Raw genomic sequence first — 243,793 nt, forward strand, 5'->3', positions numbered from 1 at the left:
CTAGTAATAGAAATAAATGTCTGTAACCTGGTGGAAAGCATATATGAAACCTCCAGAATTTACTGGTGAGACACTAAAATCTCTCCCTCTAAGATCAGAAGCAAGATAAGCAAATCTTCTTTCATTGCTTCTTTCAACACCATCCTAAAATTTTTAGTGCAACCAGATGAAAAAGAAATAGAAGCCACACAGATAGGGAAAGAAGAAATAAAACTGCTTTATTCACAGAATACATATTGTCTATGTGAGAAATTTGAAAGAACAAAATAATTAACAAAAAATCTGAAAATAATAATCTAGTATAGCAAGATAGCTGGATACAGAGTTAACCAACAAAAATGAACCCAGTTCCTATATCCCAACAGTGAATTAATAGAATTCAGAACTAAAAACACAGTACCATTTGCATTAGCACCCCAAAAACAAAAAAAAGACAATAATGTGTATATTTATGTAGAAAATGATTAAACTATTCAAAGAAGAACTATTAAATAGGTAATCCATCTTACAAATAAAATACTCAAAAATATTAAGTTTTTAAAAAATTGATTACTACAATCTCAATTGAAATCACGATGTTACTTTATGAATGTCACAGGCCTAAAGTTTATAGGTCTGGAAAAACAAAAGACAAGAAAAGCCAATGTAGTATTGAAGAAGAATAATATTGGAGATCTGATATAAACTGATTTTATGACTTACTATAAAGTCACAATAATCAAGACAATGTGATACTGGCAAAAGAATAGATATAGATCAAGTATAGAGAACAGAGACCCAGAAATAGGCTCATATTTAGTTAGATGTTCTTCAAATAAAAACTGATCTATGGAAGACACTGTTGAGATAATAATAATTTTTAAAATGGAGGCCACAAACTGAGAGAAAGCATTTGTAAAAGATACATCTGATAGGGACCAAGAGTCCACTTGGCCTGAGGACATGCTTTGCATGTGGAAGGCTCAGGTTCAATCCTTGGCTCTGCACAGAACCACAAGCACTGCTAGGAGAGAGCTACAAGTGCTGAATTGTGAATACCTCTGAGAATCATCAAGTGTGGCCTCCAAATCAAAATCAAACAAGCATAAAATGCCTCTGACAAAGGACTATTAAAATATAAAAAGAACTCTAACACTCAGCGTTAGGAAGCAATCTAATTTAAAAGTGGGCCTTCAGACACTTTGCTGAAGAAGATATACAGATGGCAAATAATCTGTATGTAACAGGAACCATATACCAATAACTATACTCAAAATCCAGAACACCAATAATACAAACACTGACAAGAATATGGGGCAAGAGGAGCCCTTTCATTGCTAGTGGAAGACAAAATGACACCTTGGTAGTATCTCACAAAATTAAATATTCTTTTACAATATCTATCAAGTTCCTCGATATTTACCTAAAGTAGTTGAAAAACGTTTACACAAAAATCTGCACACAGATATTTAAAATACTTTCATTCATAATCGTCAAAACTTGGATGTAACCACATGTGATACACTGTAGCACTGTTCTCCCGTTGTTCATTGATTTTGCTCGAGCAGGCCCCATAACAACTCCATTGTGAGACTTGTTGTTACCGTGTTTGGCATATCGAAAATGTCACGGGTAGCTTGCCAGGCTTTGCCGTGCAGGCGAGATACTCTCAGTAGCTTGCCGAGCTCTCCAAGAGGGGCAGAGGAATTGAACCCAGCTCAGCAGGGCCAGCTGCATGCAAGGCAAAAGCCCTACTGCTGTGCTATCGCTCCAGCCTCCAAATCCTTCAAATCCTCCAAATCCTTTTCATGGCATTACTCCCTATGAAAAGTATGTGGAGGAATTCACTGCCGGTGAGAATTATGTCTGGTTTAACCTAATGGAAACAGTATGGAGGGTTCTCAGTAAATTTAAAATTGAGCTGCTTTGGGGTATGTAACGCCCATGAAAAAAAGTATTCATTCCAAAGGTTGTAAGCACACCACTATTCATGGCTAGACTCAGTGAAAGAGCTAAGATATGTAATCAACCTAGATATTCAACAGCAGATCAGTGGATCATGAAGACGTATATAATATAAACAGTGTACATATGCTACTCAGCTATAAGAAATGACGAAGTCATGCAATTTGCTGCGGCCTGAAAGAGAACTGGAAAATACCGTGTTCACTGGAGAAAGGGAGAAGAAGGATAAACACAGGCTGATATCACTTATATGTGGCATTTAGAGTAACTGGATGAGGAAATGCAATGTTTTAAAGGAGAGATGCTTGGACCCATGGACCCAGAGTATAGAGAGGGAAGAAGGAAAGAGAAACAGGTGGATGAGAAGAAAAGGGGGCAGAGGTTAAGGGATCTCAGGTACCTGAGTGGTATTAAGGAGGAATGATAGAGTTAACTATCCAAATCACAGAGTCAGTAACACTGAACTTTCAAGACTCAAACTTTAATAACAAGATTTGAAAGGTGCCTGTCAAGATGACAGGCAGAGTGGGGGACGGGTATAGGAGAAAGAATCCAGAAACACTGGTGGAGGGATTGGTGAAGGAACATTGTACACCAAAAGCCCAAGTATGAGGAACTTTGTGATTCCCGGTGCTTTAGCACTGCACACTGTCCTCCCGTTGTTCACCAATTTGCTCAAGCGGGCCCAGTAATGCCTCTGTTTTGAGACTTGTTGGTACTGTGTTTGGCATATCGAATACGTCTTGGGTAGCTTTCCAGGCTTTGATGTGCGGGCTTGCTCTCGGTAGCTTGCCGAGCTCTCCGAGAGGGGTGGAGGAATCAAACCCAGCTCACCAGGACAGCTGTGCTCAAGGCAAACACCCTACTGCTGTGCTATTGCTCCAGCTCCCATGTGATACAATTAGACAAGGAATATCATTTAGCATTAATATAAAAAAGCTATGAAGTCTCTCTTTCTCACACACACATACACACTCACACACAATGGAACCTGGGCCCAGAGAGCAAGTAGATGGACTAAAGTTCATGCCTAGCATGCGGTTGACCCTGGTGAGATCATCAGCAGAACATGGACCCCTGATCATTACCATATGTGGCCCTGAAGGCTCACTACAGCCAGAAGAGCCTAGGAATCCCTGGCATCATGAGAGCTGAGAAGCACCATGTCCTCAGACCCTCACATTGAACCACCACTCAGCCAAGAATGGAAGCATTATCCCCGTCCCCTCCCTGCCCAATGCAGGACCTTAAATGCACAGTAAGTGAAAGAAATCAATGGAAACAGTGTAATAATTGGTGGTTCCAGCGGTCTTGTGGAGGAAGGGCTGAGTAGGTAGATTTTTGTGGTGGTGAAACATTCCTGCATTACACTATAATGGTGGGTCATATATTTATACATTTATCCAAATTTTTAGATGCTATAACACTACAGTATATTAATGTGAACCTTGGACTTTGGATAATAATAATGTGACAATGTATTCTCATCTATGGTAACAAATGCATCAGTGTATTAAGGGATATTGATAATGGTGATGCCCATGGCTATTAAGTGTGGAGGTATATAGGAAATTTGTATACTCTGCTCAGTGTGGTTGAGAATCTAAAACTGCTCTAAAAATTTAGAAAATAAAAATTGAAAGGACATAAGCCCCAGAGAATAGAATCTACTAGTTCTGGCAAAACTCCACCAGGAACTGTGCCCCTGGCAGCTGAGTAAAGTTCTCATGGAGGCAATTCCTCCTCCTGATTGCTGGCCTGTTGATTGCAGAGCAGTTCAGTGTCTACAAATCTCTGTTTTCTGAGCTGAAGACATTGGGGAAACTTCATCAGACATGTGTGAGTGGACTCTACTTTTCATCCATAGACTACCAGAAATGGCGGTGAAATCTAGTAGACAACCCCGAGTGGAAGGGAAGAGGCACACACCTGTCCATTCTCTCACTGGGGAAAACTAGCCAAGTAATTTGGTGTCTAGAAGTAAGCTTGGAAATCAACTTTCATAGGACACAATTAGAATTTTCTAAATAATTATATAATAATGTTAAAATATCAGAGGGTGTGGTATGTTTCAAGATATTATTTTGTATACTTTGTGTTTTGGATACTTGGGTCATATATATGCAAATGTATATGTTTTGTGTAAAGAAAGGGTCACCAAATAAAAAAATATAAATACATTTCCTTTGAAAGTTTTATTTTAGGCACCGTGGTCACAAAACTGCTAATGGTAGGGTTTAATGGCATGAAACATTCTGGCACCACACCTCCACTAGAGTGTCCACTTCCCTCCATCTCTTCCCAGTGTTTCCCTTAAATATACTTCATAATCAAAAAGAATCAAAAGTCAATGCAGGGAAAAGCAGAGCCAGCAGGTAATGACTAGAAATGAATAGAGCTCCTGTCCTCACTCAGCTCTTGTCTTTCACGATCACTATCTAACAAGGCTGAAGAAGTCAGGAGTGAGTGGGTGAGGAGTCAGGCGGTATTTCTTTGTTCATGAAGTCTATTAAATGAGAGGAGTGAAGTGAGAGAGTTGAAAAGGCTTTGCAGTGCCTGCTGAAGAGTTCAGCGGCTGAGAACATCCTATTTGTAGGGAACAATTAGCTCCTAATAGGTAAGAAGTACTAAAACAGTGATCATAACCCAGCCATTAGCTCCCACTCCTTCTTCTCTGCCCCACCCAGTCCCTGGACTGCTGACTTGAAGATGAAGTCAATTTTGATGTTTGTTAAGATATGAGGATATTGCTCTTATGTGTTGGAGGCTTGCTTGTGGCCTAATTATTTTAATAAGCAGGGGCAGGGCCTGATTATAAGACCAGTTATTCTAAGTCCCAAGTTTCATGTTTATCTCCAAACCGGTTTGCTCTAAGGCCCCTGCAAGGCTAAGAATTGATAGTGATTTATTTTTTGCAGTTAGAAATACCTCTGTCTCATATGTGTTGTGAAAATCCTTAAGGCTGCCTCGAGGCTATGTTATGAAAGTTACTCCATAGAGTAAGTATACTATATTATTACAACATTATCAATCCGAAGGAAATTTTTTCCACTGTGAATTAAAATAATTAATGTGGTTTAAAATAATTAATGTGTGTGGGAAAGAAAGGGGGGTATGGAGGGGAGGCTAGATTTAATCTCCAGAAAATAAAAGCCAACAGCAAAGTAGAAGAACCTGGTACAAAGAATAGGAAAAACAAAATGCGGCAAAGGCAGGATTAAAGCACCTTTCTTACCGAGGTTACCAGTCGCCCCCCGCGAGCGGCTCTCCAGCACAGCCACGGCCCCAGAAGCACAAGGACTTAATGCAGAACCCGGCAGCTTGGAGCAGAAAAGTGAACGGACTATGTGTTAATCCAGGCCATCAAGTCGGCCGGAGGGGAGAGGGTGTTGCCCCATTCGCCCTCTCCTCTCTGGAAAGAAAGATGGCGGCCACATGGGAGCCTTGTGGACAGCAGGTATGAGCTGGGAGTGTGTGGGCGACTAAAACCTCATGGGAAGGGGGGCGTTTCGGTCCGCCCTTCACGCCCTACTGAGGCCACCAGTTGCCCCCCACGAGTGGCTCTCCAGCACGGCCACGACTCCAGAACACAGAAACCAATTTCTTAACTATCTGACTTTCAGTAGAAATACTTCCAGGGTCAATAGGTAAAATAGCAGAAATCCAAAACCAACATTTAATTCTTGAACCCAGCTGTAGAAAACAAATCACTTCACAATGCTTTTTCAGCATGTCTGATTTGGGGGGGGGGTAAACTCTAAATAATAGTGGTGAATCTTTTATTGAAACAATGAATCTAATCAAAGCAGATAGAGTGTTAACTAGAATTCATCTGCCTCACAGGGACGGGGAGGGGTGGGGGGTGGGGTTTTATTGGGGTTCTTCATGGTAAAAAATAAGTATTGGTAAAGGGAAATGTGTTTGATATTTGCATGACTGAGACCTAAACCTGAGAGCTTTGTAACCTTTCCCACAGTGATTCAATAAATAAAAAATAAAATAAAATAAAATAAAACACCTTTCTTTTTAATGATCACTTTAAGGCATAAAGTTTTATCTTTATTAAACTACCTATAAGGATAGTTTGGGAACTGTAAAGTGAAGGTAGAAAAGTAGTTTTTTTTTATCTAGTGTTCAGATGTTGGAACAGGATCATCAAAGATGTAGGAAGCCTACAAGAAATGTACTAGTTTTTCCGAGAATTCTTATCTATTGAGTACTAAATTCATCAGAAATTTCAGAGATAATAAAATATCAATGATTCTGTTTTTCCTTTTAAAATTATTTTGGGATGGCAAGAACTAATAAAGAGTTTACTGAGCTAATGACTGACATGGAAAAATTTGAAGGACATTGTCAGGATAATATCAATTAGGGGTCTATATTTACATGCGTTTAGGTATATTAATAACAAAATAAAGAGCTTTTTCCAAAGAAGTCATGTTAATGCTCAATAAGTACATGAAAATATTTTTGAGGCTGGAGCAATAGCACAGTGGGTAGGATGTTTGCCTTGTATACAGCTGACCTGGGTTCGATTCCTCAGCCCATCTTGGAGAGCCCAGCAAGCTACTGAGAGTATCCTGCCCACAGGGCAGAGCCTGGTAAGCTCCCTGTGGCATATTTGATATGCCAAGAACAGTAACAAGTCTCCCAATGGAGACATTACTGGTGCCCACTCAAGCAAATTGATGAACAAAGGTTGGACAGTGCTACAGTGTTACTATTTACTATAATCAGAAGGTCAAAAGATTCATGCACATTTATTGATGATTCAATAAAGTGTGGTATGTACTTGCAATGGTATATCATTTGGCCGTAATAAGGAATGAAATTTAGATACACAGTACAATAGAAATGTACCTTGCAGATGGACTAAATTAAAAATCACAAGAAAAATCCATAATCTTACTTATGTGAACTATCTAGAGCATATTTTTTTACATTTAAAAATTCTTTGTTTTACATTTGTGCATAACCAAGAAAAAAACTGCTATGCAATATAGAGAAGCAATATATACAGAGGATGCTTGACAAAATACTGAAAAAACTCTCCATAATTTGGAGGCGGAGAATGTTAATACAAGAACATGCATTAGTTTGTGAAAACAAGAATGCAGATAACTGTTTCAAATCTCTAATGTGTCATTTAACTCTCTTACATCAAGGATTTTATAAACACACCAAGATAAATGAAGAGGAGAATCCAAATTTTCCCAAAATTTAGTGAGTCATTATAAAGTTATCTCTATGACATAAAGATAAATTACACAAATGTCCTTTTAAATCACTGTATAATATAATACAGTGATTTGGGCTGGAGCTATAGCACAGCGGTAGGGCGTTTGCCTTGCACGCAGCCAATATGGCCGACCCGAGTTCGATTCCTCTTCGCCTCTCAGAGAGCCCGGCAAGCTACCGAGAGTATCTTGCCCGCACGGCAGAGCCTGGCAAGCTCCCGGTGACATATTCAATATGCCAGACACAGTAACAACAAAGTCTCCAATAGAGACGTTACTGGGCCCGCTCGAGCAAATCGACGAACAACGGGAGGGCCTTTACCTTATAGTATAATCAGTTACATTTTAAGTGAGAGATAAATATAATTGAACTTTTATATATGACCTTTATGAATCCATATATAAAAATAATTAGATATTCTGCTCTTCAGCTTTAACAATATATATCCAAATAGAAAATGAAAAAGAAGCTACTTTTAATTTTCTAAGAAGTCTTTTTTGCCTTGCAATATATGTAAGTTTGCAAAGATATATCAGAACTCCAAATGTTTAATTTTTTTGTAATAATTAGTTATAAAATATTAGAAAACCTGAGTATCTATCTACATTTTTCCTGAAAACAAAACGGACATTTTGTCTCCAATTTTTTTGTAGAACACTGGCAAACTGAAAATGTGATAATGAAATTGCTAATATTTCAAAAACACAAAAAGAATAGCTATAGTAAAATGGATTATAGAAAATTGTAAAGAATTTTCAAGTAGCTTGAAACTGTGATACATAGAAGATAGAAATATATAAGATGAAATCTAGACATAAAGACTCAGTAACCAAACAAATGTTATAGGAATATGGAGAGATCATGACTTTTAAGTCCAAATCAGTCTTCAGCATTGCTTACAGCTTTTCTTTGAACATACAGAACATCATTCTCACTGCATATATACTCTTTTATCTCTTTTTAAAAATTTTTATTTATTTATTTATTTTTATTACCAAAACACCACGAGGTACAGTTGTAGACTTACAAACTTTTGTGTTTGGGTTTCAGTTACACAATGATCGAGTACCCATCCCTCCACCAGTGCCCATTCTCCGCCACCAATGATCCTAGTAGCCCTCCCACCCCCACACTCCATCACCCCCACCCCAGCCCCACCTCTGGGCAGGGCATTCCCTTTTGCTCACTCTTTCCTTTAGGGTGTTGTAGTTTGCAATAGAAGTTTTGAGTGGCTATCATGTTTGGTCTATAGTCTACGTTCAGCACACATCTCGCATCTCTAGTGAGTCCTCCAAACATCCTTTACTTGGTGTTCCCTTCTCTATCTGAGCTGGCTTTTATCCCAGCATGTGAGGCTGGCTTCCAAACCCTGGAGCAGACCTCCTGGTACTTATCTCAACTATTCTTGGGTGTTTGACTCCAATTTTGTTACTTTATATTCCCCAGATGAATGCAGTATTTCTATGTCTGTATCTCTCTTTCTGGCTCCTTTCACTTAGCATGATACTTTCCATGTAGAAACACTTGTATGTAAATTTCATGACTTCATCTTTTCTAACAGCTTCATAGTATTCCATTGCATAGATGTACCAAGTTTCTTTAACCAGTCATCTGTTCTCAGGCACTCGGGTTCTTTTTTCCAAATTTTGGCTATTGTGAACAGTGCAGCAATGAACATAGAAATGCAGTTGTCATTTAGACTGCACTTTTTGACTCTCTGGGATATATTCCCAGCAGTGGTATTGCTGGGTAAAATGGGAGTTCAATTTCTAATTTTTTGAGGATCATCTATACTGTTTTCCAAAAGGGCTGAATCAGTCAGCATTCCCACCAGCAGTGAAGGAGGGTCCCTTTCTCACCACATCCATGCCAACACCGGTTGCTTTTGTTCTTTTGGATGTGGGCCAGTCTCTGTGGTGTGAGATGATATCTCATTGCTGTTTTGATCTGCATCTCCCTGATGATTAATGATGTAGAACATTTTCTCATGTGCCTTTTAGCCATTCGTATTTCTTCTTTGAGAAAGTTTCTGTTCATTTCGTTGCCCCATTTTTTGATGGGGTTGGATGTTTTCTTCTTGTGGAGTTCAACCAGTGCTTTGTATATCCTTGAGATCAACCCCTTGTCAGATGGGTATTGGTTGAATATCCTTTCCCATTCTGTAGACAGTCTTTGTATTTTGGTCACTGTTTCTTTTGAGGTGCAGAGGCTTCTTCGTTTAAGATAATCCCTTTTGTCTATCTCTGTTTTCACTTGCTTGGCCAGTAGGGTGTCATCTTTGAAGATACCGTTAGCTTCAATGTTGTGGAGGGTTTTGTCAACCTTGTCTTCAATGTACTTTATGGATTCCGGTCTGATGTTGAGGTCTTTAATCCATTTTGATCTTATTTTTGTATATGGTGTAAGGTAGAGATATGATCCCTTTTGACTCTGATAGAGTGAAACAGAGTTTCTAACCACTATCCTGTTAGCTACTAGGAAGTTATTACTTTGGATCTTGATGCCAACTTACCCTTTTGTTAGATAGTTCAAAAATTATAAAATCAGGCATAATTTTCTTATAAATTATCTTCTTTTTAAATTAATTTATTAATTGAATCACCGTGAGAAAAGTTACAAAGTGTTCAGGTTCTTGGTCATACAATGATCAAACACCCATCCCTTCACCAGTGCGTATTTTCCACCACCAAGAACCCCAAAATATCCCCCATCCCACCTCTCCTGATGCCTGTGAGGCAGATGATTTCCACTTAACTCTCTCTCTACTTTGATTACATTCATTATTTCAACTAAAGATGCATCATTATTATTTGGAATTTCCCCCCAACAATCAGAACTGCTGAAAAGGCATTGTGAAATAATTTGTTTTCTATTGCTGGTTTTGAAGATACGATGTCTTTGCATTTCTGATATTTTACTAATTAAGTCTGAAGGAATTTCTGCCAAAAGCCGCATAGTTATGAGATTGGTTTGTGTGCCTCTGGAGCCATGGCCGTGCCAGAGAGCCACTTGTGGGGGGTAACTCTTGGCCTCAGTGGGGCAGGAAGGACATGCTGGTTCTGCCCCCCCATCCCATGAGGCCGCATCACCACTGGCTCATACCTTTAAGTCCAATAAGCTCTGAGGCAGCGGCTACCATGCTGCCGGGGAGGGAGATGTGAAGGGGGAAGAGATAGACACCCTTTCCCTCCCGGGGCGGGGGGAGGGGAGCAGGTACAGCGCCATAGCTCAATGTATTGTCCATTTATATTTCTGCTGAAAACTGCTGGGCTCCAAATTAGATCTGTGTGCCTCTGGGGCCATGGCTGTGCCGGAGAGCTGCTCGTGGGGGGCAACTCTTGGCAGGGCGGGAAGTTATAAATTATCTTCTTCTCCAGGTTAAATTTCCTCAGGCTTTCTACTATTTCTCAAATGCTAGAAAGATCAAGTTCTCTTTGTCATTCTGTTTGCTAGAAACAACCCAATATACAGTTGAATCTGTGTACAGTAGAGGCAGGGCTAGACAGCAAAGTGCACGGAGATCCTTGGCAAAGTGTCAGGGATCAGCTTAGGGCCAGGCAGATTCTCTGAGGGTTGAATTCTATCCCTGGACTACACTCACAGCTTTAATCACCTCGATTCCACGCCCAGAATGGACTAATCTCCCAGGGAGCCTTGGAGCAGGTATTTCCCTATGCATAGTTAAAAACAAAAAACCAAACTGAGTGAAATTGGTTATGCTGTTATTAATAAAATATATTGTTTTTTCACTTGAATGTAATGAAAAAATTGAACATAAGGAATTTCAGAAAATCAAATGTTGCTCTACTACAAATGTTATTATTTCATAAAAACAACCTCAATTTAAGCAAAGCAATGAAAAAATCTAAAAAGTTGGGAAATTTGTTGATTTTTCAAAATGCATATTTTTATTTTTGAAAAGTAATCTTAAGTCCTTCCACATTTTTTCTCTTACCTTCTGCTTACATTTCCTACTCTTTTTGTGTATGCAGGGTTATAATTTTCATTTCCTTTGATAATAATAGCTATTTGTATTACCACAATATATCAATCCCATAATAATCCCTTTTTTGTTTGAGAATTTTAGTTTGGTCTACCAGCGGGACAAAGTTATGATCTTTGCCGAACAAAGAAAGTCATTCCTAGCCTTTATTCAGGACTCTGAACTTTGCCTTCATTACAGAAAAGAATTTGAGAAGACACATAGCAAAGCAAAAGAAAACTTTATTGCAGATTAGTGCACTTTCTAAGGCAGATGAAGCATGGGAAAACTCAAAGAAGAGCTTCCAAAGAGGACAAGGGTCAGGGAAGCAAAAAGACAGGGATGGCTGGTCATGAAAAAGTAGGGTTTTTCTGAGAAAAGTCAGTACCCCAGATGGAGATCTTTCTTGGCTTTGAGAATTTTTCCTCCCCCACATTTTTAAAATGCCTTCTATAGTATTTTTGGAACTATAAAATGGTAAGTGCACGGTGGAAGAGGAGGTTTGAAGTAATTTCATTAGATTCATGTTACGATCCATATTACAAATTGTCAGGCTGCAGACAAGTCTTAGTCTTAGGCTCCTCCATTTACAACCAGTAACTTCTGTGGTTCCTGGGGTTAGAAAGTTGTGTCAGGAGTGGTGAAAGGATTGTGTCAAACTCACAAAGAAAGAAAGAGAGACAGAATCAGAAACAAAGAGGGGGACATCACAACAGAAACCACAGAAATTCCAAGGATAATCAAAGATTGTTTAGAGAATCTTTATGCCACAAAACAAAAGAAACTCAAAGAAATGAATAAATTCCTGGACTTCTATAATCTACCTAAACTTACCCAAGAAGACTTGGAATACCTGAACAGATCTATCACCATCAAGGAAATTGAAATAGTAATCAAAAGTCTCCCCCTGCCCCCCCCCCCCCAAAAAAAAGAAGCCCTGGCCCAGATGGATTCTCTAGTGAATTATTTCAAACTTCTAAAGAGGGCCTACTCCCAATTCTGTTCAAGTTTTTCCAGGAAATTGAAGGAAAAAAAATGCCCAAACAGCTTATATGTAGCAATATCACCCTCATACCAAAAGTAGACAGAAATACCACAAAGAAGGAGAAGTATAGACTGATATCATTGATGAACACAGATGCAAATATCTTCAACAAAATACTAGCAAATAGAATGCAACAACTCATCAAAAAGATCATACACAACGACCAAGTAGGATTCATCCCGTGGATGTAAGGATGGTTCAACACTCACAAGTCAATCAACATAACACACCATATCAATTAAAGGAAAGATTAAAAAACATATGGTAATATCCATAGTTGCAGAGAAGGTTTTTGACTAGATTCAGCACCCATTTATGATAAAAACACTCAACAAAATGAGAGTCAAAGGAACTTTCCTCAATATAGTCAAAGCAATTTACCACAAGCCCACAGCAAGCATTGTTCTCAACTGGGAAAAACTAAAAGCCTTCCCTCTCAGATCAGGAACAAGACAAGGTTGCCCACTCTCACCACTTCTATTCAATATAGTACTGGAAGTACTTTCCATAGCAGTTAGGGAGGAAAAAGATATCAAGGGCATCCAATAGGAAAGGAAGAAGTCGAACTATCACTACTTGCAGAAACACAATATCATACTTAGAAAATCCTAAAGACTCTACAAAAAAGCTCCTAGAATTTGTATAAAATTTTTTTAGGTTTGTATAATAAAGTGACAGGTTACAAAATCAATACCCAAAAGTCCATGGCTTTTCTATATACAAATAATGAAATAAAAGAAAAAGAAACTTAAATTTAAAATAAAAGAAAGAGAAACTTAAATTTCTTAGGTTTGTATAATAAAGTGACAGGTTACAAAATCAATACCCAAAAATCTATGGCTTTTCTATATACAAATAATGAAATAAAAGAAAGAGAAACTTAAAAAACAGTTCCATTCACAATAGTGCCTCAGAAAATCAAGTACCTTAGAATCAGCTTAACTAAGCAGGTGAAGGACCTACACAAAGAAAATTACAAAATACTACTCCAAGAAATAAAAGAGGATACTAGGAAATGGAGACACATCCCCTGCTCTTGAGTCAGGAGCATTAACATTGTCAAAATAGCAATACTCCTCAAAGCACTATACAGATTCAATGCAGCCCCTATAAGGATAGCACTGTAGCACTGTCATCTCACCCTGTAAGGGTACCCATGAAATTTTTCAAAGAAATAGACAAAACACTCCTGAAATTCATATGGCAGAATAAACCGCATGAATAACTAAAGCAGTCCTTGGGGAAAATAAGATGGGCGGCATCACCTTCCTTAACTTCAAACTGTACTACAAAGAAGTAGTAATTAAAACAGCATAGTATTGGAATAGAAACAGACCCGCAGACCAATGGAACAGAGTTGAATATTCTGACACAGATTCTCAAGTATATGATCACTCTATCTTTTATAAAGGAGCAAGAAATGTGAAACGGAGCAAGGACAGCCTCTTCAACAAGTGGTGCTGGGAAAACTGGACAGATACATGCAAAAAATGAATTCAGACATCTGTCTAACGCCTGGTACAGAAGTAGATAAAAATGGATTAAAGACCTGAACATCATACCTGAATCTATAAGGTACATGGAGGAAAGTGTAGGGAGAACCCTCCATGACACTGAAGCTGAAAGCATCTTCAAAGATGAAACATCAGTGACCAAACAGGTGCAAAGTTCAAGAAGAGAACTCCCAGAAGGACAAGCAAATGGGAGCTCTTTGCACTATTGTGGCAACATGGGAAGATGCTGTCGCTGACAACATTGACAAGGAATACGATAAACTGTTTCAGCACCTTCATGACTGCACGATGAATGCCGAGAGTGGGAAAACCACAAACAGACGCCTGTCTTCGAAAACTCTCCAGCTCATTCGCCAATGTGGTATGGCTCAAGCCTCAGGCAATCACAAACTAACATCTGCGCTTGCAAAGCTGTGCAGAGAAGCAATAATGGAAGACCTCAAAGAGAGAAGAGCAGGAGTGTTGGCAGATGCGGCAGAAGCCAGAAAAAGTATTTGCAATGCTCACCTGTCCTCCACCAACTGCAAGACCAAGATAACTGCCCCCTGACATCCTGATGGATCTATCACATCTTCTGGAAGGGCAATGGAGAAGATTATCCACAACTTCTACTTGGATCTCTTTGACAGCCACATCCATCTGCCCACATACCAAATCCTGCAGGATGGATCTGTCATTCCCAACGTTCTTCCATCCGAAATTCGACACTCCATTCAGTCCGTAAAGAAGCAAATAGCACCCAGCCAAGACAAGGTCAGCCTCGAACACCTGAAGAACCTGCCGTCAGTACTCATCAATACACTGGCTTGGCTCTTCACATGCCACCTGTTTGAATGCAAGGTTCCATCCCAATGGAAAACCAACAGGACCGTTCTGTTGTACAACAAGGAAGACATCCACAACATCTACAGCTATCGCCCAATCTACCTGTTGTACATTGTCTACAAGTTGTTCACTTGAGTCATCCTGAATAGAAAAGGAAGAACCCTAGACGAAGGACAACCATGCATGCAAGAAAGGCTCAGAAAAGGATTCAGCACGATTGACCATATCCATACGGTGACCAAGCTCATTGAGATTTCACAAGAGTTCAAGATGCCTCTCTGTCTAATGTTCATCAATTTAAAGAAGGCCTTTGATTCTGATGTGACTGAAGTGGTCATCGAGGACCTAGCCAAACAGGATTTTCAAACTCAGTACATCATGATCCTCCGTGAGCTGTATTACGGACTCACCACCAGGATATCACTATTTTACAAGGAAGTGACCATCAATGTAAAGAGAGGCATTTGGCAAGGTGATACCATTTCACAGACTCCTCAGTGCCACCCTATAACACCTCCGCTTCACTGTTGACCTCGTTCTAATAACACCAAACATTAGCCAAGCAGCACAAATGCTGGCTGACTTCGACCATGAGTGTGGAAAGGTTGGACTGCAGCTGAATCTGACCAAGAGTATGTTCATGAAAAACGAACTAGTCTCTGACATTCCATTTGTTCTCAATGGAGCGAACATCTCCGAATGCAGCAGCTATGTATACCTGAGTCGAAAACTCAACATGAGGAACATCTTGTGGAATATAAAGCAGCTTAATATGAGACTAACACTTAAGGACAGTAGAGACAGGAGGATCGCTGCACAGTTTGGAAGCCTGCCTCATGTGCTGAGAGAAAAGGCAGTGGGGATGAACAAGGGGCCACTAAGTCAATGATTGTTGGAGAGATCATTGGGATGGGAGATGTATGCTGAAAGCAGACTAAGAACCAAACATGATGGCCTCTAAGTATCAGTATTGCAAACCATAATGCCCCAAAGTAGAGAAAGAGAGAGTAAGAAGGAAGGTGCCTGCCACAGAGGCAGGGGATTGGATGGTTAGGGGTGGCGAGAGGGATATTCAGTACATTGGTGGTGGACAGCATGCACTGGTGAAGGGATGGTTGTTTGATCATTGTATGACTGAAAGTCAATCATGAAAGCTCTGTAATTTTATCTCACAGTGAGTCAATAAAAAAATTAAAAATAATTTTTTAAAAAGGATTGAGTCAGAGAATCCAGATGGAAGTTTCCTAATACTAACCTCCCTTCCCTTTGTATTGTATTTTAGTTCATATTTGAAGTGATAATTTTAGATTCACCTATGTGATGCTGTCATAAATATTTTATATCCACTAATATACAAGACTTTTTAAAATTTTACATCATTAGGAGGTGTCATGAATAGTTACTCTTATTTGTTTATATGCTCCTCTTCCCACTTTGTTAATTCTGCAAAATCAATGTTATTTAAAGAGCAATCAGGTCTTATTCTGAAACAAAATAGCAAAACATGATCATGGTGACATCCATGTCTCAACTCTGCTCATGTGCTTACTTTTATGACTTCTGGAGGATCACCTCCTTGATTCCATGGAAATGGAAAGGGTGGCAATTACAAGACATGTTTGTTCTAGTATTTTGCTGATCTAAGCATACATGAGTACTCTCTAGCTCCCTGAACCCTACCTCAGTGGAGTTCTAAATGTTAACATGAACAATCTTGTAAATTGTTGAGTACAAACAAGATTTATGTCTTTTTAAAATTTTATTTTATTTTTATAAAGTAGCTCACAATATTTTATTACATTTAATATTTGAACACCAATCCCACCACCATTACACATTCCCACCACCAATAGTTTGGGTTTTTCTATCCAAACCTCCAACCCCTGCCCCAAAGCAGGCCCGAAATAATTTGTTTTGTATTGTTTGCTATGAGTGAATCACTGAAAATGCTCCAAAAAGCTTTCCTTAGAGGAGAGTGTATGAAGATTGTTTCATTTCACCCAGGGGCCATTAAGCCCGCCTATAAGAGATTGCTAATATGTTGTTAAGGGTTAAGACTTGTGTGCTTTTATATATAAATATATATATATATTATATATACACTGTAACACTGTCTTCTGGTTATTCATTGATTTGCTCGAGCGGGCACCAGTAACATCTCCATTGAGAGACTTGTTGTTACTGTTTTTGGCATATTGAATATGCCACGGGGAGCTTGCCAGGCTCTGTTGTGTTGGCAGGATACTCTCAGTAGCTTTCTGGGCTCTCCGAGAGGGACAGAGGAATTGAACCTGGGTCGGCCACATGCAAGGCAAATGTCCTACCTGCTGTGCTATTGCTCCAGCCATATATATATATATATATATATATATATATATATATATATAATATCCCTCTAAAGTTGGTTGCCTTCTACTTTAAACCACATCAAATATAATGTGGTACCCTTGGAGTATGAGTGGTGTGAGGTATGAGATGTCCAGGGACAGGTTCACTCATCGGTGAGGCTTGGTCCAAGCATGTGGAGAGTGGCTGTGAGCATGGGGGCGGTTGAGTTCTGGAGGTTTTCAGCTGCCAGGGCTGGGTCCCTTGGGATGGGGACTCTACTCTGGGGAACCTAGAATGAAACATCCTGGCACAGGGTCTGGCGGCATGGCTATGGCCTGTCACTTTATGCTCTCTTCCAAGAGACAAGGACAATTAATCTCTGGATCATGGCCCTTGATGAGATTATCTGGCACCAGCCAAAGGTGGCTTGTGGGTGTGACTGCTGATTTGCCAGAAACGTGGAGGACATGGGCAGAGGTCACCAATTCCCAGTTCCACTGGAATTATGTCTTTTGATATTTCGCACCATTTTAAGAGCTGGGAAAACTGGATAACTACATGAAAGAAATTAAATTAATTTCTCACACAAAACATTAAATTCTTATCTTATACCTCAAGACAAAAGTCACACTTCAAAGTAGATTAAAGACCTTGATATAAGACCAGAAACTGTAAAGTACATTGGGGAAAACATAGGCAGAATAATTCAATATTTGGATCTTAAAGGCATATTCAATTATCTGATACTACTAAGCAAAGACAACAAATAAAAAATAAACAATGGGACTACATAAAATTAAAGAACATAACAAAAGAAATGGGTTAAAATAAAGACAGCTAACTGAATGGGAAAAACATTTGCATTCAACACATAAGATTAAGGATTGATATCCAGGATATAGAAAGTACTCACAAATATTGATTAAAAATTCAAAACACTATCAACAAATGGCAAGAGGAAATGAACAGACTCTTCTCAGAGGAAGACAAGTGGATGGCCAATAGGTAGATGAAAAAAATGCTCAGCATCACTTATTATCAGAGAAATGCAAATCAAGATGACAATGAGATACTGCCTCACACCAGTGAGTATGGCACATATAATTAATAGTAGAAACAATCTGTGTTAGTGAGGATGTGATAAATAAGGAACTTTCATTCACTACCTTATCATTAGCAACAATGAGAACCAGCAGGATGAATATAGCTATGTGCTGCAGTTAAAACATTGTTTGAATATGGTCTATCCCTCTTTTCCATCTCCTCTAAATATTATATATCATATTTTCAGACTCCTGATAACTGGAAATGGAAAGTGAAAACTGTGGATAAGACTATCATGTTTAGAAAATTGTGGCAGGCTACTGTATTGAAGATTTTCATATAGAGGTACTGTGTTGAAATTGATATGTGTAGCTTATGCTTCTCCTGTTTATGTTTGTGTGTGTAGAGAGAGAGAGAGAGAGAGAGAGAGAGAGAGAAGGAGAGAGATGTTTAGAGGAAAGCAACAAAAAACTTGCATGTGAGAATCATTTCTGATGTGGTAGGGAGGTAGAGCAAACTGGAGCAAACAAACACAAATCCACAAACACGGAAACCATCACTTCCAGCATCCTGTTCTAACTTAAAAAACCTGCCAAGACAAAAGCCATTCAGACATTTTCAAGTGCCTGAGTTGTCTATCACACACTGTGAGGGCTCTGGTGTCAGTCACCCCAGCCTGTCCTTAAAGAAGCAGCCAGGGCTGAGAGGGTACTCCCTAGCTACCACTTTCTAGTCGGATGACCTTGAGCAAGTTACTTTACTTCTCTGAGTCTTGGGTTTCTCAACTGTAATTGGGGGTTATTAAAATTACCCTACCCACCTTTCAGGGTTGCTTGAAAGAGTGTTGCAAATGGTAAGTCATGATGGCAGCAGCAGCTATTATTATTATCATTAACCCTAATAACAACCTTTGAGGCAGGTAAGGCACACAGCCATTTCAGAAATAAGGAAAGAGCTTCAATGACATTGAAGTGATTCATTTTGGTGTCACAAGTTGAGCTCCATTTTACCTGTAATTAGTTACTGGGGGAAGAGAGCATAGATGGCTTTCAACTGACATTTGATTTCTGGCTAAATTTTTTCACTATTACTAGGGCCAAAGAGATAGTACAGCAGATAGGGCTCTTGTCTTGCACAGGATAAACCTGAGTTTGTTTCCTGGAATCCTATATAGTCCTTGAAGCACCACCAGGAGTATTTCCTGAGTGCAAGGCCAGGAGTATCTCCTGAGCATCACTGAGTGTGACCCCAAAACAAAAACTTTTATTACTTATCCATTTACCTTATTTAACATCTCTGTATGTGTATAAGATTCACCATACCTACCAGCAAAGTTTCAGTGCTGCACCATTACCAGAAAGACCCTACACCTTTCCTTTCACCATCCCCTTCCTTTTGTAGTCACCATAGATTTCACTGAGTCTAGGAGTTTATCTTGTTGAATTTTGCCATTTCATTTGCTTTCTTTATTTATATTACACATAAAAGTGAAGTAATCTGATATTTCACTTCCTAACATATTTCATTTAGCTTAATTACATCAACTTTCATCCATTTTGTCCAGAAGCCACAAATTTATCTTTTTAAATGGCAGAATAATATCTAGGTGATAACTTAAATGTCACCAAGAGTCAAAATATTTATATATTTTCTTTCTGATAAACTAGATACAAGACTTAGAGCAATTTATTAATCTCCTTTTCATGATAGTTTTTCCATTAAAACAATACATGATCATGTTATATTCTATAAACATATTTTTTATTCTCAAGGCACATGCCCAGAAAAATAAAAGAAAACTCATAAGACTACCAGTACTGTTAATTGGTAAATTTATATTTGAAAGATATCTCTAAAATCCTTGTTTGTTAGTGATGGCCTATCTATCTATATTGTTGAATTTGGTTCAGTATTACATGCTAAGAAATAAACATGAGTTTTGTGTGATTTAACTCCACTTATTTCTCTGGTTATAACGCTTAGTTGTAGTACATCCCTAATAACAGTTGAATGAATTAATGACTGAGTATAGTGGGACACACTGGCTTTAAAAGCAGGAAGAGGAGGGCTTAGAGATAGGTAAGGCATTTTGCCCAGCATGCAGCTGATGTGGGTTCAATTCCTGGCACTCCATAAGGTTCTCTGAGGCCACCAGGAATGATCCCTAAGTGCAGGGCCAAGAGTAAACCCTGAGCACCGCCTAATGTGGACCAAAACAAAAAAATAAATAAATAAAGGCAGGAAGAGGATGTGGATGTGGAGCTGATATCAGAGGCAGACTTCAGTCCTTGTTCTGTCACTTACTAACACTGTGAGACTCTTCAGGCTCCCACGTTTCTTTATGAGAAGGCTGGCTGGTAGTAGGTTTCCAGTCAGTGCCAGGTGCAGTCCAATGCTGGAGTCCCGAGGGCTCTGGCTATGGAATGTGCCAGAGAGAGTGACTGTACCAGCAGCTGGATACTCACTAGACACTTGCCATCACTGAACAGCACTACCTAAGAACTTTTTATTTCTAGAACCAAAAATGTTCAGAAACATTTTAATTGTAAAACCAAGAAGTGTTCTTAGAGTTGGTGGAAACTATTTTAGAAATAATTGATTTGAATTTTATTAACTTATAGCTCTTTGTCTTATGGTAGAAAGCCTCTATTCCTCTAGTTCTGGGATGCAAGAAATAAAGAAGTGAATCAGGGGACACAGACACCTTTTTTTTGGACACAGACAATTTTCATTAGCAGGTTAGGAACTCTCGATAGAAATTCCCACAGCATCTCTAGGAAGCAAAGGGATCACATCACTTAGAACAATATTATTCCTTCCTTTGGAGAGAGTAAGGATTTGAGTCATAAAAAGTAGAATTATCTGCCTGAGGTCATTCATAGGTTTAGGCATATATTTAGGTACCATAAGTCACCCATGCTTTCTTTCCCAGTAAAATCAGTCCCCAATGATTCAGTTCATGTATAAGCCCCACCTACTGCCTTCCTCTGCTCATGTCATTCTCCCAGTGACCACTTACCCTAGTTGTGGTGATGGACTTGCTGTTACTCCAAGAAGGATCCTGTCCATTCCCTCAACATTTTTCACTATAGTAACCCTTGTTACTACTCAAAAACTTTAGTAGATCCAACCAACAGTATCATTTCTCTTTCTCTTCTGTGTTCTTTTATGCTGCAATTTGTGAGGACATATCCGGTAGTAAAAAGCATAGTAATAATTTCTCATTAGCAAGTTTAAATGACAAACCAGGGTTAAATCCACCAGAATTGATTTGCCACTTAGAGCCACATTTCCAGAATGTGCAAGAGTTTTAAGATTTTAATTTCTGGAAGCAGCTGTAGTGCATAGTAGGAAAAAGGAGTCAGATATAACTTTCATCTTGTTTTTACTATTTATGAGTTATAGGACTTGGTTTTCTTGTGAGTAAAATTGGAATAATTGTCAAAATAATTATGGGAAGACAAGACAGAATTATATACCTATGATAAATAAATACTACTATAGACTGGTTTTCTATTTGAGCAGGGGAAGGTCTGCTTGGTCACACGTGGTGATGCCCACGGCTCCTCTTCTATTAAGAGAAGAAAATCTTGTCAACATATAATAACCCTGTACTTGGGGGGGAGGGGGAGTGCATCAGCATGCTGATGGTGCCTTCAGGCTTCCTGATATCCCAAAATTCCATTGAGCCCCTGGCCAGACCCCAACAACTAGGGACCAAGATTTCCAAGATATTAAGTGGCCAAAACTTAGGTATATGGGAGCCTCTCCAGCCACCTCCAGTTCAGCTATACAAGCTTATTTATGGCCTTGCTTCAGAGACCACAAATAAATCTCAAAAGAGATTAAAAGCCACAGCTAATCTCAGATTCATGCAAGACTGAAGAAAACAGTGTAAATTGGAGTGGGAAGGTATGCCTGGTGCCCACCCAAGCAGAGCCCTGGCAGCCACTTGCTCCCACAATCCAAAATCACTGCCATGCTCCGGCCAGACTCCACAGTCTCAGGACGAACCTCACCAAGATATTAACCTGTTGAAAATTCAGATATGCGGGTTTTGTGACTGAAATCTCCAGGCTTTCTCAGAGTTGGGACGGGCTACCTCCCCCCACTTCCCTATCCTTCTGGAAGCATTGGCAGTCACCCCCATGAACCAACTCCAGTGCCACCATGTTAATAAATAAATAAATCTTGAACCATAAATAAATCTTGAAAAAGATAAAAAGACACTGTTAATCTCAGACCCATGCAAGGTGGAACACACCAGGGTAAGTTAGAGGGGGTTGGATCAGCCTGGTGCCTGCCCAAACTTCCAGCAGCCACTTGCTTCCACAATACAAAATGACCTGGCTAGACTCCACCATCTCGAGATGGATCTCACGAAGATATAATTTGCTGAAAATTTGGGTATGCGAGTTTTGTGACTGAAATATCCAGACTTTCTGGGTCAGGTTGGGCTAACTCTTCACCTCCCTGTACTTCTGGAAGTATCTACAGTCACATACACACTTCAAAGCTGACACCAAGTTTAAAAAGATACTCCAACTGTTCCTTCCTGATAAGAATACTAAACTCTCTGAACAAGCATGATGACCCCTTAGTACCTGTATTGCAAACCATAACGCACAAAAGGAGACAGAGAAAGAATAAAAGGGCCTATCATAGAGGCAGGCTTGGAGCATGAATATTGGGGGATGATGTGAGGGAAACTGGGGATATTTTGATGGTGGGAAGTGTACACGTGTGGAGGGGTGGGTTTTGGATCATTGTATGACTGAAACCCAATCATGAACAGTTTTGTAATGGTCTATCTCACAAAAAATTCAATTAAAACACTTTAAAAAGAAATAATAACCTACCAGGAAAGATGAAGTCATGATATCTGCTTATATATGGATGGACATGGACATTATCATGCTGAGTAAAATGAGTCTGAAGGAGAAAAGAGAGGGACAAACATAGAATGACCATACTCACTTGCAATATAAAAAACATAGTATGAGACTAATATCCAAGGTCAGTAGATTGGTAGGACTGGTCCACTACTGGTCCACCAGCTTGCCACAAGTGGTGGTGATGTGGAAGGAGGGCAGTCCATTCAAGAAGTGACCACTATGACAGTGATCGTTTGAAATAATCACTCTGGATAAAAACTGAGTGATGAAAGAAGATAAAGGGATGCACATGGTAATCTTTCAGTACTGAGAGAGAAAGTGCCTGCCATAGAGGCAGATGGTGGGGCGCAGGGGCAGAAGGGAAACTGAGGACATTGGTGGTGGGAAACATACGCTGGTGTTGGTACACTGCATGCCTGAGACCCAATCACGAACAACTTTGTAACAATTGTGTATTTCATTGTGATTCAATTTTTTAAAAAGAGAAATAATAACCTTTGGGGCTACATACAGTTTATGTATGTATAGTACAGTGGGTAGGGCATTTGCCTTGCATATGACCAATCCAGGTTCAATTGCAGGCATCCCATATAGTTCCCTGAGCCCACTAGGAGTGATTCCTGAGTGCAGAACCAGAAGAATGGCCTGACCACCATTGGCATGACCCAAACCAAACCTTGCCCCCCTAAAAGAAAAAAGAATAAATTATAACATGAAAAAATTATATACCCACTTTCAAGTACATGCGCTGTAAGGTGTAAGGACATGCGCTCAGCCCCTGTTTCCCTCATGCCACCACATGTGCTGAGTATAATCCTGGTCGTAGAGTTGACTTGTGCAAGCACTTCACTGGCGGGGCTGGAACCCCAGTGAGCACCACCATTTATCTAGCAGCCCCAGAATGTGTGCATTTATTGAGGGGAGGGCCCCTGGGGATCCCCAACCCCAGTCCATCCATCCCTATGACCTGCATATGTCACTTGGGCTCTCAGAAACCTCACCAACCTCCTCAGTCAGTTGGTGGTGCGGTTAAGACTTCTGTTTCTTTTTTTTTTTTTTAATATTTATACATATTGTTTTAATATAAGTATATAATTGATACTTATGATTTACTGATATGTCCTTTCCATATAAATATTTTTTCTATATGAATAGTGAGCTATTTTAATCACTAGTTTGTTCTCTACTGGTTTCTGATTCTACTTTTATTTTACATTATTTCCAAATATGCATAGACCTGTATCTGGCTATCTTTTCAATTCTGTTGGTCGTTTTGTAGTCTATTTTTATATTTCTACCACAATAACTTTATTCATAATAACTTTATAAAAAGTCTCAATGGTTCTTAATCTTGCCATAGTACCTTTTTGTTCTTTAGATAGTCTTGTCATCTTATATTGCACTTGAATTTTAAAATCACTTTATTATAAAAAATCTTGGTGATTTTTGTATGCATTTCATTATACGTTTGATTAGTGATGAGGACTGAGAATATTTTCTCATCTCTGAATTAAAATGTACCCCCAGTGAATGGTCAAACAAAAATATATATATGGCTCTTTACTTCATATTCTTTATAAAATATATTAACAGATTCACTAGGATTTATCACTATCAGGGTTTTAGGGAGTGATAGTCTGTGATGCTACCCCTTGCAGTGCTCAGGAGGTCGCCAGAGTCATACCTATTAGGGCTAGTAGACCTCAGAGCCGCATCAAGGTCTTGCACATGCTACACATATACTTGAGTCATTTGCACTATTTCCTTCAGCCCTCCGCATATGGTATTTTTATAGTCTTTATCTCTAATAGACTGTATCTTTTTTGTTTTCTTTTTTTTTTTTCATTTTTTTTTTAAATTTATTTATTGAATCACTGTGGGAAAGGTTACAAAGCTTTCAGGTTTATGTCTCAGCCATGCAAATATCAAACACATTTCCCTTTACCAATACTTATTTTTTCCCATGAAGAACCCCAATAAAACCCCACCCCCCACCCCTCCCCGTCCCTGTGAGGCAGATGAATTCTAGTTAACACTCTATCCGCTTTGATTAGATTGTTTCAATAAAAGATTCACCACTATTATTTAGAGTTTACCCCCCCCCCCCAAATCAGACATGCTGAAAAAGCATTGTGAAGTGATTTGCTCTCTACAGCTGGGTTCAAGAATTAAATGTTGGTTTTGGATTTCTGCTATTTTACCTATTGACCCTGGAAGTATTTCTACTGAAAGTCAGATAGTTAAGAAATTGGTTTCTGTGTTCTGGAGTCGTGGCCGTGCTGGAGAGCCGCTCGTGGGGGGCAACTGGTGGCCTCGGTAGGGCGTGAAGGGCGGAGCGAAACGCCCCCCTTCCCATGAGGTTTTAGTCGCCCCCACACTCCCGGCTCATACCTGCTGTCCACAAGGCCCCCATGTGGCCGCCATCCTTCCCTCCAGAGAGGAGAGGGCGAATGGGGCAACACCCTTTCCCCTCCGGCAGACTTGATGGGCTGGATCAACGCATAGTCCGTTCACTTTTCTGCTCCAAGCTGCTGGGTTCTGCATTAAGTCCTTGTGCTTCTGGGGCCATGGCCGTGCTGGAGAGCCGCTCGCGGGGGGCGACTGGTGACCTCGGTAGGGCGTGAAGGACGGACCGGAACGCCCCCCTTCCCATGAGGTTTTAGTCGCCCCCACTCCCCCGGCTCATGCCTGCTGTCCACAAGGCTCCCATGTGGCCGCCATCTTTCTTTCCAGAGAGAAGAGGGCGAATGGGGCAACACCCTTTCCCCTCCGGCAGACTTGATGGCCTGGGTCAATGCATAGTCCGTTCACTTTTCTGCTCCAAGCTGCTGGGTTCTGCATTAAGTCCTTGTGCTTCTGGGGCCGTGGCTGTGCTGGAGAGCCGCTCGTGGGGGGCAACTGGTGACCTCGGTAGGGCGTGAAGGACGGACCGGAACGCCCCCCTTCCCATGAAGTTTTAGTCGCCCCCACACCCCCGGCTCATACCTGCTGTCCACAAGGCTCCCATATGGCCGCCATCTTTCTTTCCAGAGGGAGGAGGGCGGAAGGGAGCAACACCCTTTCCCCTCTGGGCAGAAATGATTGCCTGGATTAACGCATAGTCCTTTCACTTTTCTGCTCCAAGCTGCTGGGTTCTGCATTAAGTCCTTGTGCTTCTGGGGCTGTGGCCGTGCTGGAGAGCCGCTCGTGGGGGGCAACTGGTGACCTCGGTAGGGCGTGAAGGACGGACCGGAACGCCCCCCTTCCCATGAGGTTTTAGTCGCCCCCACACCCCCGGCTCATACCTGCTGTCCACAAGGCTCCCATGTGGCCGCCATCTTTCTTTCCAGAGAGGAGAGGGCGAATGGGGCAACACCCTTTCCCCTCCGGCAGACTTGATGGCCTGGGTCAATGCATAGTCCGTTCACTTTTCTGCTCCAAGCTGCTGGGTTCTGCATTAAGTCCTTGTGCTTCTGGGGCCGTGGCTGTGCTGGAGAGCCGCTCGTGGGGGGTGACTGGTGACCTCGGTAGGGCGTGAAGGACGGACCAGAACGCCCCCCTTCCCATGAGGTTTTAGTCGCCCCCACACCCCCGGCTCATACCTGCTGTCCACAAGGCTCCCATGTGGCCGCCATCTTTCTTTCCAGAGGGAGGAGGGCGGAAGGGAGCAACACCCTTTCCCCTCTGGGCAGAAATGATTGCCTGGATTAACGCATAGTCCTTTCACTTTTCTGCTCCAAGCTGCTGGGTTCTGCATTAAGTCCTTGTGCTTCTGGGGCTGTGGCCGTGCTGGAGAGCCGCTCGTGGGGGGCAACTGGTGACCTCGGTAGGGCGTGAAGGACGGACCGGAACGCCCCCCTTCCCATGAGGTTTTAGTCGCCCCCACACCCCCGGCTCATACCTGCTGTCCACAAGGCTCCCATGTGGCCGCCATCTTTCTTTCCAGAGAGGAGAGGGCGAATGGGGCAACACCCTTTCCCCTCCGGCAGACTTGATGGCCTGGGTCAATGCATAGTCCGTTCACTTTTCTGCTCCAAGCTGCTGGGTTCTGCATTAAGTCCTTGTGCTTCTGGGGCCGTGGCTGTGCTGGAGAGCCGCTCGTGGGGGGTGACTGGTGACCTCGGTAGGGCGTGAAGGACGGACCGGAACGCCCCCCTTCCCATGAGGTTTTAGTCGCCCCCACACCCCCGGCTCATACCTGCTGTCCACAAGGCTCCCATGTGGCCGCCATCTTTCTTTCCAGAGGGAGGAGGGCGGAAGGGAGCAACACCCTTTCCCCTCTGGGCAGAAATGATTGCCTGGATTAACGCATAGTCCTTTCACTTTTCTGCTCCAAGCTGCTGGGTTCTGCATTAAGTCCTTGTGCTTCTGGGGCTGTGGCCGTGCTGGAGAGCCGCTCGTGGGGGGCAACTGGTGACCTCGGTAGGGCGTGAAGGACGGACCGGAACGCCCCCCTTCCCATGAGGTTTTAGTCGCCCCCACACCCCCGGCTCATACCTGCTGTCCACAAGGCTCCCATGCGGCCGCCATCCTTCTTTCCAGAGAAGAGAGGGCGAATGGGGCAACACCCTTTCCCCTCCGGCAGACTTGATGGCCTGGATTAACGCATAGTCCTTTCACTTTTCTGCTCTAAGCTGCTGGGTTCTGCATTAAGTCCTTGTGTTTCTGGGGCTGTGGCCGTGCTCCAAACTTAACTCTGACTTTCAGGGAGAAAGATTGGGTGGTTTACTTCTCATTGATCACTTTGTATATAGAGAGATGTCGCGCGGCCGCTTACGCGGCCGCGCGGTTTTGAAAAAAAGTCCTCGTTCCCGCATACTCGAGCTGTGTTTGTAGAGGCTTCTGGTCACCGGGGTTCCATCTGGGGGAGGCGGGATGCGGCACCTACTCCATCTGGAACTTGCGGGTGAACTCGGCTCTTTTTGGAACCTGTTTTTTCTTTTTTTTTTTCCTCCGGGATCCCGCACCCTCCATGTGTTCTTTCTCTTATGCTTCAAGACTTCTCTTTCTTTAGTAAGAATATGGGTACATCTCTAAATAAGCATCAGTGGGGATGAGGAGAGGGAGTAGAATGAATCAGTTTGTCTCTATTCTCAAAGAACTGATGATCTCATGGAAGACAACTCTGAAGTGTGATATGCACTACCATGAGTGGCAGACATGAAAGGCAGCAGAGAGCATAGACCTCTAACTGAGGCCAGAGGACAGATAGAGGTTGCCACTTGGGAGGGGACTCAAGGTATACTTTCAGAGGGTTGGGGACAGAGCGGTTCACCAAGAGGTGAATCTGTACTTCCAAATCTCTGCTGCCACCAACCAGGACTCCTGCCTGTCACCCCCAACTCTGCTACAACCTCCAACAAGAGTATATGAGTCAGTGTGTGAATATCTCAACAGAAGTTCTCATGATCAGGTGATGTCCTGTGTCTAAAAATGTTTTTTTCCAGAGACCCAAACATATCATTCATGAAGAGTAGCAATCTAAAGGAGAGATAAAGGGGGGGGGGGAGTTCACTAAACAGAGCTCCTTACACACATTTGAAGTTGCCCTGTGCTGCTGCAGCCATGGAGGAAGGGTGTTTTGAACAGAGATTCTGGAAAGGGTATAGCCTCTTCCCTCTCTGAACTCTACATGGAATGCTCATCTTCTGCCACCATGGTTTTTTTAAAATTTTTTTTGAGCTTTTAAAATTTTTTATTAATTTTAATTAGTGAAACACCATGAAGTACAGTTGTAGACTTACAAATTTTTGTGCTTGCGTTTCGATTATACAATGATCAAATACCCATCCCTCTACCAAGTGCTCATTTTCCACCACCATGGATCCCAGTATCCCTCCCACCCCCATCCCCCCATCCCACCCTGCCTATGTGCCACCATGTTTTTAATATGACAAAATACACGACAGCATACTTACTGCTTTAACAATTGGAAGTACACAGTTCAGTGAATTTAGGAAAATTTACATTCTGCATTACTCAGAACTAATCATTTTAGTTTTCAAGAAAATTAGATGCTCAATTATTTTTTATTCTCTCCCAACTTTGCCTCCCTATACCCATCAATGTCGATTAAGTTTTCTTCTGTTCATCAATTTCATATCCCTAGATTGCATATACGGATAATATGATCCAATACTGGTATTATTCTGACTAATTCCACTTGAAATGCTTTTCTTGACCTCCTCCCATTTTTCTGTGAATAATAAAATTTTATCTTTTAAATAATTTAAAAATATTCCATTGTCCTAAATCTTTTTATGCAATAATATCTTGACAAGCATTTGAGTTGCTTTCATATTTTAGTAATTGTAAATGATGCTACAATAAACATTATTACAATAAACACACAAACAGGTTTTTGTGTCAATGTTTTTATTTTTCAGTAAGTACTAAAGTATGATTTCTGAGTCATGTTGTAACTCTATCATCACCTTCTTGAAGAATCTCCAAAGTATTTTCCAAAATAGTTGTGCCAATTTACATTCCCAAGATCAGCTTCTTTAAAGATGCAAAAGACTTGTCAATATTTTTCTTTCTTTATATGCTCTCAACTAATTACAATCTAACTTTAAAAAGTTGAATAGACTCTATGAGATTCTTCCCAATTCTTCATTTTGAAACCTTTCCAGAACCCCTCTAGTGAATTTATTGTAAATTATTTTTTACTTGTGTCTGTTTCATGGTTAATGGTGTTTCTTTCCCTACAGAAGGAGTGGCCTCTTCACAAGTGTAAATCCAGATGTTGGAGTCATTTATTCTTCATACTTCATATGCTCAAAAAAGTTTCAGACAATACAACTCCTATCACAATTTCTTGGGAATATCCAATATTCTTGAGGATATTAAATGAGTAGAGAGGTGGTTCAATATCTAGAAGACATACAACTCCTCTGACAATGCCTGGCTATGCAACATTACTGTGCTTAGGGGGGAATTCATGGTTGGATTCACGATGTATTCTGAGAAGCCGCTTGATCATTGCTGAGCCATTTTGATGAACTGTTTTTCAACTGATGAGTTGATTACTTTAATACAATTAAATATGATCCATAGTAATAAATGAATTATCATCTATTCATAATTTTATTTCTAAATTTTCTCTTCAGATTTATAAATCTAGCTTTCTATATGAAGCACTATTTTATTATCAAAGTTTTACAATATGAATGAAATATTTTGTTATTTGAAATTTAGATTTAAATATTCTTATTTTTTATTCACACAGGTAAAAGTCTTTTCAAGGAAATTGGTATTATTTAGAGAATATGAAGAAGGAGAGAAAAGAAAGTGTTCAAAAGAGAATGAGAACTCCTCCAGAGAGGACAAAGCCAAGGGTACCCCACAAAGGAAAAACACTGCTCATCCTCATCTGAGATACCCAGAATGAGGATGTACCATACAGATAAATGTAAAACTAGAATTGCATTATAAAACTATCCCATTAAGATTTTTATTTGGGTCATGTAAAAATTTATAAATTCGGAGCATTTGTATTTTTTTGCAAAATTGTTTTTCTTCTGGAAACATGAAATGTATCTCATCACTTATTCAAGTCATTTTATGTGGGGTGAGGATTTGGATCACACCCCATGGTGCCCAGAAACTGCTCCCAGTCCAGCTCTCAGGGTCACTTCCAGTAGGGAATCATGCTGTGCCAGAGACCAACCCTGGTCTTTGGTATGCAAAACCAAGAGCAAAACCTACTGGAAGACTTCTTAACATAGATAAAAAGACACAATTTTTTAAAATCTAGGGAGAAGACTGTCAATTTAAAAAATAATAATGTAATAAACTGTGAGTACTGATATGGGAAATGATAATATGTCCAAGGACTTGGCAGGTTCCTGAATCACTTACAAGTCATTAAGCAGGTTCATTCATGCTCACACACCCACACACTCACACGCTTTGTGAAGCATGCCATTACCTGCTCTTTGCTTGGCCTATTTCTTCCACTTAATATGCTCCCCTCCCTCGTTCTCTTCCCAATGTCTGCAAAGTAATTTTATCCTTTCAAAACCTATTGGTCCTGTCACTCCTGCTTCCCCATTGCCTTGCTTAATGTTGCTTTTGTATGTAACTTTATGTCTGATGCATTATACACTTTGGATTCCAGCCACATTTTCAGATATTCTGAACCCACTGCCATCTCTGACTCTGATAGGTTCCTGGCCCCGGGCAGAGTGCTTACCCTAGACTTTGTGCTGAGTGGTGCTTGCTGTTCTGAACTGGAAGCATCAGAAGAAACTTTGCAGGAGGCCACCACACTGGGTGATTTCTGTTGACCCTCTCCTTTACCTTCCCCGCTAGTGAAATTCCTGGGTCAGCAAATTCTTCACTTCCTCTGGCCAGCATTGTCTTTGGCAGAGTGCACCAGTGTCAGCAGCCCCAGTGGAGTAATGGGAAAGGAGCAAGCCTGGAAGCCTGGTGGCAGAGAGTCTACAGAGCAGATATGTTTAAACAGAAGCTCCAGGCACTGCATTCTCAGCTTGACTCCCAGAATCACTCCCTTTGCAAAATGCTGCTTGGAAAAAGAAAAGCATAAGGAAGCTGGCCCAGTCCTTTTCCACTGAATGCCTCTCTCCACAGGTGCAGAGCAAAAGCCTTTTATTTTCCAAGGTCAGGCCCAGGCTTCAGGGAGAAAGATTCATGCTTGGGCCCATCCAAATATTAGCTGTGGACACTTTCCTACTTTGAAAACATGAGCCATTCTGCCCTGGGAGAGCTGCCCTCAAGAGAACACGATCACTCTTGTTTTCCTTTTTCTTATGGCTTACGGTGTGACATTCGCTGTAACATTATCTTCATATTACCCAAGATTTAGAAAGTTAGGCCTTAGGTCTGCTGATCACCAGGAAGCATATATTTTCCATTACTCTTTTCTGTTGGGGATCCCCAAAGCAGGAGATAAACTGGAGACACAGGAGAATGCCAAAGGGACAGGGACCCCACGTGGGAGGTTGAGGAGCCCCACAAGTCTTCGATCTAAAGGGCTGCTATTTCATCTCCTGCATTGGGTATTATAATGGTTCTAAGATGAATCTGTAACCAAAATCAATATTTTTCATGTCACTATTTGATCATACCATGGAGATTAATTCATCAACTTAGAAAAATGTTACTCAATGGGGCAACACTGAATCATGACAGACCCAGCTGAAGTTAGATTGTGGCTTCTTGGATTCCATTATCATTTTCTTGGGATAGATTTTAATGTAAAATTGACGAGTATGTCGAGAAAACTTAGGCTCACATTCAACTTAGTGGAGTCTGAATTGAGTATTTTCCCCAACAATTGACATTGCTGTGGTGTGAAAAATTGCAGGTAGCTACATGTATGGTAGGCCTCTGTAAGCACCTACCAGGAACTCTATTTTGGGGAGCGGGAGTGGGAACACACTTAGTAGTTCTTAAGGATTACTCCTGGCTCTGTACTCAGGATCACCCTTGACTGTATTGGGTGAATGATGTTGGTGGTGGGGAACCAGGGGAAGGGAGTAGGGGAAGGAGAGGAGGAGTTAGACACTGTGGGGAACAGGCCAGCTGTATGCAAGGCAACTGCCCTGTCCCCTGTACTAGCTCTTCAACCCAAGACACTCTAGTTTTAACTCCTGAGTGCTGTGTACTTTTTCTTATTAGACCAGTCAGTTGAGACATTTCATATTGAATATAATCTATGAGCAGCATCATGTCCTCAGGTGCTTGCATTGAACCACTGACTCAGATGAGCGAGAATAGTCAATGGGGTCACGGGGGCCTTTTGAACACTGCTTAGAAGGTTCCCCCCAAAACACAATCCTTTAAAACCTAAAAGTAGAGCAATCTAAATGACCATGTATCATTAAATTAACAAATGAAATGTGGCATATTCATATGATGGAATATTGCTTTAAAAGAAGTGAAGAAAACAAGTAATGGTTATGGTGAGAGTACAACGAAAGGGAGAACTCCAATACTATTGTTGTAAATACAAATTGGTTTGGCCACAAAGGAAAGTGGTACAGTGATACAAGATAAGAACAGAAATTCTGCGCCAGGGATGTGACTCAAATGTCTGGAGCACAAGCTTTGCATGTGGGAGGCCAGGATTGGCCCCTTGTTCTCATGGCCACCCACACATTATTGAGTGCAATTCCCAAACCAAAAACTAACAAACGTACAAACAAAAAAGAATATCAGTGGTATACAGTCCTGTCATTCAATTTCCAGGTATTTATCCAAAAAATTATAAAACACTAATTTAAAAAATATCTGCACCTCTATGTTGATTGAAATCCTATGCTAAGTCACAGCAGTCAAGATCTTAAAGCAAAGAGCTCACTGATCAGTGAATAAAGAAAGAAGATATAGTATATGTACAGTAAAACACTACTAAACATTTTAAGATAAAATATTGCCATTTACAATAATATGAATGAATCTTGAGGGTTTTATGTGAAGCAAGTCAGAAGGAGAAATAATATATGATTTCACACATGTAGACTATACAGAAGCAAAGTAAACAAATAAAGGAAAATCCTTAGAGATAGAATTCAGGATAGTGGTTTCTAGAGGGGAAGGGCTTAGGGGAATGATGAATAGACGTCTAAGGAGGTCAATTGTATGATAGTAGGAGGAAGCTAAACTCTTATGCTGATTATAATACAATATATGCAAAGGTAGAATCATGAACCTGTGTACCTAAAACCTATACAATATTAAGAACTAAAAAATTTAAAATTAATGTTTTAACAAACTGAAATACTCTGCATGCTATGGCATAGAAAAACCTTGGCAACACTAACCTAAGTGAAAAAAATTTGTGAGACATAAAAGACCAAATGTAAGTCCACTAATATGAAGTGTTCAAAGTAGGCAAATCTGTAGGGATGGAAAACATATGTACTGATTGCCACATTGACAGAGGAGATGGAGGGAGCACAGGGAGTTACTGCTAGTGACACAGGTTTCCTCATGGAAATTAACACTTAAAACTGAATTGTAGGGGCTAGAGAGATAGCACAGCAGGTAGGGCATTTACCTTGCACGCAGCCAACCTGGGTTCGATTCCCAGCATCCCATATGGTCCGCTGAACACCACCAGGAGTAATTCCTGAGTGCATGAGCCAGGAGTAACCCCTGTGAGTTGCCAGGTGTGACCCGAAAAGCAAAAAACAAAAAACAAAACAAAAAAACTGAATTGTAGTGTTTTTTCATCTCAGAGGATTTACTAAGAATGACAGAATTTTGAGAGCTGGAGCGCAGCGGGTAGGGTGTTAGCCTTGCACGCGGCCGACCCGGATTCAATTCCTCTGTCCCTCTCGGAGAGCCCAGCAAGATACTGAGAGTATCCTGCTCACCCCAGAAGAGTCTGGCAAGCTCCCCATGGCGAATTCGATATGCCAAAAACAATAGCAACAAGTCTCACATTGGAGACGCTACTGGTGCCTGCTCGAGCAAATCCATGAACAACGGGAGGACAGTGACAGAATTTTAATCCATTTTGATCTGACTTTTGTGCATGGTGTTTGGTAGAGGTCTGAGCCCCCCTCTTTTTTGCATGTCGCTGTCCAGTTTTGCCAGCACCATTTGTTAAAGAGGCTTTCCTTGCTCCACTTCACATTTCTTGCTCCCTTATCAAAGATTAGATGATCATATATTTGAGGGTGTGTGTCAGGATATTCAACCCTGTTCCATTGCTCTGCAGCTTTGCCTTTGTTCCAGTACCATGCTGCTTTAATTGTTACCACTTTGTAGAGTTTGAGTAGAGTTTGAGGTTGGGGAAGGTGACACCTCCCATCTTCTTTTTCCCAAGAATTGATTTAACTATTCATGGGGGCTTATTGTTCCATATGAAGTTAAGGAGTGTTTGCTCCATTTCTTTGAAGAATGTCATGGGTATCCTTATAGGGATCCTATTGAATCTGTACAATTCTTTAGGGAGTATCGCCATTTTTTAAAAATTTTTTATTAGTGAGACACCATGAGGTACAGTTGTAGACTTACAAATTTTTCTGCTTAAGTTTCAATTATACAATGATCAAATACCCATCCCTCCACCAGTGCCCATTTTCCACTACCACGGATCCCAGTATCCCTCCCACCCCCCATCTCCCCCCCCCCCCATCTCACTCTGCCTCTGTGGCAGGGCACTCCCTTTTGCCATTTTGACAATGCTAATTCTCCCAATCCATGAGCAGGGGATATCTTTCCATTTCCTCGTGTCCTCTTTTATTTTGTGAAGTAGCGCTTTGTAGTTTTCTTTGTACAGGTCCTTTACCTCCTTATGTGGCTGATTCTGAGGCACTTGATTTTCTGAGGCATAATTGTGAAGAGGATTGCTTTTTTCATGTCACTTTCTTCTCTCTTATTATTTGCGAATAGGAAAGCTATGGACTGTTGATGGTCACTTAATACCTGTATTGCAAACCACAACACCCAAAAGGAGAGAGAGAGAGAGCAAAAGGGAATGCCCTGCCACAGAGGTGAGGTGGGGTGGAGGGGGCGTGGTGGGGGTGGTGGGAGGGATGCTGGGACCACTGGTGGTGGGAATTGGGCACTGGTGGAGGGATGGGTACTCGATCATCGTATGACTGAAATGCAAGCACAAAAGTTTGTAAGTCTGAAACTGTACCTCACGGTGATTCACTAATAAAAAATTTTAAAAAAGAAATGACAGAATTTTAATCTTTAACTGAGTGATTTGTATGGTATGCAAACTATACCTCAACTTAGCTTTTTAAATTAAATCTGTACAGCTTTTGTTGCATAAACAGACTCTTTTAAAACCACCATATTTAACATAACCAAGGGTTTTCTCTTTAAAGAAACTTAGTTTTATTTTGCTTAGGGGGGGGGGGGCCGGCGGGGGGCGGTTACTCCTAACTGTCCTTAGCATTTACCTCTGGTTCTGTGCTCAGGAATTACTCCTAGCAAGGCACTGGATAACATATGGAATTCTGGGGAATCGAACTTAGGTTGGCCACATGCAAGGAAAGTGCCCTCCCCACTATACTATCTCTCTGGCCCCAGAAATTCTTATTTTTAGTTTGTGGAAAAGCAAATATCTCAGATTTTTTCACTTGTTATAAGAATTATCAAGACTATGGGATACCAGAACTTAATGCCACTATATTTCTTTGCCCAAAGGTCAAAGAGGCAAGCAAGAAAAGGACCAGAGGCTACTGCCCCAGCTTAGGGGTGCCCTGGCTTTCCAATTTTCACTTTTAGGCCACACCTCTCAGAGATACACCAAAAAGCATTGAGTTTCTGACAGGTTCTGGAGTGCTCATAGTATAGACTTCTCAGAAAAGCCACTGTACAAAGAAAACAAAAAGAAAAATTAACTGATAAGACTACATCAAATAAAAACCTTCATGGTGAAAGAAACTCTATAATAAAAAATAGAAAATATTTACACACAGTACATCAGATAAAGAGTTGAAGATACGGGGCTGGAGAGATAGCACAGCAGGTAGGGCATTTGCCTTGCACGCAGCCGACCCGGGTTCGATTCCCAGCATCCAATATGGTCCACTGAGCAGGAGTAACTCCTGAGCGCAGAGACAGGAGTAACCACTGTGCATCACTGGGTGTGACCCAAAAAGAAAAAAATAAGAGTTGAAGATGTCCAAAGAACGATAAGTGCATCATGAAGATGTATATATACATATGTACACACCATGGAATACTACACATTGTAAGCAATGATAAAATTATGCAATTTGCAGCAATATGGATGGAATTGGAAGACATCATGTTAAATGAAATATGTCAAAAAAGGATAAAAACAGGATCATGCCAATTATATGTGGTATTTAGAATAACTGGATTAGGGAATGCAATATTTTAAAGGGGATGAAGCTTTCCAGATCAACCTTGGCTCTAGAGTATAGATAAAAGGAAAGAAAAACTAACTGGAGGGGAGGGGAAGAAGAGACAGATGAGAGGCAAATGGGGCCGGGTCTGGGGGGTAAGATACAAGGTGGTGTTAACAAAAGATAGAGCCAAATATCCAGAACACAGAGTCATCAACACTGACATCAAGAGATACAAATTTTAACAACCAAGCTTAGGAGGGAAGGGAACCTGGGAACATTGGTGGAGGGAAGTTCACACTGGTGGTCGGTTGGTGTTGCAGTATTGTATGTCAAAAACTCAACTATGAATCACTTTGTAAATCATAGTGTTTCAATGGGCTGGAGCAATAGCACAGCGGTAGGGCGTTTGCACGCAGCCAATATGGCTGACCCGAGTTTAATTCCTCTGCCCCTCTCGGAGAGCCCGGCAAGCTACCGAGAGTATCTCGCCCACACGGCAGAGCCTGGCAAGCTACCCGTGATGCATTCGATATGCCTAACACAGTAACAACAAAGTCTCCAATGGAGATGTTACTGGGCCCGCTTGAGCAAATTGATGAACAATGGGAGGACTGTGACTGTGACTAGTGTTTCAATAAAATAAAAAAATTAAAGAATTGATGAAAATTAAAGAGCTGATAAAGAGATAAAGTTGATAAAGAGTTCACTTAAAAAACAAAAAACTCAATAACAAAAGCACAGCGGGTAGGGCATCCGCCTTACAAGCAGCCAACATGGCCGACCCGAGTTCGATTCCTCCGCCCCTCTCGGAGAGCCTGGCAAACTACCGAGAGTATTCGATATGCCAAACACAGTAACAACAAAGTCTCCAATGGAGACGTTACTGGGCCCGCTCGAGCAAATCAATGATCAACGGGAGGGCCTTTACCTTTACATTCAAAAATGGTCCAAGGAAATGAACAGACATCTCTTTCCCAAAGAAGATATAAAGATCTTCCCAAAGAAGATATAAAGAACAGTCATATTTAAAAGTGCTCATAGTCATTCATGATTAGGGAAATACAAATGAAAACAACAATGAAATATCATTCCATACCAGTGAGATGGTGTATAAAAGAGATCTGGAAACAGCCAGCCTTAGCAAAATTGTGGTGAGAAAGGAACTCTTATTCACTGTTAATGTGACTACTGTCTGGCTCAGTCTCTATGGAAAGCAATATGGATAGATTTCCAAAAATAGAACTAGAACTCCTATACAACCGAGAAGTACCACTTTTGGCATATATCTCCAACGTGCAAAAACATTAATTTGAAAGGATATATGCACACTCATGTTCATCATCACAATGATACAATAGCCAAGATATAGAAACAACCCAAATGTCCAACAATGGATGAATATATCAAGAAGTTTGTGCTGTATATACACAATGGAATACTATGAAGAGCTAAGAACAAAATTATGTTGGTACTGGCAGAGGGACAAATCCACGCGGGTTCCAGGGCCGAGATCTCCCAGCCTACTCGGATTGGAGTCGAGCATCCTCCACCCAGATCCTCCAAATTCCAGTAAGCGGGGGTCACACCCACCACCTGGCCCCCTGGTGCCGTGTAATCCCATCAACGGCCAAGACTCAAAGACTATAAAATCCAGCTCCCGGAACCGCGCAGCCGCATTCGTGGCAGCGTGACATCTTATCAGGAGATCTTTTTATGACATCTTATTACCTCATTCCTACTTTGGACAAACTTGCAGGCTATCGAATGTAGCCTGCCCACAGGGCAGAGTCTGGCAAACTCCCCCGTGGCGTACCAAATATGCCAAATACCAGTAACAATGATGGGTCTCATTCTCCTAAAGAGCCTTGAATATAATCTCAGGGTTAGGATGAAAGAGACGTTACTGGGGCCTGCTCGAGGCAATCGACGAACAGGATGGAACTAGAGTCAGAAGGAAAGGGATAGCTTAAATATCATTCACAGCAAAGACAGTGCAAATGAAATTTTAGATAGAAACTACAAGTTTACCATTAACAAACCAGTCGAAGAAAATTGTTTAGAATAATTATCATCAAATTATGTTTAATTGGGACCTCTGAGGGACAGCCACCCAGCCAGGGCGCCACCGCCATCAGGACCTGAGTTCCAGGACTCAGTCTCTCCCGATCCAGGTCAGAGTCCCAGTGAGTGTGGCGCTGGAGCCACAGCTGCACTCCCCCTTCATATCCAACAAGAACCATAAACTAGACTTTTATGTGGAAACTTCACTAGGGCAGCCTGATCACCAAAATCACATTAGACCAATATTTCATCAACCTTACCACAATTAATATTAAAACGAAACCACAATAGTAACAAGGAGCGTGAAAGTCCAAACCGCACAGGTCATGATGGTAAAGCAATGCAGAAGGGCACCAGGCTTAGTAAGTGAAGAAGCTAACTCAGATGGCTCAGCCAGTAATAATGAGCTAGTTAACTTCTCTGACAAGGAATTTAGAAGGAAGTTACTGAGGATGCATCAGGAGGTAAAGAAACAGTGGAATGCACTGCCGATGAAATACAATAGGATTTGAGAGCAGAAATGATGGAAATGCAAACAAAATTACAGACAGAAATGTGACCCGAAAAACCTGGTAAGAGAATTGAAAACTCAGTGGAAGTCTTCAGTAGTAGAATAATAGCTGCTGAGGACAGAATCAGTGAGCTCCAAAATGAGGTGCAGAGAATTTCTAGACAACAGCAGAAAATGGAAAAGAGCCTCAAAATAAACCAACAGATTTCAAGAGAAAATCTTGATGGAGCCAAGAGGAATAATATAAGAATTATTGTAGTCCCAGAGGTATAAGGAAAAAAATTCTGATGAAGAAGAAATTTTTCAAAGGTCAGAGCAAACATGGACTCAAAGTCAAAGGCTAAAAAACAATTCTACAGGCAAACAATTCCCTTAAAAAAGCTGGGGTGGCCATTCTGGCATCAGACCACATTGATTTCAGACTCAAGGAAGGTCACAAGAGACAGTAAAGGTCATTCTTAATGATCAAGGGATCTGTACACCAGAAAGAACTCACGTTCCTAAATGTGTACGCACATAATGAGGGACCAGCAAAACAACTACTTATAGACTTGAAGAAAGACATCGATAAAACATAATACTAGTTGAAGACTTTAACACTGCTTTATCACCTCTCAATAGATCATCCAGACTCAAGCTCAGTAAGGACATAATTTATCTGAGGGAAGAAATGGAACAAAGGGGTGCAGTAGATATATATAGGACACTTCATCCCCAAAGGCTGAATACACATTCTTCTCAAGTGTGCACAAAACATTCTCCAAGATAGACCACATGCTGGGCCACAAAACATACCTCCATAAAATTAAGAAGATAGAGATTGTAACAATGATCTTCTCAGACCATGGTGTGCTGAAAATAGAAGTGAATCACACACACACAAACAGAAAATCAAATAAAACACCTGGAAATTAAACAGCTCATTACTGAACAACGAGTGGCTTAGAAAGAAAATCAAAGATAAAATCAAAAGATTCCTGGAAACAAACAAGAATGAAGGCACGAGTTACTAGAATTTACGGGACACAGCAAGAGCTGTGCTAACAGGAAAGTTTATAGCTCTCCAAGCTTTCCTCAGGAAGGAAGAGCGAGCCCACATAAGCAACTTAACTTCACAGTTTAAGATTTTGGAAAATGACCAATAATAGAAGCCCAAACCAGACAGGATGAAGGAAAAAATAAATCTTAGAGCAGAAATTAAGGACATGGAATTCCCAAAAAAAATAATCCGAAAGATCAATGAAACCAAGAGCTGGTTCTTTGAGAAAATAAACAATATTTATAAACCTCTAGCAAGACTCACAAAGAGAGAAAACCCTAATAAACAGAATCAGAAATGAAAAAGGGGACATCACAATAGAAACTATAGAAATTCAAAGAATCATCAGAGATTACTTTGAGAATCTTTATGCCATGAAAAAGAAAACTTTGAGGAAATAGATAAATTCCTAGATTCCTATAGCCTCTCAAGGCTGAACCAGGAGGACTTGAAGTAACTGAACACACCTATAACTATGAAGGAAATTGAAATGGTAATAAATAAAAAGTCTCCTCAAAAACAAAGTCCTGGCCCAGATGGATTCACTATTAAATTCTTCCAAACCTTTAAAAAGGACTTACTCCCAATCCTGTTTAAGCTTTTCCAGGAAATTGAAGAATCAGAAACATGTCCAAATAGTTTCTATAAGGCAAATATAACCCTGATACCAAAAGCAAAGAAAAGTACCACAAAGAAAGAGAATTACAGGCTGATATCCCTGATGAATACAGATGCAAAGATCCTCAACAAAATCCTAGCAAACAGAATCCAATGACTCATCAAAAAGATTGTACACCATGACCAAGTAAGATTCATTCCCGGGTGTGCAAGGATAGTTTAACACTTGCAAGTCAATCATCATAACACAATATATCAATAAAAAGAAGAGATTAAAAACCATATAATCATAATAATAGATGCAGAGAAAGTATTTGAGAAGATCCAGCACCTGCTCATGATAAAAAACTCTCAACAAAATGGGAATTGAAGTATAGTCAAAGTCATCTACCACAAGCCCACAGAAAGTATTATTCTATTTTTTAATTTATTTTTTAAACATTACTGCTATTTATTCAGCCATTGATTAAGCTGATTGAATTGAGAATGAACTCCATGCAAGTATTCTCAATGGGGAGAAACTAATAGCCTTCTCTCTAAGATCGGGAACAAAACAAAGTTGCCCACTCTCACCAGTTCTATTCAATATAGTACTGGAAGTACTTGCCATAGTAGTTAGGCAAGAAAAAGAAATCAAGGACATACAGATAGGAAAGAAAGAGGTCAAGCTATCACTGTTTGTGAATGACTTAACACTTGATCGCTTGATCACTTGATACCCCGTTACTCATTGATTTGCTCAAGTGGGCACCAGTAATGTCTCCATTCATCCCTGTTGCGTGCTAGCGTAGCCCAATGACATCTTCTAGTTCTAGGAACATGAATACTTAATACTATACCTAGAAAACCCTAAAGACTCTACAAAAAAGCTCCTAGAAACAAAAGGTTTAACTAGAAAAGTGGCAGAGACTGACACACATTCAAAAGAACAAAAGCAACCAGTGCTGGCGTGAATGTGAGAAAAAGGGATGCTCTTTCACTGTTGGTGGGAATGCCCACTAGTCCAGCCTTTCTGGGAAACAATGTTAACATCCTTCAAAAAACTAGAAATTGAGCTTCCATATGACCCCGCAATACCACTTCTGGGAATATATCCCAAGGATGCAAAAAAGCAGAGTAGAAATGACATCTGTACCTATATGTTCATTGCAGCACTGTTCACAATAGCCAAAATCTGGAAACAACCCAAGTGCCCTAGAACAGATGACTGGTTAAAAAAACTTTGGTGCATCTACACAATGGAATACTCTGCAGCTGTTAGGAGAGATGAAGTCATGAACCTTGCTGATAAATGGATAGACATGGAGAGTATCATGATAAGTGAAATGAGTCAGAAAGATAGGAACAGACACAGAAGTACTGCACTCATTTTTATCATTCATATTTTATTTTATTTTATTTTAATTTTTTAATAGTGACACATCATGAGGTACAGTCGCAGACTTACACATTTTTGTGCTTGGGTTTCAATTATACAATGATCAAATACCCATCCCTCCACCAGTACTGCACTCATTTGTGGAATATAAAAGAATAACATGCGGCTGACTCCTAAGGACAGTAGATACACGGGACAGATAGATTGCTCCATAGTTGGAAGCCTGCCTCATGAGCAAAGAGGGAAAAGCAGTTGGAATAAAGAAGGGATCACTGAGAAAATGATGGCTTGAGGAACCAGTTGGGATGGGAGATGTGTGCTGAAAGTAGATAAAGGATCGAACATGATAACCTCTTAGTGTCTGTATTGCAAACCACAATGCCCAAAAGTAGAGAGAAAGTATGGGGAATATTGTCTGCCATGGAGGCAGGGGAAGGGTGGAAAAGGGGGACATACTGGGGATATTGGTGGTAGGGAATGTGCACTGGTAGAAGGATGGGTGTTTGATCATTGTGCGATTGTAACCCAAACATGAAAGCTTGTAACTATCTCACGGTGATTCAATAACATTTTTAAAAAATAGAAAATTGCCAGGCTACAAAATCAATACCCAATAGTTGATGACTTTCCTCTATACAAATAATGAAACAGAAGAAAGAGAGATTGTCTTGTTCACAATACTGCCTCAGAAAATCAAGTACCTTGGAATCAGCTTAACTAAAGAGGTAAAGGAACTGTAAAAAGAAAACTACAAAACACTACTTCAAGTACTAACATAATATATGACATCATATATTTTTGTTACATTTGTCAATAACATTTGTCAATAACTTTTGGGATGTTAACACATAGCGTGTGGTATACTCCAAAATCTTTTCCATAGTGAGTGTAACAACTTGCATTCCCACTATCTGTCAACTGTATACAAGGGGGTTCCACTTTGCATCTTAATCAGCATTTGTAATCCCTTGTCTTTGAGATGACTTTTATGCTGGCAGAGTTGAGGTTTGTGGTTTGGATACAACAGCCTCTAAAGATTATTCTTGTCAAGCACCAAATGACATAAATCAGTTTGTATCTTTTCTTCTTTTTGTGTCTCCTTACTTAAAAAATATGTGTGAAGTTCTTGTGTTGGCTTTTTAATTGTTTTTCAATTGAGTTAGTTGAGGTCTTTATATATTTTGATTAGTAACTCTAGACATAGAAAGATTGCATTCATCTGGGGGATATAAAGTAACAAAATAGTAGATTAATACCCAAGAATAGACTAGATCAGTACCAGGAGGATTACACCATAGCTTAGAGTCCAGCTGGGCATTCTAGGGGAAAGGGCAGCTCAGACAGAGAAGGGAGCACCAAATTAAGGGTGTTTGGAGGATCCTCCCAGGAGGGGAGATGCATGTCGAAAGTGGACTATGGACTGAACATGTTTGCCACTCAGTGCCTCTTTTGCAGACCACAACACCCAAAAGGAGAGAGAGAACAAAAGAGAATGCCCTGCCACAGAGGCAGGGTGGGAGGGGGAGATGGGGGGTGGGAGGGATACGGGGATCCGTGGTGGTGGAAAATGGGCACTGGTGGAGGGATTTGATCATTGTATAATCGAAATGGAGGGTATTTGATCATTGTATAATCGAAACCCGAGCACAAAAATTTGTAAATCTACAACTGTACCTCATGGTGTTTCACTAATAAAAATTAAAAAAAAAAATTAAAAAAAAAAGAAATAAAGAGGACACTAGGAAATGGAGACACATCGCCTGTTCATGGATTAGGAGGATTAACACTGTCAAAATGGCAATACTCCTCAAAGTTTATACAGATTCAATGCAGTTCCTATAAGGATACCCATGAAATTTTTCAAAGAAATAGACAAGACATTCCTGAAATTCATACGGCACAATAAACCCTCCTGAAGAATTAAAGCAATCTTTGAGAAAAAGAAGATGGGTGGCATCACCTTCCAAGACTTCAAGCTGTACTACAAAGCAGTAGTAATTAAAACAGCGTAGTATTAGAATAAAAACAGACCCGCAGACCAATGGAACAGAGTTGAATATTCTGACACAAACTCTTAAATATATGATCACTTAATCTTTGCTAAAGGAGCAATAAATGTGAAATGAAGCAAGAAAGACCTCTTCAACAAATGGTGAATATCATGTAGAGTAACATGGAGAATCTCATGCTAAGTAAAATAAGTCAGAAAGAATGGGACAGACATAGAATAATGGGAAAACTTGACAGCTACTTGCAAAAAAATGAACTCAAAATCTTTTGTGCCAGGCACAAAAGTCAGATCAAAGTGGATTAAAGACCTCAATATCACACCTGAATCCATAAGGTAAATGGAGGAAAATCTAGGCAGAACCCTCCATGATATTGAAGCTAAAGGCATCTTCAAAGATCAAACACCACTGACCAAACAAGTGAAAATAAATATAAACAAATGGGATTATATTAAACTAAGAAGTTTCTGCACCGCAAAAGAAACAGTGACCAAAATAAAGAGAGACCCCACAGAATAGGAAAAAATATTTACCCAATATCCATCAGGTAGGGGCTTAATATTCAGGATATACAAGACGCTGGTAGAACTTTACAAAGCAAAAACCTCCAACCCGCTTAAAAATGGGGAGAAGAAATGAACAGACACTTCCTCAAAAAAGAAATTCAAATGGCCAAAGGTACATGAAAAACTGCTCTACATCGCTAATTATCAGGGTGATGCAAATCAAAACAACAATGAGATATCATCTCACACCACAGAGACTGGCATACATCAAAAAGAGCGAAAACAACAAGCTGCTGGCTTGGATGTGGGGAGAAAGGGACTCTCTTTCATTGTTGGTGGGAATGCTGACTAGAAAATAATATGGGCATTCCTCACAAAACTAGAAATTGAGTTTCCATATGACTCAGCAATACCACTATTGGGAATATATACCAGGGGTGCAAAAAGGCTCAGAAGAAATGACATCTGCACTGATATGTTCATTGAGCCCTTTTCACAATAGCCAGAATTTGGAAATAACCCGAGTGCCTGAGTATAGATGACTGGTTAATGAAACTTTGGTACATCTACACAATGGAATACTATGCAGCTGTCAGGTAAGATCACTGTCACTGTCACTGTCCTCCTGTTGTTCATCGATTTGCTCGAGCGGGCCCAGTAACGTCTCCATTGGAGACTTTGTTGTTACTGTGTTAAGCATATCGAATACATCACGGGTAGCTTGCCAGGCTCTGCCGTGTGGGCGAGATACTCTTGGTAGCTTGCTGGGCTCTCCAAGAGGGGTGGAGGAATCGAACTCGGGTTGGCCATGTTGGCTGCGTGCAAGGCAAACGCCTTACCGCTGTGCTATCACTCCAGCCAGTCAGGAAAGATAAAGTCATGAAATTTCCTTATAAGTGGATAGACATGAAGAGTATCATTGCTAAGTTAAATGAGTCAGAAAAAGAGGGACATAGAATGATTGCACTCATTTGTGGAATATAAAATAACGTAATATGAGAGTAACACCCAAGGATAGTAGACACAAGGGCCAGGAAGATTGCTATACGGTTAGAATCCTACCTCACGAGTTGGGGGAGAAGGCAGCTGGGCTATAGAAAGGATCACTGAGTCAATGATAGTTGGAGGGATCTCTCAGGACAGGAGATATGTGTTGAAAGTAGATATAGGACCAAGCATGGTGGCATCTCACTATCTGTATTGAAAACCACAATGCCCAATAGTAGAGAGAATAAGGAAATTGTCTGTTATAGAGGCAGAGGGTAAGTGTGGGTGTGGGTGGCAGGAGGGTTACTGGGGACATTGGTGGTAGAAGATGTACACTGGCGGAGGGTTTGGTGTTAGATCACTGTATGACTAAAACTCAATCATGAAAGCTTTCTAACTATATCTCATGGTGATTCATTGAAAACTAAATAAGATTTTAATAAAAAATTTAAAAAGATGAGTAAATATATAATGCAGTTACTATTTCTAATTCAGAAATGTAAAACCAAAGTGATATACCAGGAAGAAATAAGATATAACTATATTATTAGAGTAAAAGTACTTGATAGAATATTGAAGCACTTTAGATTTTGGTTAGTCAACATGTTAACATTGACTTCCTACCTCAAACAAAAATAATTCCAAGTACCTAAATAATCTAAATGTACGATATATAATTACAAAATTTGGTTAAGACAATATCTGGCTGGAGCAATAGCACAGCGGGTAGGGTGATTGCTCCGTCCCTCTTGCCGAGCCTGGCAAACTACCAAGAGTATCTCGCCCACACGGCAAAGCCTGACAAGCTCCCCATAGCGTATTCAATATGCCAAAAACAGTAACAACAAGTCTCACAATGGAGATGTTACTGGTGCCCACTCAAGCAAATGGATGAACAACAGGAGGACAGTGCTACAGTGCTATGTAAGACAATATAGGGGAAAGTTTCATAAAATTGTACTTACAAATGATTTCTGGCACATGAAACCAAAAGTACAGGTAAAAGAAAGAAAAAATAAACTCTATTTCATCAAAATTAAAAATTTGTGTATATCAGTTACACTACCAAGAGAATAAAAAGCAATACACCTAATGGGGGAAAATATGTTTAAATATTCTATCCGACCCGAGTTCGATTCCTCCGCCCCTCTCGGAGAGCCCAGCAAGCTACCGAGAGTATCTCACCTGCACAGCAGAGACTGGCAAGCTACCCGTGACGTACTGATATGCCAAACACAGTAACAACAAAGTCTCCAATGGAGACGTTACTGGGCCCGCTCGAGCAAATCGATGAACAATGGGAGGACCGTGAACCGTGACCATTCTATCTGATAAGAGGTGAATTATCACTAAGTAGTTAATAAAACTGTTGCCAATTTTGATAAAATTTGTAAAACCAACTATTACCAATGTAGATGAAAACATGAAGGTACTGGCAGAGGGACAAAGCCACGCAGGTTCCGGGGCCGAGACCTCCAAGCCTACTCGGATTGGAGTCGAGCATCTTCCACCCAGATCCTCCAAATTCCAGTAGGCGGGGGTCACACCCACCACCTGGCCCCCTGGCGCCATGTAATCCCATCAGCGGCCAAGACTCAGAGACTATAAAATCCAGATCCCCGAACCGCGCGGCCGCATTCGCGGCCGCGCGACATCTTATCAGAACTTTTTTTTATGACATCTTATTGTCTCATTCCTACTTTGGACAAACTTGTAGGCTATCGAATGTAGCCTGCCCACAGGGCAGAGTCTGGCAAACTCCCCGTGGCGTACCAAATATGCCAAATACCAGTAACAATGATGGGTCTCATTCTCCTAAAGAGCCTTGAATATAATCTCAGGGCTAGGATGAAAGAGACGTTACTGGGGCCTGCTCGAGGCAATCGACGAATAACAGGATGATGAAATGAAATGAAATGAAATGAAAATGATGAAAACATTACCAATTTAAAACAAGGCAAAGATATTAAATGGCATTTCTCCAAGCAAGATATATAAATTATTAGCAAACATATGAAAAGATGCTCAATGGGACCAGAAATATAGTACAGCAGCTAAAGCACTGTGGTCAACCTCAGTTCAGTACCTGACAACATATACGGTTCCCTCCAATCACCACCAGGAGTGATCTCTGAACACCATCAGGTGTGTCCCATCCAACAACAAAAAAAAGATGTTCAATAACTTATGTTATTAAGGAAATGCAAACCAAATCTGCAAGAAGATATTATTTTAGAGATATTCAACTATTATTTTAAAAAAATAAAATTGCAAACATTGGCAAGGCTGTAAAGAAACTGCAGTCTTTTACTGGTGGAAATGTTCAGCTACTCCAAAACTCAGTTTGAAGATTCCTAAAAAATAATTGGTAGCATGCAGTTGCTTTTAAAACATTTGTTAAGTAAACAGACACACTTGAAATAAATTATAAATTATTAGCACTGTAGAGGGTAGCACTCTCCTCCCATTGTTCATCGATTTGCTCGAGGGGGCGCCAGTAACGTCTCCATTGTGAGACTTGTTGTTATTGTTTTTTGGCATATCGAATATGCCACGCGGAGCTTGCCAGGCTCTGCTTTGCAGGTGGGATATACTCGGTAGCTGCCGGGCTCTCCGAGAGGAATGGAGGAATCAAACCCAAGTCGGCTGCCTGCAAGGCAAACACCCTCCCCGCCGTGCTATCGCTCCAGCTCCATTATTAATTAAAATATTTTCTTGTTGATTTCTCTTTAAAAGATGTTATCACTGTCCTCCCCTTGTTCATCGAGTTGCTCGAGCGGGCCCAGTAACGTCTCCATTGGAGAGTGTTGTTACTGTGTTTGGCATATCGAATACATCACGGGTAGCTTGTCAGGCTCTGCTCAGCTGGATCCTCTGCCGCGCGGACGAGATACTCTCTGTAGCTTGCCGGGCTCTCCGAGAGGGGAGGAGGAAAGATGTTATCAAAGCCAATTTATTCCCAATTTATCAAAGCCAATTTGTTCCCTAGTGAAGATTTATCACACTGATGGTCACTAGGAGCTTTGGAAACCATATGTCCTGACAATTACTCCAGTATTCCTACTTTCAGCTTAGTTTGGAGTACTGGAGACAAGTTGAGGTTTGTAATTGAACTTGTTCCACTTTGGGCCCTATTCTTTTTATTTATTTTTTTTAATGTTAGAGTACTGCTATTTATTCAGCCATTGATTAAGCTGATAGAATTGGACATGAAATCCACATTACTTTTTTAAATTTATTTTTATTTATTTCTTTTTGGATCATTTATTTATTTTATTTTATTTATTTTAATAGTGAGACATCATGAGGTACAGTTGCAGACTTACACATTTTTGTGCTTGGGTTTCAATTATACAATGATCAAATACCCATCCCTCCACCGGTGCCCATTTCCCACCACCACGGATCCCAGTATCCCACCCACCCCCCACCCCCCCATCCCACCCTGCCTCTGTGGCAGGGCATTCCCTTTTGTTCTCTCTCTCCTATTGGGTGTTGTGGTTTGCAAAAGAGGCAATGGGTGACAATCATGTTTAGTCTATAGTCTACTTTCCACATGCTTCTCCCATCCTGGGAGGATCCTCCCAATACCTTTACTTGGTGTTCCCTTCTTTATCTGAGCTCCCTTTTCCCCTAATATTTGTGGTTGGCCTCCAAGCCATGCAGTAAAATTCCTGGTACTAATCTCGGCCATTCTTGGGTGTTAGTCTCCTATTTTGTGACTTTATGTTCCCCAGATGAATGCAATCTTTCTATGTCTATCCCTTTCTTTCTGAGACATTTCGCTTAACATGATACTTTCCATGTAGTACCACTTGTATGTAAATTTTGTGACTTCGTCTTTTCTAACAGCTACATAGTACTCCATTGTGTAAATGTACCAAAGTTTCTTTAACCAGTCATCTCTTTCTCGGGCACTCAGGTTTTTTCCAGATTCTGGCTATTGTAAAGAGTGCTGCAATAAACAGACAATTGCAGATGTCACTTCGACTATACTTTTTTGCCTCTCTGGGATATATTCCCAGGAGTAGTATTGCTGGGTCAAATGGGAGCTCAATTTCTAATTTTTTGAGAATCGTCCATACTGTTTTCCAAAAGGGCTGAACCAGTCGGCATTCCCACCAACAGTGAAGGAGTGTTCCTTTCTCACCGCATCCACGCCAGCACTGGTTGCTTTTGTTCTTGTGGATATGGGCCAGTCTCTGTGGTGTGAAATGATATCTCATTGTGGTTTTGATCTGCATCTCCCTGATGATTAATGATGTGGAGCATTTTCTCATGTGCCTTTTAGCCATTCGGATTTCTTCTTTGTGAAAGTTTCTATTCATTTCATCTCCCCATTTTTTGATGGGGTTGAATGTTTTCTTTTTGTGGAGTTCAACCAGTACTTTGTATATCCTTGACATTAACCCCTTATCAGATGTGTATTTGGCGAATATCCTCATATAGTTAAAGCCATCTACCACAAACCTACAGCAAGCATCGTCCTCAATGGCGAAAAACTGAGAGCCTTCCCTCTAAGATCAGGGACAAGACAAGGATGTCCACTCTCTCCACTGCTGTTCAATATAGTACTTGAAGTACTTGCAATAGCGATTAGGCAAGAAAAAGATATTATGGGCATCCAGGTAGGAAAGGAAGAAATCAAGCTCTCACTATTCGCAGATGATATGATACTATACTTAGAGAACCCTAAAACCTCTACCAAGAAACTCTTAGAAACAATAGATCTGTATAGTAAAGTTGCAGCCTATAAAATCAATACCCGAAAGTCCATGGCTTTCCTATATGCAAATAGTGAAAGAGAAGAAAGTAACATGAAGAAAACAATCCCGTTTACAATTGTGCCCCAGAAAACCAAGTACCTAGGAATCACCTTAACTAAGGAAGTAAAGGACCTGTACAAAGAAACCTACAAAATGCTACTTCAGGAAATAAAAGAAGATACGAGGAAATGGAAAAATATCCCCTGTTCATGGATCGGGAGAATTAACATTGTCAAAATGGCAATACTTCCCAAAGCACTGTATAAATTCAACGCAATCCCTATTAGGATACCCATGACATTACTCAAAGAAGTGGAGCAAACACTCCTGAAATTTATATGGAACAATAAGCCCCCACGAATAGCTAAAGCAATTCTTGGGGGAAAAAATGGGAGGAATCAACCTCCCTAACTTCAAATTCTACTACAAGGCAGTAATAATTAAAACAGCATGGTACTGGAACAAAGGCAGAGCTGTAGACCAATGGAACAGGGTTGAATATACTGACATCTCCCCCCAAGCATACGAGCATCTAATCTTCGATAAGGGGGCAAGAAAAGTGAAGTGGAGAAGGGAAATCCTCTTTAACAAATTGTGCTGGCGAAACTGGACGGCTACATGCAAATAAATGGGCTTATATCTCTGCCTAACTCCATGTACAAAAGTAAGATCTAAGTGGGTTAAAGACTTCAACATCAGATCGGAATCTATAAGGTACATTGAGGAAAAAGTTGACAAAACCCTCCATGACATAGAAGCTAATGGTGTCTTCAAAGATGTCACACCGCTGGCCAAGCAAGTGAAAACAGAGATAGATAAACTAAGAAGCTTCTGCACCTCAAAAGAAACAGTGACCAAAATACAAAGACAGTCTACAGAATGGGAAAGGATATTCGCCAAATACACATTACTTTTTTAAATTTAGAATGTTGATTTTATTTTATTTATTTTATTTTTTAATCACCGTGAGATACAGTTACAGAGCTTTCATATTTGAGTTTCAGTCATACAATGATTGATGACCCAACCCTCCACCAGTGCATGTCTTCCACCACCAAGAACCCTAGTCTGAAGGACTTGTTGAGTGAAATTATTTTGATTAGTATTTTAAGATTTAAGGAGTCTTTTTCTTATATTTCTTTAAAAAATTTTTTTCAGTTAGACCTTATTAGTCCAGAATGTAAGCATTAGTTCATGAGGTACTTTTGTTTTTGATCTGTGTAAAGATCTTCTGTAGGTAGTCAATTAGTTGTTTGTATTAAATTTCTAAGTTCATGAAAGCCTAAAGATTAGGTGACTATATAGTGACTTTAAAAGTGACTCTATAGAAGATTTACTTTTTTCAGTGTGATTATTAGTTTTATGATACGTTGGACTTTTAGCCTGTGAAACTCAAATACTTCAAACTAGGAAAATAAGTAGTATTCCGTAAAGGAATGCAGTCAGGCCTTGGGTGCATCCCTGCTCTGGAGCATGCTCTGGAAGCCAAATGGCCCCTGGAGAGGCTCCGGTAGTCCTGGAAGAAAGGAAGAGGCAGTGGACAGTAAAGTGACTTTTCATTCCATTTTCCTGGGGTTCAAGACCCCAGGAAGAAAAAGATCCCTTTAAAAAAAGTTTTTAAAGGTCACTGAAAACATATCTTCCCAAGTTACTATGAAAGACAGTGTTTGAAAATAAACAATTTTTTACTTTTAAAAATAAACCTTGTTGAGCATCGATAGCACAGCGGTAGGGCGTTTGCCTTACACGCGGCCAACATGGCCGACCCGAGTTCGATTCCTCCGCCCCTCTCGGAGAGCCCGGCAAGCTACCGAGAGTATTCGATATGCCAAACACAGTAACAACAAAGTCTCCAATGGAGACGTTACTGGGCCCGCTCGAGCAAATACATCACAATACTATAAAACTAATCCTTATAAAGGGTACAAGTTCAATGTTTTTGGTATATTCACAGAGTTTTACAGCCACCACCACTAACTAGTTTTAGAACATTTTAATCACTTCAAAGAGAAAATATTGTATGCATCTCCTCTTTCTCTGTCCCTAGTAATCACAAATCTATGGACTTACCTATTCTGGCTAGGTCAGATACACTGAAACACACATTCCGAGTTCTTTTGTCTGTCTTCTGCACAGAATAACGTTTCCAAGGCCCTGCCAGGTATTAGCATGTATTAGGGTTGCTTTCATTTTTAAGGTTGAATGCTGTTCTATTCTGTGACTGGACTGCAATTTGTTTATTTATGGATCCATTGAAGGACACTTTACTTCCATCTTTTGTATATCATGAATAATGTGACTATGATTGCTTATGTACACATTTTTTGGTGTGTGTGTGTGTGTGTGTGTGTGTGTGTGTGTGTGTGTGTAGCTGTATGCTTTATTAGGGGTACCTGGAGAATAGTTACAAGTTGTCTTATATTTTAACGAGAGCACCATTATGGACACTTCACCCTCTTGCTACATGTGTGTTATAGACAAATATTCTAGAAATAGCTCCTCACATCTCTGCCTCTGTGGAGTGACAGGAGATGTAACGTTATTCGTACTCCAAGCCAAAGTCCAGTTGCTTGTGAATCCACAATCTATGTCCCCCATCTGTGCTTCCACTGACCCTCCCTCAGCTCAGGCCAAAGAATTCCAGACACTTTACTTCCTTCCATAAGTCCAGGTGTCAGATATCTTTAAAAAGCTGGTTAAAGGTTGGAGCGATAGCACAGCGGGAGGGCATTTGTCTTGCATGTGGCCAACACACAGGCTCCATCTCCAGCATCCCATATGTTCCCCTAAGCATTGGCACGAGTAATTCCTGAGTGCAGAGCCAGGAATAAGCCCCGAGCATCGCCGGGTGTGACCCAAAAAGCAAAAAAAAAAGCTGGTTAATATGATCATATCACCCTCCCTGAAATTTCAAGGGGACTCAGTACCTTGTAAGATAAAATCTGCACTGGCACGAGAGATGTGACCCTCTCTTATATCTTTGGCTTCGGGCTTCCTTCACATTCTCACCTGCACAGACAGGAGTGGCAGCCCTCAGCCTCCACCCTCAAAGGACATCTTCACTGACCCAGTAGGGATCATATGGGGCTTCCTGTGCTTCAGACATGAGCTGCCTCCCTGACACACAAGTAGCCCTGCCTCCCTTTTTTGTTTACATCATGTTTCTCCTGGGTGCTACCATAAATCCATCCAGCTCTGCCTCTCTTCTGGAACCTTCCACAAATCCTCTCTTGACAGGGCACTTCTCACCTTGGTGGTGTTGCAGAAGGAAGCTGGAGAGCTACAGCCCCAGGTGTAGGAAGCAAAGGAGCTGGGGGTGGGTGGGAAGGGCACTGGTCGAGGTACCTTTGACCTGCAGTTTCCCATCTGCATCGAGGTGAGGAGGGGAACAGGCAGAAAGGGTGAGCTCTGCCTTGGTTCAGCCGGTGCTACCATCACTTTTTTTTTCCACTTTTTACTCTTTACTTGAGTGTGTAACATACCCACGTTCCCACAGAATTTTCACACTGACATTCTCACATTGATGTTCCCATGGAATGATCACATTGACATTCTCAAATTGATGGTCCCATGAAATTCTCGCATTGTGTTGCTCCTTACTGACCTATTCAAACCCCCTTCGTGCCCCTCACTGTCCCCCAATCATCTAAGAGACTCTCTAAGAAAGGCGCTACTACTGACTTTGGAATCCACCTTTCCTGGTCTATTCCTTGAAAATCATTTATGGGTTTACCTTGCACATATGATACCTTGCCTCGTCCTGAATATGGGGCTCTACTTTCATGTACTCTCCTCTCTGCAGTGGCACCTGGAATCTTCCCCCAAGAAGGGTCTAGGGTCGCAGCAGACTATCTGACCTCCTGAACCTGCTGGTTCCCAGGAGAAGAGAACATGGAACCAACTGTTCTCTCTGTTCTCACACAGGAGACCCACCCAAGCCTGCCATCAGAGTGTAGGGCTCCAGCGTGTAGGGCTGTTCAGCCATCTTATCAGTACTGATACCTAGTGGCATACCATCTCTGAGGCCCAAAGATATTGTATTTTTCAGCTTTTCAGGGAGTTTTAAATTTTTTAACGCAAAAAATAAGCTGCCTTTATCATTTCAAATCACTCAGATTCAAAATTGATACAGCAATCAGTGCTCTAATCTAAAAAATCTTTTCTTTTAAAAAAATATGTGTGGCTGTTTGTTTTTACAATCAGAGCAAATATTGAGAATCCCAGGAATTAAGCCTTCAAAGCAAAGAGCATTCCAGAACCTGTGTGGGTCACAAAGAGCAGGGGACTATGGTGACACAGTTGCACAGGACTGAGGGATCCCTGATAATAGTAGCAGAATGGCCAGAAGCTGCTTTCAACCCTTTACTAAATAGACACAACACTATCTGGTAAGAGGAGGTAGGTTTTCTATTCTGGAATGTCACCATTGTTTATTTAAAAAATCAAGCAAAAACAGAAGAGGGGAATGAATTTTTTAAGCGAAATATGCACCTTTCCCCTTGACTTCCCTTCCTTACTCCTAGCTCTGCTAACTGAGGTGTCCTGGAACAGTTCTGTCTTGGGAAGTTCAGTTTTCTATCTAACATTTGTATTTCACAGGACATGTTTTGTAAAAATTCCAAATGAAGTCAGAGCTTAGAGCTTAAGAGTAGAAATAGGCCCAATTCCTCAGAACTTTGAGCTTTATTAAAACTTTTTTTTAATTTTATAAAATAGTTCACAATAGTTGATTACATTTAATGTTCAAACACCAATCCCACTACCATTACACCTTCCCACCACCATTTTTTGGATGTTTCAATCCCAAAATAATTTATTTTGTATTGTTTGTTATGAAAAACCACTGAAAATGCTACAAAAACGTTTCCCTTAAAGTATCATGTTAAGTGAAATTAGACAGAAAGAGAGGGACAGGCATAGAAAGATTGCACTCATCTGTGGAATATAAAGTAACAGGATGGGAGACTAACACCCAAGAGTAGTAGAGATAAGGAAAAGGAGGTCTGCTTCACGGCTTGGAAACCAGCCTCACATGCTAGGGGAAAAGGCAGCTCAGATAGAAAAGGGAACACCAAGTAAAGGATGTTGGGAGGACCCATTTGGGTTGAAAGATGTGTGCTGAAAGTAGACTATAAACCGAACATGATGGTTGCTCAATACCTCTATTGCAAACCACAATACCCAAAAGGAGAGAGAATAAAAGGGAATGCCCTGCCGCTGAGACAGGGTGGGGTGGTGGGGGATGGGGTGGGGGTGGTGGGAGATATGCTGGGAACATTGGTGGGGGAGAATGTGCACTGGTGGAGGGATGGGTAAACGATCATTGTATGACTATAATGCAAAAACGAAAGTTCATAAGTCTGTAACTGTACCCACAGTGATTCACTAATTAAAAAAGAAGTTTCCTTTTAGGAAAGAGTGAAGATTATTGTATTTCACCCAGGGGTCATTGAACCCTTTTATATCACTAACATGTTAAAGGTTGAAACCTTGTGTGCTTTTATATAATATGTATACATATATATATTTCCCTCTAAGATTGGTTGCCTCTTACTTTAAACCCCATCAAATATGATGTGATACTCTTGGAGTATGGGTGGTATAAGGTTTGAGTTGTCATGCGGCACAAATGCAGCCACATGGTCCAGGAATACATTCACTTGTGGTGAGGCTCAGCCCGAGAATGTGGAGAGCGACTGTGCACTGGCAGTGGTTGAGTTCTGGAGGTTTTTGGCTGCGGGGGCTGGGTCCCTTGAGATGGCGAGAGATCTCACCTGGCCCCCTCTGGGGTACCCTGAGTAAAACAGCCTAGTGTGGGGTCTGGCGGCATGGTTATGGTATGTGTTGTGTTATGCTCTTTTTTCGGGAGAGAAGAACATGTGACTGGATCGTGGACAGTGATGAGATTATCTGGCACCAGCCAGAGGTGGCTTATGGGCATGACTGCTGAGTTTCTGGAAGCTGGGGGACACAGTTGGAGGATCCCCGTTCCCAGTTCCGTTGAACCCAGAGTTTTCAGCCAAAAAGTCCTGCTTACCTGGGTTTTCTGCAGATTCACTCATGGATGAGACTTGGCCTGAGCATGTGTGGAGAGTGGCCGTGAGCAGCAGTTGAGTTCTGGAGGTTTTTGGCTGCCAGGGCTGTGTCCCTTGGGGCAGGAGGGGCTTCACCTGTGCCCTTCCAGGTGCCCCGAGTGAAACAGCCTGGTGAGGGGTCCAGCGGCATAGTTATGCAGCAGAACTTAGAGCTTAAAAGTAGAAATACAGCATTATTATGGTGGCAGGAGCAAGGCGCTGGGTAAGAAATAAATCCTGTTCTAGAGAGGTTTTGAGACAGATATGGTGAGGTCACTGTGGGGGAGTCTTCACAGAGGAAACAGAGGACAGGTGAATGAACCAGCAATCAGCAGTGGATCAGCAATCCAGGTCAGATGCATCTTAAGCACAAAAGGACTGCGTGGAGCAGCAGAAACATGAACATGGTCTGACGCAGTCTCTCTAGGAGAGCACTGCGGCCACTAGCAGAAGACAGGCCTCACTTGCCACGTGCATGGGAGAGAGCATGAGAGGCTTGAAATAGCCAGCAACTACAGTGATATACCAGTCAGAAGAGGCAGTGAAAGACAACTAGGGCAGTGCCCCTGCAAGGAGAGCTGAATGTGCCAGGTAGCTCTGAGAACCCATCACACTTATCATGGAAACATCTTAAAAGCCTCATTGTCTGCGCTATACAGACCATTCTTAAAGTGGCAGCCTTTCCCGTCGGACCCACTATTGCTCATACATTTAGCAATGACTCCTGCCAAGTCATGGATGCAAATCTGGTGTGCTTATTGTGCTCAAGGACAACAGAAACAGGGAAGACTTACTTACCTGCTTACAGGAATAGAAGCTCATTTGCTGGGTCACATAGAAGAAAGCTGACAGACACTGTCCCTCCCCACCCCAGACTTTGTATTCGTATTTTTTTTTCCCTTGGGCAGGCTGGGAGGCACTCCAGGGTCTGTGTGGAGGAATCACTTCTAGGCAGTACTGAGGATCAAACCCAGGTTGGCCACAAGACAAGAGCCTTAACTCTTGTACTATCTTTCCAGCCCTATGTTTAGAATTTGACTGCTCCTCCTGGAGTTCCAGATGAGATCAATGTGATTTGAAATAAAAGAGTGGGAGAACTAGATTTCCTCACTGATGACATTAGATGCAAAGACATGATTATCAGATGGGATTCAGTTTCCCTCTCTCATAGGAGACTGCTTCTGGGAAGGATATAATTGTCTTGGCATTAAACTATCTATGAAAAGCCAAGAGTAGGAGGACTATTATGCTGATTTTACAGAAGTTTCTGGCTTTATGCCGAAGAAATTCTCTGGGTATAGTAAGGTTCTGGCCAAGTATTCTTAATGAGTTCAATTAGGAGGCACCCTAATAAAATTAGCTTATGTTTTCCAGGAGGAGAAACATGTTCATATCTGACTTTTGTTTATCCTCAATGGCTGAAAAGTTACTTGCTCGGAGCATGGAACACAGGGTTTGGCTGCTCCAGTCAGGATGAAATTATAGATAACTAATACCTCACAGCCAAGTTTTAGCAGTAAAAGGTTTATTATAGAATATTCGGCAGTTTATGGTATTATGTAAGGATTGAAGAAATGGATTCAAAGTTCAGAAACTATTCCAATTGCCACTTCTCAGAACTAGGCCACCCAGGAAGTTGCTGCCTGTCCCTGAATCACATCTCTCCTGCCTTCATGTGGTCCAGTTTCTCCCCTGGGTCCAGACCCATGCCACATATCATGTCCACCTGGATGGGGATATTCTAGAACCCACCTCCTGACTGCATCCCAGCAATCATGTTGTCATGAACTTACCACTAAGTAAACTCCCCAAACTGCCTGCCAAAGCAGCAACTGGATCCCCAAGACACAGTTCACATTTTCAGTGGAGTCTTCTACTACTCCTCCCTCAACAAGTCTCTCTCCTTTTGGGTATAAGCCCAACTTTCCAATGTCACATAAGTGGCCTTTGAGGCGAGTGAGGCCTGCAAATTGCTTCTTGCAGAATGGTCTCAAACTTTGTGAACTTAAACTTTGAGACCTGAGATCAAGTGTCTTGGCATTTTTGTATTCCTCACAATTTTGAAGCTCAGTGTTAAAAATAGAGAAAATCCATTTCCTCCAGCATAAACTGGGGCAGCAATAGCAGCCCTGTCTCTGTGGAGGTGTATAGATTAAGATCAGAAGAGTTGATGTGGGAGGAAAAGCATTGTAGGCTTCACTGTTATTTCGACTGTACAGAATCTGTTCTTCTTCACTGAGAGCTCTGTAGAAAGTCTGAAAAAATGGTTCATGGTTAGTCTTCCTTTCAGGGCTCCTTCCCCTATGGAGACACCATGAGATGTGTGGCTAGATTAAGGGACCAGGCTTAGGGTTTTAGTTTAAGGGCTACGACCAGGATTAAGGTTTAGGGTTAGAATTAGATTTAGGGTTTATCTCCCTGAGTCAGTTAAATAGCTGGAGTGAAGCAAGTTAGCAGATAAGGCAAGCAAGACAAGACTGAACACCTAACATGCAGTTGGCTTTACCACAGGAATTCACTCTAGTTGGCCCAAATGCAAAGTCTAGGTCTCTTCTTTTTCTCATGGAGTTCCTTATGTGAGCCATATAAAGATTCTTGGTCTCAGTGGGAACACCAAGCAAAACAACACAATGCACTTTGGTTTCTCAACAACTTTCCAGGCTTGTTGTATTGATTTTTCAAACACATGTGGAAATAGAGGTATACTTGGTTAAGACAGGAGAGAAGAGAAAGCATTAGGAGGTTCTCAGCACTTTCCTAGGTCAGTCTCTTTGCTCTGCAGAGAGAAAAGGAAGGTAAACTGATCTCTTAAAATGAAATTTGTCCATCCCTTTCCAATACAAAAGCAGACTCACTCAAAATCCTTTCAACCAGTTTTGCATTTTCAACTGAAACTATTTTCCCCAGAAAAATGTATGTGGTGCTTGATCATTGGCCTAGAATCACTGGAATTAAGCCCTAGACCTCCATAAATATCATTTGAGAGGCTTAATAAGACCTCCATAAATATCATAAATATCATTCTGTTTTATGAACAGAAATAAAAAATATTGCAAAGATATTGAGCAACTGAAATTCTCATAGCAAGAATATAAACTGGAACAAACACACTGGAAAACAGGTTGGCCATATTGTATAAAAATCAAATATGGAGTAGTATGATTCACCAACTGTATTCCTAGAAATAGATATAAATATATTTTCACAGACATGCACAAAAATTTTCAAAGAATCTTTATTTATAAGTGTCATAAAATGAAGGAACAAAAAAGGAGTCTCTGTTGTTGATTATGGATAGACAATGGAAACTTTATCCTTTCCAGCAATAAAAAGGATGAACTCCTGACAAACACACAATGGCATAGATGACTCAACGACAGGCGAAGAGCAAAAAGGCCAGACACAAAGAGCTCACACAACCTGCTCACATTTATACAAACCTTTAGAACAGGCATAACTAGTCTCCATGACAAATCAAACAAGTAGTCACCAGGGGTAGGTGGTGAGAGGGGTAGGTAGCTTTCATTGGCTGTGAAGGCACAGACATCTGGAATGGGCCTGGACTGTGGTTAAAAGGATGAACACATTTTCCAAGACTCAACAAAATACATACCTAAAATGTGTGCATTTTGTTGCATGTAAATTATACTTCTTTAAAACAAAGTGCAACAAAAAATTCTGCACAATGGCCATTTGTGGAATGCTCTACCTTTTTCAGGTTGGCAAGTTTCATACAAACATGAAAGAATTTAATTCTGTCATGATTTCAGTCATCATAAAATGATTGAAAAGGACTCATGTTTGCTTGGAAGACAGGATGTTAGTTTGATTTCTTGCAGCAACAGGAGCAGCAGTAGAACCCAAATATAACCTTAGAAAACACTTTCAAATAACAACATTAAAATTGTAATGTAGTTTTGCTATGTCTTAGACTAGAAGAACTATTTTTCCTGCCGGTTCCTTAAAAAGGTACATTTTCTAAAAAAAAAAAAATGGAAGAAAGAAAACTAATTCAGGACATTGCACATTGCATTGTTAAGTATATGTGTCAAAACATAGCTTCAATTTACATTATATTCTCCATTTAAAACAATGTTTTGAACGATCTAAATTCCTCTTTACCAGCCTGCCACAAACATATTTTTAAAACATGAAGTGCTGAAGTACATTAATCAAGTCTCTTGACAATTCTCTGCTCACAGCATGCCATTGATTTGCCTTCTTTTTCCTGTTTCTTAACCATTAAACTGAAAGGTTGTCAATCCAGAAAGGGTGTGACATGGTTTTGTAAAAATCTTACCCTGTTTCTTCATCAGCCCCAACAAATCACTCCAAAGATAAATATGGCTGAAATTACAGAAAGACTTTTTTTTTGCTTTTTGGGTCATACCCGGCGATGCACAGGGGTCATACCTGGCTCTGCACTCAGGAATTACTCCTGGCAGTGCTTGGGGGACCATATGGGATGCTGGGGATCGAACCCGGGTCAGCCGCATGCAAGGCAAATGCCCTACCCGCTGTGCTATCGCTCCAGCCCCTTGAAAGACAATTATTAGACAGTAACTCTGACAAGGAAATTTTTGGTGGCTTAAGATAAAAATTTTAGGTAGACTTGCTTATGATTCGGGGGGAGAAGCATGCACAACTCCAGGACAGATGTGCTTGGCAGTGTAGACAGGGACATCTGCTTTTCACGCTCTTCTAGGCACTGCCATCTTAGTGGGAAATTCATCAGTTAACTTAGTCACACCCATTCTGATGCACAGTTCAGAGATTCAGACAATTTAATGTCAATGACAAGAAAGATAAGTAAATCAAATTTCTAAACCCTGAGAGCGAAGTGAAAATTAAAATGATACCATTATTTCCTTCCCACTGAAAATGGTCCTCAGCACCCATATATGTACTTAGAGGTGTTTGGCAATAAATACCAAGATTTTTATAAAATTACTATTTTTGACCACCAAATTATTTTTCTGATCATTTCTTCTAAGTAAACAACTAGAAGTTAGCTTTGTGAACAAAATATATTATGCAGAATGATTTCTAATCTAAAGATATTGAAAAATTCTTAACTATCCTATTATGAGAAATTCTTTAAAATATTGTAAAAAGAGAAGGCCACAGGAACAGAGCCAAGACTACTGAATAGGAAGTCTCTGTAGTCCTCTCCTATGATCTGGCAATATCTACACCTAAAATTAATACAAAATCCTGAGGAACCACTGGAAAGGTGCAGGGAAATCCAGATGTTCTGGGAAGAGGAAGCAGATGAGAAGCAGTCAGCAGCAGCCCAGAACCCAAGGCTAAGGTGCACAATCCTTCCTGAAGAGTTGGCAATTGGCTAGAGCAGTGACTATATCAGGGAGCATTCCCTCATGCAGACTTTGCATAGTAACTTGTACACTAATTTTCATGATTTATATATACTAATTTGCATGTCCCTGACCAACTTTGGCTTTGGAAAGGTGTGTCTGAGAGGTGTAGATTTTTTGTTTTGTTTTTTCGAAATATTATTCATATATGAGATACACAGAGACATACATGTCATGTATACATACAGACATGTTCATAAGACATACTAGCTTTCTAAGAATGACTCAGTCTTAAGGTATACAAGGCCTCTCAGACACTTGATGAAATTGCTGTTATAAATAAATCTGAAAAGCATGATATTCCCATGGGCTTTGTTTTTTGTAAGAAATCTGCGAGGTGTAGATTAAAAGCATCACACCCTGTGATTCGACTCTTAGAACTCCAAAGTGGGAGTATAGCATACCATAGAGGGCAAGATATTCAGGTTCTACACCAGATTTTAGGCAGCCTTGACCTTTGGCAACCTTTGGCCTGGCCTCTGGGAGACACCATCTTTGATCCCTCTTTAAAAGAGAAACACCCGTGGACAAATTCATTTAGTGAGACCCACCCAGCCAAAACTAAAGGCTGAGATACAGAGGGTTGAGTGATTTGTTGAAGTTAAGCCAGACACAGCTTCTCCCTCTCCACATCCAACAGTAGGTAGCCTGGATGCCAACCTTAAAAAGTACCCTGCACACTGGAATTACCAAGGGGGAATGGGAGACTTTTTGGAGACACTGGTGGAGAGATCCTGGCATTCTGGTGATCGATGTGTTCTTATAACTTTTAATATCTGAAAAAGGTATTAAAATGTTGCTATTTTTAATGCTATTAAGAGCATTATAAATCACAGTGCCCAAGTTAAAATTTGAAGGGAAAGAATGCCCTGCAGACTTCTCAAAGCACAATCAGTCAGTAGAGAGCCCCTAAATCTCTGGGATTCTCACTGATATAATCCCAGTCAGTCCTGGAGGACATGCTCTGAGACTGATATCCTAATCTTTCTTTTTTGTTTGTTTTTTTTTTGGGGGGGGTGCTCATCCTTCTTATTGCTGCCATATTGGGGAGTCTTTCAGGGTCAGGGGAATGAGACCCATTGTATTTACTGTTCTTGGCAAATAAAATACGCCATGGATAGCTTGCCAGGCTCTGCCATGCAGGTGGAATACTCCACGACTCCACTGTTCTTCCTGCATTAACGTACATCTCAGAGACCTGGGCCCTACGAAAACAGGATGAGAACACTATTTGGGTCTCCCAGAAAGGAATTGAAAGAGCTATCTATGCTTGGAGTATCACGCTTCACTCAAGTGAGAGAAGGAATCTGGAATTCTGACCTCCGTCAACGATCAAGAATCAGGGACGCTGCCTCGTTTGCCAAGGCATTGAAAATCAGATGGGCAGGACATGTAATGCGATTTGGAGATGACCGCTGGACTAGAGCTGTTACCGACTGGATTCCATGGGACATCAAAAGATCGTGTGGCCGCCCACCTACAACATGGTGAGACTTCTTCATCAAGACCCTGAATGAATAGTTTGAGGCTCTTCGTGTTCCTGGAGCAAGGAGACGCCATTGGGCTACACAAGCATGTGACAGGGACAAATGGAGACATTACTGGTGCCCACTTGAGCACATCGTTTAGTAACAGGATGTCAAGTGATCAAGTGGTTTTGAGGGGGGCTACATTCAGCAATGCTCTGGGGTTTCTCCTGATTGTGCACTCAGAAAATCATTTCTGGCAGTGCTCAGGAGACCATATGGGATGTGGGGGATTGAACTCAGGGAGACCAGGTGGGATGCAGGGAATGAATGCAGGTTGGTCATGTGCAAGCCAAATGCCCTACCCTCTACCCTCTGTACTATCTCTACGTGCCACCACCCCAATCTCTTCTTAAGCCCAACCCCACCAATACATGCACAGTTACACATGGGTTACTAGGTCACCTGTATGTCTAATACCAGTTGGATCGGCATTTTCAACAATTGTTCTGTTGGAGTCAGCCACAGAGAATGAGACTTAACACATAAGGAGACAAGCACATAGATTTTTCAAGCGTTAGGAATCTCTGAGCAGCCCTAAATGAGTGCACAGGCTGACCACTTATTCAATAAAATATTGCATCCCCACCACTGCTCCTAGCATGTGAGTTTTTGTTTAAATTCCCAGAGACATTAAGGACTAACATTAAGGACATAAAGACTAACACTGTAGCATTGTAGCACTGTCATCCCATTGTTCATCAGCTTGCTCAAGCAGGTGCCAGTAACATCTCCATTCATCCCAGTTCTGAGATTTTAACAGCCTCTTCTTCATTCTTCCCAACTCTGCCATGTTGGAGGCTCTTTCAGGATCAGGGGAATGAGATCCATTACTGTTACCATTTTGGGCATATTGAATATGCCACGGGTAGCTTGCCAGGCTATGCCGTGTGGGTAGGATACTCTCGGTAGCTTGTCGGGTTCTCCAAGAGGAATGAAGTTTTACAGGTGTTCCCAGTCTACCGAATGTAAGCATTTGGTCGACTGGCTTGTTGTACAGGAGCTTTGTTTTATAGTCTCCGGATCTTGGACGTTGATGAGATTACATGGTGCCAGGGGCAATTTGTGGGTGTGACTGCCAAGCTACTGGAAAATGGGGGATCTGGGTGGAGGAGGCCCAGTCCCTATCTGAGCAGGCTTGGAGATCTCAGCCACGGGTCCCATATACCTGCGTTCCTCTACTAGTTCCTTCATGAGTTGAGGCTTGTCCCAATGTGTAGAGAGTGGCCTTGAGCATGGCTATGGCTGTATTCTGGAAGTTTTTGGCTGCTGGGTTTCTGCTTGGGGCGGGGAGGGAAACTCAATCCAGCCCCCTCTGAGGGGCCCTGGTGAAGACAGCCTGGCACAGGGGCAGGGGGTTCGGCAGAAAGAGACTAAACATTTAGTTTATTATCACCCTGGACGTTTCTGTCTTTAATGCGGCAGGAATAAAAAAATATCAGTGAAATAAATTCCAAACTGCTCCTAATGTCACATAGGTCCTCTCATGGGAGAGAGAATGTATTATTTTAATTCATTAAGACAGCAATAACTGGGGGTCTCAATCCTTGAAATGAAATTATTAAGAAATCACAATATATAAAATAAAAATCAACTGCCTACATAGTTTAAGCCAAGAACCACTGCTTGGTACTTTTTACTGAGACACTAATACATGTCTCTCTCCTGCTAGGGCTATGTTTTAAGTCCCGTAACTTATCACTGAGTCTTTAAGAAGCTGAACTTGGAAGGACAGGCAGGTGCCAGTGGGCATGTGAAAAAGTGCTCATCACAACTAATTATGGGGAAAATGCAAACCCAAGCAATGAAATATCATCTCACCCCAGTGAGCATGGCCTGTGTGTGAAAAAAAAGGAAGGCACCAGTGTAGGGAATGCGGTGAGAAAGGAACCCTCAGTCAGTGCTTGTTTGATGCCATCTGGTCCAGCCTCTATGGGGACTTAAATGAGCGAGTACACAGAGCTTCCTAAATGAGCGAGTACACAGAGCTTCCTTATGCCCAGCAATTCCTCTTCTTGGAGTCTTCCCTCCAAACACAAAGACATCAATTCCAAGAAGTAGAGATGCATCGTAAGCACATCAAAATTCAGTAGGATTTCTGACAAAGATGGTGCAGAAAGTCAAGAAGGAAGCCCCTGCCCCTCCCAAAGCTGAAGGCAAAGACAAAGCTTTGAAAGCCAATAAAGCAGCACTGAAAGGCTTCCACAGCACAAAAGGAAGATCCGCACAGAAGCCACCTTCCCAAGGCCCAAAGGCCCACTTCTGCTGAAAGGCAGCCGGAAGAGTGTGCCAGGAGAAATGAGCTTGACTACTGTGACATCATCAAGTTCCCTCTGACCAGAGTCTGCCATGAAGAAAATAGAAGATAACAAACTTGTGCTCATTGTGGATTTTCCCTACAATTTTTGCCCATGTTGCCCTCTACTATTTTATTCTATTCTTTCTTGGTCACACTTTTGTTGCCAGTTTATATTCTAAAGACCTAAGCTGCTTTTGCTCTTGGGGTTATCCTGACCTTGAGGTCATAGTTAAGAGAACGATTTCCCACACCTGCAGGCCAGTGTAACAACAGCATGGCATCTTGGCGCACCAACAGCCCTGGTCCAGAAACACAGCAACCAGTACCGGAATACACCACAGCACCGGAGATCCTGCCAGGCCCCATACTGAGCCAATTTCACGGGGAACCCCGGATGGAGCAGGTGTAGTCTCCCCACCTACTCCAGATGGAATCCCCACATCCAAGAGCTTCCACAAGCAAGGCCCAGGTATGTGGGTACCAGGACTAAATCTCCAGGCCACATGGTGGCAAGGCGCCGGACTGTCCCACCCCAGGTCCCCACCCTCTCCTTTTTTTAATTTTTTTTTATTTTATAAGGTAGTTCACAATATTTTATTAAATTTAATATTCAAACACCAATACCACCACCATTACACCTTCCCACCATCAAATTTGGGATGTTTCCATCCCAAGCCCCAATTCCTGTCCCAAAGCACAACCAGAATAATATATTTTGTATTGTCTGTTACGCTGAAAATGCTTACAAAAAAGTATTCGTATAGGAAACAGTGTTAAGATTATTCTATTTTGGAAGATGCCATTAAGATATTATTTAGGATATCACTAACATGTTGTTAAAGGTTGAGTGATGTGAGCTTTTGTGTATATATATACAAAAATATGTATATATGCATATATATATTTCCTTCTATGATTGTTGCCTACTATCTGAACCCCATCAAATGTGGTGTGGTACTTATGGAGAATGTGGCCTCGAATGCAGCTGCGTGGTCCAGGAATATGCCATGCCTGAGGCTCTGCCCAAGCGTGTGGGGAGTGGCCTTGAGCATGACCACGGTTGGGTTCTGGAGGTTTTCAACTGCTGGGGCTGGGAGGGCTCTCACCCGCCCCTCTCTGGGGCACCCCGAGTAAAACAGCCTGGCGTGGAGTCCAGTGGCATGGCTATGGCAGGCTTCATGTTATGCTCCCTTCCTGGAGAAAGAGCATGTGATCTGAACAGTGCCCAATGACAAGATTATCTGGCACCAGCAGGAGGTGACTTATGGGTGTAACCCCCGGATTGCCGGAGAATGGGGGAAATGGGCAGAGGGTCTCTGCTCCTGGTCCCATTGAGCCCAGAGTCCAAGGTCTCAGAGTTCCACAATACCTGGGTCTTGTGGGACTTCACTCAGGCGTGAGGCTGGGCCCGAGCAGCTTTGAGTGTGTCTGTCCGCCCCTTGCCTTAGCTTTCATGCCCACAAGCTTCCGCTGGGAGCCATTTTGGTGCACCAACAGCCCTGGTCCAGAGATTCCCAATTGAATCTCCAAATGGATTAGTGTCCTACAGAGATGTCTCTGGAACCCAACCATCTACAATCTAGGATCCAAGATGCACGTGGCTGCTTTGTGGGCACATAAACTCTCATGATATCCAAAATGAGCAATGGAAAATAAATTACCTAGCATCTGCCCCTGGCAGGTAGGCTTGAATGGTGGTGGGAAAATTCGGGCAAAACATAATGCCCAAAAGTAGAGAGAGCATATTGGGGAAATTGTCTGCCATAGAGCAGGGTGAGGACTGGGATGGGGGGAGGGGGATATACTGGAGACACTGGTAGTGGACTGGGTGCACTGGTGGAGTGATGGGAGTTCGATGATTGTATGGCTGAATCTCAAACATGAAAACTTTGTAACTGTATCTCACAGTGATTCGGTAAAATTAAGAATAAAATAAAATAAAATAAAAGCAACAGCGTGGAAGTTTGGAGTCTTCCAGTCACTTATGACCAAGTGTATCCACTATTTTAAATATTTTTTGACAGTCCAGGCCTTGCCTAATACCTGTAGTGTTGAACCACAGGATATATCCAGGTCTGCTTTACCTGACAGTTTTTACAAGCAACTGGCAAATAAAAATGCCCTAGAAGCAATACATGTCTTTTAAGTGTTACAGTTGCATTGGGTACTCACAACCATGGATTCCCAGTTGCCACCTACGCTTGCTAACCCTGAGCACTGTAGTTACTGTTAGGCTCTAGTAAGCCTTAAAAACAAGAACAGTCAGACTTTGGTGCTACAGAAGCTGCAGAAGTCACTATGAACACAAATTCCTATTGGTAGTCCAGGTCCATACAAACTCACAGTCATGGTCCCACAATCTCTGCCTAGAATTGGCAAGTAAGAGTCTAAGATTTCCAACAAGGCTTTCATGAATACAGACCATCCACCTTATCTTCACATAAGCCTGGAAAGGACCACAAGGGCATAATAGCATCAATTCTAGTGATGACCACTAGGGAAATAACTAGAGAGTTTTGATAAGGACAGAGACAGTAGAAGAAATAGCAGTCAGAAGATCACAGAGCTAAAGAATATAGTAGTTCATCTACAAAACTAAGGGGCTCAATAGCAGAATTATAGAAGCTAAGGAATCACTGAACCTGAGTATAATATAGAGAAAATCATTGAAAAAGAGCATAATGAAAAAAAATTTTTTAAATGAAGGAAACCTGAGACTTATGATAGAGTACAAAAAGGAGTAATGTTGCATCATAGGGGTTTCAGATAAAGAAAAGAGAAAGAGAAAGAATTCTTAATTAAATAGTTGAGAAATTCTCCAATCTGAATAAGGAGATAAATAATCAAATACCAGAAGCCCAAAAATTCCCAAACAAAATAAATCCCCAATACTAACTAAATGGCAAAATCCAAAGATAGAGATGTAAATCTAAAGCAATAAGAGAAAAGCAAAGAACTCACATATAAAGGAACTCATCAGATGCTCATCAGATTTATCAAATGAAACTATATAGGACAGAAGTGAATGGTATGACATACCTAATGTGTAGTTCAAAAATATCTCCAACCAAGAATATGTTATCCAGCTTTGTTATCACTCAAATATGAAGGAGTGATAAAAATTTTTTTATCAACAAGAGTTAAAGAATTAATGACCATGACACTAGCTCTGCATGAAATTCTAAGGAGTCTCCTATATTAAGCAAAGACACCCACTACGGAAGTAGTAAAATACTTAAAATCATGAAGTATTGGGGAAGAAAGAAAAAATAAGTGTATATTTTAGAATGAACGCTAGACTTAGTTGCTTTAAATTTAAAATGAGATATAAGCTTAGAAGTCTAATATAAATTTTATAGCAACATCAAAATAAATATACCTAGAAACAAACAAGACACAGGTGGGATCTGACCACGACATAGCAAAAATATAAGGGCAAAACACAAAAGAATAAAGAAATCAAGATAAACTATATAAATACCCAGAATTCATATAGAAAATGGCAATAAATTCTTTTAGTCAGTAGTTTTACTAAACATCAATGGCCTGATCTCATCAGTCAAAAGGTAGAAAGTGACAAGATGGATCAGGAAAACCCAACCTTACAAGATAACTACCTGAACTTGATCACTTGATCTCCCGTTATTCATCGAATTACTCGAGCGGGTGCCAGTAATGTCTCCATTCATCCCTGTTGCGTGCTAGGGTAGCCCAATGGCATCTGTTCTTTCTAGGAATATGCAGAGCCTCAAACCTATCATTCAGGGTCTTGACGAAGAAGTCTGACCGTCTTGTAGGTGGGAGTCCACGTTATCTTTTGACTTCCCGTGGAATCCAGTCAGTAATGGCTCTAGTCCAGCGGTTGTCTGTAAACCTCATTACGTGTCCAGTCCATCTGATTTTTGATGTCTTGGCAAATGAGACAACGTCCCTGATTCTTGAGCGTTATCGGAGATCAGAACTCTGAATTCTATCTCTCATTTGAGTGAATCATGATATTCCAAGCATAGCTCTTTCGATTCCTCTTTGAGAGACCCGAATAGCGTTCTCATCCTGTTTTCGTAGGGCCCAGGTCTCTGAGGCATATGTTAATGCAGGAAGAACAGTAGAATCGAAGAGATGTGCTTGTAGTTGGAGGTTCTTTGTCCTCTTAGTTATTTCTTCAACGCTCTTGAAGGCATTCCAAGCCGCTCTCTTCCTCCTGCGCAACTCAGGTGCCAGGTCATTCATCATGTTGATTTCTCGACCTAGGTATATATAACTGTTGCATTCGGAGATGGTGGTTCCATTGAGAGCAAATGGAGCATCCGGAACGAGGCTGTTTCTCATAAACATTGTCTTCGTAAGATTCAGCTGTAGTCCAACCTATTCACACTCACGGTCGAAGTCGTCCAACATTTGTGCCGCTTGGCTGATGTTTGGTGTTATTAGAACAATGTCATCAGCAAAGCGGAGGTGGTGTAGTTGCCGACCATCTATCTTCACTCCCATGTTTTCCCATTCTAGTCGTCGCATGATGTTCTCGAGGGTGGCACTGAAGAGTTTTAGTGAAATGGTATCACGCTGCCGAACCCCTCTCTTGACATGGATGATTACTTCTTTGTAGAATGGTGAGATCCTGGTAGTGAATCCATAATAGAGTTCACGAAGGATCCTGATGTATTGAGTTTGTACGCCCTGATTGACTAGGGCTTCTGTGACCGCTTCTGTCTCAACAGAATCAAAGGCCTTCTTTAAATCAATGAACCTTAGACAGAAAGGCATCTTGAACTCCTGAGAAACCTCAATGAGCTTAGTAATCGTGTGGATATGGTCGATGGTACTGAATCCTTTTCGGAATCCAGCTTGTTCACATGGTTGTCCTTCATTTAGTGTTCTGCTAATCCTATTCAGGATCACTCGAGTGAACAGTTTGTAGATGACAGACAATAGGTAGATTGGGCAATAGTTGCTAATGTCGTGGATGTCTCCCTTCTTGTACAGTAGTACAGTCCTGCTGATTTTCCACTGGGATGGAAACTTGCATTCAGACAGGTAGCGTGTGAAGAGCCGAGCCAGTGTATAACTTAGTGAACTTAAGTTCACTACCTGAACTTACGGGCTGGAGCGATAGCACAGTGGTAGGGCGTTCGCCTTACAAGCAGCCAACATGGCCGACCCGAGTTCGATTCCTCCGCCCCTCTCGGAGAGCCCGGCAAGCTACCGAGAGTATTCGATATGCCAGACACAGTAACAACAAAGTCTCCAATGGAGACGTTACTGGGCCCGCTCGAGCAAATCGACGATCAACGGGAGGGCCTTTACCTTTACCTTTACCTTACCTGAACTTACGTGATTAAAAACAGGTTCAAAGCAAAATTTTGGGAAAATATCATACAGGTAAGTGGTGGTATTAAAAAATATAGTTGTGGAGTTCATGTCCAATTCAATCAGCTTAATCAATGACTAGCCAAACAGGGCATTCAAACTCAGTACATCAAGATCCTCTGTGATCTGTATTATGGATTCACCACCAGGATCTCACCATTCTACAAAGAAGTGATCATCGACATAAAGAGAGGGGTTCGGCAGGGTGATACCATTTCAATGAAACTCTTCAGTGCCACTCTCAAGAATGTCATGCCATGACTGAAATGGGAAGAAATGGGAGTGAAGATAGATGGTCGGCAACTACACCATCTTCGCTTTACTGATGACATCGTTCTAATAACACCAAACATTAGCCAAACAGCACAAATGCTGGCCGACTTCGACCGTGAGTGTGGAAAGATCGGACTGCAGTTGAATCTCACCAAGACAATGTTCATGAAAAACAAACTAGTCTCTGACATTCCATTTGCTCTCAATGGAACGAACATCTCCGAATGCAGCAGCTATGTGTACCTAGGTCAAGAACTCAACAGGAGGAATGACTTGGCGTCAGAACTGCGCCGGAGGAAGAGAGTGTGGAACGCCTTCAAGAGCATTTAAGAAGTTAAGAGGATGAAGAAACTCTGGACCCAGGCAGATCTTTTTTATTCCACCATCCTTCCTACACTAACGTATGCCTCAGAGACCTGGGCCCTATGAAAACAGAATGAGAACACTATTTGGATCATCCAAAGAGGAATCAGAAGAGCTATGCTTGGAGTATCACACTTCACTCAAGTGAGAGAAGAAATCCGGAGTTCCAACCTCCGTCGACGACTGAAGATCAAGGATGCTGCCTTGTTTGCTAGGGCATCGAAAATCAGATGGGTTGGACACGTAAAGAGATTTGGAGACAACCGCTGAACTAGAGCCATTACCAACTTAATGTCCATGGGACGTCAAAATAATACCTGGCCGCCCATTTACAAGATGGTTGGACTTCTTTGTCAAAACCCTGAACAAATGGTTTGATGCTCTTCGTGTTTCTGGAGTCATCAGACGACATTGGGCTATAGTAGCATGCAACAGGGTCAAATGGAGACATTACTGGTGCCTGTTCGAGCAAATCAAAGAATAACAGATGACAAGTGATTACAAGTGAATCGATGACTGAATAAATATTAGTACTCCTACATTTAATATGTATATATGTGCATATATATAGTAATATGTATATATGTACATATATATAGTACTTAACCCCCCAAAAAGTAGTTTTTAAACTAAAGAGGATAATAAAACTGGGATGGACATACATGCTTATATAATGATGAAGGGATTTTATGATTAAGGAACTTAATACTCATTAGCAAATGTGCAGAAAATGTCAGCATATTAAAACATATGTACCAACAGACCTGAAGAGAGATACAGATACAGGCACCAACACAATTGTGGTTGGACACTTTAACACCACACTAAATATTGCATATATTAACCAGCAAAATATTAATAAGAAAACAACTTTTCATGAGAAGCTAGAAGATTAGACCTAATCGATATTTTCAGGCATGTCTGCCACCCATAAGCCAAATACACATTCTTTTCCAGAGTAGATGGAAATTTCTCCAAAATAGGCCACCTTTGGTGACATAAAATAAATGTCAAAGTCATGAAAATTAAAAGCATATCAAGTATCTTTTCAGGTCAAAATATAATGAAGGCAGAAGTTATTCATAAAAGAAACCTAGGGAAAATAAAATATCTGAAGACTAAGCAATATACTACTAAAAACTATCGGGTCAATGAGGAAATTAAAAAAGAAAAGAATTCATGGAAACAAACAAGTTAAATGTGAGAAATAGACTTACATCGCAAACATGGCTTGAATAAATAATATAATTTCACATTGTAAGGAAATAGTGAAAAGGAAAACAAATGGGGGGCTGTCATGATAGCGTTTTGCTTGTGGTCAATCTGGGTTCAATCTCTGGTATCACACATGGTGCTAACCAGGAATAATCTCTGAGCACAGAGTCAGGAGTAAGCCTTGAATACCATTTTTGTGGCCTCCAAAAGCAAGCACACAAGGGAAGGGAAGGGAAGGGAGGAAGGGGAGGAGAGGGGAGGGGAGGGGAGGGGAGGGAAGGTAGATGGATTCCCAGAATTAGTAGAAGGAAGGATCACTTAATCACTTAATCCCCGTTATTCATCGATTTATTCGAGCGGGTGCCAGTAACGTCTCCATTCATCCCGGTTGCGTGCTAGCGTAGCCCAATGGTATCTGTTCGTTTTAGGAACATGTAGAGCCTCAAACCGATCATTTAGGGTCTTGACGAAGAAGTCTGACCATCTTATAGGTAGGCGTCCACGTGATCTTTTGATGTCTCGTGGAATCCAATCAGTAATGGCTCTAGTCCAGCGGTTGTCTGTAAACCTCGTTACATGTCCAGCCCATCTGATTTTTGATGTCTTGGCAAATGAGACAGCGTCCCTGATTCTTGAGCGTTGACGAAGATCAGAACTCCGGATTCTATCTCTCATTTGAGTGAATCATGATATTCCAAGCATAGTTCTTTCGATTCCTCTTTGAGAGACCCGAATAGTGTTCTCATCCTGTTTTCGTAGGGTCCAGGTCTCTGAGGCATATGTTAATGCAGGAAGAATAGTGGAATCAAAGAGATGTGCTCGTAGCTGGAGGTTCTTTGTCCTTTTAGTTATTTCTTCAATGTTCTTGAAGGCATTCCAAGCCGCTCTCTTCCTCCTGCGTAACTCAGGTGCCAGGTCATTCATCATGTTGATTTCTTGACCTAAGTATATATAACTGTTGCATTCGGAGATGGTGGTTCCGTTGAGAGCGAATGGAGCGTCAGGAACAAGGCTGTTTCTCATAAACATTGTCTTCGTAAGATTCAGCTGTAGTCCGACCTTTCCACACTCACGGTCAAAGTCCACAAGCATTTGTGCCGCTTGGCTGATGTTTGGTGTTATTAGAACGATGTCATCAGCAAAGCGGAGGTGGTGTAGTTGCCGACCATCTATCTTCACTCCCATGTTTTCCCATTCTAGTCGTCGCATGATGTTCTCGAGGGTGGCACTGAAGAGTTTTGGTGAAATGGTATCACCCTGCCGAACCCCTCTCTTGATATGGATGATTACTTCTTTGTAGAATGGTGAGATCTTGGTAGTGAATCCGCAATAGAGCTCACGAAGGATCCTGATGTATTGAGTTTGTACGCCCTGATTGGCTAGGGCTTCCATGACCGCTTCCGTCTCAACAGAATCAAAGGCTAGAAGGAAGGATAATAATAAAAATTAGCACTGTAGCACTGTCATCCTGTTGTTCATCTATTTTCTCGGGCATCAGTAATGGGCATCAGTAACGTCTCCATTGTGAGATTTGTTGTTACAGTTTTGGGCAAATCCAATACGCCATGGGGAGCTTGCCAGGCTCTGCCATTCAGGCGGGATACTCTCAGTAGCTTGCCAGGCTCTCCGAGAGGGATGGAGGAATTGAACCCGGGTCAGACTCATGAAAGGCAAATGCCCTACCTGTTGTGCTATTGCTCCAGTTCATCAAAACTGTGGAGAAGAATGAATTTACTATGCAACCTCTGGAAGTATTATTATTCAAATAAGTCAGGCAGCATGAAGAGCAGACACGATTTTTTTCCGTTTTTCACAGAAGTCGAGAAGAGTCAGTCACTGTGTCTGGGGTGTGTCTGTGACTAGTCTCTACTGTCCTAAGAAGGAGGTCATGCCACTCAATACCTCTATTGCAAACTACAGCACCCTAAAAGAAAGAGAGAGCAAAAGGGAGAGCAAAAGAGAGAGCAAAAGGAAAGGAAAGAGAACAAAACCACAAAGGAAAGAGCAAAAGGAAAGAGAGAAAAGAGAGAGCAAAACTACAGAGGCAGGGCGGTGGGGTAGGGGGGTAGGATGGTTACTGGGATCATTGGTGGTGGAGGGGCACTGGTGGAGGGATGGGTACACCATCACTCAATCATTGTATAACTGAAACCCAAGTATGAAAGTTTGTAAGTCTACAAATGTACTCCATGGTGTTTCACTAATAAAAATTAAATTTAAAAAAAAAGGAGGCCATAGGGTCGTCTGGCCTCTGGCATTTCATTCTGTAGGCCTCCATTTCTTCCTCCATGGGCTCCCAGGTTTCATGGATACTATTGTATGGCCACTTCCGCTCACAGAATTGCATGATCTCCTTGACATGAAGAAGGCGGGCCTTCTTCAGTTTTTTGTGTTTCTTTTCTTCATCATCACTGTCTGAACTACTCTTTCGATGCTGCTTCTTCATTTTCTCTTCTTTTAGTTTTTCCTGATGTATCTCCATAAGGGCTTGAGGCTTTTTCACTGATTCTTCTTCAGTTGTATCATTTAGGATATATTCCTCTGAATTAGCAACCTCCTTCCCAGCCTCTCCAGTCCAGTAAGAACACTTGAAAAGGGAATGACAACATTTGTATCCCCATCTGCCATTTTTACACTAAGATCCCCAAATAAGAGTGTGGTTGTGGATCTTCACACCTTCCTCATACTTGGAGCAGGCGACAGCCCGTTCCTGACCTTTGATGACGGGTGCCATGTCTTGAGTGTTCTACATTGTCTTCGGTTTGAGCTAAGAGCAATTCTGCTGGAGGGGCATCCAGGTGTTCTTAGCCACCATACTTTTCTAAGATGCTTGCTTTCTGCTGCTCTTTGAAGTCTTCTTTTTTGACTTTGAAGAATTTATACAACAGTTCAAGTTTTGTAGGATCAGCTTGTAGATGCACTTCTGATCTTTTGTCAGAGGTTTCCCAAGTGAACAACTGTGTCTGAGCCATTGCAACGGTATCACCTGTAGGATAACACTGTTTTGTCCTTCCTGCATAGTCTTAGGTAGTTTAGGTACATTAGGTTGCTCCCATCACAGTGCTCCCATTCCTCTGTGTTTATTTGTAACTTCTTTCTTTGTGCTCTGTTGACTTGGAAATGTTTTTCTCTTCTCTCTAAGTCCTTTGCATAGTTTATTCAGAGCAATGTTCTTTTTGTATGGACACAAAAAGACAGTATGCTTTTGTTATGTGACTCTCAGTGATATTTTCCTCCTGGGCATCTGTTCTCTCACCTAAGCTTTAGCTGCCCTTTCTTCCTAGCACCCCCAAAAGCAGGATCCTGACGAGGGACTGGATGGAACCAGGGCAAGCAATAAGCTATGTGCTACCCTGGCATTGAGATGGACCCGGCCAAAGCACCATAATGCTTAACTATAAGTTAAGAGCTTGTTCATGGACAAATGCTGTCATGATCCAAAAAGTAACAACTAGATTTGAACCCTGCTAGGGTTAGGAATGATTAATCTGACCAGAGCGCTGTAGTCTGAGTCTGTGGCAAGATGTTCCCAGGAGAGCTGCCCTACAAGCCTCAATGTTATCTTACTGTGTCCATACAAAAATAACTAGTATTGAGATGTTAATAGAGTTACTGGACTGAGGAGGGGAGAAAAACACCTTAGGAGGTATTTTGCCCTTGGGCAGTCAGGAAGGGTTTTGGAATACCTCTTAGGTGTTGTTCCCTTTGAACCTGGTAGGCCCTCAGGAAGCGCTTTCTCATGTTGATTTTGCTACATGACTGGGTGCAGTGTCAGCCCAGAGTGCTGGGGAGTTGGAGAGACAAGAGAGTTGGAGGATGAGAGAGAGAGCAAGATGGCAAAGTGGTCCGCAGAGAGGCTAGCAAGGGGAACAGAGAGAAAAATGTAGAAGAAGAATACAGGAGCAAGAACGTGGAGAAAGAGAGAGCCCAGGCTGCGAGATGGAGCGCAGAGAGATGAGCGAAAGAGACAGGAGGAGACAGGAATGAGGGGAGTGTGAGACTAGAAAGGGAGATTCAGAGAGATTGGGGCAGACACGTGGGGAGAATGGAATAAAAGGGATCTGATCAATCAACCGGCTTGACCCTCCACTCCTTCACTGTCTGCCCCATGGCCCGGGCCGCCCTGGCTGCAGGAGCGGCTCTGGCCCACCCCAAAGAGCCGTTGGGGGTCCCCTGGCCACCCTCAAAGATTTTTTACAATCACCCATGTATCTAACGAAATTATCACTTGCATAGCTCACTTTGTCCGAATTCACTTTGTCCGAATTCTTTCCTGCATTGGAATAGTGGTTCTCTCTCATTGCTCTGGTTTTGGGATCATAGTAGGCAGAATTTGGATCCAAGTTCCGCAAATATTTTGCAATATCTTCTCGAATCCTGAGATTCTGGACAGTGATCTGTCTCTTGGAATCAAAGTTCCGTCCAGGCATGTCAATGTCATCTGCATATTTATCTTCATCCTCATCTTCACTGTTATGATCCTTTCCCGCCCAAGAATTTGGTTCCTCTTCTCCCCATTGGTGTTTTGGAGAATTAGCCTGTTCCACTATTTTCCCCGAGGCTAATTCTTCTTGGAGCTTTTGGACTTTCAGTGTTCGCTTTGCTAGATCCACTTTGGCATAATTCTTCTACAATTTTCATGTGTTCCTCTGGATTGTAGCCATTCCATCAATCCCGCTTTCCATCATAATCAAACATCAAATGAGGCTGAATATATTAATCTGGAGCTATATTAGTCCCTGTAAATTTTGCTCCAACTTGCCCTGGTCTCTCAAAGCAGTCTCTCTCTCTTTTTTTTTTTTTTTGGTGTGTCATGGCCCCACAAAAAATGAAATTGCACTTTAAAAAGCAGGAGTTTGATAGATGTCTCAGAGGGGTATTGTTCATCCTTTGCATGCTGGAGGTCTAGCTTCAATCTTTGATACCACATGATCCCCCAAGTACCACCTGAAAGAATCCATATTAGGGCATCAAATTTTTGTGTGCTTCAGCTAACTTGCAACATTGCTTTCTGTAAAACTGCTTGGCTGCTTTGCACCTGGGGGAGAGGGGACTTGGAAAGTGAACAGGGCATAACTTCTTTCTAAACCAAGTGTGACAGGATTCAGGTGTATTTACTGTTCCTGAAATGTATTGTCTCAGTAAAGCACCCTGCAGATTTGGGTAAAGGATAACTCAGGATGCGGGTGGTTGGGGGAAATTGCCCTTTCCTGGAATGTATTGTCTCACTAAAGCACCCTGCAGACTTGGGTAACTCAAAACGAGGATGGTCAAGGGAGATTACCTAAGGCTTAATGATTCCAGCTATAACCTTGCTTGTGCTGACAATCGATGTACATAAATGCTGATCTTTGAATCTATAGGCTAAGGAGTGAGGTAATTTTAAATGGATTGGTTAAGAAAGTCTCTGCCCCCGCGCTTGGGTGTTCCTTCCCGGAGTCCCTTGGAGGGGAGCGGGTTGAGCTTTCCTCCCCGCCCCGACCAGGACTACGGCAGCCGGAGACCTCCAGGACCAGCCACCACCATGCTGAGACCACTCTCCGCACACATGAAGGTACTGGCAGAGGGACAAAGCCACGCGGGTTCCGGGGCCGAGACCTCCAAGCCTACTCGAATTGGAGTCGAGCATCTTCCACCCAGATCCTCCAAATTCCAGTAGGCGGGGGTCACACCCACCACCTGGCCCCCTGGCGCCGTGTAATCCCATCAGCGGCCACGACTCAGAGACTATAAAATCCAGATCCCGGAACTTTTTTTTATGACATCTTATTGTCTTATTCCTACTTTGGACAAACTTGCAGGCTATCGAATGTAGCCTGTCCACAGGGCAGAGTCTGGCAAACTCCCCGTGGCGTACCAAATATGCCAAATACCAGTAACAATGATGGGTCTCATTCTCCTAAATAGCCTTGAATAAAATCTCAGGGCTAGGATGAAAGAGACGTTACTGGGGCCTGCTCGAGGCAATCGACGAATAACAGGATGATGGAATGGAATGGTTAAGAAAGTATATGTTGTTACAAATCTATTGGCTATGAAATGCGCGGGCTTTGCTGTAACGGCCAGTGAAGGCCTATATAAGATCCCCTTTGAAGAAGTTCGGGGCTCTCAGCCACTGCCCATTTTTGGGGTATGCTGCGGAGCCCCAGCATGCTGGTCTAAATAAACCCCGTTTTTACTCCTGCAGGAATTGTGTCTATCTGGTCTCTCCGCGCCTCCCAGGGCCAGGGAACTCCCGATCCCAACACACCAAGAAAGACGAGATTCAATATCCATTTATGATTTTAAAAGACTCAACAAAATGAAGAGAAAAGGAACTTACCATGAGGGTTGGATAAATGGTATAAAATAATGATCTTGCCTTGTATGCAGCTGACCCAGTTCAGTCCCTGGCACTACCTATGGTCCCTTGAGCACACCAGGTATCACTCCTGAGCACACAATCAGGTATAACCCTTGAGAATTACTGGTGTGTTCCCCATAAAAAACTTACTTTAATATTTTAGGGACAATATATAACAAACCCATAGTTAACATCATGCTCATAGTAAAAAACTATTTTTTCCCTAAAATCAGGCACAAAAAATACCCACTCTTACAACTGTTATTCACTATAGTATTGGAGGTCTTAACAGCTATTGAGCAAGGTAAAGAAATAAAACTGATTTAAGTTGGTAAAGAAGAAGTAAAACTACTACTGTTATAAGCAATATAATAAAATACATAGAAAAACCTATAGAAGTCACAAAAAACTATTGTTTGAAATTAACACATACAGAAAAGAGGCAGGAACAAAAATCATATAAAAATCTGTTGCATTTCTATATGAAAACAGTGAAGAGGAAAAGAAAGATATTCTATGATAAATCCATTTGAAATTGCATTTAAGGGACCAGAGAGATAGTACAATGGGTAGGGCAATTACCTTGCACGCAGCCAACCAGCATATGATTCCCAACATCCCATAAAGTCCCCCAACACTGAAAGGAGTGATACCCTGAGTATAGTTTCAAGAGTAACCCTTGAGCACCGCTGGGGTGGCCCAAGAACAAACTAAAAACATTCACTGAAAAGAGTAGAGAAACTAGCAATCAATGAGAGAAGTAAAAGAAATAAAAAACTTTGTTACTATTACAAGAAATATAATAAGATATATCATTTGTTCATAGAGTGAGATAATTGACATTATTAAAATTTTCATTTTACCTAAAGTTTTATCAGATTCAACGAAATCCCTATCAAAATTCCAATGACAATTTCAAGGACATAGAACAAATACTACTAATACTTTTATGAAACCATAATAGCCAAAACAACCCTGAGATTAAAGAAGATAGAAGGCATTGTGTTCCATGAATTTAAACTATACTGTAATCAAAACAGTGTAGCACTGGAATGAAAGCAGGCACTCAAACCAATGCAATAAAGTTGGGAGCCAAGAGACAATTTAGTTTATGATAGACATTTGTTTATGATGGACATTTAGTTTGTGATAGAGGAACCAAAAGCATAAAATGGAGGACAGAGATCCTCTTCTACAAATCTGATTAGCCATATGTAGGCAATTGATTAGCAACATGTAAAAGAACAAATTGAACCCTGATTTCACACCATAATTCAAAGTGGATTAGAGACTTAAGTATGAATCCATAAAATCAAAGAAAACATTTAATGCTTCCGTGCTATCTTCAGTGATTCAATTTTATTGTTAGGGAGAACAAAAGTAAAACTAAATTAGGGTTATATCAAATTAAAAATCATTGCACTGTAAAAGACAATCATTAGGGCTGGAGCGATAGCACAGTGGGTAGGGTGTTCGCCTTACAAGCGGCCAACATGGCCGACCCGAGTTCGATTCCTCCGCCCCTCTCGGAGAGCCTGGCAAGCTACCGAGAGTATTCGATATGCCACACACAGTAACAATAAAGTCTCCAATGGAGACGTTACTGGGCCCGCTCGAGCAAATCGACAATCAACGGGAGGGCCTTTACCTTTACCTTTAAGATAAAATGACATTGTATTGAATGGGAGAAATATTCACACATCATAATCTGAAAATGAGCTATATATAAAATACTCTAACATTCAACAACAGTAGCACTGTAGCACTGTCTTCCCGTTGTTCAGCGATTTGCTCGAGTGGGTCCAGTAATGTCTCCATTGTGAGACTTTTTTTTTACTGTGTTTGGCATATTGAATATGTCATGGGCAGCTTGCCAGGCTTTGCTGTGCAGGTGAGATACTTCGGTAGCTTTCCAGGATCTCCAAGAGGGGTGGAGGAATCAAACCCAGGTCAGCCAGGTCAGCCGTGTGCAAGGCAAACACTTTACTCGCTGTTTGCCAACAAGTAACTTAAATTTTTTTAAATGATAAGATACGCAGACACTTTTCCATAGAAGACATGCAGATGGCAGACCACAAAAAAAAAATGCTGAGCATCACTGATTTTCAGGGAAATTCAAACCAAAATGACAAACATCACCTCACATAATGAAGAATGACATATATCAAAGGATAATCATAATGCAGCTTCCTAGCTTTGAGTTTGCTGCAGTATGGATGGATCTGGAGAGTATCATGTTGAGTGAAATTAGAGGGAGAGGAACAGACTCAGAATGATTTTTTTCATATGTGGGATATAAAGGAAACTTGTAGAGGAATATCAAATGCCCTGTAACAATAGAAACAAAGAGTAAAAGAACTGGTCTTCAGTATGAAGATTGCCGCTAAAGTGAGTATAAAAGGGACATACATACAAGTGGTACTACATGGAAAGTATCATGTTAAGCGAAATGAGTCAGAAAGAGCGGGATAGACACAGAAAGATTGCATTCATCTGGGGAACATAAAGCAACAAAAAGGGAGATTAACACCCAGGAATGGCTGAGATTAGTACCAGGAATTTTGCTCCATGAATGGAAGACCAGCCACAGGCTCTAGGTGAAAAGGAAGCTCAGATAGAGAAGAGAGTACCAAATGAAGGGTGTTGTGAGGGCCCTCCCAGGGTGGGAGAAGCATGCTAAAAGTAGTCGATAGACCAAACATGATTGCCACTCAAAGCCTCTCTTGCAAAACACAGTACCCAAAAGAAGAGAGAGAGAACAAGGGGGAATACCCTGCCACAGAGGCAGGATGGGATGGGGGGGCGGGGATGATGGGTTGGGGGGGATGCTGGGACCCGTGGGGATGGATGACGGGCACTGGTGGAGGGATGGGCACTTGATCATTGTATAACTGAAACCCAAGCACAAAATTTGTAAGCCTATAACTATACCTCATGGTTTTTCACTAATAAAAAAAGAAAAAAAAAGGAACAGGTTTAGGAAGGGAACAGTAGGACAACGTGGGAGGGGAAAATGCTACAGAGAGAGGCTGGAAGATGGGGAAATTGGGGACACTAGTGAAATGATTGGTTTTGGAACACTTTATGCCTGAAACTTAATCATAAACATCTTTGTAACGCTGTCTTTCCTGGTTCAATTTTAAAAAAGACAATAATTACTTTATGTTCCCCAGATGAGTGCACTCTTTCTATGTCTATCCATTTCTTTCTGAGTCATTTCGCTTAACATGATACTTTCCATGTAGTACCACTTCGGAGGACAACCACACATGTTAGGGGAAGGGGGAGCTCAGAAAGAGAAGGGAACACCAAATAAAGGGTGTTGGGAGGATCCGCCCACGATGGGAGAACATGCTGACGGTAGACTGTCGACCAAGCATGATTGCCACTCAATGCCTCTTTTGCAGACCATGGCACTCAAAAGGAGAGAGAGGGAAATGCCCTGCCACAGAGGCAGGGTGGCATGGGGGCTGGGGGGGGGGGAGGAGGGGATGCCGGGATCCGTGGTGGTGGGAGATACGCACTGGTGGAGGGATGGGTGTTTGATCATTGTATAATCGAAACCCAAGCACAAAAATGTGTAAATCTACAACTGTACCTCATGGTCCCTCACTATTAAAAAATAAATATTTAAAAAAAAAAGAATAATAAGAAACAACAAAATCTGGGGCTGGAGCGAGAGTAGGGTAGGGTGCTTGCTTTGCATGAGACCAACAGGGTTTTGATCCCTGGCACCACATAGCATACCCTAAGCCCCACCAGGAGAGATCCCTGAGCAAAAAGTCAAGAGTAAGCCCTTAGCACTGGTGGGTATGTCCCAAAACCAAACAAACAAAAAAGTTAAAAAAGGAAAAAAGAAAAAAGTCTATAGAACTGTTAAAGCCTATGACAATTTCACTTTATATTGAACATATGAGCATTTTTATCATTATTCTACAATGATACAGTAATGTTATCAAAATAACATAAAAACTTAGACATTACATGTTATTTTTACATAGAGCATTATTTCCATTTCTAAAAGAAATATACACACTATTTGTGTGTATTAGAAAAACCAGAAAGAAATAGGCTATACAAACACCACTAATTTGGGTGTAGTAATATCACGAGATCTTTTTTATTTACATTTTCCTCTATGCCTTTTATATTTCTTCCTAAGGTGGAAAAACCCAACAAAGGATATGGAGAATAGAATCAGAGAAAAAGAATGACGATTTTTGGGGAGGGCTATGTTTATTTTAATTAATTGATTAATTTTTAGTGAATCACCATGATATACAGAGCTACAATGTTGTTCATGATTGGGTTTCAATCATACAATGTTCCAATACCATCACCAGTGTACATTTCCCATCACCGATGTACCTAGTTTCCCTCCCCACCCCAGCCTGTCTCTGTGGCAAGCACTTTCCTTTTCTCTCTCTCTCTCTCTCTTGCTCTCTCTCTATCTCTGTCTCTGTCTCTCTCTCTCTCTCTCACTGGCTTTTTCTTTCTTTGCTTTTGGGCATTAAGTTTTGCAATACAGGTACTGAAAGGTTGTCATGTTTACCCATTTGCCTCCTTTCAGCACTCAGTTCTTGTCCAGAGTGATCATTTCTAGTCATCACTCTGTCATCACTAGTGGACTTCTGTATCCTAACTGCCCTCCCCACTCCAACACTTATAGAAAGCTTCCAATCTATTTTTTAATATCCAATTTCACAGCTAAATTCTAATTAACTGTAGGTCACTTACTTGACCAAGTAGATCGTGTCATACCCCAGATCTGTGCTGAGATCATCCAACAGTCATCGTGGCTTGGGTGAGGTGACTTAGAGAAGATATCGGCCTCATACTATAGAGAGTTCTTTGTGTGCACTTACTTCCAGCCCCAGACAAGCTTGTTGGGAGGAGCATCTGGGACTTTAGCATCAGAGTTTGTTTTCTGGTTTTACCTCCTTCTGACTTTAAGTCACTGGAGACTTGAAGGTGAATCTACTCTTCTAGACAAGTTACCCAGCTCCTGGACAGGCTGATGGTTACAGAAATGGAAGCTGAGTGCTTACATTTAGTAAACTGGTACTGGAACTATTAGTAAGTGAGGATGCTGGACCTGATTCGAGTTCCTGTGATTGAATAGTGGCCCTAAACCATGAGTGCAATATTTGGAAAATGGTCTTTGCAGATGTATTGAACTGAGGTTATCAATATGAGATCATCCTGGACCACCTGGTGGACCCAAAGCTCAATGGCAGGTATGAATGAGGTAGAGGAATATGAGAGAGGATCACACACACACACACACACACACACACACACACACACACACAGATTTGTGTGAGAACAAATGTAGCCGCAAAGCAAAGAATATCAGGTGTGACCAGGAGTTGGAAGAGGCAAGGACAAATGCTCCACATGAAATTTTAGAGCAGGTATGGCCCTAAATGCTTTGATATTTAGAATTCTGCCACATCCTGTGGTGCTCAAGGATTACTCCCGGCTCTGTGCTCAGGGATCATTTCTGGTAGGACTCGGGGGACTATATATGGTACAGGAACAAAATCAGTTAAACTGCTTGGAACACAAGTGTTCTACTCCTGTGCTATTACATAGTCTTCTCTACTTTCACAATTTATTCAACACCTAGCTTGCTATGATTTATTAGAGCAACAATTCTAAGGAACTAATAAAGGGACTAAAGCTCTGGGGTTAGAGGACTCTTTCTTTCTCATCTAACCCACCAAAAACCACACTTAGTATTTTGTTTCAGGAAACGTGAATTTGGATTTGGAACCACAAATTCATCTTCTCATTCTTCATAGTCATGTGCATACAATATTAAGCATTTCTCCTCAAAGGCCTAAATTTGAATTTACCAAGATTAGTCCCTATATAGGGCTGGAGCGATAGCAGAGCAGGTAGGGCATTTACTTTGCACTCAGTCGACCCGGGTTTGATTCCTCTGCCTCTCTTGGAGGGACCGGCAAGCTACCTAGAGTATCTCGTCTGAACGGCAAAGCCTGGCAAGCTACCCGTGACGTATTTGTTATGTCAAAAACAGTAACAACAAGTCTCACAATTTGTTGTGAGATGTTACTGGTGCCCACTTGAGCAAATTGGTGAACAATGGGAGAACAGTGCTACAGTGCTACAGTCCCTATGGAACTTACATCTGATTGAATGTAATTAAATGCTAGCTAAATACTCTAGACCATGTGAATCATATAATAACACCTAGATCCTGTAAATCTATCAGGAGTACTTTGTCTTCATTAAGAGACAAATAGTATCCATCTATGGGGTAATTTTCCCTATGCCTTTGCCCATAATGTCACACTATTCACTCTTACAGTGATAATGAAAGTCCCTAAGAGAGAGGGTTTGAGTAATTTTGAGGATTTGAGTAATTTTATGATGCACTATGATTCCCAGTTTTATGATCTGCTTGTCTATCACCCCCAATGTGTTGTGGATATTGCCTTGTAAATGAATCTATGCACTTATAGGAAGTAGGAAATTCTTCTTTGAAGGATTTACAAGCCAAAACAAGGTCCTGGTAAGACAAGACAAGAGCCAATTACCAGAAAAGGAACATGAATTCGGAAAATGTTCAGCCTTAAGTTGATCTTTTTCAAATACTATAGTCAAAGACTCAAATCAACAATAAGTAATCTTTGAAGTAACCTTGGGAAAAAATAAATCTCTAGCTAATCTATTCAGCCTTTCTTTCTCGTTTGTCTTTTACTTAGCAAGACTTGAACCTGGGCAAGAATGTTTCATTTCCAGAAAAACATGCTGAATTCCTGAAAGCAATTAGGCTGTAGTAATATTAGCTGTTCTTTGAGAATAAACACACACACAAAATAGGCTTTGCCAATTTAAACGATGAGCTTATTTGTAAATGACATGTTGGGAACATTGTCTACCATTTTGGGGATTCTTCAAATCTTTGCTATTTATTTTCCTATATGTTGCCTGTATAATGAAAATGCATTTATGTTTTTCCTAGGAAAATCTAGGAAATGGTAGAGGTGAAAGGCCTTTGAAGAATTTACAAGCCAAAATGATCTGGGTTCTAATTTCCTTCACAAACTGATAACAAGATGCCAGAGAAACTGTACCGAGGGTAGGGTACTTGCGTTGCATGAAGCTGACCTGGGTTTGACCCCTGAGCACCTCCAGGAGTAAATCCTGAGTGGAGAGCTTAAGAGAAAGCCCCAAACACCACTGGGTGTGGCCCTGATGCCAAGATAAATAAGCAAATTGGTAACAAAATTATTTCCTTTCAGAATTGTCTTCTGAATCAAAGATAATGTATATAAAGTGTCCAATTCAGTGTCAGGGACATAGCACTTCCTCAGTAAAATGTTAGATATTACTATTATTTGGGGATAGAAGACAGAAATCTACCACCTCGATTTGTGATCCAACATCTTTACAGGGGAGAAACAATAAGGACAAATTACCTCACAGATGCTAAAATTATAAAACATCATATATCATAGGGTATTTAGTCTGACCTTTAAAGTTACTGTGACTTTCACAATAATATTTGTGATTAATAAGAGGTGGTCTTGGTTCTGTAGATTTCTCACTATGCCAGTTCAATTTTATTTTATAGCCATAATATTTTAGTAACACTGCTTCCTTAAGGTAATGTTTCCAGTGCCAGGTCTCTGAACTCTGAAAATAGCAAATTTTGAGTGAATGTAACTGGAGTGTTTTACTGCAGGTATAACAAGAATTGAGTGAAGGTTTTTCTAAAGAGCTCTAACTACAAGCATCTCATGTAGTCAAAGAATTCCACAATAGAAAACACCATTTTCTTGAAATATCGCTGTCCTTCCTGAAGGAATATCACAAAATCTTGATAGGGGAAAACTTGCAAGTCTGTTACACACAACTACCATAAAGAACGGGCAGAGAGAAGGCTCAGTGGGACAGGGAAGCATTCAAAGGATGCTTGGAACCAGGGCCAGAAATTTCAGGAAACAAATTAAACTTAATATGTGAAAAAAACTTCCCAAGCCAGTATTATCCAAAGATCAACTGGGTTCTGGAAGGCAGGAATAGTTCTCCAGGAATTTTGGGAGTTAGAAACACACTGATTTATCACTAAAATTACCTAGGGGTCCTGTTTAAAATGAAAAAGTAGAAAGTAAGGAAGAAAGAAAAGAAGGTGAAGGTGGGAGGAGATGAAAGGAAAGAGAGAAAGAAAGAAAAGGAAGGAAGGAAGGAAGGAAGGAAGGAAGGAAGGAAGGAAGAAAGAAAGAAAGAAAGAAAGAAAGAAAGAAAGAAAGAAAGAAAGAAGAAAGGGAGAGAGGGAGGGAGGGAGGGAGGGAGGGAGGGAGGGAGGGAGGGAGAGAGAGAAAGGGAGGGAGAGGAGGGATGGAAGAAAGAAAAAGAATGGACCCTGACTAGAGTCTAGGAGATAATGAATCTGTATATTTAAGTGCTGTGGGTAGATCTAATTAACCCTATAGCTGAAAGTTCAGAATATTCTGTGCACTCCTCCACCATCCACAACTACAGGAAGGCTAGAGCTATGGCAATTTGGATGGGGTGGCTAGTCACTGAGCGGGGATGAGCAGAGTCACTGCGGGGCTCAGGATAGCGTGAGGACAGCTGATAACTGCAGCAGAAAACAGCATGATTCATGGCTAACAAGTGAACGTTTAACCCCATCACCAAAGGAAGAGTTCCTATTTTCTGATGCTTGCCAAGCTCTGGAATGTCCAAATGTGTGCACACATGAATCATGGCAGATTCTTTATCTTTAAAACACTTCTCCTTCTCCGACTTCCCTTTTCTGTTGATCAACACACACACAACTGGTTGTGATGTTCAGTTTCTAGCTGTGGCACATGCCAGGCTATGGGACTTGCACACTCACCCACAGTGCTCACTGAGATTTGTGCTCATGAGTCACCTGTAACACACATGTGTGCTAGCATCACAGGCTTAGGTGAAGCACATCCATTATCGTTGTGGTGCTCTCTGGGGCTGCTACAGTGCTCACATACATGCTGCCAAAGGTTGCATATCTTCTGTGGTTCTCACATATAATTTCAGCCACGGGCTTCTCCAGGAGTTGTACCCCTTTATGTGGTACTTACACATACCAGGCTATGATGCTGCTGGAAATTTCTTGCAGCACTGGTGTGTCACTGAAAAGTGAGATGCCAGGCTAATCTTGGAAGTAGCTCTTCCAGGCTGTGCATAGGGGATGCTGGGGATTTGAACTCATGGCTATACAGTTGTAAGGCAGTCATTCTAAGGAATTCTGCTATTCCTCTGGACCCATCATGACCAATTTTAAGCAAACAAACTATCATCAAACAAAGAGCTCAGAAGAGATAGTCTCAATTGTCTTTCAGAGGCCAAGAAAAGGCAGCTCCAAGCCTTACTAAATTGGTGTGGCTGTAACGTGGTAGTGGAGGGTCTGTAGTGGCATCCTTGGGTCCCACATTTGTGTAGGAGATTGAGGAAAGAGTAAGAACTATGTCTAGAGCCCCACCACTAGGCGAAACCTCACTTGGAGCTATCATGTGTATTCAAATCTAGTGGGTGGAGGTTTTCATCACACTAAAATGTAAGATTCAGAAGCAAATAAGGATCCCGAAAGCACTTCAGTATGGCAGATAGTAGTCATCATGAGACCTGTGCAAATAGGACTCTTTGGTTTTCAATGTCACCTAGCAATGCTCAGGCATTATTCCTGGCTCTGTGCTCAGGAATCACTCCTAAGAGTGCTGGGGGACTATATGGGACTCCTGGAAATCAAATCCAGGTTGGCTGCATGAAAGGCAAACACATTAACCCCCTATCCTATCTCTGGCCCCAGAAAAAATTTTTCAAGGACTGGAGAAAAACATGTATTTGTGGTTTGAAAGCAAGTAAATCAGAATCCAAAGGGAGAGAGATGATTGATGAACCCAAGTCTTGGAGATGAGGTAGAAAGAAAAGAGAGAAGCAAAACAAGGATCTTGATGGTGATGAGTCAGAAAGAGACAGAAAGGGGGAACAGGGATGCAGCAACTGAGGCAATGTTGAAGTATTCGTGATGATAAAGCGCTGAATGAGAGCTACACACAGTCCACTTTACCATTATTTCTAATTTTTTATGTATTCGATATATCCCAAACAAGAAGAGCTTTTCAACTTCATGAATTATTATTTAAAACTTTTTATGAAGTATAACTCAACACAGAAACGTTCATAAATCATATTGATTTTAGCATAATATATAACTAAAAGGTAAATACTCCTTTGTTTACCAGATCCAGAAATGGAACATTTTCTTTGTTAGAAGCATTCTCTCCATTTTCTTTAATGATTTACATGAAGTACTTCGCTAAGTCTTTTATCAGTTTCTTTCTTTGTGAGTATTGTCACCTATTCTTGGGCTTGTTATTCCACCCTTCTTAAGGTCTCTTATTGGGAAAAAAGAATCAGATTTCTTCAGAATATGGACTTTAGAGGTGTCTTGGTGATTTGATTCCAGGGACAAAGTGATAAAAACAAAAATAAACAAATAAGACTACATAAAATTAAAAATGTTTTGCATGGAAAAGTAATCTCAGGTTGAAATAAAGACCCTACCAAGAGAGAGGTGGGGGGAATGCACACAACACATCAGATAAATGGCTAATATTTATGATCTATAAAGGACTCACAAAGTTCGATAGCAAAAAACTTATAATCCCATCAAAAATAGAGAAAGTGATGAAAGAGACTTCCCCAAAGAAGACACATAGATGCCCAATAGGAATATGAAAAAGTGATCATCACATATTATCAGGCAAATGCAAATTGAACCAACAATAAGATGTCATCTCACACCAGTGAGAATGACATATACTAAAAAAGACTTAAAACAAAAAATATTTCAGAGGACAAGGTGAGAAGTAACTCTCATTATCTTATTTTTTTATTGAGTCACCATGAGATAGTGATAGGCTTATAAACTTTCATGATTATGTTTCAGTCATACAATGATCAAGTACCCATCCCTCCACGAGTGCCAATTCCCCACCACCAATATTCCCGGTATCCCTCCCACCACCCTCAACCTAGCCCACCCCCTGCCTCTGTGGAAGGCACATACCCTCTTATTCTCTTTTTCCTTTTGGGTGTTAGGGTTTGCAATACAGGTACTAAGAGGCCATGAGTTTGGTCCATAGTCTACTTTCAGCAAACATCTCCCATCCTGAGCAATCCCTCCAACCATCATTTACTTGGTAGTCTCTTCTCTATCCCAGCTGCCTTTTCCTCCAGCACGTGAGGCCGGCTTTCAAGCCAAGGAGCGTTCCTCCTGGCCCCTGTCTCTACTGTCCTTAGGTGTTAGTCTCCTGTTATGTTACTTTATATTCCACAAATAAATGAAGTAATTCTATGTCTTTCCCTCTTTCTGTGACTTAGCATGATATTCTCCATGTACATCCACTTATAAGTAAATTTCATGACATTATCGGAGAGCCCGGCAAGCTACCCAGAGTATTCGATATGCCAAACACAGTAACAACAAAGTCTCCAGTGGAGATGTTACTGGGCCCGCTCGAGCAAATCGACGATCAACGGGAGGGCCTTTACCTTTACCTATCTTTGCTAATAGCTGCACATATATTGTGTACCAAAGTTTCTTTAACCAGTCATCTTTACTCGGGCACTTGGGTTGGTTCCAGATTCTGGCTATTATAAACAGTGCTGCAATAAACATACAAGTGCGATGTCATTTCTATTGTATTTTTTTTTTGCATCTCCAGAATATATTCCCAGAAGTGGTATTGCTGGGTCATATGGGAGCTCAATTTGTAGTTTATGGAGGAATGTCCACATTGTTTTCCAAAAGGCTAGACAAGTCAGTATTCCCGCCAACAATGAAAGAGAGTGCCTTTCTCCCTGCATCCACGCCAGCACTAGTTGTTCATGTTCTTTATGGTGTGTGCCAGTCTCTGTGGTATGAGATGATATCTTATTGTTGTTTTGATTTGCATCTTCCTGATGATCAGTGATGTAGAATATTTTTTATGTGCCTTTTGGCCATTTGAATTTTTTTGAGAAATTTTCTATTCATTTCTTCTCCCCATTTTTTGATGGGGTTGGAAGTATTTTTCTTGTAAAGTTCTACCAAGTATATAATATATCCTGAATATTAAGCCCCTATCTGATGGGTATTGGGTAAATATTTTTTCCATTCCATGGACTCTCTCTGTATTTTGGTCACTGTTTCTTAGAGAAGCTTCTTAGTTTAATGTAATCCCATTTGTTTATGTTTATTTCCATTTTCTTAGTGTTTTATCCTTGAAGATGTCTTCAACTTTAATGTCATGGAGGGTTCTGCATACATTTTCCTCCACATACCATATCGATTCAGAACTGATGTTGAGGTATTTAACCCATTTTGATTTGACTTCTGTGCCTGGCATTAGGCAGATGTCTAAGGTAATTTTTTTTTGCATGTAGCTGTCCAGTTTTCCCAGAACCACTTGTTGAAGAGGCTTTCTTTTCTCCATTTCACATTTCCTGCTTCTTTATCAAAGATTAAGTGATCATATACTTGAGAGTCTGTGTCAGAATATTCAACTCTGTTTCATTGGTCTGCAGGTCTGTTTCTATTCCAATACCATGCTGTTTAATCACTACTGTTTTATAGTACAGTTTGAAGTTGGAGAAGGTGATGCCACCCATCTGCTTTTTCCCAAGAATTGTGCCATATGAATTTCATAGCTGTTTTGTCTATTTCTTTGAAAAATTTCATGGGTATCCTTATAGGGATCACATGGAATCTGTTTAATGCTTTGAGGAGTATTGACATTTTGACAATGTTAATGCTCCCAATCCATGAGCAGGAGATGTGTCTCCATTTCCTAGTGTCCTCTTTTATTTCTTGAAGTAGTGTTTTGTAGTTTTCTTTGTTGAGGTCCTTCACCTGTTTAGTTAAGCTGATTCCAAGGTTCTTGATTTTCTAAGGCCCTATTGTGAATTGGATTGTTTTTTAAAAATCTCTCTTTCTTCTCTTTATTTTATATAGTAAAGCCATGAACTTTGGGGTATTGATTTTGTAACCTGCCACTTTACTATGCAAACCTATTGTTTCTAGGAGCTTCTTGGTAGAGGTTTTAGGGTTCTCTAGGTATAATATTATATCATCTGCAAATAATGAGAACTTGATTTCTTCCTTTCCTATCTGGATGCCCTTGGTATCTTTTTCTTACCTAACTGCTATGGCAAGTACTTCCAGTACTATATTGAATAGAAGTGTTGAGAGTGAGCAACCTTGTCTTGTTTCTGATCTTAGAGGGAAGGCTTTTAGTTTTTCCCAGTTGAGAATAATGCTTGCTGTGTGCTTGTGGTAAATGGCTTTGACTATATTGAGGAAAGTTCCTTCGACTCCCATTTTGCTGAGAGTTTTTATCTAGTGGGTGCTAGATCTTGTCCAATGCTTTCTCTGCATCTATGGATATGATCATAAGGATTTTTATCTTTCATTTTATTGATATCGTGTATTATGTTGATTGATTTGTGAGTATTGACCCATCCTTGCATCCCTAGTATGAATCCTACTTGGTCATGGTGTATCATCTTTCTGATAAGTCGTTGGATTCTATTTGCTAGTATTTTGTTGAGGATCTTTGCATCCGAATTCATCAGGGACACTGGCCTGTAATTCTCTTTTTTTGTGGTGTCTCTGTCTGCTTTTGGTATGAGGCTCATATTTGCCTCATAGAAACTGTTTGGAAATGTTTCTGTTTCTTCAGTTTCTTGGAAAAGGCTTATTATCTTTCGATGTGAATGTTATCTAGTTTATCCTCTGGAAAACAGTATGGAGATTCCTAAAAATTAAGACAGAGCTTCCACATGATTCAGATATCCTACTTCTTGGCATCTACCCACCAAACACAAAATGATTCATTTAGAAAGATATATGCACATATTCATTGAAGTACTTAGCATAATAGACAAGATATGAAAACAATCCAATGACAAATAAACGGATAAATATGTGGCAACATCCATATACAAAGGAATACTATAAAGCTGTAAGAAAAGATGAAATCATGTCGTTGTCTGCAATGTAGATAGAAGAGGAGGGCATTGTGTTAAGCAGAATGAGACAGAGAGAGAAATATAAATACTGAATGATCTCATTCACCTATGGGACGGAGAGACAAAACAAGGGAATAGTCAGTACTGAATGATGACAAGCTCTTGACCTTGAGTTACAAAAAAGTGGGAAGATGGTGGGGGGGGGGGCGAATAAAGACCAGGTTAGAGGTGACATAGGGACAGTAGTGGAGATCATGGGTCCTTGGTGGTGGTGGTGAGTGTAGTAAATTGTAAAATACCACCAGAGCCTAGAACACTATTGTGACCATGTTGCCTAAACTATAGCTAGAAATTAAATTATAAAAAAGGAACCTGTTGGGCTAGAGAGATAGCACAGCGGGTTGGGCATTTGCCTTGCACGCGGCCAACCCGGGTTCGATTCTCAGCATCCCATATGGTCCCCTGTGCATCGCCAGGTGTGACCCAGAAAGCAAAAAAAAAAAAAAAAAAAATTTAAAAAATCATCATTTAAGTAAAGTAAAAAAAAGCAACCTATTGAATAGAATTTCAAAATGTTAATGTGATCAAGATTGTATTTTTTCTTATTGCTAATATTTCTGGTGTCTTGCTTAAGAAGAATTTACCCCCTCGAGGTTCTGAAGATAAAGTCTCTATATTCCCCTTCTACACACTGCCTGGCTTTGCTCTCACATTCCTATCCCAGCCTCCTATCTCAGCTGCTGACTAAGCACTTCACTGTCCCTGCCTTGCCCCAGACTCCAGCCTCACCTGCTCACCACTGCTGTCTACCCTGTGAGAGGTGGGGAATGTACTCAACACATTAGATAAAGGACTCACAAAGCTCAAGAGCAAAATCTAGTAATCCCATATCGAATACGTCACGGGTAGCTTGCCAGGCTTTGCCGTGCGGGCGAGATACTCTCAGTAGCTTGCTGGGCTCTCCGAGAGGGGCAGGCTTAGGTACTGAGGAGAATACCCCAGAGGGGAAGTGTCCAGTTTCTCCATCACATGTGGTGTTGCTTGAGGGTTCAGAGACGACCGGGTGTCAGGGTTCAAATTCAGGTCTTGACTTCTGCATACAAGTTTGTGCCTTAGTCCTTTGAACTACCTTCTGGTCCAGAAGTGCCTCTGGCCACTTCCCATCAGAAGTATTGCGGTGTCTTCCCTGAATATTGGTCAGGTGTCAGCACTAAATTGTCATTAGAAAATATAAAATCATGGAAGATAGATAGCACAGATAGCACAGTAGATAGGGGCTTGTCTTACATATGACCTACCTGGGTTTGATCCCCAGCATCCCATAGAGTCCCCTGAGCCCACCAGGAGTATATTCCTACATGCAGAGCCAGGAGTAACCCCTGGGCATTGCCAGGTGTGGCCCCCAAATCAAAAACAAAGCAGGAAATCATTGGGAAGGACTAGCTCAATCAGAAGCTATTTTACTAGGGCTGTTTTTTAAATTTTTTTATTTTATTAAAAAATTAATTTTTATTGAATCACTGTGAGATACAGTTACAAAGTTGGGGTCATTCAGCCAGCAATGATCCTTCACCATGTACATTCCCAACCACCAATGTTCCCAGTTTCCCTCCTGCCACCACCACCACCTCACCAGCCTGCCTCTGCCTCGATAGCAGATGGCCATCACTTTTTCGTCTCTCTCCCTCTCTCTGTCTCTGTCTCTCATATTCTCTCTCTCTCTTTCTCTCTCTCTCTCTCTCTCTCTTTCTCTCTCACTGCCACATGTCACTCAGAGGCTGCAGCTTGTGAGTCTGCTTAGTCCAGGTGCGAGGCAGGGAGAGCACAGCTGCTTGGAGGAAGCTCCAGAACTGACAATGGTGAGGAGTGCACAAACATGTCAGCCATGATCACCGTTTCCAAAGCTGGGTAATCCCACACCCACCAAGGCACCCCACAAAGGCATGCTGCCACCAGGGGAAGCTGGGAATCACCACTACAACAGCAGGTTGGGCTGTCATGTGAGTCAGGCCCTGTGTACAGGGACTAGAGCTACTCAGCTGTGCAGGAGGGTCAAGGGGGGCCAGGGAGTGGGAGATCAGGGCTGAGGAGAGGGAAACTCCAGGTTCAAGGGACACAGCTATCTGGCCAGGACAACCACAAGAGCCTTGACTTCTGTGAACGTGTGAGTAGTGTAGGAAAGGGGGTTCAGGAAGGCATTTCCCAAACACGCCAGCCAAGTGAACCACAGGGCTCTGTGGAACCCACTTTGAGAAATTCTGATCCACATGGGTGGCCTCAACCATAAGACAAATGGTCTGCTTTTACTCACTCACTGAGGTCGCTCTCTGCCATGCCCTACATCAGGGTCAGGAAAATGCTGACTCTCTCAGAAAGACCACAAGAAAATACTTTCTCCATGCAATGCAGAACTTTTATTAAGAATAAGCATCAGCTAAACGAAGGCTCTAGTGGAAGAGGTTAGGAGACCTCCAGCTCCCCCATTCATGCCCATGAACCAAGAGGAAGCTCAGAATTTACATGCTGAGTACCACTGTGGCTACCCAACATCTCAGTATTGATTAAGTGCTTCTACTTGCATCCCTGAAGGGCCAGGAGTTACAGGAGCTTCAGAGAAACTTCTGAGGCTGCAGCTCGCTCTTCAATTTGGCTAGTCCCATGAGGCACTGGTCCCGCCACCTTCTCCGGGCAGCTAAATGCTCGGGGTCATCAGGAACACTCTTGCACATGGCCTGGGAAAAGGAAGACAAAGGAAAGAAGTAAATGTAGAAAATCACCTGCTAGAAGTGCAATTATGATTCTCACTTACATAAGCTGCAAATTTCCTTCCCAGGACAAAGCAGCCAGGTAAACCTTCAGTTAATATAGGCTTCTAAAATGCACAGACCGCCTGAGCTCTTGGACAATTAAGCCAAAAAAAGCTATTAGCCTGGCAGTCTTGATGCTCCTGGGTCTCCAGAGGATAACAACAGAAGCACACAAAGCAAAGGTACAGATGAGACATCATACCAATGGGAGATAAAGGCTCTAATGCCAATGCCACTGAGCCTGTGTCTTGGGCAACACACAGGTCTTGAAAATGTGTCGATGTACCTGGTGAACTTTCTTAACAGTGGCCTCTGAAAACTCTGGGATGGGTCCAAAGGTCTTCAAGACACGCTTCATGCCTTCGCTGTATCTGTCACAGTAGCTTATCATACCTGAAATCACATTGCAAACCAGAGTCCACACATCACAAGAACATTACACAACTTCAAACTATGAAGTACGTAGCGGGTCTTCATCCTGGATCAAAATAGTTTGAAGGTGGGGATGTCCCAGCAGTACTTAGGGACAATTCTTGGCTCTTTTTTTTTTAGGGAGGTAACTTCTGTATTTTTCTTAAATTTTATTTTTATTGAATCACAGTAAGATAAACAGTTACAAAGTCATTCATAATTGGGTTATTCATAAACAGTTATATAATGTTCCAATACCCATCCCCTCTGGATGGGCTGGAGCGATAGCACAGCGGGTAGGGCGTTCGCCTTACAAGCGGCCAACATGGCCGACCCGAGTTCGATTCCTCTGCCCCTCTCGGAGAGCCCGGCAAGCTACCGAGAGTATTCGATATGCCAGACACAGTAACAACAAAGTCTCCAATGGAGACGTTACTGGGCCCGCTCGAGCAAATCGACGATCAATGGGAGGGCCTTTACCTTTACCTTACCTTTACCCATCCCCTCACCAGTGTACATTACCCACCACCAAAGTCCCCAAGTTTCCATCCTACCCCTTCATCTACCTCTGTGACAGGCATCTCTCTCTCTTTCTCTCTTTCTCTCTCTCTTCTCTCTCCCTCCTCTTGGGCATTATGGTTTGCAATATAATACTGAGTGGAAAGGTGGTTATCATGTATATCCCTTTACCTACTTTCAACACTCAGTGATTGTCCAGAGTGATCATTTCTAACTATTTTTGTCATATTGGTCCTTTCTCTATCCTAACTGCCCTTTGCCCACCCCCTCCCACCCCTCCAAACACACACTTGTGGCACACTTACAACCAGTGACCAATCCTCCTGGACTCTGTTTTTCCCTTTCCTTGGATATTAGTTTCATACTAGTTTTTTTTATCCCACAAATGAATGCAGTCATTCTATGTCTGCCCCTCTCCTTCTGACTCATTTCAATCAGCATGATACTCTTCATGTCTATCCATTTATAGGCAAATTTCATTACTTCATTTTCCCTAACAGCTACATAGTATTTCATTGAGTAGATACAGCATAGTCTCTTTATCCAGTCATCTGGGCACTCAGGTTGTTTCCAGTTTCTGGCTATTGTGAATAGTGCTGCAATGAACATAGAAGTGCAGATGGTGTTTCTGCTGTGTGTTTTGGGCCCCCAGGGTATATTCCCAGAAGTGGTATTACTGGGACAAATGGGAGCTCAATTCTATTCTTATAAGGAATGATCATATTGTTTTGCAAAAAGGTTGGACCAGTCAACATTCCCACCAATAACGAAGGAGAGTCCCTTTCTCCCCACATCCATGCCAGCACTGGTTCTTCTTGTTCTTTTTGATGTATGTCAGTCTCCTGGTATAAGATATCTCACTGTTTTTATTTGCATCTCTCTCATGATTAGCAAGGTAGAGCATTTTTTACATGTGTCTATTAGCCATTTGTATTTATTCTTTGAGGAAGTTTGTGTTCATTTCTTCTCCCCATTTTTGATGGGGCTGGATGCTTTTGTCTTGTAAAGTTATACCAGTGCCCTATGTATCTTTTATATTAACGCCTTGTCAGATGCTATTGGGTAAATAATTTTTCATAGGGATCACTCTTGGCTGGGCATCAAATGCGAGTCAGCAGCGTGCATGGCAAATACCTATGCCCCTGGAATCACATTAACTCAACTTCCCTTCCTACAGATGAAGGAGGTAGAGGCAGGAGAGCTCCCTGAGGCATGGGTACTAGATTCTTCACAGATCACCTGCTTTGCTTCCTCCCAGATCCTAAAATCCTAAGACATGAGGCAACCACAGACTTGCCACTGGACCAGCATCTGTGCATCTGACTGAACGTCAAAATTTCCTATATCGGTCGGCTGGATTTCATATGGAATCCTGCTTGGATGTTTCACCAGACACATCTCCAACAATACATCAGAAGGGCTGCTGTGCACAGGGTCTGGCACTCCTTCTGGGAATCAGAGAAGGCCATGTCCAACCAGATCATTCTCACTGCCCTCAGAATCCCTCGTGGTCTACTGAGAACCCTTCCTGGGGGCAGGCTCTGTAGTAGAGATAGTACTGATCCTGGAAGCAAGTCTGGAGTTTCCAGCAGCTTCCATTCTGGGTAGTGAAACAGTCCAGCCCAGCCCCATCCTTAGCCCTGGGTTTTCCAGCACCCAATTTCTTGGATCCCAATATAGGGCCTTAGTATTGAGGGAGACTTATCCGGAAGGGAAAGGAGAGGGAGACCATGACTTAAAAGCATTTGAAGGGCGTTTTATGGTTGAAGTGAAGACATCCTGTCAGAATCACAGGTACAGATGGAAAACACCCTGGTGGCCTCTAGCCTCTGCACACACGTGAATCCCTACCCTACCCCACACTCTGCGGCTCCCCAGTATGTGGGACATTTGCCTGAGACATGTCATGTGGAAAGCCACGTGGGTCAGGGAAGAGGCAGTTCCCAAATCTGGGCTCCACGGAGGACACAGGCTGAGCTTCCCTAAGCTGCCTCTGGCCCATTCCCAACATGCTCCAGAGTGTTGATGTGTCAGGTCAGAACAGGGAACTGTGGAAACTACATAAGATACAGACACCAGTGTCTGCTTCCAGCTGTACCAAAACACTGACTGGCCCCTGCTGACTCAAAGTCTGAGCCCACAAGAATTCTGCTGTGCCTGCACAGGATAGCGTTCCTCCTCCTGTTGTGCTAAAAGTCTATCAGTTGGGCCTGGGAAATAGCTCAGAAAGCTAGGACCCAGCTTTGAGTTGGAACCCCGAGTTCTATCCCCTACCTGGGTGGGGGTGAAGGAGATCTGGTAGTCCCCCACTCTCCACACTCAACCAAACAACCCCTCACCTGCAGATGTATGGAGTCTTTGGCCCACACAGCTGGGGTTAGGATGCTTTCAATGGTGCCTTGTAGGTCCCTGAACACTGTCTGGGAGGCCCTCTTTCCCAAGGGTAAGTTGTTTGGAGGTGAAAGATTCAAATATGTGGTGAATTCTTCTGGGGTCAGAGAGAGCACAGTGGGTAGGGTCTTTCCTTGGCCATGGATTAAGACACTTGCTTTACAAGTAGTGGACCCAGATTTGATCCCTGGCACCCCATATCATCCCCTGAGCATGATAGTACTGATTCCTGAATGTAGAGCCAGGATCCCTGAGCACACTCAGGTGTGGCCCCAAACCAAAAAATATACATAAATAAAAGTGGTGAACACTCTCTTCTTTAAAAAAGTAATAAATTCACTTAAGTATAGCTTGATGATTTGCCCTTCTAGAAGGTTCCCACCAAGTCCCAACTCTGGACAGGTCTCCCAGATGGCTGAGAACAGACAGCAACTGGGACATTTATTTCCTTTTGGAAATTAAGCAGTTACTTCAAACTAAACAGTGACCACTTCTAAACACAGGTGCATTATTTTCCTATTTAGGGTACAGAGACACAAGGGTAGTATAAATTGGAAATAAAACAAATGGCAAAATAATGTGGTTTTTTTTTTCAGAGCACCTGTCCCACTGCCCACTCTAAACCACATAGCTTTAAGAGGTCATTTATTTTCTTCCAAATATAATACAATATCTCGAAATTCTTCATAGTTTGTAATTTCTTCCTAAATGAGCACTCAATTCAGTCTCACTAATGTGAGAACATTTTCTCAAATGTGAGCTCAAGTATCAGAGCTGAGCAGCCCTGCTTGAGGGCACCAGGGACCCTCCACTCCTGCCTGGGCCACCGATAACCCTCTGTTCCAACTGCAGAGACAGGGGCTTCTTTTTCATTTTGCTGAGAAAGTCAGTCTAGAGGCCCCTCCCAGGCTAGAGATGCTGACACAGGTTCAGATCAGCAGCGTGCGTTATCTACAATGTCCCAGTAAAGACATTTCTGCTACTGGCATTTATGACACTCTACCACAGAAGTGGCAAAGGATGAAGTGCTTTATTTTCAAATAACAGTTTGAGATTTTCTACACCAGGAAAAGAGAACCTAGTATAAATCCAATTTCATGGAAAATGGAGAGGAGGAGAATGATATTTGGGAGCCACACCCAGCAGTACTTGGGGCTTATTCTTTGCTCTGTGCTCAGAAATCACTCCAAGTGGAGTCCCTGGATCCATATGAGGTGCTGGGGATTGCAACTGAGCCAACTGTGTGCAAGGCAAAACACTACCTGGTGTATTATTGCTCCAATCCCCCTGAATGAATGCTTTTTCAATATCTTTTCTGTCATATTAAACAATGTACTTAAAAAATTAAAATAACTAAAAACATTTGTCCAATATTTAACTTTCATAGCTTTTCAGAAGACTGAGTCTATTTAAAGTAATGCTTATACTAGTAAGGGAAAATCGGGAGAATTGTTTTTCAAGAGATTACACTGAATTAATTTTCCTACTTTCTGACTTGGAATTCTTCAGTTATGAATCCTGAAGGTGAGAGAGTGTGTTTTCTAGAACTTTCAGCACAACCCATGATAGATGCAGGCACTGGGCACGTGACTGAAAGTCGCTCATGGCTGGGTGAGCCCTGACTGCCACCCACCCCAACAGAGTCTGGCTTTCAGAGAACACAAGAGCTTCAGGGCTTCACAGAAATTGGTGAGGATGATCAGAATGCCAGAGCACACAGCACCACTATGTACTTCCCTCTTCCCTAGGTCCCTCTTCCCTAGGGAGGAGAGAGGGAAGGCGGTGGACGCAGGTAGAGAGACCCACCTGAAGCCCCTTAACCTGAGAAAAATCCAGCCTCAATTTAGTTGCTTCCTTCCACACTTAACACCACTGAAATGGCACAAAACCATCAGGGAGGCTTACAGGTAAAGCCTTCACATAAGCACCTACGAAAAGCAGGAAGCTCTGTGCGGCAACTTGCTAAGCATTCATTTCCACCGAGGTGATTTCCAGAAGCTGCCAGATTCTGAATGGCATGTTTCCCAAGCCCAATGAGGTGTCAAAAAGCTGTGGGGTTGGGTAAAAAATTCTCTTTGCTAAACTATAGATCTAAAAGTTTTGCCCAAAACCAACCCACCAAACAGTTCCACTCCAAATACTTCACACAGCAAAAAGATTTAAAAAGAAAAAAGAAAAAGAAAAAAGTCCCAGTATATTCATTCTCTTCATGCCCCTGTAAATCTTTGAGGGGGAGCATTTTTAAAAAATGAAACCAAAACCTGGAGAAACATAGAATTAGATAAACAAGAGAAAATTCTGCATGGATGTAGAATTTATGAAGAACATAATTGCATCTGCCCAACGTGCAGCAAAGAGTTTCCATCTGTCTGAAGCCTCACAGCACCCTGGGGAGAGTCCTTAGTGCTGCCTCTCCCACCCACTTTACAGATGGGGAAACTGAGGTGTCCTGTACTTAAGTAACCTGCGCTAAATGGTCAGTGAGCTATACAGACCCCAACCCCACAGGTTCTCCAGTTTGCCATTCTGAGAACTTGTCCTTCAAGGAAGCTGCTTTTAAAAAGTAGCCAAAAGGCAAAGGCAGCACACAGGCTTCCTGTTTGTCAGGTGCTTTTTAAAAAAATGATTATTAGATTAAAAACAAATCCTAAAACATTTTTACCACCTCTACATAACCTTGACTTTTATGACTAGTCACTGCCCGTAACCTGAGATACTGGCTTTCTGAAAACATCAGAGAAAAGAATCCTCCCAGCTCCAATCTTGATAGATGCTAGTGACACAGTGTGGAATAATGAACATTTCCACTGGTTCGCAGCCAGATCTCATAACGTCTAACTCTGGCCTGTGGAATGCTCTGAAGTTGAAAACTACATCCGCCCACCATTATCATATTAGGCCAATTAGGTCTGCTTATCATATCTGCTTTGTTTGAAAAATTGTTATGAGTCTCCTCCCTGTCTGCCGTGCATTTGATTCCCACATTTGATTCTTAAGTTTCTGATTTCATTGGCTTCTGTTTCTATTTGTTTCAGAGTCAAAGCTCTTCTCAGTTCTCTCCCTATCAATTTCTCCTGACACCATAATATCTAAATTACTTTCTTTTTCTCAAGGAAACAAAAAGAAAATGATGATAGCTACCAAATAGTGGCCATATGCAGTTCACATGCTTCATGTGCAGTACTCTAAGTGAAATGAGTCAGAAAGAAAGGAACAGACATAGAAGGGCTCATTTGTGGAATATAAAACAACATAATATGAGACTGACACCCAAGGACAGTAAACACAAGGGCCAGGAATATTGCTCCATAGTTGGAAGCCTGCCTCAAGAGCTGGGGGAGAAGGCAGCTGGAATAAAGAAGGGATTACTAAGTTAATGATGGTTGGAGGGATCATTCAGGATGGAAGATGTGTGCTGAAAGTAGATAAAGGACCAAATGTGATAGCCTCTCAGTATCTATATTGCAAACCATAATGCCCAAAAGTAAAGAGAGAGAGTAAGGGGGAAATTGTCTGCCATAGAGGTGTGTGTGTGTGTGTGTGTGTGTGGGGGGGGGGGGGTGATACTGGGGACATTGGTGGTGGAAAATATGCACTGGTGAAAGGATGGGTGTTCGATCATTGTATGACTGAAACACAAACATGAAATTTTTGAGACTGTATCTCACGGTGATTCAATAAAAGATGGAGGAGGAGGAAGAAGAGGAGAATAAGAGGAGGAGGAGGAGGAGAGGAAGAAGAGAAAGAGGAAAGAGAAGGAGGAGGAGGAAGAGGAGGAGGAGGAGGAGGAGGAGGAGGTAGAGGAGGAGGAGAAGAAGGAAGAAAGGAAGCAGTAGCAGCAGTTTCCAGAAATGGGGAAAAAAAGAATGTGCATTACTTAAAGATATGATTGAAAAATCTATGAAATGATTCTAGACTTTAACTTATTTTTAAAATTTTGCTTCACTTTTACAAGAGCCTTTCTTTTCCTTTCTCCTATAGTCAGTGGTTACCGCTCTGAGAAAGTCAACCCTGATGGGAGAACACCTCACTTCCCTAGATGTGTTCAGAAAGTGCATATTTAAGGAAAATTCAGTTACAAAACTGCATCTGTACCACACGTCAAATGCAACAGTGCACTCAAGAAACCACAACAGCACCTACTATGTGCAGGTGCACATCTAATAAAGCTGTCTTGAGCTATTAATAGTTGCAACAAAACTATCTGTGGGAGATGATGGCTCACCAAGTACTGAACCCTTACCCAAGTCCACACCCTTGCCGAAATATCATGCAATTAGAAAATTCAAAGTCAAATAGACTCCCAGAATGTAACTTCCAGCCTCAATACTTAGGTATCCTGACAAGCCTCCATAAGCTCAACTCACATTACTTCATTACTTCTGCTTCAGTTTCCCGAAAGTTTTTCTGCCATGATAGTCTTGTCTGTCTATCATTTCAGTCTCATATTCTGTTCTCGCCCTCAGAAGACACACACAGACAGACAGACCACATTCCAGTTACCTCTTCCAGAATACATTTCTATTTCTCAGAATTTGTTGTTAAAGGTAAACCATGAAGCCATATAAAATATTCCTTTTTTATATGCATCACCAGCAAACAATATAATTGTAAAAATAATATGATTAACTATTAAAATTCCTGACAAGGCAGAAAAACAAAAAGATGTTACTCATAATTTTATCTCCAAGAAAAGGTCAGTGCTAACAATATTAGATGACATTTTTCCAGGATTTTGTATAATATTTATGTGGGTTTTTGGTTTTGTTTTGTTTTGTTTTTTGTCACAAACTTATTTCGTTTGAAACCACATAGGTTTTGCTGCTTGTTTTTCAAACCATGCCATCGTCTTGAATCACTTACAATCAAGCTGACAGAGTTTCATTCTTGGAAGCTTCCCACCCTTCCGCCAGTGATCTTCCTCTGAGAGTCAGCAGGTCACAGCTCGTGCCTCCTCCCCAAGTCCTTTGAAGTTGTTTCCAAAGTAAAAGTCTGCTGTTACCAGCCCAGTCTCCAGTCTCTGGCTGCCCAGCCTTAACTCACAGCTGAAAGTTGTTCATGTTTAGGCAAAAGTTATATCAGCAGAGTTTCAAGTGGTTACTTCCCCATATAAACCCCTTTTCTTACCTCTAAATCAGTTCATTAGGTCTCGTGAGGAAAGTAAATCTTTCCTTGTATCCAGCTGGATTCTAGTGCTCTTTCCCATAGGGAGCCTGCTCATGGGCTTCCATATGGCCCCACAAGGAGCCTGCTCATAGAACCACAGCTCATGGGATGCTCATGACCATGACGCTGCCTAGCCACTGTCTCTAAATTACCAGGCAGGGCTCCTATACAGACACGGAACAGTATCAGATTCCCAGGTGATCTCATGGAACATAACATACCGTCTGCATTGAGATGCATCGTTTCCAGGGGTCCAATGAATGCATACCGCAAGCCCAGGCCATCAGACATGACAAGGTCAAGGTCATTTGGAGACACTATTCCTTCCTAAATGGAGAAAAGGGACAGACAGTTCATGAGTTCTCTGTGTTACTATCACTTTTTTCCTATGGTCTTTAGAGCAGAATCCTGAAATACTCAACGGAACACTGAGAATTTTATTTTTATTCAATTCTGCATGTCAATATATAGAGAAACATGAGCCCTGAAGAGAGTCTTTTAGGTCAAGTACCTAATCACTTTCTCCACTGCCAAAATTGACCTGAGCTGGAAACTTGTATCTTTGAACTCTTCAGCACTCTCCTGCTGCTGCATTCCTTTTTCTATGCTACAACCTACATTTGCAGCTTTGGTAAAAGGGATCAAGGTCAAGGCAAAGAGAAAGGGAGAAAGGGAGAAAGAAGACACGGGCAGAAGTGGGCCAGAGGGAATTTCTGCATTCAAATATATTTGCTTAAGATCTGGGGGAGCAAGTCTGAGCCACCCAAAGAGCTGGGAAGTTGCTCCCAGGCTGTGTCTGTCTGCAGGCCCAGCCTTGCTCAATTTTAATGAGTTTGTGTTAAAAAAAAAAAGGAATATTCTTTGATGAAATGCACACAGCTTAGAAAGGTGTGTTTGCACAGGAGAGGCCTAAGATTACACTGCAAGGCAAATTGTCAAGTGAGAGGTAAGTGGCCAGGCACTGAGCTCAGAGCTCAGCTCAGCTCCCATGTTCCTGGTTCATTTACTTATTCAGGGACACACACACACACTACCTGTGTGGTCCAGCACTCCACCACTAGTTTATTCTCCATCCCCAGATGCATGTACCTCAGACAACCCACCCGTTCACCAGGAAGGCAGTGGGGAAGGTGACCTGCCCTGAAGCCTTCCCTGGGGGCTGGCAGCAGCATGGAGAACTCTCCAGTCACCAAGTCACCTCTAAGACATCTTTTCCACAAGCAACTGGTGGTGAGGGAAGCATGGCTTCTGCAGAGCCTCTTCCCTAGCAACCTTGCTGCAGAGAACCCCTTCTTGCCCTCTCTGCCCCCACTGCCAGTGCACTGGGGCCCCAGGTCGCAGATGAGTCACTGGGTTGTGGAAATCTCAGCTCCACCCTAGCAAGGAAGCACAACTCTGACACCTGGGAACAGGCTTGAACAAGTGGTCCACCCTACAGTGCCTCCTTTGCTTGGGGCAAAGCTTTTGCCTCACCCTGAAAGGGCAGTTTGCTGTACTACCGATGGTGTCTATGCCATTTGGGGAGCGAAAGGCCTTCACCAGGGTCCTGTGGCCAGTGGGGGATTGGAGTGGTGGTATGTGTGGAGCTGGGGAGACTGAGCCCTCTTCTCTGATTAGGAACTGGGGGTGAGAGCTCCCCCTGCTGGCTCTCCTGCTCCCCAGGCCACGGCGACTTCTGGATCCCCATCCCAAAGACAGGGTGAGAGAAAGGCAATGAATGAAGCTCCCAGGAAAGAAAACATGGACCATCTCAGGCCTGAGAGTGAGTGGGGACCGGGATCCATGAACGTGAAAGGAGGCAGGTAGTGTGTGTAAGACAGTCTTTGTCTGGAAGGACCACACTGCATCTAACTCTGTGTGTGCATGTGGAGTGGGGTGGGGCGGCGCAGGAGGGGGGGTGAGTGCAGGAGTGAGGGAAATAAATACACAGACATAGAGTCATGCTGAGAGAGCACGCACACAGTTTAGAGGATAATTCCACCCCAGAACCATCAATATCTGCCTGCCTGCCTCAATCCTTTTTGTTCCACAGGCAAACCTCCAAGTCGGCAATACCCATGATCCCTAGGAATCACCGTCCACTTCTCATTCCTAAACAGGAGCCAGTTTTTTGACCAGTTTTTAAAACTCCACAAGTAATCACATTATCCATTCTTTTGGGACTTGCTTCTTTTACTCAACCACGTTTTTAGGATTTACTTCTGTGGTGCCAGAATCCCAATTACCCAACCACAGATCCATCATCCTGGCATTGTCTATCCAGGTTGATGCAGTTTATGGAGATTTCCAGTGGCCAACCACATTCCAACAGGTTTCCCAGGTGCAGAAGCAAGAGAGACTACTGAAGAGAGCACAGGTAAGCTAAGCTCCATCGGAGAGCGTGAAGCTGCTGTCCATTGGGCCCTGGCTCACTGTGTCCAGATGGATCTGCTAGATCCCAATGTTCCCATTCTGTAAGAAGCCTGCACAAATCCATGGATCTGGGACCATTCAGGTGACACCCTGCCAGAGCTCCCGTTGGTCTGAATCATCCTTCCAAGGTTTACTGGACTGCTGAGGAGAGCTAGTTTACTCATACGATTCACCCCAGATGCAGGAGAGATGCAAACAGGGAGGCGTAGCACATGGAGGAAAGGAAGGGGAAAAAAGGAATAATATATAGAAAACTGGCTGCTGACGCTCAGAGCACTCCTGTCTTGCTGGAGTGGCGCCTAATCTGTTGCCAAAGGCATCAGGTGCCTAGAGGCACTGGCTTTGGAATTCTGTACTCGCTGGGAACTGGAACACATGGCGAAGCAGCTAGGCAGAGGCCCTGCAGGCTCTGCCTCCCACTAGGGTCTAGGTCAACATTCCCAAAAGCCTTAAGTTTTCACTGCAGCATTTATTCTGTGGAGAGCACACACACAGAGATCATCCAGGCCTGACCTGCTATTTGCCTTGGCTCTTTTCTTCTTTCATTGTGTTTCATACTTTTGGAGCTGACTTCAAAAAGGAAAGATATCCCCACAGGGAGAGGCTCCAGAATAATTGCAGATTTGAAAGTCCCATCGAAGTCAGGGAGGGGTTCCACGTGGCATCATCAAGTAAGGGTGGAGAAACACTGGCCACCAACTGTCCGTGTCCCACTTAACTCATTCTCAGTCTCTATACATCAGCTGATCAGTTTAGGAAAGGAAATAATTGTCATGGTGTCTCTTCCTCAGTTCCTTATGCCCCACATAGATTTTCTAGAAGGTTTCTCCAAGCTCGAGTCTGAGAAGCCAAATCTAGAAACAAGAAATGTCCCGAGATGTCCTTTATTTCCTTTTTCTTCTTTTTGTTTTTCCTTCTTTGATTTTGGGCCACATCCAGCAGAGCTATTCCCTGACCCATGCTCAGCAGTCACTGCCAGAGATCCTGTGGGTGGTGGCTGAGGGGACACGCAGTGCCTGGGATCCTTGGCACAGAAAGCATGTGTATCAGTCCTGATCTATCAACCCAATACAACCCAAGTTGTTTTATTTTTCTGTTGAGCTCCATTCCACCCCAAGCTTTGGTAACATGTGTGACTTAGAGGCATAATATCATCAATAATAATGATTTTTAACAATCATAATGGTATAAAAAGCATAACCAAATGCTTATATAGAAAATGGATGATCTGGTGCATGAGTCAGCCCTGGGAACTGGACACTGAAATTGTGCCACAGTCTGTGGTTCAATGAACACATGGCAGCATAACTATCAGCATGTCCTTTACCGTTTCATGGTAAAATCCTCAATACACTAAAATCATCATCATCATCATCATCATCATCATCATCATCATCATCATCGCAAGATGTTAAATGATCCCCAAAACTCCCACAGAGAACTGAACACCAAAATGACTTGTTAGTTCAAATCCTGGTCTGAAAAAAAAATCTGTGGTCTAGCTAGAGTTGTGAGAATTCCTTGCAATAATGACCTGCACATCCAATTCATCAGTACCTGAGCCTCAGCACCATGAGACAACTCACTAGTGTGGATCCTTCAGAATGCCAGAAGTCAGTGCCCCGACTAGGAGGGGGGAGGGCAGAGAGGCAGAGAGGAGGGTACTGAGGAAGGCTCAGGTTGTTTTATTGTGGTGGCACAAACTTTAAGTGCTATTAAAGGTCCAGAGAGGAATATGTCAGAACTCTCAAGCAAGGCAGAAGCAGCAGGGGAGAGACACGTGAAGAGATTCTATTGCAAGATACCGGCGTTTGCCCACACAATGACTCATCTCAAGTGACGCCAACAGGGGGTTTGTGGGCAGCATCTCCTCTTTGTTCAGGAAACCCTCAATTCTGCTCTGGCCTTTCAACTCTGCAGATGACGCTGCTTACATTATTAAGACTTTCCTCCTCCTGGACTTAAAGTCAACTAATCACAGAGGCTAATCACACTCACAAAATAACCTTTTAGGCAACAAGTAAACTTGACCATGGGAGAAAACTACCTGAAAACACCCTTCGGTGAATTTTATTTATTTGTTCATTCATTCATTCATTTTGCAGTGGCAGTGGTCAAACCCAGTCTCATACACATAGACATGCACTATGCCACATCCCTGAACCATAGGAAAGGAATTTGAAAGCAGGGTAAGAGGGGACATTCAACTACCAAGTCAACTGCCAGGTCCAGAAGACACTCAGTACAAGACCCTCCCCGCACGGTGGTGTCTGGGAGCCACACTCTTTCAGGTGGGGCAAGAAGGCAGTCCTGAAGAGAAACTCTAAGCTAAGCAGGAAACAATGGCCACTATAGTGACTTCTAAAGAAATATAGAAAAAGGGGAACAATGGCAGAGCAGGGCTCTGCACAGAAAGGACACACTCATGCTGCCAGTCTCTGATGACTGAGTTACTGTTTCCTCGATTGATTTCCAGGTACCCATATTTATTTTCCTTCTTCCTAATCATCCTATTACCCTTTTTGTTGCTTTGCTGCATGCCTTCATTTCCGTTTGCCTTCCTTATTTTTCTTTATGCCATCTTTCCTTGTTGAATAATTAATTCCCAGCACTTGGGCTATTCTGGTCTATTTTGTTTTGGGCTGGAGCGATAGCACAGCGGTAGGGTGTTTGCCTTGCACGCAGCCAACATGGCCAACCCGAGTTCGATTCCTCCGCCCCTCTCGGAGAGCCTGGCAAGCTACCGAGAGTATCTCGCCCACACGCCAGAGCCTGGCAAGCTCCCCGTGATGTATTCGATATACCAAACACAGTAACAACAAAGTCTCCAATGGAGACGTTACTGGGCCCACTCGGAGCAAATCGACAAACAACGGGAGGGCCTACTTTTTACAATTATTGGTCATGAATTTTCAAGTCTTAGTTTATTTTTTTTCATTTGGGGGAAGGGAGGAAACATCCAGCAGTACTCAGGGCTTACTTCTGCAATGCTCAGAGGACCATATGGGGTCCTGGGAACGGCCCAGTCATTCACATGTAAGGCAAGTGCCCTGTCCACTGTACTGCCACTACAGCACCCAAGTCTTTGTTTAGCAAGCATTCCTTTAACTCAGTAGTCACCCTCATTCCCAGAATGCACTGCTCTGTAATTTGAATGAGGTCCTCTACAAGTTTATAGCCCCATCCCAGCCATAGTCTTTTAGGCATCCACTCATTATCTTAACTGGGGGGTGAGGGTGGGTGGTTGGGGAGTGGTCCAGAAAAAGCTTTATCTCAGGAAGGTGTCAGGTAATAAAATGACACCCTGCAAAGACACAAAAGGAAGAGAAGCCATAGGGAAAGGGCTCTGAGAAGTGCACTGTCATCATTTCTCTAAGCAAGGATTAAGTAAAGCTCGGTAAGTGTCCAGTTTCCATGTATTCTGAGGCTTAGGCTAAGCACTGGTACAGAGAGAATTTTGCTAATTTTCTTAGAAAAACCCTAGCAAGAGTCTCTGTCATGGATATAGAGAATAATATCACCATTGGTTTGGAGGTTTTAATGAAGAACTATTATCTCTGTTTTTGTTTTGGGTCACACCAGGCTGTGCTGTTGGCTCTGTGCTCAGTGATCACTTCTGATGGGGATCAAGGGACCATATGGGGCATCAGGAATCAAACCAGAGTCAGCTGATGCTGACAAGTGTCCTGTAGTATCTCTCTGGTCCATAAAAAACAATTATGAGTTTACTCACGAAAAAATAGCTAGAACTATGAGTTCATGTAAACTGTTTATATCTACTTCTATAGTTTTGTTGTCTAAACTCTTTACCTACCCTTACTTAAACATCAATATGAAAGTGGATTCAGAGCCAGCATGAAAAGAACGGACCCAATCATCCTCACTTTCCCTGTGCTTCCTTTCAGGGAAAAGAAGAGACAAATGCAAGGCTTTACTAAGTAAAGGTTTGGGGACGGCTCCAAGGGTCACTTTCCATGTGGGAACTGGAAAGTTCCCCAGCCCAGCAGAGTTCCCCACGCACCGTAGGAAGAGGTTCTCAAGCAGAGCATCAAGCCAGGGTAGCCCCTGAGCTGTGGCCAAAGAAAACAAAAACGACAAAAACAAAAGATTAATAAGTAAAAAAGCAAAGATTCAAAGGCAGTGGTCAGGTCGATGTGCTACTCGGCTTCTTGCCAATGCCTACATGTTTTTTTGGAGGCAGAGCGCAAACATTCCTACAGAATGACACAGAAGGATTTTGCTAAATCGTGGAAGAGCTGGTCGAGCACCACTGTTAACTGATGCCACGGTACACTGAATCATCCCCATAAAACAGCCACTGTGGGGCGGAGTAGGGATGGGGAATGAGTTCAAGGGGGGATCATGATGCTCAGGCCACTGTGAACAAGCCCACACAGCATAGAGGAGGAGAGGCGGCCAGGTCCTCTGTGGCACTCGGGACACCATCCTGGACGATGAAATGTGGCTCTCCCTGCAGGTACCTCCACGGTGAGGATGATTCTGAGGGCTAAAGGGAATATGTAACAAGTGTGCTGAGCCCAGAGGCTCATTTATGTTGGCCCAGAGCTGGAAATTGCCCTGTGCAACCCACAGTCAGGTGGAAGACCAGGTGCTAACAGCAGAACCATTCCATGAAATATCACAGAGCTGCCAAAAGTACTTAAGAAACTGGAGGGAAATATTCTCCACAGACTACATTGAAGCCCAGAAAATCAAACACGCTGACCACAGCAGAGAAAACACAGGTCACATGTCCTCCGCTGAACAGTCTTTAAAAACAGAGCTCTTAGATGAAAAGGAAAGGAGGGAGCAGGGAGCAGAAAGGACTTTGTCCTCGCATAAGGAATGTTCCAGAGCTCTTGAGATCACGGATAATGCCCTGGTGTGTCTGTCCTCGCAGTGTTGGGCTCGGAGGGAAACAACTGTATAATGGCGTCTGACAGAGGCAGAGTTCCTGATCTTCAGAGAAAGTACAAGAGGAGAAATGAGAGAGCAGATTATTGTTCAGTGAGGGCAGGAGCACCTGAGTGGGGGCTCTAGTGTGGCTTCTGACAGAGGCTTAACCCAGAGAGAGAGTGAGAAGAGCAGGGATCTGAGGGAGGACCTCAGGGCTCTTGCACAACCTCCTGTCTCGTGGTTCCAGGCACCTCAGCACAGGCCAGCACAGGGACAGAAGAAGGCTGACACAGCAGTCCCCACTTGGCAGCCCGGCACCCCCCATCTGCTTCCTTCTCTCCTTATTCCTCTGCTTCAGGGGCCACTGACCTAGACTGTTAAGAAGCCAATCCAATTTTAGACTTTCTTACACCTGAAAAGGTGGGTAACAGCCCCTATATGCATCCCTCACTGCAGAGAAGCCCAATTCCCACAAAGCAGGTCATAGCAACACATTTTCATTTCATAAACTCTTACTTTAAACATGACCCAGATCCAGCTCTTTAAACACTTTTGTGCAGCCTCAAGAGATAGTACAGCGGGCAGGGCATTTGCCTTGCATGTGACCAACCCAGGTTTGATCCCTGGCACCCCATATGGTCCCGGAGCCCAGCCCCGAGGGATCTCTGAGCACACAGTTAGGAGTAAGCCCTATGCACAGCTGGGTATAGCCCCCAGACAAAAGAAAACAAAATAAATATACACTTTTGGAACTGAGCTTCTGATGGCTGCAGTTCTGCCTGTCTGAGCATTTGAGGATGGGGGAGACTAAAAATAACCTGCAGGCTAACATCCAAGAATAGTTGAGATAAATACCAGGAGGTTCAAGGCTTGAAGGCCAGCCGCACATGCTAGGGAAAAAGGCAGCTCAGATATAGAAGGGAGCACCAAGTAAAGGGTGTTGGGAGGATTCTCCCAGGATGGGAAATGCACGCTGAAAGTAGACTATAGATCAAACATGATTGCCACTCAGTGCCTCTTTTGCAAACCTCGGCACACAAAAGGAGAGAGAGAATAAAAGGGAATGGCCTGCCACAGATGTGGGATGGGATGGGGGTGGGGGGAGGGATACTGGGATCTATGGTGGTAGAGAATGGGCACTGGTGGAGGGATGGGTACTCGATCATTGTATAACTGAAACCCAAGTGCAAAAACTTGTAAGTCTACAACTGTACCTCATGGTGTTTCACTAATAAAATTAAAAAAAATGTTTCAAAAATATAATAATAATAACCTGCAGGCATTCTCGCAAAATGGTGTTGACCAATGTGATTACTCAGAAAGTCACCACCAAAAAGCAGTGTAAAAACGGTCTATTTCTTCTCACTAATCGCCGCTCCAAGTTCCGGTCAATGGGAGACTCAGGGACTCAGCAGCAAATACAGTGTTCAGGGAGCGAAGACAGGTCTGACTGCAGCAGTTCATGCTCTCACTGGGACTCACCAGCCCTCCTGCCCAGGAGACTTCTTGGGGAAGGGGAGCTGGGCGTGGGGAGGGATTGTGGTGATGACTAGCCTGAGGCTTATGGAGCGCATGTGCGGGAAAGCCTTGGAGAGCTGATGCCTAAGCTATGGACAGGAAGCCTGACACTGAGCGCAGACAGGCCGCCAGGGTTGGGTGCTCACTGCACCAGCTCTGGAGGGGAAGCATGCCAGCCGTGGGGCAGTAGTGATGACCCCAATGGTGCCTCTGGGTTGTGGACCCAACAGATGCCACGACTCCCTCGACTGGGAGCACCTTCCCCAGGGTTGGGCTCTCTCAGCCTGGAGCAGGTTAGCACTCCTGGAGTATGCAGGGGAGGGGCCTTTGCATGTGGTTCTGGGATCATCCAAAATGCCGTGTTCCCAGTGACCTGAGTGCTGCCCACAGGGACCTGGCAGGAGAGGGATCAGGGTGGATCTTGGTGAGCTGGAGGGTGGCCCAGGCCAGGGCAGCCTCTGCACTGGCTCAGGTATGGGTGGTGTGGGGTGGTGGGACTGGCAGGTAGAGCCCAAAAAGGGGCAGAAACGATGGAACTTTTGTTGTTGTTGTTGTTGTTTGGGGTTTTTTTGACAAGGGTCACACCCAGCAATGCTCAGGGGTTACTCCTGCTCTGCTTTCAGGAGTCACTCCTGGCAGTGCTGGGGAACCATATGGGATGCCGGGTCAGTCGTGTGCAAGGCAAATGCCCTACCCACTGTACTATCACACCAGCCCCTAATAAAGGAATTTTCAGTGAACTTCTGGGCAAAGAGCTGGGGAGGACTAGCCTGGACAATGCTGGACAAGGAGGACTGGGCAGGACATCCGGTCAACTGGGAAAAGATAAAGAAGCAGAACTGGAACTGTCCAAAGAACATGGGGTCAGGAGAGAGGCAGTTAAAAGAGCCTCAGTCACAGCAGAAGTCTTCTGAGCAGATGCCTTCAATGAAATTATTTCTTCAACAAATGACCCCAAAGAAGAAAATACCTTAAAACTTCACATGTAAAAATGTAGAATCCACATAATGAAGCAAATAATTGAGCTGAGGTGGGATGGGGGAGGGGTTGCACTGGGGTCCGCTTGGTGCCTATGATTGGTCACATGTGGTCACTCAGGAGACTCTTCTGGCTGTGGGTGGAGAGTGCTGTGGCCAGCGCCTGTGCAGCAATGTCAAGTCTTGCTGTTCCCTGCTGGGTACATTCCAGGTTAAAGATGCCTGTTTCCAATGTCTTTTTGCTCTGAAGAACAAACTTCTCCAACAATTGCGCCTTCCGTGGCCTGAGCTATGGCTGGAGGAAGTGTCCCCAAGCCTGGCAGGTCCAGGACTTCAGTCCCATACTGGACCACAGAGCCAGTGAACTCTTGGCTCAGTCTGGTTTGGTTTCTTTCTCACATTGATGCTCAGGGCTTGGTTCTGCTCTCTTTTCCAGGAACTGGCAGTAATACACTAACTCTGTTTGGGGGTGCCTGCTCAGGCAGACATCAATGGAGAAATGCCATCAGTGAAACAAGGTCTCCCCAAGCCGCAATAGAAGGAAAACCGCTAGGTGTCCATCTGAGTGTGGAGAGTTGGACTGAGGCATTTGTGAAAGGAATGAAGAAATGGATATCAGCCAGCCTCTGTGGGCCGGTAACCGAAGCCACGCCCACAGGGGCTCCCTGCAGCCCCACACTTCCTTCTGTGTCACCAAGGAGTGAGTGGACATGCTAATGCAATGAAGCCACCCACAGCGGCAAGCTGCCGCTGGCTGTGCCCACGACAGGGGCTGACGCACCGCTCAGATGCTCCAGCTCCACAGGCAGAAGCAGGAGGTTGCCCACAGATGCCAGCCGCCCCCTCACAGGGCCCTTCTCTGCTCACACATGCCCGTGACTCAGAAGAGGAAGCCTAGCCATGATTCACATCCCTGAGCCAAGCCCAAATGGCTCGATGAAGTGACTGACGCTCAGTGTGCGGCTGCTGGCAAGGAAGCCTGCTGAACCCACCTCCAATCAGCTCTGCCCCGGAAGGCAACTCCTCCTGCAGACGCATACCCACCACCCTGGGTCCTGATGTGTATGTGTTTTTTTCTCATTCAGATGAATCAAATCACAGTGAAAGCCAACTTTTCCGCCTCTCTCACAATAACAAGCCATATTTGGTGTCAGAAAAGCAGGGTTGAAAACGGCAGCTAAGAAGCGATCAAGTGAGAGTCTTTCCGCCAAGCCATACATTTACCTCCTGGGAGCCTGAGTAAGGGCAAAGACAAACCCAAGACATGCTGAGAATCAAACATGGGGAAGAAAAGGCAAATTAAAAAGGTGTAACATGCTGCAAATCACTGGAATTAAGTCCCCAGTATGAAAAGTAATGCAGCACTGAGAGAAGAAAAATGGTGCCAGGAAATGTAACACAGGACCCCATGGGCCAGCGACATTCCCCCTGCCCCCGCCCCGAGTTCTGGCCCCCTTCACCCGAAGGGAGGCTCTGTCTCCCAGCATCCCGCCTGGGAACTGCCCTCCCCTGCCAGCCATCAACTCCAACATGCCAATCTAACTTCTCAAACCAGGTGTGTGGACCCCCAGCATCACCCCTGAATGTGTCCCTCACAGCATACCTTTAAAATCTCTAACCACAAAACCACACAGACGTTATCGCGACTGTGCGAAGAAGTTACTTCATCTATACCCTACAAATCTATATAAATACTAACAAATCAATTAGTTAACCCATAGCCTATCCATAGCCCACAATAACACACAAAGACACATACAACATACATCAAGACACGGGAAAAAACTGCAAAACACAAAGGTCATAATGGTAAAACAATGCAGAAACTCATGAGGCTTAGCAAGTGAAGTTGCTAGCCCAGATGAATCAAACAGTAATGACAAACTTTATAACCTCTCAAATAAGGAATTTAGAATGGAGCTTTTAAAGATGTGTAAGGAGCTCAAAGAAGCAATGGAACACACTACTGGTAAAATACAAAAGGATATGAGAAACAAAATGAGAAAAATGCAAATGAAAATACAACCAGAATGACAGACCTAGAAAACTTGATAGGTAAAATGAAAAACTCAGTGGAAGGCCTCAGCAGCAGAGTAACAGCTGCTGAGGACAGAATCAGTGAGCTCCAAGATGAGGTGCAGAGAATCTATAGACAACAGCAAAGAACGAAAAGAAGCCTCAAAATAAAGCAACAGATATTAAGAGAAAATCAGGATGAAGCCAAGAGGAATAACGTAAGAATCATTGAAGTTTCAGAGAGACAGGAAGAAAACCCTGATGAAGAAGCAAATGTCAAAGACATCATTGCTGAGATGTTCCTAGAGCTTAAGGGGTCATGCACACAGACTCAGGAGGCCCAAAGGGGAACAGCTCAAAGAAACCCAAATAGAAATACCCCAAGACACATCCTGATCAGAATGATGAAAACCATAGATAGAGATAAAATTCTGAATGCAGCAATATCAGAAATAGAGACAGAATTTGCAAACAAAGCAGCATCCTTAAGATTTATAGCACATGCTCTGGGGCAGTGTGCCCAGCAAGCAGCCACAGAAAACTGGGAGACTCCTCCTCAGTTAAAGTGCCCACATTAGCACCTAGGCAAGAGGGTGCTCCTGTGGGTTTAGAAGTGCACTGGAAGTAGAATGTTAAACTATGTCCGGCACCAATGTGGGCCCTTTCTCCACAGGTATGGCGGCGTGGTGGTGTGGGGGGGGGCGGGGGGGCTCCCAGCAGCAGCATTTAATTTCCTTTCATATTACTTTGGACTCACATCTCAACCTCCCTTATCTAATTCTTACGAGGACAGCCTGGCTATCCCAAGCATACTAGGTCAATACTCCATTAGCCTGTTCCAATCAAAACACTCCCAAAACTTACCAAAATAATGGTGAATACAAGAATCTGAACAAGCCTAATGTAAAAGAAAACATCCTCTGAAGCTTCACTAGAGGTCCCACATAAGTCACAGAGGAGCACCAAAGAGGAAGTTAGTATTCTTGAAGAGGGGAAAAGGAGACCACCATTGACTGAGCTCGCCCAGAATACTCCCTCGCAGTGAGAGGGGGACACTGCTAACGAACTGGAGGGATACACCTCCATATTACCACAGCAACATGAGGAAACAGTACAAACCCCCACCACGAGGAATGGATGAAGAAATGCGCCCTGATGCCTCAACAGGGAATCCCACAAATACAATCTCTCCAATAAAGAATTCAGAGATGAAATGGTGAGGATGCTCAATGAGCTCAAAGAAACAGTGGAACAGGCATCCAGTAAATTAAAGGAGGGCGTGAAAGAAACAGTGGAATGGACAGGCAACAAAGTACAGGAAGAAATGAGAGCAGAAATAAGAAAGCTACAAAGAGAAGTGTCACTAATAAAGAATTCCGTAGATGAAGTTAAAAACTTAGTGGTTTCCCTCAACAGTAGAATGACAACAGCCCGACAGAATCAGTGAGCTTGAAGATGAGCTGCAGAAAGCATACTGGCAACAACATACAATGGAAAAAGACCTCAAAATAGCTCAAGAGCTAGTAAGAGACCTAGGGGATGAATTCAAGAGGAAAAATAAAAATCATCAGAGTACCAGAAGGACAGGGAGGCAAGCCCAATGAAGTAGCAACAGTTAAAGATATCATTGCTGAGAAGTTCCCAGAGCTGGAGAATGTAGGCATCCAGATCCAAGAAGCGGAAGCATACCAGCTAAAAGAGTCCCTAACAAAAAGACTCCAAGACATATCATAATCAGAACAATGAATATCAGAGATAGAGACAGAATACTGCAAGCAGCAAGGTTAAAGAAGTAAATCATATACAAATGAGCATCCCTTAGATTTACAGCAGACTTATCAGATGAAATTATCCAAGTCTGAAGACAGTGGCGGATATAGTGAAAAAACTAGATGAAATGAACGCCTCACCAAGAATACTTTATCTCGCTAGACTCTTGCTCAGACTTGAAGGAACAACATACTACTTCATGGGTAAACAACAGCTCAGGAACTTCCTAGACTCAAAACCAAACTTAAAAGGACAGACTTCTAGATACCCCAAAATTGCTGCTGTGCCTTTGGCCAGACCCCAACAACTTGGCACCAAGTTTGCCAAAAAAGTAAACAGCCAAAAGTTAGGTATGTGCAAGAAACACACACAAACCACCTCCGGCTCAGCTACATAATTGGAGGCAAGGCCTCTCTGGTTCTTAATAAAACTGCTTAACGGCCATGATCCCAGAGACTCAGAAACAAATCTCAGAACCCAGCGGCTTTTGGCAGAAATGCATCCGGTCCCCGCAGCAGGTCACTGGCACCGGGCGACCCCAGGGGGGAGAGGGTGCTGCCCCTCCGCCTGCTCTCCCTTGGGGGGTTGGTGGCCACCATCCTCCAGAAGCCATTGGACAGTCAGGTTTGGGCCCGCAGTGACTAGACACACAGTGACGAGACGTGGGGCCTCACGGGATGGAGGTGGAGCCAGCCCTTTCCTCCTCACCCCAATGAAACCCCAAGTCACTGCCCACAAGTGGCCTCTCTGGTTCCTAATCTAGCTGCTTGACGGTCATGATCCCAGAGACTCAGGAACAAATCTCAGAACCCAGCAGGTTTGGGCAGAAATCCCTCCAGATTTAATTGTTAAAATTTCAGAATTCCAAAATCGTGTGGCCACTACTGTGACCACACAACATCATATGTTATTCATAACCAGCAATAGAAAACAAATTGTCTATGGTTGCCTTTTTGACAGATCTGAGTGTTGGGGTAAAATCCCAAATAATAATGGTGGGTCTGGTGTCAAAATATTGAATGTAATCAAAGTAGAGAGAGAGTAATGTGGAAATCATCTGCCCCACAAGTAGGGAGAGGGTGTGGGATGGGGGGTATACTGGGGTTTTTGGTGGTGAAAAATGGGCACTGGTGAAGGGACGGGTGTTTCATCATTATATGACCGAGACTTCTACCCGAAAACTTTGTAACTGTTCTCATGGTGATTCAATAAATAAATTTATAAAAAAAGGAAAAATAAAGGTAAGGTGGAGTTCATGTCCAATTCAGTCAGCCTAATCAATAGCTGAATAAATAGCAATACTCTCCTACATTAAAATAAACAAAGAAGGACTGAAGGGGCTACTGGAAGACAAGACAAATCCCACAAGCACAACAAACAACCTTCTACAGAAGGATGACACAATATTCCATGACAATAATCTCTCTCAAGTTAATGGTCTAAATGCACCAATTAAGAGACAGAGTGGCAAAATAGACTTAGAAAACCAAAACCAATATTCTGCTGTCTAAAGGAAACACATTTGAACAGCCACAGCAAACACAGACTCAAAGTCAAATGATGGAAAACAATCCTTCAAGCAAACATCTCCCTCAAAAAAAGCCAGGTGATCATAGCAGTGTCAGAAAACATAGATTTCAGGCTAAAAAAGATTAGAAGGGACAGACAGTGATGGCCATATTTTAATAATCAAGAGATATACAGCAGGAAGAAATTACTCTCCTAAATAAATACACATCCAATGAGGGGCCAGCAAAATACTTAAAACAACTGCTAATAGACTTCAAGGAGGACACTGGCAGCAGCACAGTAGTAATCAGAGACTTCAACACTGCCTTGTCACCTCTGATAGATCAATGAGAATAAATCTCAGCAAGGAAGTACTGGCTCTGAAGGAAGAAATGGAAGAAAGAGGGCTAATAGATGTAAACAGGGCTTTTCATTCCGCCCCCCCCAAAAAAACCTAAATACACATTCTTTTCCAGTGCATATGGAACATTTTCCAAGATAGGCCATATGCTTGACTACAAAATATACCTCAATAGAATCAGGAAGACAGAAATTGAATGAACTATCTTTGATATACAGAAGATAGAAGTTAATCACATACAAAAATGAAGAATCAAATGAAACACCTGGAAATTAAACACCTCAATGTTGGACCAGGGGGTTAGAGAGGAAATCAAGGAAGAAATAAAAAGATTCCTGGAAACAAATGAGAATGAAGACATGGGTTATCAGAACTTATGGGACACAGCAAAAGCAATGTTAAGAGAAAATTTATAGCTCTACAATCATTCCTCAAAAAGGAAGAGTAAGCCCACATAAGACATGGAAACCCAAAAAAACAATCCAAAATATCAATAAAACCAAGAGCTGGTTCTTTGAGAAAAATAAACAAGATTGATAAACCAGTAGCAAGACTCACAAAGAAATAGAGATAGACCCCTAATAAACAGAATCAGAAATGAAAGGGGAACATAACAACAGAAGCCACAGGAATTCCAAGGATAATCAGAGATTATTTTGAGAATCTTTATTTCATAAAACAAGAGAAACTCAAAGAAATTAATAAATTCCTGGACTTCTATAATCTCCCAAATGTGACCCAAAAAGACTTGGAATACCCAAACAGACCTATTACCATCAAGGAAATTGAAATAGTAATCAAAAGTCTCCCCCCCAAAAAAACCCTGGTCCAGATGGATTCACTAGTGAATTCTTCCAAACCTTTACAAAGGACCTACTCCCAATCCTGTTCAAGCTTTTTCAGGAAATTGAAGAAACAGAAACACTTCTGAACAGTTTCTATAAGGCAAATATCATCCTCATGCCAAAAGCTGACAGACCGCAAAGAAAGAGAATTACAGGCCAATATTCCTGATGAGTACATATGAAACATCCTCAAGGAAATACTAACAAATAGAATACAACGATTCATCAAAAAGATCATACACCACAACCAAGTAGGATTCATCCCGGGGATGCAAGGATGTTTAACACTCACAAGTTAATCAACATAATACACTATATCCTCAATAAAAGGAAGAATAGAAACTATATGATCATATCTATAGATGCATAGAAGGCTTTTGACAAGATCCAGCACCCATTTATGATAAAAAAGACACTCAACAAAATGAGAGTCAAAGCGGAACTTTCCTCAACATAATCAAAGCCATCTACCACAAGCACACAGCTTTATTCTCAGAGGGATAAAACTAAAAGCCTTCCCTCTAATATCAGGAACAGGACAAGGTTGCCCACTCTCACCACTTCTATTCAATATAGTATTGGAAGTACTTACCATAGCAGTTAGGCAAGAAAAAGATATCAAGGGCATCCAGATAGGAAAACTGGATAGCTACATGCAAAAACATGAACTCTGTCTAAAGCAAAGCACAAAAGTCAGATCCAAATGAATTAAAGACCTCAATATCAGACCTTAATCCATAAGGTACATGGAGGGAAATGTAGGCAGAACCCTCCAGGATGTTGAAGCTAAAAGCATCGTCAAGTATGAAACACCACTGACCAAGCAAGTGGAAACAACCATAAACAAATGGGACTACATTAAACTAAGAAGTTTCTGCACCTCAAAAGAAAAAATTATTTACCCAATGCCCATCAGATAAGGGGTATACAAAACACTGGTAGAACTTTACAAAACAAAAACTTTCAACCCTATCAAAAAATGGGGAGAAGAAATGAGTAAAACTTCCTCCAAAAAGAAATACAAATGGCCAAAAGGCACATGAGAAAATGCTCTACATCACTAATCATCAAGAAGATGCAAATAAAAACAGCAATAAGATATCATCTCACACCACAGAGATTGGCACACATCAAAAAGAACAAGAGCAACCAGTGTTTGCGCGGATAGGGGTAAAAAGGAACCCTCATTCATGGTTGGAATGCCAACTGGTCCGGTCTTTTTGGAAAACAATATGGACATTCATCCAAAAACTAGAAATTGAGCTTCCATATGAGCCAGCAATAACACTTCTAGGAAGATATCCCAGAGATGCAAAAAAAGCACAGTAGAAATGATATCTGCACTTGTATGTTCATTGCAGCACTATATTTACTTTACACTATATTTACAATAGCCAGAATCTGAAAACAACCCGAGTGCCCGAGAACAGATTACTGGTTAAAGAAACTTTGGTATATCTACACAATGGAATACTATGCAACTGTTAGCAAAGATAAAGTCATGAAATTTTCTTTTAAATAGATGGTCATGGAGAGTATCATGCAAAGTGAAATGTGTCTTTCTGATTTCACTTAGAGGAACAGACATAGAATGACTACACTCGTTTGTGGAATATAAAATAACATAATATGAGACTAACACCTAAAGACAGTAGAGACAAGTACCAGGAGGATCACTCCACAGTTTGTAAGCCGGCCTCATGTGATGGGGGAAAAGGCAATCGGGATGCAGAAGGAACCACTAAGTCAATAATGGTTGGAGGGATCGCTCGGGATGGGAGATGTGCGCTGAAAGGACCAAACATGATGGCCTCTCAGTATCTGTATTGCAAGCCATAATGCCCCAAAATAGAGAGAGATTAAGAAGGAAGGTGCCTGTTATAGAGGCAGGTATCTGGGTGACGAGAAAGATACTGGGGACATTGGTGCTTGGAAGTGTACATTTGGGGAGGGATGGGTGTTGGATTATTGTATGACTGAAATTCAATCTGGAAGCTTTGTAACTGTATCTCACGGTGATTCAATAAAAGAATTAAAAATAAAAATTTAAAAAATAGGATTGTGTCAGAGGATCCGGATTTGTGGCTCACCTTGCTCATCTCCACGAGAGAATTTATGGGCAGTGCAGTTCAGTAACTGTGTGGGCAGTTTTTCATCACCACACCACTTCCTTACAGTACTCATTATCTCAAAAACTCTGACTTAAAATCATATTCCCAGTCCACAGCATCCTGTCACCCAGTGACCTAATCTCAGGCCACAAGACAGTGGTGAGACGTACAGCTGGCAGCTCCATTATGAAGACTGTGTACAGCCTTGCACAGAAAGCAGTTCCTTCACCCCTGTGTACCCTGTGTACCGGGGATATCATCTCCCAGTCATAGCTCCCTCTCACGGCCACAGGGGGCAAGACACACTCAGCCATGAACAGAGTCCTACAGCCAGGATCCCATCCAGCAAAGACTTTCTCCTTTTTTTAGTTTTGGGGCCACACCCAACAGTATTCAGGACTTACTCCTAGCTCTGCACTCAGGGATCACTTCTGGTCATGCTCAGGGACCACATGGGGCATCGGGAGTTGAACCTGGTTCAGCCACGCGTAAGACAAGTGTCCTATGTACTGTACTTTCACTCCACTCTCCTTATCCTCATATCTTCTCCTACAGTTTAGATCCTCTCATAAGCTCCCACAATTACAAGCTACCCCGTGGCCTCCCTCACTCCTTCCCTCTGACCTTTCTTAGCATGCCTCAAGCATGCTTGGGTTAAAGTGAAAGGTTAGACTCCCCTGAGTTAGCAAGTTAAACTGGAAACAGAAAAACCACCAAGAAAAATAAGTGCAAGAAACACTGGCTTCTAAAATTCAAAACATAAAATTCAAAACATAAATAAACATAAATTCGTCAAGTTACCAAATCTCTAACAGAAGGACAAAGACACTGTCACTAAACCAGAACTATTATTCTCGACCCTGCAAGCAGTGAAAAGGAAAACAAGGCAGAATTAAGCAATAACTGAAGGCTCCTAAAAATCAACAAGAGGGGTTGGAAAGATAGCACACTGGGTAGGGCATTTGCCTTGCATGGGGCCGACCTGGGTTCGATTCTCAGCATCCCATATGGTCCACTGAGCACTGCCAGGAGTAATTCCTGAGTGCAGAGCCAGGAGTAACCCCGTGTATTGCCAGGTGTGACCCAAACAAAACAAAATCAACAAAAACTGGAACCATATCTCCAAAACCACAAATCACTAAAGCTTAACCAAAATGAAACAGAAACTTGAATTTTGTAACCATTAAAAGAAAATGGCAGTCTTCTGCCCCCGCACCTGGGTGTTCCTCGCCGGGGCCCCTTGGAGGGGAGCGGGTTGAGCTTTCCTCCCCGCCCCGACCAGGGCTCCGGCAGCCGAAGACCTCCAGGACCAGCCACCACCATGCTGAGACCACTCTCTGCACACATGAAGGTACTGGCAGAGGGACAAAGCCACGCGGGTTCCGGGGCCGAGACCTCCAAGCCTACTCGGATTGGAGTCGAGCATCTTCCACCCAGATCCTCCAAATTCCAGTAGGCGGGGGTCACACCCACCACCTGGCCCCCTGGCGCCGTGTAATCCCATCAGCGGCCAAGACTCAGAGACTATAAAATCCAGATCCCCGAACCGCGCAGCCGCAAATGCTTATCAGAACTTTTTTTTTATGACATCTTATTGTCTCATTCCTACTTTGGACAAACTTGCAGGCTATCGAATGTAGCCTGCCCACAGGGCAGAGTCTGGCAAACTCCCGTGGCGTACCAAATATGCCAAATACCAGTAACAATGATGGGTCTCATTCTCCTAAAGAGCCCTGAATATAATCTCAGGGCTAGGATGAAAGAGACGTTACTGGGGCTTGCTCGAGGCAATCGACGAATAACAGGATGATGAAATGAAATGAAATGAAATGAAATGAAATGAAAAAGAAAATGAATTCATACTCCACAGACTCCTGAATAAGAAATCTTTGAGCCCAGAGACCAGAGTGATAATACAGCAATATTATCATGGTAGGGTGTTTGCCTTGTATAAAGCCAACCCAGGTTCGATCCCCAGCATCCCATATTCCCCCCACCCTCATCCCAGCACCATCAGGAATCACCCCTGAGCATTGTCAGATGTAGCCCCAAAAAGAAAGAAGAGGAAGAGGAAGAGGAAGAGGAAGAAGAAGAAGAAGAAGAAGAAGAAGAAGAAGAAGAAGAAGAAGAAGTAGAGGAGGAAGAGGAAGAGGAAGAAGTGGAGGAGGAAGAGGAGGAGGGGGGAGGAAGAGGAAGAGGAAGGAGAAGGAGAGGGAGTGGGAGAAGGAGAAGGAGAAGGAGAAGGAGGGATAAGGAGGAAGGTGGAGAGAGGAGGGAGGAGGAGGCAGGAGAAGGAGGGAGGAGGAAAAAGAAGAGGAAGAGAAGAAGGAGGAAGAGGAGAAAGACAAAAAGAAAACAAAGACAAAGAAGAAGAAATCTTTGATCCCATAAGATTTTAGTGGAGAAGTTTATTGAAGGATTAACAAAATTTTACCAAGCTCAGGGGTATGGTGCTGCCAGCACGTCAACCTGTACCTGCGGGGTAAGTGCATCAGCAGCCTGATGGTGCCTTCAGGCTTCCTGTTACCCCAAAATTGCTGCTGAGCCTTTGGCCAGACCCCAACAACTTGGGACCAAGTTTACCGAGAAATTAAATGGTCAAAAGTTAGGTATGTGGGAGCCACGGCCACAAACCACCTCCAACTCAGCTATACAAGCTATTTATTGGCCTTATTTCAGAGACCCATAGATAAATCTCAAAAAATATCAAAAGGTCTTGGACCCACACATGGCTGAACAGACTGGGGTAAATTGGAGGGGAGGTGGGCAGACTGGCCTGTGTCCACCCAAGCAGAACCCCTGGCAGCCTCTTGCTTCCACAATACAAAATCACCACCATATCTTTGACCTGACTCCACTGTCTCAGGAAAAACCTCAGCAAGATATAATCTGTTGAAAATTCTGGTATGTGGGTTTTGTGACTGAAATCCCCAGGCTTTCTTGGAGCTGTGATGGGCTACCTCCCCCTACCTCCCTGTACTTCCAGAAGCCTCGGCAGTCACATCCACACCCCAAAGCTGCCACCCAATTGTAAAGCTACTCCAACCTTACCATCCTGATAAAAAATACCAAAGGCCCTGAACAAACACCACGCCCTCTTAGCACCTGTATTGCAAACCATAATGCACAAAAGGAAAAGGAGAGAGAGCAAGAAGGAAAGAGCCACCCATAGAGGGAAGCTGAGGGTGAGGGTTGGGGGGCTGGGGGATCGTGGGGGAGGAAAGAGGGGACATTAGTGGTAGGAAATGTACACTGGTGGAGGGATGGGTGCTGGATCATTGTATGACTGAAACCCAATAATGAACCGCTTTGTAATGGTCTATGTCATGGATATCCAGTTTAAAAAAAAAATTTTTTTAAGTAATGTGGAGATCATTAGTAATGTAGTAGGACTACAGCTGAATCTTACGAAGACAATGTTTATGAGAAACAGCCTTGTTCCTGACGCTCCATTCGCTCTCAACGGAACCACCATCTCCGAATGCAACAGTTATATATACCTAGGTCGAGAAATCAACATGATGAATGACCTGGCACCTGAGTTGCGCAGGAGGAAGAGAGCGGCTTGGAATGCCTTCAAGAGCATTGAAGAAATAACTAAAAGGACAAAGAACCTCCAGCTACGAGCACATCTCTTTGATTCCACTATTCTTCCTGCATTAACATATGCCTCAGAGACCTGGACCCTATGAAAACAGGATGAGAACGCTATTCGGGTCTCTCAAAGAGGAATCGAAAGAACTATGCTTGGAATATCACGATTCACTCAAATGAGAGATAGAATCCGGAGTTCTGATCTTCGTCAACGCTCAAGAATCAGGGACGCTGTCTCATTTGCCAAGACATCAAAAATCAGATGGGCTGGACACGTAATGAGGTTTACAGACAACCGCTGGACTAGAGCCATTACTGATTGGATTCCACGAGACATCAAAAGATCACGTGGACGCCCACCTATAAGATGGTCAGACTTCTTCGTCAAGACCCTAAATGATCGGTTTGAGGCTCTACATGTTCCTAAAACGAACAGATACCATTGGGCTACGCTAGCACGCAACCGGGATGAATGGAGACGTTACTGGCACCCGCTCGAATAAATCGATGAATAACGGGGATTAAGTGATTAAGTGATAAGTGAAGTGGAGATCATGCCCAATTCAATCACTTAATCAATGGCTGAAAAATAGCAGTACTCCTATATTTAAAAAAAATTACCAAGTTCTTCTAGAACACAAAAAAAGGAGGGAATAAAAACTTCCCAAATAAATAATTTATACCTCATTATCTTTACATCTAAACATTAGTAAATGGATATCAGAAACAAAAACAGTATATAGATAATAAATCTCAAAAAAGATCAACAAGCAGCAGAATTTCTCCCAGACCCTGTCCAAAGTTGAGTTGTCCAGGGCACTCTGGAGGGGGGTGAGTGAGCCCAGTGCCTGCCCAAACAGAGCCCAAGCACTCCACACTCCACAATCACTGCCATTCTCCCAGCCAGACTCCACTGCTCAAATGAGCCTCATCCAGAAGTTAATCTGTTGAAAAACTCAGGTATGCGGTTTTGTGACTGAAATTTTCATACTTCCTCCGAGGCAGGGATAGGCTACCTCCTCTCACCTCTATCTCCCTTTTCTTCTGGAGGTCCCAGCAGTCACGCCCACGCCCCAAAGCCACCACCCAGTTAAAACATTTAATTCCAACTGTATCATCCCATTAAAAGTTTTGGACTTCCTGTGGCTGCATGATATCTCAAATTCATTGATAAACCATTGATAAACCAGGAGTAGCACACCAGATTAGATGGGATGTAATGTAGAAGGCAGCCAATCTCGATTAACAAAATATAAGCCAGAAGGCTTAACCTGTAAAAATATTTAGTAATCTCTTATACAAAGGTGAAAGGGCTCCGTGGTGAGATACAACAATCTTCACTTTCTTTTAAGAAAACATTTTTCAATCATTCTTTCACCAAATTATTGATAACAAGCAATATAAAATAAATTATTGAGGGCCTGCTATGGGGACAAGCTTCAGGGATGGTTCGGAAAATTGGAAATAATGGTGGTGGGAAGGTATAATGGTGGTGGGATTGGTGTTGAAATATTTAATGTCTGTAACTCAATAAAGTTATAAATCTATTTTGAAAGGCAGTACATAGAAAAAAGAAAAGCTATAGACCAATATCTCTTCTGAATTTATATGCAAAACATTGTCCACACGCATAATCAAATCATGACCAAAAATGTCTTGAAAAAGTAACACACCATGACCAAGCGATATTTATTCCAGATACACAGAGTTGGTTCAACATGGCCAGATCACTGGCAACTGCAGCATCCACCAGTTGTGCAAGTGAGGGAGACACTTCCTTCTGCCGCTTGGACTCTGCAAAGGGCAGCTTTGGGGGAAAGGGCCAGGAGAAACAGAAGCCGGCTGGGGCCCGCCCCCCTCCAGCAGCGCATACCCATACTGGGCTTTCATGCTGGAAACACACTGATTAGGCTTGAGCAGAGCTGCTCCCACAGACAATGGTGGTGGGGCATTCCCAGCCCTCTACAGACTCGCTCGCAGGACGCAGGCCTGTCTCCGCACCAGTCTCAGTCCTTGGGCCTCTAGCCACGGTGCAGGCCACTATCAAAAGGCTCAGCCAGACCCAGTTTCACTGACACTGCACAGCGACAAATCAGAAAACCACGAACAGCCCTGGGATTTGTGAAGGGACGCAGAGAGCAATGGATCTTCTGATCTACCACTATAAAAAACTTCCTTTTTGGAAGCTGGAGTGGTGGTACAGTGGGTGCTATAGCTTGCTTTGCATGCAGTCAACCTGGGCTCAATCCCCAGCATCCCATTTGGCCCCCCGAGTCCCACCAGGAGTGATCCCTGAGCAGCAATCAAGAGTAAGCCCTAAATGCCACTGGATGTAGCCCCCCAAAAAACATCACTTCTACTTTTTATTCTTTTTATTTCTACATTTATAAAATGTCCCCAATTCAGTTCCCTTTTATTTGTTTATATTGCCTATGCATTTATCTTGTACCACTGCTACATTTTAAAAATGGTGCCATTTGTAAGTGATGAGACATAACACAAAGTCAAAATGTGGAAGTCCAGGAAGAAATAAAATCAAAAAGATTAACTCCAACAAAGAACCTTGATCGTATCTTCCTTCAGCATTTTCCCCGGTATTTAAGTTCCTTTTCAGTTCTGAGATGAACTAGAACATGCAAAAATCCAAATGCAAGTTCCACGAGCTCTGGAATGATGAGTGTAAGGGGTGCCTAAGGGCGTTTCGGAGCACACTCAGGCCTGCTCCCTCCCAGGGCTCTGAGAGCTTCCTCCCCACCCTTCCACCCCACCCTCAACATCCATGGGAAAAATGGGGAAAAAAAGAAAAAGCACAGGTTGCTTTGAGAAACTCATTGCCTAACACAAAGCTTCGCTAACGCACCCAGCAAGTAGAAATGTGCAGGACTTAGGGTGACCCATTTCCTTCCCTCCAAGCCCCAGTCCAACCCAGGGAGCAGTACCTGCAGTTCCTACACTTCTTTTCTTTTCTTTTTTTACTTTTTTAAATTCAGAATGCTAATTTCATTTTATTTTTATTATTATTTCCCCCCTTTTTATTGATTCACCAGTGAGATGATACAATTACAAAGCTTTCATGTTTGAGCTTCGGTCATACAATCATCAAACACTCGTCACCAGTGCACATTTTCTACCACCAAAATCCCCAGTATTGCCCCCCTGCTACCCTATTCCAACCCTTCCCCTGACTGTGTGGCAGACAATTTCCCCCATATTCTCTCTCTACTTTGGTTACATTCGATATTTCGACACCAGTCCCATCACCAGTCAAACCTGCCGAAAAGGCAATGCTAGACGATTTGTTTTGTATTGCTCATTATGGATAGAGTATAATGTCCAGGAAATTCTGCAGTTCTCTCTTCTGGGAGCTTTAGTTTATAGTCTCTGGGTCTTGGCTGTTGATGAGATTACGTGGCACTGGGGACAATTTGTGGGTGTGACTGCCAAGCTATTGGAAAACTGGGGACCTGCGGGGAGGAGCCCTAGTCCCTATCCAAGCAGGCTTGGGGATCTCAGTCACAGGTTCCCACATATCTGGGTTTTCCTGCCAATTCTCTCTTGGGTGAGGTTCATCCCGTCTTGGGTGAGGCTTGTCCCCACTTGGGTGAGTCTTGTCCAAGTGTGTGTAGGGAGAGTGGCCTTGGGCATGGCTGTTGTTGGGTTCTGGAGGTTTTCAGCTGCTGGAGTTCTGCTTGGGACAGGGAGGGGAAACTCAACCCACCCCCCTGCGAAGACAGCCTGGCGCAGGGGCAGGACATTCTGCTCTACACTTATTTTCAAGCTCACTGCCTACAGGCTCCTTTGTTTTCATTTTATTTAATTAAATGATTTAATTCAGGACCTCCTATGTTGTGCTCAGGAGGCCTGAGGACCCCTGCAGGTGGCCTTTGGCTGCAGGTGTCAGTTCAATGTGGGGCCAGAGAATGTGGGGCTGCTCTGGGCCAGCCCAGGGGGTCTCCAGGGATACAGCAATGCTCTGGGACTAGGTGGTGCCAAGATCAGCCCCACGAAAGGCATGTGTCTGAACTCGGGTCCTGTGTCTCTTATGTTTTTAATTGTCCTCTAGACTTTTGCCAAATAGGAGTGCTTCAATGCTATCTGTACTCTCTTAGCATCTTATTTCTGTGGCCTCTCTTCATTTTGTCCCATGAAACTATGTACAGTGGCATTTTTTGCATCCAGTTTCTTACAGGGACACTGAGACACATGTCTTACAGTAGCCATTGTAGCCACACACAGAAGTATTACTTCCTCAGACAATAAAGCAACCCCGAAAACCAGGAGTGCTGTGACTATACTCATTGCCACAAGCCCTGCCAACAAATGGCAAAAAGCAGAATGGATAAAGCAAACTCAAAGAGAACCTTCCAGAGCAGCAGACTTGGTTACTGTCCAGCTTCCCTCCAGCTGCAGGAGCAGAGGCTGGTGCCAGAGTCCTCCCCCATCCCAGCTGGCTCCACTGTGGCTATCCCCTAAGAAGTCCTCGTGCCGTCTCCTACCTAAGGCCCTTATTTAGAATCTCCCATTTTTCATTTTTCCCCAGCAATGTGTTGGATCTTTCAGAATGAAAAAAGTGAGATTGAATCCAGAGTTCTGTCTCTCTGAAGTCTGAGCTACCTTACAGAAAAAGTGAAAATCCGCCTAAAGCCTACAATGTTCTACAATACTGAATTCTCTTTCAACACAAGTGGAGATAGACTGTTTGGGGGTCACACTCAGCAGTGCTCAGGGCTTACTCCTGGCTTTGTGCTCTGGGATAACTCCCACTGTACTCTGGCACTAGCCCCTGGAGGGAGCAGTTTTATTTTTATCTAAAAAATGTTTTTGCTTTTCATGGAACACCTTTTGCTGTAATCAGGGCATCCTCCTGGTCCTGTGTTCATGGGTAACTCCAAGCAGTGCTCAGGGGACCTTATGGTTGAACCTAAGGCTGGCCATTTAAGCGTAAGTGTCATACTCACTGTATCATCTCTCTGGCCTCGAATGGAGGTAAATGATCTCCAAATAGTACTTTTTACGTTGTGGTTCTTAAAAATACTCTGTCATTGACTGAGACTGAGACACAGGCAACAGTGGAAAGGAACCACCATAGGAAGCTATGAGATCCAGCCCCATGTCTGAGAGCTCTTGGAGCACAAAGTGGATTTCAACAGCACAGACGCAGAAGTGTTTGCACTGTTGACTGGGAGTCAAACAGCCACAGTGGCTCTGATGATGGAGGCTCACAGGGGGGCAGTCATCACCAGATGCAGGAAGAAGTGGGTTCGCATGGTTCAGAGGCAGTATCAGAAAGTTGAGGAGTAAGCCCAGAGGTGAAGACCAGGCCACCTCCATTCTCCTGTCAGAGGGATGCATAAGAAGATATCCAGAGTAGCCCATACAAGGCACCACTGGCTGGTCCCACATCCTTATCTGGAGACCACAGAGTCCCTACTGTGTCTCTCCACTGCTGGGAACCAAAGAATCCCTCCTGCGGCACTTCACTGTTGGGACCACAGAGTCCCTAATGTATCATGATGGGACCCAGACTACCATATCCTTCACTCCAAGTTCTGGGTTGCTTTCATGCCCACTCTGTGAGGCACCCATGTTCCCAAGCAGATGGAGATATAAATGTATCTGTCACTCTGTCACTCTGTCACTGTCCTCCCGTTGTTCATCAATTTTCTCTAGCGGTCCCAATAACATTTCCATTGTGGGACTTGTTACTGTGTTTGGCATACTGAATATATCACGGGTAGCTTGCCAGGCTTTGCTGTGGGGACGAGATACTCTCGCTAACTTGTTGGGCTCTCCAAGAGAGGCGGAGGAATCGAACTCGGGTCAGCCATGTTGGCTGCATGCAAGGAAAATGCCCTACCCGCTGTGCTATTGCTCTAGCCCAAATATATCTAGCAAGGCCATTTTTAAAGTCATGTGTAAGATATTTCATCAAAACAGGAGATTAGTGTGCAAAAAGACACAAAAAGCAATGAAACAGAATTGAGAGTCCATACATAAATGCATACATGCACAGAAAACTGGTAACCAAGGACTCAAGTCCTTACAATGGAATAAGTCAAGTATCTTCAATGGTGATGGAAAAATTGGACAGCCATCTGTCAGAGAATAAAAACAGGCATTAACTAACATCATACATGAAATCAATTCAGAATGGATTAAAGACTAATATGCATGACCTGGGAAACCATAAATACATGTGACAGAAGAAAACACAGATGATGGGTTCCTGGACATCAGCCGTGGCAACACATTTGAAAACTCAACTCCAATGGAGCAACTAAAACAAAAGCAAAATAAACAAATAGGATTATATCAAACTAAAAAGCTTCTTCGCAGCAAGGAAACTTGCATGAAAACGAAACTCTATCCTACTCAGGGGGAGAAGATATCTGACAACATAGATCTGACATGGAATTCATATTCAAAATATGCAAAGAACATTAAAATCAATCTTAAAAGTCCAATTTAAAAATACACAGAGGATGTGAATTGACACTTCCCCAAAGAAGATACACTGATGGCCAAAGGGCATGTGAACAGGTGTTCATTGTCTATTGTTATGAGTGAAGTGCATATCAATACAACAATGAGATAGCATCACACACCCTAGAATGGCTCCAATTCAAAAAGATAAGAAACTGGTACTGGAGAGGGAGCAGAGTAGAATCTTTTGTATACTGTAGGTGGAAATGTATACAAAGCTGCTAGGGAATTTCTCTAAAAAATTAAAAACAGGAATTTCATATGATGCTGCCAGACCACTTCTAGGTATTTATCCTCAAAAATACACAAACACTAAATCAAAGAGGTGACACACCCTCATATTTAGGCCCTCCCATTGTTCATCAATTTGCTCGAGCGGGCCCAGTAACGTCTCCATTGGAGACTTTGTTGTTACTGTGTTTGGCATATCGAATACGTCACGGGGAGCTTGCCAGGCTCTGCCGTGAGGGCGAGATACTCTCGGTAGCTTGCCGGGCTCTCCGAGGGTGGGGGGGCCTTCATATTTACTGCAGCATTATTTATAAGAGTCAATTACTATGCTTTGATTTATGAATGACTGATGATAGGGTAATTCACAAACAATGAAATACTTCTACTATTCAGCTATTAATAACGAAGGAAGAAATTCTGCCATTTACAACCACAAGGACGAATGAAGAGATATTTGTGAAAAAAAAAATCCAAGGGGACTGGAAGGCTTTACTCATGTGGGAAAAAAAAGATAAACTAAATAAAAAATAAATTTTTGACCTTTAAAACCAATTAGTGGTTACTAACACATTTGAAAACTCAACTCCAATGGAGCAACTAAAACAAAAGCAAAATAAACAAATAGGATTATATCAAAGTAAAAAGCTTCTTCGCAGCAGATTCCTTGTCAGATATCTATGTTGTCAGATATCTTCACCTCAAAGGAGGTGAGTAAATTGGAACAAAGGGGATTATTGTCTGGTGAAGGATAGAAGTAGGCCTTTCCATGATGAATTTAACATAGAATAGACACATGTTAGTATCAGACAAATACTCAAGGAAGTAGAAACAAGGGCCATGGTTGAAAGCTTACCACAGTGCTGGTGGGGTACAGTGTTAACATAGAGAATCGACCACTATGACAAAGATAGTTGAAAATGATCATTCCGGATAAGAAGTGAATGCTGAAGGGAGGTAAAGGGACATACATGATAACCTTTCAATACCTGTATTGCAAATCACAAGCCCAAAAGGAGAGAGCAAGAGAGTGACAGAGAGTGTGTGAGAAAGAAAGGAGGAAAGAAAGAAAGAAAGAAAGAAAGAAAGAAAGAAAGAAAGAAAGAAAGAAGGAAAGAAGGAAAGCGAGCAAGAAGGAGAGAAAGAAGTACCTGCCATAGAGGCAGACTGGGGATGGGGGTGGGAGGGAAACTGTGGACACTAGTGAAAGGATGGGCTGTGTATTTCACAATTATTCAGTTAAAAAAAAATACGATAGACACACATTGACTTGCAGCGATGCATATTTAAAGCTAATACATTACACTTTGGGGGGATGGGAGGCGGGGGAGGGGGGGGTTTGAGCTCCATCTAGTGATGCTCAGGGGTGATTCCTGACTCTGCACTCAGAAATCGTGGTGGTTCTTATGAGACCACAGGAGATGCTGAGGATTGACCCAGGTAGGCAGCATATAAGGCAAATGCCCTACCCATGGTACTATTGCTCTGGCAAAATATATTATTGTCCCTATATTACAACTTGAAAAAAAAAAAACCAAAAACCCTTTCAATGAAAGGATAAAGCTAAACATATGTTAATTTCTTTCTTTTTTAAAATTTTTTGGGGTTTTTTTGTGGTTTTTTTTTTTTTGGTTTGTTTTGGGGACCTCACCCAGCAGTGTTCAGGGCTACTCCTGGCTCTGTGCTCAGGGATTGCTTCTGTAGTGCTGAGGGAACATTGGGGTGCCAGGGTTGAACCTGGGTTGCCCATGTGCAAGGCAAGTGTCCTACCCACCGTACTGACTCTCCGGCTCCATAATTTCTTACTTATATATAAGATAAGTTTCTATAAGCCAAGTTTAAGGTTACTCACTGCTTATTCCTCAAGCTCTTGAGTTATGTTCAAGATACAAATTTACTCAAAATACCTTTTCCCTAAAATTTTATAGCACAGGTGGGAGGAGATCTGAGACTGGGAAAATGGGACAGAGCAGACAAAACCAGTGTGTGGTACTGGCACAGAGGGGTAAGCCACTGAGCAATCTAGCACCAGTACCACAGTTGTTCCGGAAGAATCTCTGGAGGATGTAGTGAATTGCTATGTGACAGTTGCCACTTCTGTGTCTGATTCCTTTTGCCTCTTGACTCCACCTGAGAGAAAGTGTGAGCTGTCTCCTGGAGTGGAGTCAGGAGCACTGTGTGACCTGATCTCCCACAGGCCTGGTATCCCGGGAGCCACAGAGGTGGGGAGTAGCACTCACCTCCACAAGTCTCCAGGCTTCGGCAATGACTGAGTACTGCAGGCGATTCAGGGCAAAGCCATCTACTTCCTTCAAGACTCGCACTGGGGACTGGCCGATCTTCTGCATCAGGGCATAGGTCCTGTCCACCGTCTCAGGGGCAGTCTCTGGGTGAGGGACCAGCTCAACCAACGGCACCCAATAGGGCGGATTAACCTGGCAATGGACAGAAGGACATCACCATGTCAGCTGGGTGAAGGTGGCTTTGCAGACCCCCTCGGGAAGGGCCCTTTGGAGTCAGACCCCAGTGAGTACACATGTGAGAGATAACTCATTTATATGTCATTCATCTAGAGAAAAGGCCTGCTAACATCTGAAGCTGATGGCAGGAGGCACAGTCACATCTTCTGAGCCCTCAGCTGTAGCTCTGCACCCGCACACTGGGACTTCTCTGCAGTCCCCTGCCCTGATCCGCAGACCCCGTTGCACTGTGCTCTGCCTGCAGGTGCTGACTCCGCTCAGCATCTTCCCACACTTGGCATTTCCTGGTCTCCTGCGGTTCTCAGCTGCCCACTGCCCCATGGGCCTTACCCGGAACCACACAGCATCAGTGTGTGAGGGTCTGGGACTGATGGGTCTGCTGCATTACACAGTGGGTATCAGTGTTTGCTGTGCTCAGCATTTCAGCTTTCGGCTGAAGTGGGTTGGAGTGAGTCTGAGAAACCATTCTTGAAGAATCCCCTGGAAAAGTATCCAGTGTCCAGGAAAATGCTGCTGAATGCAGCCTCATGAGCTCAGGAATAGGCCAAATGCCGTGTGGTCAGCTGGTCCCCAAATGATGCTTTTAAATAGTTTCTCCTCCATATAAGGGTGAAGATTGGTTGAATTTCACCTTTGCTACATATCCGCATACATCTAGGCCAACAGATTCACCAATGTATCTGCATATATCTAAGAAACATATCCACCATTACTGCAAGCATGGGGCCCACACCACACTAATTAAATTAAAAATGTGTTTGTCAAGGTTGGGGTGGGTGGGAGGGTTCAAATAGAGTCTGAGGTCATTGGTGGACAGACAGGGTCACAGGGCACTGGGACTGGAGGTGGGAACACTGCATACCTGAAACCATATTGTATTGTGAACAACTTTGGAAATCATGGTATCTAAATAAAAAAAAAATTTTAAAAAGAACTGTTATCAATCTGAATAGAAAAAAAATCCTAGTGTTACCTTGAAATCAAGGAGTGAATAATGGCGATTTGTAACACATGGAGGACCCCAACTACAGTGTGCATTAGAAAATAAATTAATAAGTAATTCTTAAATAAAAAACTAAGTGAACAACAATAATATGCATCAAGTGAATCACTTTTCACCTGTCGAGAATCACTGTATTCTTGGAAGAATGTTTAGCCCCCGACTTATAAATGTTAGAATGACAGAACCAGGAGACAGTCAGTCTCAGGTTAAGTTTATCTTACTCTAAAGCAGAGATGTTGGGATGATGTAAGTACAGAACCATCATCAACAAGGTTGATGCAAATAACAATGATCACTTTTTAAAAATAAAGCAGAGACGTTGGGTTGAGGCTGGGGGTGTCTCCAAGGTTAGGCTGGGGGTAGAGGGGTCTTGCAATGTCTCAGGCAGGAATCACAAAACCACAGCTGAGACTGAGAGGAAGTATTTCTACAAACCATTTGTCAGGCCTCCTGGCTCCATCTTCCTCAGCTCTCCCCCCTCCCCCCACACAGGCTCCTGTGAGTCTAAGTGCCACATTCCTGCCCCCTCTGTGCCACTCCAGGGGAACTACCCCAGACTCACAGCACCTGCCTCTGCTCACAGCCCAGCATTTAGTTGTTTATTTTTTAGTTCTTAGTTTGGCTTTGGGGCCATACCCAGTTGTGCTCAGAGCTTCTACTGGCTCTGTGCTCAGGGATCATTCCTGAAGGGGCTCAGTGAAACACATGAGGTGCTGGGGATTGAACCCAGGTCAGGTACAGGCAAGGCAGGTGCCCTACCTACTGTGCTGTCACTCTCACCCTTGGCCCAGGTTTTAACATACACCTGACACCTCCCCTTGGCTCCCCCATAAACTGAGAGTAAGCCCCAGCACGACTTCCCGAGGGGCTCAGGGCTAACTGCCCCCAGAGTGCCATGGGTGCAGTGCTCAGGGACTGTATAATTACCTTCAGATCACGGAAGGACATAGACAACAACATAGCACCCTCAGGGTCACATCGTGGAGAGGGACCTAGCGCCTTCCTGAACTTGGGGGCACAGGGGAAAACTACAGCAGGCCTGCAAGGACAGATGTGGAGCAGCTGCATGGAGGGACGGAGGGACGCACAGGGTGCAGGCAGAGCCACAGATGCCCAGTGACAAGGAGGTGAAGGACTTCAGGGTTAGGAAGAACGCAGCCCAGGCACCTCGCAAAGGTCAGTCCAGGCTTAGCTCCAAGGTGACCTGTAAGCCCGGCTAGAGCTGAGGATTGAGGAACTGGTGCCACTCAGGACATTCGTCCCTCTGTCATGCACACAGGAAAGCCCTCAAAGACAGGAGAGCTGAAGAGGTGCCACATTGGTGTCCTCAGTCCAGCACATCCTCAAGTGAAAAATAAAGGGAGAAGCATTGGTGCAATGCGGCTGAAAATACCAGCAGAAAGCAGTGCTGCTTCGGGATGATATCACTCATACGTAGTATTTAGAACAACTGGATGGGATAAAGGAATGTTTTAAAGGAGGGTTGCTCTGATCAACTTGGCCCCAGAGTATAGGGAGCAGAAGGACAGAAAGAGTGGAGGGAGTGGGAGAAGGGACAGATGAGAAGCAACAGGGGCCAGGACAGAGGAGCCAGGGACAAAGGTGTTGTTAAGGAATGAGAGAGTCAAAATTCACACCAGAGTCAACAACACTAAAATCAAAAGACCCAAACTTTAAAAACCAAACTTAGGAAGGTGCTTGTCTACAGGGCAGGCTGGAGAGAATATAAGCAGTAACCTGGGAACATTCAGGGAACACTGGTGGAGGGAAGTTGACACTGATGGTGGAATGGTGCTGCAATATTGTATATCTAAAACACAACTAAAAATCAACTTTGTAAATCACAGCACTTTAATAAAAATTAAAAAGGTGGAGAAAGCAAGCAAGCAAGAAAATAAGCAGTGTTGCTTTCATTAATTGCTGCCACAGATCCTAACAGTGAATCTCCCCAGTCTCAGCTGTAGTCAGTCATCGTCCTTAAGTCCCTGCCCCCAGAGAAAGGGAGACAGTACAAACACCCCAGTGGAGGGACTCGACAGCTGGAGATCTGGTGGGTGAATGCTCCTTTTCCAGGAATCTGAGGACTTCGCAGGCTTTCATTCTTAAAAATCACTCTGCAACCCTCTCTGAATCCCTGCCACAGACAGCACATGTCCCTTTTAGTGCCAGAGCTGGAATTCACCAATGTCCAATCCCCACACCATGGCTGGTGTGAAATCCTGGAAGGAGACACTCCTTTTGCAACTGCTGATAATGTGTGCATCTAAGTCTTTCAAAGGCGGGAAAGCTATGGTTCCCTTTAGCCTCTTTCCTGTTCGGCAAAGAAGCACCTTGATGACAGCACAGAAGGAGGGATGCAGCATGTGGGCCGTTCCAAGTGTGTGCTGTGACCTGATGGCTTCAGGGGACCCACGCGGGGCTTACAAACAGTTGTAGGATTCTTAGAGACTACCTGTCTGGTTCAGGAGACTAGCTCTTTCCATCCATGCCCTTGGAGAGTAGGCAAAGGACTCAGAGTGGACTGGCGAGCAAACACACAATGAGAATGTGAACTGGGCCTCATGTGGGGTCTAGAGGTCTCACTCAACCAAACAGACCCCACTGTGAACTGTATTCCCTATATTTCACAGCACAAGAAGGAAGCACTTCTTCCCCAAGGAAACTGTTTTCTAGTCTGTTTAAAATTGAAAGAAGTGCTCATGTGATCCTGTTGTGTGCAGCTACAATCCAAGAACTTCTGGATAAAATTATTTTTTTAAAATGCTGCTACTGACCAGTGGAGAGCCAGCTCAAAGGGCTGAGTCCAAAGATTCCATCCTGGTACCACATGGTCTCCTGCGTACCACTGGGAGTGATGTCCAAATATCCCTGAATATGGGGGTTCCCCCTCCCCATCCCACCCAATTCTCGATGTACAGCTCTCTGAGTGAACTAAAAAGCACTGAATTGGGCAGTTCACATTGTTGAGCTTAACTCCACAAAGCATCCTAGATTAGTCAAGGTACAGCTGACATGAACTGGATGTGCTGACGGGCACTGCTTATGAAAGAAGAATCAGAAACAACCCATTTCCCAGGTTCCACATACTCACAGGGTGAGCCACAAGACATTGCTTCACATGCACCAAGTCAGAAAATAACTTGGAGGGTAGGAGACAGGAGCTGGAGCTGCTTATGACGACTCTGTCATCTACAATCCGATCCAACTGCGCAAAGATCTTCTTCTTCAGCTCCAGATTTTCAGGAACACATTCCTGAGAAGGACACACACACAAACACACACAAATTAATACTTGTGACTTCTGCACTCAAGCCCAATTTATTTTGAAAACGGACTGATTATAATACATGTTAAACAAAAGGTTACCCCAAATATGTGATACCTAGGTAACCAGGCGGTGCATATACAGGAGCTGTATTTTCTAGTTTTATGCCAGCAAACTCACAAAGCCCACCTTCCTGCCTTACAGCAGGGTGGACTCTATGATTGGGACACTTGAGGTCAAGTGCCACAGTACTAAAACACCTTCAGCTGTGGCACCACTTCCACGCCTTCCTCTGACCACATCAACTTCAAGGAAAACTCATGTGAAAAGAACAAGTAAGTTACCACCATAATTCCTAAGATAGTTCTTGAAGGTTCATTTCTAATTGTAAATCCCTTTGAAAAAGATTCATGTTTTGGGGCTGAAGGGATAGTACAATTGAAAGGGCTCTTGTCTTGTATGCGTCCAGTCTGGGCTCAGTCCCCAGCACTATGTGTGGTCTCCCAAAACTAGTCAGGAATAATCGCTAAACAAAGAACCAAGATTAAGCCCTGAGCACCTCAGGGTATGGCCCCAAAACCAAACAAACAAAAAAAGGACTGGTATTTCTAAATCATTTAAAAATTTAATTAAGGGCCAAAGCAACAGTATAAATGACTAGGGTATTTGCCTTGCACATGGCTGACCCAAGTTTGATCCCCAATACCCCATACGGTCCCCCAGAGCACCACCAGGGGTGATCTCGAGTGCAGCCAGGTGTGGTTCAGCTCCCAACCGACAAAAAAAGAAAGCAAAATAAAATAATTTCATAGGGGTGAGAGAGGGGGATTGGAAAGTGGATCTGCTGAAACACTGCCCAAAATTGCAAATATATCCACAGAAACAGGGAGTGAGGTGACACTCTCAGACACCTCAGCTGGCCCATGGATAAGGCACTAGGGAAGACACACTGGACACTACACTGCTAGAGAGAAACATGGAACAGATGGAGACTGAGGTACCCCAGTGCTAGAAATGCAAGGGGAGTCCTTCCGCTTCCGCCATCAAATCTGCAACAAGTCACTCCTGTTTGGGAGTCCTGGAAGATTTAGGGGCAGCAGGTAACGTTAAACTCCCAGCATTCCCTGGTGGACCCACAACATGACACTCTCGACAGCCCAGGAACCATTAGCATCAAGATTGCTTGTTAAAAGAGCAAATTCCCAGGCCCTCAACCCAAACCTACAGTCTTGCTCAGTTCAAAATTCTTCAAGTGCCAGGTATCTGTCTAATCATCACGCATTCTGATGACACTCGCCCCTCCTGAAGTTTAAGGCCCACTGTTCTGAAGCATAATCAAAGTGTGGGTCATACCAAGCACATTCCCGGGTCTTCTCACCCTAAGTACAGGCTCCTTCCTTTTCCTTCCCACAGCAACTGCTCAGATACAAACCGAGACTGCTCTGTTCCGTCTATTAGCCCCAAAGTGGCAAAGACTGTATAGACACCAGCAGATAACCAAAAGTGTGTGGGCAGAGTGGAAGCACAGTGTTGAAGGAAATATCGTACAAATTAATTTAAAATTATCAAATGATTATAATTTCTGACACTGCAATCTGTTGTATAAACATAACACGAATTCCCCTTCCGTGTCATCTACAAGATTTTCCTTTTTCTCAAAGCATAGGGAATCAGTGTTGTTTCTTCATAACTTTAAAAAATATAATCAAGTCATGTGAAATCTTATGAAAAACAAAAGGTCATATAAGCATCACATCTCAAAGACGGGGGTGGGGAGTGGCTGTGTGGGGGAGAAATGGTGTCATTGAAGAACTGTAAAGTCCATTGTGTTACATCCCCTTATCAGTGAGGTAAAAGAGCTACAGTTGCAGGCTTGGCTGTATTGAGTAATTCCTGGATCAGTTAAGTCTACAAGGTGGGTTAAGTTTAACTGGAGCCTTGTAGTAAAGCCAGAGACCAGAATGATGCAGATACTATTTAAGCTAATAAAAGAGTCCTGTGAATAGTCTCATTGTGAGTCTGTCATGCAGATTCTCCCCTGAAATTCTACGCCATGCTTCAGATCCATCTGATTATTGAAGTGGCAAGAAAACTCAAACCAGAGGAAACCCAAGACTGACACAAATATGTAAAGTTTTTTTCTAATGGCACACTTGCTTGGTATTTTGTTATTGTTGTTGTTGTTGGTGGTGGTGGTGGTGGTGTAGAAATCCATCTGTACTTAATTTGAAGGCTAGGGTTAGAATACCCCTTCATGTGTAGCCCTGAGCTAATTTAAAATCGTTTGGGAGTTGATACCTTTAGTCTGAAACACTCTTTATCGGGACCTTCATCACTTGGGGTTGATTACAAAGCTAAGAGACTACAATCACTCTCTTTGCTCTAAAGGGGTTAGGAGGAAAAGCAGGGATGAATGCCAGCCACAGCGCCAGCCGAGAAGCCTGCCACAGAGCTCTCCACCTATCCCGAGCACAGCAACATGAGCAGGTGAGAAACTACCCAAATTCTTTCAACGCGTCTTTCATCAGTTCTTTCTAGAGAGTCACGGAGCATGAAGAAACCAGAAAAATGCTTACAACATTGTGTGCTGAAACTCGGTATTTTCAAAGCAGCGCCTACTGTTTGCCGTTAGTACTAAAGCAGTGTCTACTGTTTGCTGTTAGTACCTGGCATCTTTTGCGGTAGGAGGGAGATGCAACACATGAACAGCACTTCTGCAGGTGCCACAGACAGCCATGTCAGTACACTGGCTCAGGGCAAGCAAAATAAAACTTTGGGACACGTAAGGCACAAAGTAACACCCCAACTGCCACAACTATTACTGGTTCACTCATTTTGGGCGGTACCAAAGAGATTAAAACAAGTTTGATTTTTATTGAGGGGACAGAACACACCCAGCAGTGCTCAGGGCTTATTCCTGACTCTGTGCTCAGGGGTTACTCCTGACAATGCTCAGGGGACTATTTGGGATGCCAGGGATCGAACCCTAGTCAGCCTTGTGCAAGGTAATGCCCTCCCCCTGTACTATCACTCCCACCCCTAAAAATAAGTTTAAACTTCAATTTCCTTTTCTAAAGGAAAACAGAATAGTGGTATTATAGGAACTGTGAATTATAATTTTCTTTTTTAAAAAATTGGTTATTTACAAGCTTTGTATTTAGTAAAAGGCACATGTTGACATTCAATTCATGGGGACTAAATAAGAAAACTTTAGTATATTGGTACATCCCCAGCAAGGGCAGCTCCAGCCAGTTAAGCAGCAACAGTTTCCCACAAAAGGACTTTCATGGGAAAAGCAACACTTTTTTTTTTTGCTTTTTGTTAACCCGGTGATAACAGGGGTTACTTCTGGCTCTGCACTCAGGAGTTACTCCTGGCGGTGCTCAGGGAACCATATGGAATGCTGGGAATTGAACCCGGGTTGACCGCATGCAAGGCAAATGCCCTACCCACTGTGCTATCTCTCCAGCCCCAGCAACACATTTTATTTTTTTTAAAAAATCAATTTATTTTTAATATTAGGGGTGGGGGAGTCCCCAGATTCTTGACCTGGTTGTGCAAACCTTCAGACTGGGTGCTGCTGGGGCTCGCTGGTGCTGTGGTGCCAGGCCCTACCTGGCTCAGGCCACCGTCTGGCACCAAGGATCAAATCCAAGGCACATGCTCCAGACTCTGAGTCATTTCCTGGCCCTTAAGCATTTCAGATAGGCCTTTTATTGTACAAAATCAACATTTTTTTTTAAATTTTATTGAATCACCGTGAGACAGTTATAAGCTTTCATGTTCAGGTTACATGAATGATCAAACACCCATCCTTCCACCAGTGCACATTCCCCACTACCAATATCCCCGGCATCTCCCCCTCCGTCCCACCCTCCCCCTGCCTCCATGGCAGACAATATTCCCCATAGTCTCTCTCTACTTTTGGGCATTATGGTTTGAAGCCTGACTCATGAGCAAAGGGGAGAAGGCAGCTGGAATAGAGTAGGGATCACTAAGAAAATGATCGCTTGAGAAACCAGTTGGGATGGAATATGTGTGCAGAAAGTAGATAAAGGACCCAAATCAACCTTTGTGAGCATAAAATATCATGAAATGATCTCTGATTTGCTTTCCTGAAGGCAAATAAATAAATAAATAAATTAGAAGTCTTCAGCAGTGAAGATATTTTATTAGCCCATTTTTGGGTGGGGTGCCAACACACAGAAAGAAAGATGAGTCAAAATTCTATTGCAATAACAATGAAGGAAATTCACTCACAACTTGAAAATCCAAGTAATATACCTGATCATTATCAGTTGCTCGCAACTCTCTTGTTCTTCTGCTTCCATCTGTCTGATAAATATCACTAGTTTCTCTTCACAATTAATCCTAATGATCAAGACTCACAGGCCGCTCTGGTTACAGTGCTCACAAAGGGAAATTTTAAATACAACAATAAAATATAACCCATTTCCTTGCTTGAGGAAAAAAGCAGTATAATCTATGGTAAGAAAAAAGAAGGGGAGATAGTACAACAGGTAAGGCACTTGCCTCGGACCTGGTCAACCCAGGTTCAATCCCTGGTACACACATTGTCCCCAGGGAGCTCTGCTAGGAGTCATCCCTGAATGCAAAACCGGGAATAAGTCCTGAGCATCACTGGGTACACAGCTGGGTGTGGAGGAGGGAGGGAAGGATGGAAGGAAGGAAGGGAGGGAGGGAGGGAGGGAGGGAGGGAGGGAGGGAGGGAAGGGGAGAGGGAGGGAGGAAGGAAGGAAGAAAGGAAGGAAGGAATGAACAAATGAGTGAACAAATGAACAAACGAAGGAAGAAGACGGCTAAAAGAACAAAGCATCTGTTTGCATGCAGGAGCCCGAATTTTGATCCCTGACACTGCCTGGTGATCAATGCTGCTGCCCTGACCCCCAAGGAGTGACCAAGAGTGACCAAGAGCGATCCCTGAGTACCGCCCATTTTATATCAAAAGCTGTAAGATGCACTATGTCCAAGCCAAAGTTTCTTTTCTTCTTTAAAGATAAAAATAAGTTTTTAGCTCTGGGACCCTGGGCCCCCATCATCCCTGAGCCCCTTCCTGTTCGTCCCCAATGCTGTGCCCGGTTTTCTCGCTCTCCCAGGTCTGTACCCCCCGACACACATCAGGTACCCGTAGGGGCGTGACCTCTGCAGAAGTGGGCTTGGCCTCTGCAGAAGTGAGCGTGACCTATTTTGGGGCCGGCAAGTATATTACCCATACCCAGCAATCTCGTGTAACATCTCAGTCTCCATATCACCACAACAACATGAAGAAACAATGCAAATCCCCACCACAAGGAGAGGATGATAAAAAGAGTCCAGAAGTGTCAACAGGTGTTACTCACATAAGGGAGCTCTCTGATAAAGAATTCAGATATGGAGTAATGAAGATGTTCAATGAACTCAAAGAAACAGTGAGACAGATATCCAGTAAATTAAAGGAGGACATGAAAGAAACAATTGAGAAAATACAGGAAGAAATGAGAGCAGAAATTGGAAGGCTACACACAGAAATGTCACGAATAAAGGATTCGGTAGATGAAATAAAAAGAAAAAAACAGTGTGTGCCCTCAATAGTAGAAGGGCTACAGCTGAAGACAGAATCAGTGAGCTGAAAGATGAGCTGCAGGAAGCCAACAGACAACAACAACAAACAATGTCAAGAGACCTCAAAATAGCTCTAGAGCGAATCAGAGTCCTAGGGGATGATTCCAAGAGGAACAACATTAGAATCATTGGAGTACTGGAAGGCCAGAGAAACAATCCCAATGAAAAGGCCACGACTAAAGAAATCATTGCTGAAAAGTTCCCAGAGCTGGACAATGCAGGCATCCAGATTCAAGGAGCCCGAAGGGTGCCAACTAAAAGAAACCCTAACAAAAACACTCCAAGACATATCATAGTTAGAATGATGGATGCCACGGAGAGAGACACAATACTGCAAGCAACAAGGTCAAAGAAGAAATCACATACAAAGGAGCAACCCTTAGGTTCATAGCAGACCTATCAGAGGAAACCCTCCAAGCCAGAAGGCAATGGTGGGATATAGTGACAAAACTCAATGAAATGAACACTAAACCAAGAATACTTTATTCGGCTAAACACTCACTCAAACTCAAAGGACTATTTTGTGCATAAACAACAGCTCAGGAACTTCATAGACTCAAAACCAACCAAAAAGAAGGACTAAAAGGGCTCCTGTAATTCAAGAAGGAAAACACTCATAAGCACAACAAACACTTACAGAAAGATGGCACAAAACCCCATAACAATAATCTCTCTCAACGTCAATGGTCTAAATTCACCAATTAAGAGACACAGAGTGGCAATATGGATTCAAAGACAGAACCAAAAATTCTGCTGCCTGCAAGAAAACACATCTGAACAATCAGAACAAACACAGACTAAAAGTCAAAGGATGGAAAACAACCCTGCAAGCAAACAACCCCCTCAAAAAAGCTGGGGTGTCCTTACTAGTATTGGACAACATAGATTTCAGGTTAAAAAGATTAGAAGGGACAGTGAAGGCCATTTTTTATTAATCAAGGGATATGTACAGGAAGAAATCACACTCCTAAATGTATACACATCCAATGAGATTCCAGCAAAATACCTACAACAACTGCTAACAGACCTTAAGAAGGACACTGAAAGCAACACAATAGTAGTTGGAGACTTCAACACCGTCTTATCACCCCTGGATAGATCAAGAAGATTAAAACTCAGCAAGGAAATAATGGCTCTGAAGTAAGAAATAGAAGACAGAGGGCTAACAGACCTATTCAGGGCTTTATATCCTCCAAAAAAAGAATACACATTCTTTTCCAGTGCACATGGAACATTTTCCAGAAGAGACCATGAGCTAGGCCACAAACAATACCTCAACAGAATCAGGAAAATAGACATTGTATCAACTATCTTCTCAGATCATGATGCACTGAAGATAGAAGTTAATCATGTACAGAAAAAGAAAACCAAATCAAACACCTGGAAATTAAACAACTCAATCTTGAACAATGAGTGGGTCAGTAAAGAAATCAAGGAAGAAATCAAAAGATACCTGGAAACAAATGAGAATGAAGACACAAGCTACCAGTACCTATGGAACGCAGCTAAAGCCATGTTAAGGGGGAAAATTTATAGCTCTGCAAGCATTTCTCAGGAAGAAAGAAAGGGCCCACATAAACAACTTGACTTCACAGCTCAAAATCTTAGAAAAGGACCCAAAAAAGGAGCCCAAACCAGGCAGAAGGAAAGAGATAATAAAACGTAGAGCAGAAATCAACGACATGGAAAACCAAAAAACAGTCCAAAAGACCAATGATACCAAGAGCCGATTCTTGGAGAAAATAAACAAGATAGATAAACCACTAGCAGGACTCACAAAAAGAGAGAGAACCCTAATAAACCGAATCAGAAATGAGGAGGGGGATATCACAACAGAAACAAAAGAAATTCAAAAGATCATCAGAGATTACTTTGAAAGTCTGTATGCCATGAAACAAGAGAACCTAGAAGAAATGAATAAATTCCTGGATTCCTATAATCTCCCAAGGCTGAATCAAGAAGATCTAGAATACCTGAATAATCCTATTAATATCAAGGAAATTGAACCTGTAATTAAAAGTCTTCCCAAAAACAAAGTCCAAGTTCAGATGGATTCACTAGTGATTCTTTCCAAACATTTAAGCAGGACATATTGCCATTTCTTCTCAAGCTTTTTCAGGAAATTGAAGAAACAGGGCTGGAGCGATAGCACTGCGGGTAAGGTGTTTGCCTTGCACGCAGCCAACATGGCCGACCCGGGTTCGATTCCTCCACCCCTCTTGGAGAGCCCGGCAAGCTACCGAGAGTATCTTGCCCGCACGGCAGAGCCTGGCAAGTCCCTGTGACGTATTCAATATGCCAGACACAGTAACAACAAAGTCTCCAATGGAGACGTTACTGGGCCCGCTCGAGCAAATCGATGATCAATGGGAGGGCCTTTACTCTTTACTTTACTTTACTTTACTTTACTTTACTTTACTTTACTTTGAAGAAACAGAAACTCTCCCAAATAGTTTCTATGAAGCCCATATCTTTCTAATACCAAAAGGAAACAAAGACACCACAAGAAAAGAAAACTATAGGCTGATATCCCTGATGAACACGAATGCAAAGATTCTCAACAAAATACTAGCAAATAGAATTCAACAACTCATCAAAAAGATCATACACCATGATCAAGTGGGATTCATCCCGGGGATGCAAGGATGGTTTAATATTCAGAAATCAATCAACATAATCCATCATATCAACAAAAGAAAAGATAGAAACCATATGACCATATCAATAGATACAGAGAAAGCATTTGATAAGATCCAGAACCAGTTTATGATGAAAACCCTCGCCAAAATGGATATAGAAAGAACTTTCCTCAATATAGTTAAAACCATCTACCACAAGCCTATGGCAAGCATCATCCTCAATGGGGAAAAAGTAAGAGCCTTCCCTCTAAGATCAGGGATGAGACAAGGATGCCCACTCTCCCCACTGCTGTTCAATAGAGTACTGGAAGTACTTGCAATAGCAGTTAGGCAAGAAAAAGATAGTAAGGGCATTCAGGTAGGAAAGGAAGAAATTAATCTCTCACTATTCGTAGATGATATGATACTAAGAGAACCCTAAAACCTCTACCAAGAAACTTCTAGAAACAATAGACTTGCATAGTAAAGTTGTAGGCTATAAAATCAATACCCAAAAGTTCATGACTTTCCAATACCATGCTTCTGAGAAGAAAGTGACATGAAAAAAACAATCCTGTTCACAATTGTGCCCCAGAAAATAAAGTACCTGGGAAACAGCTTAACTAAGGGAGTAAAAGACCTGTACAAAGAAAACTACAAAACGCTACTTCAGGAAATAAAAGAGGACATGAGGAAATTGAAAGATATCCCCTGCTCATGGATTGGGAGAATTATATTGTCAAAATGGAAATACACCCCAAAGCATTGTACAAATTCAATGCAATCCCTATAATGATGCCCATGACATTCTTCAAAGAAATGAAGCAAACACTCCTGAAATTCATATGGAACAATAAGCACCCACGAATTGCTAAAGCAATTCTTGGGAAAAAGAAAATGGGAGGAATCAACCTCCCCAACTTCAAACTGTACTACAAAGCAGTAATAATTAAAACAGCATGGTACTGGAACAAAGGCAGAGCTGCAGTCCAATGGAACAGGGTTGAATATACTGACACCTCCCCCCAAATATATGATCATCTAATCTTTGATAATGGAGCAAGAAATATGAAGTGGAGCAAGGAAAGCCTCTTTAACAAATTGTGCTGGCAAAACTGGCCGGCTACATGCAAAAAATGGGCTCATATCTCTACCTAACACCATGTACAAAAGTAAGATCAAAATGGATTAAACCTCAAAATCAGACCAGAATCCATTGAAGACAAGGTTGCCAAAACCCTCCACAACACTGAAGCTAATGGTTTCTTCAAAGATGACACACCACTGGCTAAGCAAGTGAAAACAGAGATAGATTAATGCGACTATCTTAAACTAAGAAGCTTCTGCACCTCAAAAGAAACAATGACCAAAATACAAAGACAGTCTACAGAATGGGAAAAGATATTTGCCCAATACTCATCCGATAAGGGGTTGATATAAACAATATACAAAGCACTGGTTGAATTCCACAAGAAGAAAACATCCAACCCCATCAAAAATGGGGCCTTGAAATGAACAGAAACTTTCTCAAAGAAGAAATCCAAATGGCTAAAAGGCACATGAGAAAATGCTCTACATCACTAATCATAAGGGAGATGCAGATCAAAACCACAATGAGATACCATCTCACACCTCAGAGACTGACCCACATCCAAAAGAACAAAAGCAACTGGTGTTGGCATGGATGTGGCGAGAAAAGGATCCTCCATCACTGCTGGTGGGAATGCCAACTGCTTCAGCCCTTTTGGAAAACAGTATGCACGACTCTCAAAAAATTAGAAATTGAGCTTCCATTTGACCCAGCAACACCACTCCTGGGAATATATCCCGGAGAGGCAAAAAAAGTACAGTCGAAATGACATCTGTACCTCCATGTTTACTGCTTCACTGTTTACAATAGCCAAAAGTGGAAGAAAACAGAGTGCCCGAGGACAGATGAATGGTTAAAGAAACCTTGGTACATCTACACAATGGAATACTATGCAGCAGTTAGAAAAGATGAAGTCATGAAATTTGCAAATAAGTGGTTCTACATAGAAATTATTATGCTAGGTGAAATGAGCCAGAAAGAGAGGGACAGACATAGAATGACTGCACTCATCTGGGGAATATAAAGTAACAGAATGGGAGACTAACACCCAATAATAGTTGAGGTAAGCACCAGGAAGTCTGCTCCATGGCTTGGAAGTGGCAGTGCATGCTGGGGGAAAAGGCAGCTTAGATAGAGAAGGGAACACCTAGTAAAGGATGTTTGGAGGATTCGCTCAGGATGCAAGATGCGTGCTGAAAGTAGACTATAGACCAAACACGATGACTACTCAATACCTCTACTGCAAACTACAACACCCTAAAGGAAAGAGAAAGCAAAAGGGAATGCCCTGTCACAGAGGTGGGGTGGAGGGGATGGGGAAGGTGGGAGGGCTACTGGGATCATTGGTGGTAGAGAATAGGGACTGGTGGAGGGATGGGTACTCAATCATTGCATAACTGAAATCCAAGCACAAAAGTTTATAAGTCTACAACTGTACCTCATGGTGTTTCACTAATAAAAACGTTTTTATAAAAAAGCATATTACAAACCTTAGAGTTTGACAATCATCTAGCCAAGTTCTGTTCAATACAGAGAGAATGGTCCACAGTCAATTCAGCAAGACAGTAGTTAAGCTAAGATTCCTGGGGCATGGTTCCGATGACAGGCACTGCTGCCTGGGAACTAGCAGTCCTTTTGGGTCACCAGAGGGAGCACAGAGGTGTGAGCCTGCAACTACTCCCATCCTCACTCCCTCACCCTCTCTCCGCATACTCTCCGACACCCATGCTCTAGGTCCAAACACTGACAAGGAACAACAAGGACCCACTCAGGCACAGTCTGACCAGGGTCCAGAGACAAGATTTCAAACTAGGAAAAGGTGTTCTGCAGAGAGAACTGTGCAGGGGAAAGATCAGGTTACTGTACAGGAGGAAGCAGATGGTAAGGGGCAGGAGGCAGGAAGTCGTGCACTGAACCAGGCAACAAGGACAGGATGAGTGACATGTGCCAGTGAAAGAAGAGGCCTGGACAATGGGGTGTGAACCAGATTCACCTACTTACACTGTACAATAAACTGTGACTTCTTACCTTCTGAGTTTTGTAAGCAAATCTTTCATACGATTCTCAAGAACCCATGAATGCAGAAAACCCACTTTCACATTAATATACACAGTTGTGCAAGAGGTGATCTTGATGAAAATCATAGCAAAATATTCAAAGTTAAATTAGTTTGGGGGTCAGAGCAATAGTATAGAGGGTAAGGCTCTTGTCTTCCTTGCAGCTAATCTGGGTTCAATCCTTGGCACCCCAAGTAGTCTCCCAAGCCCCACCAGTTATGATCCATAAACACAGAGCCTGGGGAAAGCCCTGGGCACTGCTGGGTGTGGCTCAAAAACAAAAAATATATATAACCTTTTTTCTGTAAGAAAAAAAAGTTTTCAGGGCACCAGCTTAGCACACCAACAACCCTGGCCCAGAGACACAGCAGTGATTCCTGGAAGACACCATAGAGCCAGAGATCTCTCCAGGCCCCATACTGAGCCAATTTCACCTGAGATGGAGCAGGAGCAGTCTCCTCGCCTACTCCAGATGGAATCCCGGTGATCAAGAGCTTCCACAAGCAAGGCCCAGGTATGAGGGTTCCAGGACTAAGTCTCCAGGCTGCATAGCAGCAGAGGAGGCGGGCTGTCCCTCACTGGCTCCCAAAAGGACCAGCTTCCTTGATGTCACTCCCACTATCTGCCTCCGGGTGCCATCATAGTGCCCTGGTCCAGAGACCCCCCAATTGAATCCCAAAATGGATAAGTGCCCTACAGAAATGTGTCTCTAGAACCCAACCATTTACAATCTAGAGTTCCAGAAGCACGTGGCCGCCTTTGCAGTTTTGCAAGCTCTCATGATATTCAAAGTGAGCAATAGACAATAAATGATCTAGCATCTGCCCCTGGCAGGCAGGTTTGAATGGTCGTGGGAAAATTCGAGCATAACATAATGCCCAAAAGGAGAGAGAGAGTATTGGGGAAATTGCCTGCCATAAAGGTAGGGTGAGGACTGCGATGGGGGGTGGGGGGTGGAAAGTGTGCACTGGTGGAGGGATGGGTGTTCGATCAGTGTACGGCTAAATCTCGAACATGAAAGCTTTGTAACTGTATCTCACAGTGATTCAATAAAATAAAACAATAAAAAATAAATGGGCCATTTTTACCATCAAAAAAAAAAGAAAAGAAAGTTTTCCTTTTTAAAAATAAAATATCAAGGGCCTGTGTTGGATTTAGCTCCCACATTTAAATTTTAAAAAAAAGGAAACAAGCTTCTTTCTTCATAGTGGTCTTTATTTAGTCTTTCTTAATACATGATCTTAATATATGCTAATTGTTTTAACTGTATTGAAGAACGTTCTTCTGTCCCTATTTTATTGAGCTTGTGTCATAAATACATTAGACCTTGCTCAAATATTTCTTTGAGTCTACTGATAAGATTAATATGATAATATGATTTTTATATTTCTTTATATTTATATGATGTATTACATTGACTTGCTAAGATTACACCATCCTTGTATCCCCAGGATAAATCCTCCTTGATGGTGGCATGTAATCTTTCTGATGTATTGTTGTATTCAGTTTGCTAAAATTTTGTTGAGGGTCTTTGCTGCTATATTCATCCAGGATTTAGATCTATGGATCTATAGTTTTCCTTTCTTGTTTTAGTAGTTTAGAGGCTCTGATTAAATACATACTTGTTGATAGGGTGTGAGTATTCAAAATCTCCTCTCTCTTTCTCTTTCTCTCTCTCTCTTTCTCTCTCTCCCCAGCTCTCTGAGGCACAGAATGTAACTTTTTTCTAGATTAACTTTTCTGAATGTAACTTGGAAGACAGAGACAGTATCTCCTTCTGGAGTAAAGGTAAGTGTTATGATTTGCTCCCTCTGGGATCTGGCTCAAGTGAGTTTTCTTAGTCACTTGTGAATTGGCCAGTATTTCTCATTAAACACAAAGCACTGATACAAGAACTGGAAACCACAGTGCACCAGAAATGACTGAAGCCATGACAGACTTTACACCTCACCCAACTTCTACCTAGATTAATTCAGATCTCCAAAACACAGAAGGAAAGGCGTCCCTGGCACAGAGACTTCCCAGCATCACTTATTCTCCTACTCAAGACCTCTGACTTTCAAAATCAAAGAGTTGCAAGGCATGCATGAAAGCATATACTCAAAAGAATTATGTGATCCTCAAAACCAGATTCAGATATGATTCATATGGTGTCATGATCTGATTCAGAATTTAAAATAATGATGACTCAAGCACTAAAGTTTCTAAAGAAAAAAAAAACGTATGCAACATGCCATGTCATATGGATAATTTCAGCAGAGAAATGGAAACTGTAAGAAAACAGATAAGAGAATACTAACAGTGAAAAGGTAACAAAAATGCCTTGACTCATAGATTCAACACAGTGGAGAGGAGAAAAGGACAATGAACTTAGTCACGGGCAGCTAAACCCAAAATGAAAAACAAAATGCAAGAAGAAATGTATTCCAAGACTCGTATTAAAAATATCAAATTATCAGGACTAGAGTGATAGTACAGTGGGTAGGGCATTTGCCTTGCATGTGGCCAGTCCATGTTCTATCACAGGCATCCCATATGGTCTCCTGAGCACTTCCAGGCAGAGCCAGGAGTAAACCCTGAGCATGGCCGGATTTAACACCTGCCCCAAAAGAAAATATCAAATGATTTAAATATGTACAACATGAACTTTAGAATTAGAAAGATCAGATAATGGAGCAAAAGATAAAAATTAACTATGTAATGGCTGGTAATGTTCTGTAATAAATTAAAATTATCAAATTATATAACCAAGAAGTACATGGGACACACATAGGATACATAAGCTCTCTTGTATCCAATTTACTGAAAACACAGGACAAAGAGAAACACTAAAGTTGGGGTAGACAGGTCACATACAAAACACACAAAAATAGAGGGGGGACTTGCAAGAAAAGTTTAGTAAGACAGAAGATGTCTTACTAAAGATGTCTTAAAGATGTGGCATCTTTAAGAACTAAAACCAACAAATCTCAATCCATAAATCTATAGCCAGGGAAAAAAATAGCCTTCAAAAGGGAAGAAATAAAACTTTTTTATGAGAAAAATCACAATCTGGTAATGTCATTACCAACAGCTTAATTTTAATCTATTAAAATTATAAAGGAATCTACAACTGTACCTCATGGTGTTTCACTAAAAATAAAAAAAATTTTAAAAATTAAAAAATTATAAAGGAAAGCCAATAGTTAGAAGGAAAAATACACTAGAAAAATAAACTGGTTTGGGGTGAAAACACAATAAAATCGATCAACTTCACGGAATACTGGCCAGTGAAAAAAGAAAAAAGAGAAAATACAGGGTTGGAGGAACAACACAGTAGGAAAGGTATTGCCTGTAGCTAACCTGGGGTTGACCCCCACACCACATATGGCCCACAAACCTCTCTAGGAGTGATCCCTGAACACCACATGGTTGGCCAATTGCTGGAGTGAGGAATTGCTTTACATGAGGAAAGGAAAGTCAGTTCTCACCTCCACTCAGGTTCCCAGTTCCACCGTCTAGTCTTGCAGAAAATAATTTCAGGAAGAAGATGAATGTTGAAGGAAAATGTCCTTATTCAAGAAATATGAGGGGAGAGAAATTGTATGTGGGGTGTGTGTGTGTGTGTGTGTGTGTGTGTGTGTGTGTGTGTGAGAGAGAGAGACAGAGACAGAGACAGAGACAGAGACAGAGAGACAGTGCAGGCTTCTCCAGAGGAACAAGAGCTGAGAGTAAACATCCCAAGCTGAGAAGGAGGTGAATCTCAAGACAGGAAATGCAAGTTGCTTGTCTTTGCAGTTAGTTTTACAGGGTTTTTCCCCCAAACTGCACCCATTTTGGACTTTCTCTACAAGTAAGTCTGTTGCTAGAGTGTTGTCAAGGAGACGAACTCAGAACTTGTGGTGGGTTTCTTCCAGAGCCTTTTGTTCTGCTGGAGCTTCTTCTGTGTCAGTGCTGACAGCCTTCACTTCTGCATCTCAGTGATTTCCAGCACTCATGCTTCTGAGGCTGCCACCAGTATAACTTCTCAAATGCAGACCTTGAAATATGATGCTGGGGTTCCCAGTCTACCTGCCTACTTCATTATTAATATCAGAACCATCAAGAATAAGAGTGACAAACTCATAAAATACAACTGATAAAAAACTAAGAGCTCTTGCTCTGGAATTGCTAAGATTATAAAACAAATCACAAAGTAGGAGAAAATATTTTCAAATCACATCTGATAATGGAAATGTATCCAGAATATAGAAAAAGGCCTGTGAAAGTACAACAATAAGAAAATAAACAAGGTAAGTTTTGATCAGCAAAATACATAAGTAGACTTACAAAAGATACTAATGACCACCATGTGAAAAAGTCCTCAGCACCACATGTGATCAGGCAAGTGCAAATGAAAACCTAGAGCAGGTTGGTAGACTGCGGTGCACTGACAATGTGGGTCAAAGCAGCTTCTCAGATGCCAGCCCTACCCCCACTGAGATGCAGAAATGGAGGCTGCAAGCAACATCCCAAAAGGCTGGACCGCCTTTCTGAGAAGTTCCAGCAGAAACTAAAGGCTGTGGGGGGGAAATATGGACAAAGACTACCAAAAGTGCAAAGCTCTTCCCCCTCAACAACACGCTAAAAGCAGCCTACAGCCCACCTAGAAAGTCCAAAGTGAGGACAATCTGAAGGAAGGAAATCTGTAAAAACCAACCGCAGGGTAGGTAGCATGTGTTCCCTATTCTGGACTCACCCACACCTCAACTTCTCAACCTTGGCTCTCTTCCCCTATTGAAGCCTGTACTCATCTTCTCATTCCCACATTCCCCTTTCAGTCGCAAATGAATGACAAAAACCATCCTAAGGCAAGTGAATAACAAGCAGCTGGCCTAAATAACTTAGGAATAGGTGGTTTTGCCTCTCCACTGTGAAGCTAAAGTCCACAAGTACTGAACGTGAATAGCTGGGAGGTTTGGTGCATTTCTTCAACAGAGACACGGTAAACAATTTAACTTACACTCTAAGAATACCAGGGATGAACAAACAAATACACTGTGGATTCCCAGAGCCATGTGTTTCAGTGCCAGAGAACGAGGGAGGAGCCTCCGTCACTCAGGAGGCACCCCAGCTCACCTGGGCACAGCCGGAACAAGATGACGGTGAGTGCGAGAGTCTGATAGCACATCACCCATACTGCACAGCAGTAATATGGACGCTGAGCAGGCTAAATAATGACCCCCAAAGGTAGCAGGTCCTACGCCCTGGAACGTATCCAAACTATCTGATGAAGTCTTCACTGGCGGACCCTGAGACTATCCCATGGGGACCTGAAGGTCAGTGTGCTGTCTTCACTGCAGTCTAGTTAGTCCAGTGCCATTCTCCAGCTTCTGGGGCTGCTCCCCTCTCTGCTCAGACCATCTCCCCCGGCGCAGGCCCTCATTAGGGAGTGTGCGCCAAACCCAGGGCTGCTCACCTGCCTGCAAGCATGTGTGCCCTCCAGGAGGCATTGTACTCACATTCCCGGTGCAGGACAACTTGCCACAACCCAGACAGGCAGCAGCAAACTAGAAGACAGTGTCCTCCCTCCTGTGCTCACACTGGGCCTGGCAGCCACTTCTCAAGGGAGACCTGGCGCTTACCATGGGCTGGGAACTTCTTCCAAAAACAGCCCTTCCTCAGCCCATGGCATTCTTTGGTGTCATTAATCCTCTCTGAGAAGTGAATCCTCCATCATTAACTGTAGTTTTTGTCTTCCAGGGATTCGAACATAGGCATTATGTGGCCTACACAGTCCCAACCACACAGTCCTGAAGTCACAACACGAATTCACCAGCCTACTGGGCTCCTGGGAATGTTGTCTTTAGATATGAGAACTACTGATGTGGAAATGTGGTCTGATGAAATGTAATGTTCCTTCAAAGCCAGGAGAATGATGCAAAAGCACATCAGTAGGGTTATGGCGTGTGAAAAACTAGGAGTCTTTAATTGTCTTTCAGCTCAGAAAAGTATGAACAAAAAAGATCAATCCTGATCTGACACCTACTGAACTCTGGTTCTTTGCTGTCTTTGGAGGGCAGTAAGACTGGCTCTCCCACCTAGTCTGTGGTGCTGAGCCGGAGTGGGCAAAGAGGAGCTGGTTTCACACACTCGCTCCTCCTGACCACTGGATGCTCACAGACACAGCTATTACCTCTGTTTTCCAATGGGGCAAATGAGAAGCATAAAGAAGGGTTAGAAGCTATCTCGGACTACCCAGGTAACAAGTAGCCAAAGTAAAAGCTGAGTCCATACTACTTAAAGATACACAGCAGCCCAGCCTTATGGCGGCCAAGGTGCCGTGCTGTCCCTCCCTGGCTCCCCACTGCTCCTCGGCATGGCTGTCACTCCCACAATGTTCCACCAGGCACCATCATAAGTGCACCAACAGTCCTGGCCCAGAGAGCCCAACTGAATCCCCAAATGGGTTAGTGCCCCACAGAGATGCCACTGGAACCCAACCATTTACAATGCAAGATACCAGAAGCACGCAGCCTCATGATATTCAAAATGAGCAAAGGACAACAGATTATCTAGTGTCTGCCCTTAGCAGGCAGGCTTGAACGGTGGTGGAAAATGCCCAAAAGGAGAGAGAGAATATTGGGTAAATTGTCTGCCATGGAAGCAGGGTGAGGACTGGGATGGGGGTGGGGGGGAGGATAAAGGGGACATTGGTGATGGAGAATGTGTACTGGTGGAGGATGGGTGTTTGATGATTATATGGCTGAATCTCAAACATGAAAGTTTTGTAACTATCTCACGATGATGCAATAAGAAAATTAAAAAAAAAAAAAGCTAAAAAAAAATATACAGCAGAGTAGCAACAAAAGGCCGAAGGCAACACAATGTGAGAACTGACCCCACACAACTGAATTGGAGTAGGGGAGGGGGCGGCAGGGCTGAGATTGAAAGGGAGAGATGCTGGGGACCCAGCATGGGGAAGCGATACACTGGTGAAGGGGTGGTGTTGAGAGCCATCACTAACAGTATTGTAAGTCACAGTATCTCAATCTATTGAAAAGGTTTAAAAAAAAATTTTTAAGCCGAGTCCAGATAACTTGCCTTCCAACACAAGACTACAACTGACTCAATAATAAATGTCTAAAATAGTTACAAAAATTTTTGGTTTATTCATTTATAAATCAACTAAATAAAACTTAAAGCACCAAATAGGTCAAGGATTATACAAACATACAGACACACAGACTGACAAACACACACACACACACACACACACACACACACACACACGTGTGTATTCCAATTTTTCCCTTCCGCATTTTATTCGTTATTTTTATCACCAAGCCATGACTGGGTAGTGGTAGATAAATTCAGCATGTGAGGCAGATCTGGGGATTAAACTCAAAGCCTCATGCTTGCAAGGTGGTGTTCCGCCATGGAGCTAACCCCAGCCTCTATTTTATGATATACTGCTCAGAAATGCACTCTTTTAATGTCTCACAAACACCTCTAAAAGCCACATGTTCCCCCATGGATGGATGTGCAAACACTTCACTATTTCTCTATCTTAAGACATTTTGGTTCCTTCTACTTATCATCACCAAAAACAGAGCAATGGCGCAACTGTATGACATTATGCAGACCCTTAGAAATGGAATTACAATGGCATAAGGCAAGAGTTTACTTCTAATTAATCACTAATTACCAAATGATTCTTCCCAAAGGCAATGTCAAGAGAGCAAAGCCAAGGAGAATGCCCACACCACACACCTCACCAGTAACGAGTGCTTTTTTATTTCTGTCAAGCTCAGAGGTAGACATAACCCTTTTATTCAGAGTTCAGCATTAAACAATGCACTGAGGAGTAGCGTACATCCAGGAAAGTGAATGTGTGCAAGTCTCCACAAGGTGGAGACCCCTGCCTGCCTGCCCACCCCAGAGCACTGTCAGCCCCCGCAGCCTGCCTTCCAGGGCAGCTGGGCGCCATCACCAGCAACCACACTCCAGCTCCCTGGCTACTAACAGGCAGCATCTTGCCATGTGGTTTTGACTGTGTCTTCAGGTTAGCTTCTGTAATTTCAGTTCAAAATTACTACGTACAAGAAGACTGAAAGAACATTTCCATACTTTAAATAGAGCACATGTTGTAACTGTCATATTTCATTATTAGCTACTGTAACTTTTCCTATGATGTGTTATAATTGTTCTATTTCCTTTATCATTCTTAATCTCTTATCTAATTTATAAATTAAACTATACATAGATAGGTACAAATGCATAGGAAAAAAGAATATATTGGGTTTGGTACTATTTATGGTTTTAAGTACTGGCACTCTTGGAACCTGGCTAACAGGGATAAGGGATAATGGGGAACTTCTGTCTTTAGTTTTCTTCTTTCTAAAATGCCCATGCCTGGCCTTTGCACGCTGTCCTGCTGGGTTCTTAGTTCTTTTATTACTGAGTTCTATTTCTTGTTATTTGATCTGTACATGACAAATACTAGTCCTGGTCTGCTGTTTATCTTTTTATATTGTTCATAGTATCTCATGTCCTACAGAGATTTACCTGTTCACAAATTCAGCATTTGTTCCTCATACCAGGGTACCTTCAACCTTTTCACTCATGACCCCTTTACCCCCAATAAATTTTTACCCAACCCCAGGGAGAGAGGTAATAAAACAGGTATGCAAGTTTTAAAATGTACTGATAATAAATTATGGATAAATGTACTTTAAAACAAATCTGTAATAAACTACATAACCCCATATGGAATCACAACTTACATTTAAGATGCCAGGATCACGGTCATGTATATTCTTTTGCAATACTATAGGACATACATGATCTTCTATAACACTTGATAATTGAAAAAATTTACTCAATAATGTCTTTGTGCACATATATATATATATTTGTTTGTTTGCTTATTTGTTTGGGGACCACACCCAGCAGTGCCCAGGGGTTATTCCTGACTCTACACTCCTGAATTACTTCTGGCAGTGCTCTAGAGACCATATAGGATGTCAAGGATCAAAGGTATGTTGTGTGTAAGTCAAGCATTCTACCTGCTGTACTATGATTCCGATCCCTGTATATCTTACACATAATTTATTGTACATTTCATTCAAGCATTAAACTATAGCATGCTTTCCTTTTGTTGTCACACCAGGTGGTGTACAAGGCTTACTCCTGGCTTAGGATCACTCGGGAACACTCTTGGTGATCTTCTATGGCAGTGCTTAATGAGTGGCCAGGAACTGAGCTTGGGTCAGTCCCAGCAAGGTAAGCGCCCTATCTGCTGCACCTGCCTCTCTGGCTTCATTCCAAGCTTTGTTAAGGCAAGGGGCATAAACATGGGAGTAAACTTCAGCATTACAAACAACAGGTTGGCACTATCTAGAAGCTCAAACCTAATGAGAAAAACACCCACCAAATGACCTAGGTAAAGCATGACGCATCCCATAATAAGATCAAGCAGATGGTTGGGGGTGGGACAAATCCCACTGGCCTTGCAGGAACAGGAAGAGAAAAAAGTGTGGTCCCTTAGGAAAGCCTGAAAGCCCTGGAGGTCAGTCACCCAACAGAGTAGAATCTTCCCCACACTCAGGATATTCAAGGACTTGCAAAGAGCCTGATTTGGTAAGGGGAGAAAGTGGAAGAAGTGAGCCCAAAGGTAAGTGTAATAGGCCACGTGGCTTGTAGACTATGCCAAGAGGCTCACCTGGAATACTGCGGACAGAGGGGAATGACTGAAGGCTTGAAACCAGGGCAGATTTATCAGAATAGAACCTTGGAATAAATAACCATGGCCCTTAGAATGAAATATTCCATGTAGAATTACAATTTTGTGGAATTTCAGCAAATTAGCTTAATTTACCCATCTGAGTGTAGATAACACCATCTCTACCAAAAAGAGGAAGATTTCCAATTTTGGAGGGAAAAAAAGAAACACAGTAGGAGAACAACCTTATAAGACACTTCCTACCCATTTTCCACAATTACTACACAATATCTGATGGGGTTCAGACAATAGGCAAAAAACCATAGAGAAAAATATATAAATATATGCCTCTCAGAGAGCCCGGCAAGCTATCGAGAGTATCCCACCCGCATGGGCAGAGGCTGGCAAACTCCCGGTGGCGTATTCGATATGTATGCCAAATACAGCAACAACAACAAGTCTCATTCCCCTGACCCAAAAGAGCCTCTAATTGTTGGGAAAAGACAAGTATGATGAGGCTACTAAAATCTCAGAGCTGGGAGGAATAGAGACGTTACTGGTGCCCACTAGAGTAATTTGACGATCAACGGGATGACAGTAATGATGATGAAAGGTTTTTGTTTTTTTGCTTTTTGGGTCACATCTGGCGATGCACAGGGGTTACTCCTGGCTCTGCACTCAGGACTTACTCCTGGTGGTGCTCACGGGACCATATGGGATGCTGGGAATTGAACCTGGGTCAGCCGTGTGCAAGGCAAATACCCTACCCGCTGTGCTATCGCTCCAGCCCCGATGATGAAAGTTTTTTAAAGGAAAATTGACAGGATCAGAGATACAGTACCGTAGGTAAGAAACTTGCTTTGCACGCAGAGGACCCAGGTTCAATCCCCAGCATCCCATACAGCTCTCCACAAGTATTGCCAGAAGTTGATTCCTAAGCACAAAGAAACTCCTGAGCATCACCAGGTGTTACCCAAAAACCAAAAAATAAATAAAAAGAATAACAATGGCAAGAAAACAAAAGGAAGAGATGGCTTCCAGAAGTATTCCTAGAAGCAGAGTCATACGTCAGCTGTGGAGGGTCAGTAATGGGAGGTCAGGAGGAGGCAGCACTTCAGACGGCTCCCAGGTTTCTAGATGGGGCCAACTTTGGCTCACGGTGGTGCAAGCAGAAAGCCCTAGAGAATATGACACCGGTGACTAGCCTGAGTAGGTGGATATGGAGGACATCCTTTCAGCACCCAGATCATAAAAGTAATGACCAAATCTGTTGCCTGAAAACAGCAACAAAATAAACTCAGACAAGTTCGAGCGCCACCTGAACAAGGCTCTGGACTCCAGCCAGGCTTCTCAGGAAGAAAGGGCCATTCTCATGTGTTTGCCCATGTTTTCTTGGCTGCCTCTACTACCTGGGATACCATCACATACCAACAAAAGTTCTCTCACAGTGTACGTATAGTATAAAAAACAAAGTAGGAGGTTCAACCCGAGCCAAGTTTCCAAAAAGGGATCCCATGTTTCACCCATGTGGCTTTCTGCAGGCTCAGGCTGCTGTCTCAGCCAAGGAGCGCATTGCTGGGAAGTCTGGGTGGAACCACCCCATGTGTAAGTCATTTCATTCTGGCCAACTGTGGGACAGAGTATTCAGTTTACTCTTTTCTGAAACAACAGGTTTCTAAAGCAATTTTTCTAAATTTGTAAGAAATGTGTATTCACACAGCTATTATAGTCAGAAACACAATCCAAGTGCCCTTAAATTAATTTCAGTGTCACAAAGTATAAGTAAAACTGTTGGCATAAGAAAGCCTAAAGGTGGGGCTGGATCGACAGTATAACAGGCCAGGCACTTGCCTTGCACAAAACTGACCAGCAACCCATATGGTCACCCAAGTACCACTAGGAGTAATTCCTGAGTGAAGAGCCAGGAGTAACCCCTGAGCACTGCTGGGTGTGATCCTCTCCTCAACCCGCGGGGGTCAGGGGGAAGGGTCTCAAGATAGCTCATTATCACTGGAACATTCATCAAGCATTTCGATTCGAGTAGGTGATAAACACTTCTTATCTATCACTATAGGTAAAGGTAAAGGTAAAGGTAAAGGTCCTCCCGTTGATCGTCGATTTGCTTGAGCGGGCCCAGTAACGTCTCCATTGGAGACTTTGTTGTTACTGTGTCTGGCATATCAAATACTCTCGGTAGCTTGCCGGGCTCTCCGAGAGGGGCGGAGGAATCGAACTTGGGTCGGCCATGTTGGCCGCTTGTAAGGCAAACACCCTACCCGCTGTGCTATCGCTCCAGCTGGAGCGATCTATCACTATAATTCTCTGAAAAATATATAATCATGTTCCCCAAATCATGAGAGAAGGAAGGAACAGGAGAGGAACCTATACCCAAGTCCCAGCTTTGACTGATACTCTCAGTTCTTCATGACAAGGCAAGGGCTGAGGTAAATGGCACAGCCCACCTGGCAAAGGAACTGTGGATTATGAGCATGCTTTTATTACTACTAAAGAATATGTGTTCATTTTGAAAATTTAAAGTATGACCAAGAAAAAAGACAACATTACTCAAACTCTATCTTTGAGATAATTATTATTGACACTTGTGATTTTGTCGTTGTTGTTTGTTTTTGGTTTTGGGGTCACAACTGGCAGTGCTCAGTACTCTTCCCTCTATGCTCAGGGATAAATCCTGGTGGACTGGGGAACCATCTGAGGTACCAGAGATTGAACCTGGAGCAGCTACATGATAGTGAAGTGAGTGGGTAGATAGTACCTACCCACTATACTATCGCTCCAGACAGACACTTTGATTTTCAATGCCAGTGTTTTTTCCCTCATAAGGATTATTGTATAAAATATTGCAGTGGGCTTATTTCTCATTGTGAAGGCATGAATATCTCAGTCCAGTTGAAGTTTGGTAATATTCATAGTATTGGGACCTGGAGATAGTACAGGAGTTAAGGCACTGTGGCACATACGGCTGACCCTAGGTCAGTGCCTGCCAGTGCATACAGTCCCCTGAGTACAGATCCAGGAAAAGCTCCTGGGAACTGCTGGGTATGGTCCAAACTGCCACCCCTCATAGAAAATATGACTTCCCCCCAGCAGCGCGCGCACGCACGCGCGCGCACACACACACACACACACACACACACACACACATACACACTTGTATATTCCTCTGAGGGACGATTGTAAAGATCTCAATAACAGACATATCTTTGGGTGGGATTTGGTTTTAGTCCGCATCAGTCAACGCTTGGATTAGTGCTTGGGGAGCATGTGCTCTCAGGGATGGAACTGTAGGTTCCCTGAGGCCAAGTGTGTGCTCCAGCCCATCTGAGCTAGCTCCTGGCCCAGTCACAGATATGCCTTATCAACTTTGCCATCATCCAGCATCACACTATAGAAATTTTACCATTCCTGTTCTGAGATGATGTTATATTTACTTCAAACTTCTCTTCTTTCTACAGGAAGTGGAAGCATCTCAAAGGCCAATGTGACCCATGGCTGGACAAAAGGAGACTCTGACCCTTTCTCAGAAAAAGGCTTAGCGCCCCCTGGGCAGACAGTTTTACTCTTTATATCCCCAAGAACTTTGCTTAGGCTGGCAATGCAGCTACAGTTTTCAGAAAGACTTCCCCACACTCTTCTAATGTAAGAGTTATGGTACAGAAATAGCAAGCAGGCTTTCTATAATAATTCACTGATACTCGCTGGTTAACTCAATTCTGTGCAACTCAAAGGAGAAAAGCTTCCCTGAACCTCGACTGTGACTCTCCTGCAGGGACACATCTCATGTCTTATCCCAAAGGACCTACAAATGCACATACACCCTCACTCTGTGAAAACGACACAGACAAAGGAAGCATGAGAAGGACCATGAAGGAAGGCCCTCTGGACTTCACAAAAGCAGAAAAAATAAGAGCCAGAAAAACTACAGCTAAGGACACATGGGGCAGTTTTTTCTTTAGTTTGGGGGCCATATTGGTGCTCTCCTTGTGAGCTCAAAGGACCAATATGGGGTGCTGGAGATTGAACACGGGCTGACTGCATGCAAGGCAAGTGCTCCATTCACTGGACTATCACTCAGGCTCCAACACACCATTTTATATTGTGGGCAAAGGTAGCTATAACATTCTATTCAAAATACATTTTAAAATATAGAAAGAAATCCAAGCTCAACCTCTAAAAAGAGTAATCATGAGTAAGTCGTACACTAATAAACTAACAGGAAAAATGAGCAAAAGCTCTGAACAGGTGACTAAAGGGAGAAGAAACACACTGGCAGCTACCATACTAAAGGTGCTTACCTTAAAAGGTCAGCAGCACCAGAGGTCTGGTATACCTCTGTACCTGTGAGGCAAGAGCATCAGCAGCCTGGGGTGCCTTCAGACTTCCAGATACCCCAAAATTGCTGCTGTGCCTTTGGCTAGACCCCAGAAACTTGGGGCAAAGTTTACCAAGAAAGTAAAGAACCAAAAGTTAGGTATGTGGAAGACACACCCACAAACCACCTCCGGCTCAGCTATATAGTTGGAGGCATGGCCTCTCTGGTTTCTGATCGAACTGCTTAACGGCCATGATCCCAGAGACTCGGAAACCAATCTCGAAACCCAACAGCTTTTGGCAGAAATGCAACCAGTCCCTGCAGTAGCCTACCAGTGCCGGGTCACCCCAGGTGGGAATAGGTTTTGAGCCTTGACTTGTTCTCCCTGGCGGCCTGGTGGCCGTCATCCTCCAGAGGCCACTAGACAGTCAGGTTTGGGCCCGCAGTGACGAGACACATGGGGCCTCATGGGATGGGGGTGGAGTCAGCCTTTCCTCCCCACCCTAACGAGACCCCAAGTCACCACCCACGAACAGCCTCTCTGGCTCCTGATCAAGCTACTTAATGGTCATGACCCCAGAGACTCAGAAACAAATCTCAAAACCCAGCAGCTTTTGGCAGAAATTCATCCAGTCCCTGCAATAGGTTACTGTTGCCGGGCCACCCCAGAGGGGAAAGGGTGCTTGTCCCTCTGCCTGCTCCCCCTTGCCGGCTTGGTGACCGCCATCCGCCAGAGGCCATTAGACAGTCAGGCTTGGGCCTGCAGTGTCGAGACACGTGGGGCCTCACGGGATGGGGGTGGAGCCAGCCCTTTCCCCCCCACCCCAAAGAGACCCCGAGTCACTGCCCATGAACGGCCACTCTGGCTCATGATCAAGCCACTTAATGGCCATGACTCCAGAGACTCAGAAACAAATCTCAAAACCCAGCATCTTTTGGCAGAAATGCATCCAGACCCTGCAGTAAGTTACCGGCAATGAACCACCCCAGGTGGGAATAGGTTTTGTGCTTTGCCTGTTCCCCTTGGCGGCCTAGCGGCCGCCATCTTCCAGAGGCCATTGGACAGTCAGGTTTGGGCCCAAGTGAGGAGACACGTGGGGCCTCATGGGATGGGGATGGAGCCGGCCCTTTCCTCCCCACCCCAAAGAGACCCCAAGTCACTGCCCACAAGTGGCCTCTCTGGCTCCTGATCACGCTGCTTAATGGCCATGATCCCAGAGACTCAGGAACAAATCTCGGAACCCAGCAGGTTTTGGCAAATAATCCCTCCAGATTGTTAAAATTTCGGAATTTCAAAATTGCACAGCCACTACTGCAGCCAAGCGACATCATATGTTATTCATAACCAGCAATAGAAAACAAATTGTCTACTGTTGCCTTTTTGGCAGATCTGAGTGTTGGGATAAAATCCCAAATAATAACAGTGGGTCTGGTGTCGAAATACTGAATGTAATCAAAGTAGAGAGAGAGTAATGTAGAAATCATCTGCCCCACAGGTGGGGGAGGGTCTGGGATGGGGGTATACTCGGGTTTTGGGTGGTGGAGAATGGGCAATGGTGAAGGTACAAGTGTTTCATTGTATGACCAAGACTTAAACCCGAAAGCTTTTAACTATTCTCACGGTGATTCGATAAATAAAATTATTTAAAACATGGGAAAAAAAAGGTGGAGTTCATGCCTAATTCAATCAGCCTAATCAGTGGCTGAATAAATAGCAGTACTCCTACATTTAAAAAAAAAAAAGGTCAGCAGCAACTAGACAGTGTGATAATAGATGATAATAAAAAATGCTGGTGGGAATGTCACCTGATCCAGCCTCTATGGAGACATCTCAAAAAAGTAAGAATGGGTCTCTGATATGACCTACCTATCCCACTTCTAGGTATTTCCCCCTCAAAATCAGAAACATGAATTTAAAATGATATATACACTCTCTGGGCTGGAATGATAGCACAGTGGGTAGGGCGTCTGCCTTGCACAAGGCTTACCCAGGTTCAATTCCTCCGCCCGCTCTCGGAGAGCCTGGCAAGCTACACATGACGTATTCAATATGCCAAAAACAGTAACAAGTCTCACAATTTGTTGTGAGACATTACTGGTGCCCGCTCAAACTAATTGATGAACAACGGGAGGACTGTGACAGTGACAGTGATATACACCCTCTGTTCACTTCAGTTCTTAGAGTAACAGCCAGAACATGGGAGTGACGCAAACATCCAACAATAGATGAATGATGAATGCAGAATAGTTGTGGTCCATGTGAACAATGGAATACAATAAAGCCACAAGAAAAAATAAAGCCATTCAGTTCACAGCAAGTTGGAAGGAATTGGAGGGTGTTATGCTGAGTGAACTTAGCCAGACAGAGGCAGAAGAACAAATACAGGATAATCTCACTCATCTTCAGTGTATATAAGTAAAAGTCAAGGGTGTAAACATTATCAATTAATAATAAACCTTGGACAGTTGATTACAGACCTGAGAGTACCAGTTGAGGGTCAGGGCTAGAGGGGAGTGATGAGGTTGATGGGGGTAACAAGGGAGTTAGGATGAGGGAGTCAAGCAGACAGGTGATGCTAAGGGGAATAACAGTCTGCACCAGAACATAACAAGTTGGGTTGAGGGGAGATGGGTGGGAGGGAAGGAAGGTCAGGTTAGAGGTCACATCGGGATGGGATGGGGACTCATGGGCTCTTGAGTGTTGGAACTGAGCAGTGACTTTGTATAACAGTACCAGAAATTTGAAAATTATGGTAACCCTGTCACTAAATCACAATGAAAATTTTTTCATAAAAAATAGGTAACTATCTCACAGTGATTCAATAATTTTTTTTAAAATAGGTGAAAAAAAAGGTAAAAAAGGTAAAGGCCCTCCCGTTGATCGTCGATTTGCTCGAGCGGGCCCAGTAACGTCTCCATTGGAGACTTTGTTGTTACTGTGTCTGGCATATTGAATACTCTCGGTAGCTTGCCGGGCTCTCCGAGAGGGGCGGAGGAATCGAACTCGGGTCGGCCATGTAGGCCGCTTGTAAGGCGAACGCCCTACCCGCTGTGCTATCGCTCCAGCCCGGGTGAAAAAAACTAATCAAAATATACACTGTTGGGTAAATGTGAATATGGTCATTATGAAATTACATGTAACATAGAAAAAACTTCAAAGCATGCAAAACTTTTTTATTGACTGTCATAAAATGAACTAAGAGTACAAAAGCATGGCCAGAAGAGATTGCCAGTGAGTTCAAGGTAAAGGAAAAAAGGAGGAGAAATATTTTCAGGACAGAATAGAAACTTCATTGTGGTCAGAGTGCTGTACTTCAGAGAAAGAGGAGAAGATGCATGAGCAAAGAAGAAACTACTGGGCACATGTTAGCTAAGGGAGTGGGCAAGTGCAAGTTGCATTTATGGTCCAATGTTTAATTTTTTCATAATTGATAATAAAAAAGAGATACCAGAGGATGTTTGTGAATGGGTACTAATAGAACTTTAATAATGCATATTTCCTTTATCCTATCACTACTTTAGGGCAGAAAAAGAAAATGCAAAAGCTCCAATCCCTTCTAGCTCCATCTGCCTTAGGAGGGGACCATAGCCAACAGCCTGAAGTGGGACTCCCCATGATCCTCCTGTGCCTGAACATTTCAGACATTGCCCCTCCACACTTGACGTGGTCAGACCTGCATCTCACGAAGAGACCAAGGCTGAACACAAGAAGAAAGGCAGACACAGAGGGGACTCTAGGACTTCTCTGGACTTAAGTCACATCTTTCAAGGTCTGCCTAGAAGCTTCCTCCTTCTAAAAAGCTGAATATCTGTCACTTCATGAATATACCATAGTGTGAAAGACACATAAGTTTTACTTCGTTTTCTATTATGACAAACAATGTTGTGACAAACAGCCTTGAAATTAAAGAGTGCCCAAGACTGAAAGTGGAGGCCACCATCCTCGGGGGGCCACCCCCATGCAGGGGGGCCAACCAAGTAGGAGAAAGGATGATTGCCCATGGGGAGGTCCAAGGGAAGGGCCACCATCTATGGGGAGACCCACCACACAGGAAGGGGACCACCACCTGGCTCTGTGCTCAAAGACTACTCCGAGTTGTTCGGGGACCATAAGCAGTGAAGAGGATTGAACCATGGTCAGCATTGAGAGGCACAGTGTTCAACCTGCTGTGCTCTCCCTCCGACCTGAAGAACGTGTTTGAAGTCAATAAGCTTATGAAAATTTGTTATGGTAGTCAAAGGAAAATATCCTAATCCAAATCTATGTAGAATGGATTATGTAGCATACTGTACAACATCACTATTTTTCCAGTCTGGCTTTTAAGAAATGACTTACAGATTCTCTTGCTTTTTAAGGGTTTGTGTATCTCTGTATCTGAATGGTAATAATACTTTACTTTGTAGTTCTTCATGCCTTTTAAAGTCATTTTTCCTTTCATAAATGATCTCCCACTTTGCCATAAAAATTTTTCCTTGTCTCTGAATCACAGAATCACAGACATGTTCTAATCTAATGCAAACATTTTGCTTTTGCTTAAAATTCTATCCCATGCTCAGGAAATTTAATTCACTGTAACTCTGAAAGAAGACCTCTTCGCCTTTTAAAAGCAACATCAGATGATGCTTTCTGAATAGTATATCAATAAGAATTCTTCAATGAAAAATAAGTGAAACAATTATTTTACATTCATTTACTCTTGTTTCCAGAGGAGACTAAGGTACAGTAGTTTTGGTCATGGGGCATAATAATTTTTGCAGATTTGAGCAGGACCTCCATAACTAGCCCCCCGAGTTGTAAGTGAGAGAAAACAAGCCAAAGATTCTCCTGTGACTTTGTCATTTCCAACAGGTCAAGTTCATACACTCCCTGAGTTATTCTAAAGACCCTCTTCATAACACAGACTTGGCACTGACCTACTGCAGTTAATAGAATTAAATAGAATTCTAATAGCAACCAAATACCATGATCTCAGAAAGGCATGTACAAGCCACCTCCCAGGTGCTTCAGTCTGCAAACAGAAAGGACATGAAATTCTTAACAAGACTTCAGAAGCACAAGATATAAAGGGAAAGATTGTAAATACAACTACAATGAATTCTAAATTCATTCTAAGCACTGCACTGTAGCACTGTCCTCCCATTATTTGATTTGCTTGAGCGGGCCCAGTAACATCTCCATTGTGAGACTTGTTACTGTGTTTGGCATATCGAATATGTCACGGGTAGCTTGCCAGGCTTTGCCATGCGGGTGAGATACTCCGGTAGCTTGCCAGGCTCTCCGAGAGGGGCAGAGGAATCGAACTAGGGTCGGCAGGGTTGGCCATGTGCAAAGCAAACACCCTACCCACTCCTTGAATAATGTCATCAGAATTTGATGGGGACTGCACTGAACCTACACAATGATTTTTGGGGGACGTCACACCCAGTGATGTACAGGGATCACTCCTGGCTCTGCACTCAGGAATTACTCCTGGCGGTGCTGGGGGACCATATGAGATGCTGGGAATTGAACCTGGGTTGGCCACATGCAAGGCAAGCGCCCTACCCGCTGTGCTATTGCTCCAGCCCCGAATCTACACAATAATTTATATAGGATGGTCATTTTTGACAATATTAATTCTTCAAATCCATGAACAATGAATTATTTTTTCCATTTCCTGAGATCCTCTTCTGTCTCTTTCATAAGTGACATGTAGTTTTTATGATAAAGATCTTTAACATCTTTTGTTAACTTGATTTCTAGGAACTTATTGTTTTTGGACACAATTTTGAATGAAGTAGTCTTTTTGATATCTTCCTTTTCTGGTTCATTATTTTCATATATGAATACAACAGATATTTTGTATTGATTTTATAGCCTGATACTTTGCTGTATTGGTTTATTGTCTCTATTTCTGTGGACTCTTTAGGGTCCCCTATGTAGATTATTGTGTCATCTGCAAATAGTGATCATTTGATTTCCTCATTTCTAGTTTGAAAAAGTTGATGCTCAACAAAATAAATAAAACTGAATCTAACAACATATCAAAAAGATCCTACATCACAATCAAGTGGGATTCATCCCAGGGATGCAAGAATGTTTCAATAGACACAAATCAAAAATGCAATACACCATGTCAATAAAATGAAAGATAAAAACCACATGACCAAATCAATTGCTGCATAAAAATCTTTTGAAAAAATCTAACATATATTTTAATTTAAAACTTCAGCAAAATATGAATAAAAGGAACCTTCCTCAATATAGTAATACCCATCTATAACAAACCAACAGCCAGTACCATTCTCAATGAGTAAAAACTGAGAGCCTTCCGTCTGAAATCACACATGTGGCAAGGAAGTCCTCAAATAGTTACAGTCACACTGAGAGATAAGAAATTGAGAAATATTAATTACCCACTGTCAACTATACTACAAAGCTATAGTAATCAAAATAGTACATGAATGAGGATAAGACTCTCTGACCAATGCAAATTGAGAAGCCAAAGACAAATCCCCAGATCTGTACGGGGCCAAATTTTAACAAAGGAGCTGAATATATTAAGTGGAATAAAGATAGCCTCCTCAATAAATGGTTCTGGAAAAACTGGAAAATCACATGCAAGATTGGATCAAAACCTCACATCATATACAAATTGACTCAAAGTGGATCAAAGACTTGAGTTTAGAACAGAATTCAAAAAAATACACAAACCACTCCAAGATCTAGACCTCAAAGTTATCTTCAATATGGTCCTATTGGCAATGGCAACAGAAACAAAAATAAACAAATGAAGCTCCAACAAATTAAAATGTTTTGCCTGACAAAATTAATATGGGTTAAAACTACAAGGGACCCTATTGAATTGGAAAAAAAAATATCTGCACTCACTACATTAGATAAAAGGTTAATGTCCAAGATATATCCAAGATATACAAAGTACTCACAAAGATTAAGAACAAAAATCAAAAAACTGATCCAAAAATGGGCAGAAGAAACAAATAGATACTTCTCTGATGAATTCAGATGGATGTCCAGCAGATCTATGAAAAGGTGCTCACTATTAACCCACCCTCCACCATATTTATGGGTTTCATCACAGCTCCTGACCACCACTCCAGGTGAGGTTACCCTCCAGCTGAGATCACTGACCCTACGGAACAGAGGCAGAGCTAGGTCCCTTCTGGCTAGGTTCCAGCAGCCTCTGCACCCAGCTTCTACATATTAACAGGCCCACACCACAGTTCCTGAAACACAGCACTGCCAACTCAGCGAAGTTCACACTGCTAACAGGTACACTTCCTGTTGCTGGTTGGAGAAAAGCAGAAAAGGGCATTCCCAGCCCAATCCTTAAGAGTCTCCCCGGGAATCTAACAGCAAAGGCTCACCCTCAGCAGGGCAGGAACACTGGAAAATCCATGGAGAAGACATGTAAAAACCCACCAAGTACAATGAGCAGAAACAGTAACCTGCAACACCAATCAGCCAGCAAAGGGTCAGAAAATCACCTCAGTGACACCATGGAGAGGATGCTTAATGAGCTCAAAGAAACAATGGCACAGGTAATCTACAAAGCACAAGAAAGAATGAGTGCCAAAATAAAACTAGGGTAGGAAATAAAGAGTTCAATAAGTGATATATTTAAAAAAAAACACCTTACTAACAGCAGAGTAACAGCAGTTGAGGGAAAGACTGAGAGGCACCAACTGAGGTGGAAGAAACCTAAGACACAAACTAAGTAACCTTCTGAAAAGCCTGAGACGCGCGACAGTCCGAGCATTTAGATGCTCACTTCTTCAGGAGACATCCAACGATTTCAAGGAGAAATAAAGTTAAATCTCAGAGCTTTCACTTTAAATATTTATTCATATCTCTTAAATCTAGACGTAGTAATCCTTTCTAAGTATAAATTTCCATCCTTTGTCCCCACATGAATCAGCGACATGCAAATGCCTTACCGCTCTGAAGTGGCAAGCCTGCAGAGCCAGCAGGAAGCCTTTCTCAAGCTCACATCTGGGCTGGCAGGCAGTGTCTCAGTCTTACCAATCACCAAACCATAGCCAAAAACCATAACCAAAAACCCCACTCGGCATCTCCCATCCCAGAGAGGCCAGGATGCTGAAAATAGCTCTGGCCACTGCGCTGAGGTTCATCTCTCTGACTCTCTCTTACTGCACATTCCTTGTGTCCACTTTTCTCGCAGACTGGTAGCAAGACAGACTAAACTACTGGAGTCCTTGTCCCCATGCCAAACATGTTCAACCACTTTCTGTGGCTTTGTAAAGAAAAGAATGAGTCTGGCAGTTCAGCAGCAGCTCGTGGGCACTAGTGCCCCATTTCTGCACATGGCTGGCCAGACCAGAGAGTTTCAGTACACACTTGCGCCCCCTATGGGCAAGGTGGGATCCTCTGGGTGACAGAGGCCCCCCGACAGGCCAGGCTACTGCCATAAGCCAAATGCTGTGCAATGAAAGGCAAAGAAGAGAGTACGCGGCAATACACATCACAGAGAAATGAAACTGGACTCACTGTTACCTCATGGTTCTCCAGAGGCCTAGTCAGCATGCAGGAGCCTGGAGAGTAGGCATGAAACTAAATCTAGTTTCCCTATATAGGGTTTCTTCTTTCAAATGTTTCTGTTTTCTCTCAAAACCAGAAATACTTTTTCTACAGCCCTTTATCTGCACCATCAAAACTGCAGCACTGAAAATTGAAAAGTGTTTCAGGAGAAGCAGCCCCGTTTTGGCTCTTGGGATCAGGGAAGGATGTATCAACACTGAGGCTCTCAATAGAACAGGGAGACCCTTTGGTCTGGGTATCTAGGGGCATCTATTTCTTTAAGGAATGGCACCAAATCCCACTAGTCTAACAACAGACAGATCAGAAAGAGCAGCATGCGGGGGATCAGAGAAAGTAGTACAGTGGTTAGGGTCTTGCCAAGAACACAATAGACACAGGTTTGATCTCTGGCAATGCATAGGAAACCCCAAGCCCACCAGGAGTGACCCCTGAGCACAGCGTGAAAAGTAAACATTGAACACAGCTGGGGCCAAAAAAGGAAGGAAGGAAGGAAGGAAGGAAGGAAGGAAGGAAGGAAGGAAGGAAGGAAGGAAGGAAGAGCAGCATGGGGAACAGCTACACTTACACCCAAAACTTCATTCCTTCTCCTGTCAAAACACAGATACCATCTTGTACCCAAGGTTAGAGAAATAAAACAAGATATAAAAGATTTCAATTTAATTTTTACATTTTTATTAAGATGCATGACTTACAAAGTTGTTTGTAGTTGAGTTTTAGACATACAACATTCCAACACCAGAGAAACCCCTCCATGAGTGCCCCATTTCCGCCCCCCCACCCCCTACCCCAGCCCTCAGCTTGCCTCCTGTTAAAGTTTAGTTTTTGCAGTTTTGTCTCTTGTTTACAATATTGTTGACTCTTTGAATTAGGTATGTAAAATACACCACCTCCATACCACTAATGTGCCCCATCCCCTGCCCCCTGCTTTCTGATTGCCTCTGCTTACTTCCCCCGATTTCTTTCCATTTCCCTGTTTTCCTCATTCTCTCATCTAGGATCAAGGGTAATCTAGGTATTGCTGATTTGATACCTGCAGTCCCTCATCCTTTTATTCTGTATACCACAGATAAATGAGATCATCTGGTATTTGTTCTTCTTCCAACTGACTGCACTTAGCAACACTCAGGATGAGCTCCTCCAAGTTGCAGCAAAATACCTGATTTCATCATTCCCTATAGCTGCATGAAGTTTTACTTTGATTTTCACTTTTAGTAATAGCATATAATCTTATATTTAGTAAGAGCATATAAAGTCAACCATCTCACTTCAGGAAAAAAACACTAAACAAATACCTCCGCAGGGAAGCTGTCTCAGCATCCAAGGAGTCCGTGGGGTAAAACAGTATGAAACCAAATGTCAAGCACATGAAAGGCTCTATGAAAAAGGGTGACATGGTGTCACACAAACATTCAGGAAAATTGTAGAGCACATGAAACATGGTTGAACTAACTCACTGGTTCAATTTAGAGATGACAGTCGTTTTTAAAAAAAAAGAAGAAGAAGAAGCAGGCCATAGAAATGAAATACATTCCTAGCATGTAGGAGGCACCGAGTTCTGCCTCTGCCAGAGCATGTACCCCCCAATGCCAGGAGTGGTCTCACGCCTCTGAGGTACCACCAGCCTAAGCCCACACTACAGGATTGCATGACCCCAGGAACACTGCCCCAGGCCCTGAGTTCTCCTGGGGTGCTGGGGGAAGGGGACTTTAGCAGTCAGAGCACCTGCCCTGGTTGGACGCACCACTGGGCCTCCAGAGTGCCATGGGCACAGCCCCAGCCCCTGAGCACCACTGGAATAGCTGGAGTAATCCTGGGCACTCGGCCAACCCGGGTTTGATCACCAGCATCCCATACAGTCCTTTTAGCCCCACCAGGAACACTTCCTGAGCTCAGAGCCAGGAGTAACCATTGAGTGCTGCTGGGGTAGCCCCAAAAAAACTAAATAAATAAATAAATAAATAAAAATAAGTGCATAAGAATCCCAGACTAGAGAGATAATACTGTGGGTAAGGTGCTGCCCTGGCAAACAGCCAACCTGGCTTCAATCCCCAGTACCCATATGGGCCCCTAAACCCCACCAGGATTAATCCCTGAGCCTCAAAAAAGTGACCTCCGGGAAGGCCACTCCACCTTGTCCTGCAGACAGCTGGATGACGTGCATGGCCAGGTGGACCGGAGAGGGCCCACAGTATCCTGCTCACCCAGAAAGCAGGAGCCACAGGACCTTAGGGGGGTGCCCTCTGACCAGAACAGCACCAGGCAGCTCCAGCCGCCACATTCCAGTAGGAAGGCTGGCAGGCTTGCTAGCCTGCCCAAGTGTCAGGAAGGCGCCTCCGGGCCACAGCGCTGACACAGCACAACCAACTCCCTAGAGCATCACCGACCTGAAAGGAACCTTTTGAGTTTTTTCCCTTCCCTTCACATCAACAGCCCAGGCAGCCCGAGTGAATGTGGCCTTTCAGATGAGCATCAACAACCCAGGGCACCTCCAGGGAGTCGCAGGACAACCCACCAGCTGTCCTGGGGTGCTCTCATGACATTGCTCCCAAGTATGGGGGCCCCTGAACTTTCACCAACATGGAGTTTTGTCCCAAGCATTCCTTATTTTTTAGTAACACTAAACATGCAGATCTATCTCCTGCTTCATAATAGCTTCAGGGCTGGAGAGACAGCACAGTGGGAAAGGGCACTGGCCTGGCACACGGGTAACCCTGGTCCCTGAGCATGCCAGCATAATCCTGAATGAGAGCCAGGAGTAAGTCCTGAGCACCACTGGGTGTGGCCCTGTTTTAGAACAAGAAAAGCAGAGCTCCAGTGATGCATGCTATATTACTGAGCTCAGAGCCAGGAGTAACCCCCAGGCATCGCTGGGTATGGCCCAAAAAGAAAAAAAAAAAAGAGGCCGGCAGAGAGGCAAGAGCACAACAAGCTGAAGCCAGAAGCTTTTCACAGCTGTCAGTCCAAGCATGCCAGTAGCAGGCCTGAAGAGGAAGCAGCAACACAAGGCAGAGCTGGAGCTCAGCTTGAGAATGGGGTAGCAGGCCCGATACGTGCACAGACGGTGCCGTGGAGCCTCAAGAGCCAAGAGCAGTGGAGGGAATCTCCACTCCACACCCACAGACACTGTGCCAGCAACTCCAGAGCAGACAGAGCTCAGCACGCAGGGCTGGGCAGGCTCCATGCTTCTCGTACTTCTGTAGCTGCTGTGGCTTCCAACACTATGGCGAACAGTGGTGAAGGAGAACATTTCTGCCCTGTCTGATCTTAGAGAAAGGCTTTCAGTTCTCCACCATTCCACATGAGGCTGGTTGCAAGGTTGTTGCACGTGGCGTTTTCTATACTGAGCTGAATTTCTATTCCCATTTTGTTAGGGTTTTTTGTTCTGTTTTGTTCTGTTTTGTTTTTTACTGAATCACTGTGAGATACACAGTTACAAAGTTGTTCATGGTTGAGTTTATATGATGCTCCAACACCCACCCCTTCATCAGCATCCATTTCCTGGACCAATGTCCCCAGTCTCACCTCCTCCCACCCAAGCCTGCACTCATTTTCCTCCCCCACCTCCCCCTCCACCTCCCCTTTATTTTCTTTTAAACACTATAGTTTGCAATACTGTTATTGAAAGGGTATCATGCAGAATCACTTAACCTCCTTTCAGCTCTCAATTCTTATCCAAACTGATCATTTCCAACAAGCATCATCACAGTGGTCCCTTCTATCTGCCCTCTCACCCTACCACCTACCCCCCTTTGTGGTAAGCTTCTTACCATGGACCAGTAACGGGGCTGAATCTTGTCAGGTCCCTTTTCTATAGCTACTAATATAATCTCATGACTTTGATCTGCTGCTGTAGCATATTACATTAATCAATCTGTGTATACTGAGCTACTTTTTCCTCTGCCCCCTTAGAGAGCCCAGCAAGCTACCGAGAGTATCTCGCCCATACGGCAAAGCCTGGCAAGCTATCTGTGACGTATTCGATATGCCAAACACAGTAACAAGTCTCACAATGGAGACGTTACTGGGCCTGCTCAAGCAAATTGATGAACAACGGGAGGACAGTGCAGTGCTACTGAGCTACCTTAAAAACCCCTGGAATGAATTCCATTTTGATCATGGTGTATGGTCCTTCTGATGGAGTAGTGAACTTAGTTCATGAAGATTTTGCTGAGGATCTTTCCACGTATATTCCCCATGATACAGGTTTGCAGTTTTCTCTGCAGTTAATATCTAATAAAAAAAATCTATTAGTGCAATCTTTGTCTCATAAAAATTGTTAGAATTCCTTTTAATTTTCTGGAACATTTTTAGACGGATAAGAACTTTATTCTCCCTGAAGACTTGGTAGAACTCACGAGTTCTACCAGTAAACCCATCTGGTTGTCATCTGTTGTCTTGGGAGAGATATTTTATTATTGTTTTAATATTAGTATTGCCAGACTAGCAATTGGTCTAATCGGGTTTTCTTTTTCCTCCTGGTTTAGTCCTGGAAGTTTGCATAGTGGTGTAAAATTGTCCATAATGATTTCTTTGAGGGAGATAGGTCAGGGTAACTGCTCTGGGGGAGGACGAAGTGGTGTTGAAAGGCAGGGAAGTATGTATGAAATCCTATCAGCAACAGTACTATAAACCACAGTGTAGAAACATACTAGTTTTTAAAAGAGCCTCTCCTAGAAGCAGACTGGTAGGCAGGAGGCAAATGGGATTGGGTGAGTCTTTGGTGGAGGGAAGTGAATACTGGTGAAGGGGTGGCTGTTGAACACTGTGTGGCTGAAATCCAGTCATGAATATCTTTACAGTTTCATGGTAAATTTTAATTTCGCTATAATGATTTATTATGATCATTGGTGTCTCTGTAGTATTGGTTCTAACTTCTCCCTTTTCATTTATGATCTGATTTATTAGTGTTTTCATTCTCGTTTTTCATAAGTCTAGCTAAGAATTTACCCATATGTTTATTACTTAATGGGGAATAAACAGGCTTTTATTTTGGCTTGGCTTTTGAGTTTTACTCATTGTTTGTATTGTCTACTTGATTTCTATGTCTTTTATTTATACTGTAATTTTTAACTTCTCTCCCTTCACTGGCCTCCTTCCGCCTACTCCCATGTACTCATCTTCTAGTACAAAAGTGTTTGACTTTACTCTCCAATTTTACACTAGGAGTAAATTAAACCACTGGAAAACACAAAAATAAATGCCTTCAGGCGGCGCCGCCATGTTTCCACGTACATAAAAAATTATGTCCCAGGGCAGGAATTAGAGTAGAACAGACAGGGTACTTGCCCTGCACACAGCTGACCTGGGTTTAATCTCTGGCCCTACAGGGTCCCCCAAACTCCGCCAGTAGTGAACCCTGAGTGCAGGGCCAAGAGCACTATCATGTGTGGCCCAAACACACTCCAGCAAAACATATATGTTAAATCATGACCTTTTTAGTGTTCCTTTTTTCTCTTGTAAGAAAATGTTATCAAAATCTTATGATATGTTGATTATGTAGCAAAAAAAAGTTATGGAGAAAATGCTTGGGATGTAACTACCAGACATAGAATTATCCATCTTGAAGATGAACCCCAAGACTCAATCAAGCTTTAAATAACAGCAGCCCCACAATGACTGTAATGGACACAGGGACAGAGTTCTCAAACCAGACTACCAGGCCAAGGTAATGTTTATTTATTACCATTTTACACTACCTAGTTTTGTGATAATTTGTGATACAGCAAAAGACAGCCAATACAGACTGTCTCATTAGTGAATTAGCTGGAGACAGAGAAAGGCTCAATTAAATGAAAAGTAGTTCGGTAAAAATTATCCAAACTAAAACACAAAAGGGGGAAATGAAGAAAAGTGGAACAGGCATCCAAAATTGTAGATTACACACTAACATGTGTGTAAATAAAATTCCAAGAAACAAACAGTATAGGGCACAAAAGATGCTTAAAGTCAGCAGCATATTCAGTTTCAAAATGAACATAAAATGACTAAACCTAGAAGCTCAGAGAATGCCAATTATGACAGACATCAAATATATAGACAGACAGAGAGAGAGACACACACACACACACACACTCATACACAGAGAGAGAGAGACATGCTCATACACAGAGAGAGAGAGAGAAAGAGTGAGAGAGATTTCCCAGCTGCTAACAACTAAATGCATGAAAACCATAATGTTGAAGCAAAGAAAACAAACATGCTACACAAAGGAATAAAGATCACTTGATCACTTGACATCCCATTACTCATTGATTTGCTCAAGCAGGCGCCAGTAACATCTCCATTTGTCCCTGTCGCGTGCTAGTGTAGCCCAACGGCGTCTGCTCATTCTTGGAACATGAAGAGCCTCAAACTGATCGTTCAAGGTCTTGACAAAGAAGTCCGATCATCTCATAAGTGGGTGGCCACATGATCTTTTGACATTCCGTGGAATCCAGTCGGTAATGGCTCTAGTCCAGTGGTTGTCTCCAAATCGCATTACATGTCCAGCCCATCTGATTTTCGATGCCTTGGCAAACAAGACAATATCCCTGATTCTTGACCGTCGATGAAGGTCAGAACTCCGGATTCTTTCTCTCATTTGAGTGTAGCATGATACTCCAAGCATAGCTCTTTCGATTCCTCTTTGAGAGACCCGAATAGCATTCCCATCCTGTTTTTGTAGGGCCCAGGTCTCTGAGGTGTATGTTAATGCAGGAAGAACAGTAGAATCGAAGAGATGTGCCCAGAGCCAGAGGTTCTTCGTCCTCTTAGCTATTTCTTCAACACTCTTGAAGGCATTACAAGCCACTCTCTTCCTCCTGTGCAACTCAGGAACCAGATCAATCATCATGTTGAGTTCTCAACCTAGGTACACATAACTGTTGCATTCGGAGATGCTCGTTCCATTGAGAGCAAATGGAGTGTCAGGAATGAGACTGTTTCTCAGAAACACTGTCTTTGTGAGATTCAGCTATAGTCTGACCTTTCCACACTCACAGTCGAAGTCAGCCAACATTTGTGCCACTTGGCTGATGTTTGGTGTTATTAGAACAACGTCATCAGCGAAGCAGAGGTCGTGTAGTTGCCGACTGTCTATCTTCGCTCCCATTTCTTCCCATTCCAGTCGTCGCATGACATTCTCGAGGGTGTCACTGAAGAGTTTCGGTGAAATGGTATCACCCTGCTAAATCCCTCTCTTGACATGGATGATCACTTCCTTGTAGAATGTTGAGATCCTGGGAGTGAATCTGTAATACAGCTCATTGAGGATCCTGATGTATTAAGTTTGAACACCTTGTTTGGCTAGGGCTTCGATGACCCACCAACACGGCAGCGTTAAAAAAGATGAGCAAGGAGAGGCTGATTAAATCTCAAGGCCAAACTAGGCTGCCAAAACGAAGAAGGAAAAAAATGACTGTCTGTACTTTTGATGCACGTATGCTGGCATTAGATGCATCCATTGAGGACCTGATGGTGCAAGTGCAAACAATCAAGTACGACATCATTGGTCTGACCAAGACGAAAAGACATCAATCACATCACACCGTTTTCAACACTGGAGAAGAACTGTTCCTTGGAACATGTGATAAAAGAGGCGTCGGTGGTGTCGGTATCCTTGTCAACACAAACTTGGCCATGAGCATTGATTCATTCGAATGCCTAACAACCCGAATCGGACGATTACACTTGAATAAATGTGGCTCACTACCGGCAATTTCTATCTTTGTTGTCTATGCACCAACATCCAGTTATGGTGAAAGAGAAACTGAGAAATTCTACATGGAGCTGGAGAAGTTCTATAAAGAAGATCACACCTTCTACAAGATCATTGTCGGTGATTTTAATGCCAAGATAGGACCAAGAAGATCAGTCGATGAACTCCACATCGGAACCCATGGCCTGGAATGGAACGAACAGGGTGACAGACTGAGTTCATCATGTCGACCAAGACCTTCCATGGTAACTCATAATTCCGGAAGGCTGAATCTAAACGTTGGACATGGGAGTCTCCCGATGGACGGTTCCACAATGAAATAGACCACATCATATTCAATCGGCGGTTTTGCCTAACCGATGTTGCTGTTGTCCCAAAATTCCAAACGGGATCAGACCACCGTCTTCTTCGTGCAAAATTCTACCTCACAGAACGAGGAGAAAAGAATGCAAGGTTAAAGAAGAGGACTCCCAGAACAACCACCAACTGGGAGCTCTTTGGCTCTATTGCGGCAACATGGGAAGATGCTGTCATTGACAACATTGATGAGGAATACGATCGAATGATTCAGCACCTCCATGATTGTGCAAGGAATGCCAAGAAAGAGATAACCACAAAAAACCGTCTTTCTTCGAACACTCTTGAACTTATTCGCCAACGTGGCTTGGCACGTGCCTCAGGCAACCACAAGCGAATGTCCGAACTGGCAAAACAGTGCAGAGAAGCCATCAAGGATGACCTCAAAAACAGGAGAGCAGCAGTACTGGTAGATGCAGCAGAAGCTGGGAAAAACATTCGTAATGCCCGCCTGTCCTTCGCCAGCTACAAAACCAAGATGACTGCCCTCCGACATCATGATGGATCTATCACATCTTCCAGAAGGGCAATGGAGAAGATTATTCATGATCTCTTTAATAGCCACATCCACTTGCCCACATACCACATACCACATGATGGATATGTCGTTCCCATTGTTCTCCCTTCCGAAATCCAACATGCCATCTCGTCGGTAAAGAAACAAAGAGCACCTGGCCCAGACAAGATCAGACCTGAACACCTGAAGAACTTACCATCAGTACTCATCAATACATTGGCTCGACTCTTCACACGCTACCTGTCTGAATGCAAGGTTCCATCCCAATGGAAAACCAGCAGGACTGTACTTCTATACAAGAAAGGAGACATCCACGACATTGGCAACTATCGCCCAATCTGCCTATTGTCTTCATCTACAAACTATTCACTCAAGTCATCCTGAATAGGATTAGCAGAACACTAGATGAAGGACAACCATGTGAACAAGCTGGATTCCGAAAAGGATTCAGTACCATCGACCATATCCACACAATAACCAAGCTCACTGAGGTATCTCGGGAGTTCAAGATGCCGCTCTGTATAACGTTCATTGATTTAAAGAAGGCCTTTGATTCTGTTGAGACGGAAGCGGTCATGGAAGCCCTAGCCAATCAGGGCATACAAACTCAATACATCAAGATCCTTCGTGAGCTCTATTGCGGATTCACTACCAAGATCTCACCATTCTACAAAGAAGTAATCATCCATATCAAGAGAGGGGTTCGGCAGGGTGATACCCTCGAGAACATCATGCGACGACTGGAATGGGAAAACATGGGAGTGAAGATAGATGGTCGGCAACTACACCACCTCCGCTTTGCTGATGACATCGTTCTAATAACACCAAACATCAGCCAAGCGGCACAAATGCTGAACGACTTTGACCGTGAATGTGGAATGGTCGGACTACAGCTGAATCTTACGAAGACAATGTTTATGAGAAACAGCCTTGTTCCTGACGCTCCATTTGCTCTCAATGGAACCACCATCTCCGAATGCAACAGTTATATATACCTAGGTCGAGAAATCAACATGATGAATGACCTGACACCTGAGTTGCGCAGGAGGAAGAGAGAGGCTTGGAATGCCTTCAAGAGCATTGAAGAAATAACTAAAAGGACAAAGAACCTCCAGCTACGAGCACATCTCTTTGATTCCACTATTCTTCCTGCATTAACATATGCCTCAGAGACCTGGACCCTATGAAAACAGGATGAGAACGCTATTCGGGTCTCTCAGAGAGGAATCGAAAGAACTATGCTTGGACTATCACGCAAATGAGAGATAGAATCCGGAGTTCTGATCTTCGTCAATGCTCAAGAATCAGGGACGCTGTCTCATTTGCCAAGACATCAAAAATCAGATGGGCTGGACACGTAATGAGGTTTACAGACAACCGCTGGACTAGAGCCATTACTGATTGGATTCCACGGGACATCAAAAGATCACGTGGACGCCCACCTATAAGATGGTCAGACTTCTTCGTCAAGACCCTAAATGATCGGTTTGGGGCTCTGCATGTTCCTAGAACGAACAGATACCATTGGGCTACGCTAGCACGCAACCGGGATGAATGGAGACGTTATTGGCACCCACTCGAATAAATCGATGAATAACGGGGATTAAGTGATAAGTGAAGTGATATATACCACAGCCTCTTTGTCTATCATTAAAGACACTTGGATTATTTCCATATCCCAGCTATTGTACTTAGCCCTGAATGAAGAAAGGTGTGCTTTTTTTTTCCAAATTAATGTTTTTGTGTTGTTGGGATAATACCAAGAAGTGGAATCGCTGGGTCATACAGAAGACCTAGTCTTACTTTTCTGATTAGTCTTCATGTACAGAATAACATATTTAAAGGACTGAAGTAAACAACTGTCAAGACAAAATTCTATCCAAGGACCACAAAATGGTGCTATGGTTATAAAGCACCTTGGTTGCAAATGTGTGACCATAATTTCCCTCACTTGATGTCTGCTGGGTGCCATCCTGCTTTTACTCTGCTGTCTGCAATCCTGGCTGCAACCAGGGACTTAAGCCACATGGCAGACAGCACATGCTGCCTCTGGCAAGCTCGGAATCTAGAACATGTGAGCGTAGCGCCTGAAGTGCAGTCTCGGACACGCACATGTTGGGACAACTGACACACTCCTGCATCCCCAAAAGCATCAAGGGGAAGTACCACAATGACCCCCCCAACACAAGGAGGCAAACAGCATACAGGATACAGCTGTAGAGAGGAGGAAGGGGCCCAGAGAGACATTGCAGCAGGCAAGTACTTACTTGGCTTGGAAGTGGCTGACCCAGATTCCAGTCCTGGCTCCCCAAGATGGTCCCCTGAGCATGTCTAGGAGTGATCCCTGAGCACAGAGCCAGGAGTAAGCCCTGAGCACTGCTGGAATCATCCCTATCCCCACACACACACACACACACCCAATAAAATTGAGGGAAGGACTGGAGAGAGAGTACAGGGGTTAAGGCCTTGCTCCCTCTGACCCTGGTACCACATACAGTCCTCTGATCACGGCCAGGAGTGACCCCAGAACACAGAGTCAGAAATAAGCTCTGAGCACCACTAGGTGTGACCCCAAAGCAAACCAAATGGAGGGAAGGGCTAGTGATACGCTCCTATGGCAGTGCTCCCATGCGAGGTGCAGGGCCCATCTCCAGCACTCCCAACACTTCGGCTATGGTTCCCAGGTATGTGCCAGACATCACTGACAGCACAAAAACAACAACAACAAGGGAAAAATAAAGATCTTTTTGCCATAAAGAGCTGAATTCTCAATCCGAATGGCTAAACGGCATGTAAGAAAATGCTCTACGTCATTTATCATCAGGGAGATGCAGATCAAAACAACAATGAGATATCATTTCACATCACAGAGACTGGCCCACATTGTTGGCGCAGATGTGGCGAGGAAAGGACCCTCCTTCACTGCTGGTGGGAATGCCCACTGGTTTAGCCCTTTTGAAAAACAGTATGGACAATTCTCCAAAAATTAGAAATTGAGCTCCCATTTGACCCAGCAATACCACTCCTGGGAATATACCCCAGAGAGGCAAAAAAGTATAGTCGAAGTGACATCTGCACTTGTTTGTTCATTGCAGCACTGTTTACAATAGCTAAAATCTGGAAAAAACCTGAGTGCGTGAAAACAGATGACCGGTTAAAGAAACTTTGGTACATCTACACAACGGAGTACTATGTAGCTGTTAGAAAGGATGAAGTCAAGAAATTTACATACAAGTGGTACTACATGGAAAGTATCATGCTAAGCGAAATGACTCTGAAAGAGAGGGACAGACATAGAAAAATTGCATTCATCTGGGGAACATAAAGTAACAAAATAGGAGACTAACACCCAAGAATAGCCGAGATAAGTACCAAGAGGTATATTCTATGGCTTAGAGGCCAGCCGCACACGCTAGGGGAAAAGGCAGCTCAGATAGAGAAGGGAGCACCAAATTAAGGGTGTTGGGAGGATCCTCCCAGGATGGGAGAAGCATGCTGAATGTAGACTATAGACCGAACATGATTGCCACTCAATTCCTCTTTTGTAAACCATAGCACCCAAAAGGAGAGAGAGAGAGAACAAAAGGGAATGCCCTGCCACAGAGGCAGGGTGGGATGGGGGGGATGGGGGGTGGGAGGGATACTGGGATCTGTGGTGGTGGGAGAATGGGCACTGGTGGAGGGATGGGTACTCGAACATTGTATAATTAAAACTCAAGCACAAAAATGTGTAAGTCTACAACTGTACCTCATGGTTTTTCACTAATAAAAAGAAAAAAACAAAAGAAAAAAGAGCTGAATTCTCATCTAGCAGACTTACACTACAAAGATCAATAAGGAAAATCGTTCAAATGAGAGAAACATGATACTGAAAGAAATCCATATTTCCACAAATAAATAAAGAATGCAACAACCTTAAACATTTAGGGGGGAAAAGCCCTGAATTTTATGTGTATTACTTGCAGGGGGTGGGGTGCCAGAGGGAAATGAAGACAATCCTCGGTTCGGCTGGATAAGCCGGATGGTTTCTGGGTCCAGCTTGCTCTGCAAGTTCGTGCTCCCCCTTGAGCACGTATCTCACGGCTTGTCTCACTGTTTCTTGCTTATTCCCACTCTGGAGAAGCCTTTGTTCTCTTATGCATGCTTCTCTTATGCATGTTCTCTTATGCATGTACTTCTCCCTCTTTCTCCTCTCACAGCTTTCTGAATAATTTTTAGTAAAAGTTTCCTTGCTTCACCATCTCACCTTCTCCTAAATTCTTTTCTGAGGGAAAAGTGGCGGATCCACCGTGCCTGTGCTGAGGGGGGGTCTAGGACAGGTGCTTCCCTGAGTGGGGGCTGAGGTGGGAGGGCAAAGGTGGACTCTCTCTCCACGCTCCCTTCCACACACCCTGCTTCCCGAGCCACTGGTCACACCCCTGCATTCCTGGCCTCTCTCTGACACTGGCAGTTCACATTTTTCCAAGACCATAAATTCTTTCCTAACTCTTGGCTGCACAGGAGACCAAGAGATAATGCACAATGCCTAAAGAGAAGGCCAAACAGCTAACCTAAAGACCCTACATTCATACAGTGTGTTCGTCTTAACAATGCAGATGGGCCCAAAATTAACAACAACAACAACAAAGTTTGGGGCCAGCAATGTGGGGCTATTCTGGCTCAGTGGTGCTTGGGCCGACAGAGCCACACCTGATGGTGCTTGGGGCTCTGAGGGGGATGCAGTGCCATGGATCAAATTTGAGGTTTCCCAAGTTTCAGGCTTACAATCCAACTGTTCGAGATAGTTCACCAGTTAAAGCTGCATTTCATTAGTTCTATCCATATTTCCATTGGCTATGTAAAAAAAAGAAGAGGTACTATATTTGATCTGATAGCATGTGTGAAAAATAAAAATAATAAATCAAAGTCTCACGTGTTAAAATGTCAAAGAAACATTATAAATAACTTCAGATTCATACATTGTAAGACGTGACAAGCTTGTAATTGATTACATGAACAAATTCCTTGAGACATACAAGCTTGTTAGATTCACTCAGGTAGAGAGGGATACCCTTAAAAGTCCTATATCTACTGAAGGAGCTAAAATCACTTTACAATCTTCCAACAAAGAAAAGTCAAGCCTAATTAGTATCAATGATTAACTATCAATTTAAAAGAAAATATAATCACTAGAGAGTGACTTTACAATTGCTAGTGCTGGAAAGTTGTGTAAATAACATTTTTTAAAGTAACAGGTTTGGAGACACAAACTATCGTTGTACTTCAAGAAAAAAGAAAAAAGACACCTCCAGTTTGGGAATTAGTAGTTGGGAATGGAGATGAAGCTTTTCTTGCTATTACCACACACAAATTTTGAAAGCCCCACCCAGAGACCCTCTCTGACACGAGCAAAGATACTGTGCCCCAGAAGCCCCCTTAAAAAGAACCTGGAAAGACCACTTGATCTGGGAGAGGCACTGCGGGCAGACAGCTGCTAGGAGACACAGCAGTTTCAGTGTGGAATCTGAAAGGAGGAAAATCACGTTAATATGGTGCATGTCCGCATTTCAGTCACATGCTGAATGCAATTAGAATATTCCACTTCCGTCATGTACAGCATCCAGAACCAAGGGAATTAACCCCAAAAAGTTTCTTTTAAACATGCTTCCTGCTTCCTGGAAGGGGCTAGAGCAACATTACGGCAGACAGGGTATTTGCCTTGTACGTGGCTGACCTGGGATCGATCTTGAGCACTCCACAAGGTCTCCTGAGCCTGCCAGCAGTGACCCCTGAGTGCAAAGCCAGGAATAAGCCTGAAGCACACAGGTGTGACCCCATAATAAAATAAAATAAAATGACAAAATATGCTCCCTGAAAAACTGAGATTTTGGCTGATCACAGATGCTTTTCCACAGGCACAGAGCCTGCCCGGACAGCTAAGGAAGTGGGGCTGGCAATGCAGGGACAAACTACTTGTCAGCATGGAGTGGCCCTGTTCTACCACCTGTTTCTAGCACCTGACTCTTGTCCCACCCAGTGACAGAGGTGATGGAGTCTCTGTTCTACTTCCCCATGGAGGGTCAGCAAACAAGCACATGCTCTCCTGCACCAAGCCCTAGCAAAGCCCTCACCCTGCTGAGCCGGGGTGGGAAGCACCTGCGCCAGGCAGGAAACATCTGAAAGCTTTGGAGCCCTCGTAAGGCTCTTCAGTGTAATGCTCCCTTACGCAAGTGAGGAACAGAGTGCAGAGAGGAAGAAGCGACTGTCCATTTCTATGACAGACACACACCTGTCAGATGAATCAGAGAAACTGGAGAATGAAAAGACCAAGCACCTAGACTTCCTGCATGTGACCTGAACTTTAAAGTCTGACACGCACACAACCTTTGCTTGCTTCCCAAATTCTCAGTTTGAATAGCATCACTCTTAGCAAAGGTCAAGTACAACACTGAACAACAACAACAACAAAAAATGCATAAGTCTCAGAATACCAAATATCAACGTGGGATATCAGGTGTGATGCTTCTTTTAGTTTTAAGCAAATGTAAATATGGGGGTAAAGAAAATTTACTAGAGGAAGAAAGAAAATTTACATAGCACACAGGAAAGAAGACAGCTTTTCCAGGGGGATGAGAGCATCCCCCTGAAATAAAACTAAAAAAGCAGAAGGCAGGAATGACACTAGGAGACAGGATGTGAGCAATTCCAGAGTGGACGATGCAAAGGATATGTATTTAAACTGTGAGGTGGCGAATGTGACATTTTACAAGACAGTTTGTAAGTCCAGGTTCCAACTTCAAGACAGGAACTGTCCGTGGGCACAAGGACTCTGATAAGGAGGGAGCTAAGAGCACAAAGCCCCAACTGCATTTCCTACTCCCCCTTTCATAAATAAGATCACTCAGTGCCCCTCCCCCGCGGTACTGAGGTCCTGGCGGGCACCAAAGTTGCCCCTTAGTGAAACACTGCAGCTGCGGCTCAGCCCAGAGCTACTCAGAGACAACAGGTCCATCCTGCCTGGGACTCGGCAACCGAGGGAATGGGACCCCTAAGAAAGTTCTCTTTTTTCTTTCTTTTCCTGCAATTTTGGATGTGATAACATGGTCTGCAACATTTCCATTTGCTGTTTTATAATTGCAATGCTACTTTTTTCAAGTTAAGAGTTGGGAAGGAAAACCGCAAATGCCACAACAGCTGGAAAGGCTTCTACTGTGTGATTTCTTTAAGATTTTATTCAATTATATATGAGAACAAGAATATGTTAGGAAAATTAAAATGTCAGCTATCCAGAAAGGCTATTTCTATTCGAAATTCTAATGCCTGTGAAAGGTAATAGCACATCCATTTGGTAAGAGCCCATACAGAGGTTCTAAGGACAGAGTTTCCAATCACAGAAACAGAAACTCCAACATTGTACAAGACAGCCACGGCTTCCAGCTGCCTTTCAAGTCAGACCGAATACCAAGTTCCCAGAACTTGCCCTGCGTGTGAGCCACAGCACGCTTCCACACAGGGCGTGACCCACCTGGATGTGCATGGCGCCCTCTACTGCCTCCTGGATGCTGGAGCAGCCTCTGATGAGTGACAGCTGCTCCTCAGCACTCAATGACCCTTTCAGGAAACCAGACAGCTCCAGCAACTTCATCTCTTTCCTGGAGAGAAGAATGAACAGCTGTTAGCATAAAAAATAAGTTTGTAAACAAAAATCAACACACTAATCATAAGATAAATACAAATCAAACCCCCAATGGTATACCACCTCACATCCATCAGTGTCCCTGATGAGAACTGAAAGGAACTGAGACTGCTGAAGCCTGTGCAGAACTGGGGAAGATGAAAAGCCACTGCAGCAGCTTGGCGGTGCCCCAAAAGGTGAAAACAGGATTTCCCTGTCATCCCTTAAGCTTACTTCTGGCCAGAAACCTGAAACTGGAAAGCCGGAGATCAAACATATTTGAACACATATTGTTCAAAACAGTATTGACAATACGCAAAGAGTGGAAGCAACCCAAATGTACATCGTAAATGAACAGATAACAATACATCATATTCAGGATTCCACTGGGATGTTACTTAGCCTTAAAAAAAGAAAAGAAATTTTGAGACATGCTGCAATATGAATGAACCTTGAGGACATTCACAGATCACAGATCATTCTGTTATTCATCGATTGCCTCGAGCAGGCCCCAGTAACGTCTCCTTCATCCTGGCCCTGAGGTTATATTCAAGGCTCTTTAGGAGAATGAGACCCATCATTGTTACTGGTATTTGGCATATTGGGTGCACCACGGGGAGTTTGCCAGACTCTGCCGTGTGGGCAGGCTACATTCGGTAGCCTGCCAGTTTGTCAAAGTAGGAATGAGATGTCATAATAAGATGTCCGGGAGCTGGTTTTTATAGTCTCAGAGTCTTGGCCGCTGATGGGATTACACGGCACCAGGGGGCTAGTTGGTGGGTGTGACCCCCGCCTACTGGAATTTGGAGGATCTGGGTGGAGGATGCTCGACTCCAATCCGAGTAGGCTTGGAGATCTCAGCCCCAGAACCCACGTGGCTTTGTCCCTCTGCCGGTACCTTCAGGTGTGCGGAGAGTGGTCTCAACATGGTGGTGGCTGGTCCTGGAGGTCTTCGGCTGCCGGGGCCCTAGCCAGGGCGGGGAGGAAAGCTCAACCCACTCCCCTCCAAGGGGCTCCGGCGAGGAATAGCCAGGCGCGGGGGCAGGAGACTGCGTTCTTCTCCTCCAGGAGCTGGTTTTTATAGTCTCAGAGTCTTGGCCGCTGATGGGATTACACGGTGCCAGTTTTTCTATAAAAACCAGCTCCCGGAGAAGAGCGCAGTCTCCTGCCCCCGCGCCTGGCTATTCCTCGCCGGAGCCCCTTGGAGGGGAGCGGGTTGAGCTTTCCTCCCCGCCCTGGCCAGGGCCCCGGCAGCCGAAGACCTCCAGGACAAGCCACCACCATGCTGAGACCACTCTCCACACACCTAAAGGTACCGGCAGAGGGACAAAGCCACGTGGGTTCTGGGGCCGAGATCTCCAAGCCTACTCGGATTGGAGTCGAGCATCCTCCACCCAGATCCTCCAAATTCCAGTAGGCGGGGGTCACACCCACCAACTTGAGGACATTATTCTAAGTAAAATAAGCCCTATGATATGACTTCATTTTTAAGAGGTTCCTAGAATGGTCAGATTCGTAGAAACAGAAAATAGAGTGAAGATTGCCAGAAGCTAAGGAGAGAAGAGAATAACTGTTTCATGGATAGCAACAGTTCTGCAAGCTCAAGAGTCATGGAATGGATGATTGTGTGACTATATGAACGTACTCAATACCACTGTACTCCGTGTTGTTGTGAGGCTCTACAATAGTGATAAAGTTTTTGGTACATCTACACAATGGAGTACTATGTAGCTCTTAGAAAAGATGAAGTCATGAAATTTACATACAAGTGGTACAATATGGAAAGTATCATGCTAAGCGAAATGAGTCAGAAAGAGAGGGATAGACATAGAAAGATTGCATTCATCTGGGGGATATAAAGTAACAAAATATGAGATTAATACCCAAGAATAGCTGAGATCAACACCAGGAGGATTACTCCATAGCTTAGAGGCCAGCCGGGTATTCTAGGGGAAAGGGCAGCTCAGATAGAGAAGGGAGCACCAATAAAGGGTGTTTGGAGGATCCTCCCAGGAGGGGAGATGCATGTTGAAAGTAGACTATGGACTGAACATGTTTGCCACTCAATGCCTCTTTTGCAGACCACAACACCCAAAAGGAGAGAGAGAACAAAAGGGAATGCCCTGCCACAGAGGCAGGGTGGGGGGGGGAATGGGGGGGATATTATCCATGGTGGTGGAAAATGGGCACTGGTGGAGGGATGGGTATTTGATCGTTGTATAACCGAAACCCAAGCACAAAGATTTGTGGATCTACAACTGTACCCCATGGTGCTTCACTAATAAAAAAAAAAAGTCATCCAAGCATAGATCTGGCAAAAACCATCCAGGCAGAGATAACAATTCTTCTTATAATAAAATATCCTTGCAATTCAAAAAAAATAGTGATAAAGTTTATGGTATCAATATACAAAATGACTACACACCACCACCACCGATGCCATGGCCGTGCATCAGTGGCCCTATATCGCCACTGGTGGGACCTTCCTTACAACCTCTCCTCACCCACATTGTGGATAAATCTTGTGACTCAAGGCGAAGTGTTCATCATTGTTGGATACTACCTATTTCTTTGTTCCACTTCTCTCTATCCCATAGATGAGCCCATCCAGTATTTGTTCTCCCTCTGACCTATTTCCCTTTAACATGATACCTTCCAGTTTCCTCCACATTGCTGGGTCACACATAAGTTCTATTTGTCTACTGAAGCACTCTGTTCTGTTTTCTGAACCAGCAGGCATTCCCACCAACAGTGGATGAGGATTCCTTTCTTATCACAGTCCCACCAATATTGGCTATTTCCAGACCTTGTTTTGTTTGTCTTTTGGGCACATCCAGTGATACTCAGGGGTTACTCCTGGAAGTGCTCAGGGGAACCATATGGGATGCCAGGAATCAAACCTGGCTCAGTCATATGCAAGGCAAGTACCTTACCCACTGTACTATCTCTCCAAAATTTTTCCAGAATTTTTGTAATGTGCCATTCTCAATGGTATGAGATGCTATCTCCTTGTTCTTTTAAATGTAATGGTTGCAACAATATAAATTTGTTTTCTTGAAGAAGAACAGGAAGCAATCTTCCCTAAGTAACGCCAAAGTATCATCAGGCTATATTCCTTCCACAGGCTCGGACAATAACCCACTGCTTACTCCTGGAGATCACTACTCTACTGGTTTCACGTCTTCCACCACTCATAGCCAGACCTCTGTTCTGCCATTTCCTCTTCTTTGGCAGCTCTGCCTTATTCTTCCCTTACACAGACCTTATAGAGCGTCAGACTAGATCATCTCTGCACTTTGACATCTTTACTTTAGGCAAACTCATAAAGTCTCACAAGAACACATTTGTAGGTTCCCAAGATCAGGACATGGACAATTTTGAAGAAGCCCTTATTCTGTTCACCAAACCTGTTGTTTAAAATTTTTTCAGAAAAAAATGTTTTATATATATGAAATTCTTAAAAAACCACTATCCAGTATTATACAAGACAAAAAGATAAACTTGCTAGACAAATTAAAGACACTTTGTGAGGTGACTAGGTTATGATCAGTTCTTTGTAGTTCACAGATATTATTCAATCATTTATTGAAGTCCACTGGCTGTTGAGAAACTTGACATTAATCTGTTAATCCACTGTAGAAAGTGTGCCTTTTCTCTTTCTCCAAATACTTTTGAGACTTCTATTGGTGTTTTACGTCTAGCTAAATTTTTTTTTATTGTCATCCTTCAATCAGACTATTTTTTATTGAATCACTGTGAGATACAGTTGCAAAGCTTTCATGATTGAGTTTCAAGTCATATAATGATCAAACATTCATCCTTCCACCAGTGCATACTTTTCACCACCAATGTCCCCACTATCCCTCCCACAACCCCCACCTGTCTAACTATAAATTCTCTAGTCTAGCTATCGTTTCCTATCCACATATCCTCAGAACACTTCATACAAAGATTCTGTCCTAAAATGACAGATTTATCAGGCATTAAATCTTTACAAATTGCTCTTCCTATTCTCTCCTCATTTTCCAGAGCTCTTTCTGAACCAGATGCCACTGATTTGTTTTTCTTGTAAGACAGATTTGGCACAGACTTCAAATACTTTGAAGAAAGATGGTAAAAGTGGGTATTGTTGTCTTGTTTCTGATCTTAAAAGAAAAGCATTCAGTTTTTTATTGTGATTATACTTTTCATCATTGAGAATGTTAGCTTGTTAGCTTGTCGTATGTGGCCTTTATTATGTTAAAACATTCTCTCTAATCCCACTTTGTTGAGTAAGTAGATATTAAACTCTCTGTCAAATGATTTTTCTACCTCTTCTGAGACAATCATATGGGGGCTGTTTTGTTTTGTTTTGTTTGGGGGGGGGCCACACCTGGCAATGCACAGGAGTTACTTCTGATTCTGCACTCAGGAATCATTCCTGGTGGTGCTCAAGGGACCATATGGAATGGTCAAGGATCAAGGGGTTTTTTGTTTTGTTTTGTTTTTTTAATTTTAATGAATCACCATGAGATAGTTACAAGCTTTCATGTTTGGGTTACAATCACACAATGATCAAACACCATCCCTCCACCAGTGCATATTCCCCACCACCAATATCCCCAGTATACCCTTCCTTTCCCACCCTTCCCCCTGCCTCCATGGCAAACAATATTCCCTATAATCTCTCTCTACTTTTGGGCATTACGGTTTGCAATACAGACACTGAGACATTATCATGTTTGGTCCTTTATCTACTTTCTGCACACATCTCCCATCCCGACCGATTCCTCTAGCCATCATTTTCTTAGTGATCAAGGGATCAAGGTTTGATCAAGGGATCAAACCTGGGTGAGCCACGTGCAAGACAAGTGCTCTACCCACTCTACTATCTCTTCAGCCCCAAGACAATCATGTTTTTAACCTTTCATTTTGTTTATGTTTTAATACTGATAGGCAATGTTGTATCACCTGGATATATCTTTGGATATCAAATAGTCTTTGCACCCCTGAAATAAATACCACTTGATCACAGTGTATGATCTTTCTAATGTGTTTGATGAATTTAACTTGCTAATATTTTGTTGAGGATTTCTGTAACTATCATATTCATCAGGGACATTGGCCTCTAATTTTCTTTTCTTATAACATCCTTATATGATTTGGGTATTGTAACAAAATGAAATTATAAGCTTTTCTTCTATTTTGGGAGAGCGTTTTAATTATTCTTTAAGTGGTTGGTAGAATTTACCAGAAAAACCAGCAAGTAATCAAGAAGCTTTCGATTACTGACTTAATCTCTTCATTAGTAAATGGTCTGCTCAGACTTTACTTCTTTTGATTCAGTCCTGGAAGGTTATATGTTTCTAGATTCACGCATGTCTCAAGGCTGTCTAATTCATTGGACAAAATTGTGCACAGTAGTCTCTTATAATCCTTTGTTTAGGGTTTTGTCTTTGTTTCTGTTTTTGGATTAGAGGCCACACCTGAAGTTCTTCTGGGCTTATTCCTGGTTTGCACTCAGGGGAAACTCAGGGATCATGCCTGGTGAACACCATACGTGAACGAAACTCAGGTCAGCTGCACACAAGGCCAGCACCTCTCGACTGTGACATCTCTCTCTGGCTGCTCTGCGTTCCTGCCATATCCTCTGCAACATCTTTCATTTCCATTTTATTTGAGTCCTCTCATCTTTTCTTGCTGAAAGATCTGTCTAATGGTTTGTCTATTTTGTTTTCAAAAATTAGTGTAAACTTGTAATGGTTGTGATGTTGGAATTATGTACATGCAAAATTGTCATTAACGGTACTGTATATTCCGCAAATTCAACCAACTGAAAAAGTTAAAAAAAAAAAACAGTTGGTTCAGCTTCATTTATCCTTATTGCCTTTTTAGACTCTTTAATCTATTTCAGCCCTGATCTTTGCTCTTTTCTTCCTCCTATTAATTTTGTAGCTTGTTCTTTTCTAGGTCCTCACATGTGTCCTAATACATGTCATTATAAATGGGGACATAATGCAGAGGCCAGACAGCCATAGCCCACGTCCTCTTCAATACTGGACTCAGGACTGAGAATCCATGTGAGTGGCCTCAAGGCCCTTTAACTACCTGCACTGCCACAGGCCTGGGGGTAGGGGGACAATCACATACAAAATGAGGGAGAAATTAGATTCAGGGGTAAACAAATTTCAGGGGGAAATTAGCTGAGAACTCCAAAAGCTGCGGAGTAAGTCCATGGGAAAAAATCCTGCTGCAAAGCCTAGTGCTGCTTCCAGATACACTCAGCAAAGCCCTCTGCTCTCTGCTGCCATTCTGCGCACCATTCAAACACCCAAGCAGTCGGTAATGATCTCCTCCAGTCACACTACTTCCAGTATTTCTCACTGAGTATTTTGGAAGAATTCCTGTATCCAGTTCTGAAAAAAAGACATACATAAACATCTGGAAAACAAACAACTCTCCATGGGGGTTCCCATGAGCCTCACACACACGGACGCTACAGCCCTGCACTGTGTTGCAAGACACTACACTAAGTCTACACTACATGACGCTTTAACACCAAGTGTAGACTACAGTAAGGTCTGTAATACTGTACTACACCACACTGCACTATACTGTTATACCACACCATACTATACCAGCCCACACTACACCATATCATCCCACATTACACACTATTCCACACATTACCACACCACACCACAGGTTCATTTTAAAGGGTGACAGTAAGTAGCTGTAGTGTGCCAGTTTTGCCATTAGAGGTCAGTCTAGCACTTGAACTAAAAATACTGGCATCAATAAATTACCAAGAGCATGAAGTACATACTTTTTAAATTTTTGTATTTCCATGTTTGAAGTTTCATTCAAAATGATAGCACAGCGGGTAAGGCGTTTGCCTTGCAAGCAGCCAACATGGCCGACCCGAGTTCGATTCCTCCGCCCCTCTCGGAGAGCCCGGCAAGCTACCGAGAGTATCTCGCCCACAAGCCAAAGCCTGGCAAGCTCCCCATGACGTACTCGATACGCCAAACACAGTAACAACAAAGTCTCCAATGGAGGCGTTACGGGGCCCGCTCGTGCAAATCAATGAATAACGGGAGGACCGTGATCGTGATTCAAAATGATCATTTATAAATTTAAAAAAAGATAAAGACAGAGGAAAAGTTGGCTTCCCTGTGTAACCAAAACAAACTGAGTACCATAAGCCTCTGCTAAGAGGAGGAATTTAAATTGACCCGATTCACAAAGACACAAAGCAGAGTCTCTCAGGGATGCAGGTAGGCATGGGAAGGAGGGGACTGGCTCAAGGGTATGAAGTTTCCGTCTGTGGGGATGGAAAGTTCTAGAGATCAGCTGCACAATAAGGAAAACATACAGTAAACTACTTATGGTACAGGGGAAGCTAGTGAAGAAGCTAAGTTTTACAGTAAGTTTCCTTAGCACAATTACAAAGAGAGTGCTTGTAGAATGACCCTGCCATGAGCACTTTCTGCTCTGCTTGGACAACTCCAACGGCCGGGGGAAAGATTCATTATTAAGACATCAATGGTATGCATGTCTTCATACTAGCATCACTGGCTAATAGCCTCCAGGAGCAAGGAGGTGAACTGACAAACTAAAATGCCTCTCTCTCTCTCTCTCTCTCTCTCTCTCTCTCTCTCTCTCTCTCTCTCTCTCTCTCTCTCTCTCTTTCTGGCGAAAGCTCTACTGGACTGCCCACTGAGCAATCAGAAGCCAGGTCGGGCCTGCTACCTCAAGCAGCAAGGGCAGAGGATCGCCAGTTCAAGAAGGAAGTCCTAGCACCAATTTTCTTGTGCTTCCCCCCTCCACCCAATCTGTGTATCTGGGGAACATAAAGTAACAAAATAGGAAACTAACACCCAAGAGTGGCTGAGATTAGTACCAGGAATTTTGCTCCATGGCTTGGAGGCCAGCCACACATGCTAGGGGAAAGGGAGCTCAGATAGAGAAGGGAGCACCAAATGAAGGGTATTGGGAGGATCCTCCCAGGATGAGAGATGCTTGCTGAAAGTAGACTATAGACCAAACATGATTGCCACCCAATGCCTCTTTTACAAACCACAGCACCCAAAAGGAGAGAGAGAACAAAAGGGAATGCCCTGCCACAGAGGCAGGGTGGGATGGGGGAAATGGGGGGTTGGAAGGGATACTTAAACCCGTGGTGGTGGAAAATGGGCACTGGTGGAGGGATGGGTACTTGATCATTGTATAATTGAAACTAAAGCACAAAAATTTGTAAGTCTACAACTGTACCTCATGGTGTTTCACTAATAAAAATTTTTTTAAAAATGTCTAACTAGTGGCTATAATGTGACTTTATTATCACATATTAAAAGAAAAATGAAAATTTTAAAAATTACATTAGAAGATTCCAGGCACACAGAGAGCAAGAGAGTGAAACTGGGAAACATAAACCAACATCAAATATACATCATTCAGAAGGCACCCAGTGACACACCCACACACTCAGGCACTGATGGTTGGGGGCCAGATAGACAGCACACGGGTTCAGGTGCTTTCCTCACATGAAACCACCTTCATTCAATCCCCAGCTCTGCACATCATTCCCCGAGCCCTGTCAGAAGTGATCACAGCCAGATGTGGCCCAAACTCCCTCCTCCAAAAAAGAATGCTGGATGGAGTTTGGGGAAGAGGAGGAGAGGAAGGAAGTGGGGGAGAGAAAAGAGAGGAAGTAAGAGAGTGGACAGGGATGCCAACACTTGGGACACCTTAATGTAGAGCTGGATCCTTGTCCTACAACTCAAGAGTATCATGCACACAAACTTCACATGGTGTATAAAGTCCATTTTGAAGGAATATAAATACATAGTTTAGAATTTCCAGTCACTAGACAGTCCAAGACACACTGTGCATAAAACTATGAAGAAATAATTAAAAGAAAAAATTTAAACTACAAGATCCTTAGAAAGATTAGAAAGGGTCTTATATCCATGACTTAATGGGAAGATATTTAAGGGCCAAGGAGAGAGTTCAAAAGGCTGAAGCACAAGCCTTGCATGTGGGTCCTCAGTTCAGTCCCTGCACCAAATGGTCCTCTAAGCACCCCCAGGAGTGACCCAAAGAACCACAAGTTATGGCACAAAAGGTAAAAATGTAAGATATTCTAATAGAGAAACAAAAAAATTCATATGTGGTGGCTAAAATGGACATTTTAATATAAAGGGATTATAAGGTAAGACTATGGAAGGCTAGAGGAAGAATAGAAAGATGTAGAAATGATCAACAGAAAAAGAAATGAAAGAACCTTAGGGGCCAGAAGGATAGTACAGGGGCAGGGCTTTCAAGTGGCAGACCTGGGTTCAATTCCCAGCACCCCGAGTACTGCCAGGAGTAATCCCTGAGTACAGAGCCAGAATCCCTGAGCCCAGAGCCAGAAATAAGCCCTGAACACAGCTGGGTATGGGCACCCCCCCCCCCCACAAAAAAAAGGAAACTAAAGAACTTAATGTACTCCAACATATGAAGAACGGGAATTCAATGAGAAGGAAAAAAATGCCAAAACTGAAAATCCCTATTTCTGGATTAGGGTGGGGCCTTATATGTAGGACACTCGGGTAGGAGTTGTAGGTAGGAACTATAAACTCTGCATACATTTGCCTGTATGCTAGTATTTTGTTAACAAACACTTTTAAAGATTCCACAGTCTGGGGCACATTCTATTTCAGGACAGCATTACTGTATTATCTGTAATTTTATGTGAACTCTTCCCTTCCTTCCCCTGCAGACTCAGGCACTGCACCCCTTCTTTCCTTCTGCACCTCCAGTCTACTGTGTGAATCCATCACTCACACGTTTTCTGGAAGCCTAAAACTCAGCCTATTATAAACTCTCAAGGGAACTGCTAAAGGTTTCCCTTCTCAGCCTTGGAGAAAAGGGAAGAGACCTGGAGAGAGGTCAGATTGAGGTGATGACAAAACTCTTAAAACAGGGCACAGACCAGGGAGGCCCCAAGGCAGAGAACCACATAATGTCACCTGCTCAGCTGATGTGGCTGCCGTCTTCATCCCCCCAGGTGGGCTCTGGGTGCCAGCAAACTAGTCCTGTGGCACAAATGGGATTTCTGTAAGTGCATGGGTGCCACTCCAACTGCACATTGAGGGAGAAAACTGAGGCTTCACAAAAACCTCCAGACAACAGGCTGGTCACTTTTTTTTTTTATGTTTTTCTACACAAAGAAAACTACAAAACACTAAAGAAGTAAAAGAGGACACAATGAAATGGAAACATCCCCTGCTTATGGATTTTAAGGATTAACATTATCAAAATGACAATAGTCCCCAAAGCATTATACAGATTCAATGCAGCCTCTATAAGAATATCCATGACATTTTTCAAATAAATAAAGCAGATACTCCTGAAATTCATTCGAACAATAACAACACCCACCACCCACCCACCATGAACAAGTAACCAAAGTAATCCTTGGGGAAAAGAACACAAGAGGCATTATTTTCCCCAACTTCAAATTGTACTATAATGTGGTTGTAATTAAGAAAGCGTGGTATTGGAATAAAAACAGACCTTCTAATCAATGGAACAGAACTGAAACTCCAGACACAGATCTTCAGGTATATTGGTCAGTTAATCTTGAATAAAGTTGTAAAAAATATGAAGTGGAGCAGGAAAAGCCTCTTCAACAAATGGTGCTGGGAAAATTGGTCTGACATGTGCAAAATCTTAACTTAGAACTTTTCTTTTTTTATGTAGGAGTATTGCTATTTATTCAGTAATTGATTAGACTGATTGAATTGGGCATGAACTCCACCCTACTTTTTTTTTCTTTTTATAATTTTATTTATTGAATCGCCGTGAGAACAGTCACAAAGCTTTTGGGTTTAAGTCTTGGTCATACAATGGAACACCCGTACCTTCACCAGTGCCCATTTTCCACCACCAAAAACCCCAGTTTACCCCCTGTCCCACACCCTCCCCCTACCTGTGGGGCAGATTATTTCCTCATTACTCTCTCTATTTTGATCACATTCAATATTTTGACACCAGATCCACCATTATTATTTGGAATTTTACCCCAACACTCGCGACAGCACAGCGGTAGGGCGTTTGCCTTGTGCACAGCTAGCCTAGGCGAGCCGGGTTTGATTCCTCCACCCCTCTCGGAGAGCCGAGCAAGCTACCGAGAGTATCTCACCCGCACGACAGAGCCTGGCAAGTTACCTGTGACATATTCAATATGCCAAACACAGTAACAACAAGTCTCAAAATGGAGACATTACTGGGCCCACTCGAGCAAATCGATGAAAAACAAGAGGGCAGTGACCCCAACACTCAGATCTTCCAAAAAGGCAATGTAGACAATTTATTTTCTATTGCTGGTTATGAATAACATATGATGTTGTGCAGCCGCAATACTGGCCGCCCGATTTTGAAATTCTGAAATTTTAACAATTAAATCTGGAGGGATTTCTGCCAAAACCTGCTGGGTTCCAAGATTTGTTCCTGAGTCTCTGGGATCATGACCGTTAAGCAGCTTGATCAGGAGCCAGAGAAGCCATTCACGGGCAGCGACCCGGGGTCACGTTGGGGTAGGGAGGAAAGGGAGGGATCCACCCCCATCCCGTGAGGCCCGGGTGTCTCGTCACTGTGGGCCCAATCCTGACTGTCCAGTGGTCTCTGGAGGATAGCAGCCACCGAGCTGCCAAGAGGGACCAGGCGGAGGGACAAAACCCTTTCCCCCTGGGGTGGTCCGGCGCCGGTAACCCATTGTGGGGACTGGATGCATCTCTGCCAAAAGCTGCTGGGTTCCAAGATTTGTCTCTGAGTCTCTGGGATCATGGCCATTAAGCAGTTCGATCAGGAACCAGAGAGGCCTTGCCTTCAATTATATTGCTGAGCCAGAGGTGGTTTGTAAGTGTGTCTCCCACATACCTAACTTTTGGCTGTTTTCTTTCTTGGTAAACTTTTCCCCAAGCAGCAATTTGGGGGTATCTGGAAGTCTGAAGGCACCATAGGCTGCTGATGCACTCACCTTACAGGTACAGACTGACCTGCTGGTGGCACCATAATCCCTTAACTTAGAACTTTTCTAACACCATACACAAAATTCAAATCAAAATGGATTAAAGACCTTGGTATTAAAACTGAATCCATAAGATGATACAGGAAGAACTCGTCACAATATTGAAGCTAGAGGCATCTTTAAGGATGTAATGGCACTGACCAAACAGACAGAAGTGAAGATAGACAAATTCAATTACACTAAATTAAAAATTTTCTGAACTTCAAAAGAAATGAGAATACAGAGACAGCCCAAAGACTGGGAGAAACCATTTGCCCATTCCTCACTCAATAAAGGGTTAATATCAAAGATATATAAAGCACTAGTAGAATTCTACAAGAAAAAAAATGCACCCTGATGGAAAAATGGGAAGAAAAGAAACAGAAACAAATGGCCAAAAGACATATGAAAAAAATTCTCTATATCCCTAATGCAAATAAAATGCAAATCAAAACAACAACAAGATATCACTTCATACTAAAGAGACTGGTACACTACAAAAAGAACAACATCCAGTGTTGGGGAAGATGTGAGAGAAAAGGGATCCTCATTCACTGCTGGTAGGAATGTCACAACATGGACATCCCTCAAAAAACTAGGAATTGAGCTTCCATATGAGCTAGCAATAGACTCCTGGGTATAGCCCAAAGGCCCAAAAACACAATCTATTAAAAAAAATCTGCAATTGTATGTTCATTGCAACACTATTCACAGTAGCCAAAAATTGAAAACAACCCACATGTCCAAAACCAAGTAACACAATGAAGTATACCTTGGCTGTAAGAAAAGATGAAATGATATGATTTGCTGCTACATGGATAGATCTGGAGAGTATTGTGTGGAATGAAACCAGTCAATGGGAGAAGAGACTCAGAATGATCTCTCACTTGTGGAATATAAAGAAACTTCCTAATTCCCAAAGGCAATAGAAAGGAAGCGCAGGAGAGCTGGTATTCAGTAGGCAGCTTGCCACTAGGACAGGGGTTGGGGTGGGGTAAATTAGAAAAGGGACCCTTCCTAGAAAAACATCAGAGGGGAAATGTGCCCACCACAGAGGCAGGCTGTGGAGAAACTGGTGGGAAACTGGGGACACTGTTGGAGAAGGGAAGGGTGTTGGAACATTACATGCCTGAAGCCCAATCACAAATACATTTTTAACTTTGAAAAAATATAGTCAAAATGACATCTGCACTTCTATGTTCATTGCTGCACTGTTCACAATAGCCAAAATTTGGAAAAAACCCGAGTGTCCGAGAACAGATGACTGTTTAAAGAAATTTTGGTACATCTACACAAGGGAATACTACGCAGCTGTTAGAAAAGATGAAGTCATAAAATTTACATACAAGTGGTTCTACATGGAAAATATCAAGCTAAGTTAAATGAGCCAGAAAGAGAGGGACAGACATAGAAAGACTGCACACACCTGGGGAATATAAAGTAAGAGAATGGGAGTCTAACACCCAAGAATAATTGAGATAAGTACCAGGAGGTCTGCTCCAGGGCTTGGAAGCTGGCCTCACATGCTAGGGGGAAAGGCAGCTCGGATAGAGAAGGGAACGCCAAGTAAAGGATGTTTGGAGGACTTGCTTGGGATGCAAGATGCGTGCTGAAAGTAGACTACAGACAGAATGCGATGGCCACTCTAAACCTCAATTGCAAACTACAACACCCTAAAGGAAAGAGTGAGCAAAAGGGAATGCCCTGCCACAGAGGTGGGGTGGGGTGGGGGGGATGCGGTGTGAGGGTGGGAGGGCTACTGGTATCACTGGTGATGGAGACTAGGCACTGGAGGAGGGATGGGTATTCAGTCATTGTATAACTGAAACCCAAGCATGAAAGTTTATAAGTCTACAACTTTACCTCATGGTGTTTCACTAATAAAAAAAAAAAAGAGAAGAAAAAAAACTAACATAAAATGGTGACTAAATGAGAAAAAAAATACTTTGCAAATTTGTAATTCATGGTGATTCAATAAAAAATAATTTTTAAAACTGAGGCTTCACAAAATTAAAGATAAAAATTTAAAACAATTTTAAATAAATAAAAATGTATTTATATAAATAAAAAATTAAATTAAAAAATTTTAATTAAAGTTAAAAAATTAAGTTATTATCATGTGGTATAAAAGTATGATGTCCAATGACTCAGCACCTCTCCTGCAGTGGATACTATATGGATACTAAAATTCATTTTAATGTTTTTGAAGGGGTACAAAGGGGCACTTCTTTTATCTGAAGGTACAGTGCAGTTTTTAAAAAAATCTTGACTGCCCCCCACTAACAGAAGTCCCTAATTTGCCAAGGGCCCCCCACTCCATACCTCATTCTCTCTCCCCATATCTCTTACCAGCTCAGACCTGTTAGGCATCTGATTTTGAAGATGTCTGTGAAGCTCAGTCAGAATACCTACTGAGTCAGAATACCAGAGGAGGAAGCTCTCAGCATCAACACTCCCTGTCAATCACAGACCCCATAGGAAGGATGGCAGTTCAGATCCCCAAATGTGCTCCCTCAAACACACACCCACATACACACACTCTCACACACTCATACACACACGCTCTCACTCACACTCACAACCACACTCACACACAGACTCTCTCATACACACACATACTAAAGATATCTTCTTTTTTTTTATTAGTGAGACACCATGAGGTACAGCTGTAGACTTACAAATTTTGTGCTTGGGTTTCAATTATACAATCATCAAATACCCATCCCTCCACCAGTGCCTATTTCCCACCACCATGGATCCCAGTATAAAGATATCTTCTTTTCCAACAAGAACAGACCATCTCCAGAACAACCCTCCTCATTTCCTTCTTTTTCTCTGAACTTACTGCTTCTCTCCTCTACTTGATGAACTTTCCCGACCACTTTTACTAAAGTTCAGTTGTTCCAAATTGCACTACTGCTATACCCAAATGGGATTCTTGGCTGGTAAACAACTGAGACTTTACTTGTAGGTCAGTACCTCTCAGTAGAGCACATTCTCTCTGTGTGAAGTACATTCCCCACTGTCATATGGGAGGCCTTGTGGGAACAGCTGGTCCACCACTGCCTCCTCAAACCCAGCCCATGGTTGCTGCTCCATGTTCTCCCCTCTCCTTGGGGCGTTCAGAAGTTCTCTTCAGGATGGTGGTGACACTGGGACTTGGGAACAGGCAAGCAGAGGGCCTGTCAAGGGAAGCCTCAATCTGTTCATTTTGCCAGCACTTGGTTACACAGGCATATCAAGCACTATCCTGGCTAATCAATGTGTATCTGATTCCCAATATGTCACTTTCATAAACCACACAAGAAGACCGTGATATAGGAAACAGGATTCATGTACGTCCATAGCACAGGAGACCTGGATGAGGTCCAACAAGCCACCAGTTACCCCCCGCCCGGAGATAGCCAAAGAGTCTGACTCCTTCCAAATCTGTTTAAATTTTCAATCAGCATTGATAACTTTTGCAAGCCAGAGGAAGCAGAGCTGCCTGTCTGGAGGAAAACTACATGAAGCCATCACCTGACCTGTTATAATGGGTGAGTGGTGGCATTGTCTGTGAACACACAGAGAAGCAAGGCTGGTGACCAGCTGCCCCCCGGCCCCTGCATTAGAGCTAGAGATCCCTTATAGCTCTGAGCTTCTCAGCCGTCAACTTTCCTCAGCTCACTCCATGCAGAGAAACTGCAGTGAATCACTGAAGTCTGCTCCCGTCCAGGAACAGTGCCTCTATGTAACTGAGTCGCATTTGCTTTGTTCCATAAACTTGGAATAACTTCCCTATGAATGTCTTACTCACCTCTCTTATTTATATGCGCATTGCTTACATTTGTGGTAAGAGCAAAAAGTTTTATTGGCTTCCAATTATGTGCTACCAATATACAGAAATACAATTGGGTGACAGAGGGGCAGATAAGGGAGAGTCTGAGGGGCACCCTGATATCACAGTGCATTAGGATCTGGGTGATGTGGATAGGAAAGCCTAGACACCAGGTATAAAGAGAATAGATCAATCAATAGCAAAGCAATAAAATTTATTTTTAAAAGGAATATATTTTTTCTCAATTGACATGAATATTCCCCAACCTTGGGATTTCATCTATAAAATCTATATTCAGATTTCACTTTTTTTCTAGTTTATCTTATAAAGTATTCAGTATTGCCTTCTCCAGATGGAATCCATGAGCTTCTATAAGCATGGCTCTGGCATGCGAATACCAGGACTATTTTCTGAACCACAATGGGGCTGCCCCAGCTCCCAGGCAACCTCTGATTCTGGAAGTCACGCCCACAACTGCCCCCAGTGCCATCTTACAGTACACTGCAGCGAAGAAGAAAACTATCTGGAGGGCCCCACAGCTCCCGGAGAATTCTCCGGGCCCCAGACAGAGCCAATATCACCGGGAGGTCCCAGATGGGGTAAGTGCTGTCTCCCAGCTTTCTCCAGATGGAATCCCGGTGACCATGATCTTTTACAAGGATGGCTCTGGCATGCAGGTACCAGGATTATTTTCTGAACCGTGTAGCTGCATAAGCCATTTGCTGATATGCAAAGTGATCAATGGAAAGTAAATGATCTAGCATTTGTCCCTGAAAATGGTGGAAAAATCTGAGCAAAAGATAATGCCCAACTGAAATACATCTGGACTGTGTATTTAACTATGGTGCTATGCTGCTCTGGCAGGGGAAGGGTGTCTATCCCTCCACCTGTCCCCCTTTGCAGTGGCGACACAATGGCCTGCACCTTTTAGAGCCTAATGAACAGCCAGGTAGGCACGTGGGGCTTCATGGGATGGGGGGTGGAATTGGCCCTGCTCCCCGCCATGACAATGCTCCGGGTTGCCACCCTCAAACGCCTCCTTTGGCTTCTGACTGACCATGAACCCAGAGGCACACATACAAATCTTGGAACCCAGGGGCTTCTGGCAGTAATTCCTCCAGGTTTATTACTAAAATATCAGAAATCCAAATTCGCGTGGCCACTATTGTGGCCACACGACATCATATGCTCTTCATAATCAGCAATAAAAAATAAATTTTTTAATGATGTCTTTGTGACAGGTCTGAATGTTGGGGAAAATTCCAAATAACAATGTTGGGTCTTTTGTCGTAATATTAAATGTGATCAACGGAAAGAGAGAGAGAGAGAGAGAGAGAGAGAGAGAGAGAGAGAGAGTGTGTAAAGTGGAAATCTGCCACACAGGAGTGGGGTGAGTGGGAGGGGGGTTATACTGAGGTTCTTGGTGATGGAAAATGTGCACTGGTGAAGGGACGGGTATTTGATCATTGTATGACTGATCGAGACTTGAACTGAAAGGCTTTGTGACTGTTCTCATGGTGATTCAATAAATAAAAAAATAATAATAATAAAGTATTCAGTATCAGTCTGTATAGACCAGCTCAATTTCTCCTGACATCCTTTGACACAGAATTATTATCTGCATATAATAATTTGTGCGAATTTGGGAGCTGGGAAAGATGAGAATTATTCTAGGCCTTGAGAGTCTCTATGGAAACCACTGTACAGGAGAGCAGTTGTGGGAGACACAAGAGTGATGCTCTGACAAAACGCTACAGTGTTCCACGGGAATTGGGGCTTGAAACCACACATCACTTTCCACAGAAGTGGAATTCTCTGGTAACAAACAGCTAGAGAAAAACAAAACCAGAAACACCCATGCTCTAGAGTAAGAGCATCTGCCACAGGGCCAGTAACCTGGCTGGGCTCAGCCGTACCATTCACATGACAACAGCTGGACTGTGAGCTGCTGGTCTAGACTGGCCTCACCATCTGTCCAGCAGAGGGCGCCGGCTAGACTGGGCTACAGTGAACAGGATGTCAGCAAGCTAGGGAAGTCTTCAAACACAGGATTCTTCAGACCTAGGTATACGTGTACAGTACTGGGCATACAAAGGTGAGTGAAAAACAAAGACGCATCTTCTAATAAGGTTTTCTGAGGTCAAGCTCCTTTCCCGTTCTGATTTCAATGTGTCAAGTTTTAAGTTATTTATTCTGTCACACTGTTGAGGGAAAAGGTTTGTCGTAGTAGCTTTTTTTTTTAATTTACTAAGATTTCTCGACAAGGCAGAAGAAAGGAACAAATACAAAATGACCTCCTTTGTAATTGGGATTAGAGACATACAGCACGGGAGCAACCATGGACCAAAAGCAACACAACAGAACTGATCCACACAACCGAGTCGGTGGGGCATGGCGCAAAAGAGGGGAATTGGGGGCCTGGGGTGGGGGGAGGTGGGTACACTGGTGATGGATATGTATTGGAATGATGTGGCTGGAAAACCACCAATAGCTGTATTGTAAATCAAAGAACCTCAATCACTAAACTCAACTTTGAAAAAAAAAAACTACGGTGAACATAAAAGTAAAAAAGAAAATTCTTGACATAGTATGAGCTGGGATAACAATCTTCAATTTCATAACTTAAGACTTTGAAAACTAAATTTCATTGAGGTTAAGTTTATTTCACAAGCTAGACTTAAAATGCACCATTTTGACTCATTTAAGAAGCTCAGTGTTTCTGGTGCTAGAGGATGAATTTTGACCACATGGCATTTTCTTCCATAAAATGCTCGGCAGAATCTAAGTATAAAAGGTGAGCTCAGCTATAAGTGTGAGACAGATGGCACTGCGGGGGCTCCAGGCAGAGCACCCCAAGAAGTGCCACAGTAGCATCTGAGTATTTTTCATTTGCTTGAGATAAGTGGATACCAAAAACAATGCTCACGCCTATCCTCTGAAGAGGGGCTGACCCTTCCTGCGCCTGTCCTTTGAAGCAGGGGCTGACCCTCCCCGTGCCTGTCCTCTGAAGCAGGGCTGACCCTTCCCATACCTGAAGGGTAGCAGTCTTTCTTTTTTTTTTTATTTTATTGAATCACCATGAGACAGTTACAAGCCTTCATGTTTGGGTTATAATCACACAATGATCAAACACCCATTCCCTCCACCAGTGCACATTCCCTACCACCAATATCCCCAGTATACCCCCCCTTTCCCACTCTCCCTCCGCCTCCATGGTAGACATGATTCCTCATAATCTCTCTCTACTTTTGGGCATTATGGTTTGCAATACAGACACTGAGGGGCTGGAGCGATAGCACAGTAGGGAAGGTGTTTGCGTTGCAAGCAGCTGACCCGGGTTCGATCCTTGGCATCCCATAAGGTCCTCCGAGCACTGCCAGGAGTGATTCCTGAGTGCAGAGCTAGGAGTAACCCCTGAGCATCGCCAGGTGTGACCCAAAAAGAAAAACAAACAAGCAAAAAATACAGACACTGAGAGGTTATCATGTTTGGTCCTTTACCTACTTTCTACACACATCTCCCATCCCGACCAATTCCTCCAGCCATCTTTTTCTTAGTGATCCCTTCTCTATTCCAGCTGCCTTCGCTCCTTCGCTTATGAGGCAGGCTTCCAGCTATGAAGCAATCTATCTGTCCCGTGTATCTACTATCCTTAGATGTCAGCCTCGTGTTATGTTGTTTTGTACTCCACAAATGAGTGCAGTTCTTCTATGTCTGTGCCTCTCTTTCTGACTCATTTCACTTAGCATGAACTCTCCATGTCTATCCATTTATAAGCAAAGTTCATGACTTCATCTCTCCTGACAGTCTTTCACACATGCCAGGTCTCAAGGTCCTGTAAAACTGGATAAAAGTCATGTAAAAACTGACAAAGGTTTTCAGTAATATCTGAGCTTCAAGTTTCTTTGTGCCCTCAATTTCTTACAAATGTATTGTCTCTTTGTCTAAAAAGTGTATAAAGGTGTTACTTGCCATCCTAATGGGGGGAAATCTCAAATTCTAGGGCAAATTTGCACATGTAAAATTAAATTTGCCTTTTTTCTTGTTAATCTGTCTTATGTAAATTCACTACCTTTCCAGATAAAAGGATTGATCTATAATGGTACTGAGAATGTCTTCCTCTTCAACAGTAGGAAAATCAGTGGAAAATACATCTAAAAGAAATTCCTTCTGAGATTCTTGGAAAGGTAATTAGGATTCAGTTAAAAAAATAACTGGGCTAGTTAGGGTCTATCATGAGGTTGAACCAGAAGCAGCAATAAATCTTTCCTACCTGAAAAAAAAAAGTATTTAAAACAAGAACAAGAGACTTGCACTCACTCCTCTTAACTAGATCTCTCTGTATTAAAATGGCATGTCTGAGAATCTTGAGGCTTAAGAAAGGGAAACAGATTGTTTTACTTAAGACACAAAACCCAAAGCAAACTAGCAGGGCAAAGATCCTACTACTCAAACAGATTTCCCTGAGACTATTTGCTCACAGGCTGTCACAGGATACCCTGAGAGTTTTGCTTCCTGCTGAAGAAGTGCAACCAGTTCCACAGTTATGTTAATCAGCTTAAAGATAGATTATGAAAATAAAGCCACTGCTATTCAAAAGAAATGTGCAGGAGCCAGGGCAATAGTACAGTGAGCAGGCATTTGCCATGCACGCAGCCAACCCTGGTTCAATCCCCAGCATCCCATAGGGTCCCCCGAGCACCGCCAGGAGTAATTCCTGAGTGCAGAGTCCCTAAGCATCTCCGGGTGTGACCCAAAAAGAAAAAAATAAAGGTGCTCTTCAAACCTTACTCTGAATTCAGTTAAATTTGCTTCTGTGGCTGTTGATAGCAACAATATTTGGGTGTTTCTGGTCCAAAAATGTTAAAAGGCTTATAGTAAAAGCCTAATCAGGCACTAGGAAAATTAATATATAGAAACCTCACTTAAATGAAGTTGGAGTGGGCCAGAAAAAAATATTACAATTGGTAAGGCACTTGCCTTGCATGCCGCTTTACCCAGATTCAACCCCTGGCCTCCCTTATGGTCTCCTAAGCATCTCCAGGAGAGGTCCTTGAGCACAGCCAGGAATAAACCCTAAGCAGCACCAGTATGACACCCAAACCAAAAGTAATGCAATGAGTTGGAGAGAAACAGACAGTTGGCAAGGATACTACCCGAAGACAAAAGTGTATGTTGCACCTCACAACAGAAGTGAAGTCGCACTGCAAGCACGAAGGAGTCTCTTGTCCATGTTGGCTGAGTAACATATCAGCTAATGAGACAATGTCATATTCCAGCCAGTGGGAGGACACTTCACTTCAAACCCCATCTACTCCAATTCACTATAGCACTGTAGCACTGTCATTCCATTGTTCTTCTATTTGCTCAAGCAGGCACCAGTAACATCTCCATTCGTCCCTGTCGCATATTAGTGTAAACCAATGGCGTCTGCTCGCTCCAGGAAAACTAAGTGAGACTTGTTGTTGCTGTTTTTGGCATATAGAATACACCACGGGTAGCTTGCCAGGCTCTGTTATGTAGGCAGGATACGCTTGGTAGCTTGCGGAGCTCTCCAAGAGGGACAGAGGAATAGAACCCAGTTCAGCCTCATGCAAGACAAACACCCTACCCACTGTGCTATCACTCCAGCCCATTCTGTAATTCATTTAACATTGTTGAAGGAATCAGTTTTGAAACACTATGCCTCAAACCAATCATGAATAACTTTATAATTTCATAGTGACTAAATAAAAAATAAATTTCAAAAAAATTAATCAATTTAAGAATGTTTTTTCCTTTGTTCTGGAAAAGAAGTGGAAATGTTTTGCCTTCCATGGCCAAAATTTATTTTATCCAAAAGAATAACTGGATGGATGCTTATTTATTGTTACTTGGTTGGGGTTGGGGGAGTTGGGGGGGGTAGAAGGGGACCACACTCAGTCCAGTGCTCAGGACTTACTCCTGGCTCTGTTCTCAAGGATCACTCCTGGTGGGACTCAGGGGACCATATGAGGTGCCCAGGATCAAACCCAGGTGAGCCACACGCAAAGTAAGCACCCTACCCACTGTACTGTTGCTCTGGATACATGCTGCTTATTTATTTGAGGATAAGCATCATCAATATTAAGGATTATTAGCTCTAAATTAAGCAACATAGTAAGATAACAAGAAAACCTGCATCTAATTCTTTTGTAAAAGATAAAAATAAATACAATTTTCCCATGTGCTCCCTGATGCCTGAAAGAGATTCAAAGTGGTCAAAACTGGGGCTGGAGAGATAGTACAGAGGGCAAGGCATTTGCCCTGCATGTAGCCAACCTGGGGTTGATCCTTGGCACTGTATATGTTCCCAAGCAAGCCAGCAGTGATCCCTGAGCATAGCCAGGAGTAAGCCCTGGGCACTGCCAAGTATAGCTCAAAAATAAATTTTTTTTAAATATAACGTGAAATACATGGAGCAATAGAACACAGAATACTTTGGGAATCTAAGAGTTTCACCAAGGTTACAAAGGAATTGGAAGTGACTTTGTTATACGTCAATTTTTCATAGTGAGATTAAAGCTGTCACTGTCCTCCCGTTGTTCATCAATTTGCTCGAGCGGGTCCAGTAACATTGTGAGACTTATTACTGCGTTTGGCATATCGAATATGTCACGGGGAACTTGCCAGGCTTTGCTGCGCGGGCGAGATACTCTCGAGATTAAAGCTAATGTGATTAAATTCATTACACAACATTCACATGCCTCTTGGCCAGTTAAAGGCTAAAACTTTGAAAGCATCAGAGTGCTGGGATGCCTGGCTTATCTGTGCTGCCATGTTGCTCTATGTTAAACAACAGGATATGTGTACCCTAACCCAGAGCGATGGAAACTGTTGTCCACTCGATGTATGGCCGTAACCAGGTCCCACTTTCTTGTATTTACCAGGATGTGTGGCAAAATGTTTAGCTCAAACTACAGACAGCATAGCCCACAGTTAATTTTGTATTACCTTCTGTTACTTTTGAATATAATCTTAGAGTGTCGATGCAAACTCGGTTTTTGAGTCACTGGTTGGATGGGCAGAGGCCCACACCCATCCTCATGTCCCACCGCCCTTCTGTACCCCAACTATCTCAGCAAGTCAGGACAAACTTGGGCATAACAACCTTTAAAAAACAAAAGGTGAAACGACAATAAAATTGAAAAAAAAAAAAGCACAGAATCCCTGGTCAATATCCAGATGCCGCCTGTCCCCACAGGGGCTGGGAGACGAGGGCACTTTTCTTAAATGGCTGGTGGACTTTCTTATACGACAGTATTTGTGTGAAAATGGTATGAGCTACAAAGCTGGGTGTCGCCCAGTCAGCTTCACTGGGACTCAGCCAGACCCCTTTCTTCCTGTTTGCTCCTGTCACTGTCACTCCACAGTGAGTAATCACGACACACACCAAATGAGTTACGGGGCTCAGCTCTCTGACTGAGTGCTAGTGGCTGACCCAGAGCAGATCCTTCAGAAGATTACGTGCCCTTCCCCACCAGGTTTAGCTCCCTTCCAGGACTGGGCCAGTAGTTAGCTTCTCCTCTCCAAATCCACCATCCACAGACTTAGCACTAGAACCAGCTAGAATCCCAGGTCAAGGGGCCAGGAGAAGGACAGTGGTCAGGGTGCCAGCTAGCAAACACCGGACCTGGGTTCATCCATGGCCTCTTGAGCATCAGCCATGCAGCCAGAACAGCCCAGCAGCCCATTGGTGGTACCAGCCCCACAGGGTCCAATCCAGTACAGACCTCCAGCCCAAATGACTGAGATTCACCAGGCAGACCGAGGCCTCCTAGTGAATCTGCCTGGGAAGCCACTCCCTCCACTCTACAAAAAATATTCAGTCTAGGACCATGGGTATGGCTTAAGTCCTCAACAACATGCATGGCCCTGAGCTCCATCACCAGTAGTACACATCTGTCACCCCAAAGCCCTGCCTGGAGAGTCCCCCTGCTCCCCTTAACACTGTGAGCTCCCCAAGTACTGCGGGACCCAAAAAATGCAAGAAAAGCTGAGACAAGCTGAAAGGTCAGCATCACACAGAGGATGTGGAACCTGAGACCCACCATCGGCTCAAGCACCCTTTCCAGGATGGGGCATTTCACTGATCTTGTTTAGGCATATCCCTTTCTGTGAAAATTAAAGATAAATTTAACAAAGTTGATATGATTTTACTTATTTAGGAATACCATAAATTCCTTAAAATTCTTTGCAAGTCTATTCCCCTTTCTGGTTTGTCCCACTATTGATAAATAATTTATTATTCTCCATGTCACCACTCCCAACATGGTAAACCAGCATTAAGTTCTAGAAGGTACTCTACTCTATACTGTATTCTTTTTACACACTCTCAGATTCACATCCTATCACCGCCACCATGTCAGCTCATCTATCGGTCCAGCTTCAGAGACTTATGATGAAATCTAGAAAGAGATCAACTAGCCACAAAAATTTCTTGGACAGATGAGTCCCCGACTAAGATGCTAGGGGTGACCTTGGGCAGGGTGGGCCAAGTCCCTGCCCTTCTGAAGATTCAGCAGCTGTACTCACCCCAACAGCCACCACCTTACTCACAGGCAGACTCCACCACCTCATGACTGAGCTCCGCAGAGATGCCAAACTCTGGAAAATTTCACATATGCTGAGGTTTATTTGGCTAAAAATCTCCAGGTCTTCTCAGAATGAGGGTGGGTGACCCATTCCCCTCACCCGCACCATACCTCTGGAAGCCCCAGCACCCACACCCACATTCCACCACAGCCACCATATAAGATCACTGTCGAGTTAAATAGTCTGCATTTTCTGGAGTGTGCAGATGTAATCTTGGCGGCTCAATATCTCCAAACCATAATACTAGCAACCCAGTAGGCGCACATCAGGTTGGATGGGAAAGTAACAGAGAAGTCAATTAAGCTCAATTAACAAAAACATTGACACAGAAAGCCCAACTAGCAACAACATTTAGTAAACCCTCAGACAAGGACTTAATGTCCCCACGAAGAGACATAATTTTCACAAATTTTCTTTAACTGAAGTATTTTTTGGATCATTCCACTGACCATTTAATGGTAATAAGCAATATAAAATAAATTATTGTGGGTGTGCCATAGGGGCTGGCTTGAGGGACAGTTGGGAAAATGGAGACAATGGTGGAAGGATTGGTGTTGGACTATTGAATGCCTGTAACAAATCATCATGAACCATTTTGTAAACCACCATATTTAAATAATGTGGGGAGAAAAAAACCCTCTGATTTGATTGTTCAAGAGGGCTCAGTAACGTCTTCATTGTGAGACTTGTTGTTACTGTGTTTGGCATATCAAATACATCACAGGTAGCTTGCCAGGCTTTGCCGTGCGAACGGGATGCTCTCGGTAGCTTGCCGGGCTCTCTAAGAGGGGCAGAGGAATCTAAGGCAGAGGAATCGAACTCGGGTCGGCCTTGTTCAATGCAAATGCCCTGCCCATTGTGCTATTGTTCCAGCCCAAATAATATTAAGATAAACTTCAAGTCTTCTAATACATGGACTTTTTAATTTAGTTTCACCACATTTGGTCCTTATAGATTGGGTTCAGCCTATTTTTTTTAAAAAATTCTCCAATGAAAGAGAGAGTGAGAGAGAGTGAGAGAGAGAGAGAGAAAGAGAGAGAGAGAGAGAGAGAGAGAGAGAGAGATGGCAGGTTAGGGATGGTGGGGCAGTCAGGGAGGAAAACTGGGAGCACTGGTGATGGGAAATGTACACTGGTGAAGAGTCGGGTGTTGGAACACTATATGACTGAAACCCAATCATGAACAATTTTGTAACTGTATATCTCACAGTGATTCAATTAAAATATAAATATTTTAATTCTCCAATAAATATTTTATTGTAAAAAAACTCTGATTCACAAAACTGCATGGTATTAGAAAAATTTAAGGCTTATTATGGACAGATTCTGACCAGGGGATTAGAATCAAGAGCCCAAAGACAAATCTCCAGATCCATCAACTAATTTCCAATTAGCTGGGTACATGGAAGAAGCTGGGTACATAAAACAGAATACAGGAAGGCCTTCAGCAAACAGTATGAGGAAAAGTGGGGAATATCAAGCAAAAAATTGAAGCTGGGTCCCTATCCCATACCTTATACAGAGTTTTTCAAAGCAAAACAAAGATGAAGGCAAATCCATTACACAGGCAAAACACTCTGAGTCTTGGACCTTAGACGTGGTTTCAGTGATATGAGTCCACTGGCAAAACCAACAGAAACACCAATAAGTGTTTAATTTGATAACTTTCTTATCACATTAAAATGTTTCTGCGTGCAAAAGAAACATAGGCTAAAAATAAGAGGTCCCTTACTGAGTGGGAAAAAAAATATTCTCCCTCAACAAATCAGATAAAGGATTAATGTGCAAGATATACAAAGATGTATAAAGACTTCACAGAGATCAGCAACAAAATTCCAAAAACCATATGAAAAGCAGGGAGAGGATATTAACAGATGTTTCTTTGAAGAAGACAGACATATAGCCAACAGGCACATGAAAAGTGCTCATCATCACTTATCTGAAAACTGCAAATCAAGATGACAATGAAACACCATCTCATACCAGTGGGAGTATCCAAAAAACCTAGAAACAGGGTTGGAGAGATAGTGCAGAAGGTAAAGTACTTGCCTTGTAAGCAGCTGGCCCAGGTTCAATGCCCAGAACTGCAAACGATCCCTTGAGCGCCTCTAGTAGTCCCTGAGTGCAGAGCCAGGAGTAAGCCCTAAGGCCCAAAACCCAGGTAAGGTAAGGTAAGGTAAAGGCCCTCCCGTTGATCGTCGATTTGCTCGAGCGGGCCCAGTAACGTCTCCATTGGAGACTTTGTTGTTACTGTGTCTGGCATATCGAATACTCTCGGTAGCTTGCCGGGCTCTCCGAGAGGGGCGGAGGAATCGAACTCGGGTCGGCCATGTTGGCCGCTTGTAAGGCGAACGCCCTACCCCAGAAGGGAAAAAAAAAAAACACCTGGAAAAGGTCTGTAGGTCTGTGTATGCAGACAAGTATTAAAAAGTAACTCTCATTCACTTCCCATGGGAATGTGGTCTGGTTCAATCTCTATGGAAAACCGCATAGAGATCCCAGGAAAGTAAGAATACAACCCAGCAGTTCCAATTCTAGGTAGCTACCACCAGGACACAAAAACATTTCATTCCAAAGGATATATTGCACAACATTATTTTTTGCAGGATTTAGCACAGTACCTAGGAAATGGAATCGAGCCAGGTGTACAATGACAGACAGCAGATCAGGAAGATACTGTACATATACCAAATAGAATACCATGTAGCTGCAAGGAACGATGAAATCATGCAACTCACCACAAAATGGATGGAACTGGAGGATATTATGTTAAGTAAAATAAGTTACAAAAATGAAAAAGGAAAAAAAGGGAAAATATTGAATGATCTCACTTATCTGTGGTATAAAGAATAACATGAAAAGGGATTGCAATATAAAGTACAATAGCTTGTCAAACTACAATTGTGTATGAAAAAACTATTTTTAGGTAAAGAAAATTAAAAGATATTTGCTACTTCTGGTATGCCCCAGAGCAAGATAATGATAACCTAAATAAAACCATGTCTATGTCTCAGGGGGTCAAACCTGAATTCAGTGATAAGCTGCCTTTGGCAAACGTGCTGTTTGTCAGGGCACTTTTATACCCAGCATATCGCATTCCTTTGGCTCTTTGAACTTTGACCACCCTCATTCTCGACATTTTTTTCTCTGGCACTTATTTTCCTCTGCCTCATATAATTAATTCTTAAAATTCATCCCTCCACATACTCAGCATGCATCACCTTATCAGTGCATTCCTCTCACACCTGTAGCCATAAGTCACCAGTTTATACAAAGTCTAATAGTCACTGTTTGATCAATAACTCAGAACAAGGTCTGTTCTGAGACTTCACTGTAGCACTGTCCTTCCGTTGTTCGTTGTTTTGCTCGAGCGGGCACCAGTAACATCTCCATTGTGAGACTTCTTGTTACTGTCTTTGGCATATCAAATAGGTCACGGGTAGCTTGCCAGGCTTTGCCGTGTGGGTGGGATACCCTCGGTAGCTTGCCGGGCTCTCCAAGAGGGGAGAAGGACTCAACCCGGGTCGGCTGTGTACAAGGCAAACGCCCTACCCGTTGTGCTATTTAGCTGAGTCAGTAGAGCATCAGACTTTGTGAGACTTGACCGTATGCTTCTAAAAGGTAACATGCAGGTTGCTAGCACTTGCTGACAACAGCCTGTCCAACCCAGAGGGAAGGCAGGAAACCCAGATTTTCAGTCAGGTGAGATACAGAGAAGATGTTCACAATTTATTCAGGTGTGTGCCTCAGTCTGATTCCCCCCACACACAGGATCCCTAGGGTCCTTCCTCACAATGCAAGGCTCTGTCTGAGCCTTCATTCATGTCTCCACTGTGAATGAAACCTTTGCATATTTTGTACTTACTAGTTCAAAGGCACCATCGCATTCTCAAATGAAAGAATGAAATTACAGACACTAGGAGTCTTGAGAAAATGATAAATAAGACCAAACGGAATCAAGTGAGCTCCTCCCAGGCCCTCCCTGAAAGTGCCGTGACTTACCTGACATTTTCCAGGGCACTTGTTATCTGCTGCTGCTCAATGTCGTAAAGCTTCACCTGGAGGCCTCCGCTGGCAAACAGCATAGCCCAGCTGCACCCAATGAGCCCACTAAATGGAGAAAAAAAAATTTAAGTTTCCATGTAGCATAATCAGGTTTTCATCCCTAACCCAGAATAAAACATATAAAATTATACAGCATTGCATCTTAAAATACTTAAAATAGTCCTGTCCTGTCCTCCCATTGCTCATCAATTTTGCTCAAGCGGGCCCAGTAACGTCTCCATTGTGAGACTTGTTACTGTGTTTGGCATACTGAATACTTTACGGGTAGCTTGCCAGGCGCGTGGGCAAGATACTCTCGGTAGCTAGCCAGGCAGGCTCTCCGAGAGGGGCGGAGGAATCGAAACTGGCTCCGCCAGGCTGGCTGTGCACAAGACAAATGCCCTAACCCTGTGCTATCGCTCCAGTATCTTGAAATTATACTTCTAAGAGCTGTATCTAAAACTTGACATTTCCACATAGTGTGTGAATTCTTAGCCCGGTGCCAGTACTAATGCTCCACATGAAGTGCCACCTTCTCACACTAGACAGAAAGCAGCAGTGGGCGGCGGCCAAGTAGTCTGGGGGAGAAAGGTCTACAGATACTGTCAGGTATATTTCCTATATTCTTCAAAAATGAATCACTGCTACCACCTTTGGGCATGAATTAGAATCAGACTATATTAAACATTTAGGTCTTGATCTTCATAGCCTACAAGACAGGTGCGGTTACTTCCATTTTATGCAAAGTGAAAAAGGACTCAGAGCACAGGCATTCTGACCTGTGGGATGAATACAAACAGAGAAATAGAAGTAGAGGAGAGAACTGAACAATTCCCACTGGTCAAATAAAGCTGAAACAATGGAGAGAAAAACAAAAATAAAGTAACATTACTGAATAAATAAATGAGGAAAAAAAGGAAATCTTTTGTGTAGAATTCCAAATAATTTATGCAGACACTCTGCCCTCAAGGAGTCACCACATACATCCCTTCCCTGAGGTGGAACGAGACAGAGTGATACCCTTTCCAGGAGGATAGTATGGGAAGGGGGATGACTGGGGTAACTTTACTGGAGAAACGTCGGCCAGGTGAGCACCACCAGTACCAACAGTGGTCAATCACGCAGACAGAATAGGCATCTGATGCAAGGAAAAGGGACCTCTACCTCTGTGACTCCCCCCCCCCCCTTAAACATCCATCACTTCAATATCATAATAAGCAAACCTCCACACAGTGACAACACCAGACACTCTACACGCAGCTGGCCAACTGTCAAGGCCTACAATGAAGACAGCAGAAGAAACTCAGTGAAGAGGATCCCGAGGATAAAGGCCAAGTCAACAGAAATTGCTGGCCTGAAACATGCTCAAACAAAGGAGCCATCTCATATTTGGAAAAATTCACACTAATTTATTCATAGTTTGAAGGAAGGAAATCCTGGAACATACTACAGTGATGCTGGACCTTGAGGCAGTAGTAGGTGAAACATCAGTTACAAAAGGATAAATACCGTGTGGCCCCACATTTATTAAGACAATTATTCTAATTCATGGGGACAAAAGGCCGGGGCTGAGTGAGGAAGGAAAGGGGAGTTATTCACCCCTTGGGTGGGGTTTCAGACTTGCAATATGAGTAGACTCTGGACACTGGGTGCACAACAATGTGAATGTACTTACCATCACTGAGATATACACTTGAAATATTATATTATGTTTATTAATATATATTGATGAGCAGCCTGCAAAACAGTTAACAATTTAACAACCTGAAAAAGGCTAATTCTGACCTGCTCACCCAACCAGAAGACAATAGGACCTGCTCTTGTTTGCATAGAGGAAAATGTACTGTGAACATCCTTCCAAACTCAGCCCCATGTCTTGTTATCCTCAAACCCTGGACCACCTAAGGGCCTTTTTCTCATGAGTTTTCAGCCTTAGACAAACTCTCGACCAGTGGATTCAGCTTATGCATATACTCATGCCTGGGTGCGCAGACTGCTGGAGGGGAGGCAAATGATGGATATTTCCATAATACTTTCTGGGGCTGGAGCGATAGCAGGGGCTGAAGCGATAGCACAGCGGTAGGGCGTTTGCCTTGCACGCAGCCAACATGGCCGACCCGAGTTCGATTCCTCCGCCCCTCTCGGAGAGGCCAGCAAGCTACCAAGAGTATCTCGCCCGCATGGCAGAGCCTGGCAAGCTCCCTGTAACATATTCGATATGCCAAACACAGTAATAACAAAGTCTCCAATGGAGACGTTACTGGGCCCGCTCGAGCAAATCGACGAACAATGGGAGGGCCTTTACTTTACTTACTTTACTTTCTGGAACTAGTGAAATGACAGGAAGGGAGCAGGTCCCGGCTTGCAGCACCCCATATGGTCCCGCTGAGCCTGCCAGGAGTGATCTGAGAGCACAGAGCCAGGAATAAGCTCTAAGGGGTATGTGTGCACACCTCACCCCCAACTCCCCCTCCTCTGAGCACTCACAAAAATAAATAAATAACAGTGACTTTATACAGCAAGTTTTTAAGCTAAGCTACCAGCAATATGAACTTGTTTTAAATGAACATGTTTTTGTTTGCCTGTTGAATAAAATAAGATCTATGCACTGGGAACTCTCATCTTTGTATTCTTGGAATAAAATACAGAGACCTGACTGGTATTTGCCACTGACAATGACAATAAGCCCCTGCCCTGGGTCAGCATGGAAGCCATCACACTGTGCAAGTATTCAGAGTGTCAACCATCACATGTTCTCAGCTCTGACAAAACTATACTTCCTGTGCTGGGGTCGCAGACAAAAGGGCATGTCAGACTGCACATCTAGAAGGACGAGGTGCTAGAGAAAAAGAGAGAGCAGAAGATGGGCCACTAGCAAAAGCACAGGCTGGGAGCCAGAACAGGGTGTGAGTACTGAAGGGGACTCGGTCACAGAAGACCGGAGGAGGTATATGGGGACAGACCAGCAGGATTCTTGGCAGAGTGAAGCAGGTGCGCAAGGCAGAGCTGAGAGTCTTACACAGATGAGCAAGGCTATTCTTCTTCTAGAAGACAGAAGTGTGGATAGATCCAAGGGTCTAAGTGTTGGAACAGAAATAGGAAGAGTAGAGAGTCCATTAATACTGAGGAAGAAGACTCTAGATGGAATAGACTTAGGGAGAAAACTCTGTGAGTTCAAAAGTCTGCTTTAAATTTGAGATATCTAATCATAATATTTAGTCAACAACTGCTTATGCCTTAAGGTCTGGGGGCAAGGTCTGGGTTGAGGGTAGTAGTTTAGTATTTAATAGTGGCAGTATTAAACTGATAGTACTGAAACCACAAAGGAAGCATCTACTAAGAAAGTCACAAGACTGAGTTTTGGGACACTTCATCTTTGATAAAGAAAGTTATAGAGACAAACAGGACTTCTTTTCGTAAAAAAAAAAAAAAAAATGAGTAGGGTGTTTGCTTTGCACACAGCCGAACCAGGTTCAATCCCCAGCACTCCATATGGTTCCCTGAGTAACTCCTGAGTGCAGAGCCAGAATTAACACCTGAGCAGCACCAGGTGTCACTCAAACACCAAAAAGGAGTTGTGAGCAGGGTCGAAGAAAAACCCAACCTACAGTGTTAATCAACAGGCAACAAGTAAGAACTGACAAGTTTATCAGAAAAAAAAGGATGAGACTGTGATGGGAGAGGTTTTGATAGAAGAAAAATGTGTGTCTCACCCTAATGACCAGTTCAGGACATTGGAACAAAGTTGCAAGTTAAATGACTGTTCAGGATACATCAAGCAAAATTCAGGACATAAAATATTTTATCAGGCACATGACTCATGTTCTCCAATAAGTAAACTGTCGGGGGATTCTTTTCTGGCTCAGTGGTTTAGAATTGCCTACACTGCAAGCCTCGGGCCAATAGTGCAACCCCAGCACCCTAACACATGTCCTGCACGGCCTCAGCTCTCCAGGCCAACAGCCACTTTCCCTGAGCCCAGCACCACTGCTGAGCTCTGCCTGCACTGTGGCCACGTGCACGGCAGCAAGACTGCCTCCAACAAGCACCAGAGCTGCAGAACACATGCAGACCATTGTGGCTGAGAAGGTGGGAATGGAGCAAAGTGAAAAAGCCCTCAGACTCCATTATAGTTCTATAGGGGGAAGGATATAAAAATGTAGAATGAAACACTACCTACTGCATGGAACCCCACAAGAAGTAAAGCCAAGAGTCCAGTATGGAGGATGAACAATCGCAGAAACACAACTGGGGAGCGCACCCACCCCCGGAGGAAGTGGAGTGCAGAGAAAGGGCAGGCCATAGCATTGCCCAAACTCAGGGGGAGCAAGTCAATCAACGCCCCACTGCTGAGTCCAGAGTCAGGACATGGACATGGACAGTGCACAGCAAGGTGTCAGGGCACTCTGAATCAGCTGAAACATGAAGCTGACCGCTGGAGGACAGGCCCTGCCATCAAAAGCCAACCTCAGAAAAGCAGTGGGCACACTGTGCTCTGCTCCCCGTCCAGCTCACATCTGACAGTCTTGCACTGTCAGGTCAGCATCCAGAGGTGACCAGATCAGGCTGTGGGTGTTTGCTAGTTTTCCTGAGCCAGGCAGGTAGATGGAAGCACATGTGCAGATACCAAGCCTGTGTGCTCCTGGGCTCCAGGCACGAGCAACTGCAAACACGATGGGGCAACATGGTCTCTCTGTCTACTGGTTTCAACTGAGCCAGGAGTAAGCTTGTTGGCAGAAAATCCCAAGCAATGGTTCAGAGCAACAGCATTTGCATGAAATTTGCAAATGGGCTCCATACACTGTTACCCAAAAGCAGGCCTCAACCCTAGCCGGCACATCGTATCATGGAGGAACGTGATATTTATCTGCACTAATGGAGGAAGACAAAAGCCCAGGCAAGACACAAGATGAAAGTTCACAGTACCGCTCTACATCATCTGACAAGCTCTTCAAAGTAAAGTTGGCAAGGATATTCACTGAACTAAACAAACAGTATGATAGCCCCAATAAGGAAATTAAGTATGAGAAATTTTTAACCAGAAGACACCAAACTTAAGACTAGAGGAGGTGAACTTAAATAGAAAACCAAACACTATGACAAAGCCAAGGTGGAAAGTGCCTGAGTTTAAATGGCCTGTGACAATGGGGGACAAGGGTGTGAGGGGGACATAGAAAAGGGAAGTTTTTCAATGCATTAGAGATCTATGGAACAATTCAAAAGAAATGTCTATATTCTATAGGAGTTCAGAAAGAGAAAAAAAAGGGGGGGGTTGGTAGAGGTTAGAGGAAGTAATAGTCAAGAACTTTCCCAATCTGAGGACCCAGATCCAAGAAGCTCAAAAAGTTCCCTCCACCCTAAAAAAATGGAAACAAACAAACAAAACACTAGGACACTCGAATTAAAATGGCAAGCATCAAAGATAGAGATTGTATCTTGAGGGTACTTAAGATAGATGAAATATGTCACAAATGACATTCTAGAGGCCAGCATGCTGGATAAAATGTTCATCCAAAAAGAATACTTTATCCAACTAGGCTATCACTCAAACAACAATTAATAAAGTTTATGACCACTAGCTCAGCTCTGCAAGGCATACTAAATGGTTTTCTATAAAAGGCACAGCAGAAGTTGCAATGGCATTCATCTCTGGATTAATTACAGAACTAAATTGGATAACTTCTGCTTTTTGCTGTATATATGACATTATTTGTGAAAACACTTTTGAAAAAGAATTTTTTTACTTTCCACTTTCTGGTTTCAGAAACATGGACCAGGGATGTGGCTTGGTGTTAGAGCACATGCCTCACATATGCTCACATATGTAAGGCCCTGGGGAGGAGGAGGAGGAGGAGGAGGAGGAGGAGGAGGAGGAGGAGGAGAAGGAGGAGGAGGAGGAGGAGGAGGAGGAGGAGGAGGAGGAGGAGGAGGAGGAGGAGGAGGAAGATGACGAAGAAGTCACTGTCCTACAAAACGAGTCATTACATTCATGCAAACAGAGACTTCTCCCCTGAGCTGATCAGAGGCCAGACCCTGCCAAAGTCACTGACTCCCATGGAGACAAGCAATACACTGTGCCTTTAAAGGAGAAGGAGGAGGAGGAGGAGGAGGAGGAGGAGGAGGAGGAGGAAGAGGAGGAGGAGGAGGAGGAGGAGGAGGAGGAGAAGGAGGAGGAGGAGAAGGAGGAGGAAGAGGAGGAGGAGGAGGAGGAGGAGGAAGAGGAGGAGGAGGAGGAGGAAGAGGAGGAGGAGGAAGATGATGAAGAAGTCACTGTCCTACAAAAGGAGCCATTACAGTCATGCAAACAGAGACTTCTCCCCTGAGCTGATCAGAGACCAGACCCTGCCAAAGTCACAGACTCCCATGGAGACAAGCAATACACTGTGCCTTTAAAGGAGGAGGAGGAGGAGGAGGAGGAGGAGGAGGAGGAGGAGGAGGAGGAAGAGGAGGAGGAGGAGGAGGAGGAGGAGGAGGAGGAGGAGGTGGAGGAGGAGGAGGAGGAGGAGGAGGAAGATGACGAAGAAGTCACTGTCCTACACTGTTCATTTCATCACCCCATTTTCTGATGGAATTGGATGTTTTTTTTTTTTCTTGTGGTGTTCAACCAGTGCCTTGTATATCCTTGATATTAACCCTTTATCACAAGGGTATTGGGTGAATATCCTTTCCCATTTTGTAAACTGTCTTCGTATTCTGGTCACTGTTTCTATTGAGGTGCAGAAGCTTGTTAGTTTAAGATAGTCCCATTTGTTTATTTCTGCTTCTGCTTACTTGGTCAGTGGCGTTTCATCTTTGAAGATACCTTTAGCTTCAATGTCCTGCAGGGTTTTTCCGGCCATTTCTTCAATGTACCTTATGGATACTGGTCTGATGTTGAGGTCTTTAATCCATTTTGATCTGACTGTGTGCATAGTGTTAGGTAGAGATCTGGGTCCTTTTTTTTTTTTTTTTTTGCATGTCGCTGTCCAGTTTTGCCAGCACCATTGTTACAGAGGCTTTCCTTGCTCCACTTCATATTTCCTGATCCCTTATCAAAGATTAAATGATCAAATATTTGAGGGTGTGTGTAAGAATATTTAACTCTATTCCATTGGTCTGCAGATCTGTCTTTATTCCAAAACCATGTTGTTTTAATTATTATTGCTTGGTAGTACAGTTTGAGGTTGGGGAAGGTGATGCCTCCCATCTTATTTTCCTCAAGAATTGCTTTAGCTGTTTGGGAGGGCTTATTTTTCCATATGAATTTCAGGTCACTTCCCTATTTCAAAGTTGCAGATTTTTATAAATTTTCCTTCTCCTTGTGTTCCTGCAGTCCTAGTCACAAGATTTCCCTCAAAAACACTATCTTGACAAACGACTAGAGGCGCTGTGTATATACCCAATGGAAAGCCACACAGTCATGAGAAAAGATGAAATCATGCCATTTGCTGCAACATGGGCAGATCGAGAAGGTATCATGTGAAGCAAAGTAAATCAGAAGGAACAGCAGCAGGATGGCTGCACTCACCTATGGCTTTTAGAGAAGCAGGCAGGGGCTATGGAAGCTGTCGAATGATCGCCAGCCCTTGGCTCTGCACCACAGGACAGAGGGTGCCAAGTAAAGGGGAAGATTGGGAGAATGATGATGAACTGGCAGCCACGTACGGACACTGGTCCAAGGTCCTGGGCACTTCACTGATAAAGAGATGAGATGACTGTGCACAAACTGTAAAAGTATCAACACTATTGCAAGCAAGTTACAGAAACTATAATTTTTTTTTAATTTCAATGAGTCTTCCAAAAGGGTGTCGGGGTTGGGAAGGGAAATGAAGTCATTTTGGGGAGGGGAGAGGGGAGGCCCACTGCCATCGGTGGTGAAGCCGGAGCTGGAACACTATGCCTGAGACCCTACTACCAACAGGATCTGTAAACCATGGTACCTAAATAAAAACTGAAAAAGCTTCCTTCAAAAACCTACAACCAGAAAAATAAAATCCACTCTTACTGTAACAAGACCACATTGTGAAGCAACCTGCCCTGAAAAGCTAAGTGGAAAAGCCTTTCTGAAAATATGTCTGTGGAAGGGTTACTTGTTTCCAGCAAGTACTTTTATGAGGGAGCTTGCTTTTGAAAAACAAGGTGCCAATGTGTTTCTGAAACAGAAATGATTACGGTCTGCTGAAATTCAAGAGAACTACCGAATTTTAGCCAAAAAACGTTACATTTCCTATCACTTAAAATGAATGTTCCCTAAAAAATCATCTATGGGGGGCTGGAGCGATAGTAGGGTGTTTGCCTTGGACGTGGCCGACCTGGGTTCAATTCCCCTATAGCATCCTATATGGTCCCCCAAGCACTGTCAGGAGTAATTCCTGAGTGCATGAGCCAGGAGTAACCCCTGTGCATCACCGGATGTGACCCAAAAAGCAAAAAAAAAAAAAATTAATTAATTTAATTTAATTATCTATGGGGCCCATACAGGGAGGAGAGAGGGGGAAAGTGGGGAGAGAAGGGAGAAGAAGGGGCTGGGGAGAGGGGGAGAGGGAGAGGAAGGCACAGAGGTGAGGGAAGGAAAGGGAGAGGTAGAGGAGGGGAGGAAAAGGGAGTGGAGAGGAAGGATGAAGGGGAGAGGAGAGGAGAGAGGCGAGGGGAGGGGAGGGGAGGGAGGAGGGGAGGGGAGGGGAAGGGAGTGGAGGGGAAGGGAGGGGAGGGGAGGGGAGGGGAGGGGAGGGGACGGTGGAGGGGAGGGAAGGGAAGGGGAAGGGAGGGGAGGGGAGGGGAGAGGAGGGGAGGGAAGGGGAGGGGAGGGGAGGGGAGGGGAGGGGAGGGGAGGGGAGGGGAGGGGAGGTGCCAGAGATGCAAAGCCTATAAGACTGACACAAATTTCTCCCCTAAGTTAATTCCCTTGGGACTGACTTTGCCAACCCTTTCCAAATCCTAGAAATGCCTCCCTCAAGGACCCTGAAAGGAACTGACTCCCAGTCACAGCTCCCAGACACAGGGACCTGAGGGAGAGAAGGGCATGACTCTGACTCTTGGCAGGACTAGTGAGTGGACCATGCTCCAGATACTCGGGAAGACAGGACTCTGCCCAAGCAGAGCCCGCCAAGTCACCACGCTGGTACAAAGTACACGCAAAGGACTCTGCAGATTATTTCTCCAGGCAGCCATGTACCTGCAGAGACCAAAGACAACCTGGCTTGGGAAAAAAAGCAAGCTGGCAGAAAGCAGCCCAACCTCTTCCTTCCGCGGGCTACATGCAGGGGAAATCTCAGATCTCTTGTAAACTGATGGGAGGGTGAGGGGCACCATAAAGGGTCAGGTGCAACACCAGGGACGTGCCTGGGAGAACAAGCCTGAAGCAGGGGTGCCACCAGGATTAAGACAGAAATGAGAGAAAAAAAAACACGAGGTCAGGAAGCTCTCAGCAGTGGGACAGAGAGTCCACTGTACAGTATTTATTGCTAAGAACCAGTTATCATCAGAAGAACAACATTCTTCACAGTCAATTGCTGATCTTAGACTTTTACATATCTTAGGGCCTTACGTCATGATAATCATCGCCTTGGTCAAGGCCTTTCTCAACAGGAAGTTCTTCCAAAGGAAGGAGCCAGAAGAGTAGCCTGAAGCAGGCCTCTACCTCCTGACACCAGCATTCTTTATGGAAAGATCCCATAAGCAGTCTTTCCTGTATCTATCTTTCTCATCCCCAACAGGGCCCGTCCCCAGGAAGGCGCTTCTCGCTGTCAAAGGCAAAGAACCCATCAACTGATAGCTCACTAGCTCACCTAGAGAAAGAGGCCCTGAGGTGCCAGGGTCCACCCCTGCACCCGCGGTACTCCAGAGGGGCTCTCGGAGTAGTGGCTCCAGGACCTCCTTAGCAGCACTGGGGAGGCTCAAAAAATGAGTAATGGATAAACACGGCAGTAGGGCGCCCTGGGCATGGAGCCAAGGCTGAAGTGCATCCAGGACCCACAGGTCGGATCCCCGGCAGCGCTGGGCGCCAAAACACCAACAGAGTTGGTGGGTGGGCACAAGGCAGTAAAATCTGCTGACAACGCAGCAGCTGGCTGACACTTGCAGGGCACTGGACGGGGCGTCCCGCACAGACGCGGGCCCAAGCTCACGGCCCCGACCAGGACCCCGGCCAGATGACTCGGTGCAGTCGCGCACCGAGCACCCCACCCCAGCGCTGCACCCACGCCGCTGGCCCTGCGTCGGGCTCTGTGCCACCCTGGCGCTCTCGGCCTCCCCGACGCCCGGGGGGTGGTTCCCAGCACCCTGCAGGAACCGTGGCCCGGCTCCGCTTTCCGCGCGGGCTGTGCGCTCAGCACTTCCTGCGCTCGCCGGCGGCCCGCGGCGTGGCACCGGCGAACGGCAGGCGGCACGCCCGTGGCCGCGGGCACCGGGCTCCCAGCAGCGCCTTCCCGAGCCCCGCGGTCCCGCGGCCTCGGAGCACCGGAGGCGAAGGGCCCGACAGCTTCGGGGCGCGGGCACTTTTGGTCGCGCCCCTGGGAGGCTTTTACCTGCCCACGATCAGCACGTGGTCAGCCTTCGGAGCTGCCATGCTCGCGTCGCCTGCAGCCGGTACTGCGCGGTCTCAGCGTCGCGGGACCCAAGTGCCGAGCGCCCGGACCCAACAGCGCAAACGGGCCCCGCCCCCACGGCCCCCACGAGGGCGGGGCCTGATCCGCGCGGCCCCTTTGGTTGCGCTCCCTACCGGGAAGGCTGAGCGGCCCTGATAGGTCCGGAGCGGTGAGCGGGGCCGGGTGCGGCGGCCCCATTGGCTGAGGCGCGGGCAGAGCCCGCCTCCCACACCCCGGCTCTGACCCGCTTCTGCCCGGCGCCCGCAGCTACGGCAACGCCCGCGGGGAGCGTGCCAGGTTCCGCCGGTGCCAGCCCGCTCCCTCGCTGGCCGCCCTCGCCCTACAGTAGGTTGATGTAGGAGAAGATGGCTCCGGGCAGGCGCAAGACTCGAGCCTTCTAGGACTCGGAGAACCTCCGGGATTTCCCGCCTGCAAACTCTTACTCGGTGAACGTAGAGCGGGTTATCGCCCGCCTTGCAAAGGCAGCTTGTCCCCAGATGTGCCGCCTTCCCTCGCCGATGGGGCAGAGGACCGGGAACATGACGAGAGAAAGCTCCGAAGAAATCCGGCTTGATTGCACGGTCCTTTCGAGTACCGATACCCAAGAGAGTTGGGAAGATGGGGGTGAAGAGAGAGACACAGCGAGAGAAGCAGCAGACAGTGAGTCGAGCTTCACTTCCTCCTCCGGATACAGAGCTGCAGGAAAGGGAATGTCAAGGCTCCTGGTCCTTCGGGGTTTCTACGCAGGCCGGAGATTGGGAAGGACGTCCACACAGCACGAGCAAGCTGGCATCACCGTCATCCAGCTCACATAATTAGATAGTAATTCAACTGAAAACTTGCCACACCACCAGCCTGCAGACTCTGATGTAACAGAATAAATATATAAATAAACAAATAAAAAGAACTGTCAGAGGCAAGAGTGATCTCTAGAAAAATTCCACCTGAGTAAACACTTGAAAAGGTGCTCAACTCTAAGGGGAGAAAAATAATGAAAAGTCATGAAGATGAATAATGTTCAAGGCACTGTCAATGAAGTCTATGAGTAAAGCTCTTCGCTGCAGGGAGGACAGAGCCTTGAATCAGCATGGCCTTTCTGGAAAGACAGAGCACCACATTTTGGGGGATACTGAGTAACCTGAGCCTCAGATCCACTTTATCCACCTCCGGATCTGAGCTATTGCTGTCTGCTCACACAGTTCAGTAGGTCCACTCACTGGCAAAAGTAGACCCCAGGACTGCCTGCTCCCTCCTGATTCTAAGTTGGCTCCCTGCAAAAACGCCCGTTACCAGGTTTCAAGTGGAAGGATCTTTCTCACCAGGTTTCAAGTGGAAGGATCTACTGACCCTCCTTGGAACCCTGCCCGACTGGTAGCTCCAAGAACCAATGAAAATATGCTGGTTCAGTATTGTATTTTCAGTAAAAAAAGTCTTTGCTCTCTGATCCAGGAATCTCACATTTTCTTTCAGCTGCCCTGAAAATGTGGTGAGTTGACTTGTTAGTTTGCAGCTAGGTGAAAATTTCAGACCATCCTTCTCACTTTAAAATGGATGAATCCTTCCTCTGCGATTCAATTCTAGATATCTGCTGTGCAGAAATACTAATGAGGGGCTGGAGCCATAGCACAGAGGGTAGGGCATTTGCCTTGCGCCTGGGTTCAATTCCCAGCATCCCATATGGTCCCCCAAACACTGCCAGGAGTGATTCCTGAGTGCAGAGCCAGGAAGTAACCCCTGTGCATTGCTGGGTGTGACCCGCTTGAGTGGGCCCAGTAACGTCTCCATTGGAGACTTTGTTGTTACTGTGTTTGGCATATTGAATACGTCACGGGAGCTTGCCAGGTTCTGCCATGCGGGCGAGATACTCTCGGTAGCTTGCCAGGCTCTCCGAGAGGGGCGGAGGAATCGAACTCGGGTCATGCGTTGGCTGCGTGCAAGGCAAACGCCCTACTGCCGTGCTATCGCTCCAGCCCATAAAAAGAAAAAAAAAACTGATGAGTGAGTGAGTATGATGATATGTGAACAAGATTTTTTTTTCAGCACTGTTTTGAATAGAAAAACATTGAAAAATGGTGAGTATCAACTTTTTAAGAAATAGTTTTAACAATATGGTACTAGGCACATCTGCTTCTGACTGAGGTTAAGTAACAAAGAAACAAGATTCTGAAGCTCCACTGTCAGGCAAAAACCAAATGAAAAAAGTTATATTACTACCTCTTAACAATTAGAAGAAATCACAAAACAGATAAAACAGTAGTTTCAGGGGTATTAGACAAGAGGAGTGTAGAAATATGATCCCTGAGCCCATAATTATATGTTGCTTTTTTTTTTCAACAAAGGATAAAGGTAAATAAATAGGAAAGTCTTTCCACAAATGCTGAGGAGCAATTAAAAAATGTGTAAATTGTGGTGGTGGTTGGTGGTGGTTGGTGGTGGTGGTGGTGATTGTTGGTTTTCGATTCAGTGATCGGTTGGGCGCAGAGATTAGCAAGGCATGTGCAATGTTGGAAAGCGGAGGGCTAACGCTCACTCAGACCATTTAGCACTGACTGGCTTTTGCAGCCCCTTTTTATTGGGTTAACGATCAAAACATCCAGCATACCTCAAAGTACATAAAATCAAAAACCATAAGATCAAAACACCTTAAAGTACATATTATTTTGTAGCCTAATGATGCACAAAATTCTTGATAAAGTAAATCAGACCACCTTGTAAATCTTTACAATCTACTTCCCATATATTCCACATCAACATCTATGCAAGCCTACACAATAACCCAGTAAGGTATTTTCTTATCTTTCATCTAATCATAGCACAGTTAATCTCTAACAAAAAGCAGCTGCATTGGAACATGCTGACCCCAACCCAGCTCACTCAGAGTTCCTAGCTGTTTGCAGCTATGACGCAGCCTTGTTTGCAAGGCAGCGCTTCCGGAACTTCCTCATGACTCTGATCAGGCTCCAATAGATGATAATAACAACGATGATGATGATGATGATGATGATGATGACGATGATGATGATGATGATGGTGTTTTAATTCAAAAATGCATAATACGGCTGAAGTGATAGTACAGAAGATAGGGGGCTTGCTTTGCATGTGACTAACCCTAGTTTGATCCTTGGCACCCCATATTGTTCCCGTGCCCACCAGGATAGACCCCTGAGCCAAGTCAGGAGTAAATACCCTAAGTACTTACTAAGCCAAACCCTAAGTACCACAGAGTATAACCCAAAACAAACAAACCAAAAAATTCATGACCAAGATAAAAATAAAACCTAAACCATAAAAACAGGGAAAAGCTGTGTGATCATGAGTTATACAAAGACTTCTCAGCTATGGCAGCAAGTACAGAAAGTGCAAAAACATTTGATAAGTCTTCATCAAAATTAAAGCTCAAGATTTCCCAAAAATATTAAGAGGAGACAATAATTAAGAAAATGAGTAAATAAGCCACAAATGAGGAAATACTTTTAAATGAAAAGTTATAGGACATGTTCAAAGAAATTGTAAGGAATTCATGAATTCATTAATACTTCTTTTTTATCTTTTCACTGATGTATCATAATTTACGTTAGTCTGACATTAATGTTTTAAATGTTTTAAATATACAAAGTTCCTACACTGCCTGATCATCAAAGTGCTGATATTCTTCCACACTGTCCCTAAGACCCTTACTATTGGCTTCCCCAACCCAGCATAGCCAACACATACTGTAGGCAGGTACTCCAGGTTTGTTTCCACTATCCATTGTGCATTCACTTTGTTTATACTCCATGTGTGCGTGAGATCACTTGGTGTTTTTCATTCAACTTCTCACTCAGTTTGCTTAGCATGAAACCTTCCAGTACCCCCAAGCTGCTACAAACTTCAAGATTTCATCCCTTCTTCTTCCACTTTATTTTTAAACCATAATTTACAAAGTTGTTCATTTGTTATATACCAATACCACCACCACTGTCAGCGTCTCGCCACTATTCTCCTCATTTTCCCAACCACCCATCAAGCCTGTCTTCATGGCAAGCCCAAAATGATTTATTTTATATTGATTGTTACCACTAAATGGCTATGTAAATATAAAAATAACTGCTTCCATAAAAGAAAATTTATGAAAAATTGAACCAACATCAAAGTCTTTATGACCACCTAGAAACTTGCAGGGACCTAAATTCATTGCTGAATTATCCAGAATTCATAAATCTTGTGTCTTCAAAAACAGATGAAAGCCTGTTCTCATGTTCAGTGCCTGTTTTTTCTCAAGCTTTTCCAGTTGCCACAGATCTTAGCTGCCTACATCACTAGGTTCCAGCAATTTCTTAAGAATGAACCACTGAACATGGCCTCTGGGGCAGCGTTATCTTTTGAAGGAACTGCAAGATGCCCTCCCACCTCAGTCAAGTCCCCCCCCCCAAGCACCCAGGCCAGAGGGGATCCCCGGTAAGTTTTAGGACTGCATCAGAAGCAGGACTTTAATCCTACTCAGACACCATGCAGCCGACTCCCCTACAGGTACAGCAGCTCTGGAGGGCATGGCCTCCCAGGAGGCAGCTGCATTTTCTCCTTTCCCAGCGCTTTGCACTCACATCTCAATATCCATTACCTAATTATGATGAGGACTGCCTGGCTATCCCAAACACATTAGGCCAACAGTCTATTAGCCTATTCTAATCTCACCAAAAATAATGGTGAACAGAAGAAACTGAACAAGTCTAATATAAAAAGAATACATCCTTGGGGCTGGAGCAATAGTACAGCAGGTAGAGCATTTGCCTTGCACGGAGCCAACCCAGGTTCAATTCTCAGCATCTCATATGGTCTCCCGAGCACCATCAGGAGTAATTCCTGTGAGTGCAGAGCCAGGAGTAACCCTGTGCATCACTGGGTGTGACCCAAAAAAATCCAATAAATAAATAAAAATGACACATCCTCTGAAGCTGACTAGAGGACTACATAAGTCACAGAGGAGCACCAAACAGGAACTTAGTATTCAAGAAGGGGAAAAGGTGACCACCATTGACCGGGCTCATCCAGAATCCTTTCTCACAGTGAGAGATGGACACTGATAGTGAATTGGCAGGTCCCACCTCCAATACCACAGCAACATGAAGTAATAGTGCGAATCCCCACCATAAGGAGTCGACGAAGAAAAGAGCCAAGAAGCCTCCACAACAAATACCCACAAATACAATCTCTCCAATAAATAATTCAGAGATGAAATGTTGACAATGTTCAATGAACTCAAAGAAATGGTGGAACAGGCATCCAATAAATTAAAGGAGGAAATGAAAGAAACAGTGGAGCAAACAGTTAATAAAATACAAGAAGAAATGAGAGCAGAAATAAGAGCTACAAAGAGATACAGGATCACCAATAAAGTATTCCATAGATTAAATTAAAAACTCAGTGGGTGCCCTCAACAGTAAAATGACAACAGAAGGATACAGAATCAGTGAGTTTGAAGACGAGCTACAGAAAACATTCTGGGAACAACATACAATGGGGAAAAAATCTCAAAATAGCTCTAGGGCAAATCAGAGACCTAGGGGATGAACTCAAGAGGAACAACATAAGAATCACCAGAGTACCAAAAGGATGGGGAGGCAATCCCAAAGAAGTAGCAACAGTTAAAGATATCATTGCTGAGAAGTTCCCAGAGCTGGAAAATGCAGGCATCCAAATTCAAGGAATCTGAAGGGTACCAGCTAAGAGACACCCTAATTAAAAAGACTCCAAATCATATCAGAATGACAAATATCACAGATAGAGACAATACTGAAAGCAGTAAGGTCAAAGAAGGAAATCACATACAAAGGAACACCCCTTAGATTTACAGCAGACTTATCAGAGGAAACTGTCTGAGCCCAAAGACAATGGTGGGATTCAGTGGAAAAAAAAACTCAATGAAATTAACGCCTCACCAAGAATACTTTATCTGGCAAAACTCTCACTCAAACTTAAAGGAACAATACACTATTTCATGGATATACAACAACTCAGCAACTTCATAGACTCAAAACCAACCTTAAAAGAAGTACTGAAGGGGCTACTGGAAGACAAGACAAACCCCTACAAGCACAACAAACCTCTACAGAGTGATGGCACAAAATCCTGCGACAATAATCTCTCTCAGTGCTAATGGTCTAAATGTACCAATTAAGAGACACAGAGTGGCAAAGTGGATTAAAAACTGAAACCAACATTCTGCTGCCTACAAGAAAAACATCTGAGCAATTAGAGCAAACACAGACTCAAAGTCAAGGGATGGAAAACAATTCTTTAAGCAAACAACTCCCTCAAACAAAGCTGGGTTAGTGCCGTCTTGCAGCACATAGCAGCGAAGAAACCTGGCAGGTGGGCTCCACAACTCCCGGAGAATTCTCTGGGCCCCATATCGGTATCACCAGAAGGTCCCATATGGGATAGGTGCTGCCTCCCCACCTTCTCCAGATGGAATCCCGGAGACCATGAGCTTCTACAAGCATGGCTTCAGTATGTGGGCACCAGGACTATTCTTCTGAACCACATGGCTGCTTAATAAACGGCCATGCAACCTTTCCTAATATACAAAGTGAGCAATGGAAAGTAAATGATCTAGCACCTGTCCCTGGAAGGCAGGCTTGAATGATGGTTGGAAAATTTGAGCAAAATATAATGCCCAACCAAAATGCATCTGGACTGTGCATTAAAGTACGGTGCTATGCCACGCTAGGAAGGGAAGGGTGTTTGTCCCTCCGCTTGTCCCCCCTTGCAGCAGCAGCATGGTGGCCTCCATCATTCAGAGCCTAATGGACAGCCAGGTATGAGACGGCATTGATGAGGCACACGGGTCTAGTGGATGGGGGGTGGAACCAGCCTTGCTCCCTGCCCTGACAAGGCCCCAGGTTGCCACCCATGAATGCCTCCTCTGGCTCCTGAATGGCCATGATCCCAGAGGCACACAAACCAATCTGAGATACCACCAGCTTTTGGCAGAAATGCGTCTGGACTGTGCATTAAGCTATGGTGCCATGCCACCCTGGGAAGGAAGGATGTTTGTCCCTCCACCTTTTCCCCCTGGCTGTGGTGGCATGATGGCCACCATCTTTCAGAGCCTAATGGAGAGTCAGGTATGAGACAGAAGTGACAAGGCACGCGGGGCCTAATGGGTTGGGGGGTGGAACCAGCCCTGATCCCCACCCTGACAAGGCCCCGGGTTGCCAACCACAAATACCTCCTCTGGCTCCTGAACAACCATGATCCCAGAGGCACACAAACCAATCTCAGAACCCAGGAGCTTTTGGCAGTAATCCCTCTAGGATTATTACTAAAATATCAGAAATCCAAAATCATGTGACCGCTATTGCGGCCATACGTCATCATATGCTCTTCATGATCAGCAATAGAAAACAAATTATCTAATGATGTCTTTTGGCAAGTCTGAATGTTGGGGAACATTCCAAATAATAATGTTGGGTCTTTTGTTGTAATATTGAATGTGATCAACGTAGAGAAGGGAGTAAAGTAGAAATCTGCCACAGAGGCAGGTGGGAGGAAGGTATGCTGGGGTTCTTGGTGGTGGATAATGTGCACTGGTGAAGGGACAGGTATTTGATCATTGTATGACTGACTGAGACTTAAACTGAAAGGTTTTGTGACTGTTCTCATGGTGATTCAATAAATAAAACTTTTTTTAAAAAAGGTGGATTAGCCACGCTAATATCCAAGAACATAGATTTCAGGCTGACAAAAAAATTAGAAGGGACAGTGAAGACCATTTTTTAATAATCAAGGGCTATGGGGGGCATGGTGCCACCAGCAAGTCAATCTGCACCTGTGAGGCGAGTGCATCAGCAGCCTGATGGCGCTTTCAGACTTCCAGATACCCCAAAATTGCTGTTGTGCCTTTTTATGATAGATTTTTTTTGTCATTGTTGTTTATTTTTTTGAGTATTATATACTTGGCTATCAGCCCTATGTCAATTTTATAATATACAAATACTTTCTCCCATTTTATGAAGTGTTTTCTTGTTTCGGTGATAGTTTCTTTCAGAGTGCAGAAATTTTAGTTGGATATAATCCCATTTGTTTAGCTATGCTTAAATAGCATTAAAAGCAACATCAATTTTTTAAGAGTAGATATTAAAAGATCTAATTTTTATATATCTACATTTTACTTTAAAAATTTAAAAATTTTTTGGGGTACAGTGCCACCAGCAGGTCAATCTGTACCTGTGAGGCGAGTGCATCAGCAGTCTGATGGTGCCTTCAGACTTCTAGATACCCCAAAATTGCTGCTGTGCTTTGACCAGACCAACAACTTGGGTTCAAGTTTACCAAGAAAGTAAACAGCCAAAAGTTAAGTATGTGGGAGACACACCCACAAAACACGTCGGGCTCAGCTATATAACTGGAGGCATAGCCTCTCTGGTTCCTCATCGAACTGCATAATGGCCATGATCCCAGAGTCTCAGAAACAAATCTCGAAACCCAACGGCTTTTGGCAGAAATGCATCTGGTCCCTGCAGTAGATTACCGGTGCTGGGCCACCCCAGGTGGAAATAGGTTTTGTGCCTTGGCCTATGCCCCCTGGCGGCCCAGTGGCCACCATCCAGAGGCCATTGGACAGTCAGGTTTGGGCCCTCAGTGATAAGACACATTGGGCCTCATAGGATGGGGGTGGAGCCGGCCCTTCCCTCCCCACCCCAACAAGACCCTAAGTTGTCGCTCACGAATGCCCTCTCTGGCTCCTTATCAAGCTGCTGCTTAACGGCCATGATCCCAGAGACTCAGGAACAAATCTCAGAACCCAGCAGGTTTTGGCAAATATCTCTCCAGATTTAAGTGTTAAAATTTCGGAATTTTGAAATCATGTGGCCACTACTGCAGCCACGTGAGATCATATGTTATTCTTAACCAGCAATAGAAAACAAACTGTCTACTGTTGCCTTTTTAGCAGATCTGAGTGTTGGGGTAAAATCTCACATAATAATGGTGGGTCTGGTGTCAAAATATTGAATGTGATCAAAGTAGAGAGAGAGTAATGTGGAAATCATCTGCCCCACATATAGGGGGAGGGTTTGAGATGGGGGTATACTGGGGTTTTTGGCGGTGGAGAATGGGCACTGGTGAAGGTATGGGTGTTTCACTGTATGACTGAGACTTAAACCCGAAAGCTTTGTAACTGCTCTCACGGTGATTCAATAAATAAAATTATAAAAAATAAAATAAACAGTAACATTTGATTAAAAAGAGCGAATTACTATTTTTCTTGGTAGAAAAAAAGGCAAGGAATATGTAAGCAGGAAGAAATCACACTCCTAAACATATACACACAGATGAGCAAAGTACTTAAAACAACTGCTAGTAGGCTTCAAGGAGGACATTGGCAAAAACACAACAGTAGTTGGAAACTTCAACACTGCCTTATCACCTCTGGATAGATCAACAAGATTAAAACTCAGCAAGGAAGTATTGGCTTTGAAGGAAAAAATGGAAGGGAGAAGGCTGAGAGATATATAAAGGGCTTTTCATCTCCCAAAAATTGAATAGACATTCTTTTCCAGTGCACATGGAACATTTTTTATGATAGACCACATACTGGGCCACAAAACATACCTCAATAGAATCAGGAAGATAGAAATCGTATCAACTATCTTTTCAGACCACAATGCACTGAAGATAGAAGTTGATCGCACACGGACATGGAGAATCAAATCAAACATCTGGAAATTAAAGAACTCAATGTTGAACAACAAGTAGGTTAGGGAGAAATCAATGAAGAAATCAAAAAATACCTGAAAACAAGTGATAATGAAGACACGAGCTACCAAAACTTGTGGGACAAACTAAAGCAGTGTTAAGGGAAAAATTTATAGCTCTGCAAGCAAAAAAAGGGCCCACATAAATAACCTGACTTTACAGCTCAAGATCTCAGAAAAGGACTCAAAAAAGAGCCCAAACCAGGCAGAAGGAAAGAAATAATAAAACCTAGAGCATAAATTAACAACATGGAAACCCCAAAACCAATTTGAAATATCAATGAAACCAAGAACTGGTTATTTGAGAAAATAAACAAGATTGATAAACCATTAGAAGACTCACAAAGAAAGAGAGAGAGAATCCAAATAAATCTAATCAGAAATGAAAAAGAGAACATCACAATAGAAACCAAAGAAATTCAAAAGATCACCAGAGATTAATTTGAAATTAATCTTTCACTCTTTCTCTCCTTCCTTCCTTATCACCAGTCGAGTTATCACCAGATTAACCTGCATCTTCCTACAGATGCCACGAAATAAGAGAACCTACAAGAAATGGATAAATTCCTGGATTCCTATAACCTCCCAAGGCTACGCCAAGAAGATTTGGAATACCTGAATAGACCTATTACTATCAAGAAAATTGAAACAGTTATCAAAAGTCTTCCCAAAACAAAAGGTCAGGTTCAGATGGATTCACTATTGAATTCTTCCAAACATTTAAAGAGAACTATTGCCAGTTCTTTTCAAGCCTTTCCAGGAAATCAAAGCGACAGAAACATTCCCTAACAGTTTCAAGGAGGCACCAAATACCAAAAGCAAACAGAGACAACCACACAAAAAAGGCCTGTGTCTCTGATGAACACGGATGTGAAGATCTTCAACAAAATATTAGCAAATATAATCCAACTCATCAAAAACATTATACACCATAACCAAGTGGGATTCATCTTGGAGATGCAAGGATGGTTAAACATTCTCAAGTCAAGCAAATTATCCATCATATCAATAAAAGAAAAGATAAAAACTATATAATCATATCAATAGATGCAGAAAAAACATTTGCCAAGATCCAGCACCTGTTTATGATGAAAACACAACAAAGTTGGAATTGAAGGAACTTTACTAAATGTAGTCAAAACCATCTACCACAAGCCCACGGCAAGCACTATCCTCAATGGGGAAAAAACTAAGAGCCTTCCCTCTAAGATCAGGGACAAGACAATGATGCCCACTCTCACCACTTCTATTCAATATAGTACTGGAAATATTTGCATAGCAGTTAAGCAAGAAAAAGCTATTTAGGGGCATCCAGATAGCGAAGGAAGAAATCAAGCTCTCACTATTTGCATATGACATAATGCTATATTTAGAGAACCCTAAAGCTTCTACCAAGAAGCTCCTAGAAACAATGGCCTTGTATAGTAAAGTAGCAAGCTATAAAATCAGTACCCAAAAGTCCATGGCTTTCCTATACACAAATAATGAGAGAGAAGAAAGTGATATGAAAATAGCAATCCCGTTCACAAACGTGCCTCAGAAAATCAAGTACCTTGGAATCAACTTAACTAAGGAAGTAAAGGGTCTGCACACACACACACACACACACACACACACACACACACACACACACAAAACTATAAAACACTACTTCATGAAATAAAAGAGAACACGAGGAAACAGAAACACATCCCCTGCTCATGGATTGGCAGAATTAATATTGTCAAACAGAATTAACATTGCCATGCGTGTGGAATAATCTTGGTAGCTTGCTGGGCTCTCCAGAGAGGGATGGAGGAATCGAACCTGGGTTGACCACGTACAGGGCAAACACCCTACCTACTGTGCTATTGCTCCAGTCCATTAAAAAAAATAGAAAAAAAAAGGAATGCACCACTGAATGCATTTCTCCAGGAATGCTGGAGAAATACCTCAAAGGGCTGAGTGCATGCTTTTCATTCAGAAGGCCCAGTTATGATCACCAGCACCACATAATTCCCCTGCACCAGCAAGAGTGACCCCAACCATAGAGCTGAGAGTGCCATGTATCACCAGATATGGCAAGAAGGAGTAATGGGAGAAGGACGAACCAGGAGTGAGCCCCTGTCACAGAGATGAGAGTCGAGTTATCACCAGATATGACTAGAAGAGGAAGGAAGGAAGGAAGGAAGGAAGGAAGGAAGGAAGGAAGGAGAGAAAGAGTGAAAGAAGAGAGAGAAGGAAGGAGGGAGGGAGGGAGGGAGGGAGAGAGGGAGGGAGGGAGGGAGGGAGAAATGAAGGAAGGTACTTCTTTAAATCAATGCACTTTATGATCAATGAGGAGTTCAAAATCTGAGGTCTTTAATTATCTTCTGGAGGTGATCCAGTTCACTATTGATTAGAGTTTTTGAGTTATTTCAGTAGATAGAAAAGATTTCAGAGTTTGTTTTTTCAAAATAAATGACTTAATATTCAATTTATTTAAATTAAATGAATTTTGAAAGTCAGCTTTGCTTTTCATTATAAAGTGTATCAAAATTTTATAACCCATTTTAAAATCTGTTTTCAAAATTGAAGTAACGTTGAATTATAGTATAGGTATCAAGTGTGATGATTAAAAATTACTATGCATTTGGGCCAAGGAAATGACTTAATGTACTAGAGAGCAATGTTTGGTGTGCAGGAGGATCAGGTTTAATCCCCAGCACAGCATGGTCCCCTGAGCAGAGCTGAAACAACCCTGAGCATTGTGTTGGGAGTATGCCCTGAGTACAACTGGGTTTGACCTAAAAACAAATAAATGAAAATCAGCATGAATGTATACTATGGCAAGTGCATCACTAAAAGCCTGATTCTATTCTTTACTATACAACCAACCTCTATTTCCCTAGTCACTCATCCCTTCTTCCCTCTTACTTTCTGGTCATTTAGCTGCAAAAATTCCTTGGTATAACAGTCTCCCAGCTGAAAATCTGGGCACCTTCGAAAGGGGGATGGGCTGAGTCCCCATGTGCCTGCCAAAGCCCTGGCAGCCACAGCTTCTGCCATGACAATAGGCTGTCTCCGCCTCATGACTATACCCGTCTTTAAACAGAGAACTCTGGAATCTTGTCAGAATGGGAGCACCCCCGCTCTGCCCGGTAAAATATTCTGGAACTTCTGGAACTTGCAGCCACAAATGCAGCCACTCTACACTTCCAAACTCTACAATACATCCCGTAAGAGTACACCCAATTAGATGTTGTGCCCTAACATAGAAGCCAACTAAGCTGATTACACAAAAACATTAACATGGGAGGTTCAACTAGCAACAACAGCTTAATAATCCCCCAGACAAACCTAAGGATTTAATATTCCTATGGTGAGATATAACAATTTTCACAAATTAGGCGTTCGCCTTACAAGTGGCCAACATGGCCGACCCGAGTTCGATTCCTCCGCCCCTCTCGGAGAGCCCGGCAAGCTACCGAGAGTATTCGATATGCCAGACACAGTAACAACAAAGTCTCCAATGGAGACGTTACTGGGCCCGCTCGAGCAAATCGATGATCAACGGGAGGGCCTTTACCTTTACCTTTACCTTCTTTTACTCTGTTATTTTTTGATCATTGCATTAGCCATTTAGCTGTTACAAGCAATAGGGAATAATTTATTTTGCATTTGCTAAGGCAGGCAGGCTGGGGTGGCAAGGAGGTGGCTGGGAAAATGGGGACAATGATGGGGGAAACACACAAGTGGTAGATTGGTGTTGGAGTATTGAATTCCTGTACCAAGTGCATCATGGACAACTTAGCAAACCACGTTGTTTAAATAAAGTAAATATAATGGGGCCATATAAGTGATGCCCGCTGGTCACTCCCAATGTTGCTTGCAGGACCCCAGGTGTCTCCCGAGATGCCTGGAGAGAAACAGTTTTTAGCGTCTGCCCTGCCCTCTTCACTCCTGACCGTGGCGCCCATCTCATCCCAAACCCAGATTTCCGTAGAGGCGTGGCCTCCTCACAAGTGGGCGTGGCCTCAAAAGTGGGTGTGGCTTATTTTCCAGGGGGCCAATGCTTATGCGGCCGCAGGTTGTTTTCCCATACTAAGGAACCTAGTCCCCAAGGAATCTAGTTCCCAACCTACTCAGCAATATGAAGAAACAAAGAAAATCCCCAACTCAAGGGGAGAACAACGAAAACAATATAGAACATTCTGTCGATACAGCTCACCTAAGGGACCTCTCTGACATAGAATTCAGATAAGAAGTCATGAAGATGTTCAATCAACTCAATGAAACAGTCAGACAGACAGCCAGTAACACCACGGAAAAAATCGACAAATTACGAGAAGAAATGAGAGCAGAAATGTCACAATTAAAAGATTCCGTAGATGAAATGAGAAACTCAGTTTCTTCTCTTAAAAAAAGAATGACCGCAGCTGAAGAGAGAATCAGTGAGCTGGAAGATCAGCTGCACCAAGCCAACACGCAACAACAAACAGTGGCAAGGGACCTCAAAATAGCTCTACAGAGAATCAGAGTCCTAGCAGATGATTCCAAGAGGAACAATATTAGAATCATGGGACTACCTGAAGCTCAGGGAAACAATCCCAACGAAAAAAACACCGTCAAACAAATCATTGCTGAAAACTTCCCAGATCTGCACAATGCAGCCATTCAGGTTCAAGGAGCCCGAAGGGTGCCAGCTAAAAGAGACCCCAACAAAAACACTCCAAGA

The 243,793-nt window shown here is 43.1% G+C and overlaps 1 protein-coding gene and 1 pseudogene across 1 annotated transcript; both read right to left on the bottom strand.

Annotated features, from left to right (window-relative positions):
* Window positions 1-72,649: 72,649 nt before the first annotated feature.
* LOC130040711 (pre-mRNA-splicing factor SLU7-like) lies at window positions 72,650-77,862 on the bottom strand (annotated as a pseudogene).
* A 17,869-nt stretch (window positions 77,863-95,731) lies between these two features.
* On the bottom strand, window positions 95,732-229,426 carry CRYL1 (crystallin lambda 1). Its single transcript, XM_056132804.1, has 8 exons — window positions 229,301-229,426; window positions 218,754-218,861; window positions 190,136-190,262; window positions 139,929-140,090; window positions 135,595-135,789; window positions 104,856-104,961; window positions 96,434-96,540; window positions 95,732-96,072 (listed from the first exon to the last, which is right to left on the bottom strand). The coding sequence occupies exons 1-8, from the start codon at window positions 229,339-229,341 to the stop codon at window positions 95,950-95,952; spliced, it is 969 nt and encodes a 322-aa protein (XP_055988779.1). The 5' UTR covers window positions 229,342-229,426; the 3' UTR covers window positions 95,732-95,949.
* Window positions 229,427-243,793: the final 14,367 nt, after the last annotated feature.

The sequence above is a fragment of the Sorex fumeus genome, unplaced genomic scaffold (genome assembly GCF_029834395.1).
Source record: "Sorex fumeus unplaced genomic scaffold, SorFum_2.1 ptg000095l, whole genome shotgun sequence".
Classification (NCBI taxonomy): Eukaryota; Metazoa; Chordata; class Mammalia; order Eulipotyphla; family Soricidae; genus Sorex; species Sorex fumeus.

Coding starts and splice junctions, on each gene's coding strand:
- CRYL1 (XM_056132804.1), bottom strand. CDS start 229,341: ATGGCAGCTCCGAAGGCTGACCACGTGCTGATCGTGGGCAG. Junction 104,962..135,594: donor AAGCCTGGAGACTTGTGGAG/GTGAGTGCTACT, acceptor TTCTCCATTTAG/GAAGGAATAGTGTCTCCAAA. Junction 96,073..96,433: donor CTGTTAAGAAAGTTCACCAG/GTACATCGACAC, acceptor TCCTTTTCCCAG/GCCATGTGCAAGAGTGTTCC.